Source organism: Sander vitreus, chromosome 13 (genome assembly GCF_031162955.1).
Source record: "Sander vitreus isolate 19-12246 chromosome 13, sanVit1, whole genome shotgun sequence".
NCBI lineage: Eukaryota > Metazoa > Chordata > Actinopteri > Perciformes > Percidae > Sander > Sander vitreus.
The window spans coordinates 13,175,545-13,463,902 of NC_135867.1; the positions used below are offsets into that span (position 1 = coordinate 13,175,545).

General features: G+C 40.1%; 13 protein-coding genes, 1 long non-coding RNA gene, 6 other non-coding genes and 1 pseudogene across 31 annotated transcripts; 12 read left to right on the forward strand and 9 right to left on the reverse strand.

Moving 5' to 3' along the window:
- The first annotated feature begins 20,410 nt into the window (after nt 1-20,410).
- Nucleotides 20,411-41,715, forward strand: caln2 (calneuron 2). Its single transcript, XM_078266312.1, has 5 exons — nt 20,411-20,528; nt 26,607-26,750; nt 28,729-28,841; nt 38,207-38,360; nt 41,588-41,715. The coding sequence occupies exons 1-5, from the start codon at nt 20,411-20,413 to the stop codon at nt 41,713-41,715; spliced, it is 657 nt and encodes a 218-aa protein (XP_078122438.1).
- Nucleotides 41,716-45,369: 3,654 nt separating this feature from the next.
- Nucleotides 45,370-49,025, reverse strand: sdf2 (stromal cell-derived factor 2). The gene is made up of 3 exons (XM_078266423.1): nt 48,782-49,025; nt 47,878-48,074; nt 45,370-46,657 (listed from the first exon to the last, which is right to left on the reverse strand). The coding sequence occupies exons 1-3, from the start codon at nt 48,969-48,971 to the stop codon at nt 46,358-46,360; spliced, it is 687 nt and encodes a 228-aa protein (XP_078122549.1). The 5' UTR covers nt 48,972-49,025; the 3' UTR covers nt 45,370-46,357.
- Nucleotides 49,026-49,838: 813 nt separating this feature from the next.
- On the forward strand, nt 49,839-67,848 carry supt6h (SPT6 homolog, histone chaperone and transcription elongation factor). The gene is made up of 37 exons (XM_078265291.1): nt 49,839-49,947; nt 50,968-51,078; nt 51,150-51,317; nt 52,769-52,842; nt 52,975-53,155; nt 53,318-53,399; nt 53,634-53,889; nt 55,972-56,073; nt 56,907-57,020; nt 57,191-57,280; nt 57,509-57,651; nt 57,785-57,930; nt 58,079-58,186; nt 58,319-58,599; nt 58,844-58,998; nt 59,316-59,511; nt 59,720-59,859; nt 60,056-60,173; nt 60,295-60,371; nt 60,490-60,625; nt 60,808-60,945; nt 61,687-61,854; nt 61,956-62,083; nt 62,245-62,452; nt 62,695-62,842; nt 63,070-63,212; nt 63,317-63,457; nt 63,703-63,898; nt 64,074-64,219; nt 64,294-64,386; nt 64,516-64,629; nt 64,764-64,888; nt 65,345-65,457; nt 65,551-65,628; nt 65,722-65,900; nt 66,946-67,220; nt 67,621-67,848. Exons 2-37 carry the CDS (start codon nt 50,979-50,981, stop codon nt 67,811-67,813), a joined length of 5,253 nt encoding a protein of 1,750 aa, XP_078121417.1. The 5' UTR covers nt 49,839-49,947; nt 50,968-50,978; the 3' UTR covers nt 67,814-67,848.
- A 1,991-nt stretch (nt 67,849-69,839) lies between these two features.
- rab34b (RAB34, member RAS oncogene family b) lies at nt 69,840-78,656 on the reverse strand. The gene is made up of 11 exons (XM_078265292.1): nt 78,502-78,656; nt 77,876-78,149; nt 76,797-76,888; nt 75,817-75,882; nt 74,569-74,670; nt 73,247-73,311; nt 73,064-73,115; nt 72,821-72,902; nt 72,168-72,258; nt 71,939-72,046; nt 69,840-70,651 (listed from the first exon to the last, which is right to left on the reverse strand). Exons 2-11 carry the CDS (start codon nt 77,921-77,923, stop codon nt 70,599-70,601), a joined length of 759 nt encoding a protein of 252 aa, XP_078121418.1. The 5' UTR covers nt 77,924-78,149; nt 78,502-78,656; the 3' UTR covers nt 69,840-70,598.
- Nucleotides 78,657-79,584: 928 nt separating this feature from the next.
- LOC144527934 (uncharacterized) lies at nt 79,585-83,937 on the forward strand. 3 transcript variants are annotated; one of them, XR_013502859.1, is made up of 8 exons: nt 79,585-79,881; nt 80,238-80,299; nt 80,500-80,546; nt 80,743-81,089; nt 81,282-81,354; nt 82,047-82,091; nt 82,275-82,326; nt 82,702-83,937. It is a non-coding gene; the product is annotated as an uncharacterized LOC144527934 (long non-coding RNA). The 3 variants fall into 3 exon arrangements; XR_013502858.1 differs by having other exon boundaries at nt 82,729-83,937; XR_013502860.1 differs by having other exon boundaries at nt 79,585-79,686; nt 82,729-83,937.
- Nucleotides 80,341-80,412, forward strand: LOC144528341 (small nucleolar RNA SNORD49). The gene has a single exon (XR_013502894.1). It is a non-coding gene; the product is annotated as a small nucleolar RNA SNORD49 (small nucleolar RNA).
- LOC144528335 (small nucleolar RNA SNORD65) lies at nt 80,591-80,664 on the forward strand. The gene has a single exon (XR_013502888.1). It is a non-coding gene; the product is annotated as a small nucleolar RNA SNORD65 (small nucleolar RNA).
- LOC144528338 (small nucleolar RNA SNORD65) lies at nt 80,862-80,935 on the forward strand. Its single transcript, XR_013502891.1, has one exon. It is a non-coding gene; the product is annotated as a small nucleolar RNA SNORD65 (small nucleolar RNA).
- LOC144528336 (small nucleolar RNA SNORD65) lies at nt 81,137-81,210 on the forward strand. The gene has a single exon (XR_013502889.1). It is a non-coding gene; the product is annotated as a small nucleolar RNA SNORD65 (small nucleolar RNA).
- Nucleotides 81,887-81,961, forward strand: LOC144528342 (small nucleolar RNA SNORD49). Its single transcript, XR_013502895.1, has one exon. It is a non-coding gene; the product is annotated as a small nucleolar RNA SNORD49 (small nucleolar RNA).
- On the forward strand, nt 82,134-82,206 carry LOC144528337 (small nucleolar RNA SNORD65). The gene has a single exon (XR_013502890.1). It is a non-coding gene; the product is annotated as a small nucleolar RNA SNORD65 (small nucleolar RNA).
- A 6,187-nt stretch (nt 83,938-90,124) lies between the features above and the next one.
- nsrp1 (nuclear speckle splicing regulatory protein 1) lies at nt 90,125-94,413 on the reverse strand. Its single transcript, XM_078266081.1, has 7 exons — nt 94,206-94,413; nt 93,279-93,363; nt 93,032-93,088; nt 92,743-92,871; nt 92,208-92,415; nt 91,682-91,784; nt 90,125-91,569 (listed from the first exon to the last, which is right to left on the reverse strand). The coding sequence occupies exons 1-7, from the start codon at nt 94,223-94,225 to the stop codon at nt 90,780-90,782; spliced, it is 1,392 nt and encodes a 463-aa protein (XP_078122207.1). The 5' UTR covers nt 94,226-94,413; the 3' UTR covers nt 90,125-90,779.
- A 2,747-nt stretch (nt 94,414-97,160) lies between these two features.
- Nucleotides 97,161-125,116, forward strand: ssh2b (slingshot protein phosphatase 2b). Of its 2 annotated transcripts, XM_078265349.1 has the most exons (15): nt 97,161-97,430; nt 104,828-104,871; nt 116,916-117,028; nt 117,174-117,238; nt 117,326-117,447; nt 117,542-117,607; nt 117,757-117,822; nt 118,029-118,223; nt 118,335-118,428; nt 118,599-118,727; nt 119,102-119,148; nt 119,355-119,501; nt 119,651-119,851; nt 120,236-121,283; nt 121,808-125,116. In XM_078265349.1, exons 1-15 carry the CDS (start codon nt 97,368-97,370, stop codon nt 123,125-123,127), a joined length of 3,720 nt encoding a protein of 1,239 aa, XP_078121475.1. In that variant the 5' UTR covers nt 97,161-97,367; the 3' UTR covers nt 123,128-125,116. The 2 variants fall into 2 exon arrangements, with proteins under 2 accessions (XP_078121475.1, XP_078121474.1); XM_078265348.1 differs by lacking the exons at nt 97,161-97,430; nt 104,828-104,871 and adding an exon at nt 113,374-113,773.
- A 1,245-nt stretch (nt 125,117-126,361) lies between these two features.
- Nucleotides 126,362-145,470, forward strand: coro6 (coronin 6). The gene is made up of 11 exons (XM_078265494.1): nt 126,362-126,553; nt 129,647-129,846; nt 136,252-136,374; nt 140,221-140,350; nt 140,530-140,708; nt 141,572-141,691; nt 141,807-141,911; nt 142,080-142,225; nt 142,571-142,628; nt 143,295-143,522; nt 144,687-145,470. The coding sequence occupies exons 2-11, from the start codon at nt 129,649-129,651 to the stop codon at nt 144,807-144,809; spliced, it is 1,410 nt and encodes a 469-aa protein (XP_078121620.1). The 5' UTR covers nt 126,362-126,553; nt 129,647-129,648; the 3' UTR covers nt 144,810-145,470.
- On the reverse strand, nt 145,352-162,048 carry LOC144527459 (von Willebrand factor A domain-containing protein 7-like). 5 transcript variants are annotated; one of them, XM_078265491.1, is made up of 18 exons: nt 161,940-161,955; nt 159,533-159,614; nt 158,632-158,834; nt 158,258-158,530; nt 158,059-158,152; nt 157,772-157,903; nt 157,168-157,354; nt 156,896-157,071; nt 156,657-156,769; nt 156,434-156,550; nt 155,120-155,137; nt 154,379-154,582; nt 154,164-154,296; nt 148,391-148,540; nt 148,041-148,133; nt 147,014-147,288; nt 146,566-146,859; nt 145,352-146,425 (listed from the first exon to the last, which is right to left on the reverse strand). In XM_078265491.1, exons 3-18 carry the CDS (start codon nt 158,809-158,811, stop codon nt 146,033-146,035), a joined length of 2,832 nt encoding a protein of 943 aa, XP_078121617.1. In that variant the 5' UTR covers nt 158,812-158,834; nt 159,533-159,614; nt 161,940-161,955; the 3' UTR covers nt 145,352-146,032. The 5 variants fall into 5 exon arrangements, with proteins under 5 accessions (XP_078121617.1, XP_078121615.1, XP_078121618.1 ...); XM_078265489.1 differs by lacking the exon at nt 159,533-159,614 and having other exon boundaries at nt 161,940-162,048; XM_078265492.1 differs by lacking the exons at nt 159,533-159,614; nt 161,940-161,955 and adding an exon at nt 160,086-161,226.
- Nucleotides 162,049-166,179: 4,131 nt separating this feature from the next.
- Nucleotides 166,180-171,133, reverse strand: LOC144528227 (uncharacterized; annotated as a pseudogene). Its single transcript, XR_013502879.1, has 8 exons — nt 170,942-171,133; nt 169,263-169,478; nt 169,044-169,176; nt 168,637-168,786; nt 167,941-168,033; nt 167,585-167,862; nt 167,195-167,486; nt 166,180-167,095 (listed from the first exon to the last, which is right to left on the reverse strand). The product of XR_013502879.1 is annotated as an uncharacterized LOC144528227 (transcript).
- A 3,318-nt stretch (nt 171,134-174,451) lies between these two features.
- Nucleotides 174,452-185,322, reverse strand: LOC144527949 (von Willebrand factor A domain-containing protein 7-like). The gene is made up of 16 exons (XM_078266311.1): nt 185,217-185,322; nt 184,425-184,627; nt 184,043-184,309; nt 183,680-183,773; nt 183,201-183,335; nt 182,062-182,248; nt 181,799-181,968; nt 181,431-181,543; nt 181,202-181,318; nt 177,884-178,099; nt 177,665-177,797; nt 177,273-177,422; nt 176,560-176,652; nt 176,203-176,480; nt 175,811-176,104; nt 174,452-175,711 (listed from the first exon to the last, which is right to left on the reverse strand). The coding sequence occupies exons 2-16, from the start codon at nt 184,614-184,616 to the stop codon at nt 175,250-175,252; spliced, it is 2,901 nt and encodes a 966-aa protein (XP_078122437.1). The 5' UTR covers nt 184,617-184,627; nt 185,217-185,322; the 3' UTR covers nt 174,452-175,249.
- A 3,389-nt stretch (nt 185,323-188,711) lies between these two features.
- On the forward strand, nt 188,712-191,624 carry LOC144527386 (protein ABHD15). Its single transcript, XM_078265351.1, has 3 exons — nt 188,712-189,464; nt 190,545-190,774; nt 190,889-191,624. Exons 1-3 carry the CDS (start codon nt 188,712-188,714, stop codon nt 191,622-191,624), a joined length of 1,719 nt encoding a protein of 572 aa, XP_078121477.1.
- Nucleotides 191,625-193,683: 2,059 nt separating this feature from the next.
- Nucleotides 193,684-217,292, reverse strand: taok1b (TAO kinase 1b). 4 transcript variants are annotated; one of them, XM_078266839.1, is made up of 21 exons: nt 216,744-217,291; nt 206,812-207,070; nt 205,550-205,621; nt 204,968-205,069; nt 204,817-204,862; nt 204,560-204,656; nt 204,343-204,456; nt 203,691-203,782; nt 202,595-202,688; nt 202,323-202,404; nt 201,242-201,409; nt 200,692-200,898; nt 200,061-200,195; nt 199,517-199,753; nt 199,278-199,406; nt 198,362-198,445; nt 198,117-198,236; nt 197,771-198,010; nt 197,404-197,616; nt 196,821-197,003; nt 193,684-196,369 (listed from the first exon to the last, which is right to left on the reverse strand). In XM_078266839.1, the coding sequence occupies exons 2-21, from the start codon at nt 206,941-206,943 to the stop codon at nt 195,875-195,877; spliced, it is 3,042 nt and encodes a 1,013-aa protein (XP_078122965.1). In that variant the 5' UTR covers nt 206,944-207,070; nt 216,744-217,291; the 3' UTR covers nt 193,684-195,874. The 4 variants fall into 4 exon arrangements, with proteins under 4 accessions (XP_078122965.1, XP_078122967.1, XP_078122968.1 ...); XM_078266841.1 differs by lacking the exon at nt 216,744-217,291 and adding an exon at nt 215,965-216,222; XM_078266842.1 differs by lacking the exon at nt 216,744-217,291 and adding an exon at nt 215,872-215,936.
- A 2,079-nt stretch (nt 217,293-219,371) lies between these two features.
- smg6 (SMG6 nonsense mediated mRNA decay factor) lies at nt 219,372-233,201 on the reverse strand. Its single transcript, XM_078265354.1, has 19 exons — nt 233,088-233,201; nt 229,314-231,738; nt 228,967-229,159; nt 228,422-228,532; nt 228,152-228,258; nt 227,607-227,685; nt 227,235-227,345; nt 226,917-227,132; nt 226,151-226,212; nt 225,869-226,014; nt 225,351-225,464; nt 224,429-224,588; nt 223,924-224,143; nt 223,555-223,731; nt 223,211-223,369; nt 222,873-223,017; nt 221,949-222,211; nt 221,672-221,753; nt 219,372-221,534 (listed from the first exon to the last, which is right to left on the reverse strand). Exons 1-19 carry the CDS (start codon nt 233,176-233,178, stop codon nt 221,404-221,406), a joined length of 4,992 nt encoding a protein of 1,663 aa, XP_078121480.1. The 5' UTR covers nt 233,179-233,201; the 3' UTR covers nt 219,372-221,403.
- An 18,010-nt stretch (nt 233,202-251,211) lies between these two features.
- On the reverse strand, nt 251,212-254,690 carry ovca2 (OVCA2 serine hydrolase domain containing). The gene is made up of 2 exons (XM_078266521.1): nt 254,293-254,690; nt 251,212-252,017 (listed from the first exon to the last, which is right to left on the reverse strand). The coding sequence occupies exons 1-2, from the start codon at nt 254,444-254,446 to the stop codon at nt 251,497-251,499; spliced, it is 675 nt and encodes a 224-aa protein (XP_078122647.1). The 5' UTR covers nt 254,447-254,690; the 3' UTR covers nt 251,212-251,496.
- Nucleotides 254,691-288,358: the final 33,668 nt, after the last annotated feature.

Here is a 288,358-nt window from a genome sequence, read left to right on the forward strand (position 1 = left end):
TTGTTGCTGAATCAATACTGTGTGAGCAGACACACGTGAATGCATACTGACAAACTCACAGCACAAACAAGGGCACACACAGTCATATTCACAGGAAAGCGATTGGGACATTCGATTTTCTTATGCCAGTGTATAGCTGCTCCAAAGAGTTTCTCAGGCTTTTGTTTGACTTTCAGAAAGATTGAATAAAAGAAAAAAATGCAGGCAATTCCTTATTCAGGCCCATAACAGATGACATCAGCTGTGTGTGTGTGTGTGTGTGTGTGTGTGTGTGTGTGTGTGTGTGTGTGTGTGTGTGTGTGTGTGTGTGTGTGTGTGTGTGTGTGTGTGTGTGTGTGTGTGTTGCATTGATGATGATGTTGCATTGATGATGATGTGACACAGAGATGATCATCTTTATCTATTCCGCTCTTCTGCTTGTTGTTTTTCCAGGTTTACTTTCCAGGACGGTTGGAGGTCTTTTCATTGAGCTGCTGCTATACATGAGATGAACGGACACGCTGACCTCTGATTGGCTGTCCCACATCAAGGTGAGCTTGTCCCTGACTGCCTACCCCACCCTGTTCATGTGTCGTTCGGCTTATACCGCCTGCAGCAGCGGGACGCTGAGCTTTGCTGGTTAATTTATCTGGCTCCTTTTTGTGCTTTCATGTGATAGGAAGGTTTGACATCTTGCTTCTAAGCTGTTTTAAATGATGTGTGTTTTTGTTTGAAAAATTCTAACAAAAAAAAACATTATGAACAAGATTGGAGACATGGAGACTGGCCAGGTATAATTATCGCTTTAAGGTGCATTTAAAAAAAAAAATGTTTTTCTATTTCCACTAATGGACACAAAACATTTATGTGTATTTCATTGGATGTTAAAGGACAGCTGGTGTGTTTGTGAGCATCTGTGCATGTTAACATGCAGAAGGGATGGTACATGTGTGTTTGTTTCTTCCTCAGAAGATGTTGACAGATGGCGATGTGCAGGAGGTGGCCAAGTTCAATGTTAACCCAGACATGCACAAAAAAATTGTTTTTTTACTTGATTTCACTAATTTCACTATGAGTACTACAGTACAAACATGTATCATACTCAGCCTCTCCTGGTCAGACATTATTGTAGCTGGGTTGAGACATTGAAGAGCGTCCTGTTAGGATAGAGACCAATAATGTGTTATGAAGGCATTATCGACAGATAGAGTGGCAAGTTTATTATGGGGCATTAAACAGGCAACAGATGGGAACCTTTGCCTACTGTCGTAGTTCAAACAAGGGCATACTACCTTTTTGTTGCCCCTGGCCTTGTGGGTGTGTGTGTGTGTGTGTGTGTGTGTGTGTGTGTGTGTGTGTGTGTGTGTGTGTGTGTGTGTGTGTGTGTGTGTGTACTCATTAGTATTAATGAATCACACACTTGCTACATCCTGTTCATTATCTCCGTCTCTTTCATTCAATGCAGTTCAAAGAGACAGTGTTAGTCAGTAAACATGAAACAAAAAAACAGGCAACAGGAAACATACACACACAACATATACTGTACAAAAGTAATAAGTAGTATGACCGCAAAAAGGGGTAAGAAGACCTTAGAGGTTAGACCAAAGTAGTACAATATGGATGTCTGTGACTTTCTGAGAGTACTGTATTTAAGCTTTGAGTTGCATTTACTTTGCACTGCCATCATGTCGGTTGATGAATTGGGCAGTGGGGTGCAGCTGAGGTGGAGTGAGCAAGCAACAACCAGAACAGTATAGTGTACTCCCTGAGACACATGTCAGTCAAGCAGTCACTCCATTGTTTACATCTTGAGGCTGCACTAATGAAGATCTTTATAGTGAAAGTGAGAGTGAATATTGGATTTATGTTATGGTCCCCTAATCTCCCTCTAAACTAATCTCACATGAAGTATATTTGATTTTCCCCTTCTTCACTTTCTACCTTTGGCTCTCTTTGTATTCATCTCTAGGTAGATGATTTCTGCTCTGTACAGCTACTCTCTGGGCCAGCGGAAAACCCCCAGCCATCAATCCTGCATCCTGGCAGCCCCAACGCTGTGGCAATGCAATGTGAACCTGTGTTGTGACAAAGCTGACCTCCTTTTTTGCCTCTCTGGGGATTGTGCCAGCAGGAGGTGAGAAGAGAGGAATCAAGGGAGACATGGATGATAGGAAAAGGCAACTGTTGACGATAAACTGAGAAAATTGGGTTAGTGGAAGGAAAGGTGAAGGAGTTAAATGAAATCTAAGGTAGAAGTACTGGGATGAGATGAGGAGGGTGAGGAGAAAGAGAAAAGGCTGGGAGGTAAGAAAGTGGAGGGAAATGGTGTAAATTGAGGGGGATGAAAGCTCAAAGGATTGGGGTGAGTAGAACAGGTTACAGCCGATGGGGGTGGGTTGGGGGGTGATGGGGCAGGTAGAGCTCCATCACTCTCTCTCTGGTTTCTGCCTCCTTGTGCCTTTAGTTGATATACTGCCCACCACAGAATGAAGATTCCCTCCACGGTCTCACACAAAAAAGGGTACTGTTGTAGGTGGAAAATATTATCCACTTTGATATAGACCAATTTAAAATTGGCATCACAGTTTACATTACTGCAGTTGCGCACCCATTGTGATGGCAGAAAAACAGAGGAAACCAATGATGAATTTATCACAGACGGCTGGCTAGCTAGCTTGCTAATTCCACCATGCTTTTATGCTACAAAAAAATTATCCAAACAAAGTTGTCACTCATCTGGGGATAGCAATGTGCTTTCCTACACTGTAACAAGAGTGTGTGGATAAAGCATTAAAATTGTTAAATGCAACTCATTTAGTGGCTGGCTAGTTAGCTAAAGCATGGTGGAATTAGCTAGCTTGCTAATTCCGTCATGCTTTATTGCTACACCGCCACCAGTTAGGCTCTGCTCACAAAACATGTCATCACTGACAACTCAGAAAGGTCTTTAGTGGCACTCCACAGTGTTATGGCCCTTGATCTGAACTTCCATGGAACAAAACAGTCTTTTATTGTCATGCTGCACTCTTAAAACGGTCGTCTGACTGGTACGTTTACTGTAAAACGTTTGATAATGTTGTCGTAGTAATGCGCTCTGATTTCAGCTGTGAGTTTGGTCCAATAAACATATGACTCAGAAAGCTAATATGTTGCCATGGCAATTCCCATAGCAGCTGAGTTAAATATTCCTGTCACTTGAGTCTGACGAGCTCGCCACACATGAAATAACGTGTATTTCCATCACATTTTCTATTCAGAGTCGGTTTACAAAAGGACACTTTATGTTATACAGATTTAGACACACACACACACACACACACACACACACACACACACGGTCCTCCTGGCTCCTCATTGTTTGTTTATTGCAACCTCTCTGCTCGTCCCCTCTCTACACTCCTCTATCATTCACTCTTTCTCCTTAACTTCACCTTCCCCTTTTCTCTCTTCTCTCTCACCTCTTTCTCTCCACTACATCTCTTCCACCTACATAGACTCTTTTGCTGCCACTCTTTCCCACCTCTTCCCCGCTCTCCTTCCCATCATTATCCCTGCACAACCCTTCCATCCTCTCGTCCTCCTGCTCCTCAGTGATGTTTCATATACTTTAATCTAATTTGCTGTTATTTAATTTAGAGAGCCGTGACTTGTGATGGCTCAGCAGGGATTCGGGGGTAGATGCACTCTTGCATGTGTGTGTATGTGCGTGTGCCTGTTTGTGTACGATCACCCGCACGTGCGTGCATCTACAGGTCTGCAGTGTGCACACATGCACAGATGTGCCCTTCGGCAGAGCAGCAATGTTTGATTTTTGCAGCCTGAGTTTGTTTCAGAGAAAACAAACTAACTTAGAACCATGCCAAGATGGTCATTACTTATTTACATGGCTGAGAGCTGGCTGAAAGTTAGGAGACAGTATGAAGAGCCGGATTGGATGGATGATGAGGGATAATGTTCAGATAGCCAGGAGTTGACCTTGGGGAGAGCAGATAAACAGACGTATTGTGATTTATATGACTTCATGCATTATTGACAAAAGAATTATTAGCTGCAGGGAATGGTCTTCACTTGCAATAATCTCCAGACTGTTTTGACATGCTATATATGCTGGCTATGAAGACAAAAGTGTATTGCCCATTTAAATTCAAAGGATCTACTCTAAGCTACAGAGGACAGATCCAAAAGTCTGAGATAAAGTAAAGTGCTGTCCATGCAGTATTAGCTGTGATATGTATCTGCTGAAACAAAATGCCTCGGGCACAGAGCTGTTTATTCACTTTTGTTTAACCTGTAGCTCCAGTCACATTAGAATAGTCCTGTCAAAAATTGAATAAAGTAAAATGTTTTTGTGCAGAATTGTTGAGTTGCTTTCAAAATAATAATCGGAAATACCTTCAGTTAACCAATAAGAATATGGAAAAAAATATAGGTGTGTACTGTAAAATCTTTTTCGGTTCTCTTGGGCAGTGTTTTTCAGAGTCAGATGTATATAGTCCACTCATTAGGCGTTGCAGAATCACTTGTTTACTTTGTGAATCATGAAGTTTTGAGCTCATATGAACTTGTAATCCTGTTAATTTTATATATTCAGAGATCAGCAGTGATGCCAGCAATTGTGTGTGTGTGTGTGTGTGTGTGTGTGTGTGTGTGTGTGTGTGTGTGTGTGTGTGTGTGTGTGTGTGTTTTTACGGAAGTGAGTCTGCATTTTGTGTGTGGTGCATATGAGTAACTCCATAATGCTGCTCACACAGAGACGGGCTACAGTGCTGCACTCTAACTTCTGTCTCATCTCATTGATTCAGTTATCTTTTCCATTTTTCATCTACCTGTCTACGGCTTAAATTAAAGCAGGTTCGGATGTGCACCATTACTGTCGCTTTTCATACAGTTATACACAAAGATACATAGAGATTTAGCAACACTCACACAAAATGTGTCCAGTGGAATGTTTTTATTAGTTTACAGTTTGTTTTGATTGCTTAAGCACTATTTTGAAAACAGGGACCGGTTTTTCAAAACACTACACACAATTAGCACAACAACTCACCCAATTAGCAGAACACCTCAGACCCTTTGCAAAATGAAACATTCTTGCAAAAACTATAAACTAATTTATAAAAATCATATCTGTTACCATATGAAACACACACATTTCATATGACTTAATTCTGTTTGAACCAGTTACACACTGCTGCTGCTAACCTAAAACACTTTTAGCAATTCTACTTCTCAGTGATTAGAGTACTGTATATGAAGTACACAGAGAAAGTGCAAATATACAATATGTTCACCAAACACTACACAAGACCAATGCTGCAGACTGAGGAAAATACAATTAATTTCTCTCCATATAATATATATATATATATATATATATATATATATATATATATATATATATATATATATATGTCAACATGGAGAATCACAACAACAACATGTCCCGGTTTTCAAACAGCTACTACAGTAGTGTGCATAACACTGTTAGCTCAGCAAAGACAGACAAACATAAAATACTGTATCCAGTACAGGTTACAATTACAGTAAAAAAAAAAAAAAAAAGATCTAAAAACAACTGAAAATACTGTACAGACAATACTAGACTTGCCTGCTGCATTTTATAGTGCTTAAACCTGATTGGTGTGTCTACAATTGAGCGCCAGTGTGTGTGCACACCTGGTGGCTGTGTTTAACCAATTGGTTCATGGGTGTGTTCATTTGAAAGCCTTTGCTTTCAAATTGCAAGGAAATCATGATACATTTCTGTGTCAAATGCATACAAGTGTGTTTAGTGTTTTGCAAATCACTGACACTGTGCTTACAGTGGTGCACATCTAGGCCGGTGTTTTGCTCCTTGAGTGTAAGGTTTTGCTAATTGTGGGAAAGTTTTAATTTTAGTGTGTAAGCAATTGAAAAAAACTGTATTGACTCTGTCCATGTGTGTGTGTGTGTGTGTGTGTGTGTGTGTGTGTGTGTGTGTGTGTGTGTGTGTGTGTGTGTGTGTGTGTGTGTGTGTGTGTGTGTGCTTTTTGGATATAAATTCAGGCTGATCCAAACTCACACCATTTCAAAACCAGATGGGATAAGAAGAATTTTGCTGCATTGCTGGATTCAGGTGTCTGGAGGGATGATGGACTGGCAGCCGCCTGGCTCAGAAGAGAAAACGGACTAGAACAGCTTAAACCTACCAAGGTGTGAGATTTATTCATGCTGTGTGTGTGTGTGTGTGTGTGGGTGTGTGTATGTGTGTATGTTTGCCAAGGTTCCGCTGATATGGGATTTCCGAAGGCTGATTCTTGATATTCAAGGTTCCTAAAGCTGGATTTTTTGTGCATTACATTTGTGCATTTTCATGCTACAAATGACAAGATTTCCATCACCTCCATTTCTTTTTCTCAGGTGGATATAGTATCTAAAATAGCATTTAGATAAATAACATCATGTTGCACTAAACTTTTCCCTGAAACCCCATTAAACATGTAATTGTTCTAGGGTTTAGCAGCTCATATTGAATGCTGGGAGAGACTGTGGGATAAATTGAGCTTTTAATCTACCAAAACATCACTAGATAATTAAATGAGGAAATGAAATCTGCAAAGAACATACAGTATAGACTTGTGGATCAGTGATGTCCACAGTGAATGACACAGTGACTGACACGTAGCAATATGATATATTGTAGTGGAAACGTGTGTGCGTGTGTGTGTGTGTGTGTGTGTGTGTGTGTGTGTGTGTGTGTATATTTAGGAGAAATGATGAGTCACCCAGTAATCTTCAAATGGAAGCAGTGTTACATTTTGAGTCTCCAGCAGGCACATGCAGGTCATCAGGGTAGTCGCAGTGCAGAGCTAACTCGTTAGCAGTTCTACCAGCCTCTCGCTTTGCCTGTCACTAATCCGGAGTTGGCTGTAATTCCTAATTTTATGGTCTGTGGACAGCAAGGGTGACAATCTATGTTAAAGTTACCATGGCTAATGTCATTACAGGCTGTCAAACAAGTTTAGTTATTAAGCTGACAGCTTACAAACAGTGAGCAGGTGAAGCTTCATCAACTTTCTCAAAGGCACTCTCTGTGTCCTAGTTGCATGGTATTTATTAATTCAGACAGTGGTTTTTTTTTGCGCAAATACAGCACATTTCAAGTGGGGAAAAAATGCTTGGATCAAATATGCTCACTAATGCGACCATGCAATCTAAAATTATTCTATTTTGAGTGTGGTGCTGATGGACAGTATGTCCGCATAATTTAATCTACAAAGGAAATGGAGGAACTAGTTACAAAAAAGTGATGGGAAAATGGTGGATGGAGGTGTGATGGTTCTGCCAAAATATCTAAATTTACTAAATAGAGTATATGTTATTGTATTTGTACATAATATGGAATGGGGACATGACTGACTGAATGTTTCTTGACATACTGTGATACTTGGGTTAGGGTTAGAAAACTGCACAGCCTTATAAAGTAGGCACTTGTATTGTTGTATCCAGTAAGATTTTCCTCCTCAATAATTTATTGTGATCACATTTAGTTACTTTCAGAGGCATAAATGCACAGATAAAATATTCAACATTAATAGCTTTAATAGTATTCAGTTTTGCTTGCAAGTACAATAGTATTTACTTAAATATCTGTTAAACATTGAAAACGTTTGCCACTGTTTATACAGCCTTTGACTATCTTGCGCTTGCTTTGGTGTACCAAAAAGTCAACATTTTTACACCCACCACAACTCATGATTCTTTAAGTAACGTAGAATGTACAGCGAATTTATGTGTATTTTTGGAATATGTAGTGCCGTTGCCCATAACTACTGAACTATGGATAGGATGCCTCTGGCCTTAGCCCTAGTGCCCCAAGCAAAACGATGCAAAAAAAAAATTTCTACAACCTATACGTCAGTCATTTTAATGATATCTCATAGTGTTCACTACCTTGTTTAATGCTTCAATGTCACATCTGCGGGCAGATGTGTCTGCACACACTCTTTTCTGCAAAGATCTGGATGGTAAATCTGGTCAGTGCATTATTTATGTGGTGTTGCAGATGTAACCTACCTGGGGAGAACTTTACGTTTGACCCCCAGCTTTGAGGATATTGTTGCAGGACATCTATTCATTTGTGTTTGTGTGTGAGGAACAGAGACAGGTATTTTTATAAGTGCACATGATGGGCAAGCTTATTGTTTGACTGGATGACCATTTAACTTTAATGTTGCGATTGAGTTATATATTTATGTCACAGGTCCAGTTCCAGCATTAACCTGTTTCACCATTTGATTTCTCTTGATCTCAGTCTCTTGTTCATTTGCCAATCATTTAGCCTACTTATTCCTGTATGCACAGAAACGCGCCATATCACACTTATCTGCTGATTGTTTTAGTATCTCCTCCTATTAACAATCCTGGGTATAGGCAAATGTAAATGAAATACCTTAGGGGTTTTAAAATTAATTTTCAATGTTGCCTGCGGCGCAAAACTCTGGCTGACAGGATCCTGTGTTTTCCCCATGGAAGGTCATCATTGCTGCAGGACTTGGAATAGGCATGGCCGGGATGTGGAGTGGAATGGATGATGACAATATTTAAATGCTAATGAAAATGAGGTTAGATTTGGAGAGATGTTAAATGTATTATACAGCAGGGTTGTGATCTGAAACCATAATCTGCTTCTCATGTTCCTGTGGCTGCCAGGTTCCCACTTCATGAGGGAACAGAAAACAAGATCAAGGCAGTTGCAACTTTACAAAGTACAGATTATATAAGAAGTATTTGAAGTACCACACTTTTACGTACAGAAGAGGACCGTGCCTGCAGCTTTACACAGTTAATTTCCCGTTACCTCCAGCTGGAGTTTTATCATAATAAGACAAGCACATTATCGTCACCTTTCACTGTCGTGGAGGAAATTAATTGCCATATCCATGAACTTTGAAGTGCTAATGTTCTTGTTCAGAAGACAGCTGTAGTGTGACCTCTACAGAGACTCTTTCTATATTTTCTCTGGGTCGTTCCTTTTTTTTTGCTACTGCATAGTTCTCTTTTTTAATGTGGACCATTTAAAGTTGGGGTAGGCAGTTTTCTCGTAAAAGCAAAACAAACGCCAGAATTTGAAAATATAGCCCTGCTCCTGCAGCATCCCCTCTCTGTCCTAAACCCCTCCCACCAGATGAGCATGGGCCAATAGCCAATGGCCAACACTTCATACACTAACATTTATGTTTTTGGCAAAAAAATAGTTAACTGTTTGCCTTAACACACTTCTGGCTAAGAAAATATGGTACATAAACACATCTTCATTGTTTTCTAATTAGTGCAAGCAAAAAATGCAGCTTTGTTATTTTTATATAAAAATGGCCACGTTAGAATAAGGCCATCAACATAAAATGAAGCATACGCTCAACAAGCACTAGACTTTTTCTTAAACAACAGTAAACTACAGTATGACATGCCTGTTCTTAATGTAAATGCTAGTTTTTCCACTTGAAATTGCAGTATTTTAAATACAATGAAAAGAATATGGCTATATTTCTTATCAAAAGGAAAAGTGCCACTGTGTTATTAAAATAAATAAATTAAAAAACACATTAAGTGACCGACTCTCTTCTTCTTGCGCTGTCAACAGACATACTGGCATGATGTCTTCAAAACCCAAACCGTGACTAGTGGAGCCGTTCCATCCCTAACGAGTATAGTGATTCATTTCAATCATCTCGATCGTGATCCCGATGCTCTTATATAGCGGCAATTCTATGAGAATTACCTTGTTGTTTTCTTTGCAAACTTGTGCGCCTGTAAAGCCATTTGAGATGACATACTGTGATATAAGTTAATGTTTATTTTCACGTATGTCAATATTGGCAAAGCAATGTTGCTAATAGTTTATCCTTCTGCAGGATTTTCTGCCATTGAATCAGGCTAACACCATCTAAAGGGACATTTGCATTTGTAGAACAGCCAATAGGAACGTCCTCTCCCTGAATTGACCTGTGATTGGCCAAAGTCTCATGTCACAGGCTACATTTTCTAAAGCCTGAAAACAGTGCAAAGAGGATTGCCAAAGTCTAGTTTTCTTTCAATCCACTTGAATTACAATATGCTGAATTGCCCAATGATGCACAAAGGAACTGCCTGCCCTAGGTTTAATACTGTTATTTTACTTATTTATTGAGTAAATTTGACTTAAATTGGGTCCCTCCCAAATGCTCTAAAATTCAAATTTAGCACTTTTAAGACATTTTACTGCATGTCATTCCCTTATCGTTCTTGGCACTTTCCACTGTCAACAATCTAATTTTTGAAAAAATTCTGTTTGTTAAGTCTGTCACTTCAGGCTATGTTTTAGTCATGGTCGCATTTATGTAGTGATTAAAGCTCAGGAGGCAGGATAAAAGTATATCTCTATTAGTAGAAATAAATTGTCTGGCAGAGCAAACATTACTGGAAGAAATAGGGCAGCCACTTCTGATTGCCGACATGATTCCCTGTATTGATTTGCTGTGAGGTCAGAGTCCATGTTAGCATGTCCCTGTGGCTCTGTTTGATGGTTTAGACTTCCTCTCATGACTCCTCTCTTTATATTTGTGAAGCCAGAGGTTTAGCTCAGCTAACTTAGCAAGATCCATCTGTGAATGTGAACTCCATGTTATACTCAGGGTGAAGTGTATTATCAGTAAGTCAGCAGGGAACTGCAACACAGCTGAAAATAAGTCAAGTTCTTTGACTCAGTGGATCGGTTTGTATTGATGGAAACATAAAGAGGAGCTGCTGACATGTTGTTATTATTTGACAGAGTGATTTTATTTTCTTGTGAATGAATTGCAAATGTCCCATCTTTGCAGCATAATCAACAGTGAACAATGCATCCTCCACCTACAAAAAGCACTAAATTGGATTTCTCAACACCTAAACAAATTGTCCTTAACTCACCATTAGGTTTAAATTGTCACCTGGCCAGTTGTCCGCCACATAGCTGTGCCCAGTTAGGACAGCAGATGTACTCCCTTAATATGGCGACCATTAGAGATCAAGGACCTCGATGGTACCCAATAGAGGATAACTTGATGCGCCAGATGGTTTGTTAACATAGAACCATCTGAGAAGCCATTGGAAACTGTTTGGAAACGGGATATGTGATGCTTCTATTCTCGCGTGATCTCATGATATCATGAGAATCCAGTTGCCGTGCAAGGTAGAGGATTGAACTTCAATTGTAACATTCCAACATTCACCATGTTATATTTTGTAATCAGTGCTAAAGCTGGTTGAAAAAGTCTACCCTTAAAGCAACACTAGAGAACTTTTCCCGCTTCGGTCCCCCTACAGGTTGGAAGCGGAATTGTCCATTACATTACATTATGCAAGTTTGCCAGATCGGGTAGCGGATCTGTAGTTCAAATGAACTGGACAATGTAATGGACAATTCCACTTCGCTTCGCCTTTCTGAGAATATAGTTCCCAGTTGATATACGGTTAGAAGATGGCTGTGTCTCATGTGACCTTGTTATTTGTACACGCTGTGACTATACAAATCACAACATGTAAATAGGAACATGTTGGCATTATTTTGTCACTTATTCAGAGCAGTAGGCTAGTTGGAACCGATTACCTTCAGGATCTGTGCTAGGCTAAGCTACCGGTGGAACCGTCGGACAAAGTTACAACACGCACGGAGATGAGAAGGGTATGTATGGACTTATCTAACTCTGGGGGATACGGTGAATAAGCTAAAGTCCCAATTAGTCGGCGTGTTCCTTTAAATCTACTGATGGGTACAAGGAACTTTGTGTTGATTTTGGAGGCCCCTCTGGACAAAACCGGTAGTGTTTCCATGAGCAGCACCACCATACGTTGCAATGATCTTGATGTCAATATGATATATTAATGTTAATGTGACATATTCATATTAACATATGGTTCATACACCTAGGTTAGCTTACACGTAAGCCTACAACTAAGAGATTTGATTACTTGGTAATAGTTATTTGGTTGACATTCCCTTGTAATGTCTTCATAAGCCAACAGCAAGATATATCTCAGAAGCAATGGCAACATAAGATGGTACGTAGCTTTGTTTTAGCCACCAACGTAAATTCATATATTGATGTAAAACCACGTCTCGCTGTGTATTTCATAAATAAAAAGGGCCAATTCAGGATGTGTAAAGAACCCTTTCAAATCCCACAATTAATATGACTCCTGTTTTTGCCTGTGCTCCATCACTGTCCCTTTTTGGCTTTTTTTTTGTTCTTCTTCAATTCTTTTTTTCTCTAAAGAAAAAACTCCTGCTTCATTTTAACTGGCTAATACTCACTGCGAAACTGCCTATGAATATATACACATTGGCTCAACCGGTCTGCGTGCCGTAAATCGGTTAATAAGACCCAGGGACAGGCATTAAGCATAACTAAATAGAAATAGCCAATCTTCTCGCTGATGGTGTCGTTTGCTTATGTAGGTCATATAGAAGCATCCGTATTAAATTCAGACTGTTTCATAATCAGTTAAAAACTCCTTGTTGCTTTAAAGGAAAAATGCTAGAGGATTCACTGAATGGTTTGATGAGCTGTGTAATGTGAGAGATTTTGGACAACCTTTCAATCACCATTATCAAAACACCAAATAAGCAGTATATTTGGGAAGAATGGTATCCATCCCTCCAGTAGAGTTAAGAGACTTAAAACCATGACAAAGTGGTCATGACACTGTTTGGGATTATTTCTTCAGAGACCTGACCGAAAATACCCAGTTTAAATGCATATACATGTTTGAGTTTCTAAAACTATATAAAATAAAGTATAAACAATACTTTTTAAGAAGCACATTACACCATTAAGCAAAGGTCTAGCTCTTGGATTAATTTTGGCGATAAGTTACCATTCAATGGATAAAGCCTTGGCTATAAATATAAACATAGGAAAATAAAAATTACTTTTTACACTTTAAGATATATTACTCAATGAGCTGGACCTCAAGCTTTTGATGTTTTTATTGACTGAATTTAGGAGAAATCTACAGGTGTAAATTAAACAGCTAAATGTGTATTTTAGATGTTTTTTTCCACTAATCTAAAAGAAGAAATGGAAGCAAAATAACCCAAAATCTCTAAATTGACCAGTGCATGAATAATTTATATTTTTGCCTGTAGTGTCTCTCCAAAAAGTCAGAAAGTGGTCATAAAGTGTTATTTTTGTGGGTGCAGTATTATAAAAAATGTTATGATATAATGGTTCATCAATCAATGGTGACATTTAAAAGTCTATATCTTTGAAATTACATGGATGTATTATAGAGTTAGTGGTTATGCATGAAAAGGAAATATGCTCTTTATTCTCTCTCAAGAGAATCCTGGTGCCTTTGAACAAACTCAAATCTAATATAAAATCACATAAATCGCAGTCATGCAGTTTAGGTTGTCTGTAAACGCTGACATGAGGCGCATTACTTCACCTTCATTTGTCCTGCCTCTGCTGGAGAAAGCCTTTCAGCACCATGGACAGCGCCAAGAAATCAGCACCATAGATATGCGCGTATACAGAGAACTTCCACCTCCTTACCATGATTTCTATGATAATTAAACAGTATCTTTAATGACTTTGTATCTCTGATTGGCCTAATCTTCCCATGAACCTTCAAACACCTAGGCTCATTCGCTACCCACAGTGCTGTTAGAGCACCAGGGTGACTGTGTTATCTTCACTGAAGCCTCAACTCCCAGTGACAAACTGCAGTCTAGTGGCCCATCACACTTAGTGTATTTACCCATTGCAATCAGCGGGAGGGAGATAGATTGGCTGGTTAAATAAGTTGCTTCATAACCTGCAAACTATAGTCGCTTTTCGAAAATGAGTGAATCGTGTAGATCCGAAGAGTTTTTTTGGGGGGGGGTTACAATTTCCCATAAACGGGAGGTTCAAAAACCTACTGCGGTCTTCTTCACAATAAAACATATTTGGTGATACTATGCTATGGCCCCACTGCTGGGGAAAACAACAGGCGTCACATAGGCTATTACATAATTAGTAGGCTATAGTAGAAGTAAATGGGATAGTGGTGGGGTATTCTAATCAGAGGCAGAGAGCGAAAACACAGTATGACTAGAAGATAACAGGAGGGGAGGGGTATAATGACTTGAATCTTGACGCCTGGCCCACAAAGAAGAAGATGAAGATTTAGAATGGGTGGTAGGGAGGAGGGGGCATAAGACACACACACTGCATCATTTAAGTACTGTGGCTGATGTAATTTCCTAAGCACCATAATTGGTCATCAATGACTCTTAAAGCTGTGAAGAATGGCTGAATGAAAACACACGCACACCTACCCAGGGGAGATGTAGCTTCACTGATCCATTGAAACCTTAATTGCTCGGACCTCACACACACCTCTCTCTCTCTCTCTCTCTCTCTCTCTCTCTCTCTCTCTCTCTCTCTCTCTCTCTCTCTCTCTCTCTCTCGCTCTCTGACTCTCTCTCTCGCTCTGTCTCTTTCCGACTCTCACACACACGCACACACCTGCAAACAGTGTAGCTCCCCTTCAGCGCCAAGGCGTCGCATATTCCCCGCTCACCTATACACAGTCGCACCTCTGCTGCCGTGGCCCCCATGTGGCCCCTCCCTTACCGGACTGGACCGATAAATAGGTTAAATCTGCCACCTGGAGTAGCCGAGATAAATGCACCGGGAGCGTCCGGAGATCCCTTGCCATCCCTCCGCTGTTTTACCGATCTGCCCTCAAATCTTTCACCGGGCATCATCACGTGTTGATTTGACAGAGTAGATTGAATTTAAAACGTGATTTATTATTTGATTAGAGGCGACCGGTAACAGCAGCAGCACCAGCTCCGGTTGTTAGACCCAGACCCGTGGGCGGCTGGGTGGCGTCCGTCTGGGCGAGCTGATAGGACGAAGATTTGGCAATACCAACTGCTTCATCCCAAATTCTCAAGATATGGCGATGAGAAATGAGATGTAGAAAACGGATGGAAGGCCATTCATGTGGGTCTTGGCTTCAGCTAAAACGGACAGAATCTTGCAGCGCCACCACGACCATCATCCTCATCCTCCCCCTCCTCATCTAACCAGTTGATATTTTTTTAAACAACTATCTAAAAAGTGTGCAGGTCCCACACAGACTGCATGAGTCTATCTTTGGCTGTCAGACGGACTCCTCAAGAGCACAGGGCAGATGCAAACAGACTAAGCACATCTTGGCAATTCAAAAGACCCTCAGCATCTCCGCCAACGGTGTTCTAACCGAGCGGGGTGAATCTCACACCGGGGGACCAATCTTTTCACAGGCAGGTAGGCTATACCCCGACGGCTAATTAGTGTGCCACCTTTGGGTTGGTGTGTTAACTTAAAGGTGATCAAGGTGATTACCTCGACCTACCGCCCATGCGTCGGTCCCGCTGATGGCCGCAGAGCCGCGCAGGCGACTGCACCTGTTGTAATCAGTGTAGGCTAAATGTGCGGAGCGTGCTTGTGCGCGAGCGTGTATAAATAGACCTCTATGTTCGTGTTGACAGTCTAGATGAGCTGTGCTGTTTTAATGGCTGACAACGGGATTATGTGGGCTATGTGTCTCTTTGCGTACTATTTCAACTGCTCCTGTCTTTCCAGCTGTTTGCGTGCGTCGTGCGCGTCAGTGCGCGCTGTGTGGGTTTGATTGGTGCGATTAGGTGATAATAGGTCCGTCACACACGCGATATAAGTGTAATTACAGGATAATTGTCTAAACACGCAGTAGGACATAAAGTACTCCATCACTATACATCATGCTTTGTGGCTTATCAACCGCTCTCCTGTTCACTCAGGCTGTAGCAGCTCGCATATTGCTTCTGATAAATGGGGACTGGCTGCAGTCTAAAGCCCAATTGTATTCTCATTGCCAGATGCTCTAAAACTCCCCAGTCATAAAGCGTGATGGCCAAATCTGTCACCTGCCTCACATTCATCATCCGATACCCCGGGGGGACGTGCATGGTCTTGTTCGGTGTGAGTGCGAGCATAGGGAGGGTAGCGCGCATGAGTGTTTTTTTTTAAGTATTTTTTTATTCTCAGACACCCAATTCTCGGTGCAATGAGGGTGATATGTAGCAGCGAATTTGAGCATCAGGCAGTGTGAGTCCAGCTGCGTTCCCTTTACTGCAGATGCGCGCATTGTGGCAGACCATCGCGGGTGTCCAACTCTATTCCGGTCGGGTGGGACTCTTTTACGGTAACATCCGACAAGCCTCGGTTCAGACCACTGGACAGAAGATCAATGGTGTACACGTCCACATCTCATCGTTCTGGGCTAGTAGTGAAGCACCAGAGACATTCAATCGGCGCAGCAGCTGGTGGTGGGGTCAGACAGAACTTGTTGTATGACCCAGGTTGACCTCAGGGAGAGACGGCTGTAGGCATAAGATGGGCAGCCCATCCAGCGCCTCTGTTGAGGAAATGTTTTTAGAGTACTGCCTTGATGGGTAAGAGAGAGACAGCAGATATCAAAGCCGTGTGGAGGCTGTCTGTCTTTGCCCAAGGTGACTTCAGGAGGACACTGACAATGTGACATTGAACAGAGACAGTAAAGAGAGCTAGTTATTTGATTTCCATTAATTGTTTTCATTATTGATTTAGCTGCAAATCTAATAAGAAGCCATTTTATTGTTAGTCGCCTGTTGCATGTCCTTCTTTGAAGTGTAAGATGTGTCTGCTGTCTCTTTTTTTGGCTTTGTGGTCTGTTTGACAAATCAGAGTTGCAGTTTATCTTTATCCAGCACTGGAGCTTCAACGGATCAACTGTGGTCTCTCATTATTTTTGTCAGGCCCAGGCTGGCCTTATCTCCAGAATGGAGAAGACATGGAGAGCTAACTGTCATTTTAGTGGCTTGAAGTGAAAAATTATTTGTTGATTTATCTTGAAGTCTGCCTGGCCAGCTAACACATGCCATGCGCATCACAGTCCTTGGATGAAGTTAAATCACACAGTTTTGATGGTTTATCTGTGGATGCCGCAGTAGTAACAACCTGTTTCCTTTGATCTAATGAATATGCTGTCATGTTGGCTGCCTGCTTGTGATAGAAACACTGTGCATGTGCCCCTGTTGGGGAAAAATACTGTTGGGCCCTCTCAGCTCTTTTCTGCCATTCGCTGCTAATGCATTCCTCTCCATGGGGAGAGAGGGAAGTGAGGAACAAACATGATTCTCCTTTCTCCCTATTCCCAGCTTAGTTTGCTCCTTTTCCCTTCATCTAAGCCACTTCCCTCCAGTCTGAGCTCAAATGTGTTCTGATCACTACTCTGCAGACTTGAAACTCGGCTCCCTAGAGTGCGGTTGACCCCACAGTTCAAACACTGTTAGCCAGCCTGCTTTCATTTGCTCCTTTCATCCCCTTTGCACCCCATCCTCCCTCTCTCTTTTTCACCTGTCAGCCTGTCTTTCTGACACTCCTCTAACTGCTCTCAGCCAGGCAATGAGGCTTATCAGATGGAGGTTTTCTGCTAAAGCTGGTCCTTGTCAGCTCTCATGATTGTCTTTGTGACAACCGTTTGTGTTTTCACAAGTAGATAAACCTCAATCCAAAAATATATGGGAAAAACACAGGGAGTGAGTGAGAGAGAGAGGTAGAAAAAAAGAGAGGGGTGACTGAGTTTGATTTATGTGTATGTGTCTCTGCTGGTTTTTGCCACGAGTGAGTGGGTGTTTCTGTCAGTGGAACAATTCTGAGAGCAGATGGACTGTTAAAATACATTCTCATATTAATTTCATATCATATGTCTTATTAATTTGTCCACTGATTAAATAATTGCTAGGTCCTGTTTAATTTGAGGAGTTGGGGATTTCAGCCGGCTGTGGCTTATTTAACAGCCATTAAACATCACTTTTCTTGTGACTATTTTTTAATCTTGCGATTCATTCTTTAGTCATTTCCATGAATATCTTGTGTATGCACCACAGATCACTAAAACATATTGACAAACTTCATCTTAATGTAAATACAAACCTACCTCCTCTTCCCACCATCGCTACCTGGTCATAAAAATTACAATGGTACATTGTTTTTAACTTAAAAGGCAGTATATACTTATTCCCAACATGTTTACTTTAGTATATGCATGTGCACTGGCACACCTGATGGCCCAATTAGTCACTACTAAAAAATAATAATAATAATAATATTGTCAAGTGAAATATGATGCATAGGCTAATTTGTCTCTACCTTTCTCATATTGGTAGTCATGCATTTCATATGAACCTGTTGCTTCCTGTCAAATGTTACTCTCCATCACTTTAAAGGTGCCCTGCCACACGTATTTCATTACTTCGTGGTAATGTCTGAAGTTCTACCATGGAGTCTGTAACATTTTTTGTAGAAAAAAATGCCTTAGTTACCTTGTTTCAAGCCATTCTAGCGTGGTATAGAAAGCCTGCAGGAAGACTCAGCTCGATTTGTGCCAGTTCTCATTAATACATTCACGACATAACACAAACACATATGGACCTAAGATATTTAAAAAAATACAAGTAAAAACAGTTTTGTGTGGCAGGGCACCTTTTAACATGTGTTGTGATGTGTCAACCTTTCAGTTGTTTTATCTGCCTTTGTGAGAAACTGCGTCGTTTTGTGTTGTAAAACAAACAAACAAAACAAAACAACAAAAACAAAAATTCAGCCAAATTTCACTCATTTAGGCCGGATATCCATTGCTTTGGGCTTCCTTTGGGTTGGCATTTTAAACTCTGGTCGATTTATGAGGACTACGGTTAACCTTTTCTCAGATCTCTGCAGGGTAAATCCAGATACCTAGCTAAACTATCTGTCCAATCTGAGTTTTCTGTTGCACGACTAAAAGAACTTTTGAACATACAGGTTTCACCAAAACAAGTTCCTTCCCGAGGCTATTTTGCAGCGGCACCGCAGCTTTTCCCGGTGCCTAGCACCGCCCAAGACGATTGTCATTGGTTTAAAGAAATGCCAATAATCCAGAGCACGTTTTCCTCCCATCCTGGAATGCTGTGTGGACTAGCGAGACTACAGAGGGTTTAATGTAGTAGAAGGGCTGCCAATCTCCTCAGTGATGACCATATTTATTCATTTAATTAAATCTTAAAAGTAATTCTGTCTCGAAATTAATGTGACAATATTGTTAATAATATTGACATGTGTTTAAAGCGAGACTATGGGATTTTTGCTAAACAGCGGCCAATGCAACCATAAGTGATAATTATGGAAGAATAGCAAAACGCAGTGTATGAACACAAGTAGAAAAGAGTCATAAAGTCAGCAAAGTGACTCCATGTCAGTTACATGGCAACATCTCTGTAACGCTGCTAACATCATCCACCTAAAGCAGCTGGGACCTGAGACTCAGTCTGCAAAACAGATACATGTTAAATGTGCAGGTAGGAAAAGAGTAGAACTAGGACCAGATGGACTGAAGAATACTGTACATTTCATTAGAGCTCACAAACTATGTGCACATACACTGTGTCTGCTGTCCATCTCTCTCATACACAGCTATTTTCACACCTGGTGTCCTCTACAGATCACCAGAGCAGACTTGCACCTGTCCCATGGCTCTTAACCTTTTACACTGTCTTTGTCATCACGCTCAGTCTGTGTCTTGTTTCTCCCTTGGCTCTGATCCACGAAGGTCCAAAAAGGATTTAAGATTTGAGAGGAGAGGAAAGGAGAGGAGAGGAGAGGAGAGGAGAGGAGAGGAGAGGAGAGGAGATGTTAATACTTTGACTATGTTTCCTGTGACAGAGACATCCCCACTCTTCTGTCTGGCAGCGGAATGCTCACGAAATACTCCCAGGATCTCTATCTCCTCCTCCCTTCCTATCTTTCTTTCTCTCCATTACCTTGATAGTTCAGCATGTACTATTGGCAGGAATCTTACATGAAGCATATCGCCAGTGTCAAAATATTACACTGGGAAAGCCCTCAGACGGGCAACTCTCATGAATCAAAGTAGAGAATCGCTCTGATCATACGACAGCAGGGGCCGTGGCTGATTGATGCTCCGACAAACCCTGCAGGTCTCTTGGTGAGGTGTTGGGGGGGGGATGACAGGACTTTGGTCAAAAAGAACAAGCAGGAGAAAGACAGCAAGAACATGATCGCTAGATAATACAGAGTTCCTGATTGTAGTCTGATGGTATTTATCAGAATAATAACAGTGGAATATGTTTTATGACTCCATTGAATTATAATGTGCTTACATAATTTGTCACTGTGATTCTGCCACAAGGAGACAGCGGTTTCTGAGCAGAGTGCCACAGGAGCTTGTGTTTCTAAAAATGGCTCATGACTGTGCTGGTAGTCGAGGTTTGAATATACATGCACACACTGAGACTCAAATCCCTCTTACCTGTAGTATTCGCACTCACACATTAACATGCAATGTTTATTTAGACTGTGTGCGTGTGCTCTGCAGGGAGAAGATGCCATTCCACCATGTGCGGGCAGGCCTGCTCTATCCAGACAACTACCTGAGCAGCTCCCTGACGGAGGGCAGCGAAGCCTTCCAGCTCACCAGCATCTCCACAGAGGAGCTGGGAGGTAAGTGTGCCTTCAGAGCGAGAAAGAGAGGGTGGGAGGTGGTGGGGGCACAAAGTAAAGTGTGAGGTACTAGCAATTAATGTTTCACTACTGGAACAATGCTGTTTACAACGCCTCAATTCTCCCAGGGAAAGATTTTTCTATTTAGCCATTTTGTCAGAGTTTGAATGGATACAATGGTTTCCAATGATGCTGCTTAGGAAATAAAATCAGTTACAGGACTTAGAATAACAGAACTATAATAAATATAGGTCTGAAGTAGGACACCAATGTATTGATGTTGGTTTCCTTATAGTTTCCTGTAGTTTTCAATCCACCACACATGAAAATTGATGCAACCAGCGCTCACAACGGCCTGTTTGGTAATTTGATTTTTATGAAAATAAAACTGCACTTTAACAATTTGAGCTAAAGTAAAGCCATCTGTTGTGTCTGTAAACAACCAAAAACATGAGTGAAATCCACTGTATTAAATGTAGACTTTTTAAAACACAAGTACAGTATGTTGTTTCAACATACGTGGCCTTAGGTTTTTAGTTAGATAGAAGCTCAGTTTTTTGAATATATTCTTTTATTTATTTATTTATTTATTTATTTTGTAATCTCCAGGCTAATAAGTCCAAAGTTTACCAAAATGTCTAAATATGATCACTTCAAAAAGGGCTCATGTGGGTGTTTTCTGGTACAACACCCTTATGATTAAAGGAAAAGTATGGTTTATTACAACATGGGTTTTATTTTCGAAGCTCTGGCCTTTGGTTTTATCAGCTATGATAACTTACCAAAGTAATTCCTGAGATATGGAAATGTGACAACATTGCTAAAAAAAAATGTCAAATGGGGCAACAAGCATGATCAATCCTATTCTTTTAAGTGGTTCACAGTCAAGTTGGATTTGAAGGAAGAAACAAAGGCAGATAGTAAAACAACAACTTAAACTGTCCAACATCCATCACAGTATACAGACTTCAGGATGCAACTTTGACCTACAGTACTTGCCGTAGTTGTGCACACTCACAGTTTTCCTGTGCTTTAGCATTAGGGATTACAATACAGATGCACTCACTTTCAGTATTACCTCCAAATAAAGTGGTATCTAATCTGGCATCATTGTCAGCTTGTTTTCAACCTGAATGATCATCTGACTGCTTGTGCTTTTTGCCTCATTGGATATATTTAAAGCATATTTCCTAGAGCTTTTGGTAAATAGGCTACAAATGTATCATACTTTATGGCCAGACTTAAGAAAATAAAACCCAGGGGCGACCTCTAGCTCACCCAGTAGAGTGTGCACCCCATGTCGGTTGAGTCCTTGGCAGCGGCCCGGGTTCGAGTCCGACTCTTTGGCCCTTTGCTGCATGTCGTCCCTCCTCTCTCTACCCTTTCCTGTCTTCAAGCTATCCTGTTGATTAAAGGCCATAAAAAGCCCCAAAAATAATATTAAAAAAAAAATAAAATAAAACCCAAGTAGTAACAAACTGCAGGTTTTCAGTTCAATTCAATTTAAAAGAGCTTAATTGCAGTAGTGGAAAATGTACTCAGATCTTTTACTCAAGTAAAAGTAGCAATACCACAGTGCAAAAATACTCTGTTACAAGTAAAAGTCATGGATTTAAAATATGTAAAAGTACACAACTATAAGCATAAAAAAAAAATATTAAAGTACCAAAGGTAAAAGTTATCATTTCGTAGAATGGCCTATTTCAGAATCATGTATGGTGATTATTGAAGCATTAATGTGTACATCACTTTTATATAGCAGCTAGTAAATGTAGGGCTAATATTAATCTATATATATGTGCACGATCAAGGAAGGCTTGTATCATGTGGACGCACCAACAGTTTTGTTGTCATTACTTAGAAACTACGCACTATAGCTTAAGTACAGTACTTGAGTGATGACAAGTTTCAAGAACAAAGCATCACTATACAATATGTCGAAATATTTGGACCTTTTAAATTGGCTTAAATTACACAGAGGAGTTTTACTTTCATACGGTCTATACAGTGTGTGTGTGTTTAGTGAGTGCACGACTGAGGGATCCTGAAGCATATTGTACATCATTGCATTTGGGTCCTGATTATAGGCTATCCTATAATATAACCTCACACGTGCTATTTGACCGGCTGCACAAAACAAAGACTTCTACAATGAGTGCATATACTTCAGTCATGGGTTGGTTTGAAGGGACAGAATCAGCTGATCCTGACACAGAGCTAGGACAGAGAGCAGAGAGAGTGTGTTTCTGTTTATTTGTGTTTATACATGTGGCCTATTGTAGTTTGCTCGAATGAGCTTTGGTATGAAGTATTTTGTTGCATAAATCTTTTAATCCAATGTCCCTTGTGTACAACTCAACTCAACCCAGTTCACTAAAACAGTTGCCTTGGTGTGCTGAAAGCAGAGCTGGTACAGCGACTGAAACGTTTTGCCATCATTAGTCCGGTTGGCCTCTGTCTGGGTTTTGTTTGTCAAGGGCAGCGAGAAGGGTAAAATAGTTTGGACCTGTGTAGCTATTATATGAATTGAATTTGGACTCTTAGACTCCAGACATCATGATGACGCATTTTCTACTCCCTGTCAGACACAGATCTAACGCAACCAATAGGATTGTTTGATGTGGACAAAATATCTGTGGTGTTTGCTGCCAGCATTTGAAAACTCCTAATCCCACTTCAGAGAGATGCTGAAGGTTCTTCTAGGATCATCTGTTAGCGCAGATAGAAGGGTAGTTAATCACCCCTGTGTTGGATCGCTGCTATCCTTTTCTTGGTTGTAAGGTGTTTCATCAATCACAGTGAGAACATGTACAGTTCTAGGGTGTTAGATTCTTAATACACAGTTGAAACAGGCAGAGCTGCATGCTCATACAAACACACACACACACACACACACCAGCATTGCACAGTAATAAATCGAGGACCAGCTCATTCGTACTCTAAATGTACTCCTTACTGTTGAGCTGCATACAAATACATCTTACTTTGTTTTGGGAGGCTGCACGCTCGCCCTCATTCCCAATCCCTCGCCTCTAATACTCACTTTATTTAGTGAAAGAAAAAGGGAGGCAGTGGCTTGGCGCCTGAGTCTAGTTATCAGCCGTTGGGGATATTTACAGTCTTATATGGGGGCTGCGACTAAACTTCAGCTCTCTCACGCATCTGACAGAGCAAAGACAGTCATAGGAGGCAGATCTGAGACAGACTTATTACACAGAGGAAGGAAGGAGTAGCATGTCAGGACAAGAATATTAATGACACACAGCCTGAGAGAGACAGAGAGAGATGAACTTCATGAAAAATGTATTGTTTAAGGTAGGAAAAGGATTATCCATCCATCCATCCATCTTTGTCCGCTTATCCGGGGTCGGGTCGCGGGTGCAGCAACTCCAGCAGAGGACCCCAAACTTCCCTTTCTCGAGCCACATTAACCAGCTCCTCCTGGACGTGCCTGGAACACCCCCCTAGGGAGGTGCCCACAACAGGAAAAGGATTAGTCTTGGGGAAATTGTGATTTCAATTCCGTTGTGCAGCAGGCTGTTACTCTTCATGATTGGGATTTTCCTGTAAAGATCTGCACAAATGCCAAATGCCAGCTGAAAACCCTTTCCCACCCCTGATGTGTAGAGATCCATAGAAAAATGGAGAGCTCGCCCGTGAAAAGATGTTGAATAAAGACTCGCAGAGTCTGTCCTGTCTCTGCTGTCTTTATCAAGTCGATACATTTGACCACCTCCTACCCCAGCCCAAAGCTGCGCCTCCACTCACAGAGTGCCAACTGATTGACAGGTAATTAGTCGGAGATTGACCAGGGTATCTTGTAAGAAGGTCCTCAGAGGTTTGAGTTATTTTGATGCACAAACGGATAGATGCCTCATGAAAAATGTGTATTTACTGACGATTTCAAGTTAGAAGGAAGCATTTCATGTGGGAGGAGAGAGTCGGAAAAGCTCTTGGTACTGCTGGTGGATATTGTGCTGTGGAGGGATTGGTACAGGTCCCTTGGGGTTTGTAAAATACAATAAGTATATAAAGATGTAAGAAAGACAAGGAGGGAGGGGAGGGAGAGTGGGAGATCACCCTCACCTTGATTTGTCTGAGAGAAAGGCTGCAGTACTTCCAGTAAATGGGAAAGCCTGTTATCAGCACCAGGGAAGCACCTTTGTGCACTGTACACAGACCTGTTCAAATCTGTTCATTCATTTCATCTCATGGATTAGTCAATCTCACTCACACCATCTGATGGCTCACTTTTATGTAAGGTCCAGTGTGTAACATGTTTAATTGTTCATTATCAAAATCGGTGTTGCCTGTTCACAAACTTGTCCTTTTTCATGAATATTTATCTCCACCATCTACGCATGAACTTGGGTAGACGCTCCATATTCATGCACCGTCTTGAAATACATTAGCCGGTAAGGGACATACAGGACATACTGCTCCGCCTTTCGCGTTTTCGCTGTCGCATGATAAACTCACATGGGGTGCTAATGCTGTTAATGGGTATTGTTACTTCCCGCCCCCGGCAAGTTTGAAGAAGGAAATATGGAGGACCACACATATTCAAAATCCAAATTTCAGGAACAGAAGTCTTCTTCTTCACCCAGAAAAAGAAAAAAGGATATTGAAAAGAGACCGGCTTTTTGAAGTGTGAAGGCTACCGTAGCTCTAATGCGTACTTTGAACTACGTGGTGGGAGAGAGTTGATTGCGATATATGATCTCAATGCTAGATGGGAGAAATTCCTACACATTGGACCTTTTAAGCCGTTTTTATGGTTACAACTTTTTGAAATCATCAAAGTCCTAAAACCTAAACAGCAAGTGGTTGGTTGCATTGACACATACAGTATCTAATATTTTCTGATGTGGTGCCCCTATTGTCAAGACACCATTGTTATGTTTGCAAATGAGTCATATGATTCTGATCTGCCACCATTATTGGTTAGCGTAAGGCACAGAAACTTCTAGGTTCAACTGTCAGACTCTACCACCTTTGAGGAATATCTGGCTCTTTAGCTGCTAAATGCTCCACTATGTTCACCAGCTAGTTGCTAACAGTGTCTGTCTGCTGTTTGGTACTGAGCAGGTAGTTTACAGTGGTTTTATAGAGCTTTATCATTGAAAACATGAAACCAAAACAAGTTGTGGGCTGGAAAACAAAAGCTGAGAGGAACTGCAGTCAGGTGATAAATTCTCTGTGAGTTTATCATTATGAGTGACCCCTTTTACATGCAAATAGTCATTTAATCCATTGTTGGTATATAAATAATGATTATAACTACTTTAGGGTGAGGGAATGATTGTGATAATGATTTAGAAGAAACCAGTGCTGAATGGAGATAAGATACAGGATGCAAACTACAGTCTCCAGTCACATAGTTTGACGGCCAAACCACCCCATCCTCCTCCCTAAGAGGTTTTTCATTGCTTTGACAACATCACACTGTTTCTGCCTTCACACAACCACAATAACTCCTTGCAAGGAAAATGTAAACATAACATATGTCATTTCAAGTGTATAAACAAATAACCAATGCTGCTGTCGTTGAGTCTTCTTGACATCTGTAGTGTAACAAGCAGTATAGACAAGGTAATGAGACTAGACACTTTTTTAATGGCAATAAAGAATAAAAATGAACAGATACTTGAATCTGCTGTGATGTGCCCCTGACCTTTAAGACCCATAGAAAACAAGAAAATTAATTTAAAGCAAAGGAGAAGTTAAGGATATATTCACATTTTACACTACACATGCCAAACTTGTCTCAAACTAATTGCATAATATAAAGCTTATCTATATAATTATTTCTGTGTGTGTGTGTGTGTGTGTGTGTGTGTGTGTGTGTGTGTGTGTGTGTGTGTGTATATGTGTGTGTGTGAGTATATATATATATATATATATATATATATATATATATATATATATATATATATAATAGATTTTATTAAATATTCACCGGATGAAATCTGACCAACATGATCTTTAACAATAAAATGTGTCTTATTTCCCCAAAGGAAAGAGAGGAAGGCAGAAAGACAGTAATGTACAGTGATATGTTGTTCGTTTGTCGTACAGAGATCCGTGAGGCGTTTCGTGTTCTGGATCGTGATGGGAATGGTTTCATCTCCAAACAGGAGCTGGGCATGGCCATGCGCTCCCTGGGTTACATGCCCAGCGAAGTGGAGCTGGCCATCATCATGCAGAGACTCGACATGGATGGTGAGGCAATACATAAGGACACACACTTGGGTGCATGCACAAAGCATACATGCAATCACACAGAGTGAACCTTTTCATAAAAAGGCTGTTTAACATAAACCGTGTAACCGTGTAAACCGTGTGTAATGTTTGTTTCTAGTTGTTGTGTCTGTGTTGTTTTCCTTCCAGTGAAAGCAAGCTATATGAATATTTCTCTGTGTTCAATTTTTATGTGCTATAAATTAAAAAAAAAAAACTTTTAAATGATGCCAAAAACATAGAATGTAATGCCTATTTTACTTGCTTGAAGTAAAATGAGATTTTGAGTTACAGCCTCCTTCAAAATGTTCCTGCAAAACTGTTTCTAAACTGCCTTAAGAGCAGCAGGTGGTCTATTTAAAATAGAAAATCCCTTGGAAACAATAAAGAGAGAACCTGTCTACTCCAGGTCCATTTGTAAATCCACAGAGGATTGCAATTACTCCTAAGCAGTCCCTGAATCACAAATAAGTCAATCTTTTAACTGGTTCTTATCTGCCTGCTCCTGATTCCACAGCTCGTGGTAAATATCAAAGGTCAAAGCTAAAAGCTTTTTGCTTTTGCCTCCATGAGTAGTCTGATCATCTGAAAAAGTCCTCCACCTCTGACTTCTATCATCTCAATGTCGTAAACCAACGAAACCAGTTACTGTCACAGTTAGTTTAAGACTGTAAATTATTATCGGTACAGTACTTCAGATGATGAATTTTATACCATTAAATCCCCTTTTCAATAATATTAATCCACTGATCTCTGGCATTATATTCTTATCCTCTCAGGTTTGAGTCAAAGTAGTCTTAAAATATAATATTCTATTATGTTAATTTAAAGCTGCATTTTTGAGAAACTGCAGTCAGGTTTTAGAACAGTTCTCTGATGCTGTTTGAAACTAATAATATACTGTAGGTAATGCTTAATCTGCAATTTCCTAGTCATTTCCAAGACGTTTCCTGGAAAGAATAATGTAATTTGGCACTAGTTGTACGGGGGAAAAAAAAATTCCCTTAAAAGAAGTGCTCCATTCAAACCCAAGTAAATATAATTGAAAACTCTATTCTCCATACATGTGTGAATTGCATGTTGACAGATTTCACATTTTTGCATGTTCAGCTGGCCTGCTGTGCACTGACTAAAATACTCCCTATGTTACACAGCAATTCATTAGAATTCATTCATTTTTCGCAAGAGTACCAATGGAATATTGTCTCTATTTTCCCTGTAATTAGCACCAAATGACATAGTTCATTCAAGGGACCTTTTTGAGAATTATTCAAAAATTACAGACACATAAAATAAAGTGTTATCCTACTACCAATACTAACACAGCAACACTGAGAATTGTGCAGACTACATCTAATGCTTCTGATATGCTACTTATTATAGCAAACAATAAGTAGAACATTGGCGAACACTACACTATAGAGTATAATGAGTTTATGCAGTAACTCAGTTAAAAGACATGCTGTTGTGGAGATGATCACTGAGTATTAATTCCATGGGACGCTGGCTGTTGATTGCTATCTGTAAAAACATGCAGCAGTAGAATGCATAATGCAAACACAAGTTGCGATTGTGAAATGTTCCCTGAATTGTCACTTCGACACAAAAACAATCCCCAATTGCTCGCACACAGACACACACACACAGGCATGCATACACAAAGGTGCACACACCTTATATAAAAGGTGAGTTAGTGCTGATAATGCATGGGTGTTTGTCACGGATGAAGGCACATCCATCTGTTGATCTATCTCAGGGCGCTTTTCTTTGTTTCGGCAAGCGAATAAACTTCAGCATAAAATGCATTATTTACCTCCTGTCTGCCAGCCATCCTATGTGTGTGTAACTGATTTTGTTGTCTTCTTTGTTGTCTTCTTTGTGTGTGTGTGTGTGTGTGTGTGTGTGTGTGTGTGTGTGTGTGTGTGTGTGTGTGCGTGTGTGCCTGCGTGCATGACTGCAGGGGACGGCCAGGTGGACTTCGAGGAGTTCATGACGATACTTGGGCCCAAACTGCTGTCATCTGACAACAGAGAAGGATTCCTGGGCAACACCATCGACAACATCTTCTGGCAGGTGAAAGACAAGACCTCCTCCTCCTGATGCTTGAGTCTGTTTATCATCACTCACAATCCTCATCACTTACCAGTTACATCCTTTACGCCTCCTCTTACTAACTCTGCCTCACCTCGCACTGTGCAATTCAGCAGTCAGATCAAGTCTTACAACCTTAAGCATAAACCCTAGTTTCTGCAGGGACTCTGCACAAACACACACATGAGTGCAAAAATACACACACACACACACACACACACACACACACACACACACACTCTCAGGCCCCCCTTCTGCTTCTTCTGAAAAACAGAGACTTTTTTTCTTTCGACGCAGGGCCTTAAAGGAAAAGAGACCTGCTGAGAATTGAGTGTTTTTCTTTATGTGAGTATGTTTTGGGGTTTGGTTAGTGTATGTGTGTGTTTATCATTCACAGTGTTGCAGAGTGTATTACCATAATACAGATTTCAGGGATGTGCCCCAGAATGAGGAAAGTCTGAGCTTGTGTGCTTTCAAGTGTCCAAACTGGGCTCAGTGGTGATTAAGGCTGCAGCGTATCTACATGTTTTTTAACCTACTTGTTCTGTTTTTGAAAATTGTTTCGGAAAGAATATGTGCTGCTCTCTGAGTGCATTTTTGCCTCTTAGGTAAGACATGCGACAATAATGAAAAGTGCAGGGTTTTGAGTGTGTGTGTGTGTAGAGAGGGGATTGAGTGTGAGGATGGCTGGTTGAGCAGGGTGACAGCTCTCAGGAAGCGGTTCTCTGCTTTTCTTGAGTCAAATGAGAGGAGAAACATTTAGAGGGTGACTCACTGAAATGAGGAGGTGTGTGTGTTTCAGGTTACAAACACATACTGGGCCACATTTACATAGACATTCTTTATCCTAGATTTCATTGTGTAATCACTTCAGGAAGTATCATTTAAAAACGTCTATCTATGACATTCACACATCAGAAACCTGGGATTTAACATCAGAAGTCATAAAACGATCATGTCTTCCTAAATCGTATGAAGTGGAACAACTTTTAGAGACACATTGTATCTATGAAGGAGGGATGAAGCAATAGGGACTACAGAGTGCCAGCCAGCAAAGCTGATAGAGATGAAAGAATAGAGAGGCAAGCTGGACAATATGTGGGGATGGGAAGCGTGGTGTTGGTGGTGCAGGGGGATGCCCCACATAAAGATACAGGAATATAAAGGAAACCCACAAAGGAGGAGAGTGGGAGAAAATGAAAGAAGAGGTACAAGAGCCTGTGATTCATGAAGGTCGCAGACAGTGCTAGTCTCAGGGGTGATTTAAAATGTTCACCTCCCATAAAGAGAAAGACAGACTAAAAGAAAACAGGAAGGAGAAGGAAAAATAAGAGACGGAAGAGGCTGGAGAGAGAGGGGGCAAGAAATGAAAGTGTAGAGCGAAAGAATATAGGAAGCAAGGGAGGAGGAGGAGGAGGAGGAGGAGGAGGAGGAGGAGGAGGAGGGGGGGGGAATGAAATGTTGGGAGGAAGTGTGTCTCTAGGGACATTGGGAGCTGCAGTGTGTGTGTGTGTGTGTGTGTGTGTGTGTGTGTGTGTGTGTGTGTGTGTGTGTGTGTGTGTGTGTGTGTGTGTGTGTGTGTGTGTGTGTGTGTGTGTGTGTGTTTCACCCCAGAGGGAGAATTTGTCTTGAAAAGCGAAAGATGGAAGAGAAGGAGGCACATCATGGTTGGCCATAATGACTTAGTATGTTCAGACAATATCCTCACACAGTGAGATGTAATGATTGAATTCTTCGGGTAGACTAGAGTTTGTTTTGTTTATTTTTCCTCTGTGTGTCCACATGATTGTATCATGCTTGTTTGATTTGGTGTACCATTGAAATGTCTAAAAAAAAAACATGTTTCCACTGTAGCATGGTCTGAGTAAAAGCTCTGGATTTAGATATTTGTTTTGAAAAACTCCTGACTCAAGTTATCTTACTTCTGCTGACAGTCAGGAAATTAGATTTGAAAAAGGGAGCACCCATTCTTCCATTGCAAATGAAGCTACAGTGCCTAAACAGGTAAAACAACTATTTCTTTTGCCAATATCACAACCATGTTTAGAGTTAATAAGAAATAGGTTTGCGTCAAGAGACTGCAGGTGCGAGGTTTGCTGCGGTCTCTTCTATTGGTGTACGATATCTGAAAAGTGTTGTTATCAGTGTCCAGTCTTGGCAGATGTGTTTTGTTTTAAAGAGCTACCCACATCAGGAGCAGTTTTGGGTTCTTGCTTAAGAACATTTGACACAACATGTTGACAGAGAAATTGAGTCAAACCTATGATAAATGCTGATTTCTGTTTATTTTATGCCACACGGCAGTGCTGTTGTGTTTGGCTCTAGAACTAGACCTCCATGTTGTTAAGAACAATGGCTCCTCATTGAAATAATTCAGTCAAAAAACATCGCTATATTGCTAGATTTAAAAAAAAAATTTTTGTTAATAGCTAAAACCGTTGTGTAGGCCTACTTAGACAACTTTACTGCAAATGTCTTCTCTGCTCCGATCGCCAACACCTGTCTGCTCTGAAGGCAACCACCGTCACACTCTTCCTCGCTCGCTTGACCACACACTCGCTACGCACACACTGAGCTATTCCTAAAAGGACCCACACCACTGTTATAACACCATGGCTGTGTCTCATTCCGCATACTTCAGTCAGTACACTGCTAATGTGCACTGACCACTTATGCTGTAGTGCCCACTTTTCGATGGTTAGTATTGTCCCAAAATGAACACTTATGTTAAAACACTTACCGGAAATGACGAGCGGGATGAACGTGACGAACGCAACACATGTTAACGCGATTTTCCAGCCCGCTTTCCTGTATGCAAATGAGGAGCGGCCGAAAATCTTTTAAACTGACCTTTGTCGATCTAAAATGGATCCATCGTTCCACACTGAACTTTTTGACCGTTTTTAGGGGATCATCAGGGTACTTTCAGTGCACTGACTTTTTGCGTTATCTACACTATATACTTAAAACGAAGTGTTTGAAGTGTGCAAGTAGGCGTTTTGAGACACAGCCCATGTTTCCATCCAAACATTTTTATGTGAATTATCTAGTTCGAAAAGCTGGATAGAAGTGACAACTCCAGCTTAACTTTCCCTAGAGCTGTCAAACACACTTCTGCACCCGTAGGGGACCTTATTTCTACGCAGATTTTCTATCTTGTATTCTGATAAAAATGACCTTTGACCTTGTTGCCGCTGACCTTTCAAGGCTCAACTAAAGCCAGAAGCAATGACGACGTAAACCTGCACTGCGCTTTGCCTCTGTGTCTACAATATGCTCTGCTCCCTACAGTACCTTGCGGTTTAACCTCTGATCATGTGTAGGCGTGTTAAGTCATTTTAAGCATTTGAAAAACCTCATCGTCATTTATTTTGGATGAGCCTCTCCGGACAGCTACTGATGTCCGTTTATTTCCACAGTGTGAAAATCAAATGGCAGACTCTTTTAACTTCTGAACATCCAGTCTGTACTCATTTGTGTCAAAAGTCACATTACAAATGTTAAGTTAAAGTTATTTCAAGTTACACTTTTTTTCTACCATTAGCTTGTAGTTTTTTTTAGCTTGACCATCCACCAGTATTGTTGTCAATAAAAACAGAGACTGAGAAGAAAGATGAAGGAAGCAGAGAATGAAATAGCTGGCCCCCGGTGTCTATAACCTGTTGGGTTTCAGCCCCTCAAATGTGGAATACTTTGCTTCAGAATCAGAATCAGAATCAGAAAAAGCTTTATTGCCAAGTAAGTTTTTTTACACATACAAGGAATTTGTTTTGGTGTTGTAGGTGCATGTCACACATTCTCTAAAATAAGTTAAACAAACAGGTTAAACAGAACAAACAATATAAGTGTGGCCTGTTCGAGAATGATGTGACCGAACACAAATACAATTATTTTTGTTGTTAATACTGATTTTTTTATATTTTAGGATTTAGGACGATTATAGTTACAATCAAACAGAATAACTTTTCCCTACTTCCTTGTCTGACAAAACCGTCAGCTTTAACAGTTCTCCTTAGCACTTGATGAACATTGGTGGGGGCTACCCACAGCAACAGTACCCAGGCTCAACTTCATTAAACTGAACCTCAGACGTTAGCTAACTCTAGACAACAGTAGTGGCACCTCTCTAAATAATAAATATAATTTTATAAAAAAATAAAAAAAACATTTGTTAAGCACATTTGTAAAGCCACACAACTCATAGTCACTTCCAAATAAAATATTTTGATTCCATAAGAAATATAAAAATACATTATTACAATTCAGAAACAATTTTCAGAAGAATATAATTAACTCACTTTTACTCCAGTGTGCAGCCTGTGCTCCAAGACACACACACACATGGATTTCAACACACATATATCTCCCCTCTAGATTAAGCAGAAAACATACAAAGCTTATTTTAACAGTCAGCATACATTGTTATGAGATAATTCTGCTTATACATGTACTTTAGCATTACTCACGCTAACCCCGCTGTTCAGTGTTGCCCTCAGCGTGGCGGAGATACGTACACAAAACTCATTTACAAATCTACAGAAATCGTCAGGATTACAAAATCATTATTCATCAACCTTAAGTCTTCTAAATTAACCATTATCTCATCTGCTAACACTTATAACCATTTTCATATTTTACCGAACTTTATATGGATATTTACCTTACACGTAAACAGAAATCCACACCACGGCAGTCAGTCACCTACTGGTACTGCCACTTCCTTGTTTTTGGTGTCTTGGCAAAACTAGGCGCTAACGCAAGATTTGCCTTGCCCGCTACTCATAGCATAACAATGCCCCCTTGAGGGAAAAAGAACGCTACTACAGTACTAACCCCACAAGCAAACTACCTTGTGTAACCCTTGTTCACCTGGCTACAAAAGTATAAATATATGTGTGTGTGTGTGTGTGTGTGTGTGTGTGTATATATATATATATATATATATATATATATATATATATATATATATATATATACGCACAGAATGTATTAAAAATAAGAGAGTAAGAATTAAGATAAAAAGAGCAGAACAATAGATTAAATACAGTGGCATGTAGAGCCAGAGGGGGGATGTGGAGAGAGTCAGGGTGGTTTCCGGGCCTTGTTAATAAGGCTAGTGGCGGAGGGGAAAAAACTGTCCTTGTGTCGTGAGGTTTTGGTCCTGATGGACCTCAGCCTCCTGCCAGAGGGGAGTGACTCAAAGAGTTTGTTGCTGGGGTGGGAGGGGTCAGCCACAATCTTTCCAGCATGCTTCAGAGTCCTGGTGGCGTAAAGGTCCTGGAGCAACGGCAGATTGCAGCCAATCACCTTCTCAGCTGACCAAATGACACGCTGCAGTCTGCCCTTGTGCTTGGCTGTGCTAGCAGCGTACCAGATGGTGATGGAGGATGTGAGGATGGACTCAATGATGGCTGTGTAGAAGTGCACCATCATTGTCTTTGGCAGGTTGAATTTCTTCAGCTGCCGCAGGAAGTACTGATGTTCAGCTCCCACTTGAGGTCCTAGGAGATGATAGTTCCCAGGAAGCGGAAAGACTCCACAATGCTAATTTGGAGTCACAGAGGGTGATTGGGGCAGGTGGGGCTGAATTCTTCCTGAAGTCCACAACCATCTCCACTGTCTTTAGAGCATTGAGCTCTAGGTTGTTTTGCTTGCACCACTTCACCAGGTGGTCAGCCTCCGACCTGTAAGCGGACTCGTCCCCATCAGAGATGAGTCCAATGAGGGAGGTGTCGTCTTTAAACTTCAGAAGCTTGACAGACTGGTGACTGGAGGTGCAGCTGTTGGTGTGCAGGGAGAAGAGCAGAGGAGAAAGAACGCAGCCCTGAGGGGATCCGGTGCGGATGTCTTTCCCCAGCTTCACATGCTGCTTCCTGTCAGAAAGGAAGTCAGTGATCCACCTGCAGGTGGAGTCAGACACACCAAGCTGGGAGAGTTTCTCCTGAAGCAGAGCCAGGATGATGGCGTTAAAGGCAGAGCTGAAGTCCACAAACAGGATCCTGGCGTAGGTTCCTGCGAAGTCCAGGTGCTGGAGGATGTAGTGTAGGGCCAGGTTGACTGCATCGTCTACTGACCTATTGGCTCTGTAGGCAAACTGCAGGGGGTCCAGGAAGGGGTCGGTGATGTCTTTGAGGTGTGAAAGCACAAGGCGCTCAAAGGACTTCATAACCACAGAGGTCAGGGCGATGGGTCTGAAGTCATTAAGTCCTGTGGTCCTTGGCTTCTTGGGAACAGGGATGATTGTTGAGGACTTGAAGCAGGCTGGCACATGACATGTCTTCAGCGAGGTGTTGAAAATCAGATTGCAGTTCATCGCATTCAATTGTGACTGATTCGTCTTCTGTGGATCAAATTCATCGATTAATTTGTGGTTGGCTGTAGCCTCTGCTTTCTTTGTTAAAAATATCTGTAATTTTACACTAACATCTGTCCTCTATAATGTTTGTATTTGTGTACAGACAGTGTAGGGCACATGTATGCATCTTTGTATATACATTTTCCTTTTAGTTAACGCACTTAAGTACAAAGTGAGACATAACTTGAAAGTGCCAACTCCCCCCCGACAGCAGCCAACTGCCGCTAGAGAGGAGAAAAATAGGAGAGAGCGAGTACAGAATAAAAGAAACAAGGCTTGCAGGTTGTCATTATGGGTGACTTTATAGATAAGGGTCAGAAGACAAAAGCAGGTGGACGACTGACGAAACAAGCTTGTTCTGTACGAGGCCAGGCAGGATTAGTCGGGGGGAAGGTGTGTAAGCACCTGTTCTTCTGATTGATGTGTTCTGGCTCCTTCAGTATGTCACCGGTCACTGCTCACGATCCCCTGCTGTTTTCCTGTCACACACACACTCAAAGGCACACAATTACACACACACATCACGTATTTGAGTTCATTCAGGGAAAGGAAAAATGCTTAGACATGTGTGTGTGTGTGTGTGTGTGTGTGTGTGTGTGTGTGTGTGTGTGTGTGTGTGTGTGTGTGTGTGTGTGTGTTTGTGTTTGTGTGTGTGTGTGCACTTGTGTGCGTGGAGGTCGATGTCATTCAGAGACCTGGCAGGAGGAGAAATCGCTAACAGGTAGCAGCTCTACTGTGGCTTTCCCCCCCTCAGACAGACGGACCGGAACATTGCACATACTCCGTGCTCCTGCTCTGAGCTGTCATGTTGTCTGTCTTGCGGCTGCAGTCCAAAGAGTTGTTTCTCCATTTCCCAGCATCCATTCAATGCGGAGACAGCTTTGGGAAGAAGGAGAGCAGAGATCAAGCAGCCCAGGCCCTCCACTGCCACTCGGCTGCCGCTCCCTGTTTCTTTGCCCTGGAGTGCCATACAAGGTTGCATGAGTCAGAGCAGTTAAACGTCCAATCTGTATTTTTGTTTGAATGTATAAATTTGAAGTATAATCACATATGTAATACAGGAATTTTAGATAAAGATAAAAACAAATCATCATTATTGAAAATGTATGCCCGTTTTAAAGGTCCTATGACATGCTGCTTTTTGGATGCTTTTATATAGGCCTTAGTGGTCCCCTAATACTGTATCTGAAGTCTCTTTCCCGAAATTCAGCCTTGGTGCAGAATTACAGCCACTATGAGCCAGTCCCACAATGAGCTTTCCTTAGGACGTGCCATTTCTGTTTCTGTAGCTTTAAATGCTATTGAGGAGGAGAGAGGGTGGGGGAACTCATGTTAATGTTAAAAAACCTCATAAAGTGAAGTTTTCATGCCATGGGACCTTTAAAGATGAATCTGAGATTAAGTTGTTGTCCATTGTAAATCGATGGACATCTTCTAACCCTTAAATTGTGGAGGTGGAATGACACTTTTGTTTAAATTTGGGTTATGCTTTTTTCTAAGGTGCATACAATTTATGATGCTGTAATGCTGTCAGAATGCCCCTCCATCTCTGACTTCTCCTGTCACTTTTGCTAGTTTGCTGTTAAAAAAAGCCTCAGAGTGAAACTGAGCTACCAAAAAGAGTATCTGCATGTGAGAGGGGGAAGAGTAAATAATAGAAAACCAGAGACTGTGATTTAATGAGTGTGTTTTTCTATGTATGTGTAAAATGATTCTTCTATTTACCGCAATGTGTGTGTGGGTGTGTGTCTCTGTGTATGCATCCACAGGCATGTTTCCATAATTGCAGTGTAAATCCCCTGAAAAATATATTTAAAAAAATGAATGGTTAGATTGGAATCGACACACATTTACAGTGCTTTCAAGCTGCACATCACTGCACACAAAACCAGACATTCAAAATGCATAAAAAATAGACTCAATATTCCAGGTTTAATGCAAACATAAAATAGGTGTTTGCGTGTTTCTTATAATGTGTATTTATACATGTTTGTAGATCCTATCACACCTCTAAATTATTGCACTAATATCATGGTTATGTTCTAATTGTTTTGTTGCAGTGTTGTAATCTGATATTGAACACCAATAAATAGAGCTGGGTATAATTTAAACTTTTCGCAATACTAGTGCAAAAACAATACCGGTACCTGAGTTTTGACCTGAGAAATGAGCATCTCCTCATCACCATTATAACTTTTTTATGTCTCTACCACAATTGTCTGCCAGTTCTGTTTTCTCCATCTGTGTCTCCCACTACTTCCTTTGTCTTATTTTTTCTGACCTCACCATAATTTCCTTTTTTTCCTCATCTTAGAGTATCTCTCTCTCTTTCTCTCTAGATATATACCCCTTATGTTCTCCCTCTTTGCCTTGCCTGTCTCAGTATGTCCATCTGTTGTGCTAAACCAAGCGACTGATTGTATTTGAGGCTGTCAGTGAGGTAAATTATAGATGCTAGTGGGTTTGAGGATGGTGTGTGCATGTGTGTCTATGGATCTGTTGGGGGGACTGGAAGGACATTATGTTTTGGAAGGGCAGACAAATGAAAGACTAAGATTCAGACTTTGAGTCAGTGATTGGTCAGAGTCTATTAATCATTTTAATCAGAAACATGCACACACAACTGAGAATACAACCACCTACAAGGACGTAAATGTGCCAGTATTTCCATTGTAATTAATACATCCATTAAACAAATTGTGCCTGCACACATATACCCCCCTTTATCAATGCACACACATGTTTGCATACTGATTCAGACACCCAAAAATAGCACCAGAGATGCGTAGGCAAACATGCTGCCATTACATTACAACTGACACCTTTCCTACTTACATACTGTACCACATTTAGGCAATATAACACAAATTCATACATGGCATAATTCCATGCAGCCTGTACATTTCACACCTCATACTTCTATATTTATCTGCCCCCATCAAGCCAGTTTGTTGATGACTGTCTCTGCATTGATCGCCTTGTGCCCCTGCAGTTTGACATGCAGCAGCTGTCTTTGGATGAACTGAAGCAGGTGCTGTTCCATGCCTTCCGGGACCACTTGACAATGAAGGACATAGAGAACATCATCATCACCGAGGAGGAGAGCCTCAATGAAACCTCAGGGAACTGCCCTGAGTATGAGGGAGGTGAGAAAGCAGTTCTCATGGAAACTTTGCTGTTATGAATACCTGTACTTATAAAAAGTAATTTCGTATTGTAGTTCATATGACATTTTACACAGTAATTTGAAACTGAGCTAAGTAAATGTAGGCCTATCCATGACAAAAACATTCTCCGAACATTAATCTAAATAACTAACTGTATGCTTAATCAAATTGCTTAAGGAATTATTTAACATTTTTGTAAATACACGTATTTGACTTTCTGAAGCGATACTACTCTCATATCTGCGCTAAGTATGGAGCTAGAGTAAAAAGGCTATTAGCTTAGCTTAACATCAGTTTAACAGAGCTCCAAACTTAGGGCAGAGATATGAGAGAGGTATCGAGAAAAAAAGTGTGATTGCACAGCGACAGTAGTTACAGAAAAACTCTGGATTTGTAAAGAAGGTTCAGGAGACTTTCATGACTTACATAGAAGCATTTAATGAAATCTCGATCGAGGACAATTAGGAAGCAGTACAGTTTAACCACAATGTAGTTTCATGTAGTGCCATCCCAACTCTGAAATTCCTGTCTTCCTGAAAGTGTATTTAAACTCATGCTGGAGGCATTAAGCTTAGCTCAACCTTCAATGGAAACAAAGATATTGGGGGCACAGTAAACACATAGGCTTACCTAAATCATGAACCCAAACACTTCAGCACAGACTGAAAACAATGTCAGCCTGACCATTCTGCAGTAGAACCTATCTTTAGGTGTGTGCATATAAATGAGAGTATGTGTTATGTGTTAACTTCCTCCCCTGACCTTAGCGGGATGGGAGCACTTGAGGCAGCACTGTCTTAACATACAGCTCTTACGTCTCCTGTCTTCTATGGAGACACAGAGTTGAACTACAACTCTGCCTGAGACAGGTTCTGACTTACTGCTGTTATGTTGGACACTGACCTGAATGAGTACCACTGTCTCAACTTACACAGTATGAGTTCATAAGCTGGAAATGCCACCACAAATAGAAAACTTGTTTTGAAGTCTTTGTTCAGTTAGAATAAAGTGGAAATTACTAGGTGTTGTGCTGAGGGTGATGAAAACATTAACACTTTTTAACAAAGACTTTTAAATGACTTGCTTGGAAAAATTCAAGGTGAAATCCCTTATTTTTAATTTGCTGCTCTACCAACATAAATATCCACCACAGAGGTTTCATCTGTAATGGGCTGATCCTGAGAGCAAGGTCAAGAATGCTAAGGCATATTCAAGAAAACATACGTGATATTTAAATGACAACATCTATTAACCATGCATTAATTTCTTTGTGTTTCAAAGCCAAGAATGAGATGGTTGACAGGTTACGAATGTTTGAGTGCCCAATTAAAACAAAGAACGCATGTTTCTTGAGACATAAGACTATGTTATGTTGCTTTAGGGAGAAGAGGGGGGGGAATTAAATCTGACCCTGTGTTAGTTATGGTGCAGAGCTAGAAATTGCCTTTCTGCTGTGAAACATCCACAAGTCAGACTAGGACAAAGGTAAAGACAGCTCAAACGCGCTAGAAAGCTAGGAAAGTCTTAATGAATCCATTGGGTACTGGCCTACAGTCTCAGGGAGACCTAAAAAGAGACAGCCTGGAGGAAATGAAAAAACTTAACAGAGAAGGGACCGTGAAGGAGGAGCTAAGAGGCTAAAGAAGGGATCAGGGAACTGCTGGCTTGGCACTCTCTTTCCCAACATTTCTAGTGTTGAGGGAACGAGTTAGGGAGAAGAAACAGTAGAAAGGCAAAGAAAGAGAGGATAAGTAGGAAGGAGGGGGATGAAGAAGAGATGAAGAGGTAAAGAGCCTCTCTTGTAAATAACAGCTGCATTGCTTGCATTTAACCCTCTTCCCACATCCCCAACTTCTCTCTTTCATGCTTCCTTCCCTCTCATCTTCTTCCTGTCCATCAGGACTTCAACGCCTTTCACAATCCCTCTAAGATACACGACTCAGAGCTCTGAGTTGATTTATTGATGCAGCGTGTGATTCTAACAAACTGAGACAAGGGGGCTGACAGAGAAGGAACTTTTGGTTGTTGTTCTTGCTGCAAGGCCTGTTGGAGGACACATCTGTCTCTACTCCTTATCCTCTTTCAATCTCATGAATTTATGTCTTTGGGGGAGAAAACTGACTTTCAGCCCACACAGATAGGTAGCAGAACAGAAAAGTTTTCCGTCACTCCTTTTGTCTTGTCTGTTTTTGCTGCAGCATAGAGTTTTAACACCTGTTTGTGCCCCTCATGCATAAATTTTTTACAATGGAAACACTTCCACTGATGATTTCAGTCACAAATAAGATGCAAAACATGGCGACTTGAAATATTAGCTGCTAGTTCATCTACATTCTTTTGGGTTAAAGAACAGAGTTGCACTTTGAAAAAACAGGTTTAAATTAATTTACTTTAACTCAAAGGTCAGTTTATTAGCTCTTTCAAAGCTTTTGACTGCCTAAGTGGCTCAGGTGTCATCACGTGAGCTTTTGTTATGCGATAACAAGGTGGTTGTATATGGATGGATGGGTGGGAGATTGTATACCTCACTGTTGTATGTAATGGTTATGTCCTTGATCTTTCTCTGGCCGTGCAATGACTCATTTATAATGATCCTTACTTCCCTGAAATGCTGTTGCATGACCATGCTGTTTAGTAATGTACAATATGAATTGACAGAATTGTATTGTTTATAGAACATTTTTTGGACCTAATGTTTTTACTTGATAAGGTAAAGCTATAGTTTGACATATTGGGAATTACAGTTTTCTTGTTGACATTTCGATAAGAAGATTGATACCAGTCTTTATATCTGTGCACTAAACATGAAGCAAGTGCCGGCAGATTGGTAGCTTAGCTTAGCATAAAGACTGGAAATGGGGATGCAGTTAGCCTCGAGTCTCTGCTGGTTGCGTTGCAATTTTGTTGCAGATTTGTTTAACCTTTGACCTTTGGTCTTTAGCTACAGTAAGCCTCTCCTGGCTATAGCTCCATATTTATCTATCTTGTTAACTGACTCTGCAAGAAAATAAGTGTGACTATTTACCTAAATGTAAACCGAGTCCTTTAAAGTTGTATTTTAGCTTTATTTTGTATCATTATATTGAAGTCAATAAACTTATCTATTAACCAACTATTAATTGACTAATTTCCTAATCACCATCACATGAGAGGCAAAAACAGGAGCTAAATATATATATTTTTCTCTTCTCTTTCATTCCTCTTAGTCCATCCTAAGAAGAAGAATCGGCAGACGTGTGTCAGGAAAAGCCTGATCTGCGCCTTCGCTATGGCTTTCATCATCAGTGTCATGCTCATCGCAGCCAATCAGATGCTGCGGAACGGCATGGAGTAACCAATTGCACTGTGAGCATGGGGAGTGGACAGAACAGCCATGACCTCACGTCTTGTCTTTGCAGCCAAAGTAGGACCAGCCACAACCCGGGCACTTCTCTAAACAATCAATTGAGTTTTTTGAGTTTAATTTGAACGTACCTAATAGAAGCAGACAATGTTAGTTAAATAAAGAGATATATATTTGTTTTGCTTTGAAGATGTCACCATGTATAGTTATTGGACTGACTGGTCACAAGGATCCTGAACTGAAAAAAATAATTTTGTTTTTATATAAACCGTGACAATAAATGGAGGGTTTTATTTTGACGAAGACCACCCTTTAGAGTTGATTTTCTAATTACCGAAAAATGTTTATCAGGTGCTTTGAGCCATTTCTAATTTCAAAACAAACAGTGGTTATTATGAAAAATGGCATATTTACCCTCAAGAAGTAGTGTTGAATGCGAGTGAATGTGAACACTGAATGTTTGGCACAGTATTTAAATGCATAGCAAATCCCTCACATCTCATATAGCCATTTATAAACATCACACTTTATGTGAATCATCGAAATCCTCAACTGAGTCCACTAATCTTGGGACACATGAAGTCTTGATGTGTATCTACAACAAGAAGCACAACTCAATACTCAGTAAAGGGCCATTTAAGAATCATCACTGTCCCGCTATGTCCTCTACTATTAAGTCTTAGCATTGATTGATTGATTGATTGATTGATTGATTGACTTAACATTTTTAAATGACCACACATTTGTGCGGGTATGTAAAAGACAGTACATAATGTAAGCTCAGGCTGTCTGAGAGGTGTAAAATGAAGGAAGAGACCAAAATCAAATAACATTGGAGCTACGGTTTTGGTTAGTAGGATCAGTCTGAGATAGATTCCGATATTTTTAGTTATGTGCTGGTAGAAAATATTTTACCTCAGCATCTCATTGTAATACTGCCCAACTGTGGTAAATATAAACCACACAAAGAGCATGCCAGTATATACACTGCCATATCAAACATTACTCTAACTTCCATTAAATGTATAAATAGTACTACTTATCTTGTGTAATGTAATATACTTCTCAAAAGCAGAATGTATAAAGGGTAAAGACTAGTGAGATAAATCAGGGATGTACAGTGGAGCTGTAACATGCTGTTGGTACAGCTGTTTTCATGGAAAAGGTTGTAGTCTAGTGGTTAAAATGAGAGCTGCAGCTAAATGCTTGAACAGCCATGTTTACAAGGTGTTCAGAAGTGAAGAACAACGCCACTGAATTTGAGCTTTGATATGTGTTGTGTCAAAATCACAAGGGCAGTTTGGTCTGTATTGGTGAACAGTAACTATTTCTAATGGCAAAACCAAGAATATCTTTTCCCCCACAACCCAAATTGTGTTGTTGCACCATTCTTCAGCTCAGGGTTCGATGAGAGACTAAAGGTGACTGCTTCAGTACCTGTGGTAGTTTGTTTCTGGGGTCATATCTAAAAAATAGCTTTGTAAGATCAAGTATCACAGCAAAAATGTATTATACTGTAATTCAGTATGCATGTTGTTATTTAGATTTCCATGTCTTTGAAAGACAAGGAGATCCATTTAATGTTTATTTGTGGTGGCACAGCCTTGGTTTAAATGTAGGTATGTATGTACTACTGTCACATATTTGACTTTCCAGTTTATACTGTAATAGCCATTTTTTCTAGTTTCTACCAGCTATTAATCAAATCAGAGTGCAGGAGAGGGCATTTTCATAAATATGCAAATACAAGGTCACATCATCATCATCATCATCATCATCATCATCTCTGTTTCACATCATCTAGAGTAGTCTGTAGACCTCACTGTGGATGGTTAAAATTGACATTGAATACAATATATTGTGTGTTTTAGTCATATTAGGTTTTTATTGAATGTTCTCACTGACTCATAGTCCTGTGTAAACCGCTCTATGATGTATGCTACACTTATCCTTGTGAGTCAGTTTATGTCTTTGATATTCTCAGCACATTGCCATTTGACCAATGGACCATGTTTTCACCTTTCTCTATTAGCATCATGGTCCTTTTGAAACCAGCATAGACCACTTTATCTTAACAATTCTCTAATAAGTGTGCCATTCAAACCATCCTTGCATGGCTATGTAAGGAGTACTTGTGTGGAAAACCTTTTATCAACACTTTTTGAAGTTTACATTATTATACTGTATATCTGTAACAGGACAGAATTAGGTTATGATTTTCATGTTTTTGAAAGTTTCTTTTGAGATTTGTTTTTACCAAAACATGTTTTTACCTTGTAGATTGTATAGAGATAAAACTTAACACAAATACAACCTTGGCATGCTGCTTAGAAAAAGAGGAAAGAAAACAGCAATAGTCACCAACTGAATGGATATTTTATTTAAAAGTGCAAATAACATGTTTAATCTGTTTCATCTAAAACAATATATATATATATCCATATATGTTTATGCAATAAAACCTTGTTTTGATAGAAATATAAAGTATCTGTGTTTAATTGTGAAAGATTTTTGTGCCTTGGGATTCTGAAATAATTTTTGCTCAAGACCAACAACATTTACAATAATAACTAAACAATATTACACAGTAAAATAAAGGTAAAACATTCTTAAATAAGGCAATGAAATTACATATAACTTTTGGCTTTCAATAAGCTGGTGAGCAGAAACATTTTCACTGACTGTTCATTGTTAAACTCATTATAAACAAGACTTGTTGCTTTACTTGTCACTTCTTGTTATCATCCTTGCTGTGTCATTTTAAATACTAACCCTAAAAATAGATCAAATAGACAACACAGTGTGGTTTTCACTGAGTGCCCTTTACTGCAGTTTCCCATGCAGGTACCAGAGCGCCCATAAAGGAGCTGTGAGTCAGAAGAGCAGCCTCTTCAAGTGCAGAAATCTCACTGCTCTGACATCACCTTCAAACAATATATGCAGGTCATGTAGCACTACAAACATAACTGCTTTGTGTGGACTAACCTTGGCGGGTGTGACAGATGTGCACACAAAGGTTACCCTGGAGATTTTCATCTTAAAACTATTTAGCTGGATGCAGTATGTGATGGCTAGAGGTGAATTTACACGTTTGTCAACATGTGAGTAGTGTCCGGTGGAGCAGTGCTGGCATCAGCACTCACTCTAAATCATGATAATTAGGGAGTATAGGTCAAATACAAGTGAGAATAGCCTCATAGCAGATGCACTCAAACCCCATTAACTTCCAGATAATGAAGCAAAACATGCCATTAAGTGGACAAACAAGGCATTGTGCTAAGTGCAATGGCCCAGGGAGACATTTACAGCTTGCTATACTTGCAAATCATTTAGTCTGGTTTCATCTTTGTGGAAGTTGGACTTTATAATACGATTCCAACTTGCTCAATTACTGAATAAATGATCATGTAAATGGACACGTAAAAAGAAACCATACATTATCTGTCTATACTGCAGTGCGCTCTTTTTATGTCATTATTCATGTTGGTATATTGTGAATGCAGTTATCAGGAGAGTCATTAATGACATCAGTGATTCATTTGAAGTCATCATGCAGAAAGAACCACCTGTGAAGAGTCGCCAGATCATCTCATCTGTCGTGGTAACCAAATGAAAAGGAAGAAAATCCAATAAAGAAGTCACTGATACTGGTATGCATAAAAATCACTTTAATATGAGGTATTCATTGCATGTTCGTTTCTCATATGAACCTCTGGAACAAAGAGTTTATCTATCACATATATGCATGCACAGACAGCATGAATGCAAAACACTGTACTTTCTCCTAGCACTTGGAAACTGATCAAATGATGACATCCAGCATCCAGTTCAATGATGTACACATAAAAAGAACACCTCGACAGACAAAACTGCGTATTCTCTCATGTCAGTTAGCATTGGATAATTTATTATACGCAACACTGGATTGGAATTAAAGGGGGAAAAAGTAATTTACACTGGTAACACTGCTTATCTATTGTTCGAGTAGAATTTGGCTTACAAATATCATAAAAACACATTAAATTCTTATGTCTCCAAAAGTTGAAACGGCTCCACACTGTAAACACAAAAAGGATAAAGGCACACGTGTGACAATGTTTTCTTTTACTTCAAAAAAAGACTCACTTGATGACTCAAATGTAGTTCTGAAAAAATCTACACTGCCTTCTGTGTTGTGGTGTGACTGCTGATGGCAGTTATTTAACAATAAATAACAGCTGAGACGATGTAAAATGTCCCAAACTGTAAAAAAAAGATTAGTCTTGTACAGTAAAACAGCCTTTTTAATATCTTTATGTCTTCTTATACCCATTAAGGCAAACTATAATGCTATTCAAATGTTGTTAGCTTGGTAGCTTAGTAGTGTAGCTGCTGGATTTCTGAGGATTCAAGTAGTGTTTCCTAAATACAATGAATGTGAGAGATGTTGGTATGGATTGATGAGGTGAAGTCATTGTACCCTGATCCATGACAGACTTTGGCACAGTCTCCTCAAAAGATTGACAGTCAAAAGGTGACGAGAGAGAAAAATGAGACAAGAGGTTGCTGGTACGGGTGAAATTAGGGACAGAGGTAGGAATACAACTGTAGAAAGAGAGGACAATGGGAAGGGACAGAAGAAAAGAAGAAAAGTTTAAAACTCTGTGTGTAGGTGACTGTAGTCTTGGCTGCCCATTGGGTTCTCACTGGGTTTCATAAAGATACCCTCCATGGCCTTCCACAGGCTGTGCTGGCTGGGGCTTGACATGGCGTGAACTTCCCTCTGACCGTGGATCGGCCGTCCATACTGCTCCCCTGTCACTGACAGTAGTGCATCAGTGGCCTTGTGACGGAAGCGGACGGCCTCCTCACGCTTCCACACAGATCCCCCACACAGAACTGTCCACTCGTCCAGGTGGTCCCCTTCCCCTTCGTCGCCAAACGCACTCACCTCCTGTGGGCAAGATTAGAAGAGAGCAATAGAGGAGCAGATGAGGTACCTTGCTTTTGTAAAAGCTTTTTGGATCCATTTTACAACCCCTAACTTCACAGACATAAATAATACCTTTGTTTGTTTTTTATCTTTTACCTTCTTCCTGCTGCTAAACTGGAGCCATTCGCTGACTTACATTTTTGTACAACAGGAACAACTTTCACAGACCCAATGATTTACCAAGCTAGATATCCCAACACAGCCAACATTAAGACATTTTTGGTTATGTCAAACTCTCTGTTGGCTGTCGTACACCCTTTGGTCTCCAGTGCAGGGTGTACTGACACCACTGACACCAATGTATCCAACATCTTGAGTGGATGAGGGAGGCCATACTTTTTTTCTCTTTCTCTTTTATACTGTTTATTGAGCCCCAGTGGGATTTTTTAAAGTAAAAAAAATAGTAAGTGCATATTACACTGTTGTTGCAGTGCGTTGCAGAGATTGTACATAAAATATCTTCTATTGTGGTATGTGTCATTTTGTATTTCCATAGTGACTCTGATTTGGTACATATTCTGGAAACCAGGGTTGAGAAACTGCTTGCAGATAAAATAAACAGACAGGGATGTCTATTTTCTGCCCATACCTATCTGCATCATGACATTGATGCAACAATCCTGTAAATCAAAAAGTGCCATAAAGCAGACCTATTTATTGATTCACGATATTGTCCACAATCATACAATACACCCAGGGATGTTAAAGTAATAGCTACTTTGGTATAAACAGTATACCAAAGTGTCTGACAGTTGACACATTTCTTTTAATTACCGGGTACACATCTTCCAACCCCCTTACACTTTGGCTGAACAGTGTTTTCACACTCTCAATATTGGAGAGGTTTTTTCTGACCCAAGGCTGTTTTGAGAGTGTGGTGCGTGTGTAAAAGCTGCTGTCAACTCAGGTCCACCTCAAAATGTTGGTCTGGGTTTCACTAGATGTAAGCATCAACCTATTGGTATTTTACATCTCTGATTACATATGAGAAATTGTACTGCAATTAATTTCTCAGTGGCTTTAACTTGGCAGGGAAGTAATGAATTATAATATTTACATTCTCCCAATGAACTATTTTTAGGCTGGAAATGTCAAACCATATCTGCAGGGAGCTATTTGGATAATGCTTCACATAACACCAAACCTCTCCTTCTTCCCCATGTACTTTTCACACCACCCACCTGGTTAGAGGACAGCGGGGAGGCGAAGTAGTGACTGTGCAGGTTACGGCCTGTGTTGACATGGGTGAGGCGAATAGTCTGCTCGCACTTGACCGGTGTGCCCCGATGGCACAAGGCGTCGCTTGTCCCACGGACACTCCAGTAGCTGTTACTGTCTTCCACTGCAGTCACCCCTGTTACAGACTGCTGCCCGCTACCTGTACCACACACACATATAAGCGCGCGCACACACACACACACACACACACACACACACACACACACACACACACAGAGAGTGAGCATAGACTGTTACAGAGATACTTAAACTAAACAAACTGAGGGAAAGTGAACAAACAAACCAGGCTATAAATGCAAATGTGATTGATTAAGGAAGTTTAAGACTGTCGGCCAATACTAAACTCAATGTTGTCATGGTATGAAGGTCTGTAAAAACACTTGAATTGGTGATTGTTGTAACTTGTATTGGGTTTTGACTTTGAACCAAAGGGCTCATGTTGGCCAACAGCAATTCCAACAGCTCAAGTGGTTAACTTTGAGGGCTAGAGCCTACAGCAACAATTCTATATTTGCAGAAATAAGATTTAGGGCTGGTTAAAAGAGCTTTTCTAAGGAAAACGTGTTCATATACTGTTTTAATTTTCACCATTTGAGTAAATATTTGCTTAGTATATAGGCCTTTCAACTAAAAGAGGTTATATGTTAGTGTCATCAATCTTTTATGTGCCACGTACTGTTTGACTGTAACGTTACACAAGAGTCCACACGAATTATGTCAAATTGACTGTACAATACAATATAATAATTACAGAGGTGGGTAATGGTAAATGAAATCAATGTTTATGTAAAACCCGATGTAACTGTTTATTGATGCGTAATAATCGTTGAATGAGAGGAAACTCACCGGAGCCGTAGCGTACGTCGTGCGAGTGTAGCCTTACATTGTGCTTTATATTTAACAGTTTAAGGACAGATCCGCATGTCACAAAACTCAGTTCCGTACCGAGTGACAGCCCAAATATACAGGAAAACAATATTAAAAGGGTTGGTAGAGAGTGTGGAAGAACAGCACAACCTGAACCTAAGTTACCCATTCCTAAGATCCCAAGCAGCTGCCGATGCCTCTTTAAAATTTGTATTATTTTTCGCTACGTCATTATAGTGGTACCGTATGCCAAGGTGAAGCTCAGGAAACAGCGCCCCCTAGTGACTCGGCATGGTCACTGTAAAGACCTTACTGAAGTTGTGGTTTATTTTTGTTTTATTTTGGGTTTATTTGGCGTCACTGTGAGATATTTATGATGATTTATGACTGCACGATATAACTGCTGTTAGTTTTAGCAACTAACAGCAGTTATATTGTGCAGTCGTATTTACTTGTTTTAAATTGACTTAAAAAATACTGCTGCTTGTTTACTAATCAATAATACATCTCTGGCATGCTTCCACACTATGAACCCTCCAGACTTTTTAGGTCATCAGGGATCGGTCTGCTGACTGTTCCTAGGACCAAAGCAAACATGGTTACGCTGCTTTGAGTTATTATGCTTCACACCATTGAAGTAAACTTCCAGAACTCTTTTATATTGGCCTCTACTGCCTGGTAAACTATGCCTAAATTGCTGCTGGTAATTTGCACTAAGGACCTCTTGTTGTCTTTGTACCTTTTAGACACTTTTATTTTTGTTATGTGCTATGCTCTTTTGTATATTTTGTGTAAAGCACTTTGAATTGCCTCTGTGTATGGACATTTGCTTTATACATGAACTTGCCTTGTTTCGTTTTGTGTAGAATCAAGGTAAACCAGCAGGGGGTCCCATTGAAAAGGATGGAAGTTCCCTCACTTGCACTGCAAACTGCGTACTAAGTCCAGAAGATGGCAGTAGTGTAACTTATTAAGAATGCAAGCTGCCGTTAACTCATAGAAGAAGACACTGCAAACTGCATCCCGGAATTGCCATCACGCCGCTCGTTGTCGGCCATTTTTACAAGTGCAAGCTCCCCGAAACACAAAACACAACCCCGTTATAACTGTAAATATTTACGGAGTATACCACAGCAGTGAGACGTGTAAGTCCAAGTTCACCGTGGTCATTTGGGACATTTACATTGTACTGTTTAGCTATCAGCCATTAACTTACGTTAGCTAACGTTAATGCAGTCGGCTGTTGTTGTCTTTCCAGCTAATGCTAGGCTAACGTACTGGTATGCTAAAGCATTAACTAACGTTAGACTGTGGTTCAGAGGCCTTGGTCTATTTCTACAGCAGCAAAATAGGTTCGGTTGTTCTTTTATTGTCAGCTAATGTATTGTTATGTACAACATAGTTCAAACGAACAACGTGAAATGTCAGCTTCTTTGTACAATGTTGAATCGCTAGCATGGGTAATGACCAACGCTATTGAAAAGATTTTCCAATATAACGTCAACGTTAGTGTTTGTCGACCGACTGCTCATCAGATAACTTTAAGATAGAATTTGGATAACGTTAGCTACAGTTAGATTGAAAGAAAGTCGCTAAGGGGTTTGTTTGGTCATCTCCATCGGTGTTGTGTTTGCGCATTGCGACATCGTTAGCGGTAGTTTTTTTTTAAGCTCGCTAGCTAAAGTAGAATGAAAACCATCCAAAAACAAATATGAACATACAGTATTGTTAATTATTAGTCTAACGTTGTTTGTAAATAACACAATAATCAAAATATATTTGTGAATGTGCCAAAACGCATTAGCGTTACCTCCATGTGTAATTCCGTGCTTTTTCATATCAATTAGTTTAAAACTATTCAATACTCTTTTATATTCAAGTATGCAGCTTGTGTGAAAGGACAACACGTGAAAACAGACGTGCATGATTGACCTCTTCAGTCCGTAAAAACTCATGCTTTGAAGTCAAACATTGTTTAAACCCACCACACTTTATTTTAAATTCTGGAGGAGATCCTAAAGTTTACAAAGATATCCAATATGTTAGGCTGAATTTTGGTCAAAAAATTACAGCATAACGCTATAGAGCGTATTTATTGTGTGCATTTGGCTTTGTATTTGTGACCAGCCTGGGAACGTTTACTAACAGCCTCTTGCACTTCTCAGGAACAGCAGTCATGGCAGACTTTATTGAGAGCGAGGCTGAGGAGTCAGAAGAGGAGTTTGAAGAGAAAGACCTAAAGCCTAAAAAGACCCAGAGGTTTTTGGAGGAAGATGGTAAGATTTGAATAGTTCAGTTCAGGGTATGTGTATGTTGCGTGGATCACTTATCGGTCATTTTTCAACAGATGAAGAGGAAGAAGAGAACACAGAGGACCAGGATGAACGAGGAAATTTACGAGGACTTATTGATGATGGAGACGAGGAGGGGGAGGAGGAAGAAGGACCCGCAGGAAGTGCAAGTGGAGCAGGGAGTGACTCAGAAGAGGAAGTGAGGCATCGACGTAAAAAGCGCAGTAAGTGCATCAGATGTTTTTAAAGGGTTACAGTCATTATACAGTGTGTTGTTGTGATTAGTTTACAGAAGTCACGGATCAAAACGTTTTTTTAGTCTGTTTCCATAATTCCGTGAATCAGTAGAGGGTAAGAACTTATGTAACATTTTTATTTGATACCACCCCACTCATCACTGAGTGCCAAAGGACACTGTGGAAAACTGTGATACAGAGAGGATAACAGAAAAACATTATATAAGTAAAAGGCCATCAGAGTTGACAAATATAATGATGATGATGATGATGTGTGTATGTTGGCTGAAGAAACTGCAGTACAGACATTTTATAGTTCTGTAAAGGTGTCAACATTAGTTTGTTAACCAGAGAGCACTTACGAGTTTAATTTTTTTTACCAGGGCTGCAGTGATTATTTTCATTATCGATTAATCTCCCAATTATTTTCTATGCAGCCGTGAAAAACTGTAGATATTGCTAGATATTGAATGGTCTGTGTGGAGGCAATCCCAGCTGTTTTTTTTTTCATTATTTGGAGTGCAGTCCCTTTAAATCGGTCAGTATATCTTTATCTGATTTTCTAAACTCCTAAATATTACTATAGTCTCATAGTGATAATATATACATTATATATTGAATAAAATAATAATAATTCCCTAATACAATAAAGACTTTTGTCACTACACCCTGAGGAAGGCTCAAGCCGACACTCGGTGTATTTTTAATGTCTTGCCCTATTTATTAAAGGCCTTTTATCACTTTTTGTAACCAGCCTTGAGTGCCTCGACTTGTTTTTTTATGACTTTTTTGGTCATAATTCTGCTTCCTTTTTGTATAATACAGACTTGATTTCATTCTGTAATACTGCAAGTACATGTTATCGTTTTTCTGGGTCTTTTGTACTGGACTGTGCTGAACAATAGATTTTAAAGTGAGATGAAATACCATTCTGAATAATCAGAGTAGACCTTAAACATATACCTGGCATTTGTTTATTGGGCAGGTAAAACAACAGATTGCCTCCCCCTTTTCTTGCTTCCAGCTCCATATGTTATGGAGCCAGATGTGCCCACATATTGGTAGCATTAACCTTGGCAGGTGGTGCTTGATCTGTGTTCTCTGCTAGTGTGATGTATAATCTTCCTTCATATTTTTGCTTTCTCCCTATCAAAGAAAGGGAATGTGTTGTTTTAGCTGCATTTACCTGAGTTAAAGCCATTTAATAGATAATTGCCTGCAGCAGCTATGCAGACTGAAACAATGGATTCTGAGTCATTGTTATATACAGGTGCCAAATTAAAAACATGAAGATTTTTGTCTAAATTGTTGTTTTTTCATTCCTACATTTAATTTCGTCAACAAATAATCATGAGTATCACTATCACACGTAAGAACAAAAGCACTGTCTTTAAAGTGGTAGAAATTGTTTCCCCTGTCTGAGACTTTCCTTTTTGCAGATTATGACGACTACCTGGATGACGATGATCTGGACCTAATTGAGGAAAACTTGGGTGTTAAAGTGAAGAGGAGGGTATGAACAGTTTATTATCCCTACTTTCTGTGTAGTAACGGTGTAAAATTTGACCATTTGGCCTCACAATTTTGTACACTTAAGAAAAGGTCATGCTAGCAGCGCTGATGCTGTACCTGTCTTGTGTCACAGAAGAAGAAATATGACCGTGTAAAAACACTCGATGATGATGAAGAAGATGACGACGAGAAGGACTTGATCGCAGATGAGATCTTTCATGGTGATGCAGAGGGCGAGCTGGAGGAAGGCGAGGCTGTAGATGAGCCTCTTCACCATGCAGATGACGATGAAGAAGGAGAGGATGAGGAGTCAGGTAGGCCAGGAATAACAGATTTTTAGATCTGCCTTGGAGTATCTAAAAAACTGAGAAATAATAGAGAAAAAAACAGTAATATAAACTCAGTCCCACACTGATTTTTTTTAATGATGTGGTACAGAATTGATTTGTTCTTAAATTTGTGCTTTTGTCCCATAGATATAGACGATTTCATTGTGGATGATGACGGCCAACCTATAACCAAAAAGAGGGGCAAGAAGTTCTCAGGATACACAGATGCGTGAGTGTCGTAATTCATACAGCAAATCTATCCTTTCAAAGAGCAAGCAGCTTTTTTTAGCCTCCATTTTCCTTGCTATAAATGATCAAATAGGGCTTATATAGCATCCTCATCCATTCAATTAAAAACGTTGATATATATTTGGAAACAAGACACCGAACACGAAATGGCAAGCTGCTTTAAGAAAAACATAATCACAGCTTCTTCTCCTCTTTGCTGTTCATCCTCCCACAGAGCCCTCCAGGAGGCCCAAGAAATCTTTGGTGGAGACTTTGACTTTGCTGACTTTGACGCAGACACATACGACCAGGGTGAGGAGGAGGAAGAGGACCAGGATGAAGAGGGTTGGGACCGACCTAAGAAGCAGACCAAGAGGAGGCAGGGGAGGAAGAGCATCTTTGAAATCTACGAGCCCAGCGAGCTGGAGAGTAGTCACATGACTGACCAAGACAATGAAATCCGCTCTACGGACATGCCCGAGAGGTTCCAGGTGTGTGTGCTTGTCAGTGTTTTTGATGCTAACAGTGTTGATGCACTGTTGTGACGTTCTTAAATGGACCGTATAGGATCGTTATGACTGCTTTCCTTATTGTCCGTGTTTAACGAATGCTGATAAAGAGGGAGAGGACAGGTTTATGAATAGTCAGTTAAGAGGGTTTCCGCGGCGTCTTACTCCGGATTTCCACTGGATGCGGAACGTCTGCGGACCGGCTCCGCTGCGGAACGGCTGCGTGCTCCGCCGTCCGTCAATACCCACTAGGTCCGGATTTGTTGCGGCACGGCTGCTGGCCATGACTGACAGCTGTAGTCACGAGGACCCACAGTATCTCGCAAATTCACGTAGAATAGAACCACAAAACCAACAACAGTTTGTTTCCATCCAGAGGAGTAGAGGGGAAACAACTCTGTGCTGTGTTTTCAAGGTGTAGTGCAGGGAAATATAATGCGCCGTGAGCACGGTGTATTTTATTTTGAAAATGAACCGAATGTTTTATTTTGTTTCTGTGCTCGACTTCCTGTCCCGCACAATCTGAATTGTGCTGAGTGGTGCGGAGCTCTCTGGCGTCCAGCAAAAATAGAAGCTCTGCGTATCTGCTCCGGAGGGCTGCGGACCGCCGGAGCTGGGACGGAGTTGGAACGCAGCCGTTCCGCAGTCAGTGGAAATACACACATTGACTTTAATAGAAACCTAATGACTCCGCCGACGTTCTGGAGCGGATCCGCAGCCGTTACGCATCCAGTGGAAATTGCCGGTTAAAGTCTTAATTTTCCTACTTCCATGTAATGCTACCTCTAATGCTTCAGCACTTTAGAATGGTTTTTTTTATTCTGTGGTGCTGTAGTTCTTTCTTTCGCTAGTGCAAATATAATTCGCTGTATTACGACTCACACATGAGACCAACGGGTGCTGGAGTCTCATGCAAAAAGTGAGAAACATCTAACTGCTGTCTGCCAGCAAACTACAGCCACCAGCCAGTTCTGCTGAGTATCTGGCGGCGGCTCCAGCACTACCTCCACACAGCCTAGGCAAGACCCACACAGTAGCTTCACAACTCCCGTAGTCGACCTCCTTGTCGCTTTTGGATCAGAGCCAAGAGAGCGGAGGTGCTCTGGGTTGGGAACCAAACCCCAGTCCCAATATGCATCTACCAGGTCGAATAGCAACGCGGATTTTGGTGCCTCATTTTGGTGCCTCTTAAATACCTGCGCTGCTCTCTGGTGTTCTGAAACAGACATCAGAGGCAACAGAAGCTATCGCTGCACGTGACGCTAGTTAACGTATATCACACTTCACAGCAGGTGATGTTAGTCTGCCATTAGCCAGTAGCTGCTTAAATACGGTTAAATGTTGAAAACTAAACGGTGTAAAGTGTGGCAGTATTTCACTGGAAATGATTCCAACACTGGGACCTCCAACATTCTGCAGTTAAAGACACAGAGTAGCTGCACCATAGACACTGGTAGTGCTCACAGAGTTGTCGGAGAAACAACACAGACGGGACTTAATGGTACGTTCAATTACAGTTGGTAAGCTTGTGGTGCATTTAATGTTATTGTAAAATACCCTTTGTTATCTAGTGGTTCTTCTTTTTGTCATGTAACTGCAATTGACTGTAAAATAAGTTTTGTTATTAGTGTTACATTTTAAATAAATCATTTTAATTTGACCATTATGGCCTTAGCAATACACAAGCCGTGCTCTTTATTTTAATTATCGATTCAGGCACTGTTTAGGCACTAACGCCTTTTTAAAGTGTTGTTTTAGGACCGGTATCGGGGGAAAAACGAAACGATACCCAACTCTACTCTGGGTCCTCCAGAGGGTGACTAGACACCAGTCCTATATTGCAAATGAGGAAATCTGAGAATTGTTTCAGATGTTTCCCTACTCTGACATCTGATGTCGTGATATAGGTCTTAAATTTCATTCATAATGGTCTTAAAAAGGTCTTAAAAAGTATTAAATTTGACTTGGTGAAACCTGCAGAAACCCTGGTTAAGCCTTGAAAGCCTGTTTATTGTGTTTGCCTGATGAGTGCCTGTTTTCCCGACTCTGTTCTCCGTCTAATAGTTACGATCTATTCCTGTTAAACCTGCTGAGGATGATGAGCTGGAAGAGGAAGCAGAGTGGATCTTCAGACATGGCTTCTCTACTCTTACTATCTCTATGCAGGTACGACCTTTGCCATACACACTCATGCAAAAAGGCATGCACAAAGAGTTAAAAGAACTTTCTTGGATTTTCAGTAGGGCTGTCCCTAACATCATCACTGGAGTAATATGCAGTTAAGATAATCACTGGCAAATTTGGTATTTTTTGCATCAGTGTGGGGCATGGAAAATAATTGAAACGCAGGGCTCCTGCCGAGCGAAGTGCGTCACCGGGACGTGTAGTGAAATGTTTCGAGAAGTGCATGCACATCGCTCGGCCGTAGCTTAGTAGTGTTGCATTTTCCCATACTCATTTCCTGGTTCTCCTTCTCCATAAATAACACGAAATCAAGGAGAGGGTTAACTTTTCCTTCTACAGATTTCCCACTAAGTCAGAAAGCACAGGGGAGACACTTTGTTTCTCTCACTAGGCCTCTAGAGTTGGTATTCGCTCCGAGGCGAATCGTCCTCACTCTCTCACTCGCTCTACCACACACTCGGCACGCACACGCACATCCCGGCCCTACTTTTCTCTTAAAGAGATCAACACACACACCAACGCACAAGTATAAACTTCAGGCCACTTACGTAGGCTACGGTGAAAGCTCAGTGTGGAGCCTCTCCACAACCATAAATCACGCCGACCGTTGGCAGTGTTTTTTAGCTGCAGCTTCTTCAGACAAATTCATGCTTACGAGCGCTGCCATCATTAATTGATGATGTTGATTACGTCAATGAATTGTCCCAGCCCTAATTTTCAGTTGTAATACCTGGTTTGATTCCCCTTTTTTTAATACATTGTTGGATTTTTCTTAGATCTATATCAAATCTAGCTTTCTTCTGTGCCCTAAACAGGAGAGCACAGATTATCTAGACAGGGGGACCACCACAAACTTCAGCAGGAAAGGCCCCAGTACAATTGCCAAGATCAAAGAGGCCCTCAACTTCATGAGGAATCAACAATTTGAGGTAGAGTGGGCTCACTTTACCCATATAAGGAATTTCCATTATCTGTTTCTTTGTTTGAGGTTTAATTTCTCTAAAAGCCAAAAACATTATATCTTTTAAGAAAGACTGTGTGACATTGTCGGAAATGTGACATTGTCATAAAGAACCAATGTTATTGTTATTTTTTTCAGGTTCCATTCATAGCTTTCTACAGAAAAGAATATGTGGAGCCAGAACTAAACATCAATGACCTATGGAAGGTGTGGCAGTGGGATGAAAAGGTATAGCTGGTATTGCTTTTTTGCAGAAGGAATAGATGATGAATAGATTGTTGGGATGGGTTGTTATATGGAAGGGTGAATCCTCTGGGTACACAGCCAATCCTATAATAATCCCTTCTAAGATGACTTAAACATTGTTTTGAAAATGATCAGTCATTTGCTTTCATCAACGTGGCTTACGTATGCCACTTCTGGTTCCTTGACTTTGACTTGATGTTTATCCACCAGTGGACTCAACTGAAGACTCGGAAGCAGAACCTGACCCGTCTGTTTCGGAAGATGCAGTCCTACCAGTATGAGCAGATCTCAGCTGACCCTGACAAACCTTTGGCTGACGGCATCCGTCCTCTGGACACCGCTGACATGGAGAGGTACGTATCGAGGGCTGAGGCAGAAAAACACCATCTCCTATGAACTGTAAATGTTTGTGACTGCACGCAAGGAATGATTGCTTCTTCTCTCCTTTTTCTGTACCATTCAAATCTATTTTATCATGTTCTATAGGCTGAAAGATGTGCAGACTCTTGAAGAGCTGGGTGATGTGTACAACCACTTTCTGCTCTACTATGGCCGAGACATCCCCAAGATGCAGAATGCTGCCAAGGCCAGTAAGAAGAGGCTTAAGAAGATCAAAGAAGTGTCAGAGGATGGTGCGTCAGAATTGACCATTTCATTAGATGATGATTGATGGATACTGCAGAGTCGTTTATTTCTAATTGAAACTAATTTATAGTTAGGAGTGTTTGCCTGTTTTTAAGAATTTGCTACATGACTGATTTTGGTGGGCTGCCTCTTTAGGTGAAGAAGAGGAATTGGAGGTAGAAGAAGAAGAAGAACCGAAAGGACCTGACCTCAAGCTGGCGTCTCGTAGAGATATGTACAGCATCTGTCAGAGCGTAGGACTTGGTAAGTCTCCTTTTTTACCCTACACAACACCGTCTCAGTGTTCAACTATCCCTACCATATATATATTTTTGTTCTTTTTCTCCTAGCTGGGTACCACTTCAACTTCTTTTCCTGTTTTTTTCCTTACTGCAGATGGCTTGGCTAAAAAGTTTGGGTTAACTCCAGAGCAGTTTGGAGAAAATTTGAGAGACAGTTACCAGCGTCATGAGACAGAGCAGTTCCCGGCTGAGCCCGTAGAGCTGGCCAAAGATTATGTTTGCAGCCAGTTCAGCACTCCTGAGACAGTGCTAGAAGGAACCAGGTACATGGTGGCCATGCAGATTGCTCGTGAACCTCTGGTCAGACATGTTCTCCGACAGACCTTTCAGGAGAGGGCCAAGATCAATATCAAGCCTACAAAGAAGGGCAAAAAGGTATGCACACTTTTAATCGCAGCATTTGGAAAACAGGATTCAAGATTCCTTTTATTGTCATTCAGCAAAACACTGAAATGCAAAGCATGAACGAAATTACAAGCATGGCTCCTTTTAAAAACGCAGATTAAAAAACAACAAAGAAAATCAAACGTTTAATCCCAAACAGAGAGGTTTCTGAGTTTGCGGTGTGCGCTCTGGGTACAATTCTAAACTTGCATTGTCATTTGCTTACTTCCTGTAGGAGGTAGACGAGGCTCATTTTGCCTACTCCTTCAAGTATCTTAAGAACAAGCCTGTAAAAGAGCTGAATGGGGAACAGTTCTTGAAGATGTGCCTGGCAGAGGACGAGGGGCTGCTTTCCATTGACATCTGTATAGACCTTATAGGGGTCAAAGGGTAAGCACAGTGACAATACCGATGTCCACAAACTAAAATGGAGAAAGATCTGTTCAGTGATGTTGCTCTGCCAGATCTGCATAGGATGAACCTCTTCAATCCAAATATGTGAATTCATGATTGTAGGCAGACCGAGGATTAAGAAAAATTATGAAAAGGATGGTTGATAAGTAGGATAGATCCCCCGAGTTTAATTTCTTTTTAATCTGCAGCTTATGTTATTATCCACATCCTTTTAAGTAGAGCATGGGGCTTTTGAATTTTGACTGTGGTAATACTAAAGCACTCCCTTCTGTCTTTCCTCTGTTTGTCCTCAGGTATGCGGGGGACCAGACATACTTTGATGAGATCAAACAGTTCTACTACAGGGATGAGTTCAGTCACCAGGTGCAGGAGTGGAACAGGCAGCGAACCTTAGCCATAGAGAGAGCGCTCACTCAGTTCCTCTACCCTCAGATGGCGAAGGAACTCAAGAGCAAACTCATCACTGAGGCCAAAGAGAGCATTGTCAGGGTAATTTCTCATGATATCGGTCTCCATTTATTGTAATATTGCATTGTTGTGTCAGTGTTACGCACGGAACGTTAACACAGCAATCTCCTAACACGTGCATCATGTCTCTAAAATTATAGAGCAAAACAAACAGTGTTAACCATGTATGTTCGATTAGTGTTTTAACCTTAGAACTTGTGAACTCTCTGTTCTCCATTTCTCCTCGTAGTCCTGCTGTCGTCGGTTGTATAACTGGCTCAAGGTGGCTCCTTACCGACCAGATCAGCAGGTTGAGGAAGACGATGATCTGATGGATGAGAGTCAGGGCAAAGGCATTCGGGTGCTAGGTGTAGCCTATGCGCCCAGCAGGTATGTGTCCCACAGTATTTATTTTTCTCCTAAGATATATTAGGAGCTACAATTTTTGGTATTAACAATAGAGTGCTCACTTTTAAATGTGGGAGATGTTTAAATTGCAACCATATAAGACCAAGCAACGTTTGTTGCATAAAAGACACACTGATGTGACAATATAGTTTCTTACTTTCAAACTTTGCTCCAACAGAGACACGCCAGTTTTCTGTGCTCTGATCAACGGGGAAGGGGAGGTGGTTGACTTTTTGCGTCTGCCCTATTTCATGAAGAGGAGGAATGCCTTTAAGGAGGACGAGAGAGAGAAGAAGGTACACGCAAAGAACCCAGATGTGTTTCTGTGCAGACAACAGATGCTGTTCTGTTTTAGGAAAACATGTTAATGGACTCATCTTTGAGATGATCACTCATTTGTGTGTGTTTTATCTTCAGGCCCACGACATTGAAAATCTCAAGAGGTTTCTGTCTGGTAAGAAACCTCATGTGGTAGCTGTCGCTGGGGAAAACCGGTAAATAATTGATTTATTTTTGTATGTGCTGGAAAGATACATGTAGACATTTTGAACAGCATGTTTTTCAAGTTATAATGGTTCAGGTTGAAATGTTGAAAACATGCTGTGTGTGCAGAGATGCTCAAATGATCATGGAGGACATCAAGAGGACTATCAGCGAGCTTGAGCAAGAGTCCTCTCTGCCTGCTGTGGGAGTTGAACTCGTTGACAATGAATTGGCCACACTATACATGAACAGCAAGAAGTCTGAGGTAAATACTTAACACCTCACTTTACCATCATTGTCATACACAGGCACAGACACATCAGTGGTTTCACTCTTCGACTATGGCAGTTAACCACAGCAAGTTCACTAGCCGGTGGATCAAAGATGTGGCCCAATGCTCCCTTTGCTGCTCATTTTCTCCTGACCCTCTGCTTTCTCTCTGTGCAGGTTGATTTTAGGGATTACCCTCCCTTGCTGCGACAGGCTGTGTCAATAGCCAGGAAGATCCAGGATCCGCTGATGGAGTATGCTCAAGTTTGCAGCAGTGATGATGATATTCTCTGCCTCAAACTACACCCGCTACAGGTGAGACATTGAAGAAATTGTGAATTTGTGCTGTTTTTATCTCCATCTTATTGCTGTATATTGTTGACGCATGGTTTCTTTAAAAAAGTATCACAGCCATATCTACAGCCTTTCCTGTGACATCACTGACGGACTAATTTAATTATTTTAGTGTGATTTGGAAACATTGGGAGTCAGATTTTTTAGGGTTGTTGGTTTGTTGTTTAATTTCTTTAGGGGCATTTGATAACAGCAGATAACAGTTCTATTATACACATTGTATTCTCTTGTCGCATCACACAGACCCACCCATCATGTATCGCAAGTTTTTTTCTACAAGTCTGGAAGCAACCACTCAATAATCTTGTCAGCCTGGTCAGATACACTGTGTATCAACTAATCAGTTAATATTAAGATGATAATGAGGTGTGCCGCTTCTCCAAAACTCTTGAACATCAGCAACAACTATGAAAACTAGACGCTGTAAATTACATTACATGTCTTTTATCCAAAGCCACTTCCAATTAAGTGCTTTCAACCATGAAGGTACAAACTCCAGATGGCAAACATCAAGTGCAAGCACATTAGCTTACAATAAGCCGAACTAAAAAGAGTCACATAAAGTAAGTGCAACTGTTAAGTGAAAGTTTTTTTTTTTTTTATCGAAGGTGCAGTCGGAAGAGATGTGTTTTTAAATTGAGCATGATTCTGCAGCTACAATCGCGTGAAACGATTGGTGTCTTTTTTCCTAACCGTTCTCAGGAACATGTGGTGAAGGAAGATTTGCTCTGTGCTCTTTACTGCGAATTCATCAACCGTGTCAATGAGGTTGGAGTTGATGTGAACAAGGCCATTGCCCATCCTCACACTCAGAGCCTGGTCCAGTATGTCTGTGGCCTGGGACCAAGAAAGGGCTCCCACCTGCTCAAGGTATGCGTTTGTGCTACTGACAATAATTCTTGTGTCATATGTAAAAGTATAGCGCCTTTTCTGCTGACCTGATGCTCATCATGATCCTTGTATTTGTGCAGATTCTGAAGCAGAACAACACTCGTCTGGAAAACAGAACCCAACTGGTCACGATGTGTCACATGGGACCCAAGGTTTTTATCAACTGTGCCGGTTTCATCAAGATTGACACGGCATCGCTCGGGGACAGGTTGGTACCTTGTATAGGGGTCTGTTACACACCCCGAACCATCCAGATGTTTCCCATCGTGCTAATTCTACCATTGTCAGACAAGGCAGTGATCTAACATTCAGCCTGTGAGGTTAATTTAAATCGGCATTGGTTTCTCTTCTCTCAAACCTTCCACACAGTACGGACTCCTACATCGAGGTTCTGGACGGCTCTCGTGTCCACCCTGAGACGTACGAGTGGGCTCGCAAGATGGCTGTGGACGCCCTCGAGTATGATGAGTCGGCAGAAGATGCCAACCCAGCTGGAGCACTGGAGGAGATCTTGGAAAATCCAGAACGTCTCAAAGATCTTGACCTGGATGCCTTTGCTGAAGAGCTTGAGAGACAGGTCAGTGTGTATGTTGTGGCTTTGACCGCAGCAATGTCTCATGTATTCTGTTGCCAAAGTTACATTTTTTTAACAGCTTGAAAAATACTACAGTACAGAATACTTATTATATTTAGTCCAGAAAAGGGACATTTCAGACACCACTTTGTGTTTTTTCGAACATGTGAAGCCAAAAGAAACTTTAGCTCTGTTTCACAAGTTGTATCATTGATGTTGTTTTCTTCTTTGTTTCGTCCCTGTAGGGTTATGGCAACAAGGGGATTACTCTGTATGATATCCGTGCAGAGCTGAGCTGCAGGTACAAAGATCTGAGAGTTATCTACAGAGTCCCCAACACTGAGGAGGTCTTCAACCTGCTCACCAAGGAGACTCCAGAGACCTTTTATATTGGTAATATACACTGCACTGAAGTACACATGTTCATTTCTTAAATCAAACATCACCAAAGATCAATAATATCAAGTTTATTCCTAACCGTAAGCACACACAAAGTTGGTGTGGTAGTCATAGCACATGGTGACTTGTTCAAAGGAGTGATGTTGCTGAAGTCCCAGTAACAGTACTAGTGCAGCTCTGTCGGCTGGTGTGGTTGATGTTTGTTCTTCCTTTTCTTCCAGGTAAGCTGATCACCAGTATAGTAACTGGTATTGCTCACCGGCGGCCTCAGGGAGAGAGCTACGACCAGGCCATCCGTAACGATTCTACAGGGCTGTGGCAGTGTCCCTTCTGCCAGCAGGATAACTTCCCTGAACTCAGCGAGGTACCAGCCACCTGAGTTTTCTTCTTTTGACGACTTAATAGTAGGAAACAGCTGAGAGTCTGACATCTAAACATCATCTTTTTGATTTTGTGTCCCTGCTTTAGGTGTGGAATCACTTTGACAGTGGTTCGTGTCCAGGTCAGGCCATTGGGGTGCGGTCCAGATTAGATAATGGCGTACAGGGATTCATTCCCACCAAGTTTCTCAGTGACAAAGTGGTTAAACACCCTGAGGAGAGGGTCAAGGTGAGGCGTTATTTGCTGTCGTCGTCGCTGGTTGTGCTGATGCTTTTTGATATTTTCTTTCCTTTGTTAATGTCACCTGTAAACTTTTGAATGTTTCTGAGAGTTTGCAGTTGGTGCCAGTTAGAATTCCCAATCCTGACAGATCTATGAATAATTAGTGCTTACTTCTGCCCTTCCTGTCTTGTTTCCTTCTATTGTGGCACCTGTGTAACACTTGATTGCTCCTCTTCCACCTCTTCCTTCAGGTGGGCATGACAGTTCACTGCCGCATCATGAAAATCGACATTGAGAAATTCAGTGTCGACCTCACATGCCGAACCTCAGATTTGATGGACAAGGCCAATGAGTGGAAGCTTCCCAAGGACAGCTACTATGACTTTGATACAGAGTCCGAAGACCAAAAACAGGAGGAGGAGCTCAAAAAGAAACAACAGCGAACACGTTAGTATAACAGGATTAATAAACGCTGTTTGAATCGAAATAGCTAATAAAACGGTACACTGTGCTACTTTTGGGAATTGTTTCCTCATAATACACTTTTTGTTTACCAAACATTTACTTCCACATCACTGTCCTTATACGGTTTGTCATTTCTTTGCTTTCCCTCTGTCTCCAGCATATATAAAGCGTGTGATCGCCCACCCCAACTTCCACAATATCAGTTTCAACCAGGCAGAGAAAATGATGGAGACCCTGGACCAGGGAGACTTGATCATCAGACCCAGCAGCAAGGGAGAGAACCACCTCACAGTCACCTGGAAGGTACGAAACAGAGGGGTACAAAATGTGGCAGTAACACAACATACACCAGTCTGACTCTGTGTGATGTTTTGTAGGTGGCTGATGGCATCTACCAGCATGTGGATGTGAGAGAAGAAGGCAAAGAAAATGCATTCAGCTTAGGGCACACACTCTGGATCAATAATGAAGTAAGCCGTTTTCTCCTCTTTGTTTAGCATGATCTTGTGCTCCATAATCAAACCTGCAGAAAATGTATAGTGAAACATCAGTGTTGTGGCTGCTGCATGTTCTTAAATAGTATTTTGCATTCTCTGCAGGAGTTTGAAGATCTGGATGAAATCACTGCTCGGTACATTCAGCCAATGGCGTCATTTGCCCGGGATCTACTGGGGCATAAGTACTTCCAGGAGTGCAACTGGGGGAGCAAGGAGGTACATACTAATTTGCTTTAATATCATTCTTACTGTGGAAAAACATAACTCAACAGCTAATTTCATTCTGCTAACAGTTTTTGCCATGAGTTGCACCTCTCATATCTTCTTTTGTCTTGTTGTCTCTCTAATAGAAAATGGAGGAGTTATTGGTCAAGACAAAGAGGGAGAAGCCTACTTTTATTCCTTACTTTATTTCGGCATGTAAAGATCTGCCAGGAAAATTCATTCTGGGCTACCAGCCTCGCGGAAAACCACGGTGAGCAGAAAAGTTTTTGTCTCTTCTGTTTTCTGATTATTCGCTGTAATCATTACATGGATAGAAAATGTTGAATAAAAAAGTTTGACTAATTCAGGCGGAAGCTGATTTAAAACATAATTGTTAATGTTGCTATTCCTCAAAGCAGCTCAAGCTCACATTAAAACCACAGAAATAGCTGACAATGCCATTTCATGCTCTAAATATCATGGACCACAGTGACACATGGTGGCATGTAAAGGTCCACAGCTTCTACAGAGGCTCAAATTTGCAAATTGGGAGTCATGTCATACTTGTCGTGCCAAATTACTCAAACACCACACAATTCTTATCCACTCTCCCACCAAGCTGCTCCATTGCCCAAGATTATTAGAGCTTTACTTCTTTGACTGACAACAAGCCGGTTTACATATGAGTAGAACTGAACGTCAACATGCCATCTTGTTTTTTGTCTAGGGTTGAGTTTGTGACCATCACCCCAGATGGTTTCCGCTACCGTTCACAGATATTTCCTACCGTGAATGGACTATTCCGCTGGTTTAAGGACCATTACCAAGAGCCTGTGCCAGGTATGGAAGCACTATACCTAATGTTTATTGTTTACATTACAACAGTTAAAGGATATTGTGGGTTAATAAATAACATTGTCTTCTCTGTCAAAGGCATCACTCCCAGCAACAGCAGCCGAACAAGGACACCTGCATCCCTCAACGCCACCCCAGCCAATATCAACATCGCAGGTGAGTCCCTTCCACACACACACATCTACGTTTTCAGCATGAGTGGAGTTGTAGTACATTTGACTATTTCCTAATGTATTCCTTCCTCCCTAGACTTGACACGAGCTGTCAACGCCCTCCCACGCAACATGACCTCTCAGATGTTCAATGCCATCGCCGCAGTCACAGGCCAGGGCCAGAACCCCAACACCACCCCCGCCCAGTGGGGCTCCAGCCAGTACGGCTACGGTGGCAGCACAGGAGGAGGAGGAGGGAGCTCCTCTGCTTATCATGTTAGTGCAGCTTTTAATGTTTTAACTACTGTGAAAGGAAAACAGTTGTTTTGGAGATGTCGGTGGCTCAGACTGATCAAGCATTCACTTTATAAAGGTCTTAATAAACTGTAGGCACCCACAATGATACAAAATACATCAGGTCTTTGGTCAGACAATTGTAAAGATGCAATTAAAAAAACACCAAACCAGCTGATCTGGTGACCTGTCTGCAGATTCATGAGCCTAATTTTATGTGTGTGTGTGTGTGTGTGTGTGTGTGTGTGTGTGTGTGTGTGTGTAGTGTATATATATATATATATATATATATATATATATATATGTATATATGTATATGTGTGTGTGTTTTCCAACAAAACTACAGAATTCCAACATAAGAAGAGACATGTTATGTTCAATGTTTTTTTTTTTTTTTTTTTTTAAATGTTTGGGTAAAAAAACATTTTTTTTCCCACCATTGAATACAATGTATTTTATTTTTAAACACACTGCACACCGGCAGGGAGACGGACTACTAAACTGCAGTCTCTCTCCTTGAAGACTCATAAAACCTTAGGAACGGTATGACGGAAAATGTTAGTGGTTTGGAAACCTTGACTTTTTCAAACCGCGGTATACCTTGAAAACGGTAACGGGGGCCCATGCCTAGAATTGTGCTCAGTCACTCTTCATAATGATACAGTTTATACATGATATAAGTATGTGTTCAGTCCAACAAGCTCGTTTTGGAAAACACTTTTTTAACTGTAACTATCATTATAGAATTTTCCATATACTTGCACTCATTTACAGTGATAACTATGTAAAACAATTAAACATAATAACCTGATGCTGTTAAATTGGAAAAAATTAAGTTTGAGGAAATATTAAAAGTCCACCTGAAATTAATTAATCAATGTTTTTTTTAGACTACTTTATTAATCCCTCAATTCTTTAGATTTCAGTTGGACCATTTCGTGAGACCCTACTTATACAAGAATATATATTGACTTTTCTCAGGTAACTCGTTGAGCCATATTCATTACCAGTATTTTCTCTTTTGCAGGTATTTGCAACACCTCAGCAGCCCATGGCGACGCCCATGATGACGCCCAGCTACTCCTACACCACACCGAGCCAGCAGGCCCTGGGCACGCCACAGTACCCCGGCTCCACCCCGCAGTCCTCCCACTCTCACGCCACACATGGCCACCCACATGGAAGCCATGTGTCACACCACAGCCATCACGGCCATCACAGTAGTCACCAAGGCCACTCATCCGGCACGCCGTCATCCTCCACCTCATCCAGAGGACGGACTCCACAGCAGCAGCCGCCAAAGTAAGTGCAGAAGGGAATATGTGTGGGCGACCTGATGTACCTTAACCATACGGTTCCTTAAAGTGCATCCTGGTTTAAATAAACTTTGTGTGATCAACTAGTGTTACATTTACTATAGCTTTTTCTTTGATAGTCAAACTGATTATTCATGATCTTAGCAATTTCCCCAGCTATATAAAATTTGACAAGTTTAACAAAAATGCATCACCTCTTAGCCAGAATGTGTGATGTCCATTTTGCAGTATACAACTCAAATTAAATCAGTGAGTTGTTGTTTATCTGCCATTAGATGGTGCTAATCCCACAATCTGCTTCATTTTATGGCTAAGCAGCAGCCTGCCATTCAATATGTCACTGTCTTTGACTAAAACACTTCCCCTTCTGTCCTCCCTCCTTGCAGGGCCAGCGGCAGCAACGCCTCTGCAGTGGACTGGGGCAAGATGGCGGAACAGTGGCTGAAGGAGAAAGAAGCGGAGGGGCGGAAGAAAGCCCAGAGGATGACGCCGCGACCGTCGCCCAGCCCCATGATCGAGAGCACACCCATGTCAATCGCCGGAGACGCCACGCCCCTGCTGGACGAAATGGACCGATAGGACACGGAGGGGGGCGTTGCTATCCCCCACCCCCCTACTCAGCTCAACTCCATCCTTTGTACTGTTGTTTCATCTGGATAACCCTCCAGCTTTTGTCTCTCCCACAACCCATCAGCCCTTTCATCCAGCTGACCAGTAGTTGGACCCAGTCCATCCAGCTAACTGTCATTCATACGTTCTCTTCACCTCCTGATATTGTAGCTGCAGTTTGTTAGTTTGGTATCATGGTTCATCTCACCTCCTTCCTACCTCTTGTCTTCCTAGTATACCCATCTCATCCCAGATGTTTCACCTCCTGACCTCCAGCCAACTCTTCTGGCTGCATAGTATTTTGTACAGTCAAATTAACACTGTATATGTCCTGCAGAAAGTCAGTACAATGGCAAAAAAAAAAAGAAACTTGAAATATCAGACAGCAGTTACATATAGGATATGGACCTACACAAACAATGTCAGACAAGCTGTCCTTTATTTTTGCGATTGGTTTTAGTTTAATCCATGAATGGTTTTGACAGAGGGGCAATGTTACTGTTTCCAGAACCCACTGTTCCTCCTTCGGGTTGGTGGATTTTTGCGAGCAGTTGCCAAAAACACGCTTTGCCAATCCAATCAGGAAATTTAATTTTTGTATGGAATGCGTCAGAATGAATAAAGACAGTTTTTTTTCTGTTTAAACATTAAGCCTCTGCTCTTCACATCTGTCAAAACAAACACACATGTGACCGTACAGACACATGCACGCCGAGTGTGAGGGTTGAGGCTGACTTGAAAATCTAAATGAATTTAGTGAGAAACCTTCATGTCAGCTTGAGTTTCTCTCAAAAATGAGTTACTGCTAGTTGTGTGGCTCCACCACATGCTGTATTATGATCAGCTCACTGTATTTAGGCTCCTGTATATAGCCTCTATTGCATTGTTGACTCTTCTTTGACCTATCCGAGGATGCTGTGTGGGCACCAACAATCTGCCACATTAGAGCATTGTTAGAGGTAACTGGTTGTTTGTGATGACTTCATCCGCATTCATGTGAGACAGTGCAGAAGTTGGTTTTTTTAAAACCGTTGATTTTAGTAATAAGTGGAAGTACCCCGTCATGTCAGTGTCAGAGGGTCATTTTTAAAAGTTAACAAATTTGGATCTCTTGTGTCTTTAATGTTCAGTGGGTGTTTCACTTTTGACACTGGGGTAGGATGTTTGCCACCTTGCAGGATGTGATCTCCTGATGCACTGCTGCTGCAATTCAGTCCAAGGCAGTATCAACAGTAAAAATTAATGTTTCAGTGGATGAGTTTAAATTTGAGTGCGTAAATTCAAAACCATAACACTATCAGCAGAAGCTACTGTCAAACTGACTCCCCACTGCGTTTATATCCTTAACTCTGTAAAATATTCTGAACTGCACGCAGCTATTTCAGTAGTATGAATATATTGTTGTTAGAAACACATTGAAGCTCTTTTGTGATAGTCTTGCGGCAGTTTTAAGCCACTGCATCCATCTTGACTTATTCAGCTTTTCTTTTTTGTTGCTGTGCCTGTGTGCCACAGTACAAACAAGCGGCGCTGATATTCAATGGTGTGCTTCATTTTGCAGTATGCAAAGTATCATGGTCCCATAATATGCATCTTGTTTAAAATAATGATGGTTTTTGAGTAAACGTACTTGGTTTGAAGTCTCTTGCCAGATTAAGATATTGCATCTTTCGAAGCGAGGCTGTGATTGGGTCTTGGCAGTAGTCGCTCATAGAGGAGAAATGATGTCTCTGGCAGTGCTGATGACTTTTTTACCTGTGATCCCTTTAATAAAAGTGTTCATATTAAACCCAGAGTCTTATTCATGCTAATTTGGGAAACAAACTGGCAGTATGGACATGTGATGTAGGCATACATATAAATACATACAATATAGTCTGTGTGTTTCTTCGCGGTACAAATATGATTAGCTGGGAACAGAATGTGAAAAATGTTCCCAACGTTTACAATTCATTCACGCTCTAGCTTTTCTATTTCAACAGAAAGACAACACGGTGATCAAAACAAATTTATTTACAATTCATAATCCATGAGCTATAATAGAAGTATGTTTAATAGGAGAAAAAAGAACATATGTAGACTTGAAGACTTCTTCCTCCTGTCTGACTTAACTGAGTGAGGAAATCAATTAGTTTGTTTCAGTCCCTGCGAACAATCCTCCATTTTCGAGATCATGAGAACACTGATGTCAGAGGAGAGAGATGCGTCGTGGGTATGACTGCGGTCATGGGAGCCGGCGTATGCATCACGTTAGCAGCACATGACACATGACAGTGAGAAAACCAAAAAAGTGCACTATGTCTGGTACTGATATTTTCTCCAATGCTTGAGAAAAATGTTGCTTCAGACAGACAGACATTCGTTTATGAAAGCAAGTGCAGGTTAATAAAAGATCTAGTGGAGAATAATCTTTTTTTAATTTTTTTTTATAAATGTTAACAAGCGTCTCACACAGCTTTTTTTATTGTAACCCCGACCAGCAGTCTAAATATTCTTGAGAGGACTTCTTGTTGTGTAAAGCCTCAACTTAGAATTAATTATGTCAAACCTATAACCTCCTCTCAGGCTATTTGCAAAACAACACAAATACACAATTACAACATGATTTAGTTGATGTGACATTGCTTTTTATATGGTCAATTCATGATAGCCACACTGAGCATGCTGAGTCCATATTTCGTTTTCATTTTCCCCTTCAGTGTGATCTTTAGTCAGTAGGCCTACAGTGTATCCAGGCAGCCACTCGCTCTCATCATCAGCAGCAGTTGGACTTCCTTTTGGTAGGTTTGTGATCGGCTTCTGTGAGCCCTGTGTGAAACGCAAATAAAGAATAAAACACTTTTCACATTTTTTGGCATTCAGATAATGTGAGCTACAGTAGGAACAGTATGCATGATAAAGCCATGCGATATATGTATTTCTTACTGTCAGCAAACCCCACTAAAACATCAAAACCAACAATGAATTGATCCTTGAGAACAACATTGTCTAGAAACTATTAAAAACATAAAATGAGCCACACTGTTGTACTGGGAAACATGCTCCTTCATTACCATGAACATGGGCAATGACGATTTTAAAGGTGCAGTAGGTAAGACTTATAAAACTAACTTTCTGTCATATTTGCTGAAACTGACCCTATGATCCAGTAGAACTACATGAAGCAGGTCATTTAAAAAAAATCTGGCTCCTCTGCCACCACCTACAGCCTGTAGTGCAATTTGTAAAAATCCACCGCTCCTTGTTCAGACTCACCAATCAGGGCCTGGGGGGTGTCTAACTGCGTGTCAATCACTGCTCATGCACACGCATTCATTCTCCCTTGTGGGGGGAGGGGCTTAGGAAACTGTTTTGGGCTTTAGCAGAAAGGGGGGGAGGGACTGAGAAGTTGTCGATGTTCAAAATCTTTGGCTAAGTCCTGGATCTTCACAATCCTACCTACAGCACCTTTAAGTGTATGTGGGATGCCGTGTATATGTGAGAAGAAAATCACTTTGAGGTTAAACTGCTCACAACTTAATATAATACACAAACATAATCTGTGATAAGAGGTCACAAGTAGTCAACTCATCACTAGTAGCACTATGGAGGGTGGGCCCATTTTGTTTGTCTCGTACACATGCTTACGGATGCATGTGACCCAACAAACACTCCTGACGCTGGTTTCACGCAATTGCACTGACTGCCAGTTGGTGGCGGTAACACAAAAGATTTGAAATGTTACGTTTCATGACGAAGGAATGCATTCGACATGTTTGTTACTCTTAATTTCCACCGGTTGCGGAACGGCTTGTGACTTGTTTTTAAAGATTTACATATTCAATAGGAACAAATGGAGTGCCACAGACAGAGTATTAAGGTGTGGAAGATGGTGTAATGCATTGTCTATTTTGTTTTGTATTTGTTTTTATCATAGATTTGTTGACAATAACGGAAAACAGAGAATAACATCCATCTTGTGTTGTGTGTCATATGTCATGAGAAAAACAGATTTTCAATTGGGAAACTAATTAGTCAGTAAATGAGTATAAAAGAAAGATACAAGTATGATGCTACCTTCTTAATAATGAGACTTTATTGAGCAAAATGACTTACTGATAATATCACTGACGTGCCTTGAGCCACTGTTCTCAAGCTCGGACAAAACGTTGGCCTCAAAAGTCAGAGAGGCCACACGGAAGAAGAAATCCCTGACACCATCTCCTGGAACAATACAGAGACAGAGGAAAGAGTTTAGTAAGACGGAAAGGGGTTAAAACAAAACATGAAAAGCATGTGGTGATGACGACTGATGGGGATTTGTTCATGTGTGATTGACTCCCACCTGACTTGGCAGACACAGCCCAGTACTCGGCTTTGATTTCCTCAGAGAGTCTGATGGCTTCCTGCTCAATCTGAGCCAACTGGTCAGGAGACTGAGGAGTGAATGGAAGGAAGGAAAGCTTCAGGCCATTGGTCACTGTACAGTAGAATTAGGCTTATTAACTAAAAGTGAGATATTCAGAGCAGCAACAGTCAGTCGATAAAGTGGTTAGTTTGTCGACAGAAAATGATTCGCCAACGAGTTTGATAATTAAAGCAGAAATGCCAAACATTTGATGGTTCCAGGTTCTCAAATGTAAGAATTTAACGCTTTTCTTTGTCTTGATAGTAAACATTTTTTGGTAAACAAATATTTTTGGACTTTGGACCGTTAAACAAGACATTCTAATGCCACTTTTAACTCTAGGAAATTGTCGTGGCAATGTTTTACTGTTTTCTGAAGTTATATGGACCAAACAATTAATCAAAAAGTATAAAAACCCTGATAAAAACCCTGATGATATTACCGAGAAACAATTACATATGCGTGGGACACACACACAAACAAAAACGCACGCACAGAGATTATAGTTAGATTATCCAAATTGTTGCTGGTTAATTTTCTGGCGATCAACTAATCAATTAACTGAATCAATTTTGATTATTTTCACCCACACTGAGGTCCTTCTTGGTACCAACAAGGAACAGTAAAACACTGGATGGGTCGTTTTCTTTCATGGCATCCTCCAGCCACTGCCTACACACACACACGCATGCACGCACGCGCACGCACACACACACACACACAAACACACACACACACACACACACACACACACACACACACACACACAATTATTAGACTCCAAATGGCATTTTAATAGTAGAATTATTAGATCAGAATGGGTTGTTCCTTACCTGGCATGTGCTAAAGAGCTCACACTGCTTAAGTCAAACACCACGATAATGGCTGGAGGAACGTAACGAGACAAACAGCATCAAGAGAAGTCAAACATAGAGCATGATGAGAATGTGTTTATGTATGGCAACATTGTTCATTTTAAGCTGAGAGGTGTACAATAGAGACTGCGCTACATTCACCTTGTGCCCCTCTGTAATATGTTGAAGCAATGCATTTGAAGCGCTCCTGACCTGCTGTGTCCCACCTGAAATAGATCAGATGCAGATTTGATTGTTCTTGGTGGGATATTTGGTGGAGATGAAGGGAGGATGTTGTCAGTTCAAAATGTTGAAATGAAATGTTGAAAATAAAGCCATAGTAGGCCTAATTTAGCAATTATCAGTTTCATTCAAACAAGACCAATGTCTACAGCTACGCAAACGACTCTGAGAGGCTGCACTTCCAGTATGCACTGCTGTGAGCTAAATGCTAACATCAACATGCTAACATGACCATGCGAACATGCTGATGTGTATTGTTTATCATGTTTACCATCTTAGATTGCTTAGTAGCACTGACTGTTATTAGTTTTGCAGGTATTTGGTCATAAACCAAAATATTGGACAGATTCATATTTCGACCTAATGATGGCGCTAGAGGTACGGTTCCCTGATCAGACCAATCGCATTTTAGCAGCCTTGGGCGGTATTTTGTAACTGTTTTTAACGAGAGTGAAGCTTTTTGCTTGCTGCTTTTGCGTTGATGAGTGCCTCTCGTTTGCACCTCGCGTTTTTGCAAAGGCGCCCTGAATGCCTCAAATTGAAAAAACTTTAACTCAGAACAGAAAAAAGGCCGATAATTTCACTTAACTAGCAAGAATAACATAAAGCTGCAACTGGCATCCCTCTGTCTGATCGGGCCCTAAGTCATCACCAAAAGTATTAATTAATTCCATTAACCCATTAGATATTGAGACATTTCACTGGAAACCACAGTTGTCGACCTCATGGTAGCGCAAGAGGAAATGTCAGGAGATCCCCCAACATTAGTTGGATTCATCCTATGGGAAACATGAATGTCTGCACAGACATTAATGGCAATCCATTCAACCGTTGTTTACATGTGTTCATCGCCATCCCTAGATCCACATGACGCTAGCATGGCAAAAAAGCTCAACAAGGCCCTCTCGGATATTAAGCGTGCACTTACATGCACTACAGAAGCCAACATAGTAAAGGAAAAACCTAGTTATGTAATTTAAGGCCTCCTTTTAAGTCAAATCTAGAGGATGTTGTATGACCTCAAAGGTATCATGTGAATTCATGTATATACAGATTGTCAGACATTCAAGAATTTTAACTTTATCATGATATGTGATCAAATGAAGGTCAGGTAGCAAATAACAAACAGACCTTGTTGACCCATGTGACCCTGATGATCAGTCAGCGCAGTGAGTGAGTTAGCTTGTTTAAGGCTCAGTCTATAAACTGAGTGTTTCTCTGAGGTTTAGCGACACACTTACAGCTGTAAACTGAAGGGAACACCAAGAACCTCGAAACGCTCCATCTCAAAATCCACCCCTATGGTTGCTTTGTAGTTCTTATCAAACGCACCCTTTCGAAACCTTAAAGGAACAAAGGAAACACAGAGAGAGAGAGAGAGAAATATATATATACTTCAAAGCTGCAACTAACAATCATAACTATCTTTTTACTATTAACTAGGCCTATTTTTTGATTAATCATTTTGTTTATAAAATGTCAGAAACATTTGTGGTCCCGAAGGAATTTCTTAGAGTTGATCCACAATAAAAAGAAAAATCTAAATCAAATCTAATAATTTACTACTATCTCAACTGATTGAGTACTACATATAAATAAAAAAACAAATACAAGTTTGTAGTTACATCACAGTCTTTACCCTGACTGACATTTCAAGATCTAATAAAGCCATTTGAACTAAGAATGTATCCCTCCTGTATGGAAGTGACTCACACAAACACAAACATGAAAGATCAATCAAAACATGCTCAATTGAACCAAATGCCTTAAGGCCTCTCTCCACTTTTCTCTCCTAGACACAGTTAAATGCGGCCAAGGCGATTTGATTTGTTTTCGGTTAGCAACCTCTACTTCTTCTACTCCGTTTACTGGTGGATTACAGCCTACGTGCCAACTTCTGATCAAACCATGCTGTACCCTAATTTATTTGCTCCAAACCAGTCGTTGGAAATGCACCTAATTTGCATTTATTTTTCATGAGAAGGGGCTGAACAACCTATACACTGTTATTGGCTGAAGGTTACACATCCATGGGCTCTTTGCTGACGGCCATAAATGTCCCACACAGTGCAAAATGAGAAGAAAAGAGAAAATACAGGCAGAGGGCAGGGTCTCTGCAGATACAGACACCGCCACACAGTTCATGGGTCATTGTAAGATACTGCATATTATAGTTAGGATAAAATAAGCATTCATCTGTAATGATTTTAGTCTTCTAAAACGTATGAATGTTATTGATTTATGTAATGTATTTTAATTAATTTCATTAACATTTGTAGAACTATAACCTTAACTTGAAACGCGATTAGGTTAAACCATGTTTTTGTGGAAGAAAACTTGAATGATGCTCTAAAGAACTGCAGCTACAGAAGAATAACTACAGAGGAAACACTTCAACGGGTGATGCAGTTGAAATCAGACCAAAATGTAATAACAAATTTAAACACATAATCCTTCGATTGATCTAATTATTCATGGATGCTTCTTACCTGCTGATCAGACACGTTTTCCCAACTGCAACATCTCCCACTACGATGACCTTGGCGATATTCAAGCTGGCAACAGAAAGCCAATACTGTCATTCTAGACTCCGTACAACAAAAGCCTATAACAGCATGAAACACACAACAACAACAACTTGATGAATACCATGCAGACATCATTTAACTCCTCTAATAGGATAACTCACAGCCCCCTTAAACTTTAATATTTGAAAAAGCAGTAACTTTAAAGACTACATGCATGAAGCCCTTAATGGTCATCAGCCTGCTCTTACATGAAAGATGAATCATTTTAATAACTGAATTAATTCAGCCTGATTTCACAAAATGTGTTATGATTGACGCATTCTTAAGCTTTTTACTGAGAGTTTGATTTCTGCACGTATAGGCAGTTGTGTTCCAAATCTTTCTTCCCAAACAACAAATATTAATATATTAAGTCATAAAAGTATTGATGTTGTGTGTAAGGCACAAGGTTTTCCACATAAATCTTAATATCAGAGAAAAAGAGACATAATAGCTCTGTTTTTACACCAAATGTGTATTACTACACAGCTGAAAAAAATCCCCAACAATGCACAAATTACTCCTGTTCGAGGAATGTTTGCCAAAAACTGCAGGGATTTAGGAATTTACTGAACTTTTTAATAAAAAAAAAACAAAAAAACAACAACTACATATTTGTGACCAGTATGTCACGATTACAAATGCCATAGACAGAGAAGGGAGGAAGTTAAAAAATATCACCGGCCTTATCCTTTAAATATACCACGGGGACAATGCAGTTAGATTTGCTGGCGAGGTCGTCAGCTGTCAGCTGATACAGCAGACACTGCATGACTTTCAAGTCACATAGCATGAATTAGTTCTGGCCCTCATTTCATTAAAACACATGTCACAGTGTGTGTAGTAGCAGGAAGGGCCGCTGGGTGTGTTGTCTTATTAACTCTTCTGTTCTGTGATCTTACCTAACTGTGTCTTTCTTGTGTACCTGGCAGGCAGCCTGCACCTGTGGGTGGAAGCCATCTTTGGTGTGCAGCGCTGCATTCGGACTGAAATACTGTAAAGAGAGTGGGGAGAGGAAACAGAAAAAAACTAATAAAAAAAGCATTTTGGACAGTAAAAAAAAAAGGGGGAAGGTAGGGAGGGTTACACTGAATGTGTTTTCCTGGCTAATAAAACAATCTCAGAAAATAAAAAAGGCGAAGCAGCAATGTCATAAACTTAAAGTTATTATAATCATCATCCTTAAACCTTGTATTTCCAAAGAATCAGCTTAACAATTAGGCTCAAATGTATCTACATGGCTACATTCAGGTAGTGAACCTTTCTAAACTCGCAAAGGAGCATTAAGGACCTTTAAATGTCACCAAGGCTGGAGTTACAAGCTTTAGTGAGGAAAACAACATTTTGCAAATTTGCAGCCGTCCACTTTTAGAGAAACAAAGAGCAGCATTTAAGACTCTAAATCAGTGGTGGAAGAAGTATTCAGATCCTTTACTTAAGTAAAAGTACTAATACCACACTGTAAAAATACTCTGTTACAATGTACAAGTCCTGCATTCAAAATATTACTTAAGTAAAAGTATGTAAGTACCATCAGGGAAATGTACTTAAAGTATTAAACGTAAAAGTACTCAATGCAGAAATATCCTCACATTTTAGAAACTAGAAAATGAGTAAAACAGTTCTGTCAATCAACTAAGTCTTTAATCGGCTAATCATTTCAGCTGGACTTGTGTTTTGTGTGCAAAAATCTGTAGTTGTATCTAGTAACTAAGGCTGTCAGATTAATATAGTGGAAGGAAAAGTACAATATTTCCCTCTGAAATGTAGTGGAGTAGAAGAAGTGACATGAAAAGAAAAGACTCAAGTAAAGTACCTCAAATGTGTACTTAAGTACAGTACTCGAGTAAATGTACATAGTTAGATACCACTACTGCTCTAAATAACCTCATCATCAATCAATCAATAATGTGTGTGTGTGTGTGTGTGTGTGTGTGTGTGTGTGTGTGTGTGTGTGTGTGTGTGTGTGTGTGTGACTAACGTTTGGGAGCTGATTAATGATTCGGTCCTTCTTCACAGGTGGCAACATGCTGCTGCTGTGGATCAAAGCACACACACGCACACACACGCACGCACGCACACGCGCACACACACACACACACACACACACACACACACACACACACACCTTCAAGCTACCACTGTCACGGACAGACCTTTTTTGTATTCACTTAACTATCTTTTTTTCTCCAATTTTTTTCTCAAAACTCCTTCCACAAAACCAGGGGAGTAAAGAAAATGTCTTCCACGTTTGCCTAAAAAAGAGCAGATATCAGAGTGTTAGATTGTTGGTTTCAATATCCAGACTGTACAGTAAATCAGAAACAGTTTGCAGTTAACTAACATCAGCATAATGCTGAATATGATGACATAGGAAAGTGTAGATGATTCAAGTTAGACCACATAAAGGTATTTTCTTGTTGTATGGTAACACTGCAACCTAAAAAGCATTTTTTTTCTTTTTTTATTTTGTCATTGGACAATTTGTAGGTCAAGGTTTCTGGAAGGTGTGGTAGAAACAGAGTATATTTGCAGATAAAGTACGGAGCATCAGCAAAGCAGGAAAAACAGTCTAAAAACAGGTTTAACTAAGTTTAACAACTTTACCTGAAACAGCTGGATGGCAAAATGCTGAAGTAAATGTGTTCTGGGTGTGGAGATGTGATGTGATATCCAATGCCTGCCGAGAAAATAAATCCAGAACAAAATGACGCTCAGAGCAACTAACAGACTGACAGCAGACAAACAAGCATACATTAGACTCTCCGTGTTATAGTGAAGAAGACTGAAAAAAGTGAAAAAGCGCCATCCTGCGGCCGCATGGTAGGCTATGACTATTTCACCTAAATTTCCGTAATAACTTTATTTATGTAACTCCAAATAACATGTAGCTGCATTTTTTTTTCTTTTTTAAATTATTTTAATTCTTTCTTCTTTTTTTTTTACCGTGTTTCTTTGAATTTAATTTTCTAAAATAGGTAGGCTAATACAGGACACATGTACACAGCATAAAGTATTTTTGTCCCTCTCTATAACTTTATTGAACTATGAAGAAGTCATACAATCAAAAAGCATGATTTTGAGCAGCAGAGCCAATATTACCAAAAATAAACCATTAATAACATTAAAAAAACTGGTGAGGACTTAGCTTATAGTTGTACTAGGTATTTACTTTTCATACATTTATACAACACTTAAAGTATAATACAAGTTCAATAAAATAGGCTATGCTATAAAAGTTTTCAAAAGATTTACACTTTATGTTAATATAATTTATTTTCTAATGTGTAAGTAGCAGGGGCAGGTGAGGTTGAGTTCACTTTAATTTCTACACTGTTAATAGAACCGACTTAGTTTATGTAGGCTAATATTAATCAGCAACATAACTTCTAACTAGCTGCCAAATACAATTGTAGTGAAGTAAAAGCTATTGTAGTATTCATTAATTGTTTTCTTAAATGTAGTGGAGTACAATTATTAAGATTAAGATTTAAATAAGTGTATACCCATACAGTAAACAGGCACAGTAAAAAAAACGGTTCAGTAAAAAAACCCACAACATAAAGTCGTGATATAGGCCTACACACTCCTGTACAGCAGGTGGCGAAAGAGCGCATTTTTCGGTTTGTAGCGCGCCAAAACTAAAGAACAAGTGACGTTTTATTCCTGCGACATTCAGCGTTTAAATACTTCACCACCACGACGTTGCTGTCTCTTTTCAAATCGTCTGGCAGTCTGGACTCTCGTATGCGTGTTAGTCCCAGGGAAAAGTGATTCAACTTGTTTAGAGTGGTCAGTAAAATACAAGAATACGGTCCTAATTGTTCAAACAGCACGTTAGTTGAGTTGTAATTTGTGACTTAAAACGTGTTAAAACGTGGTATCTGCTAGCGTAAAGTGTTAACGTTAGCATTGTCGTGACGGGCCTCAAGCAGCCACGTGGATCCTGCGTGAAGCCCACTCAAAGATGGACAAGATAAAGACAAAGTGAGATTACGTTTTCTTTAAGTCTCGCTTATAAAGGGTTTGTGTTTTAGCGGAAACATTGCGATGTTTCTACCTCTAATCTCGTTTTTCCGGTTGAAGTAACGTTACTCCTTGTTCATTGAAAGTCATCGATCGGTTTCTCCTAATTAAATGGTTTAACGGTCATTTTATTTAAATGTTTAACATTGTGGTGAAACTTAAGCGTCGTTGCTTCTCAGAATAAGTAAAATTACTAGTGGGTTCAGAAACTTAACATTCAAGTGTAACGTTATTATTTGGTCTGCCAGATAAATACTTGTCTTTGTTTTGTGTGCCTGTAGTCAGAGCAGTAAACCATTAGTCTTGTCCTTCCACAGGTGGATGTCCCTCTGTGCAAGTGTTGGACTTGATATATGGGGTGTGTTGATGTCCCTGCAAGGTGAGTTGCAGTGAAGAAAACCAAACTGTTTTAATGCAGTTATCAGTGATGAAAACTGTGAATAGGAAGTGCCGTCTGATGCGACAACTGACGATGTTATATACTCACTGTTCTGAGCCTCAAACTGCAATTGATTTTAAGTGGTAATTAGTCCTTAAAAACTGGAAGTTACTTATTGATTCTTTTTTTTTTTTTGCAAGACTGGTCAGAATGCATCTCATCAAGAGGATGGAAAGTCAAGATGGAGGTTGGTTTAATAATGCTTATTCAAATGTGTTGTAATTTTAAATGTAGTGATGAAACCCAAACTGAAATAGCTGGAATTACCGGCAGATTGTTTAGTGGTGACTCTCGGTTTTCTGAACATTAACTAAAGCAGTTCTGTTAACTTTAAAAAAGATTTAGACTAAATGTAACTAACTTTGTTTTCTATAACCGAACAGACTTGTGAGCTGCCATATGATGTTACACTTCATATGGTCCTAACAGCGGACTGAAGATGATTCATTTCATGCAGGTGAATGCATTATCTGTCCATATAAATGACAACTGACTGCTTCTGTTGTGATGAAACCTAAACTGAAGTAGCTGGAATTACCGGCAGATTGCTCAGTGGTGACTCTCGGTTTTCTGAACACTGCAGTTCTGTGACCTGTCAAAATGGACTATATGTAATGTTTAACTTTTTCTTCTGTAGCTGAAAAAACTTGTGCTGCAAAAGGGATGTTGCCATGCAGAGCTTCGTATGCTCCAACTAAACCAGCTGACTGAAGGCGTTGATTTCGTGCAGGTGAAAATGCATTTATTGGTCATTGAAATGGCAACTGACTGCTTCTGTTGTGATGAAACTTAAACTGAAATAGCTGGAATTACCGGCAGATTGTTTAGTGGTGACCCTCGGTTTTCTGAACACAAAATTGCAAAATATCTTAAGTGGACTTGGATCAGTGCTAGTATTCACCTTTTGTTCTGGTTTCTCAAGGTTGGCCTGGTGGCGTAAGATTTCTCCTGAAAGGGACTCGTGGGGTACAGCTACACCTTCTGAGATGGACCTTGTAAGTGTATTTAAAAAAAACAAAATTTGAATCACTATTCTTGAAATAAAGTAAGCTTTTTATGCTCACCTTTGTACAATGGAAACACTCAATACTTGATTGATTTCAACATCTGGATTACATAAGCTTGTTCAGCATTCTTAAGCTGAGAACAGACAACAAAACTGACGTAATGATTAATTTGCAGCAAATGGTAGTCGGTTTAGAGTTGACATTAACCTTTAAGATTGCTGCGTCAGTCGGATTTGTCCAAATTCCATTCCTCATCACACATTTTGAAGAGTCTGGTTGATATGGGGCTAAAACAATCAGATTTAAAACCCTCAACTCCTGCACATACTGCAGGTGTCCACTTGTGGTGACCTGTCCTGGTTTTCATCATTTTGTTAGACTACATGATCCTAAAAGTCCTTAAATTATGGTTTGTTTCTGGCTTAGAACATAGCCAACTTTGTCCTGTGCTTTGACTCTTGTTGTGCAATGGTGAGTTAATTGACGAGCTTATAAAGGAGTAAATGGTCCCTGTGTTGCTTATGGTGATGACCTGGAATAGGAAGTGCTGTCCGATGCGTCAACTGACGATTGTCTCTGATCCACTTTTCTGAGTCTTTTTAAAGCTGTACTGATTGAGGATTGGTGGTTTTCAAAATGAAGTTGTCTGTTCTCATTATTCCACCTTGTTTTTATTACAGGTGCCAGTCTGCTGCAGTCCCCTGAAGTCTGTTTTGAATTGACAGGTAGCCTTTCAGCTTTAATACAATAATGGCAGTCGACCTTTGTTATGATGAAACCCAAACTGAAATAGCTGGAATTACCGGCAGATTGTTAGTGGTGACTCTCGGTTTTCTGAACATTGGATGACAGCATCACACAGTACACTTGAATAAAATAATTTGCTGATTGATTTTATTATCCTTCAGAATTGGATCAAGTGGTTGCGGCAACTGTCAGTATACCTGCAAGCTACATGTGGTAAGAAATCAATCTGTTTATAAGTTGATAATGAGGATAGAGATGTCCTTTTTTAAGACCATTCAAACATTGTGCTGTTGAAATGTCTGTTTCAAAATCTTGACTTCAGAGGGGTGGTCAATGACTCCCTGCAGGGTAAAGGATGTCATCGCAGCAGTAAATATTTCAGGGATCCACCCAGACATGACAGTAAACCTGATGACCCTTGTAAAACTGCTCTCTGGATCGGTTTAATGTGTGGTTGGTTTTTGTATGAAATACAATTATATTGTGTTGCCTTGTAAGTTTTTTTTAGGTGACTTTTCCCATATGTTTATACACTGGTACCATAGTTACTTGAATATTCCTGTAAATATTTTTTTTTTTTATTCAAAGGCTAATCTGGCTGCCTCTCTCCTTCAGATGACAGGATGACTCATGGACACTGGTCTCAAGATGGATGTCAACATGTTTGTTTGAAAAGTAGTTTACAATGTAGACGGGTTAAATGTTAAGATTGCAATAAAGTGTCTAAGCAGCCTGATAACTGAAACCAATGGTGTAACTTCTTGTAATGCCTCCACTAGGACGCAAGCACATCTTTTAAAAGCAAACGTCTTCAGGTGACGTGTGTATGTAGGAACTTAAATCTTAAACTAATTGGAAGCGATTCCTCCACACCCCAAGAAAGAAACATGCTGATTTTGATTTGAGGCTCTACCGACCTTAAATGGCCTCTAGACATTAAGTACCGGTAGGCTCTTGCATGTTAAGTCCTTAAGTTATCATCACGTGTCTAGAGGTGTGGCTTCATTGACTGAAGTTAGCAAAATGGAAATACCCAGGATCCAAATTCTTCAGGATGGTATTTGTTTAAGCATTAGCTTTGGAGACAAGACAATGAGATTTGTGCCATAGAAAATAGCCCAGTTTTAAACACTAGCGGGTTTTCTTTTATATGCCGTGTTTTATTATACCAGTTGGCAATTGTCATTTGGACAACACTGCAAATCTTTGCTCGGTTTTAAATTATTTCAGTGTAGGTGAACAAATGAGCTAATCTATGTTTTTCATCCCCAAAAGTTGAGTTGGTCACAATACAGGGCTGACTGTCGACATGCTTTAGCGCCTCTCTGTACAGCTCGCGAATGTTAACAGATGCTGCAAAGATCTGTTGTAACACATTTAACCTCAGTCTGTTTTGAGGCTGTTAATGAATCACAAATTGAGATTAAGTTTATGTAATGCATGGACGTTGTGCAATATGCCTTTAATTCAGGTTGCTCTGCCAAATCATGGGTGGGTCCATTGCACTAAATAACCTTAAATGAGGTGGATATTGAGCTTCACTTTTTAAGGGTATCGGCTTACGGTTTTGACGCAGGTGTTCAAAGTTGGCCACTGCTCAATGGACAGAGCCAGAGATGGTTAAGAGTGAATAAAGAGGCACTGTCAAAGCAATGAATCAGGAATGCCACCGGTGGGTGATGATGGTGAAATACAGCAATGTGCAAACACAGCATGCTTGGAGTTGGAAACACATGGTCAAGGCTATTATTACTAGCAAGCCCCTTTTTGTTAAATATTTTTTGAACTGTTTATTTGTGAATAAATATAATTACCCTAATGAAACAGTATTTGAAAGTTTGTGCTCTTGTTTTTACAGAAGATTATTTTGCAGGGCAAACATTGCCAGAACAAAAATGTTTAGACAAAGGCAGTGATGTGTATATAATTATTTATACTAGCTATAGCAAGTTTTGTCTTTAAGCTTTTTGGGTGATGTCTATTAAAATGAATGTGGTCCAATATGTGGAATTGCATAGTTCTAAATCAAAAACCCTTAAATCTTCTAAAGTTACCCTCCACAAACAAAAGAACGCTTAATATTGAGCCCTATGTGTCAATGCTAGAGGTAGAATAATTGCTTCGTGCAAGTTCCACTAGTTAAATGAAAAGCATGATCAAGGCGTGATGGTATTTTGTGTGGCATTGGTGGATGCAGACACTTCGTATAATATCCTGCTTTTTTGGACCTTACATGCCTGCCAAATCACATGCCTGTACTTGTGACTGATGCATGTATGTTATGCAATCAATGTGTATAAATAAGTTTTCTTTCTATGATTTCTTCTTCAGTCACACTGTGTTTATACTTCAGAACTGTTGCCAGGATCCAACTTTACAGGTAAATGCTGTATTTGCATGCCACACCAGTTGCTGTTTATCTGATTTCCGACACCTCTGCCACTGCTCTCCTAACATGACATCCACCTGTGTGAAGATGATTCACTCCCTTTATGAGGACGGAGGCGTAGGCAGCCCTTCAAACCCCGTGAAATTTAAAGGCCAAGACTATAAGCACCTGAAAGACTCTTCGTAAGTCATTGATTACACAAGTGGAGCCTCTGGATCAAAGCTTAAAGGATTACTACGCTGGGATATTTCACTTCAAGGGGAAGTAATCTTTTCTGTCAGTCAGTGAACTAAACTCAAATGATCAGTGGATCCTTTTTGTTTTGAAATGTGTTTTCAAGATGGAAATTTTGATATTACTTTGCACTATTTACAATGGAGTTTATGGCGACATGATCGCTGGCAACCCACCTGAGCCATTCAAGGACTTCAGTGGGGGTGTGCTCTTGAGCTATGCACTGTCCAAAAGCCCATCTGACCTTTGGGATATAATGAACAGAGCCGTACAGTGCAAAACTATGCGAGGATGTGGGACTTTTCCAGGGGTAAAGTACGGTATTTGAGTCAGTTTAATTGAGACTCAATTACTTTGGTAAACAAGTCCTACTGAGTTAGTGTATGCGCTGACTTTGATTCTTATGCATTACTGTACTTAATGCATTTCCAAGACATGGACATCTTCGGTGACAGCCCTAACTTTGTGGATGGTGATGCTACCTGGCAGTGGTATTGTTTACAAAAAGAAGGCCGCTGGAAAATCTGCTGGGTACCGTAGTGACACAGGTGAGATTTGAGCTTTAATTTATGTATCCCTGTCAAGCTTTCCATTCTCTTATGGCGCATTTGCAGTTAGCGGGTGCTCACACGGAAAATATCCCTGTGTTAAAACAACGCAGAGAGCTGAGTTGGCGGGGACATGCTTCAAATACGGGTGAGATATGAAATTCCATCCAGGAAGTCCAGTTTGAGTAACATATCCTTATCAGACCCCAAATTAAGTAAGTTTTTTAAACAAAAGGTCCTTGATTTCAGACAGAGGTAAACAAATTAAAATTAAAAAAACGATAGTTACGTATGCAACTAAGGTTCTTTGAATTCTGGATGAACCCCAGAGACGTATGTAGCCTGGTCCTACCAGACTCTCGTACATTTCATTTGTACAGAGAGTCTGGCCTCTCTCCATTGACAAGTGTTAACTTCCTTGAAGGCGGGTACTCTGTTGAAGTTTAAAACTATTGGATCTGCCCAGAGCCACTCTGGATCTGCCGTAACCAATCGCTAACGCTTGGTCGTGACGTATGTCATGCGCATGTGCAACAAGAGGGGAGACCGACAACAACTATCGGCTTATATTTAGCATTAGCATCGCTAGCGTTAGCCTTAGCCAACTCCTTTACCACTTTACCACCAACGGAGTGAGCTGGAAAATCAAACTTTTCCCGAACCCCGTGGGGAGGAGGGCCACAACATCATGGCCACCAACAAAACTCAGCAAAGATTGTTCTTGCTTGGGCTTTAACTTCTGGATATTCGGCAGCATTGCTGCCACAAAGGACCGAATGGCTTCGCTCGCATCTTTCTAGTGCACGTCCTCAACGTCATCGTTCTCAGCCACTCCCTCTGTTCGCTGATTGGACCTACAAATATTTGACCGGCGAAAACCCAAGACTATACCGCAAACCCAGACGGAGTACTGAAGGGAAATGAAAATTGAGCGGAAGTAAGTAGGAGGGCGGAGCCAGGCTAAGACGTATGTGCAGGAGGTCGATACATAATACCAACAAAGACACGTGTGACCTGTGTGATGCAAGCAACCTCATAGCACCCAGCAATTGTCTCCTGCACAATCTTCTCGTCAAGACTCCAAGTGACAATGAACTCTGGCGGTCCTCCAGAATTCATAGAACCTTAGTTACATCCGTAACTCTCGTTAAAAACTCACTCTTAAGATAACCTTCTAATTTGTCCAGCTGACTCATTTTGAAATGAGAACCATGTAAAACATATTTTATCTACGCACATGATATACTGAAGCTACATTCTGCTGAAGAACTAAGGCTGAATGACTTTGACTGGAGGTGCTGGGGTGTAAACCAGAGCCACTGTGACGTAGAAGCATCTTGGTTCCCGCGCAGTGGATGTTCCAGACCTGAATAGGGATGTTTCTTCTAATCATCTTCTTTTTTTTTTTTTTTTTACAACTTTATTGTAATGTTCTTTCGCCATCTTCCAGATAATTGTTTACTACTGAGTCCATTGCACATTTCTATACCTTTTATACATGTCAATTGAAATTAGTAGCTAACAGATAACTACTAAACGCAAAACTCAATCAAGCTAGGTTCCTAAGTTATTTGATAAGCTAGGTAGCATGCTAATGTTTGCAATTTTAATGATAGAGCATACAAAAATACTGTTTAATCCATTCCTTACAAATTTGCTCTTGTGGATTTGCAAGGACAAAACAAAAACACAACCCTCCAAGCTCTTTATATACGGAGTATGCAAACCATTTCTGAATTTTTGGAGAAATCCAATCACTGTTCAGACGAGGCTTAGCCAAAGGTCAATTGGAAATCTTAAAAAAAACTAACGCTGATCAGGAAAATAAAGAAAAAAAGTGCTGTACTCCCTCATACTTATCCTCAGAGAAGTTGTGAACAAACCCGCAGTACCACCGCACAGTGAAGGAGAACAAGGGGGGCAAGAACATCTTACTGTCTCTGCTGTAGAAGCCTGATAAAGAACGTCGCAACAAAGTTGTATATCAGGCCATTGGGTTCACCATGTACAAGGTCAGTGGTGTGTTCATGTTCGCTTGTCTGCATTTTTGTTGTGTTTTATTGATAACATACATGGCAAAGTATCTAATCGTATATCCTCATCCTTTATTCTAAACAGGTGCCATCAGAGGTAAACGAAGAATCATTTATATATATATATATATTTGTATTAAAGAAAAAAATCATGGGCATACATACATTCAAGCCTACATAGATAAAAGGAAGTATCCTATTCATAATCTTTGCAGGCACCCAAAGGGCGACTTCCATATTCACTCTTCGAGTAAGAGCAACCTCTAAAACAAAGTGAGTTCAACAAGTCAAGAGAACTGGTCGAGTTTCACAGTTTGGAGAAAGGAAAGTACTTGATCATTCCCTCCATGTATAAAAACAACAAGGTCGCAAACTTCGTCATCACAGTCTACTCTAAGGCAGAGGCCGAGATGGAGGGATGACACCATAATGGGTGCTGGAGCAATGTATAATAACGCTCCTTAAAAAAGTCATTAAAACTCTCTAGTTGATGTTGAACTAATTGTTAACAAACACTTTAAATGCATCTATAAATGATAAATAAATAATTCATTACATACACACACACACACACACACACACACATATATATATAAATATATATATATATATATATATATATATATATATACATCATAAATCTGTAGTAAGTCATCTATAATGCATGAATTCATGATGAGATAAATATTTACAGACCATTTATCATTTTAGAATTATTTATACATGGTTTGTCAGTATGTTATGTTGTGTATGTTATTATGAAACTGTAGCTCAAACAGTTAGAGCCAATAGATGGCATCATGCACTCTCAAGTTGATGGACTTGTGCCGTGTCTGAAATTATCATGAAGAGATGCAACAAAATACTCAACACCAAGAAACAAGAAACGTCTTTTAAAATTGGAGACATGGACTCTCTGATGTGCAGTTAATAATAATAAAAACTAACTTACAAGTTTAAAGTGCTCTCTAAATCACTCCAATTTGAATAAGAGTGGATCCCTGTCTGACTATGAGCTCCAGAAGGCAATTGAGGATGCAGGTAAATAGTAATTTTTTTTTAAATTTATGGTCAGGTGCTGTAGGTAGGATTGTGAAGATCCAGGATTTAGCCAAAGAATTTGAACATCGACAACTTCTCAGTCCCTCCCCCCCCTTTCTGCTAAAGCCCAAATGGTCTCCTGAGCCCCTCCCCCCACAAGGGAGAATGAATGCGTGTGCCTGAGCAGTGATTGACACGCAGTTAGACACCCCCTCGGCCTTGATTGGTGAATCTGAACAGGGAGCTGTGGATTTTTGCTAATCACACTAAGGCTGTAGGTGGTGCCAGAGGAGCTTAAATTACCTGCTTTATGTAGTTCTACTGGAACATAGGGTCAGTTTCAGCAAATATGACAGAAAGTTAGTTTTATAAGTCTTACCTACTGCATATTTAAGGTCACCTCTTACAGCAGTAAACACTATTTACCAATTTAAATATAATTAACACATAATAAACTTCCCCCAATAAAAGAAAGGGGAACACGCTTCATATTCACGTTTGTAACTGGAGTACTTGTAACTTTCTCCTTGTGTGTGCACCAGGAATGAACGTGAACGACGGCTTGGTGAGGCTGATGACTTTCTGTTATTCAGGCTTCTCAAACCTTCATCACTCTCATGTTACGCCTGGACAAGATGTCAAGTGAGAAATTAGGCTTTTAATTGTTCAGAATGAAGAAGGCAGTTGGGGCTAAAGAACTAAATCCCTCTTGAATCCTCAAATCTGCAAACTCAAGTTTGTATTTGAGTTTGCAGATTTCAACAGTGGACCGCAACATAGCTTATAGAGTATTTCTCCATATCAAAATGTGTCTTACACTTACGTTGCATTTAAAAAAAAATTATATTTGTGGTTTGTTTCATTTATAGATGTGATCAAGGACAAATCATCAGATGGAGTGATCCACATGACCTGGGAGGAGGCAAGTCTATTTCCACTTAATGCCATGTAATCTTCATTCTTTCCCAACATACAAAAAGATAATGTGTGGCAGAAATAGTTACATCATCTACTGAAGTAAAAGTAGCAATACTGCAATATAAAAATACAAATTCTGCTACACTGACCCTTAAGTATGTGGTATAAGTTAAATGTATGTAAAATAACAAAAGTAAAAAGACAAGATTAGTATTACCAATGCAGTTATGTATAAATAGCATTTTACTGTTGTAGTCAGTTTAATTGTGTTACACACTGTTAACAGTGCATATTATTGAGAACACCATCTCTTGTGTGAAATCCTAAATCTCTAAAGTAACTTGTAGATAAAGCTGTTGATTAAATGTAGTGGAGTAAAAGGTAAGTTTCCCTCCAAAATAAAATGTTCTCACAGTATCAAATAGCATCAAATGAAATTACAGTAAAAATACTTCAGTAAATGTACTTAGTTACATTCCACCACTGTAGTGTGTGGCCCATTCTGTGCAGAAAAAAATGACTGTGGGGATCAATAAAGTATCTATCTAGTTAAAAGCATTAAAGACTAACAGTTCTACAAACTACCTTTTCTTGTTTCAGTGGTCCAATGCCTCCATGTTCAACTAGACCAAAGCTGACACAGGAGCAGATTCCTGCAATCAAACCTTATATAGAATTGATACCTTCCTGTGCAAAACCTGTAAAGCATGTAACCCCCTTCGGGTGATTAAATGGGTAATTAACGTTGTTACCTTCTGAATTATGAGCACAAATCTTAATTGTTGTACACATTTAACATCAAACTTCATGTAGTGATGGCAAAACAAACAGGAAGCAAGAGAAGAAACTGTGGACCAAAAATGGTTTTATTAACTCATCACTGTCTACATGAGAAAGACTCAAACAAAAGCCATCAGACACAATATCACTGGCTCATATGTCTTTCCACACGTCTTCCGAACCAAGCAATGAGACAAATTACACTCATTCCTGTGCAGATGTTACAAGGGACTCTCTGTCAAAACTCATATTTACAAGTCAGTGTTCTTATTTCACAATAATAAATCAAATCCATCAATTCAAGTGCAAAAGACAGACCATGAGCACGCTCTACTGTTTGAATATGTCCACTCACTGCAGTAACTGGTGGAGTCAGCAGTTACAGGATAAGAATGGCAATATTCAATATTTTTCTTACTGTTAACAAATCCCATGAAAAGACTAGAATTCCTCCTACTAACAAGTATCTGAATATAGTCCACAACAAATGCACTATTTACTCCTGTTTGAGGAATGTTTGCAAAAAACTACAGTGCCCAGCTGTTTTAGGAAATCATTCTTAAACATCTTCAGTAGAACCCAATAGGCTCGGGTAACAGGGCAAATCAGAAAGTATTGACAGAAGAAGAAACTAACTCGTTAGTCTTTTCCTGGGATTTGTTCAAAAGGAAAGACATTACATTACCCTCTATATTAAGATGAAGGTTGTGTGCTGCACAGCTCTCAGTCCTCCTCCTTTTCTATATAAGTCTTACAGGCCGAGCGTGTCATCTGTCTGGCCAAATACCTGTCTCTCGCCGAACTCACAGTGTGATCCGTGCTGCGCTTTGCAAACTTGTTTGCCTTCTCCTCTTTCTCTTCGCCTTCCTGTTTCGGTTCTTCTTTTTCCGTTCCGTGTTCTCCAACTGCTTCCTTCTTTTCTGGATCTTTTTCTTCCCCCTTCACTGCCTTCTCCTTCTCGGCTTCCTTCTTTTTTTCCTTGTCTTCTTCCTGATCTTTGTTCTTGCGCCTGTCTTCATCTGGATTCCTCCTCTTCTCTCTTTCCCCATTCTTATCCCTCTCTCTTTCTTTAGGGCTCCTCTCCCTCTTCCCATGCCTGTTCTCCCTGTCTGTATCCTTGCCTCTGCTTCTGTCATCTTCTCTGCCTCGGTCTCTGTCTTTCTTTATATCCCTGTCGTCTCTTCTTCCCCCGTGCCTGTCATCTCTTTCCCTTCCCCGGTTTCTGTCTCTATCTCTGTCCCGTCCCCTGTCTCTGTCTTGATCTCTGTGGCTCTTCTTATGTCTGTCTCTCTCCTTCTCTCTCTCCTTCTCCTCTCCGCTCCCTGATGAAGGAGACCTCTGTCTGTATTGGCGTTTTGAGTGTGCAGAGCCTGCCCCAGGCTTGCTAAACCCAGACTTCTGCTCATTCCCCTCCTCACTGTCGCTGCATGAACTTGGGATGTTGTCGTGAGACGTAGAGGAGGCAACAGGTGAAGTCCTCTCTGTGTCTTTTGAAACCTTTGCGTTTTGAGCTCTGTGGAAGCAGGAACAGAGAGATTCAAATAAAGGCTCAGAATGCTTTTTAAAAAGTATGTATGTGCTTCTTGTGTTTATGGATGAGCAAGTAATGCGAAGCTCTGACTGACTTGTTTGCTGAGCGATCCGGTATCGCCTCCTCTCCTACGGTCTGATTCAGCAGGTGCCGGTAGAAGCCGCTCAGGTCTTTTTGTTTCTTCACGTCCAAAGCCGCTAAGCAAAACAAAAATAATTAAAAACATAGATTTTATATAAAGTGGCCTCTTTTCCACAACATTTTAAAGTCTCTCTTCAAGTCATGCTTTGTGTGCCCCGAGGAAGGAGATACTTGGACAAAGCCAATAGGCTCAATACATTTATTGAAGGAATCAAGTTAAGTTACTTTCCTGAACTTTTTCTGCTTTCAATAAAATACTGGAAACATTGTTAGGCGTTTTTCATACTGGTCCCACAAATTGTTTTTACCACATCCAGATTGCTTAAGGATTACATACAGTTAGGACAGTAGGACAAATCCAATGTAAGCTACATTCATATGTTGCTTGAAACGTCTGGAGTTCCACGTCTCACCATATCACTTACAACAAAATCTTATCTGCCTGCAGCCTAAAAACAGTTGTAGAGTATCGGTCTAACCTTCAATTGCTGCTTCTCTTTTTTCTCTCTCCTGCTCCTCCTTCTGCTCTAGCAGTTTTTGCTTGTAGGCGGAGGTAACGTAAGCTTCTTTATCTGCAAATTGCTCTCCCTCTTTCTCCCTTTCCTTCTGGATCTTCCTCTCTTCCCTCCGTTCCTGTTCTTTCTTTCGGTCCTCGACTGCTCTCATTAACTGGTGGATATACTTTGGCTGTAATAAAGAGACACAGACAAATTAAATTAATGTTCATGAGGAAGTTCACCAGTAGGCTGTCTCAATATCAGAAAACAGCAACATTAACAAAATTACAGCAAAATTAAAAAGGCAGGTCAACATATTAACAGTACATGAACTAGTCAGATTTATGATTAAGTTACACATGCTGTCCAGCCTTAGCAGCTCCACAGGGAATCAATGTCTTGCTCCAACATATTTTAGCAGAGTGCATGCTGGACGGTCTTTCTAACCATTAGATCATTCTGAAATCCCAGTAATGACAAATACAGCTTTGCAAGTGTTCAACATAAATGAGATTACCTTTTTGTCAGTGCCTCCCAGAATTTTTTTGTTGCTCTCAAGTCTCTCTTTTTGAATGTCATCGTACACAGCATCGTAGTCATATACAGTGCTGTCCTGTTCCAGGGCCTTGTGCATCTCCAAACGTGTCTTTAGACAGAGAGAGAGAACGAGAGAGACAGACAGAAAAAGACCAGAGAAATGTAAATCACAGAGGAACGACTGTTTTTAAAAATAAATTAAAAAAAGAAGAAGGTCAAATAGTTTTAGGTGGACTCAAGTTACATAGCCTTTTAATTCTTCCTCCCACCTGCTTCATCATCTTCTTTTTGTCAGCTTCTTTCTGTAGACTCTCCCCAACTGTGGTCTGAGGAACATAACAAAATATATTTAGTATATTTGGACAGACGTCTGCTAAAATGCCAACCAATACCTGAAAGGGCTCTTTTTACAGAAATCTGTTTAGTTTCCATAATAGTGAAAATACCTAAAACACATACATTGACGAGAGACAGATTATATTGCCCAGCTTTTAACATTCCTATACGTTTACCCACCTCATCATCTGAGTCATCCTCGAACACTGAGTGTTTCTGCAGGGTCTTTGACAGTCCTTTCTTCTGTGACAAGATCAGCCCGTACCTGTGCACAATCAGACAACTTTGTACAAGGCTTTGTAACGTATACATGTATTTCACCTGCAAGTCGTTCTTCAAGAAAAGGTATCTCTTCTAGGACAAATGCAAAAGCACCGACACTAAAGAAGCCATTTGGAGGAACAGCAAATTACTTGAAAGCGTTTTATACTTTTTTTGAGGATGTATATATCTAGATAGCGAGGATTAGAAACTGCATTCAGAAACATTACCATGTATTTTACATGATGGTATTGATAGAGTTTCTCAGAAATAAACACAACGCACTATTTATAAGATGGTTTAACTTGTTTATAAGACAGGTGACTTTATTCAAACTTTAGGTTACGCGCACCTTTCATAGTGCAATACGTTATGCACCTAAAAGAGAAATAATAAACGCCTAAAACCTCGCGATATCTACCAAATGAGGTAAGTTTGTTAACTAGCTACTGTCTGAATGACTAACGTTTACGTTAGCTATGAAACTCTTCGTGACAGTGTGTCATTGCTTGGTGGGGCAAACATCCAATAAATGCAGCGGTATTTCTGGTAAAATTAAGGATACGTTGACAAATAAATGAAAAGATACAAACAAAACGGTACCTTGTTTTTAAACCTTAACTTGCTGCTTTATAAGCGAGGTTTGCACAACGTTAGCATATTGTAAAACTAGCTAGCTGCAGGAGGCACCGTTTTCACAAATCGCTACAAGCGGTAACACCACGGCTGCTACAGTTAAGTACGTTATTTATTATAACTATAACTACAACGCCAGCCAAGTGAAACAGTCGTCTTTCAATGTAAATCACACAGTAGTATAACAACATTAGCTTGTTTGCAACTTACTGCTTTGTAGGGACCGCCATCTTGCTCTGACTGTGAATGAACCAGAAGACTGTAAATATTAACAATCTATATAATGAACGAGTGCGACAGATTCGATACACATTTTAGTAAAGTCATACGTAACAACTTCTGCTAGGTTTTCACTTCAGCAGCCATGTGACTACAGCTACCACAAACACAAGACCGGTATTTATAAATTTTGCCGTAATATTTTTTTCTAATCACTAATGGGTCAGCCTGTTGCGAATGTGCGGACTTCCATTGACAGCTAACGTTAGAAGTGACCGTGATAAACAAAATGTGAATTATCCATTGTAAAAATAAGGAATTATAACTGATTTTTGCAGTATTAGAAAATAACTAAAATACCGTGATATTAAAAGCATATTAGCCTACCACAGATCACTGTGCCACCCGTTAAAATCATAGACTGTATGTGAAAAATGACAAAGGTATTGTTTATATTACCAACAGATGGCGCTATTGCTCCAAATGCATTGATCAGTATCGCTCGGTTCTGAAAAAAACAAAAAAGAAACTACAAAAATACAAAGGAAGCTATCAATAGTGTGCCCTTACAGTAAAGTTAGATTACAATGACCAGAAACCAAAGATTATAGATCTACATGTATTTGTATTCTGTTCCTTAAACCACACATCATGTAGTAGCAAAGTGCAACACGAAAGATGTAGGGTTAGAGAATACTGGGAGGAATGGTGGCGAGTCTGCTATTCTTACTGGAGAGGCAACATCAGAAACTGCTATCATTTCATGTTATTCCCTCATGTCATTTGTTATTTTCAATGCTGTCGACTGCTCTGTTCTAAACCTGGTGTAAGTCATTCTCTTAGATCAGAGAGCACATGGCTCACCTGTGATTAAAGTTGCAGCTTTAAATTCCCACTGCTTCCTCTGAGTGACTCTAAATCCAAACACCATTATCTCTGTCGTAATCTCCATCTCATCTCTGGCCTCACTGTTAATCCCTGGTACAAGCAGAACGACTAAAGCTGCCTGATGGATGTATAAATGGATAGTGTGGTGATAAAATGAACTATGGGAAGTGTGGATAAATGGAATGGTAGATTGACAGAAGGATAGACACTATAAACAAGGATACACTATAAATGGTAGGGTTAAGGTGAAAAATATAAAGGGACTGAACAAATGCCTTTTTTTATATCAATAACTGAGAGGCACATTCTTCCTATGATGTAGAAAAAAACACTGCTAAGGACAACAGGCCAATGCGTGAATTATTTGAATCATCGTGTATTGTGTTAGCTTGGCTCCAGACCATTTTTGGCAATTCAGTCTGATAGTATTATGTATGTGTAGCAGGAAAGGAAAGCAAAACCAGACTGTACATGAGCTGTAATGAAAGTGGAAGTTCTGGTGCATCTGTGCATACCTGCACACATTGGTATTTGAGCTGTGTTACATGTGCTGTTGACACACATTTGAGTGTGTGGTTTTGTGGTAGCCTATGGTTGCTGCTTTCCCTGATCTGTGCCCTCATGAAGAAAACGATTTAGCAGTGCAAGTTCAGACAGGCATGCTACACTTCAGCACTCATAAAATATCACCTGATGTTTTCCCTTGGTCAGTAGGCTACTGCACCCACTTCACTGAAACTCATACACATATTTAGAGATCATATGACTTCTGGCTGATAACTTATAAGACAGGCCTCTCTTCTTTTCTTAACTGCAGCCACAGGTTTAGACTAACTCTCTTAAACCAATGCATGAACATTATATACACTCTATATGGATATTGCACAATAAACCTATACATTATTTTATTTATTTATTTCATGCTTAGAATTGACACATTGACTCTCAAGGCTGATGCAGAGATACCTTTTTTTAATTGATGTTATTTACTTGAGAAGAAAATAATTGAGGAACTGACTTGACTTAAGCTCTAGTGACTTGAGATTTAACTCACACTTAAAAAATACAGAAAAGACTACTTCATAAGGTTCCTAAACAATAAGTTTGGTTTTCTTCATTTAGACTTGGGTATTAACGTATGTCTCAAGACTTGAGAGTGACTTGGGAAAGCTGACTTGGTCACATCTGGGCTTAGTATCTATGCATTAAATTGATAGTATGCATAATAACAGTTGGTAAAGACATGTCCACATCAAGATCAGTTTTTTCCATGACGAGTAGGCTACTGTCAAAACAGTTATTTAATGGATTCCATGGCTCTGTAGAGATCTTTTCAAAGTAATGAGATGTCATCAGGATTATGTTGGTTTGGGCTTGAAGACTTAAAATCTTGAAAAGGAAATGAAAAGCCTGAGTTACAAACGGGGGCGTGCATTTTGAAAGACATGATCATTTAGGCTTAGAACAGACCGGCATCACTTGGCAGAAAATAATAATTATTAAATATATGTCTATAAAACAACCGTTTGTTTAACAAGAAATACATGCATACAAAGTTGTCAAAAATTCTAATACAAACACGTGTCAAATTGCATTGACATCTATAGGATCTAAGGTTTTGTGTCCCCCCAAAAAGGGCACAGTCTTGACATTTTGCTAAGTACCTGGATGGGCCAGTCTGGTCTAGATATAGAGTCAATGGTCTAGAGACATCAGTTGCATCATGGATAATGTAGGATCTAGTGTTGTTTTTTTTAACTCACCAATACTAGGGACTAAAAGTCAGGCTACGGCCTCGATTTTGACAATTTTCTTTTAAAGATTTGTGTCTCGCAAGTCCCCGAACGTTATGGAAATTTCTAGAGTAACCCTTTTAAGGCATATTTTCTGAATGTAATTGTTGTAAGGTGACGATGACAACGGAGGTCAGTATTTACTCACCTTAACATGACACCACTAAAACAGTAGCGGCAGATTTATTGTTTGAGAGATACTAACGTTAGCCTACTCATAGCTGCTTTGTTTTCGTCCAGCACACATACGGTTAATCGGGATTGACAAGCTGCGCATGCGCAGTTGGCGCTGACAGAGGAAACAGCCGGGGAGTAGCTAGCTAGTCAAATAGACTACGGTCAGAGAGAAAGAGCAAGGAAAAACGAGAGAAGACCAACAACCCGGGTTCAGCTGGGGTTTCTCCCCCTCAAATCAATTATGCTCGTCTCGCCGCTGTTGCTTCATCTCAGTTGTCCGCTTCCCGGTCGCTGAATGGCGCTGGTTACCGTGCAGCGTTCACCGACCCCCAGCACCAGCTCCAGCCCCTGTGTTTCGGTAAGAGCTGTCTTTATTGAACCTTCCTCCACTACCACTGTCACCACCACCAAACCAAAGTCTCTTTGCTATCAAAGGAGATTTGAAGCTTCATTTCCGCTGTCTTTTTGTCGGCTGCGGACTGTCATAAAGTGCATGGCCTTTGTACTCCTGCGCATGCGTGAAACATAGCTGCTCATCATTTTCAGTTACATTAATAGTGTCGTTACTCGTGAAATGTTTTGTTATTGCTTTTTGAAAACCGTATTCTTCGAGCAAATGACAGCTTCCCCTTCTGCCTCCACTCACTGTGGTTCCTGTAACTGCACATTTAAGTTCCGCGAGTTCAAAGATTCAACTGGCAGTTAACGCTAACGTTATTAACCGTTAACGTTACTGACTTTTATCGATAGTGTGGTGGAAATTGTTAGGTTTATCTGTTAGCCATTGTGACAGCAAATTATACTGCTAGCTAACTAATGGATGTTAGTTGCAAAATTGTATTTAAGCTATCTACCAAGAATTATATCATGCATCCGCTCCTAATAAGCGCCTTGTGACACGCATGAATGCAGGTATTTACTCTTGCGTTATCGCGTCAACTTGCGTGAGACAGACACGTCAACAACCGTGTTTACATGTAAACAGTTTGTCTTTCTCCTCCCCAGACTATCTCCCGATCCTTTCCTGTCTGCATGCACGTTTCTCTACGTGCCTCGCTGCCTGCCTCTCTTTTCGTGTGTGTGTGTGTGTGTGTGTGTGTGTGTGTGTGTGTGTGTGTGTGTGTGTGTGTGTGTGAGTGAGTGAAGGCAGGCAGGCATGTACCCATGCAAAGCAGAGGAGCAGGTGGTTTTCCTGTTGCTATTCTTTCTGCGTTGTGTCTTGTTTTTACAGAAGCAGGGAATCCCGCCGGACAATCAGGAAGTTATATACAAGCATACCCTCTCTGTGTCCTATTCTAATGCTGTTCTCTGTTCACACAACTTCATTCCTGTGTCAGTTCCGCTGTGCATATTGTCAACAGCGTTTCTTCAATTGAGTCGTCCTTTTTTTCGTCAGAGTGGAGTGATAAATGTTGATCTGCTTTACTTCCCAGTGATGGTTGATTAGCCAATGTTACTGTACGTAACTTCTATAATATGGGTATATTAAATTAACAGGAAGATGTGAGTGGCCAATATGAAAAAAAATCCAGTATCAAGGATTATGTATATATACTTTTAAATTGTGACGTTGATATATAGGCTATATTGTGATAAAGTGTTCATGAATGAAATGACTAGACACTAGCAGTGTCTGCTTTTTAATTGAATACCTGACAAATCAAGTTAAAAAATCCAATGTCATAAGGCAGTCCTACTTATTTATTTGCAACTTTGCCCACAATGGCCTAAAACATGTAAGGGATAACTATCACGGTATTAGTGAATATAAACATTATAGCAAAATCTTTAATTGTTGACAACTTTGTCTTGCTTCACACAGTATATGCCCAACCCTACAGTAAAATCAAATTACTGGTTGGCCAAAAATGCTGCACAATAAGAAAAGACGGTTTCATCTGTTTCCTTGCATGTTGAACCCAGTAGAAGATTAAAATGTGTGGGTAAAAATGTGTTACTTTACTTAACTATGTCCCAAATTACAAACTGCTGTCAAGTTATTTTTTTTACCAAGAATGTCAGTCACAAACTATTTTTGTGACTGTGGTCTTGAAAGGGACCTTATTCTTCACACCTTTTTGTATTCTCTGAGTATAACCGGTTCTGTTAGTAGGCATAAGGATAACTGTCTTGCTTTGTACACACACACACACATTTTAGGTGATTAGTTCTGTCATCCAGTCCAAGAGTAGATGAAACAACAATGTTTAGATTGTCTACATCAGTAGCAATCCACATCAAGGAGTACAAAGTAAGGTTGTCACAATACCAGAATTTTAAACACACATTCTTTATACTGGTATTATTATTAATATTATGTAAGTATTTTTTTTTTGTTTTCACTAATGTTGTTTAATCTGTGCAGCCTTGGGTTGAACATCTGATTGTAGATCTGTTTTTTTTTATTGCTTCGTAACGTTCTATACAATCGCATGTATAATTAATGGAGATTGCACTTGTTTTAAACAGGTGGTATCGAAAAAGTATTGATACTTTTGAGTCGACAAACTTAGTAAGAAGTCAAAGTAAGTTAGTTAGATATAGTTTCTATCCTTTGACTTATGTTAGAGATGTGATGGCGAGCCAGAAATACTATCATCACAACAGGAGCTTTAAAAGTAGAGGAAGAAGATATGCATACAGTATGTGTAATTTAGCAAGGTGAGGCAGACAGAGGTGGTGACGGATGTGAAGCGTCATCTTGTGGAAATATGCTTTCAAGTTGCAACCCGCACACACATACAGTGATAACGCATTGCACAGGCGTGTGTGGTGTGTGGTGTGTAGTCTTGTGTAAAGTCTCTCATGAGGTGCCTGCTAGCTGTTTTTTCTCCACCATCTTTACTTGAACCTTATGTTGGACCTGTCCAGCCTCACTAGTGTGTGTCGGCTCGTAATAAGAGTGTCTGTTAGGAAAACACACACAGTGTACTAAACGTTTTGCCTTTAGGGGAAAAGCCTATACTAGTTTTAATCCGGTGACTCTATGTTGTATCTTGTGACTCCCAGTGCAGCACAGACTTGTCTCCTGTCCTGCAGATCCCTGCCCAGCCTGCACATTCAGACTACACATTTCCATAAGCTTTGGAAAAACCCTCTCACATTTCCATATATGTAAAATCTAAGTGTGTTTTCTCATCCAAACAAAGTTTGGGTAATATGTCACAATGTAGGACACAACAGCTGAAACTCTGTCGAATCTTGCGACCTAAAATATAAACTCCACTACTATGTAGTTTACAGTACAAATGAATTAAAATATTTTTTTCAGAGATATCCCCTTACTCATTCTCATGGTTGCTTTACATATACAATCAAGAATCTGAATGCAGAAACCCTTTTGGACACATTGGTTCCAGCGTCACATACTTTACACGAGGTGTTCAACAATCCAAGATCTTTTTTGAAATACCTCTTGTGCTATTGAGTTGGAGAGCCTACATTGGAAACCTGCTTTGGATATTGTGGCTAAGAGAGGTTCTGCAACAGTGTCACAAGATCTGGCAGTACATTTTGGTATCCAGACCCTTCCCTACTTTGCTTTAACAATAACAAGTCCAAAACTTAACAATTCTATACTGTGTCACACTCGCACCGGAAAATAAATACACATATACATTGCACACAATTAGCATTGGCTACATTAAACATTGCTGTGCATTCACAGATTTAAAGAAGTACTGTGATTTGATTTTTCATCCATATTATCAGCTTCGGTCAGAGCAAAACACATTGAGGCAACTCTGCACAAGTTTATCTTTTTGTCTGTGCTCATCAACCTGTCATCCACTTCTTTCTTTTATGAAGCTTTTAATGGTTTTGTAATTTTGTTAAAGGGGTGATTGAATGCAAAACCGATTTTACCTTGTCATAGTTGAATAATGACAGTTTAGTGGGTAACTAGGACATACATAGAACCTCAAAATCCCATTGACACCTCTTTCCTCTGCAAATCTCACAATTTGAAACTGCCTCTGAAAACGGGCGAATCTCAACGAGCCGCCTAGTTGACGTCAACTCGGCGGCTCCTCCTCATTTGGCTCTAGTCTCTATCTTTGTCACGCCCAAACATTTACATAGGCTACACCACTGATCTGAGGTCAGCTTAGTCTTTTTAATAGGTCGCGCAGATCTCAGAAATTGTATACATTGTTCATCTGCTATTTTACCACTAAATTCACTTCTGAGACTTTTTTATGCGAGAAATCAACTATGTAGAGAACAAATATGGGCCATTTTACGAAAATTTATGGCTAATTGCAAATTTTGTCCGACTGTGTGTCGGAGTTCAGCGGCCGGTGCTGCCTGTGTTGCTGCCTCGCCGCCCGGGCCGCCTTCCTTCACAGACCCCGGGCCTGCTGTGAGGTAGATGGAGCTCCGTCATGGCAGGCAACCCGCGGTGCTCCATACCTGCGCAAAGTCACCGTTTTTTGGGTTAATGGACTACCAAACGCCGCTGCCCTGACAGAGCTCCAGGGCCTGCAGCTCCCCTCTTCCTGCTAAATGGCCGGTGTGTGTGAGTGAGAGGGCGGTCAGCGAGCTTGTTACGCCAGCAATCTCTTACCACAGGTTCCAGTTAATCTTATAATGGATATGTGTATTGAGTTATTTAAACAAACGATCGGGGAAATAAACGCCTCTTCTCCGCGAGTGTCATTGATAGAGCCTGCGGCTGGATGGAGCTCTATCAATCCCTAGGATTGAAGGGACAGTCGCAGCTAACAAATCCCCTAATGTTCACAAAAATTCATTAAATTGAAATCGGACACCATTGTTAGCTTTATAAGACCTTGGGGTAGATGTTATATAAATGGCGTGACGAAATTCAAACTGTAAATATAGCTACTCTAGTTATGCTGGCAGCCAGCCAGCTCCACGGAGCTCTGCGAAGCCCCGAGTATTCCAGTAGTCCAGTACCCAGGGAAACGGTGACTTTCACCGGGTATAGAGGTTTCCGCTTTCTTGTAAGACTGTGTGGAGCTCCTAGCTAAAGTCCGACACGTCTTACCAAATTTGCAATTAGCCATCAATTTTCGTAAAACGGCCCATATTTGAGCTTTATATAGTTGATTTCTCGCTTAAAAAAGTCTCAGAAGTGAATTTAATAACAAAATAGCCCGACAAACGACGTATAACTTTGCCGTGTCTGAAATATGAGACCTGCTGTCTCGTCTCCAATGTGTTTCTATGTGGTTCGCTCAAACCAATCAGCGCGCAGCTCATCTAAATATTCATGAGCATACCATATTTGGAAGATAAGCTCTTGTTCCAAATAGAGCTATATTCACAGGGTAGTTAAGGGCCTAATAAAATAGCATCGAATAGCATTCGGGCAATTTTCAGCCCAACCAATGTTACATACCCTATTAGGAGACCTTAAGGAACAGTGTAAAATACCCTATATAATCATTCAATCACCCCTTTAAAGCCTACATACAGCGTAAACAAGATAAGTACCAGTCCCTGCACGATAAGTGCCAGGTGTTAATCTGCCACTAATCCTTAGCCCTCTCATTTAGCAAAGCTTCATATTCCACAATGTGATTTGGATTTGTCAATTATTCTCTCTTCAATTATTCTCCTCCCTTCCTGCTTGTTTTTATGTGTGAATGTGTTATTCTCTCACCGGCCACACCTAAAAACAGACTGAGGTCATTTTCCTGGAGAGTGCGCAAATTGAGTTGAAACTGAACTCTGCTTACCCCCGTCTCTCTGCACCGCAGCTCTCTGCTCCGGCAGTACTGAATACTGTGCTGGATGCTGGTTGCACTTTTAATGTGTTTGTGCATGTATATGTGTGTGTTCTTGTGAGTTTGGAAATGCACAAGCTACTGTTTTTGTTGTTTTACAGTGGGACTTTATTCATTTATATTTTGTCTCACTACTTGTTTTTTGATTATGGTCTCACTGATTTGAGTGAGTGAGACTTTGCTATATATATATATATATATATATATATATATATATATATATATATATATATATATATATATACACACACAGTACTGTGCAAAAGGCAGGTGTGGAAAAAATGATGTAAACTATGAATGCTTTCAAAAATATAAATAATTGTTTATTTTTATCAATTTACAAAATGCAAAGTGAGCGACCAAAAAAACATCTAAATCACATCAATATTTGGTGTTAACTACCCTTTGCCTTCAAACCAGCATCAATTCTTATAGGTACACTTGCAAAAAGTCAGGGAACTTTGAGGATCGTAGACGCAGTGGTTGGCCAAGGAAACTTAGTGCAGCAGATGAAAAACACATCAAGCTTATTTCCCTTCGAAATCGGAAGATGTCCAGTAGTGCCATCAGCTCAGAACTGGCAGAAACCAGTGGGACCCAGGTACACCCATCTACTGTCTGGAGAAGTCTGGCCAGGAGTGGTCTTCATGGAAGAGTTGCAGCCAAAAAGCCATACCTCCGACATAGAAACAAGGCCAAGCAACTCAACTATGCACGAAAACATAGGAACTGGGGTGCAGAAAAATGGCAGCAGGTGCTCTGGACTGATGAGTCAAAATTAGAAATATTTGGCTGTAGCATAAGGCAGGTTGTTCGCCGAAGGGCTGCAGAGCGGTACAATAATGAGTGTCTGCATAAAACGGTGAAGCATGGTGGAGGTTCCTTGCAAGTTTGGGGCTGTATTTCTGCAAATGGAGTTGGAGATTTGGTCAGGATTAATGCTGAGAAATACAGGCAGATACTTATCCATCATGCAATACCATCAGGGAGGCGTATGATTGGCCCCAAATTTATTCTGCAGCAGGACAACAACCCCAAACATACAGCCAAGGTCATTAAGAACTATCTTCAGTGTAAAGAAGAACAAGAAGTCCTGGAAGTGATGGCATGGCCCCCACAGAGCCCTGATCTCAGCATCATCGAGTCTGTCTGGGATAACATTAAGAGAGAAGGATTTGAGGAAGCCTACATCCACAGAAGATCTGTGGTTAGTTCTCCAAGATGTTTGGAATAACCTACCTGCCGAGTTCCTTCAAAAACGTTGTGCAAGTGTACCTAGAAGAATTGATGCTGTCTTGAAGGCAAAGGGTGGTCACACCAAATATTGATTTGATTTAGATTTCTCTTCTGTTCATTCACTGCATTTTGTTAATTGATGAAAATAAACTATTAACACTTCCATTTTTGAAAGCATTCTTAGTTTACAGCATTGTTTCATACCTGCCTAAAACATTTGCACAGTACTATATATATGTATGTATGTATGTATGTGTGTGTGTATGTGTGTGTATATATATATATATATATGTGTATATGTATATGTGTGTGTGTTTTAATAATAACGCACTTTTATAAAAGAAGTTACAGTCCATTACAGAGCATCATAAAATCTATTAAATTCTGCAAGATCAAAATTATGCTTATACATACAGTATCAGCTATTTCCTGCTTTAGCAAAAAATAAGTTCTAAGAGGAATGTTTTGACATTGCTGATAATAGCTTGTATGTAATCTTTTTAAATAATATTGTGATGTAAATTGAGTTATACACAATTAGATGATCAAAATGAATTATAAAAACACATTCAAAATGAAAGACTCTAGATAAAATGTCTAAAAGAGTGGGATTTTGGATATATATGCAATGATTATAATGCTACAACATCCAAATAATGTTGATTTTAATGTTATGTTGTGTCCCTATCTCCAAGCTCAATTGTTGAAAGTCAAATCATGTGCTTTATTACACATTAGTAAATGTCATTTTCTCATTTGACCTCTTCAGGAGTCCGGTAGTGGGGAGGATGACCGCCGCTCTCAGCCGAGGAGGTAAGTAAAGATATTGAAAGATATTGTGCAGCAACACCTGCTCTGTCTCAGAAAAAGCTTCATCATCTTTCCTTCAGTGACCTCAGCACAAAAATCACTTCTTCCTGCTACCCCTCAAATATGATGTGCAGTGGGATTTTCATAAACCAGGAGTTTGGATCACAGTGACATTGTACTGGAGATGTAGTGCCAGGCCGAGTAGATAAAGAGACAATGGGCATTGACTGAAGTGTCTGATCAGAGGGCCTGTTATGTTGCTGCCCCTGACCTCAACATGGCCCGACCTAGACCAACTGGAGAGAAAATAGACTGTACCTGAAGAAGCACTTCCTTTACTGATACAAAGAGCTGCTCTGCTATTGTAGCCTCACAATCCTGGGCTGTCCCTTGTTGCCTCTGGCATTGTACTGGAGTTGGAATCTGGTTTATCCTGTTTCACTTAACCACCATTTGCAACTGGTTTTAGTCCACCAGCATTCAGCAATTTCCGTTTAGAGCTTACTGTGTTTATTTGTTCTAGATACACATGATACCAGTGAAGATTAGTTGCAGTACACTCTTACTTTTATCTTTGTTTTATTTTGCCCTTAAATAAAGTACGAAATCCTCTCATGTACGAGATAATTAACTGGCTCGCTAGCTGTCCATTAGAGGGCAGTACGCTCCCTGTGTGTCAGGTCTGTGTATTTGGGTCAGAGGATCCAGGGGCAGATTAGTAGCCCCTCCCAAAGTCAGAGCGCCAGTCTGTGTCTGTCTGGTCATTGGAGCTCTGTGCCATCCAGCTGAGAGGGCTTTCTGTATTTGTGCAGCTGGGAGTGAAATCTATATTCACATAGTGGCTCTGTGTGTTTGCACTAAGATAGGTGTCGGATCAGATGTCATTTTGTTTTACTGTATTTTGTAAACTAATATTATTTTAAATGTGTTGTTTCTAAATCCTGAGATTATTTGACCATTAATGTGCTCCTTTCAATCAAATACACATTTGGCTAAATGTGACGGTTTCACTGGAAAGCAGGGGTCCTCTATGGAAAATGTAACACTATGACCTTGTTACTTGTATGGACATGCCATTACATTTTTTTTCAAAGGAGCATATGAATATCGAGTTCCTAGTGAGGAGCTGGGCCTTGTCTTGACTTCAGAATAACCTCTTTGAATTGCTTTTATACCAGTGAGGAGCTGTGTATAGTATACCAAATTATACAGGCTGCAGAGGCCCGGAGATACTGTAAATTGTTAGCCATCTGAATGGTGGAGTGTTGTTGGATGATGATTAATTTACTGTTGTTTGAACTTGCTGTCTATATGCTGCTAGTCAGTCTTATTGCTCTGGGTAGTGGCTGACTACTTTTCTTTCAAAACATTACCTATTGACATTTCCATAGCTGTTCACACACAATAATTATGTAAGACATCACATCAAGTGCAGCTCTACACACTTTTGCCGCTTACCCACTGCTAGTACCAGCTCTACTCTACTCGGCTCGACTTGACTCGGCCGCGGTGCCCGTCCTGCATTTTCCATTGCAGATTTAGTACCACCTCATGCCTGAGGCGAGCGTGGCTGGTCGTCATAGCGACGCCGCAGAAGACAAATTTTGTTTCAAAAGAAGCTGGAGGCAGCAAAAAAAAAACTATTTAAAAATGGCGGGTTTTGGTCAGGACACCCCCGTCTGTCGCTAGCAATGGTGACGCAGTGATTAGTGATGATTCTCTCTAACCAATCAGTAGTCTGCAGCTTTCCACGTCACCTTTTGGTATCGCCTCAGCTCGCTTGGAACCTTGACAGAGGTGATACTAAAAAAAGTACCTGTTAGCAGGTACCAGGAACTTTTTTTCGTAATGGAAAACCAAAAAAGGCGAGGCGAGTCGAACAGGTACCATGTAATGGAAAAACACCATAAGTCACCTTTGCTGTAGTTCCAACTACCAATGCACAGCAAGTAATGGATTTAAGTTATATTTCTCAAAATCAAAAAGCTAATTTTATTTGTTTAACATTTGTCTAGTGCCATTACCATCAATAAACTGTTCACCTTCCCCCACGGCCCTCACCAGCATTGCTGGACTAGAAGGAGGATATCAAGGATTAAATGAATAAAGTAGACCTCAACTACATTCTTCAGTAGAAGTTTTTGCCAGCTGACACACACCTCCTACTATAATAACTATACTATTGCTTTGCTTACCCACACTAGCTAACGATCAAGTCAGGGGTTTTGCTATGGGCGGGGTTAGCTAGTCACCCCAAATCACATTTGATTGGATACATTTGTTTTACAGGAAGATAAAAGAGGGATTTTGTTATAAAAAAATACTCAAATGATTTTGACCCAAATATTTAGCATAATTGTGGCAAGAGATACATGTACAAATAACACAGGGACACAGGATTAAACTTGTAATGTATTCTTCATTTCATTCCATTGTGTCTTTAAGTCCAAGCTTTAAATGAAGTGAATTCATATCCTGATGGTCTCAGGTGTCTGGGCAAAGAGGCAAAAACGTTTCCATAAAATCGAGCCTGCCCACTGAAACACTGAATTAATGTTCCTAACTGCCTATGTCTGTGGCTGTCACGCCGTAAAAACCAGCCTCTGCTGCAGAGCTCATCTCTGACACAGGTAGTGATATTCATTCGGACTGTTTTAGGCTTTAGTGATGTAGTCTGTCTGTCTCTGTGTAAGCAGGGCCTACTGCAGAGCTGCTGATTTAAAGTCAGTGACATCAGCAGAATAGTGACATCAGTTGAAGCAGCAATGTCACTGGAGGAACAACAGGAGAAAGAGAAATTTATTATGACACCTATTTCTGGTCTTTTATAATCTACATAATTATTTAGTCAGATGGGGGAAAAGTGGAATCATTTGGATTATTTTGATTTAATAGCCCCTGTTTTTTCTACTCATTTCCATTTACCTTACAGTTTAGTTTTTGTGCCTCTAAGACCCAATAAATCATTTTTACTCACTGTGATGTAATCTAATATTGTTTGAAAGATTATTTAGACTGTAAATATTCAGATTGACTTCCTGTCTTCCATAATACATACAAGACTTAACTGCTCATTAAATAGAAGCTAATCAATCGTGTGTGTGTGTGTGTGTGTGTGTGTGTGTGTGTGTGTGTGTGTGTGTGTGTGTGTGTGTATTGAAGGTGTTTGTATGCTTCAAATCCATAGATGAAGCAAAGTACTGAGTAGCCATTGGTGTGCTGTATTATTATATTATATGCCTTTGTGTTTGTTTACTTGACTTGGAGACAGCAGAGCAACAGAGGAGTGTCCAGTGTATGTATGCATGTAACAACCACATCCTGGCCTTCACTGCTTGTCATTGGACGGTGTGAATTTCAGCAGTCAAATGAGAGAACAGTGAGGTGGAACTTGAGAGATGGGTCCAACACCTCAAACAAGTGTATATGGGTTGTTGAGAGTCCATGGACAGGGTTGGAGAACAGGATTATGGCCCAGGACTGTAGCTAGACCTATAATGCCTTTGTAACAGATATTTCCTTAATTGACGAGACCAGTTAAAGAAAAAATATAAAGAGACGGAGGTGATTTTGCAGGGTTAATGTGAGAAGAAAGTAGGGCTGGGCAATATATTGATATTATATCGATATATGAGGCTAGATATTGTCTTAGATTTTGGATATCGTAGATATCTTGGTCATTGTATCCGCATTATTGGTGATTATTTATCAAAACTCTCCTTGTGTTAGTATTTTGTGAACGCACCAATAGTCAACCCTACAATATCGCTGCAATATCGACATTGAGGTATTTGTTGAAAAATATTGTGATATCTGATTTGTTCCATATCAGCCAGCTCTAGAAGAAAGTCAGTCTGAGGCTGTGGTGGGGCAAGGAGAGTTGAACAGGAAGCAGAGGTGTTGATTGGGTAACTGTCAGATTAAACAGCTACTGTCAGTCAGTGATGAAGGCCTCCTGATGAGTATAAGTCTCATTAGTAGGGCTGGGTACCGAATTCAATACTTTTTAGGCACGGACCGAATTGCCTGTAAAGTATCTCATCAGCGTCAGTGAGCCAATAAGCATGCAGCATGCTTCTATCAAGATCTAGTAATGTTTGATTGGCTGTCTAATGTTACATGTTGTAGAAACACGCAGAAAAAACTATGTTGCGCACAGAGACAGGGCTGAAAAATAAATAAAGTTTTGTGCCGTAATGTAATTTTTGTAATGGTTTTATAAAATTGGTATCGAAAAAAGTATTGTTTAGCAACCTGTATCAAAGTCACAGAATTGGTATCGGTACTGGTATCGAACATTTTTGAAGGATACCCAGCCCTACTCATTAGTGTTTCTATTGTCCGCTTTAACATTCACTGTGTATATGCTTACACTAAACTCCTGACTGTCTGCTGTATATCTCCTTTAATGCTTGACAGTATTGTTACACCATCAAGTGTACATGCTTTGATATGTTAAACCACTAAGAGGAGGTCAACGTCTGTAACATCATGGAGTAAATCGACCCACTTAACCTACTTCATCTTGCTACTGAATCACACCCCTGGCTGATTGATCAAGGACCGCATATAAGTATACAAAAACACACAGCTTATGCAGTATTAAACAGGCCACAGATGGACCTAACAGAAAAACACCACACTGCAGTTGTTGTTGTTTATCCTGTGATATGAATGAGCAGTCAGGTGGTTGCCACGTATTCACCCCCAGATTGTAATCTATCCTATAAATTGAAACCACGAGGCATCAACAAGCAGCGTAACCAAGTCTAAGGTCAAGTTTCTCCTCAGTTCACAGGTCCCCTGAAGTCTCCTTTTTGATTTCTCAATCCTTTTTCCGTTGTGTTGTTTTGCTGTTGCTAGAAGCGGCGGCACATTAAGGTGTCAGGTGTCTCAGACTCTGGTGAAATTTTCCCTAAAGGTACAGACCTAGAGTTGGTTACACAACTTCGTTACAGACATCACAAGTGTAAGGCTGTGGCCCACACTCTCTAGAGGATGCCCCTCTGGGTATGGGGATTAATTAATGCTTTGTGTTGCGAGTGTTGTCATGGAAGCTAAGTTCTGATGTTGTCATTACCATGAGAGAGAGAGAAAATTGTCAGTTGGGTTAGAAGTTATTGACAAAAATTACACTATCCTATAACTAGAAGACCCTCTTCTGGCAAATAGAGACTGTCTTTATATCTGCTGAAATAGAGAAAGCCATGTCATGTTGTGTAGTTCATGAAACTGAACATAATTTTAGTCTAAAGTTGAAGGTTAAGGGATTGCTAGTTTATGTATGATTGTTAGTTTATACAATGTTATTTGTATGAGGCTGGCAGGCTGGAAAGCTGTGGCCTGTTGACTAAGGTGCAGAAGCTTAAGTGCATTGAGAGTGAGTAATTGCCCCATAGGATTACATTGTAGCCCAGCTCGATTTCAATTTCAAAAATTGTTACCAATTTTTGTGTTGTGGGGAAATAGGGTCCAGGTTAAAAGACACCAGTTCCCCTTTAACGTCACTGATATGACCAACCACAGCTTCTTCAAGCTAAAAAAAGAGAGCTGGTTTTACTTGTCCTAACACAAAGCTCAAAATCATTCACTGAACTTCATTCAGAAAAGAAGCATTTTAAAAGGTTGTTTTGCTTGTCGTCTTGTGGACAGACCTGATAAAGTATGAATTCAGACTTTTTACAAATTCATGATTTTGTTATTTTGGCATACTTTTTATCCGTTTATTGCAATTACAAAACAGCCAAAATCTGTACCTCAAGTAGTGCTGGAAGTGGCATTCATCCAGACGTTACGTTTACTTCCTAGAGAAGGCAGCTGTGTGTCGGCCTGGTATACTCTCGGATGGCCGGTTTAACTCGCCGGTCCTCATCCATATAGTTACATGTGTCACGTAGCTCTCCATAAGCAGAAAGAGGAGGAGCTTAAAACGCAACTTGCTGGTTCAAAGTTAGGACTAACAAGTTAATTAGCAATAAGCAATTAAGAAATAGATTGTATAGCCTATTTACATTTTTAGCATGCAAAAGACGTTTTTTAAAACTTAAATTAAAAAACGCAGTGTCCGTCGTTGAATCACATTTTTTTTAAATTATCGTTCATCACTATCGAGGTAAAATGTACGATGGCCGACAGGGGCAAACGCCCTGAAACTTAAGAAAACACACGCAAATAGACGAAACGCAAGCAAATTAAGAAAACAACTTCATTAATTTAACAACACATGCGCAGTATTCAGCAAATGCACTGCAAATTCACACAACACAACCAAATACATAAACGAACTGCAAATAAAAAATGATGCAAAAAGAAAAGCAGACAAACCCAGAAAACAAATGCAACAAAAAAACGCAGCATCCAGAGTACACAACGGAAGTTCTCCAGACCTCTAGAGGGAGCAGCTGCATAGATATGTTTTCTCTCGTTTGGTGGGTGTGTCTCGGCTCAGGTCACAGGTGATACTCAATCAGCAGAGACGTCTGTAAATAAATAAAACATTTAAAACTGCATCAGCATTTAACGTTGACGTTTGTTTAAGCCATATTATATCAGAGGGTTTAATTTCGAGGTCCGAAAGGCGCATTACTGAAGTAGCCTATAGGCCTCCTCAAGTGTAATATTGTGATACCAACAAAATAAGTGATCAATCTGTATTCATATTGTGGAGCAATTCGCTCTTGAAATACAAAAAACAGACAGGATTTATAGTCCCTCCCTGTTTAGTAAACCAGCCAATTTACCGTGGGATTTATCAATCTGAATAAATCTCGCTCGCACATATAAACACAAAACTGCTTTGCTAACTCCAACGTGTTGTAAGTAAGACATCTGCAGTGTTGGGGAGTAACGGAATACATGTAGCGGCGTTACGTATTCAGAATACAAATTATGAGTAACTGGATTCCGTTACAGTTACAGTTTAAATAGTTGGTATTTAGAATACAGTTACATTGTTCAAATCAATGGATTACATGACGATACTTCTGTTTCACGGGTTTATTCACTCTCGCAACTCCATGCATTTCCCAGAAGCCCCAATATGAAAACGAAAAAGTGAGCTATTTGCGTGATCACTGATAGAGGTAGAGATGGAGTCGGAACCGGCACAACAGAGCCAGGGCAGGAATGTGTTTCTATCTTGGAAATTCAAACAGCATTTCACATTAAAGAAAGAGAAGGGAGAACGAAATATAACTGTGCACTGCAGAAACCAACTTCCTTTCAGCGTCCAAATTACTCCACCTCCAACCTGAAGAAGCATCTTAAAGTAAGTTATTTTTAGCCAAGGGTAGTCGTCTGCTGTAGTTTTACTGGTCACCTTGCTATTTTATAGTTGACGTGCGACTTTACATTCTCCTACATGCTGATTTACTAGCCCCAGAGCCGTTGAAAGACTAGCCCAGTTTGACATGTTAGCTAACGCTAGCTAAAATTAGCTCATGGTAGCTTAGATTGCAGTTAGATTTTTGTAGTATGCAGTTCGGGACTACAAATACAAAAATCTATCTGCTTGTTTAAGTACACATTCAGCCAGTTGGAACAGAAGAACACACCAGAATAGGCCTGTTTAGTAAGCTGTATGTGATGGCCGCATTCCTACTTATAAAATGCAATTCAATGTGAAAGTAATCCAAGTATTCAGAATACGTTACTCAGATCGGGGACGGCACCAGCCAGGAGGGCATGAGACGGGAGCATAGACTTTATATTATTAATATATTATGTTATTAATAATTCTTCAGAGTTCTCCAGGCTGCAGCCATACCCGACTCTAATAAAAAGGCAGAGCGCTCTCTCCCCGTGGGGTCGAAAATCAAGCTGTTCCACTAGCTGCTCCCTCTAGAGGTCTGGAGAACTTCCGTTGTGTACTCTGGATGCTGTGTTTTTTTGTTGCATTTGTTTTCTGGATTTGTGTGCTTTTCTTTTTGCATCGTTTCATATTTGCAGCGCGTTTATGTATTTGGTTGTGTTGTGTGCATTTGCAGTGCGTTTGCTGAATGCTGCGCATATGTTGTTAAATTAATGAAGTTGTTTTCTTAATTTGCTTGTGTTTTGTCTATTTGCGTGTGCTTTCTTAAGTTTCAGGGCGTTTGCCCCTGTCGGCCATCGTAAAAATGTGCTATTAATCGTGATTTTTGATTTTAGGTCATATCGTGCAGCCCTACTGCTATTGTAAACTCATGTCTAAATACATTTTGGAATAGTCAGTCACGTTAACAAATTCAATGTGCCAGTAGAGTCCTTTTTTTTAGTCATTTTATGTATGACTTTCCAAAGAATTAATTTAGTTTTCTTACACAAGAGTTGTCAATTAAAGTCATGTTGTTGTCAATGGCTGTCGATGCTTTCCTCCCCCCCTTCTCACTGTGGCACTAATAATCCCTCATACAGCCTTAGACGGACGGCTGTTTTCACCGATTGGACCATGTGTGTCTCCTCCCCTCCCAAGGTAGTTTTTTACCGCAGCCTGCTGCAGATAAACGAAACATATACTACAGCTTGTGCTCAACACGTTAACGTCGTTGCCGTTTCTGAATATTAGGCTATATTACCGCAATTTTTGAAATATCTTGTTTTATATCGTGTTTGAGGGATAATTTCATAAACCCTAGATGTCCATTAAAAGCAACAACAAAGTGAAACTTCGTTCTGCGTTTTCACAACTAACGTTAACGCTAATCTTACTGGCAGTGCGGAGTGACCCCGTTAAAACCACCACAGCGACTATCGATAACTAGCCCGCTTCTGTGCGCCCTGCCCCTGCAACCAGAGCAGCGATGCCTCCCGGTGTTGTGACCGCGCCACGGAGCTCATCCGCCGGCTGCTTCTGCGCCTGCTGCGGGGTGAAGATGAGACCTTATTTCACCGAGAACTCCGTAATCTCTCAGGGGGAAATTTATCAGCTGTAAGTTTACACTGTGTTTAGTGCCCAGGCTTTCTGTGTCAAGATATTTAACTATGAATTGCAGTGACATATTGAGGCTATTGTATTCTCAGTGAGATGCCTAATGAAGGCTGCTAGAGTCTGATTGAGTTTAGTAAGCTAGTTATAATATCAATGAGTGGTTGCCCTTTTTTTTTTTTGACTTGGAAGCATACTTGGACAGTCCCTTTTTATATCGTGTCTTGACACATGTCATATTCATTTGCCAGGCTTTCCAATATTTGGTTACAGTGATCTGATATGACAAAGGAATGTGGTTTTCCCATGATGACTTAAAGGGAAGGATATGACAGCACAGCAGAGTCAGTGGCTGCAGGAAGACGTTTCCTTCCCTTTGCTCCATGTGAAATGTCTGCCAGATGCCATACTCATCTGCTTATATGCACTCTGCTGCTTCACCCACCTTTTTTATGCATCTTGAGGGGGCACAGCAGGAATGGCACACAGTGTACCTGCGACAGATTGTTAATGAATCAAAGGATGTGATTATTCTGCCAGCCAAGTATCTTCAGAGAACAAATGCTGGAAATGAACATTGGCATTTATTGGCTGTTTGATCAACCAACTCAAGACATGGTTTACTTGAATAAGATGTCTAGTAGAGTCTGTTTGTGCGTGTTTACACTTGAGGAAAACTCAGCTTTCACCCTGTGTCCTCACACAGGATAAAATATTTGGGATCTTCTAGGATGGCACACAACACAGTGTGGCAACCAGAAGACGCATTTCAAAATTGTTTATCTTTATTCAATTTATATTAAATGACATGCGGGTAGTATATGGAAGTAGGTGCGTCATATGCCAATGTTGTCAGTGTTTCTGGCGTGCACAAAATCCCTGTTGCTGTTGATCCCGCTGTTGGCCTCAAGATGGCGACATGGCATAGAGGCTTTTACTGGGAGACAATAGGCTCGTTCGAGATGAGCCAGATCTGCGCAGAATCGATCACCGGCGATCGCCGCCCAATGCATGCCGGTTAGATTTGTGTCCGACTTGATCCCAACTTGCTCTGACGTCATGCACACGTGGGCAACGATAACCTCACGAGATCAAGGCGGCCGCAGTTTTTAGAGCCAGGCGCCGCAGTTGCTCTCCACCGACTGCAAGACCCAGGCGGACTCAGAGCATGCTGGGAAACGCCGGCCTCTCAGCTGATTGGTTCACAATCGACTCAACATAACGTTTTATGTAAACTTTTTATTGATTTGGATTTGGAGGGATTTTAACTGCTATTTGTTTGATTTAAAGGCTTATTCTGTACAGAACACACGTTGTGTGGCTGATAGTGACGTTTAGAAGTCAGAGAAACTCAATCTGTTAAGATTACGGATCATCTACAGTGTGTTGTTAATTAAAATCAGCAACAGATCGCATGTAGAGCATTTTAACAGCTACTCTGTCATAATTAAAATAACTGGAGACTGTGTAGGAGCTGATATATGGGTCTGATAACATTTTATTAAATCAGAATCGGACCATATTGTTTCTGTCAGTTCCTGTTCAGCCTGAAGGCTGCTGGTATTGGCTCTCGTCCACTTTACAGGCGAGGCGCAGTTGATCTCAAACGAGCCTAATAATACATGCTGACATTCATGTTGTGTCTCAGATCCAGTTTTCTATGATTTTTTTTCACAAATGTTTGAGACTTTATTTAATGCAATTTAAGATGTGGTTTAAGACTGTTTAAACAAAAATGTAACACATGTCTAACTTCCTTTTTTCTAATTCTGAAATGTAAGTGGATACTTTTAAAGCCGCCGTTCTGAAGTCACGGATTGCCTAATTGTCACTTTTGTAATTACTGCTGTCCCTCTCCTTCGTCCTCACAGCAGACGGTGACAGAATGACACTTCCTGTTTCTGATTGTCCTTCCTTAGCCATGGGCTATATTTATTATTGCCTTCAGTATGGAGTGACAAATATGGACAGTAAAGGATAACTGGTGTTGGTGGTGAATCTGCATTCACTCAATTATTTAATAACACAATGGTGCAGCTTAATCCCAGGGCCAAAAAACTCTTTGTTGAACATTGGGTGTAATCATGCTATGATTTTGGCCGTGATTTAAAAAAAAACGTCAGAGCAACGTCAAAATTAAAGCAATGCGTTGGGCATCTTAAGTCTGTTACATCACTCTATTGTTTAGAGAGCAGTAGCACCAATTAGCGTAGCTAGATATGCCAATTTAATGCCAGGTAGTTGTTCAGTTACGTGCCATAAAGTACTAAAGTCAGAGCTACAGCCAGTTAAGTTGTAATTGCCTGTTGAGTACAAAGATAACAACTGCAGGTAGGTCTGCTGGTTTATGTGTAAAAGAGAATTGGATGGTTTAATGGCTGGACAGGTTGTTTTTTCCCTCTGTGACTCAATATGTCTTCGTCTGTTGTGCATCCTGTCTTCTTATGAACATGTTCAGTTAAGCCAGCACGTTATTGGAACCAGCTGCTGTTTGTTGTAAACTGCACACTGAAGTGTCTTGAGCTCATGAAGGCACATAAATCTCTCCCATTATTGTTTGTATATGTTGTTTGTACAGGATGGCATGTGTATTTTCTAAGAAAACATAAGATTAAATCATTATTATTATTATTATTATTATTATTATTATTATTATTATTATTATTATTATTATATATAACTTTCAGACGACAAAATCCCTCATACTCAATATTCAGCAGATGTTTTCATGATGAAGAACAAAAGCTTCTGCTTCATTCAGTTGGGTAATAAAAAGACATCACCCCCACAACACCAGCATCAGTACATACAATTAGTTTAATTTTTAAATTCTCAGAAAATGGTGACAAATTGCTGGTGTTTTTATGTCTCTTGTTTTGTCCGACCAATGGTCCCAAACCAAAAGACAGTTGGTTTACTGTCATGTAAGATGGAGAAAGGCAGAAAATCCTCACATTTGAGAAGCTGAGACTGGGGAGTAATTGCTGATTATCTTTGTAAATGAACTATTAAATGAATACACTAATTGTTTCAGCTCTACAAACTATACATTTGCACAAAAACACCTTGTTGGAGCCAATTGTATGGATCTTATTGCTGTACATTTGTGGTTCTCACTCACTTTATTTTTTCTCTCTCTGTCCAGCATTAGTGAAAGTTTCCTGACAGTTAAAGGAGCTGCTCTCTTCTTACCTCGAGGAAATGGCTCCTCTCCCTCATCTGCCTCTCGCTTCTCACAGCTGCGCAGCAAACATGCAGGTGAGGTAAAAGGTCTTCCTGAAGAGCAATTGACTGTGTGACTATCAAAAGTGCTGTTGGTAAAAAGCTGTCATTTATTCATAACTGCAGTGCTTGATCAGACACTGATATAAGGTGTTTTGTTTTATTACTTTCATCTCACCAGGAGACATCCAGCAGCATCTGCAAACCATGTTCACTCTCCTCAGACCAGAGGACAACATCAAACTGGTGGGTACACACTAGAATGCAAACACAAAATTCAGTCTTAAGGTTGTCAATCGGTTGTCAAGACATCAACTGTTTTTTCTGCTCCAGGCGGTTCGTTTGGAGAGCGCCCACACTCCCATCACCCGCTACATGGTGGTGGTCTCAACCAATGGTCGTCAAGACACAGAGGAGAGTGTGGTGCTGGGAATGGATTTCAGTCCTGTCGATAGGTGGGACAGTAAAATACACAAGCTTATATGTGCCTGTTTTGATATTGTCCATAAAGTTGTAACATAGGGACTTCATTTTTTCCCCCTCTCCCAGCTCATGTTCTGTAGGGCTGGTTTTGCCCTTATGGAGCGACACGTTGATACATCTGGATGGAGATGGGTAAGAAAATATCCTACATGTTTTAATCACAGAGAAAACAAACACTTGGCACCAGGCTGCGAAGATGGCTGACTGTCTTTTTTTTTTTTTTTTTTTAAACATTTTCGTTTCATCTCTCTGCTCTGTGCTCCCTCTCTTCTTGCTCCCAGGGGTTTCAGTGTGTCAACTGATAGCAGAGTGCATGTTTTCAAGCCGGTTTCTGTGCAGGCCATGTGGTGAGTCACACTGCATTAATCACACGACTTGATAGAAATGAATATTCATAACTGACCTTTTACTGTTTGCATGTGTTCACCTTGGTATCTAAATCATGCCCCTGCCCTTTATTTGAAAGTTTCTTTTTCTGTCTTGATCTCAAACTCTCTTGCCTGCATCTCCTGTCTCTCAATCTCATTTTTCACTCTCAATTGCTCACTCACAGGTCGGCCCTCCAGTCCCTCCATAAAGCATGTGAGGTGGCTCGTTGTCACAACTACTTCCCAGGCAGCTTGTACCTCACCTGGGTCAGCTATTATCAAAGCAGGGTCTACTCCGACCAGGCACGCATCAACGAGTGGAACACCATGCAGGATGTGCAGTCCCACCGTGCCGATTCGCCCGTGCTCTTCTCCGATGCGTAAGTATCCAGATCATATGGAATATCGTTTCACTTTTTATTTTCTCCCTCCCCCTTTTTTAAAACTATATTCCTAGACAATATAATTATAAATATGTATTGTTTCTGCAGACCTACAGAAAGAGAGCTGACAGAGCGTCAGATCAAAACCAGTTTGAGGGAGATTATGATGCAGAAAGACCTTGAGAATGTCACTTGCAAAGAGGTGAGTCAGTGCTTCAGATGCTGGTTTTTGTAGATGCTCCAAACGGATGCATCTATTTCTGAAATGTTCACTGAGAGAAAATGTAATGTCTGTATTTTAGGTTTATATTTGCTGTTTTGAGATTTCATTGTTGCGTGTGTCTGTGTTCTCTGGCTGGATGTGTTCTGTAGATCCGAACAGAGCTGGAAATGCACATGACATGCAACCTGCGAGAGTTCAAGGAGTACATTGACAATGAGATGATTGTCATTCTGGGCCAGATGGACAGTCCTACGGAGATCTTTGATCACGTCTTCTTGGTAGGTTGCACCTCCAGAGCACCACTGCTGCATTTGGCAACAGTGATGGTCTCATTACGCTGAAATCTACCAGATGAAGAACCGCTAGATCACAAATTAATTAAAACACTTAAGAAGAGAACGTTTCTTAGTTCTTTTAAGTAAAATGTTTGAACATTGGTTGTACGTCAAGCTTAATCCATGTCTGGGAACCTGGCAAAATATGACCTAGTCTTGTATGATTCTTAGTTTCTCCAAATTTGAAATTACTTTGTTCTTGTTTGGTTTGGAGTGCGCTTTAGATGTCAGGCATGCCTTGCAACAGGATTTAAGCATTATGAAAAGCTCAGTCGAAGGCTCTGAACTAGGCTAAGGATTGCTTTTGTTTCCTACAGGGATCTGAGTGGAATGCATCCAATTTGGAGGAGTTGCAGAACAGTGGGTAAGAAGGGGGACAAAAACAACAACACAGTATGAACTGTATTAACGTCTGTAAACATATGAAGTATTATATGATAAGACCATAACAATCATTTTGATTAAATTCAATTTTTGGGTTAAAATATTCTTCAGTCTATTATCCAAACACGCTGCACATCCTATCATCTCTCTCATCTTCTTCTAATCTTTCCTCTCATTCTCACTTAGGGTTCAGTACATCCTGAATGTAACCAGGGAGATTGATAACTTCTTCCCCGGTGTGTTTGAGTACCACAACATCCGTGTTTACGATGAGGAGGCCACTGACCTGCTTGCTTATTGGAATGACACCTACAAGTTTATATCTAGAGCCAAGTGAGTTTCTGATGAATGCATGTTCTCTATTTTTTTTCTCTGATCTGCTCGTCATTTTGTTAGGAGTTAGATCCATTGAAAAACTCTCTTACAGAACTGTTGGTAGGCTGATATGCTGATATATGCTTGATTCTTCATATTTACTCCAGGAAAGCTGGATCTAAGTGCCTGGTGCACTGTAAAATGGGTATAAGTCGCTCTGCAGCCACAGTGATCGCTTACGCCATGAAGGAGCACAGCTGGGATTTGAAAAAAGCCCTTGATTATGTCAAGGAGCGTCGAGCTGTGACCAAACCTAATCCCTCTTTTATGAGACAGCTGGAGGAGTATCAGGGCATACTGCTTGCCAGGTACCCACATTAACACACACAAGTACATTTCATATGGATTTGTGTTTGTAGCATGATGCCAACACTGCATGGAGTGTATGATTGCTAAGGCTAATGAAACCAAACCACCCATCAGGATGAAACAAAAGGCTCACACAGCCAAACTACTTTACTGCCCCTTTCCTATTGAACATAGTTGCATAGTCATTTGATCCATTGTTAATAAAAAAATATTGATTAGTGTAGCTTTAAAGTGCATTTCATATCAGCATCATATTTATCTGTGACACAACACATTTAGCACAATAACCTTATCAAATGACATTAAAAGCATACATGTGCATGTTTATATATTTGCATGGAGGATAGGAGTGACTGCCATGTTTCTTCCCACCCCTCCTACAGCAAGCAGAGGCACAACAAACTGTGGCGTTCTCACTCTGACAGCGACCTGTCTGAGCACCATGAGCCACTGTCTAAATCTCATGCCCAACCGCATAGCCTGGGTCGCTCTGACGCCCATTACCAGGCCAGCAGCACGTCTGATCCCTCTGTGAAAGAACTGCTGGATTCACTGGGAACTTCGACCACCACTGGCAAAGCAACACACTCCACCAGCCAGCCTGATACTGGCATCCACTCCAATCAACTCAGCTCTTCATACTTTCAGGGGGTGGCAGCTACATCAGGCGATGCTGAAGCTCGAAGGCTTAAGGCTCATTCCGCTGAAGTCCAAATCACCCAGTTGGACTCCCCCTGTCCCGAGCCCACAGCTGGCTCTGTGTCTCTGTTATCTCCTCCACTCTCCAATGGCTTATGTGACTCTGAGGAGCAGCCTTCATCACCTCCTCTCTTCCAGCCAAGGGCTGCCACTGTGGTGCCTGAACCTCAAAAGACAGACATGGTGACTATTGCACAAAGTGTTTTAGTGGGCCAGCCTCACCCGCCTCCATCCTTTCACCACCTCCCCCCCTCCCCTGCCCCATCCCCAACTCCAGTCTACATGGATGAGGTTATCAAACCACAGATGTTGTCCTGCTCTCTGCCTGTGATAAAACCAATGCTAGTGTCAGTGCCTGAGCCCATACCAACACCAAGCACACAAAAGGCTGCACCCCAATGTCTGCCTGCACCAGTGCCTGTCAAAAAAACAGACTGTGACCAACAGATGTGTGGCTTGTCTTTGGACGGTTTAGCAGCACATCCTCCCTCAACTAGTGAATTAATCAGCTACCCCAGTGCCATTCCACAAGACGAGGAGGTGTTGATCGGCCACAGCGCAGATCACATTAACTTTTTCAGTGCCAGAGAAAAGTTCAAGGGAATGAGTCAAGATGATAAAACTCACTGTGCTGCGGTGCAGCAGTCGCCCCAGCTGAAGAGTTGTGGCAAGGAACAAGCACTGCCTCAGGAGGCTTCCACTAGTGAGGGAAAGGTAGAGGAGAAAAGAAAGGTAAGGCTACTGCTTGTTGCAAAACTTTTCCGAAACTACTGCACACTTATTTCCAACACCCAAATGATCGTCTATGCTTTGGGTCACATAGACTTTCTTCAGAGCTCAGGCTCTTCTCATGCTCCAACGAAGGTCTACATTTGGGTGTTTGGAGATAAGTGTTGTAAGATGTTGATAGGATGTTTTGATCTTTTTTCAAGGCTACGCTTGTGTAAAATGCCCAATGTTATAGAGATTATCCAAGTAATTTTTAGAATTAGAATTTCTATGACATTTGGAGGTGTATTGACCTCACAGCAGTAACATTTGGTCAAATTATTCATTTGTTTATTTAGCTTTTTGTTTTCTTGAGTCCAAGGTGCCATCTGCTGGCAAAAGGTGAAACTCTCCATGCAGAGTATCTGTCACTTCAGAATACATTTTACTTTTACTTTTTTTTTTGAAAAACTTTATTGATAAATTAAAAAGTTTGTTTTACCTTTTAAACTAAATTATCTTTTAAACAATCTCTCTTTTCTTTGTAGGAAATAACCGTCTCTGTGCAGGTCACAGGACTGAAGCCTGCAGTGCACACAGAGCCTCAGGACCCCCAGGACCAGGAAGTGAGGAAGTTGAAGCAGGAAATGGAGGATGGAGATGTTTTATCACAGAAGGAAGCTGAGAATGTGAAAGAGGAAGTGAAAAACAAAGAGGAGGAGGAGGAGGAGGCAGCGCCTGCTCGTCTCTACAGCGATTGGACGAGGGGGTCCGTGCGGCGTGTCACACGACAGCTGGAGCAAAAAATGAAACAGGAGCATGAGACTGTGTCACCCTCCTCATCTCCACCGTCCCTCTCCCGCAGCTCCTCCGGCTCTCAGCGGCGTCCGCCCAGAGTCCATGCTGTGACATTGTCAGATCCACAGGATGCATCAATTGGCTTGCAGGTGTCAGAAGTTGGCACTCTGCAGGAAGAGCAGCAGCAGGAGGAGGATGATGGGAAGTTTGGACCAGTTAAAAGGGAGAGTGGTGATGTAGTTGAGATGGGGGCACTAGGAAATAATACCGGAAGCACAAAAGGACACAAACTCCACTCTGCCGATACTAGATTGCTCTCTACCTCCTCTTCTTTCCACCGCTCTGTCCATTCTCCCTTTGCCTCTGTGAACTTCCTGTGTTTGGAGGGTGTGACAGAGTTGGAGACGAGCACAGACTGGGACTACTCCACAGAGGGACCTCATGGTGACGTTATCATGAGGGAGACGTGGGAGACATTGTGCGAGCTGGGTGCCTTCCTGCAGCAGGTGAGCATGGATGGAGCCTGCAAGGCCAGATGTGTGGACCAGGTTTTTGGCCTCAGTGCTGGAACCACTCGGAAGCGAGGAAGCGCTGGCTTGAAGAGGGTCAAAGAGGTAGAAGCAAGGATTCGCCAGGCTGGACTGACCCCTCCATCCCTGATGAAGCGCTCGGCCTCTCTAGCCAAACTAGGCTGTCTGGAGCTGCTAGCCAATGACCTTAGTGAGTGGGAGCTCAGCCGCTTCTCTGTAGCTCCGTCCTCAGCAGAACCTCTGATCCACACAGCTAGCGATGAGTCCAAGAAACAGCGCGTCCACAACTCTCCTTCCTCAGCCGGCCAGCAGCTAGAAGTCCTCGGGACTGATGCGGAGAGGCTTTCTGACGCTGGAGAAACCTCACCAGGAGTCTCCCCACCATCCAGTCCGCAGAGAAGACAACTCACTAACTCTGACCAAGATTCTCTGCATTTGCCTGGGCTGACATTTATGGCAACAAAGCAGCAATATGGAAGGACTCACCCTCTGAGGCGGCTTAAGAAACGGACTGCTAGTACGCTCTACCACACCATGTAACCAACAAAGTGTGTCTGTATGTGTGTAAGAGAGAGAGAGAGGGATCATGCACACCTGTGAGAAATGGAAATCAAGTGCATAATGTTGGATTTATTCAGCAAAATAGACCAATGCCTCTTGCCTTAAGGATATGTTAAGAAGTTTCTGTACATTTTTTTTTCCTCTGTGAAATCCGAGATATGAGATACTTTTCTCAGTGCAAGAACAGTGACAAGGCTATGAAGGGTCCGGTCAATTGAAATTAAAACTAGGAATCAAATTTGAAGTGCTGTGTAGTATATAAACTATTTTAGGAGAAGTCATTCGAAAAGCAGCAAAAACAATCATTCAAATGAATAACTTGTTTCAAATGTTAATATGCCTGAGCATGCACATATTCTCTTTACATCATTGCTGGTTCCACCATCATGAACTTGATGATTTACTTGATCGTTGTTGGTTCATTCAATACTCTGACCTGATGTTAGGTGGAAGGTAGCCTCTGTTTTCCTCTTCTCATGCTTTCATGTCTCTTCATCAATATTTGCTAGTTGTGCTGGGTAGCTGCCTTAAAAATGATACAGCTGGTGCAATCTGACAAGTAATTTAATCTGACCAACATCAGTTTAACATCCATACTTCTCAAACCTGCAGATTTGGTTCAAAATGGTCATGTAAAGATTAGTCTATATCCTTTGCGTACCACTTCTGGGATTGCTCTGGTGCTGCAGGAAATTCCACTGGATTCCGTTTCCTTCCGCTTTCTTTGTGTTAGAATCTTAAATTCGGTGGATTTATGAGGACTATTGACTGCTCCTCAGATCTCTGCAGGGTAAATTGAGACCGCTAGCTAGACTATCTGTCCAATCCGAGTTTTCTCTCGCACGACTATTTTGCAGCGGCTCTGTGCGGAGTTTAGCACCGCCCATAACGATTCTGATTGGTTTAAAGAAATGCCATTAAACTAGAGCATGTTTTCCTCCCATCCCCGATTTGACTCTCTTGTTTTTGACTCTCCTTTAGCGCGCTTTGGAGGAGGGTCTGGCAAAGTGAGACTATGTAAAGATAAACTTAGTACATAGTACTGACAACACCAATCATGTCATTTCTGCTGTCTGGAGACTGCTTTTAAACATAGATTGTGCTAACAGCAGCGCATCTAAAGACACAGAGCTCAGGTCGAAACACAGACACAACAGATTAGTGTTTTCTCCCAAAGAGAGGCGTATCCAGAGCTGGTGACCGGAACATCAACTGAAAATGGCTGCATAGGTTTTTTTTTTTTATGTTTGTTTTGACTACACAATACCTCAGTAAGTCTGAACCACATCTGACCTGCACAAACTTCAGGCTCTGGATTCCTGGAATGTCTCCGTTGGTCAAAAACAATTTCAACTTCTCTGCTCGATGAACTGAAATAAACTTGTCTTTCGTGTCCTCTCACAGTTCTGATGCCACTCAAACTAGACATTTGATGTATGTATTGCTGTGTGGGAGAAAAAGTAGGTTAGGGGATTGGGAGTTAAAGGCAGAGTGTATATTTGTGAGTTTTCTGCTATGTTCTCTTTGGGATGTAAAGGTCTATATTGTGAGTGTTGACATTTTAGGAACTGTACATGTTTTTATATCTGGTTTGTGTCTGTGTGCGAGTGTGACTGTAGCACAACTTTACCATGTGGGTATGTACTTTTTGTTTTTTTTAATAATTATCTCTTTTGTACACTTTAGGAGTGTGCCTGTGACTGGCAAGTGAAGCTGCTCTGCAGTCTATCAGAAATTTCTGTACAGTGAGTCTGTCATACATGCACTTTACTCCCTTTTTAATTTTAATGTGGCTTTTTTTAATGTATGGTTGCTACTTTTGGGGAGCATGCTTAGTAGCAGCTGTTGGGTATGCTGATGTATTGTCAAAAACTGGTTTTCCTTTGGGTTTTTTGTATTTTAAACTATCAGTGTAAATATTCTTTTATATCATGTGCTTCAACTGTGACCATTAAACAATGGAAATCATTGAGTCTGTTTTGCTGTGAGTCTGTGTACAGTAATGTAAAGGTCATGACATAACTGATGGATTAAACAAAAGATGCATTAAATTTTGACATTAATTTCTGAATATTTTTAAATTTTATATTGTTTAGTCTATAATTGTCCAAAAATAGTAAAGATGTCTACAATTCAATTTGCTTATTTTGTTCGCCTGACCGTTCAAAACCCAAAGATATTCAGTTTGCTGTGATATAAAATGGATAAAAGCAGAAAATCATTAGATGCAACCATTCTGCATTGCATACATGTAACTGTGTCAGAGGAGCACATTCACCGTGAATGTGTTACACTTCCTTATTTCTTCTTTGGTTAATTTAGCTTTCTTTGGTGATGTTAGGCTAGGTCAGAGCTACCAAACTGCATTTAAAAAAATAAGAGCCAGAAAGTCTATTTTTCCAGAGTTAATGTCCCTGTTCTTTTGCCACTAACTACTACAACAACTGCAAAGATCCACAGATTCTATGCTGGGAATTGGTCCCCTGTGATAGTTGTTCCTTGCTGACACTTTCTGTATCACTCAGAGTTTAGATTTGTATGAATTTGGCGAGCATTAGAACATGTTTAAGACAATTCCATTTATTTAAATGCTGTTTTTAACATTTGGAGTGGCTAGCCGTGTAGTTTAAGGCAGGAAATATAGGCTACTGTAAGCTGTAAGAAAATTGCTAAATAAAAACAACCATAAATGCTACTTTGATCGTAACAGTGTTAGAAGCTGGTGAACATACAGAATTATTTTAACATTTCTTTATACTGAGCTAACTTTTTCAAAACTTCACACAGAACATTAGCTGTGGATAGCTTTGTATTGCTTGCCTTTGACACAAAATAGTAGTAAAAAACTACCTAAATGCTACAAACTTGGGTAATTCATAAGTTTGTTTTTAATAATGCACATTTTTATTTCCATCCTGCTCTCTGCAAACCGGCATGCTTCTGATGGTCTTTGGGCAACTTCAGCGTTCTAAGTGTATTTTTTATTTACTTGATTTTTTAGCTCTGATCATCATCTTGTGGCCACACAAAAACCTTGGTTGCAGGAGTAAAATACTGTTATCTTCCACTGTGCTTTCAGTCACAATTAGTCTAGACCATCACAGTTGTGGCACTGACCCTCGGGGACGCGCTGGCCCCCTGTTACCGGCGCGCGTCACGTTTCCCCGCACTGTCGGAGCCTGTTCCAAAATAGACAGCACCCACCCACCCACCCACACCCTCTCTTTCCCTGCCGAGGAGCGTCACGCAGTTGTCCAGTGCGTCTCCTCAGCAACTCCAGGAAACCGGATCGCAGGGAATATCATTCAAAGGAAAGGTAGCAGAAGGTGGAGGAGGAGTAGCCTAGACTACACAACAGAAACCGTGAAAGTTGTCTAGGGAAGAGGGGTCTCCCCAAAACCTGAGGTGAGCTGTGGACTATCTTTCCTAATATGTACGTTAGTGTCTGTGCTGCAGTGAAGTGAGAGGTGCGTCAGCTTCTATACTGCACTGCTGGAGAGGAGTCAGTGCGTCCCCACTTTTGGAAATCCAAAAAAAAAAAAAAGACACCGTCGGTAGGCCTACATTGTGATTGTGCACTTTCCCCCACTGTGAACGGAGCAGATCTTGAGTCGTGCATGGCAGCTGCGGGCTACTTTAAGGAGCATGGTGTAGGCTACATAGGCTACTAACCTCCCTCCCTCTCTCCCTGTCCCACACCCCCTGCGCCCCTGACAGCATATGTCCCCGTGTTTGTGTGTGTTAGTATAGGCTGTGTTTAAATTTACGGTCCAGTTCATTAACGATAAAGCGCCACAGAGTGCGCTGCCTTCATTCTGAGACTATTTAGGATCAGGCTGGCGTGTGGGAGGAGCGGCTGGCCCGGTTGGGACAGTGCAGTTTGTCATGTCTATATTAGGAAAGTGGCAGTGTCATTCTTTAACTCTGTGTCGACTCTCCAGAGCCGTCCCATGAGCGACAGAGGAGAGCTATCTCATTAACCTGAGGCAGAATTAAAAGAGCATGTCGGAGGTTTTCCAGTTTTAATTGACTATCAATTCCATCACACATTTCTGCCTCAGGTTTCCCAAAGCATACACGTGGATGCTTTTAGTTTTTTCAATGATTAAAAACGTAACCCTTACCACATTGCAATTAGGCAGCTGGTTTATGTAACTCAGAAAGAGCGGAAGCTCTCTTGAAATAGTAGCCTAATCAATTCTTGTGAACTTTAAGATAGGCCTATCTTTATTTATTGCTTCTATTTTTGTTTTATTTTTTGTTAGATTTTCGAGTTGTTCAATCCTTTTCTTTAAAGCAGACCACAATAAAGGGTTTTCCACTTTCAAATCAGATGATAAGGCATGCACTAATACAATATATAAATAAATGCTCAGTTGTCTTTATTCAAACGCTTGAAATAAATTAAGATAATATAATGAAGAGAAGCTTAGTTTTGATTCAAGCAGTGGAGCATCTTATCTTGACAGCTATGTGGGGGGAAAAGTATAGAATTTAAATAATAGTTACAGGTACAGTATGAAGTATGATATTGTCCTCGCCCTAAAATGCCCCACAGCTGGCCGACTGAAATGGTCACTGGAATGTAAATCTGATAAAGGAGCGCTTCCAGGAAAGAAACAAGAGCATGATTCCCACAGTCTATAGGTTTAGTTTGAGGCTAAATGTTGGATAGTGTGAAAGTCAGATATCATCACTGATGACAGCAGGATTTCTGTCACTTGATTGGCCTCAGTTGTTTCATATGGTTTTATTTTGATTGTGAAGAGCCAGTTTGAGTTTAGAGAAAGAGAAAGGACTCTGCTGCATTATCAGATGTCTTCAGGGACTGATGCAGGCCTATATTTCTAGATTTGGGTTTTTCATTTTTTCCTTATGTAAGCCAGTGCAGTCTGGGAGTGTATGTTAGATATGTTTTAAACTTCATTTTTATAAGGATTGTACCACATGGGTGTGATTGAATGTAACTACCGTGCTGTGTATTGGCATTGTATCTCTCATATATGAGATTCTCTCCCTGCCTTTTATCTGTTCTGTGTCTTAGATGTTTGGCCGTCACATACGGTTTAGTGGGACAATCAACTATTAATATCTGCACTCATGGCAGGCACTGTTATAGAATATCTCCTGTGTTTTGAAGGATTACAGTCCCTCTGGCCGGGTGCCTGGGACAGCAAATTGTCAGTCAACAAACACATTACACAGGTCATCCTTATTCAGAGAAAAGCACAAGGTTCTTTAAAGCCCCTGGAATCTTGGCTTAAATTCAAAGTATTTCTTTGCAACATCAAATATTCAGCAATTCATTCAATTCAATTTTATTTATCTTGTCAAATCATAACAGAAGTTATCTCAGGACACTTTACAGAATAGATAGAGTATGGGTAGGCACACGATAATTTACAAGCAAAATCAAAGTAAAAAACGAACATCTTTAGGTATTATTTATGAAGAGTTTAACGCTAAAAATCTCAGCTAATCCAGACTGTGTGGGTGTGACAGGAACAACCTACCAACTGTCATTAGATTCTGATTGAAATGTTGCTTAATCCTGATTGGTGCATGGAAGTAAGTGATATCACATTTTTCTGACTGAGTCCCGCCTACTTCAAACCAGTGACAAATATCAAATAAAATCAAATACAGATATCTCTTGAGTGAAATAACTAAAACTATTATAACTTTGACAGAATATAGTGTGTTCATATGGACCCCATCACTCATAGTAAGAAGCTGATTGAGAAAAAAAGGTTTTTGGGGCCTTTAAAAATGTATTGATGGATATGCAGTATGAATGGACAGTAGGCCTGTATTAGTCAGTTGGTTTAACAGTGTTTGTGCAGTGAATATAATTATGAGTGAAAATAAAAGAAGACATTTAGTCCTTGCTACCATCACTTACACAAAATATATTATCTTTTTTCTGTGACTTTATGTAAACTGTCCTGTCAATTTTCAAAATAAAAGGCACTGAGTCCCTCACCCTTAAAAAAATGCTGCTCATAACAACACAAAAGTGAGAGTTACTGTTCAGTGAGAAAACATTTCTAAACATTATTCAACAAACCTGCCTCAATGACAAAGACAGTGGCAGCCTTAATACTGTAGGAGATATAAAGCATGACAAGTACAGATTGCAATGCAATATTGTGATAATAAGGTCCTCTGTAGGCTTTAATCAGTTCTGTGGTCTCAGACAGCATTTGTTTGGTTGAGCGCAAACTCTTTTGCTGAAAGTCTTGTTCCAAGTTGAGACATCGCCATTTTCAAAAGAAATTTCCTGTATAACTATCCCAAAATGAATCATATCATGGCACTTTTGGCCCAACATGAATATATGGTATGTTACTGTTAATGTAACTCTGCTGGTGATTTTAGTTCTAGTTATATTTGGTTTCATGGGTGATAATGCTGACATTTTTAGTATGTTTATTTATGTTAATACACTTTTTACAATCTCTCATCCCATTTCTTTCTTTCTTCCTCCACTCACCTCAGCCATGAGTCGCAGCATCGTGCGGCAGAGTAAGTTTCGCCATGTTTTTGGCCAGACGGTCAAGGCTGAGCAGGGTTACGATGACATCCGTGTTTCCAAGGTGACGTGGGACAGCTCCTTCTGCGCTGTCAACCCAAAGTTCCTGGCAGTCATCGTTGAATCCAGTGGAGGAGGAGCTTTCCTGGTCCTGCCCCTCTCTAAAGTCAGTAAGGTCAAAGGGGGAAGCATGTATGAACTGATTTTGCTGCAGAGTGAATGTAGATAAGATTAAAAAATAAAATATTGTGAGTAATAAGAGATGATTTGGGGAAGATTATACCTTTTAGCCACACTAGGGGCATGGCCCTAGAGATGCCATGTCAGTCTGTTGGTCAGTCTGTCCACCCCTGAAATATCTCAGCTAATAATGAATGGTTTGCCATTACATTTTGTACAGATATTCATGGTCCCCATAGGATTAATCCTATTGACTTTGGTGATCCTTTGACTTTCCCTCTAGGACTATTATCTAGTCAAAATGTAATTTCAAAATCATTTTTGTCAGTACTTTGGTTTATGACCAAATACCTGCAAAACTAATGCCATTCCATCAGTCTCAGATTAACTTTGTTTAGTGCTATTATGTGTTTGTGATTCAGTATGTCAAAATGAAACTGTAGTCCTCTCAATCAACCTCCTAGGTCACCCATCTCTGATGCTATCAGCAGGGGTTGTCTTTGTCGCACAAGAGTCAGGGGAAATAAGGAGAGAGAATAAGAAGAGGAGAACTGTACAGGGAAAGAGGAAGAAAAGAAAGAGAAGTAAAGATAGTTTGCTTAGTTTTTCCCCCCTAAATGGACAGCCTGTATCTTTTTGTATCTCAGTGTTTTATGAGCTGACTTTATTGTTCAGCTCATCAAGGTCACGCAAGACAATGTCATGTTGAATACTGAAATCAGTGCTGCCACTTCAGTTTCAGATGTTTGTACCTCTACCCTCCAACCTCTGAACCCTTTGTATTGTTCTGTTACAGTTCCAAAATGAGGTTTCTACCAAGAGAAATATATGATATCCACATAATAAATAACAGTAAGGAGGGTGAGCTGATCTTATAGGCACATTAGACAGAAAATAATCATATATACACACGGTACAGTGTATTTTCCAAACTACGCTCATTATTACTCGGTGTTGGCCAGGTGTGGCATCAGATTCCTTGACTAAGCTTTAGTCCTGTTTGGAGGCTCGTCTCAGTAACTAAACATTCTGTAATGTTTAGCTAGAAGTAGCTATGACAGGATTGACGTTGCATGATATACATAATCAGTAGGCTGTAATGGGGAAGAAGAAAAGCCTTTGGCAGGCCGCTCTGTACTGACGTCAAATCCTGTGACCCCAGGTATTTGAAAACCACAAAAAAAAGCCTATGTCTCATCCTCCTATAATATAAATGTAATTCCTAAGTTCGGAAGAAGACCGAATGTAAAAGTTTGGTTACAATTTTTTTAGCTGATACATTTTTCAACATTTAGCTCACTTTCCTCACATTTGAGACAGATATATATATATATATATATATATATATATATAAATATTATATCTAAATGTTAAATCTAAATGTTATATCTAAATCTAAATGTTAAATTTATATCTAAATGTTATATCTAAATCTAAATGTTAAATTTATATCTAAATGTTAAATTTAAATATATCTAAATCTAAATGTTAAATCTAAATATTATATCTAAATCTAAATGTTAAATTTATATCTAAATGTTAAATCTAAATATATCTAAATCTAAATGTTAAATTTATATCTAAATCTAAATTTATATCTAAATGTTAAATCTAAATGTTATATCTAAATCTAAATGTTAAATTTATATCTAAATGTTAAATCTAAATGTTATATCTAAATCTAAATGTTAAATCTAAATGTTATATCTAAATCTAAATGTTAAATTTATATCTAAATGTTAAATCTAAATATTATATCTAAATCTTAAATATATATCTAAATATTATATCTAAATATATATATAAATGTTAAATCTAAATGTTATATCTAAATGTGTCGCCAAATGTAAAGCTAAATATTTAGAAAATATTCAAATCCCCAAGGAAACCACGCCCACTGCAGTGGCTTCAAATCGCGCTTCACCCAGTGATGCCCCAGCAAGGGGTATCTCTGCTGTAGCCAGTGGGTACTTGGAAAGATTGTGGAGCAGCTTAACTAATCAAACTAATAATTGAATTATGATTGATTTAAAACAATATATCAACTAAAACAGCTCAACACATGTTAAAACATAAAGCGAAGTAATCAATGGTAGAAAAAAATAGCTAAAAGTGGCCTACTGACTTAGCTAACAGTTGAAATGATTAGCTAAAAGTAATGGATGACTTTTGAAACATTAACCACACTTCAAGTAAAAGGTCTAGTTAGTAGAATGTCTGACCAAACCAACCTAAATGTTTACAGTTCAATTGCATTAAATGTAAGAATATTCACTTTAATATGATAAATAGTGTGAACACATTGGGAATTGATAGGGCGGGGTATGTGAGGGGTATGTGAGTTTATATGACAGGGCTGTGGGGGAACCTCAGACCAGAAGGGTTGGAAAGCACTGATCTACAGTATTTTATATTATTGACCGACCGGTATATTACAGACATGCCTTAATAGTTGTGTTAATCACAATACCGTTGTTTGAATATCTCCGTGTGTGACTAACGTCATCCTTCCCAAGCAATCTAACATTAGCCCAGCATGGATAAAGTCCAGCTATGCATCCAACATATTCATCCGAACACAACTAAAATGTCACAATCCAGCCACTTGTAAGAAGTTTGTAATACTGGTTACATAGCTAGTTATCGTGTTTTATTAACCTTAATTCTGTTTGCCAAGGCTATATTTTATTGGCTTGCAAAGTAGCTATCCGTTGCTAACTAACGATAGCTAGCTAATTTTTGTCAAAAAGCAGTAGCTAACTATTGTTACTGCCAAGATATGGTTTCATTGTAAGACAGTGTAAACACGTGACTACACTTGACGAGTCTTACAACACCTCTCTGGTCTCTAGTGAAATCATATCTTGGCAGTAGTTAGCTAACGTTTCTGCTTTTTGAGATAAATTAGCGTTAGCAACGGATAGCTCCTTCGCAAGCTAATATAGCAACATAATTCAGGTTAATAAAATACGGTAATGTAACCAAAGTATTGAAAACTACTTACATGTGGCTATAGTGTGACAGGCCTACTGCTGTTCAATCTCGCATTGCGAGACCTAGCTAGCTAGCTAACTTAGCTAGTTACAGTGCTGCGAGGCCTGTTCAGATGACATGTCGGCTGCAGTGTGTGAGCTAGATTGCTTGTGAAGGATGAGTCAAACGTTAAACACACAAGGAGCTATGGGTCAAACAACGGCATTATAGTACACACAAATATTAAGACATTTCTGTGATATAAGTCAATAATACAAAATACTGACCGAAATGTGTTTTAATCCAGTAACATTAGTCGAACAGCTCCACTTTAGTCAGTATTTACTGTACCAACAGGTGTTGACTGAAAATTGCGGTGCAGCGTGATTTGAAGCCACTGCAGTGGGCGTGGTTTCCTTGGAGATTTGAATATTTTCTAAATATTTAGCTTTACACTTGGCGACATTTAGATATAACATTTAGATATATATTTAAGATTTAGATGTAGTTATAATATTTAGATTTAACATTTAGATATATATTTAAGATTTAGATTTAGATATAATATTTAGATTTAACATTTAGATTTAGATTTAACATTTAACATTTAGATATATATTTAACATTTAGATTTAGATTTAACATTTAGATTTAACATTTAACATTTAGATATATATTTAACATTTAGATTTAGATATAACATTTAGATTTAACATTTAACATTTAGATATATATTTAACATTTAGATTTAGATTTAACATTTAGATTTAGATATAACATTTAGATTTAACATTTAACATTTAGATATATATTTAACATTTAGATTTAGATTTAACATTTAGATTTAGATATAACATTTAGATTTAACATTTAGATATATATTTAACATTTAGATTTAGATTTAACATTTAGATTTAGATATAACATTTAGATTTAACATTTATATATATATATATATATATAATTTCTGTCTCATATGTGAGGAAAATGCGCTAAATGTGAGGAAAGTGAGCTAAATGTTGAAAATTTATCAGCTAAAAAATTGTAACCGAACTTTTACATTCGGCACCCCATAGAAAACAAGCTGCTTTTCCAAGATGATCACGTCATTGTATCAGCAGTGCAATGGTTATTTTAGTAAAATAGTTTTCTTAGCTTGATTTTTATACGTTTTCCAACAGAGAATATAATATTCGCTTCTAGCTGTCATGTTGTGAAAGACTTGGGAAGGACACTATAATTGCTGAAACCGAAATACTGCAAAAGAAAAAGCAACAGATTAGAGATTTGAAGATGTGATACTTCAGAGTGGTGTGGAGCCTCGTAATGATAACAACATTGCCTTAAAATAAACGATGGACATCAGAAAGACAAAACTAAACCCCCGTTAACATGTTAGGTATGCTACTCCAGTGATCCTATCTAAGTAAAACAGATGACTGGTACTTCATCTATATGCATTTATGCAAAGCTAAAATAGCTGTGAGTTTTGGTTTGATAAAAACTTAAAAATCCACATTTAACTGTTGTTAGTTGATTCAATAATACAGCAGTAACCTTTTTATTGTGTTCAAAAAAGGATTCATTTACATTGTACTTTTCATTTAGTTCATTCATTTTCTTTTCATTCATTTTCACAGTCCATCCAGTTAGATCACAGCAGATCACAGCTAATGTTGTAACCCTCCAAATAACTACTGACGCTGCTATAATCAGCCAAGTCTGCAGCAATTTAGTTGCCCTGTGAGATGCCTGCACTCAGCAGGTCTCAGAGCTGCTTACAGCAACTGCCAATCACAGTCCAGCATTACGAGAACTGAGAAGTTAATTGACTTTAGTCAAGAAAGATATACTGCTTGTGTTACTAGTTTTTTTTTTAAAGTATTATAGAATATTGGTATTTGGAGCCTGTAAAGAATGTTTTTATGTTTTAACCACTTCAGCCCACAATAATTATGGTACAGAGTTATAGTTGGACCATAAAGAGTGGAATAAACCATTTTTCACTTTTTAGATAAATAATTTCATAACAAGGTCATTACTGCTGAGATTCATCAGCATGTCAGCAGTGAAAATTACTTAGAAAGAGCTTGGAAATGGATGTGATTATATACTTGAGTCATGGTGAACAGACAAGCTATTAATACACACCAACGTGCTCTCCGTCCTCCATCTCCCCCCTCCGGGTCCCCAACAGGCCACAAGAAAAACTCCCCTTTCAATGCCGTGTCGCTAAGCTATAAATACACCTCTCTTGGGGTGTGTGTTGTATGTGTGCAGAGGGAGTGATATCTCAAAAGTTGATACACATGTTCACAAGATAGGAACAGGGAAACATAGAATAACTTGGATGTGACTTCATGATTTTAGTATGCATCATATTAAAATGTTTAGTTTTGTGTGTTTCCTCGGAGTCCACCATGAGGATGCAAGTTTATTTCGAAGGTTTTGGTTGGATGTTGAAGTTCTGTCTGCCACATTTGGTCTTGTTTAGCCTACAAAAAAGGGGAACCCCTTTGACACAAAATGTAATTTTTTTAACACTATATGTTATACTGTGCACGCATGTTGCATTCTCTAATAACAAACCTTTCATGTTGTCAGCTGAGGGCAACAGGTAGGGGGGTCAATGGGAGCCCAACAGCAATTGTTGTCCCCGTGAACTGCTAACATGATAAATCCATGGTTGTTTCAACAGCATTCCAATGACTCTATTTTAACTTGTAGTTTGGACCAATATTGTCACCACAAGGTACATTTTTCGATCGTATGGTATCACACAATCATCAGCAGCTAGAGTTTGCCCAGTTGTTGTGGCATTGCAGCTGCATTTTAAAGACTTTTTGTCCATGTTGGCTTAAAACATTTGATATTGAAAATTCATTCTTGATCTTCGAAATAGTATCTGAGAAAACAATCTCACCACAAGGTCAATTTGGACAAGAAGTCCATTTAATATGTTTATTTGATGTTTATTGTATGCATCAAACACTAAGGCAAATTCCATGTAACCCTACTTGGTAATAAAACTAATTTTGATTCTGAAGTCCTGAAAAAAGAAAGAAATTCAAACATCTACAGTTCCTTGATAACTAAGCAAACCTCATCTGCTGAGGAAGATGTGTGATACGATCAAAAGCCGGGAAATGGCTATGAAATGGACCTAGTTTAGAACAGTTTCACATTGAAATAAAATCATTGAACTCATGTTACATGTAACTTTGATGTCTAAAAAAACGTATCACTTTTAGCCTGGTTACAACCTACATTTCTTGACGTTTCTTGACCTGCAAATCACCAAATCAAAGCTTACTACTGTTTTTCACTTTGTCATGAGAAATGGATGAATGTAAATGGTCAGTTATTGTACATACACAGTACTAACTCAATCATGTGTCACGTCTGATGTGTGTTGCAGTCAGGTCGCGTGGATAAGAATTATCCGCTGGTAATCGGCCACTCTGGACCTGTCCTCGATATCGACTGGTGCCCTCATGACGACAACATCCTGGCCAGCTGTTCCGAGGACTGTACTGCGATGGTAACGCCAGTGTGTGTGTGTGTGTGTGTGTGTGTGTGTGTGTGTGTGTGTGTGTATGTAGCAGTGGTGGAATGTAACTAAGTACATTTACTTCAGTATTGTACTTAAGTACAAATTTGAGGTTCTTGTACTTTACTTGAGTCTTTTCATACCACTACTTCTACTCCACTAGATTTCAGAGAGAACATTTTTACTTTTTACTCCACTACATTAATCTGACATCTTTAGTTAGTTATTTGACAAATTAAGATTTTTGCACACATTACACATGTAGTTTAAAAAATGTTTTATTATAAATTAAACTACCCAACAATATAACTACAAGTCTTTAACTTGTTACAGAGTATTTTTTACAGTATGCTATTAGTACTGTTACTTAAGTAAAGGATCTGAATACTTCTTCCACCACTGGTGTGTAGGTAGAAAAAAGTTCTGAGTGGGAGAGAGAAACTGCAAATGCATGTGGAGGAGTTTGTTGTTCAGTGACTCAGATAACAGCCATAGAGGTCATCACATCCCTGTTAAGCGAGGGAAGTGAGTCAGTTAAGGCATTAGCGTGTGTACCTCTCTACCTATCTGACTTTCCACCCACCTGTTCTGTCTCATCTCTATCTCTTCATAAGTCTGCTCATCATATTTTGTCCTTGACTAGTTGGCCAAACTCTGTTGTCTGTCTGCAACCAACCTTCGCCATTGTAACGCTGCTTCTACTCCTGCTGCTCCAACTGTTCCCTGTTTGTCTGTCTTTTTTATGGTATGACATCTTACACAGACTATCTGTTCTCTGTTAAATGATACGTTTCCTGTGCCTACGTTAAATGGTTTGATAATCATTCAGCGTCCTTTCATCAGACCAGAAAACATCAGAAGGCTCAGCACGCAGGATATGAACACTCAGGAACAGTTTAAATATTTACCATCAGTCTGTGGTGATTATGTTCTGCTCTACCTGCTATCAATCACCTTACACCTACATGAAATAATCTGTTAAAATCATATCAGCTTACAACTCTTGTCTTATCTTCCACGTATCTTGCCTTCAAATTAGGCAGCAAATCTTTTTACATGTACATATTGCACAATAGGTAGGGGAATTGTGAACACACTTTTCAGTTTTGGACTGAAAACAGACAACAAAAGCTCTATACTTCTTCCAAACCTGGTTGTGATACACTCCAGGCTTCTGCGGCCCTGAGGCTCATGACTGAGTTCAGTCAGCAGGGGTCACTGTGAGACCTGGGCTGCAGGAGATGAAAACAGATAGATACAATCTTATAACTGTCTGTTATCATTAATGCAAATAACTTGTACTGTACTGCTGAATGGCCATTATGGCATCTAGGATTTATAATGCATCTTTAATTCCCATTTTAAAACAATATTTTCTCACAATCTGTAATTTTAAAACATTAGAAACAATGTGTTTAACAGTTAATCATATAATTGGAGAAATTGTGATGCCATTGATGACTTACTACATAAACACAACTCTCCAAAAGCAGGTAATAAGAACTAGGTTAAGTTTCTGGGATGTAACTGAGTGATGAGCTGCTCCACTGACACAAATAAGGACACAAGCCTCACAGAACTGACAACTCCAAGGATCATTTTTTGGTGAGCTAGATCAGGGCTGTGACCTATTACATACAGTTTATGGCTGCGACCAACAATTATTTTCATTATCGAGTATTTTTGGTCTATAAAATGTCCTTTGTATTATGAAAACATGTCTGTTGACTCAGCAAGCATCTGCACGTCAGAACAGTTGTCACTGACAACGGATTTGCCCACACTTGTTCACAACGACAACGCAGGAATCTTTGTGCATGATTGAATCGCTGCTTCTCCTATGGCAACAGCTGCTGGGATGCTGTTTGTGTGTGTGTGCTTTGTTTATGTCCAGTACACAGACAGACAGTTGCAGCTGTCCAGCAGAAAGGTCATAACTGTGATGTCATTCTCTTCAGTTCACAGGGACAGATCATTGTGTCATCTGAAAAGGGTCATTAGAGTGTATGTATTTGTGTGCTTCTTCATAAGCGTCTTGACCAACCAATCCACTGCTGTATTTGAATAGGCCACATCATTGACAAATAAGTTTTCCTAGGTCCGTTTTGTTGCATGTGTTTTTGTGTATACTACATTTACATAGAAATTGCACATCTTTTTAAATGAGTCTGTTTTTTTTTAGACCCAATATCTTTAATATTTTTTGTCTCAAAAAGTCTAATGTAAAATAAAATAAAGGGGCTTTCTTCACCATAATGGTTTTCCTTGCAGTGGCAGAAAGACTTACAAAGAGAAATTTACATAAAATATAATTGTGCAGGGCGCCTGGGTAACTCACCTGGTAGAGCAGGTGCCCACATATAGAGGTTTATTCCTCAATGCGGTGGCCACAAGTTTGACTCTGCCATGCGGCCCTTTGCTGCTTGACGTTCCCCCTCTCTCTCCCCTTTCATGTCTTCATCTGTCCTATACGAATACAGGCCTGTATGGCCAAAAATAATCTTTAAAAAAATAAATAAATAAAAAGTGTGGCCTGTTAAATTTGTCTTAGTGCATTCTTCTTAGGATGCTGGATTGTGCAGGAGTGTGGACTCCTGATCTCAGTATTTCTAAATTCCTGGCTCACCCAGTGTATGCTGGGACAGGCATCTAAACAGGTCAGAAAATTAATGGATTGATGGATGAACATGGGTTTCAACTTAAAATGTAAACATGCAATATATTTTTGACACAATGAATTTGTCAAAAATGAATGAATTAGTGTTAGTGGGTGGGTGTCATCGGTTGTCACCTTGACCATGAAGCAACAGAAATGTATCTCTGTAACAGCCGTTGTCAGAAAATCTGTGAACAAATTAAAATTGGGAAGCAGTAAATCTGTGGCAGTGTGCTGAGTTTAATGGGAAAATGAAAGATGTTGACCTGTACACCTATCTCTGTATCCTCTGTGATATGATTGATGTTGGTACAGAGGTTTAAAGTTAGTATAGTTAGAAATACTAGTTACTAAATACAGTCACTTTCATCTGTTTTTTCTCAATGGTGCACATGTTTCTCAATCCACACATAGATACAGTCTATGGACCCACATCAAGATGTTGGGTCTGGGAACTCACCATTGGTAGGGCTCAATCCGAGGGGCGGGATAAACGATTGTCTTTAAAAATTCCTCTGCACTCAAAGCCAACCAGAGCAACGCTAATTGATAGATTAAACTTTTGCCGTATCCGGTTGGCAAAACTCTGAACACATCTTCCTTTTATAAGAATGACTTCAGTGCTTCACTCCAAGTCTTCCAGAGTCGCGGCTAAAGCCGATTCGAAAGACCGCTGTTTGCCAGCAGCAGCAGCCATCTTCTTTGTTTTCAAGTAACAGGGAATTCACGCGGAAACGTCGCAACTCTAGCGTCCTTATGTTAAGCCCGCCCACCGACTCTGTACACGATGTGATTGGCCTGTCCAGAATTTGGTTTTTCCAGCTCGCAAGCCAACGGAGAGTTGCTAGACCGACCCTGGCTGCAAATTACATTTGCTGCCGCTAGGGTGCGTCTAGATTTCTACTTTCAACTTTTGGGTTGATATATGATGATTAATATAGGCTACAGTTGAATGTCAAACTCTTGATGTGTGCCTTTTTACACTTTTCACATTAAATTGTTAACATCAAATTAAAACAAGATGTAATTTTAATTTATAATATTTATCACCAGGAGGAATACATTCCATGATTATAATTCAAGTGAGCTACACTTTTAAAATAATTTACCCTAACTACTGGACAGATAACACTTGTTGTGTAATATCAGACACAGAATTTTCCTTCATCCCTCCTCTCCAGGTGTGGCAGATCCCAGATCGCTCACTGACCAGCCCCATCTCCGATCCCATCGTAATCCTGGAGGGACACTCCAAACGTGTTGGCATTGTCACCTGGCACCCCACCGCACGCAATATACTACTCACTGCGGGTAGGACACCCACACCTACACACACACACACACACACACACACACACACACACACACACACACACACACACACACACACACACACACACACACACACACACACACACACACAGTCTTTTACTCTTTTGAATGTATGAGTGTGGGTACATTCAAATGTCCATCTTTTGCTTTGACCCCAGGCAGTGATAACTTGATTATAATCTGGAACGTGGGAACAGGCGAGCCCCTCATCACCATGGAAGACCACCCAGACCTCATCTACAGCATCAGCTGGAACCGAAACGGCAGCTTGTTTTGCACCACCTGTAAGGACCGACGTCTGCGTGTCTGTGACCCCCGCAAGAGGGAGGTGGTTGCGGTGCGTGAGTAGAAAATACTAATAAAAATACATGCCTTTACAGTATAACACTACTATCTGAGCTCTTTAACAACATTTAGGAGTATATTGTAGGCTATATTATATGTAGGCTATTTCTATTTCTGATAGCGGACCCATTAAAGTAATAGTGTGTCATTTTAGGTAAATAGGCTAACATTTGCTTTCTGGAGGAGAGCAGCCAGCCACTTAGCTCAGCATAAAGACATGGAAACAGAGGGAAACAGCTAACCTGGAACTGTAACAAAATTGACCTACCAGCACGTATAAAGCTCAATAGTTCACATTATACCTTGTTTTGTTATATCCAGATACTGTAAAAAAAAGGAAAAAAGACAGTTTGCCATTTTACAGTAGGTCTTATGCCAGACTATGTTATGGCTGTGAAATGTAACTTTCTTAGGTTTTTGCACGGATATAACACAACTAGAAATAATGTTTTAATAATTAGAGGTGCTGGTAGGTGGATTTTGATACCTTTAGACAGAGCAAGGCTAGCTGTTTTCCCGTTTCCAGTCTTTATGCTAATCTAAGCTAACCAGCTGCGTACCTTGGGACACATTATGAGTGTACTGGTCAGTATTAATTCATCTAACTCGCCTCCAAAAACACAAATAAGTGCATTTCCCAAAATGTTGAACTATTCCTTTAATATAAAAAGCACAGCGTTAGTATTTTAGAACAACAAGTTAACTTTTCAGTGGTTATGTACAGGGTTGTTGATCTAAAGCATTGGCCACTGACATTAGAGTTTACATGCTCAATCCCATAAACACCTAAAAAGGTAAAAAAGGTGAACAAGGAAGAAGCATTTGTAGTTATGTCTGCTCTTCGATGACCAACAGGAACGTCTGGCTCCACATGAGGGGATCCGGCCAATGAGAGCCATCTTCACCAGAGACGGAAACATCTTCACCACAGGATTCACCAGGATGAGCCAGAGAGAGCTCGGACTCTGGGACCCGGTAACAAACATTTCACCTGCTGTTTTCATGCACATCACAAGGCGCAGAAATATACATACACTTATATGCATGTACACGACAAATTGTCTTTCTTCATCGTTTTTACTCTCCACAGACAAATTTTGAGGAGCCCATTGCACTGTTGGAGTTGGACACAAGTAATGGAGTGTTGTTACCATATTATGATGCAGACGCAAACATGGTCTACCTCTGTGGAAAGGTACAGAGACGTTGGTTTGTTTGGTAGAAATCATGTTTGTAAATGTACCATATAATATGTACAGACATGTTTGTAGATCTACTATTTCCAGCCTAATATGTTTTTGTGTATATATGTTTTTGACATTTTTTATACGTGTATTTTCTGTGTGTGTGTGTGTGTGCGTAGGGGGACAGCAGTATCCGTTACTTTGAGATCACAGACGAGCCGCCATACGTCCACTACCTCAGCACCTTCAGCAGTAAGGAGCCCCAGAGAGGGATGGGCTTCATGCCCAAGAGAGGTGTGGACGTCAGCAAATGTGAGATCGCTAGGTAAGATAACTTATTGTGCAATACATTACCCAAGATCACAGCTTTTTCAGTGTTGTTTCATGAAATGAGATTGTATTTTGTTTGATGGTATGTGAAGGCTACAGATGTTGCAGAAGAGTGGTGAAGCTCCAACTGCTGACCGTTTGTCCTTTTAACAGCCATTTGTCGTGCTCTCTATCTAATCATTACTGAACCGTGACCCATGATCTCAGAGTGCATGAGATCATCTCATACTTTACACTTACAAATGTAAAACATAAACTGATACACTAATGTGTAACAAAAGCACAACTGATGGGTCTCCGTTCTCTCTGCTCTGTCTCATCTCATCTCTTGTCATTTTAGGTTATTCAAGCTCCTTGACAAGAAGTGTGAGCCCATCACAATGACAGTGCCCAGAAAGGTAAGCCTGTTCTTACTCTACAGTAAGCTTTTGACTTTCACAGTGGAGGAACGTAACCAAGTATGATTATTTAAGTACAATATTTTAGGTACTTTCACTTTATTTCCATTTAATGCTTCTCATTACTTCAGGTACACTACATTTAAATATTGTACTATTCTCTCCACTACTATTAGTCTTTTCTGACGCTATAGTTACTTTCTCAGATTATTTTCATACAAAACAGGCAATCAGTTAATAGATTAAACTACCAAAAAGTAAAAGTATGGCTTGTGTAGTAATTTGTTTTACTCTGTTGTACTTTTACTTAAGTAATATTATGTATACAGGACTTGTATAGTGTGGTATTTCCACTTTTACTGAAGATAAGGATTTGAATACTTCTTCCGCCACTGCACTTTTAAATGGATCTCATTACCACAATCTGTTCTTTAAGTCTTATTTATTTTCCTTTGAAGTTTTATTTGGTACGCTTTTCCTCTGTGCTCTGTTTTCATCTTCTCTTCCACTCATCCTCTTAGAAAACAGAGGATGAGTCTATTCACAGACAGAAATGAATAGATAATTTTTATTTACCCTGCAAAAACGACCACTGTACAGTACATTCCAAACAAAATCAAAACCACGTGTCTCTCTTTTATTCACCTCACCAACTCTCTTCCACAGTCAGACCTCTTCCAGGACGACCTGTACCCAGACACAGCGGGGCCCGAGCCCGCCATGGAGGCTGAAGAGTGGCTGAATGGCCGCGACGAAGATCCAATTCTGGTGTCCATGAGGGGGGGCTATGTGGCGCCAAAGAACCGAGAGCTCAAAGTGGCAAAGAAGAACATGCTGGACTCCAGACCCACCACTCGACGCAGCATGTCTGCTTTGGAAACCAATAGTCTGCCGGTAAGTGCACAATATGAGGAAAATATGTGATAACGATATTGCTTGCGATGAATAAACAAATATTAAAATACACTCAGTTCTGCCTTTCTGCTGCTTTTATACTGCTACAAAATAGTGGTGGGAATCACTAGAGGCCTCACGATCTGATATTGAGTTATGTCATAATATGATTTTATTGCGATTTTAAACATATTGCGATATTCTGCGATATATTGCAATGTATTACCTTTTTTCCAACTTCAAATTATTATTTTTTTTCAAAAACTTTGTCAACATTTCTCTGTTTGTTCATCTCACTTCAATTTTATTGCTGCAAAATGGGATTGTCAAGCAGACAAACTGACCAACACATACATAATAATAGATCGATACTTGGCGTCTGTGTATCAATCGATCGATCGATTTTTTTTCCCCACCCCTACTAAAAAACAACAAATTGCTTGTTAAATAAAAGAAACTGAAAGGAAATTATTTCCAACATTATTTTTATGAACAAATTGAACATTGAACTAAACACGAAAGTCACCATTAAAAAAAGAAGAATGATAGTTACATTTGCAAGTGCAGTGTTCTACTGATATTCTCTTTCAACTAACTTAACAGATGCCTGAGTGCATTTTGCGGTTTGTTTATTGCGTTAAATTGCGATACCGATAAAAGCAAAAAAAACATTTGAACAGCACTACATTATATTATCTGTTGTTGCATGCTCATATAATATAAACAGTATCCTGTGTGTATATAGCATTGTATTACTGTACTGTACATGTATTCTAATCTGTTATCATATTGCAGACTACCAAAGCTGGGTTGTTTTTTACTGCTGCATTTTATGTGTTGATATTTGTTGATTTATGTCGCACATTTTCAATTAAAACAAGTCTTACTTTAGCTTTGCAGCCCATAATCTAAATGCACTGTTAGTCCTGAACATCTGTCTCTCTGTTTAACACTTTTCTGTTTATCTCTCCTCTATTTGTACCTGCCCACAACTTTTTTCCCCCCAAAGCTCCCTTCTTTGTTTTGGTTTATTTCTCCTAGTTGCTCACTGTCCTTGACCTATTTTTCCTCTCTTTTTCTTTATCCTTAATGTCCCCCTTCCTGTACTTTTTTCCTTTCGTCTTTTTCTGTTTCCCTTTTTTTCTCCACTCTTCTCCCGTCCAGGCTGAGTTGCATGAGAGGTTGTTGGAGGAGATTCAGAATCTGAAGGCCACAGTTTTGTCCCAGGAGAAGAGAATCTGTGACTTGGAGAATAAGCTTTCCCAGTACACCAATGGCACTGCCTGAAGAACTGGTCTAAATTACAGAATAACTATCTACATAACTACTATAGAAACACATTTCCCTTGTATTGACAAGGAACCACTCACCTAAATACTCCAACAGGGTTGCCACTCTAAAATGTACCATTGTGTAAGAATATGAATGTGGACAATGTAAATGCATATTGACGGTCCAACTAATTCGAACAATTACATCCGTATCTATTGCAATTGTTTTGCAGTTGATTCTACATAATCCACATTCCAGTTGTACCACAATGTACTGTGAATGTTACGGCAAAGATATGTTAATATTTTCACACCTTTACAGCGATTTGTAAAGAATGAGAGGAGTACAAAAGTGGAGTAAGGGGGTGTTAGGTTAGAGGGACATGTGCAAGTTGTTTTAAAGGTCTAAAGAAAGTCACCACTGTTATTAAATGCCAGAAAAAGACTTTCTGCCTGGAATGGTTGGGTTTTGGTAAATTGCATCAACATACTCCCGAAACTACATAGTAAAAGACACACACATCACCATAAAAGATACACATCAAGCACACACACACAAACTTTTCAAAATGTAAATAGTGATAAAAGGAAACAGGAGAACAATTGTTGAATTTGTAGCAAAATGTGAAAAGCAAAACGTTTTGTGTTCTCTAAAGGATTATACATTAGACAAATTATGACAACAATAAAAAAAAAACTGCGTTTTTTAAAACTGTATGCCTCTTCATTTTGTTGCCACATCATTTCAAAGTTTATTTCCTGATAGGAAATGATCACCTGCCATCTAGAGGTGGGGGGGCTAGTGGCCAGTTGGTCTTTAACTATCCCAGGCTGTGCGTATTTATATACCCATTTCTTTCCAGTGATCATTTCTCTGTTCAACAACTTTTAGATTGACTAATAAACAGAAATAAATAATTCACTGAACTGCAGACAGAGCTCAAACGGCACCAGGCATTGAAACAGCAGTAATAAGCCTAAGCAACCAATGATACATAGCACATAAATCAGTTACACAGCACAGCAAATCAGTTGATGAAAAATCGAAAAAGAAATCAGAGATGTAAAGCTGCATCATTTAGATTGCAAGTCTAGTGTACAACTTAAAGCTGTGGATTTGCCACTACAGGTGATCCTTCTCACAATGCACACAGTCAATTGATTCAATGTTGATATACAAAATAGATCAATTCAGCTTTAACTATTTGCAACTTTGACACTGAGTCACTGGATGCCCAGTTATGTCAGTACATGGAGCCCTGATACTACTATGCTTAGACAAAGAAGAGGCAACTGAATAACATTGGTGGACACAGAGGAAGTGTAGAAACAGGTTCTGACATTACCCACTCGATCCACAACCAGCATCTCTATATTAGGCGAACAGCAAGACGAACTGTAGGAAACCAGCGTTATGTTCTCGTTGCCAGCAGCCAGGCTGGTGTTCAAGGTCCCGTTGCCCTGTCTGAGGCTAACGCGGTCGACACCCGTCCCTTCAGCCCCATCAGTCACACGAACAGAGAGCTCCCACATTGATAAGCTGCAGTTATTAGAGCAGTTATTAGAGCAGGTTTTAGAGCAGTTAGACTGCAGGCTGAGCAGCTGACACACCGGCGGAGTGAAGTCAGTCACCTATGAGAAGAAAAAGTAGATTCATAGCCTATAATTCCCTATGATAAGTAACACATTTATTTCCAGTAAACTTTCTAGAAAATGACAGAACTGTAAAACAAAGAGTAAGCAAATAATTTTATTTTCAGTGAGAGTATTACCATGTTAACGACGGAGAAACGCAGTACGACATAGTTTGTATCTTCTCCCCCTGGTGCCTCGGCCTCAATGGTCAGGGTGACATCAGTACCAGACGGGGTGTTAAGAGGTGCTGAGAGGGTCACTGTATTGTTAGCACTGTTTCCAGTTTCCACGAACAAACTGGTTGGAGATGTTATGTCAAAACGCTGGTTGTTGGTGGCTCGGATGGTGAAGTTTCCCCCTACTCCATTAGTCATCACAGAAAAGGGCACAGAGAATGGTGTTCCTGGTACCAAGATGCTATTTGAACCAGCCTAAAGAGGGAGTCAGACAAGAGCCAGACAGAGAGAGTGTTGGTGATGAAATGCTCCTCTTTTATAAAGTGAACATTTTAGTTGCTGCATCTCCTCTCATGTTTTATGTGATGTACTGTACCTGTGACAGTGATAGTCTGAGATGGGTACTCACAGTAATAGTCAGATTAGAGGCTCTGAAGTTGATGGATGACTGCCTTTGGAAGACTATTGATGGAACTCTGGGGGTAACGCTGTAATCCTGCCCTTTCACCCGTACCACAAACTCCAATGACGGTATCCTGTCAACATGAACTAAGAAGTTTCCGCTCCCCTGTGGCTCCACGACTCCGTTAATTTCCTCTGACCCCGACGATTCAACCAGAGCGACTTCTGTCACCGTGGCGGAGTCACTCCCCGTTAAAGACACCAACAAGCTAACGTTAACACCTTTTAAAGAAAAAGAATAATGACTGTCTAGTTGATGTTACAGTATGTTACATCAGCATACCATCAAATTCACATCTTACAGACAGATTGTATCAGTCTGTTGTTGCAAGCACCATCTTCTTTGCTGTGGTGTGTTGGGGTGTCAGCATCAAAGTAAGGGATGCAAACAGACAGAACAAACTCATTAAAGAGGCTGAGTCTGTGGATCATGACCCTCATCCCCTGCACAAAACACTATATAAACTCAAGAGCACTTTCAGCAACGGACTCATTGAACCCCGCTGTTTAAAGGAACGTTACAGGAAATCATTCCTGCCTGCTGCCATTAAACTGTATAACTCATATGCCCCTATTAGAGGACCACTGTTAGTCTCTTATCACCTCAACAGTCTAGAATAATTATTCTAATTTCACTCACTTGTGTATATATATATATATATATATATATATATATATATATATATATATATATATATATATATATATACTATTAATAATATTTAATTACAACACATTTATATACTTGCCTTATGTCCTCTTTGCACCTTATCCATTATGCTGTCCCACTGTAGTTGTATTGTATCCCTCCTTTTTAAGTGCATTTGTATTGTATTGTGACTGTATCGTATTTTATTGTATTGTACTGTATTAATAGTAGTGTTTAATGTTGTAACTGTATTTATACAGCTGCGAATACACCTTAAAAATCCTAGAGGGGATTAATAAAGTAATCAATTTATCTATTCCTTTACCAGCTCTGGGACGTGTGTCAAGGGCATCATATCCAGGGAACATGCCTTGCGTTGCCTCCACAAAGTCAAACAGGAAGTCAATAGGACTCTGACCTGCAAATAAAAAAGTCAGAAGAAAAGAAATAGTATTGGACAATTTGAGATTTTGAAATTGTTAGCCTATAATTTTGATGAAAGGAAAGGGAAGAGAACACACTGGTACCAGAGGGAAACTCTGATATCCAAACCAACACAATAATATTTTGGACACAGAGTGAGGAATGTTCCCTTTAAGGTAAGTGATAAGACTAACATGGCTCTACATTTTTTAAATTTATTTTTTTACATTAATTCAATCAATGCGGTCTCACCTATGGCCTTGAGAGTGTAGGAATTAGTTGAAACCATTTTCATTTCCCACAGGCCAACTTCTTTTTTTAGCCGCAGAGTCTTGAAGTTTCCTACTGACTGGGATGCAGTGATTAATGGTCCTGTTGTGTCGGTGCTTTGCTGAGATTCACCTTCAAACAATAAAACAAATGAATAAATCAAGTGTCATACTGTTCCCATATTTCATTGCTTCAAACATTTGTATGTTGAGGTTCATTCCTCATCGCCGAGGCCCAGGGTTCAACGCCAACCTGCGGCAATGTCCTGCATGTCTTCCCCCGCTCGCTCCCCTTTCAAAACTAAACTGTATTAAAGGCAGAAAGTGGGCAAGTAGTATATTGTGACTTTTTGCGACATACTTATGTTTGATTTTTTTGGACATACATATTAATGACTTTTTTTTATCACTTTTTTCGACATGCTATACTATACTATACTATGACTTTTTTTCGACAATGTCCTGCATGTCTTCCCCCTCTCTCTCCCCTTTCATGTCTAAGCTGTATTAAAGGCAGAAAGTGGGCAGGTAGTATATTGTGACTTTTTGCGACATAATGTTTGCTTTTTTTTAAATAGTGTACATATTGACTTTTTTTTCGACATGAGATACAATGACTATGTTATCACTTTTTTCGATATACTATACTATAGCGATCGTCAAGTAGGCCCACGGGCCAAATTCTGAAAATGTGAATAAGTAAATGCGTTCTGTTATTTATCATTTCGAGCATTTAGAGCAGATAACATACCACAGGGAGAGCGCAACCCCCCCCCCCCCTGTGATTACATCTTTATTCACATTCCACTTAGTTTTGGTACTGCGGATCTAATGTTAAGTCACACTTAACTGGACTAAACCCAGGTAAACCAGACAAAATGTCATGCAGCTTTAAGCACAATGCGTTTGGATACAAGCGTTGCATTTTGGAAGATAGACGGGAATCTGAATAGCGATGCCCATGCTGCACGCACACATACACACAGACACAGACACACACACACACACACACACACACACACACACACACACACACACACACAGCTGGGAGGTGTGTACGTTACGACACGTAACACACCTAAGTGGGAACGCTACTGAGAGGATTATAAACTGCCGCTTGCGCAGATGAACTAACATGCTACATGCATGCTATACTATGACTTTTTTCGACAAACTATACTGTGACTTTTTTATCACTTTTTTCGACATTCTATACTATGACTTTTTTCGACATACTATACTATGACTTTTTATCACTTTTTTTTCGACATACTATACTATAACTATATTTGGCATACTATACTGTGACTTTGTTATCACTTTTTTCGACATTCTATACTATGACTTTTTTTATCACTTTTTTTCGACATACTATACTATAACTATATTTGGCATGTTATACTGTGACTTTGTTATCACTTTTTTCGACATACTATACTATGACTTTTTAATGGCATTTTTTTTTACATACTATGCTATGACTGATTTCAACATCTTCAGAGCTGAGGCATGTTGGTGAGACGCAACAGTGGGATTGCATAGCGGGTGACACCGTCAATATTCAATCACACTGTCTTAGGTTGTCTTAGGTCACAGGTTCCATTGGGGTAATAAGATGGGGGTAGTCAGAACCGATTAGCAGAACTGGCTGAGCTCATTCTATGTTCTGTAGAGGAAGCCTGCGGAGGTGGCGGTACTTCTTCTGCAGTACACTGACAAGATGTGTGTGTTCAGCCTGTCCAAGTTCTTTGGCTGTGAAAGCTCTCTTGATCCAGTAGACTCTGCGTGGCTGGGATGCAGTAGACAGCATGAGAGTTACTGCCGCCCCATGCAGGACCAGGAGATCCTGGCGCACGGTTCTGAGGAGCAAGTCCTTCAAGTCCAAGTTCTTGGGCAGCAGTGTACAACAGAAGTGTCTTCTCTGAGCCATCGTCCAGGACAATATACACATTCCACTTTTCCTGGCTAGCAGGAGATGTGGGCTAGACTTCAGGCAGTGGGTGTTCTGTACTCAATAGGATGGTAGCTGATTTCCCTGAAGGCTTGGTCAGTCTGTTTGGTTCCCTCTTGGTGCTGACCTATTTGCAGGAGCTAAACCTTGATGTGTTAACCTACACCTGGATCTCTAACTCGAGCCAGTTGGACAGGTCAAGGTGGGTAGGGATCGGGACACAATGAGGATGGATGAACCTGCAAAAGCCAGATCTTAGGTCATGTGGTAGCTTCCCAAGGAGTCTAGAAACATGGGATCCACACTCAAGCTCCACTAGACCCTTCGTTCCTAGCTGCTATAGCATGCTAACAGGGTGAATGGATCTTCAGGGCAAAGACACATCTCAACTGACAACATTGGATGCATCCATCAGTTCGACGATCAGTCAGCTATCAACAAGGCTTCATCCAGTTTGAGATGGTCACACAAGATTTGGAATTTAAACCTCGTGCCATCTTCAACCTTGGGAATTCCCTTGGGTTCAAATGAATAAAGTCTGGGATTATCCCCTCTCAGGCCTGCTGCCATCATCCAGTGTGTGTGTGTTGCAACCCGGTCTCACGCCAGTTTGTGAAGTAGTCATGTTATTTTGATTTATTGATTTGTGTACATGTCACGATTTTCTCGTTTATTTCGTGTACAGGTCACGATTTCTGAACGTTACCATTTCACGAACTGCCATGACACTGGTCTGCTCTGGGGGATGCAACAACGGGGAAATTTAACGCCACAACGGGGAAAATAAACGCCACACGCTGGCGACAACAACAGGACGGACCGCCACACGCGGCCACAACGGGGAAATTCAACGCCACATGCTGGCGACAACAACGGGATGGACCGCCACACAGGAATGCGATCCCCGGGCGCAGGGACACGATCCGCGGTCTCTGTGGCACGCAACAACGGGGACATGAAACGCCACAACAACGGGACGGTTGAGGTTAGGAAAAGAAGAAACTGGGAAAGGAACCGTCACACGCAGGACACGCCGAAAACAACGGGACGGTTGTGGTTAGGAAGAGAATAACGCGGAAAGGAACTGCAACACGCCGGACGCGATCCCCGCTCTCCAGGGTGAAAGTCCTGTATTGTTTGAAAACAAGTAAAACAAGTCCTGTATTGTTTGAGCCATCCACCACCCCGACCAAACTCCCTATGCAGATTTTCTGCTTTTCATACTACTCCCTACCGTTGTCGTGCTGTGATCACGAAATATGCTTCCCATTTAAATACATTAAATTAAAATTCGTAATCACCACACGAAAAAACAACATAATCGTGTCCTGTTCACGAATCAATAGACTCAATAACGTAACCATTTCACGAACTGCCATGAGACTGGGCTGGTGTGTGACAGAGAGATACGAGAAAAATGAGAATCAGCAGAAGCAACAGAAGCACAGAGGCAACAGGGAGCAGCAAGAGAAGCAAGAGAAGCAAGAGAAGCAAGAGAAGCAACAGAAGCACAAAGGCAACAGAGAGAAGCAGAGCCAGCAGTAGCAGTAGCAGTATTAACACCAGAACGAGGGACAGAGAATGATGCCATACATGTAAAGACGAGACAAACATCAACCGCAAGAGGCAAAAAGTGGGAGAGAGTAAAACCTCTCCCTTCAGCATAATTGCCTGGTTAAAGATCGGTGTTTGAACTGTGTAGCTGTATGCTAAGTGTATGTTAAAAAAGGACAGTTAACTGGCACTGAATTTAAAGAAATGGTCTGCGTTGTCTGCCCCACATTTTTAACGGTAGTGTTTTAACCTACCCCCCTTTCCCCTGTTCTTACATATGAATGTGTGTGAATTGTTCCTGTACTATGTAAAAGTGCTTGAAGTAGTCGTTAAGACTAGAAAAGTGCTATATAAATACAGTCCATTGACTTTTGATGATAGTAGTATGTCTTTTTATGACTCTTTATGACACATGGCTTTTTATTTAATTTTCTATGACTTACATACTATACTATGACATTTTAGGACATCTATGACTTTTAATGACATTGTTTATGGCATACTATGACTTTTTATGACATTTTATGACATACTATACTATGTCTTCTTATTAATTGTTTTCATGACATACATACTATGACATTTTTATGACACACTGTCTATTACTTTTTATGACATTTTTATGACATACTATATTATTACTTTTTATGACATACTGTACATACTATACCATGACTTGTGTATGACCTTTTTAATGACATACTATGATTTTTTATGAGATAATGTGCCCCCCCCCCAGTCCATTGGGCTAGAGTGCTGTCAATCTGACAATTGTGATTTCCATTGGATCAGAGTACTGTCATTTCGCTACCTATTCTGCCAACTTTCCCAGCCCTTGTCACATGACCTATTAATGTGGCAGACTGAGCCTATAGAAAATGTGTATTGTATTATTGTATTTGGATATACAATTTGTTTAATATATATTAATTCCATACCACTCCATTGTAGACAGAATACCAGCTGAGATCAGTTGCATTGTTTTTTTAACCAGGGCAGCTGTTTTCAGATTACATTATGTGCTTACATAATTGCAAAAGGGTTCTCCAATGTTTTCTCAGTTAGCCTTTTAAAATGATATCAGATTAGTAAACAGAATGTGCCTTTGGAACATTAGATGAATGGTTTCTGATAATGGGCAACGTAGATATTGCATTAAAGATCAGCCACTTCTTTCTACTTCTTTCCTACATTATGTAAGCATATAATGTAACCTGAAAATTGCTGCCCTGATTAAAAAAACAATGCAACTGATCTCAGCTGGTTACCTGTCTGTAATGGAGTGGAATGGAATTTTCTAAGTGACCCCAAATATATATATCTCAATCAATATATTAATTAATCAAACTTTATTTATAGAGCACTTTAAAACAACCAAAGTTGACCAAAGTGCTGTACAGAAGAATAAATAAGACATAAAGTATATAACTCACAGAGTCATAAAATACAAACAGAATACAAATAAAACAAGTTAAGTGACATAAAACAAGAGAAGACAGCCATACAGTTAAACAATAAAATCAAATGTCAATGTCTGGTGTCAAAGGCGAAGGAGAAGAAGAGGTTGGTTTTAAGACGAGGTTTAAAAACAGACAGTGAATATGCCTGTCAAATATATATATATATACTGTATGTTGTTGTTATATGTTATATTTAGCAGATTACATTATCTTGTTTTATCCTATACAATATTTCCTATATTTCTAAGCAGACTTTCTATGCTGTATTCTTTTTTTTACATACTATGACATTTTTATGACATACTATACTATATTATAACTTTTTATTTCATTTTATGATGACATACATACTATGAACTTTTAATGACATTTTTATAACATACTTTGACTTTTTATCAATTTTCTTTATGACATACTTTACTATGACAAATGTCAGACATTTTTTCTGACATACTATGACTTTTCTATGACTTTTTATTAAATATTGTATGTTATAATATACTTTTACTTTTATGACATTGTTATGACATACTATACTATGGAATTTATTATGATATTTTTTATGGCTGCATACTATGAATTTTTATGTTACATAAAGAAATCAAGCAAATTCCATAAAACCCTGCATATTGTGGTGTACAGTAGGTAACGGTGAAGACTGCCAATGTTCAGCCATTATATTGTGATGACTCAAAATGTATCATGATGTACTAATGATAAAATAATACACATAATGCATTAAATGCAGTGTTCATAAACAGATAAAATGTAATTAGGAAAAGCAGTTTTACCTTTGGGGCTGATGAGCGTGAAATGGACAGAGCGCCCAGTGATGTAAACTGTAAGGTTTATTACTGTTTCATCAACAATGAAATAGAAAGTATCTGTCTTTCCTGGGTTCCTCGTTGCCTGCAAAAGGGTCACCTAGGAGAGGAACATTCAACAGATGACATACGTGAAATCTTTTAACTGACAAAACTAACTAATAGTGAGATTTTTGTGATACCAGAGAGGAGCTGGAGGAATCTGTTATGATGCTGGTTGCCACAGGAAGCTCACTCTTTGTGACTTCAATAGCCAGACCTCCTGAAGCCTGAGCCAGGTCTCTGTACAGCTGGGCATCTGATTCTGCTATCCTGTGTAGTTTCTGATTGTCTTCACTTCGTCTCCTACGATTGAGCGTCGTTGAGCCTGAAATCATGAAGTTCACCTGGACAGAAATAAGGAAAAAAAACAAATCAGAAAGGCCTGTAGTAATCATTAGTGTGCATGATAAATACCAAAAAGAAGTTTTCTGCCAAAGAAGGTACACAACTATCATCTGTCCCCAGTCCTTCCATTAACAAAATGTAAATGTTTTATGGCTCCAACTAACTAATAGCTGCTGATTATTCTCTCTGTTAATCGATTAGTCAATAAAATGTCAGAAAATAGTGAATGCCCAACCCTTCCCAGAGCCCAAAGTGACGTCTTTAAATGTTTAGTTTTTTCCAAGAATATTAAGTTTGCAATCATAAAACACTTAGGTAACCAGCAAATACTGCCATCTGAAAAAACAATTTAGATAATTTGTCTCAGATACTCAAATACTGAAAATGATTAATGAATTAACAAAATTGCAGCCAATGAGTTTCCGTGGACTCATTGATGCAGCTCTGCATGTTTAGTCAGGTTCAGAGGTATCAAACAGACTCAGCACTCAGGTGTGTGTCATTGAAATCGTCTTAATTCCAACCATTTATTGTACCTCAATGGGAAATTTGATCTGCAGTTGGAGGTACAAAAAAACCAAAACAAAAACAATGTAACAACACAATAAAAAAGGCATAAAACATCTTAGCAGTGCACATCCAACAGATTGGTTAAGAACAATTTTAAAAGGAAAAGTGATTTAAAAAAAGTGTCACTAAGAAGGCCCAAGTGACACTAATAAAACTGTGCATTCAAGACTTGTGCAAGTTAAAAGCTTTAATCGCACAAGGAACAAAAGAAATGTTATACCTGTTTGTTTTTGCTCTAGGGAGCCTATAACTCCTCCCAGAAGGAAGAGGAATGCATTTCTCCAAGAGTGGGTGATCAGAGCCAGTGGTGGAAGTAACTAAGTACATTTACTCAAGTAGTGTACTTGAGTAAATGGCGAGTAGAGTAGAGGTGAGTTAAGCAGGTACCATGTAATGGAAAAATGCCATAAGGTACACATTTGTGTCTTTTCCTTTCATGCCACTTTCTACTTCTTCTCCACTACATTTCAAAGGGAAACATTGTACTTTCTACTCCACTACATTAATGTGGCAGCTTTAGTTACTAGTTACTTTACAGATTAAGATTTTTGCACACAAAACACACGTTTATAAAATACAATGTTTTATTATGAATTAAACTAGCCAACAATACAGGCCTACAATTACAGCTGAAATGATTAACCCATTAAACGCTAGTTGATTGACAGAACGTTTTTGATTGTTTCCAGTTTCGAAAACGTGAGGATTTTTCTGCATTTAGTACTTTAAATACTTGAAGTACATTTTCCTGATTATACTTACATACCTTTACTTAAGTAACATTTTCAATGCAGGACTTTTACTTGTATTTTTGTGTGGTATTAGTTCTTTTAATTAAGTAAAGGAACTGAATTCTTCTTCTATCACTGGTCAGAGCTTGACAAGATTGGCCGTGCCTTCTGCAAAACTTGTCTGTCACCGATCTTTGTGAGAGAGAGCTGCTATATGCCAATTATCTTGCTGGCTTCTGTAACAATGTTGGAAAGACAACTTTTGTTTGGTATTGTAAGGTTCCCATAGAATAAAATCAAACAAAAAGTTAAATTGACTCAATATAAGCTCTGTCTTATCTACATTAAAAGAGACTCGAGATTACACCAATATAGCACATCACAAAGCTGTATATTACTAAAATCATCAATAAACATTACAAAAGCAAAAAATATAATGAACATTTTAAAACATATGTCAACAAATTTTCAGAATCTCACAAGATAAATGTGTGAAATTCTATACTGACCATAAAATAGTTCATACTGACACCTAGATCAGATACTCACCACTGTTTGGGTCCGCTCTATGAGTGCGATCACAGTGTTTTTCATTTGTCTGTCTTTAGCAGGTGCATCCGTGAAGAGGAAGATCTCAGAATTAGGAGGAGCGCTGGATAAAGCCAGCTGTATGAGGAAGAGAGTGTGGAATAGCGAGGATATTTTTGGTTAAAACTGTCAAAAGGCTTTGGGGGGCAGATTTTGAAGTAGTAAAAGACATGCATCACAGCACCTGAAGCCCTGAAAGACTCAATTCCTCCTCATCTCCTCCACCAGTTGCTGGTAGTGAATTAATGAAAGTCTTAAAGACTTTTGGGTCTGCAGTCTTTATCAATGGCCCAAAATCTGGGGTTCAGGTGGAAACAGGAAGAAGAAAATACCTCAATGATGCTTGTTTTTATAACAACAAATGGACCTTCCAAGCATCTTTATACACACAAATAGATCATTTTAGCACCCTAAAGATGCTACCTGGATCATTGAAAGGTACAAGAATGTAAACTGAGGGCTCATTCTCTGTTCCCACTTCACTGTTGATTATAGAGGAAGTGACGGTCTTCACTGCTTCAATGTCATCACTCATGCTTTTTGTGGTGTCAATCACAAAACAAAGAGCTTTACTGGATCCTTTAAATATCCCCATCATCCTAAGTGATGGAAAGAGAAGAGATGAAAAAACTACTTGTGAAATCCTTACATGCATAACTGAAACCAATAACCAAAAATCCAAATAGGTTTCATACTGGAGAAATGGTCTGTCACCAGCAGCTCTTCGAATGTCTTCTAGTAGCTCACTGGTTGCAGCTATCGCCATGTTTGCTGCTGTCATGTGGAGGTATCCGTGGCTGGCTTCGAAAGAGTCTTTGTTGATCCCACCTTTAGGTTCGATGGTGCTTGTTTGATCAATTGCTTCTCCATGACTGCATTTTCCTTTTAGAGGGAGATGATGAATAAACAATTGTTTTCTTTATATAAGCGTTAACAGAAAACATTTGAAAAATTCAGGATGCAAAGAGAAATATCCGCAACAGTGGGAATGAATAGACACCACATCTGTGTTTTGAGTTAAGGAATGTGTACTGATTCTGAGACATTGTTGAAAAGGACATATTATGCTGTTCTAATTATAACTGTAATATAATTATAACTGCTGTCATGATACGTAGACATTATACTTTTTACAACATCTTTGCAATAATGTTAACATAACAGTGTTTGTTGATGAGTAAATGTATGTAGGCTACAATTAAAAGGAAATCCTACAGTTTCACAGAAGTGGAAACCTCAGGAAAATTTAAAGAATACTGACTGACTACTAGATCTGATTGAATGAAAGCAATCACCTACCTTTTGGTTTGGTTGAGACTAAAGGCACAACACCAAAGTATCCAGAGGTCAGTACCCTCTCCTGTATGATGTCCTCCAAGATGTTGTTCCTGCAGTCTCCATCACAGTTGCGACACGTTGCCCTACTTTCATCTGCAGAAAAGTTTATCAAAATACATTTTAGTTATGTTTTCTACTGTGAAACTATACTGTACAACACACCCAAACAGAACTCCTTCTCAGTGTTATTGTCTGTTTGTTAACACAGCCAAACACAGACAGACATCACATTATACTATCTCTTATACCTGCTATGTTACCAATGCTGGTGTCTGATCTGATCAGATTGGAGTTTGGGAGTTTGTTCCCCAGTTCCACCCAGTTACTATGACTGTAGAAGTCCTTTAAGTTGACATAACAAGAGGGTTAATAATCCATCAATGTTCTTTAGTTTGTTTAGAAACAGTTTAAAAAGCATTAGTAATGCTTTAAAAAAATAATAAATACCTGTAAAGGATGTAAAATCTCTCCCACTTTCTGCCTCGCCGCCTCAAAGTTTGCTTGCTTGTTGCTTGCTTTGACTGCCAGCATTCCCTCAGTGATGATTTTTCTTCCTTGAACAAACATTTCTCCATCAAAATGGAAGCTTGCATTAAGGGCATGACGGATGTCCACCCGTATATTCATTAGTGTGATGAATGTAATTGCTTGTCGGAAACTCTTGGTCGACTTTGGCGTGCCGCAGGCTACAGCAACATCCTCTGCAGTGTAAGGCTGTGCCTAAACACACAGACACAGTCATATAACGCTAATATTAATAAAAGACACAACATAACATAACTCATCTCTGGTAAAATAACGGAATACAAGTAAATTCTTACAGGAAAAGTAAAGTCTGTCCCCTCAGCTTGGGCCAGAGCGTGGCACACCTGCACGGTGACATCTAAAATCGCCCTCTCTGTGATTTCCAGGTGATTCAAAGACTTTCCTGGGGTTATCTTAAACCCCAGAGCTCCAGTGTGCAGAAACAAGAGACACAACGCAGTCAACCCTGAAGACATCACTCCTCAACCTGTCGAATTGTCTGAGGATGACAGAAACACATTTACTGTAATTTACTCCATCTTCTCTTCAGTGGTTCATCCCATGGTAGACTGTATCAGTTATTGATCCTTTATTTAGTCTATTAAAGGTGCTTTCGACAATTCCTAAAGTTAACTTACTCTAATTCGTAAAAAATAGACAATGTGTGTAATAGACAGAAATGCTGCGAGCGAGTGTAAATGTGTTCCTGTTTTTCTGGTTGGTTTAAAGAAATGCCAATAAACCAGAGCATGTTTTTCTCCCATCCCGGAATGCTGTGTGGACTAGCCAGACCTTCCTTCGCAGCGCTGTGGAGAAAGGTCGGACAATGCAAGACTTATATGTTTCGTACTCTCACTAGAGAGTGGGCATTGCAAATATTAGCAGAACCTTATGTTACATGCAATCCATGTAACATATCATAGACAATCCTTCCTAATTTTGGATTGAGGAAAAGCATACTGTTTTTGTCATAATGGCTGTCATCAGTTGTTTGAATAGTGCTATAAGGTACAATGATGTATGCTGATAATGATTCAGATATTGATATTAAAACTTAAAGTTATTGAACTAGAGTGTAATGCAAGGCCTAAACATGTTATCATTGAGTGTGATGCTTATGTTTCGCTGTTATGCTTCAGTATAAAAATATTGTTCTTCAACAAATAGACAAAACAAGTTCTTATGATTCCTGTTTACATAAAACAGGTCAGGTCTTATGGACAGAGTGAGAACCAATTTTGAAGATCCATTCCTATCGATCCTCCCAGCGGGATTCTATCTGGAACACAGAAGTGACTCATCAAGTATTCCACCTAGATGTATGGTGACAGTCACCAGGACTGCTACACACATCTACAGGGTGCACTTGTCACAAGAAGCTGTCCCACGAACAGTAACAGACATTTAAAGAACTACAGACAGTGGATTGATGAAGCAGACAGAAAGTGATCACAAAACAGATTTTACAGACTATCGACAAAATTAAAGACTCTTATTAAAAGGCCATTTTTTATTTTCATTATGTTATTCAAATGTTTGAAAAATTACCTGCAAATTTAAAAAGCAGAAAGCAGGTTTAGTGAAAACTCTGAGTTTGTTAACCCTGAGATGAGGGAAACTCTGGGTTTTCCGTTTCAGAAAGGGAGGTTAATCAAACCTGAGAGAGAGGGGTAACTCCAGCCCGTTTCAGAAAGAGAGGTAACTTAACCTCAGAGTCAGTTACTACAGTAACTGAGTCTATGAACCTAACCTGGTCGGGAGCAGATTTTCTTCAATTAACCTCGAGTTTCTCTCAGTCTCCTCCCTCTGAGTGCTCTTTCAATTCCTCATTCATTCATTCAGTCTGTATCAGGCGCATTTCAGCGCATTTTTTAGTAGTTTGTTATCTGCATGAATAAAAAACAGTGTTGGTTTATTAACTATGTTAGGCAGATTATATATATTTTTCTCGAACATGGCATTTCTTTTTGTCGATGATCCCGTTGATGAAGAAGCTGTATTATCCTACTTCACAGAGAGTTAAACATACGTCGGGAGATGATAGTGAGGCCCGACTAGATGTATTTTCAGTTCCAGATAACCTATTTGAAAGATATCGTTTTTCTTCATAGTCGATCTGATATGTACCTTAACCGTCCTCACTAACATCCACCATCGTGGACATGCTTTTACATTCCAGCAGATTTTTTGTGTCGCATTATGTTTTTTTGCAAATGGCAGTTTTCTTTACAACATTGGTGATGCAGAGCATAATAGTAAAGCCACTGCATGCAGAGCCGTCAGAAAAGTGTGCCTTGCACTGAAACGTTTTTAAACGTTTTTGTAGTGTTCCCTGGACACAAACAGTGAGAGCAATTAAAAAGAATTAAATGATTATAAATTATAGTTTTGTTAATGATATGGTGCTGCAACCTCAGAATGGGATTAGTAGGCTAGTTTTCACCAGTAATATTATAGGTTACCTGTGATTAAATATGAAATGAATACACTATATTAAAGCTTATGCATTGACTCGAACAGCACATAGACATCTCCCACACCAATTTTCGCTATTTTGCAACAGCAGCCGTGTTGCTATTTTTAACAAAATTCAAACTCGCTCTATGTGCGCATGAGTAGTTCTAGTACAAGAGGGTTAAAGTATGCCGACCGATTTGTTTGTGGTTGTTGCCATGGTGAATCGTAGTATCATTGCTCCATTCATGCTGCCTTTTTATAGTGGTGGTGCACGCGCTTAACTCTGAGTCAACCTACTCCGAACCAACTCAAATCAGCTGTTCTGGAACCGAAAACTCAGAGTTTCCCATCTCAGAGTAAATCAATTAAGAGATCAGGGTTTAGACTCAGAGTTTGTTAAACCTCCTTCCTGAAACGGGCCCCAGGCAGTGCTGACCTCAAAGCTCTAAAAACAAAACAAAATAACTTTGATATAGGCCTAGTGGAGCACCTTTATTCCAATTACATGAAAACTCACCACCCTACAACAAAAACAACATACTTTAGGTCTTTCCTATATAGCTCTAGTACCTATCTTTTCCATATGCTCACAATAACACATTTTGATACCATTTCTTTCACCTTGAATCTCAAATCAAAGCATGCACACTTTAAAAACAGTAATTTATTTCTGCCTAAATTAAATTCCATTTGAACTCTTTAATACTTTATTTCTTGTGTATGGCAGCTGACTAAAAGTCTTTAAGAAAATCAAAAAAAACCCAAAAAAACCACTTGTTTTGGTACCACTTTTCTTACAGAATTTTATTTGTGTAACAATGCATGGTACTTTTAGATAGATAGATAGATTTTTATTGATCCCAAAAAATGGGAAATAATAGTGTTGCAGCAGCAAAATACCAGACACACAGCACACATACAGAGTAAACATTAAATATTAGGAAACAATATACGGTACATGAAATAATAATAGAATACTACATGAGCAATATTTAAAATATATACAATTTGGAAATAAAATGTACAACTGTTTCAATAGATATAGATAAACTTAAACATTAATTACAGCAGGAGAGTGTATATTGTCTGCATTATGTAATACAAATCTGATTTCTGCTAATAACTATCAATTTAAAGAGTACAGTACCTTTGATCCTGATGCTGTCCTGTACACTTTCTCGGAATTGTGCTACCGCCTGCTTTATAGTGCTCCACTAACAGGGCGTATTCATGCAGGACTTGTTGTACCTGTTGCTTAAGTATGAGTTTGTAGATTAGAAATAAGGAGAGACACTACAGGCAAAAACATTATTTGGGCTATTTTGCTTCCATAAAATAACAAAATAACATCCAAAATGCACATTGCAGGTGTTTATTTTTCTACCCGTTGTCTAAATGCGCCTGTAGATATCTCTTGAATTCATTAAAAGTTAGCATTAGATAATGGCTCATTTGCATATTAAACATTACATTTCAAAAAACGTGTGATACAAATAAATATTGTCCTAATGTAAGTAATTAACTTGGGAAGTTTCATGGTGATATCTAATTGTTTAAATATTTCCCATATTCACCTGTATCGTCTCACCTTAATTCCATGTTAATGTGTCTTTGGTTATGAAGGCACCACCAAACTGATGCATGAAAGCACTGGGTATCTTTCACTTAAGGGCATGTTATTACATTTAGCTAAAATAATCTGTATGACTTCTGTATAAATTCCAGATAAATAGTTTTTTTCAGAATTATTGGCTTAACAGTATGGAGTCTGTTGAATTTATAATTAACTTCTGATAAACCTTTACACATTTAAAACATACTGTTGTGTAAGTTTTAAATGTGTCTGTATGTCTTAAATGTGTGTGTGACAATATCTATCTATCTATCTATCTATCTATCTATCTATCTATCTATCTATCTATCTATCTATCTATCTATCTATCTACCTATCTATCTATCTATCTATCTATCTATCTATCTATCTATCTATCTATCTATCTATCTATCTATCTATCTATCTATCTACCTATCTATCTATCTATCTATCTATCTATCTATCTATCTATCTATCTATCTATCTATCTATCTATCTATCTATCTATCTATCTATCTATCTATCTATCTATCTATCTATCTATCTATCTATCTATCTATCTATCTATCTATCTATCTATCTATCTATCTATCTATCTATCTATCTATCTATCTATCTACCTATCTACCTATCTATCTATCTATCTATCTATCTATCTATCTATCTATCTATCTATCTATCTATCTATCTATCTATCTATCTATCTATCTATCTATCTATCTATCTACCTATCTACCTATCTATCTATCTATCTATCTATCTATCTATCTATCTATCTATCTATCTGTTGCTTTTTTATTTAGGACCTGTAATTTTATGTTTGCATTCAGTTGTTTGTTTGATGGATGAAATACATTTATATAAATAAATAAACTAAACCTGGCAAAGACAGGTTAAAAATACACAATGAATCCCATATAGTGATAATAAACCCTTGCAGAGTTCTTCACCTCATACAACTAATCTATTTAATTGCAAAGGTCTCTTTTCCTGTAAGGTTTGTATCTGCTGCATACACAGTTGTTCTTAGCATTCTTTTGTGCGGGAGTGACTGATACAAAGCACACAGGTTGTTGACATGCCTTTCGAATGACATCCTGCATTCTTCTTAACGTAAAAAAAAGATCAAAGATCAGATCAGATGGGTAAGAGGTGAAAGTAAAACTTAAACACAAACTGACACTAATCAAGGCACACAGTGGACATATGTAAATTAGTTAGTTCTTCTGGGGTTGACTGTTAAGAGCAGTAAACCACAGAGTGTATTATCCTTATGATTAAAATCAGTCCAGGGTCCTTCTGTTTTCTCGCCTTGCAGATTTTCTTGGATTGGGGTGGCACCTAAATCGTGGTTGCAGCTGCTTCTGTGGTCCGTCTCAATGCCCTGCTATGCTCTGCACTGTTATAGTTCTATTATCTTTATTGTTACTATAATTGCCACTGTTCATCAAACCAACTGTTATATCTATTATGAATCATATTTCTCCATATCTGTGTATCTGTATCGGTGTCTCTGTGTCCCAACCAAAGAGTGACGTCAAGGTCTGGGACCTTGTGGGTGAAGCTGACTGCAGTGGTTTTGGTCCTGATGGACTGCAGCATCCTGCCAGAGGGGAGTGGTTCAAACATTTTGTGTCCGGTGTCAGAGGCATCGGCTACAATCACCTTCTCAGCAGAGCGGATGGTGTGCTGCACTCTGCCTTTGTCCTTTGTAGTGGCAGCAGCATAACAGATGGTGATGGAGCAGGTAAGGATGGACTCAATGATGGCAGTGTAGAAGTGCACCATCATTGTCTTTGACAGGTTGAACTTCTTCAGCTGCCGCAGGAAGTACATCCTCTGCTGGGAGTTTTTGATGAGGGAGCTGATATTTAGATCCCACTTGAGGTCCTGGGAGATGATGGAGCCCAGGAAGCAATAGGACTCCACAATGTTGACTGTGGAGTCCCCCAGGGTGATTGGGGCGGGTGGGGTTACGTCCTTCCTGAAGTACACAACCATCTCCACTGTCTTCAGAGCGTTTAGCTCCAGGTTGTTCTGACTGCACCAGGTCGCCAGGTGGTCAATCTCCCGCCTGTAGGAGGACTCATCCCCACCAGAGATGAGTCCAATGAGGGTTGTGTCCACAAACTTCAGGAGCTTGACGGACTGGTGACTGGAGGTGCAGCTGTTGGTGTACAGGGAGAAGAGCAGAGGGGAAAGGACAGCCCTGAGGGGAACCGGTGCTGATGGTCAGGGAGTTAGAGAAGTGTTTCTCCAGCTTCACACACAACTTCCAGTCAGACAGGAAGTCTGTGATCCACCTGCAGGTGGAGTCAGGTAGATGCTGCTGGGTCAGCTTGTCCTGTAGCAGAGCCAGAAGGATGGTGTTGAAGGCAGAGCTGAAGTCCACAAACAGGATCCTGGCGTAGGTTCCTGAGGAGTCCATGTGCCGGAGGATGAAATGAAGAGCCATGTTGACTGCGTCGTCTACAGAGCCACAAACTGCAGTGGGTCCAGGAGCAGGTCGTTAAGGGATTTGAGGTGAGTCAGAAGAAGGTGCACAATGACTTCATAACCACAAAGGTCAGGGCCAAGGAATGATGGTGGAGGAATTGAAGCAGGCTGGTATATGGCATTTCTCCAGTGAGGTGTTAAAGATGTCCGTGACAATGGAGATAGTTGATCAGCGCAGTGCTTCAAATTCAGAAAGTACCCTTCTAGTCCACCAAAGCGTCTGTGGAGATATGGGATTGCTACTGGTTGCAGAATCTCATCTCTATATCTCTCTGCATTGAGATTGCCTCAAATGATGATAAGCCTCGTTTTTCCAGTGAGGGAGATGCCACCACACACCATCACACTGCCTCCACCAAAAGGTGTTACTCTATTGGTGCAGCAATAAGCATAGTGTTCTCCGCTTTGACCCTACGATCCAACTGCCGTAGGCAGAATCATCCAATCCACCAAACACCAAATGAGTCAATGGCAGAATAAGCTGTTTGGCATTGGCAGAGAAGATTTGGCAAATGTTTCATGGGCACAACCCACATACTCAACGGTGCTGCTCATCCCACAAATGCATGTTCCTTACAAATGGGGCACCATTTGAAAGGGAACTAAACAGGCTTTCCAACTGTATGAGGTTTATTGCCAAAAAGCATTGTTACCACAGAGAAATAATCTACCAAACACAAATTTCCTTACTTTTTGTGCTAAGTTTATATTAATCACCTGTTGCTGCATTCCTAGGGTAAAGTTAAACCTATATTCATTCTAAGCAATACTACACAAACGATTATTTATTAAATGGTATTGATTTGTTATTAATTATGCAGATATCTCAATTACAGTTACCCTCTGATGAAGTAATGTAGTCTGACATTGCTAGGGCACATTTCTTTCTTCACACTGTTGCCATACACCTTTCTCCAAAAGGACCAAAGTGATCGACATAACTTTTCCTAGCTTTATTCGGTCATAATTAATGTTTTCTAATCATCTGTGTAAAAACAACTCTCAAATGTTCATATAATTGTAAATGATCAAACACATTTTATAATCAAAACAACAACAGTAACAACTTAATCAGCAGTAGTACTCAAAATGTGAATAAATGATCCTTGATTGAAATATCTTAATTTAACTGACTTGTTCACATGGCCATCAAATATTCACAACACCATTAAACCTTTAAAGAACGTTTTGCAATGACACCACCATGTAATACACACAGCACATGTAGTTAATATTACATAGATTAATATTTCAGTTCAATAGTAAATCACCCAGTTGTATATTTGCCAGGTTATTAGGTTTACCTAGCTAATTCCATTTATATCACCAAAGTTAGACCAAATATTAGAACACCTATCTGTGTAACACAATGGAACAAACTACAGCCTCCAAAATGACCATAAAGTGGAACCAAAATGGTTTCAATAAAAACTGAAGATTATAATTAATACAAAGAATATTGTGATTTATTAATTGTAATAGATGGTATATTCTGTTTTACCATGGTACTGTGGTACAAATAATGTGTCATGTTCTGGCCAGTGCTTTGACACAAAATAATAATAATGTAATATTGCATTTCTAGCTTCTGAATTGCATAGCCTTATGTTTTTTTAGTGTTGTTCATACAAAACAAGCACTTTCTTGCATCATATTGCATTAGTTTTAGCTATGTATACCTAAAAGCTGGTAACTGAGTATAATGTGTAGTTTTTTAAAGCCAAAAAATAATTTTAAAATGTAACTCTTCCTCACACTATGTAAATGTTGTTCCCCATTGGTAAGTTGATTCCAAGGATTGTGATGCCTAAGCAAAGAAGAAGAGACTGAGCAGCTCTGTTAGACAAAGACACAACCGCTGTTGGATGTGGGCTATTGGCGGTTGCTTGTGAGCTGCTGGTGGCTGTTGGTGTTGTTTTCAGGACACTGTAGAAACAGGAGGCTACATTACCCACTCCATCCACAACCAGCAGCTCCACATCAGGCGAACAGCAAGATGCATTTTAGGAAACCAGCGTTATGTTCTCGTTGCCAGCAGCCAGACTGGTGTTCAAGGTCCCGTTGCCCTGTTTGAGGCTAACACGGTTCACACCCGTCCCTTCAGCCCCATCAGTCACACGAACAGAGAGCTCCCACATTGATAAGATACAGTTATCAGAGCAGTTAGACTGCAGGCTGAGCAGCTGACACACCGGCGAAGTAAAATCAGTTACCTATGAGGAGAAAAGGTGAAAGTTAGTTTTATATTAGTTGATTCAACCAATAAACACAATGGTATGATATTTATTGAAATGTGATTTGTGATGAGTTACCGTTTTAAGGACAGTGAAACGCAGCACGACATAGTTGGTGTCTGTGCCTCCAGGAGCTAAGGCCTCAACAGTCAGGGTGACGTCAGTACCAGACAGGGTGTTAGAAGGTGCCGTGAGGTTCACTGTACCATTAGCACTACCTCCAGTTTCAGGATTAAATTGGACGGAAAGTTGAATCAAAACCTTGGTCATTGGTAGCTTGGATGGTGAAGTTTCCTCCTGCACCGCTCGTCATCACAGAGAAGGGAACTGAAAGAGGTATTCCTGGTACTAAGACACTGTTTGAATCAGGCTAAAAAAGAAGGGTACAGTCCATATCAGTCATATTTAAAAGACTGTGGCATCTTAATAGTAATTTCATAGGTTTTTAGATCAATGCATTTTACTTACAGAAGTAACAGAAACAGTAGATGCTCGGATGTTGGTGGATGACTGCCTTTGGAAAATTCCTGAGGATGCTCTGGAGGAACTATTGCTGTTCTGCCCCTTCACAAGCACCACAAACTCCTCTGCTGGTATCCTGTCAAACCGAGCTAAGAAGTCTCCTCCACCCTGAGCCTCCACGCTGACATTAACCTCTCCTGACCCAGATGAGGCAACCAGAATGACTTCTGTCACCGTGGCGGAGTCACTCCCAATAACGGTCACGATCAGGCTACCATTAACACCTTCAGAAAGAAAACCCACTAAAATAAGCTGAAATAAATCATGTTACTTGGAATATCACAAAATTCTGTTTCTTTTACCAGATCTGGGACGATTGTTTACAACATCAAAATCTCCAAGTGGGCCCTGCGATACCTCCAGAAAGTCAAACAGGAAGTCAATGGGACTTTCACCTGTAAATAAAAGAAGTTGCAAGAAAGGAAAATCTACCAAAGAGGCCACATGCAGAACAAAGCATTCACATTTTGTAATTTGGATGAACCAGCTCTTCAAGGTAAGGGATAGTTACACCTAAAATAGTCTATATCCAGGACATTCCACTTTAGTGATAACTCTGTTGACGCTGGAAATTCACTCTTTCCGGCCGGATGTCCGGTACCTTACGCTTTCTTTGTGTTGGAATTTTAAACTTGATTGACAGTTGACTGCTCCTCAGATCTCTGCAGGGTAAATCGAGACAGCTAGCAGACTATCTGTCCAATCTGAGTTTTCTCTCGCACGGCTAAAACAAACTTTTAACGTACACATGTTCTGCCAAAACAAGTTCCTTCCTGAGGCTATTTTGCAGCGGCACCCGGCTCCGTCCAGTGCTTATTGGTTTAATGAAATGCCAATAAACCAGAGCACGTTTTTCTCCCATCCTGGAATGCTATGTGGACTAGCCAGACCCTCCTTTGCAGCGCTGTGGAGGAAGGTCTGGCAAAGCGAGACTTTAACTAAAATAAGAATAAATTAAAGTTATGTGATTCAACCACACAATCATTTTGAGTTCTCACCAACGACCTTCAGAATGTAGGGATTTGTTGACACCATTTTAATTTCCCACAGTCCAGCTTGTGTTTTTAGCTGCAGAGTCATGAAGTTTCCCACTGCCTGGGATGCAGTAATCAATGATCCTGTGGTGTTAGTGCTTTCCTGAGACACACCTAAAAGCAAAGCCATGGCAAGAAATAGAGCACACTGGTTCAAAGATCATTCATTTCAACAATGAAACATTTAAATTTCTAGGATCAGGATCAAGAATTTTCTAATACGTTGCTTTACAATACCTTTTCTATGCCAATACACCACACTGGCATACTATTTTCCCTTAAAATTACTGTCTTTATGTATTTTTGTAAACTATTGCTTATCAACATAAACATACCACCTTTAAAATATTTAATCTGCAAAGAAGAATCACCTGAGGGACTGATGAGAATAAAGGTGATAGACCTCCCAGTGATGTAAACTGTGAGGTTTCTTACTGACTCATCAACTGTAAAGGTGAAATTTTCGGCCTTTCCTGGACTCCTGGATGCCTGTACAAGGGTCACCTAGGAGGTTAAATGAAACTGGTGACACAACTGAATTGTTTTGGAACTAAAAAGTCAGTGGTAATGGCCAGTGAGAGGGTTAATACCAGAGAGGAGCTGGAGGACTCTGTTATTATGCTAGTGGCCATAAGAAGCTCACTCTTTGTGACTTGAATAGCCAGACCTCCTGAAGCCTGAGCCAGGTCTCTGTACACCTGGGCATCTGAGGTCACCATCCGACTGTTTTGTTGTTCTTGTTCTTGGCTGTCATCACTCCGTTTCCGATGACGAAATCCCAGTACGTTAGTAATCATGAAGTTCACCTGAATAGAAGCAGAACAGAATTATGACTTCATTATTTCCTAAATTTATCTTAGCAGGCCTAATTTTGCTCTCAAAGTCATAATTTTGACAGACTGTGTCAAATTTAAAACGATTTGATATACTGTAAAAGATATTGGGAAGTTGTGATCAGATATTTTTATTTCCATGTAGCCTACATGCATGCATACAAAAAAATTGCATGAACAAAAGAGGCTAGTATTTTATCATAATGTTATTATAATAATATATTATAATATATGAACAAAGTTGTGCACTTAATATTTTTAACTATGCTTGCAGCTTGTGCTCTAGGGATGGTCAGTGACAGCAGGGACGTTGTTAGGCCTATTTTAGGGGGGCTGAAGCTACCCCAAAATGTTCCTAAGCCCCCCCAAATAATAATAAGAAAAATAATAATTAGATTTATTTATTTTTTTTCTGTACAGTTTTACTACGTGGAATCAATCTTCCTTCACCATTCATCTGTTGATGTCGTCGTGCACTGCAGTCTGTTTTATTTTTATTTCACGAACTGTCAACTGGTCGAAATGGCAGTGTTTTAGAGAGAGGCTTACGAGCACTCTCACTACTTTGTGTTTAGATCATTTTGTTGTGTGGTCTTCCTTCTCTTTCTTATACTTAATTAGCATTGTTGGAGCGGGCTTTTAATTGCCAAGGACTATTTCCATGTAGTCTAATTGTTGTGCAAATGATAAATGAGGAACTTAATCCTTAAAAATCTGTTTACCTGCTATGTTACCAATGCTGGTTAATGATCTGATCAGATTGGAGTTTGGGAGTTTGTTTCCCATTTCCACCCAGTTACTGTGACTGTAGAAATCCTATTGTTTAAAAAGGAAGACAGGTTAAATATCATAATAGCAGCATCACTCTTACATCTCCTACCAGCAAGAACACTTGCCAGAACAAAGCAGTTTTCTTCAATAGGCTGTTAAATAATTAAATAAACTGCAATGCATACAATTTTGAAATCAACCTGCCAACACTATGGTATTACATTGTTGTGCTGCTTGCTGAACATGAGTGTAAGTTTTGAAGTGTAACATTTGCAAGAAACTGTAATGGAAACAAAACAATTTTTCCCAGTTGTTCTCTCGCTGCCTCAAAGTTTTCTCGCTTGTTACTGGCCTTCACAGCTGATAATCCGTCTGTGATGATTTTCCTTCCCTCTGAAAATGTTTCATCGTCAAAGTGGTAGGGCGGCAGGTAGAAACTAAACATGTCTACTCCACGATTCTTTGCTTGGATTAAATTGATGGCTTTGCAAAAGCTTTTGGATGATTTTGATGCTTCACATGCAGCAGCAACAGCATTAGGAGTCAAAGGCTGTGGACACACCCAACATTTATAGTATTAATACTCAATAATATGTATTAATAACACTGGCACTGATCATTTGAAATAAAAACTCCAATATAATTTGGTTAAATTGAATCCTTACAGGAAAAGTGAAGTCTTTGCCCTCAGCCAGGGCCAAAGCGCGGCACACCTGCACAGTGACATTTAAGATCGCTCTCTCAGTGATATCCTCATGAATCAGAGAGTCTCCTCTGAATATGTTAAATAGTTTTATACCAAACCCGTAGGCTCCAGTCTGCAGCAGTAGGAGACACAACGCTGCCAACCCAGACATGGCTATACAACCTGTTAAAGAGATTAAAAATGCTAATTTTACTGTTTATCATAGATGGCTTAACACGCAGTTTGTTAATAGCCAGTCTAGAGATTTAACTACAGATCTAACTGCAATGAAATGTGTCAGGGTTCTTCATTCATCCCAAGAGGATGATCCCTTAGGATTTTGGTGACTCCTGACCTTTGATCTACAACCAGTCAGGTTTCCTCTTAAACATAATTTATTTTATTTTTTTAAATAAAATTGGTAAAAATACAAAAGAAATTGGTAATATGTAATATACACTTTACAAACAAACCTGATAAATAGACATTTTGAATAGACACTTTTGAAAATCTACCAAACATTTTCTCTCAAGCTGACAAACCTTTGCATAGAACTGGATGAAACACACTGAACCATTTTTTACCACAACAAAACAGGATGATACACATAAAAATGTAATTGGCATTTGGTATTCTGGTCAACTGACGTTGAATTTAAAGTTAAGACTACTAAAGGGTAAATTATTTTTTACCAATATGAAAATATAGCTTTTAGGTTTATGTAAATTTCTTTACATTATGATCAGATATGACTATACTGTACCTTAGGTCTTGATGTTGTCTGATAGACTAGCTATTGTGACAACTTAATTTATAATGCTCAATGTTCAGGGTGGCGTCATTAATGTGCTGGATGGGTTTGACCTGTTGCCTTTGCATTATAACAACATGAGATACTGGCAATAATAGGGGCTGAGAATAAAACACTGATCCATCAATCATTGCAGGCAGAAACATGCAGAACTGGATGCTTAAAAATGTACTACTCCTATAAGGTTACATAGCTTTCTGCTGTGCCTGTTTGAATGCTTTCATTTTCACTTCTGATGATGACAGATTGTGTGAGAAACCTGTTTTTTTTTCAATCTGCACTTCAATTTGCAACTAACAAACAGTTCAATAAAGAAAAACTTGTCAGTATATCAATCACAAGTGCATCGGTCCTCAAAACATCTCGTGGTAAAGGAACTTCTGTTAATTCAATTAAATTTTCTTTATAGTATCAAATCATAACACGAGTTATCTCAAGACACTTTACAGATAGAGTAGGTCTAGACCACACTCTATAATTTACAAAGACCCAACAATTCCAGTAATTGCCCCAAGAGCAAGCATTTAGTGCAACAGTGGCAAGAAAAAAACTTCCTTTTAGGCAACCCCGGTTGGGGGCGCAATGAACAGTGGCAATTATAGTAACAATAAAGATAATGGAACTATGACTATAAATAGTAGTTGTAGTAGTTCAGGGCGTAGCAGGGAACTGCAAGGCATAGCAGGACATAGCAGGATGTAGCACAACACTCACAACACAATCCCAACACTTTATGCCAAACATGCACATGCTGCATTAGCAAAGATGTATAATAGCTGTTAGTAAAAAACACAGTAGACTTCAGGATAATTAAAGCCTCCCTGGATGCTTAAAAATGTACTACTCCTATGGTTACATAGCTTTCTGCTGTGCCTGTTTGAATGCTTTCATTTTCACTTCTGATGATGACAGATTGTGTGAGAAACCTGTTTTGGCAGTTAATGTCATGGTATGTGCTACAGTACACTACTACTCACATATCTCTACAACTGAAAACACTTTTAGAAATTTAGAATTTTAAATCCTCTTATTCAACTGCAAAGAAAAATTGTTTTTTAGCTTCTATTCCCGTGTTCTGTTCATGTATAGATTGCACTAGTAGGCCAGACCCATCTCTACAGCACTGCAGAGTAAGTTTAGTGACATTCATCATTTTAAATGCAATTTTTCAAAACAATCTGATGCAACTAACAAACAGTTCAATAAAGAAAAAATTGTTAGTATATCAATCACAAGTGCATCAGTCCTCAAAACATCTCGTGGTTAAGGAACTTTTGTAAATTCAATTCAATTTTCTTTATAGTATCAAATCATAACCAGAGTTATCTCAAGACACTTTACAGATAGAGTAGGTCTAGACCACACTCTATAATTTACAAAGACCCAACAATTCCAACATTCCCCAAGAGCAAGCATTTAGTGCAACAGTGGTGAGGGAAAACCTTGCTTTTTGGCAGAAACCTTTAAGTGGTGAGGAAAAACTTCCTTTTAGGCAGAAACCTCGGACAGACCCAGGCTCTTGGTGGGCGGGCGTCTGCTGGTCCTGGTTGTTGGTGCGATGAACATGGAAATTATAGTAACAATAAAGATAATGGAACTATGACTATAAATAGTAGTTGTAGTAGTTCAGGGTATAGCAGGGAACTGCAGGGCATAGCAGGACATAGCAGTATGTAGCACAAAACTCACAACACAATCCCAACACGTTATGCCAAACATGCACATGCTGCATTAGCAAAGATGTATAATAGCTGTTAGTAAAAAATCACAGTAGACTTCAGGATAATTAAAGCCTCTCTCCACTCAGAATTGTGATTTGCTGACTGTTAATTCACTTGACCTCTCCAAGAATTGCCATTTTATCGTGGTGAAGGGGTTTGTGTTTCCCTATGACCTCAGGAGCTGTATAGTGTCCACCAAGGTAAATTGAGAGATTGAGATTAAGAATGATTCACAGATCCCATTAATCAGCCAGAAAGGTGCTGCAGCACCTCACCCGCAATAGGGAAACCAGGGCAACCATGTAGAGCCAGGGAGGGAAGCTTGCCAACAAGGGTCTGGTGCCTGGGTCTTGACCCATGGGAGCCTGTTGAGCACAGCCTGAAAGAAGGACATGGATCCACTGCCCTGTGGATCCACCACTAGCAGGGATAGACATTGAGTGCATTGCCAGCTGTACAACAGGCAAAGGGGGGGGCCTAGTGAGCTGACCCCCAGCATCGCAGTCTCTAGGGACATGGAACATCACCTCTCTGGTGGGTGAGGAACTAGAGCTAGTGCGGGAGGTGGAACAGTACCAACTAGAAATAGTTGGCCCCACCTCTATGCATCGCAGTGGGTCTGGAACCAAAATCCTGGAGAGGGGCTGGACTATCCATCCCCCCCACACTCTTTATGCCCTTGGTGCGATTTGGCATTGTTGCTGGTGTGATCCCATCGCAAGATGGTTTCTAGCTTAATAATCACCTGTTGCTGAATTCCTAGGATAAAGTTAAACCTTTATTCATTCTAAGCAATACTACACAAACTAGTTTATTAAATGGTATTGATTTGTTATCAATTATGTGGAAATCTCAATTACAGTTACCCTCTGATGAAGTAATGTAATCTGACATTGCTAAGGCACATTTATTTCTTTACACTGTTGCCATACACCTTTCTCCAAAAGGACCACAGTGATTGAAATAACATTTCTTAGCTTTATTCGGTCATAATTAATGTTTTCTAATCATCAAATGTTCATATAATTGTAAATGATCAAATACATTTTATAATCAAATCAACAACAGTAATAACTTAATCAGCAGTAGTACTCAAAATATGAATGAATGATTCTTGATTGAAATATCTTAATTAAATTGACTTGTTCACATGGCCATCAAATATACAAAACACCATTAAACCTTTAAAGATCGTTTTGCAATGAAACCACCATGTAATACATACAGCACATGTAGTTAATATTACATATATTAATATTTCAGTTCAACAGTAAATCACCCATGTATATTTGCCAGGTTATTAGGTTTACCTAGCTAATTCCATTTATATCACCAAAGTTAGACCAAATATTAGAACACCTATCTGTGTAACACAATGGAACAAACTACAGCCTCCAAAATGACCATAAAGTGGAACCAAAATGGTTTCAATAAAAACTGAAGATTATAATTAATACAAAGAATATTGTGATTTATTAATTGTAATGGATGGTATATTCTGTTTTACCATGGTACTGTGGTACAAATAATGTGTCATGTTCTGGCCAGTGCTTTGACACAAAATAATAATAATGTAATATTGCATTTCTAGCTTCTGAATTGCATAGCCTTATGTTTTTTAGTGTTGTTCATACAAAACAAGCACTTTCTTGCATCATATTGCATTAGTTTTAGCTATGTATACCTAAAAGCTGTTAACTGAGTATAATGTGTAGTTTTTTAAAGCCAAAAAATAATTTTAAAATGTAACTCTTCCTCACACTATGTAAATGTTGTTCCCCATTGGTAAGTTGATTCCAAGGATTGTGATGCCTAAGCAAAGAAGAAGAGACTGAGCAGCTCTGTTAGACAAAGACACAACCGCTGTTGGATGTGGGCTATTGGTGGTTGCTTGTGAGCTGCTGGTGGCTGTTGGTGTTGTTTTCAGGACGCTGTAGAAACAGGAGGCTACATTACCCACTCCATCCACAACCAGCAGCTCCACATCAGGCGAACAGCAAGATGCATTGTAGGAAACCAGCGTTATGTTCTCGTTGCCAGCAGCCAGACTGGTGTTCAAGTTCCCGTTGCCCTGTTTGAGGCTAACACGGTTCACACCCGTCCCTTCAGCCCCATCAGTCACACGAACAGAGAGCTCCCACATTGATAAGATACAGTTATCAGAGCAGTTAGACTGCAGGCTGAGCAGCTGACACACCGGCGAAGTAAAATCAGTTACCTATGAGGAGAAAAGGTGAAAGTTAGTTTTATATTAGTTGATTCAACCAATAAACACAATGGTATGATATTTATTGAAATGTGATTTGTGATGAGTTACCGTTTTAAGGACAGTGAAACGCAGCACGACATAGTTGGTGTCTGTGCCTCCAGGAGCTAAGGCCTCAACAGTCAGGGTGACGTCAGTACCAGACAGGGTGTTAGAAGGTGCCGTGAGGTTCACTGTACCATTAGCACTACCTCCAGTTTCCAGGATTAAATTGGACGGGAAAGTTGAATCAAAACCTTGGTCATTGGTAGCTTGGATGGTGAAGTTTCCTCCTGCACCGCTCGTCATCACAGAGAAGGGAACTGAAAGAGGTATTCCTGGTACTAAGACACTGTTTGAATCAGGCTAAAAAGGAAGGGTACAGTCCATATCAGTCATATTTAAAAGACTGTGGCATCTTAATAGTAATTTCATAGGTTTTTAGATCAATGCATTTTACTTACAGAAGTAACAGAAACAGTAGATGCTCGGATGTTGGTGGATGACTGCCTTTGGAAAATTCCTGAGGATGCTCTGGAGGAACTATTGCTGTTCTGCCCCTTCACAAGCACCACAAACTCCTCTGCTGGTATCCTGTCAAACCGAGCTAAGAAGTCTCCTCCACCCTGAGCCTCCACGCTGACATTAACCTCTCCTGACCCAGATGAGGCAACCAGAATGACTTCTGTCACCGTGGCGGAGTCACTCCCAATAACGGTCACGATCAGGCTACCATTAACACCTTCAGAAAAAAAAAAACACTAAAATAAGCTGAAGTAAATCATGTTACTTGGAATATCACAAAATTCTGTTTCTTTTACCAGATCTGGGACGATTGTTTACAACATCAAAACCTCCAAGTGGGCCCTGCGATACCTCCAGAAAGTCAAACAGGAAGTCAATGGGACTTTCACCTGTAAATAAAAGAAGTTGCAAGAAAGTCTACCAAAGAGGCCACATGCAGAACAAAGCATTCACATTTTGTCATTTGGATGAACCAGCTCTTCAAGGTAAGGGATAGTTACACCTAAAATAGTCTATATCCAGGACATTCCACTTTAGTGATAACTCTGTTGACGCTGGAAATTCACTCTTTCCGGCCGGATGTCCGGTACCTTACGCTTTCTTTGTGTTGGAATTTTAAACTTGATTGACAGTTGACTGCTCCTCAGATCTCTGCAGGGTAAATCGAGACAGCTAGCAGACTATCTGTCCAATCTGAGTTTTCTCTCGCACGGCTAAAACAAACTTTTAACGTACACATGTTCTGCCGAAACAAGTTCCTTCCTGAGGCTATTTTGCAGCGGCACCCGGCTCCGTCCAGTGCTTAGCGCCGCCCAAGACGATTGTGATTGGTTTAAAGAAATGCCAATAAACCAGAGCACGTTTTTCTCCCATCCTGGAATGCTATGTGGACTAGCCAGACCCTCCTTTGCAGTGCTGTGGAGGAAGGTCTGGCAAAGCGAGACTTTAACTAAAATAAGAATAAATTAAAGTTATGTGATTCAACCACACAATCATTTTGAGTTCTCACCTACGACCTTCAGAATGTAGGGATTTGTTGACACCATTTTAATTTCCCACAGTCCAGCTTGTGTTTTTAGCTGCAGAGTCATGAAGTTTCCCACTGCCTGGGATGCAGTAATCAATGATCCTGTGGTGTTAGTGCTTTCCTGAGACACACCTAAAAGCAAAGCCATGGCAAGAAATAGAGCACACTGGTTCAAAGGTCGTTCATTTCAACAATGAAACATTTAAATTTCTACGATCAGAATCAAGAATTTTCTAATACGTGGCTTTACAATACCTTTTCTATGCCAATACTATTTTCCCTTAAAATTACTGTCTTTATGTATTTTTGTAAACTATTGCTTATCAACATAGACATACCACCTTTAAAATATTTAATCTGCAAAGAAGAATCACCTGAGGGACTGATGAGAATAAAGGTGATAGACCTCCCAGTGATGTAAACTGTGAGGTTTCTTACTGACTCATCAACTGTAAAGGTGAAATTTTCGGCCTTTCCTGGACTCCTGGATGCCTGTACAAGGGTCACCTAGGAGGTTAAATGAAACTGGTGACACAACTGAATTGTTTTGGAACTAAAAAGTCAGTGGTAATGGCCAGTGAGAGGGTTAATACCAGAGAGGAGCTGGAGGACTCTGTTATTATGCTAGTGGCCATAAGAAGCTCACTCTTTGTGACTTGAATAGCCAGACCTCCTGAAGCCTGAGCCAGGTCTCTGTACACCTGGGCATCTGAGGTCACCATCCGACTGTTTTGTTGTTCTTGTTCTTGGCTGTCATCACTCCGTTTCCGACGACGAAATCCCAGTACGTTAGTAATCATGAAGTTCACCTGAATAGAAGCAGAACAGAATTATGACTTTATTATTTCCTAAATTTATCTTAGCAGGCCTAATTTTGCTCTCAAAGTCATAATTTTGACAGACTGTGTCAAATTTAAACGATTTGATATACTGTAAAAGATATTGGGAAGTTCTGATCAGATATTTTTATTTCCATGTAGCCTACATGCATGCATACAAAAAAATTGCATGAACAAAAGAGGCTAGTATTTTATCATAATGTTATTATAATAATATATTATAATATATGAACAAAGTTGTGCACTTAATATTTTTAACTATGCTTGCAGCTTGTGCTCTAGGGATGGTCAGTGACAGCAGGGACGTTGTTAGGCCTATTTTAGGGGGGCTGAAGCTACCCCAAAATGTTCCTAAGCCCCCTTAAATAAATACAAGAAAAATAATAATTAGATTTATTTTTTTTTTTTTACAGTTTTACTACGTGGAATCAATCTTCCTTCACCATTCATCTGTTGATGTCGTCGTGCACTGCAGTCTGTTTTATTTTTATTTCACGAACTGTCAACTAGTCGAAATGGCAGTGTTTTAGAGAGAGGCTTACGAGCGGCCGCTTGCACGGTAACGGTATGTGGACGAGCGAGGTGAAGAGAGAGGCCGGCAGCATTAGAACACAGCAGTAAATCAGAGGAATGAAATGTTGTTTTTGCCGATTTATCACTCGAAATGCAACTGTAGCAAGTATCTCACTATCATCAACGTTATCCAAATTCTATATTAGAAACAACAAATAATATATCCAGCTACAAAAACAGACAAAGACAGAAGTACAAAGAGTCAATGGCCATGAAGATGATACACCGTCTTGTCTCTTCTCATTGGTTTAAACTGGCAGCTTTCAGAATGCTGCAGACCGGTGTGTTGCAAGTAGCTGTAGGATTTATCTTGTCTCGTCGCAAATCTTTGGTCTGGACTTGCTACCGCACACACAGTGAATGATACAGAGTGAAATTGTAAGTTGTTGTTAATGACTTTTGCTTGCTTCACTTCAGCTACATTTACTTGAGGTAAAGATAAAGGAATATTTTAGTTGGCTATAGAAAACAATAGTCTAGCTGGTGTAAACGAAGCTCTCTATTCTTTACCATTAATATATCCTGCTTTCTCTATAGTATTAAAAACAATATCAGTCCCTAAATATCATAGTGTCACTGTTAATGCGATTGTACCAGTATAACCTTCAATTCATTCAACAAATGGATACTGGAAGATATTTTAGGAGAGAGAGAGAGAGAGAGAGAGAGAGAGAGAGAGAGAAAGAGAGAGAGAGAGGCACCAAGGCATAGCCTAAACTAAATTATTTCATGATATTTATTATATATGCTTGATTCTGACCAACTTAACTTTCTGCATTCCTTTGCTGTAATAAATTAAACAAGTATGTAGATGTTGCCTAAATGTAGACTAGGCTATATATGAGCATATATACATACATACATACATACACACATACATACATACATACATACATACGTATACATACATACATACATACATACATACATACTAGAACTTTGATTCATCTCGCCATCAGGTTATTAAATTCAGACATACTTTAAATCCTTGTCAACCATATTGCAACGAGCTAGTTCAGCGTGTCATGCCTGACTGTGTTTTTCTTTAGGAGTGGGAAGGGCAGACAGCATGTTGCCTGATTCGCCATTTCCCTGGGCTGCCTTGCTGAGCAGCGCACTGAGAACATTATTATATTTCACACAATTTAAGCTCTTTTTTTAAAAAATGAAATAGGATTAGTCCAACAAATCGCTCGGTTTGTAATGCGCACCTAACCGAAAGCCTCGTACCGAACGGTTCAATACGAATACGTGTATCGTTACACCCCTAGTAATTATATAGTCTTATTTTGACCTGCAACTTATCTAATAGAGAGAGGAATTAGGTATGGTATTACTTTACCATACATATACATGGGCAGATAGATAGTGGTTAAGTCTTAGCCTAAAGAAGAACTCAGCAGGAGCACAGTCTGGCCTAAGTAAATCCCCCCCATGCAGCTTTGATGTATCTAAAGGCTAACATTAGAGTTTGTATGTAAGATTTTGCCAGGGAAAGTTTTGCATAGCCTCGGGGGTAAGCCCCCCTGTTTTTCAATTCTAGTGACATCCCTGAGTGACAGTCAACCACTTTGGTCCAAATTTTGGATGGATTGCCATGAAATGTTAATATAGATCCATGAACTCCTCAGGATGAATTGTAAAAACAGGTGATTATTCATCCCAATGCACTGCTGTGCCTAAGTACAGCAGTAAAAGTGCCTATAGACTCTCATGTGAAATGTATACTTCTGCAGAAAAGTTTGCACAGAGCTGCAGAGATGGCTTGCAAGGCTCGCAGACAGCCGTGTCGCACCACCTAAAATATGTAACTATGCACCAGTTATTGCAGACGCTGCAGAAGTTTAGATTGGACAACAGAGATGGGAGGTGTGATTTCCGAGAGTTCTGTCCGGACATTCTATCTATACTGTCTGCGTCTGTGAGTGTCCAAGGGTCCGTGTGACGTAAATGCCATCATCAGCGGGGGTATGCGTAGGTTCTGTGAGAACATTTGGTACAGACAATTTGTTAATAAACAATCAACACTGGTGACAGAGGTAGGGCACAGAAAACATTTCAGGAACAGAGGCAAAGCACAGCGCATGTTTATGTCATCATTGCTTCTGGCTTTGGTTGCGCCTTAAAAGGTCAGTGGCAACAAGGACAAAGTTTAAATAATTATAGAATATGTTTTGAGCGACTGCACCACCAAAGCAGGCAGTGTGAGCAGTAGGCCTAACCTACGACTGGGAACTGCTGAGGATTGGAGAGCACTGGTACGACCGAACAGTTCGACAGGCTGACCCTGTACATACCGGACAATAAAAAGAGTTGTTCAAAAAGATTTGTTTGTTCATTTTCGCCATCACTAGGGTGGACTTGTCCGAACATGTCCGCCACTTTGCTAGGTGGTCCCTCAAGCGGAGAGTATAAACAGAGCTATGCGTCTGTTTTTTTCAGCTGTCCATGTACGTGTCCATTCCGGAGTATAATCGAGCCTTAAGAGTAGCTACTTACCACTGATTTGGTTCGCTCTATGAGTGCGATCACTGTGCTTTTCAGGTATTGGTCTTTAGCAGGTGCATCAGTGAAGAGGAAGATCTCAGAATTAGGAGGAGCACCAGTTAAAGCCAGCTAGATGAGGAAAAGAGGAAAGCAATGATACAATAGTTTTACTTTCAACTTTTTCTTATTATCAAGTTTTGCAGCGACAGATTTTTAAGTAGCCTCAAAGACACCACAGCACCTGAAGCCCTGAAAGACTCAATTCCGGAATATCTCCTCCACCGGCTGCAGATAGTGCATTAATAGCCCTCTTAAAGACATTTGGGTCTGTAGTCCTTATCAGAGGCCCAAAATCTGGAGTTCAGGTGGAGATAGGAGAAATAAATGATTTGATTATATTGTTCTTATTGTATTGCTGACATATTTGAACAATTATAATATTCCAACAAATATACAGCACTTGACCGCACATACAAATCTGCTGGAGTTAGTCAGGCAGATAAAGAGTAAATTCATAAACTTGATAGAGAAAACATCACTTTACTTTATTTCAGTGGAAAAAACAAACAAGGCAGGATTGTAAAGTTCAGTTTGGGGCATATGTTCTACCTGGATCATTGAAAGGTACAAGAATGTAAACTGGGGGCTCATCTTCTGTTCCCACTTTAGTGTTGATAATAGAGGAAGTGACGGTCTTCACTGCTTCAATGTCATCACCCATGCTTCCTGTTGTGTCGATCACGAAACAAAGAGCTTTACCTTTGGAGATTCCCATCATCCTGAGGGACAGAGAGAGATATACATTAAAAAAAAGATAAAAAACTCTAAACCTTGTGTATACAGAACTGAAACATGGAGACTGGGTTTCATACTGGAGGAAAGTTTTGTCACCAGCAGCTCCTCGAATGTCCTCTAGTAGCTCACTGGTTGCAGCTATCGCCATGTTTGCTGCTGTCATGTGGAGGTATCCGTGGCTGGCTCCGTAAGTGTCTTTGTTGATCCCACCTTTAGGTTCGATGTTACTTGTTCGATCAAATCCACCTCCATGGCTGCATTTTCCTGTTTAGCATTAGAAACAGAACAAGAACGAATGTTTTATACAACTTTAAACGTCCATTTTCTTTAGAGAAAAGCCAGGTAAGAGACCATCTACTGCGTCAATGTATGTTTTTAGCCACGCTAGCAGCATGGCCATAGCGGTCTAGCGACAATGGTCTGTCAATCGGTCGGTCCACCGCTTTGATCCATACTAAAATATCTAGATGGACATTCATAGTGCCCAGAGGATAACTTTATTAGCTGGAAAACATTTTCAGAAGTGTCCCAAATGTATACAACATATTAACTCTAGCATGTTTTGAGCATGCAGTGTGTTCCCATTGGAATATGATAACATAAAGTATACTCAAAACATGCAGTATCCATACTAAAAATCACCTGATTTTGCAATGCACAAATAAAAAAAGGAGGTGCTCACAGCTGGAAGAAATTAAAACTTACTGTGGCTGGTGGTGAAACTGATCCAGAAACAGTTCAAAAAATAAAAATAACTGGAACATTTCTGTTTAATTGGCAGAGGCATTTCAAAGTTGCAATTAAATTGCTTTTGCATGGCCCACATTGCATAATTTCCTGTTTTAAACAGTTATGTTGATTTTTTTGTATGCTGAATGCATGGACTGTTTAATTTTGTAAAGATTTTTTTAGAAGACATATTTATGTTGAAATAAATACACCTACACAAGTATTTATTTTTTCTCATACATAGGTTTGCCATCTTATGGACATAATATGCATAAATAGACGGGACACACCGCAAAAAACTAGGGCGACGGTTGCTCACTAATGGCCCAACTTGGACCGACGTCGTCCGACAGTCGCCATGCTGTGTCAGGGCCTGTAGACATGTGAACTGTCCATTTACATTTACAACCCTAATGACAAACATTCATTTCTGTACTATAAATGAAATACAATTATTAAGGTAGGCAGGAAGATCAAGGTAATTTACCTTTTGGTTTGGTGGAAAAAAAAGGCACAAAATTAAAATATCCCGAGGTAAGTATCTTTTCCCGTAGGATATCCTCCAAAATGTTGTCACTGCAGTCGTTACCATTACAGTTGCGACAGGTTGCTCTGCTTTTAGCTGTGGAAAAAAAAAAACATATTTATCAGTGTTTTCTTTTGTAAAATGATCTCTCTTATCCTGTTATCCTCATCTTTGCTTCTTTTGTTTATGTACCACAGCCAAACACACACCTAGAGGATCTCTTTATATTACTTTATTTTATATTTTATTATGTTAAATTGTACACCCCATTCTCACTACTTTGTGTTTAGATCATTTTGTTGTGTGGTCTTCCTTCTCTTTCTTATACTTAATTAGCATTGTTGGAGCGGGCTTTTCATTACCAAGGACTATTTCCATGTAGTCTAATTGTTGTGCAAATGATAAATGAAAGAACTTAATCCTTAAAAAAATCTCTTTACCTGCTAGGTTACCAATGCTGGTTAATGATCTGATCAGATTGGAGTTTGGGAGTTTGTTTCCCATTTCCACCCAGTTACTATGACTGTAGAAATCCTATTGTTTAAAAAGGAAGACAGGTTAAATATCATAATAGCAGCATCACTCTTACATCTCCTACCAGCAAGAACACTTGCCAGAACAAAGCTGTTTTCTTCAATAGGCTGTTAAATAATTAAATAAACTGCAATGCATACAATTTTGAAATCAACCTGCCAACACTATGGTATTACATTGTTGTGCTGCTTGCTGAACATGAGTGTAAGTTTTGAAGTGTAACATTTGTAAGAAACTGTAATGGAAACAAAACAAACAGTAAAAAGTACCTGTAAAGGGTGTAAGATTTTTCCCAGTTGTTCTCTCGCTGCCTCAAAGTTTTCTCGCTTGTTACTGGCCTTCACAGCTGATAATCCGTCTGTGATGATTTTCCTTCCCTCTGAAAATGTTTCATCGTCAAAGTGGTAGGGCGGCAGGTAGAAACTAAACATGTCTACTCCACGATTCTTTGCTTGGATTAATTTGATGGCTTTGCAAAAGCTTTTGGATGATTTTAATGCTTCACATGCAGCAGCAACAGCATTAGGAGTCAAAGGCTGTGGACACACCCAACATTTATAATATTAATACTCAATAATATTTATTAATAACACTGTCACTGATCATTTGAAATAAAAACTCCAATATAATTTGGTTAAATTTAATCCTTACAGGAAAAGTGAAGTCTTTGCCCTCAGCCAGGGCCAAAGCGCGGCACACCTGCACAGTGACATTTAAGATCGCTCTCTCAGTGATATCCTCATGAATCAGAGAGTCTCCTCTGAATATGTTAAATAGTTTTATACCAAACCCGAAGGCTCCAGTCTGCAGCAGTAGGAGACACAACGCTGCCAACCCAGACATGGCTATACAACCTGTTAAAGAGATTAAAAATGCTAATTTTACTGTTTATCATAGATGGCTTAACACGCAGTTTGTTAATAGCCAGTCCAGAGATCTAACTGCAATTAAATGTGTCAGGGTTCTTCATTCATCCCAAGAGGATGATCCCTTAGGATTTTGGTGACTCCTGACCTTTGATCTACAACCAGTCAGGTTTCCTCTTAAACATAATAAAAAAAAAATGAAATAAATTGGTAAAAATACAAAACAAATTGGTAATATGTAATATAAACTTTACAAACAAACCTGATAAATAGACATTTTGAATAGACATTTTTTTTAAATCTACCAAACTGACAAGCTGACAAACCTTTGCATAGAACTGGATGAAACACACTGAACCATTTGAAAAATCAGAGAAGCTCACAAATTATTACAACAACTCATTATTTCACATTTACACAAAATACGCATTAACATGGTTAATCATGGTTTTCTGGTCAATTGACGTTGAATTTAAAGTTAAGACTACTAATTTTTTACCAATATGAAAATATAGCTTTTAGGTTTATGTCAATTTCTTTACATTACTAACAATAAACAGATATGACTATACTGTACCTTAGGTCTTGATGTTGTCTGATAGACTAGCTATTGTGACAACTTAATTATAATGCTCAATGTTCAGGGTGGAGTCATTAATGTGCTGGATGGGGTTGACCTGTTGCCTTGGCATCATAACAACATGAGATACTGGCAATAATAGGGGCTGAGAATAAAACACTGATCCATCAATCATTGCAGGCAGAAACATGCAGAACTGGATGCTTAAAAATGTACTACTCCTATAAGGTTACATAGCTTTCTGCTGTGCCTGTTTGAATGCTTTCATTTTCACTTCTGATGATGACAGATTGTGTGAGAAACCTGTTTTTGGAGTTAATGTCATGGTATGTGCTACAGTACAATTAAAGGACTGACAAAGAACAATACTCACATTCCTGGCTACTCACATATCTCTACAACTGAAAACACTTTTAGAAATTTAGAATTTTAAATCCTCTTATTCAACTGCAAAAAAAAGTAGTTTGTAGCTTCTATTCCCGTGTTCTGTTCATGTATAGATTGCACTAGTAGGCCAGACCCATCTCTACAGCACTGCAGAGTAAGTTTAGTGACATTCATTATTTTAAATGCAAGTTTTCAAAGCAATCTGATGCAACTAACAAACAGTTCAATAAAAAACTGACAGTTCAACTGAAAAACTCGTCAGTATATAAATCACAAGTGCAAGGTCCTCAAAACTCCTCGTGGTAAAGGAACTTTTGTCAATTCAATTCAATTCAATTTTATTCATAGTATAATACTTTACAAAGACCCAACAATTCCAGTAATTCTCCCAAGAGAGCAAGCATTTAGTGCAACAGTGGTGAGGGAAAACCTTGCTTTTTGGCAGAAACCTTTAAGTGGTGAGGAAAAACTTCCTTTTAGGCAGAAACCTCGGACAGACCCAGGCTCTTGGTGGGCGGGCGTCTGCTGGTCCTGGTTGTTGGTGCGATGAACATGGAAATTATAGTAACAATAAAGATAATGGAACTATGACTATAAATAGTAGTTGTAGTAGTTCAGGGTATAGCAGGGAACTGCAGGGCATAGCAGGACATAGCAGTATGTAGCACAAAACTCACAACACAATCCCAACACGTTATGCCAAACATGCACATGCTGCATTAGCAAAGATGTATAATAGCTGTTAGTAAAAAATCACAGTAGACTTCAGGATAATTAAAGCTTCCCTCCGCTCAGAATTGTGATTTGCTGACTGTTAATTCACTTGACCTCTCCAAGAAATGCCATTTTATCGTGGTGAAGGGGTTTGTGTTTCCCTATGACCTCAGGAGCTGTATAGTGTCCACCAAGGTAAATTGAGAGATTGAGATTAAGAATGATTCACAGATCCCATTAATCAGCCAGAAAGGTGCTGCAGCACCTCACCCGCAATAGGGAAACCAGGGCAACCATGTAGAGCCAGGGAGGGAAGCTTGCCAACAAGGGTCTGGTGCCTGGGTCTTGACCCATGGGAGCCTGTTGAGCACAGCCTGAAAGAAGGACATGGATCCACTGCCCTGTGGGTCCACCACTAGCAGGGATAGACATTGAGTGCATTGCCAGCTGTACAGCAGGAAAAGGGGGGGGGGCTAGTGAGCTGACCCCCAGCATCACAGTCTCTAGGGACATGGAACATCACCTCTCTGGTGGGTGAGGAACTAGAGCTAGTGCGGGAGGTGGAACAGTACCAACTTAGCTTCACTGCTCATGATGAGAGGTTGGTTGAGAAACCTTCTTTCGCAGTTAATGTACCTGACAGCAGATGATGGTATGTGCAACAGTACAATATAACAGTACAGGACTGATAGAGGACAACACTACCATTCCTGGTTACTCAAGTAGGTCTACAACGGGAAACACTTTTAGAAATTTAGATTTTTAAATGGTCTTATTCAGAAGCAAAGCAAAGTAGCTTGAGCTTCTTAAATCTATCTATCTATCTATCTATCTATCTATCTATCTATCTATCTATCTATCTATCTATCTATCTATCTATCTATCTGTCTGTCTGTCTGTCTGTCTGTCTATCTGTCTGTTTGTCTGGCTATCTGTCTGTCTGTCTGTCTATCTCACTTTAAATCTGAGTTTAAGGCGTGCATGTATGAGCATGATTTGTGACATCACAACTTTTCCTCAATGTTGCTTCCACTAGATGATGTAGTTCCACGTTAATCAACTTCTTATTATAAAAGCTAGCAGCCTCATTCTGTTACATGCAGTTTACTCATCATTATTAGTTGTTTATGATCCTCACATAACAGGCCTATTTTCTTGTCATCACAATTTTTTAAAGAAGAGAATATTATCTGATCTCCACATAAAAAGGTGCGAGAGAGATATTCCCAAATCACAGAAAAATTATTTATAAACTAAAACATAAAATCACAATTTTATATTTTTATGAAGGAATACTTATTTTGTGATTGCAGGAAACCAAAGTTTGTTGTGTAGTGGCACCTCGAACACCATAATATGTGACCTGATTAGGAATTTCAGTTATTGACCAAATATTGTGAGGTGTTATTGCTCTACAGACAGATCTATCTGCTAAAGGTTATGCTATTACAGCTATCAAAATGTGTGACTCTCTCTGTATTTAACATCTGAATATACCCGGTGTCTGTTTGAATTCTTTCATTTTGACTTATCATGAAGGTGAAGGTTGTGTGCAGTTAGAATACTTAACAGCAGCAGCTGATGGGATAAGAATCATGTGCTACAGTACAATAACAGGACTGATAGAGGAGAACTCAGTGCTACTCATTTGTATCAAATGTGGGTTTTTAAAGCAATCTGATGAAACTCACAAACAGTTCAATACAGAAATCTTGTCGTCAGTGTATAAATCACAAGTGCATCGGTGGTAAAAACGGCTCGGGGTGAAGTAAGTTTTGTAAATCACAACAAAATAGACAATATTCCCTTCCAACCAATTTGAAAAGGGGGATAAGAATGCAATATTGATTTAAGACCTCTTTATATAGTTATTTTTTGTTAGTTTGCATATAGAATAAAGCCGTCAAAGGAAAATGTACAAGGACTGCTGTATCAGTAATCCAAATATTCTAAATAAGTAAAGAACAAGAAGAAGTAAAGAACAAGGTCAAAGACTATAATCATTTAAACATGAATGGGTCAGATTTATGTGGCATGTGTTTACTCAGTTTCTATCTGAGTTTGTGCTTGTAGTAAATGATTTATGGAGGGAGGAGAAAGGGTCGGGGGAGGTCGAGCAACAGCAGAAGTTGGAGACCACACTTTACATAACCCACTCTTTCCTCCAGTTCTCCATTTTGTGTTTCTTTGTTTGCCAATTGTTGACGACTCATTTTTACTCTTCTTAACAAACTGGAAAAAGCAGACAACTATAAAAAAACATCGGTTAACTTATGAGGCAAGAATTTCACACTGGTAAATGAAGCAACGAGGCAGGAGTTTGTAAAATATGTGGGTCAGATGTTTCTGAGGAAATCACAGCAACACTTCCTAGAGAAAACATTGGATTTTATGTTAAACTACAATCTCCTGTATTTATCAATGGCATCATTTGCATGGAATTATTTGTTCTGTTTGCTCCCATCACTGCTACTGCTGCTATCTCTGCACGTACCCAGGGTACGTTGTTGGACAAGGCTGGTTGTCAGGGCTGCAGGCTGGAGACTCTGGGTCTTTATTTGCCTGATCCTGGAGCTGCCACTAGATAGGAATATAAGAACATGGACCAAGGAGACCGAATCACCAGAAATAGATATTTTGTCCAGGTTAGGTCAGACTTCAGATGGTCCCAGGCTCATCTGCAAACCCACCGCACTGGCCAAATATCTGCTTCGGCACTGTGGCTCTCTGGCCAGGCCGAGACTTGCCTCCTGGCCCAGGGGAGACCCCCACCTCCAGACTCTGTCCAGCCTGCTGTGTGGACAACATAAAGACACGTTACAGTTCACAAGAGACAATCTGTTATTAAGAGACGGTGGTATTTTGGCTCTGGATTGGGCTGTGGGAACAAGACTGGGTGAGGTGGTCGGGAGGAAGGAGCACCAGTCAGGGGGAAAGGCGCTAGGCTGCTTCACCACAACACCTCCTGTCCTCCTTCTCATCCCAGAGTCCTGGGGAGGGATGACCCCCCACCTAAAAGTGCTGTGCCATCAGGCCGTGCGTCAAGGCTTTTATGTGGTGGTGTTTCATGCTCGAGGCACAGCGGGGTGCCCACTGACCACAGCGCGACTGACTGAGTTTGGAGACCAAGCTGATCTTGAGCAGGTATAGAAAGATGGCAGGTTTTTTTTTAGATAGTGATTTTATGAGACTATTTTACATCCGTCCTGATACAATAATACAATGAATTGCAAACCATTTTGATCAATCATATTCAGTGATTTATTAAGCAAAATGTCCAATATTTAATGGTCTGAATGTGAGGATTTGTTTTATATCATTGTAAATTGAATACCTTTGGGTATTGGACTGTTGGTTGGATAAAATAAGCAATTTAAAGACACCATTTTGCTCTGTTGTGATTGACATCATTTGCTATTTTTTTATGTTTTTAAATCCAATTGATCAGTGGTTCTCAAAGTGACCCAGGGGGTTCCAGGGGGAATCATTTATTTTCATTATAATTCCATCCATTAGTAACACAATGACATAATATATGACTATTTTGGTCAAAACATCTAAAACCAAAAATCCTATAAGGTGGGGGACCCTGGAACAAAATCTTATCCAAATGGGGTCCGTGGTCTAATTTGTGTCAGTTTAGGGGTCCTTGTCGTGAAAATGTTTGAGAACCACTGCAACAGACAATGCAAAAAATACAGTTTTACGCAAATAAAATATCTGCAGCCATGCCAGAAGCTCTGTGAGGCTGTACTTAGGCAAAGTGTTGGTGAGCTAAATGCTAAGGTCAGCATGCTAAAACGCTCACAATGACAAATACCACATTCTTCATCTCATATTAGTGTGTTAGCATGCTAACAATGCTAATTATCACTAAACATAAGCACATCTGTGGCTGATGAGAAAGTCATTAGTTTTGCAGGTGTTTGGTTGTAAACCAAAGTTTTGGAAAAACTAAAAGGTTTGACCTGATAATGGTTTATATATAAAATGTTAAGCGATTACCAAAGTCGTTAGGGTTCATCTTCTGGAGACCATGAATGTCGGTACAAAATTTCAATCCATCAAAAGGTTGTTGTGATTCTTCAGTCTGGACCAAAGTGGTAGACTGACCGACAGACCATCCATCCATGCTGTTAGCATGACTAAAATCGACATTTTGTTCATTCAATTACTTTATTTTACCTGACAATGAAGGCAATCTTTGACGTCTTTCGTTTTCAGGCAGTGGCTTATGTCCACAGCCGGCATCCGTCCTCTGTAATGGTTGCAGTGAGTGAGGGTTCAGGCTCAGGGATTCTTCTTTCCTACTTGGGGGAGTGTGGATCAAGTTCACACCTGACAGCGGCTGCAGCCATCTCACCTGTACTCCAGGGACAACTGTGGTTTGAAACAGCCATGCCTCCTATCTATCGCTGGGGGGTGTTGTCTCACCGGAAACTGCAGCTCAGTAGGTAAGAGAAATTAAAGCAAAATGAAAATCTATTAATAGTAGTAATAACATGATTGCAATATGGGCAGGATTTTTCAAACTAGTTTTTTTTTTTTTTCTGTAAATGGCGCATAAGATATGCAAGTTCCTTCAGAGGAGTCCTGGATGTGGATCGGGCCCTCAGCTGTTCCTCGCTCAAAGACTTTGAGGAAACTCTCTCCTGCTCTTCAACCCAGCTTCAGCAGAGGACCCCCAGAACTCCAGTAAGTGCTTTAAATTCAGGACTGAACTCAGGATCCATTCCCCCACGGGGCCTGGCACCCTCAGTGGCCTGGGCACTGGGCGAGAGGGCTTCCTCAGCCAAGGACTGGGACACCTACTGGGAGAGGAACGAACCACTGAGAGATGCAGATGAGGTGGCGGTCCCTGTGCTCTGCATCCGCAGCCGTGACGATCCTCTCCTCCCACCCGCCTCCACTTTGCCCCTTCCCCTTTTCCAGAGCAATCCATATTTCCTTTTGGTGCTGACAGACAGGGGAGGGCACTGTGGGTTTACTCTGGAGGGCCGAGAAGAGATGGAGGGAGGGAGGACTGGAAATGAAGAGGTGGAAGATAGTAACTGGAGTCATATTGCAGTTCTGGAGTACTTCAGAGTAGTGGCTGATTTCCTGAAAGGGGAGGAGAGGGATGGGGTGAGATTGGATGGTCCACTAGGAGAAAATAGTCAGGCTGGGCAGAGGAGCAGGACCAGCAACAACCTTCGCAGGAGGAGAGCCAACATGGTGAGGAGGCAAAGACTGCAGGCTCCTGAAGAGAGCAGTGTGGAGGCAGAGGAAGGGAACTTCACCTGGAAGAGGTCTTACACACGCTGAGGAAGAAGAGATGTTTAAGGATGAGATCTGCAGAGACTTTGGACAACAAGGTTTCTCCTTGTTATTGTCAATTGGACCTTAGAGATAATGAAAGTACAGTCCTAAAATATAAAATGGAAAATAAAGACAGTGGACAGCTGATGAAAACCAAAACTAGTTTTTTACTGAGCCAAATTAGTAATAATCATCAAGAGGATGCATGACCTTTGGTAAAGACGGACAATAACATGGTCTCAGAACATGGCTTCACTCGTTTGAAATTCCAACAATATTTTTTTAGGGGAAAAAAGGATAATTTACTCCGTTACTAAAGCAACAAGTTTTCAGGCAAATTAAACAAGCAGTTTAAAGTCAAACACGTCAAAGAGTAGCACCATTAATTTAAAATGTATTATAATACCCTAGTCATTTATGACAAACAGTATAAAAGAATTCAAGTATTTAGGTTGAAGGTTTTTAAGCATGTTGTCATGCTCCTACACAAAAAACACCATGGGACAAAGAAATATTAAAATTACTTTATTACAGATGATTCTTTATCCAGTAGCCCTCTTCCAACAAAAAAATAGTAATTACAAACAAAATATTACATTTATCCCCCTAAACTTTGTTTCTCAACGTCTTTTATACATTTTAAATCACTTTTTCATCTGTAAGGAATAGCTTTTCTCTTCTGCTATGCGACATTCAGCTTTTTGCACAATCTATACAATTTAATACAGTTTAATACAGGTCTCTGGACTACGGAGAATAAAACAGCAAGATCCACCAAATGACAGAGATAAAGGGAATACTGATAAACAGACTGTACAGAGACGTAACCCTCCCTCTCGCCTATTTCAGCCAATGGCAGCTGTCCCTCAGCAACACTATGGGGGATCACAGTAGACTCTTTAATCTGGTCAATCACTTGTGCAATCAGTGCAACTGATCCAGTTCAGAGTGACCAAGGTCTAAAGCTGGACTCTGCCCGACTGCCTCGCAAAACACCTGGGAGTTCTAGTAAACACAAGAGGTCTAAAAATCGTTTAGCCGAAATCTGCTGACATCTTCTGGAAAGTAAAATGAATCTTTCTAGCATAAAAGGAAATAAAACATTAGAGAACTGGAAAAAGACGTTGGGTACAATGACATACTGGCTGAAGAGAACAGTTTGACCACCACATTGTTGTTTTTCTGTTTTCCGAACTTAGCCAAGAGAAACAACATGATTATAAATTCTGTGTGCAGGGTGGTAAGATAAAAAAGGCAAAAACTTAAGAGCAGTGTGAAAATGCTTTATGTATAACCACAACAGAAGAGGGTGGATGTTTCATAAATCAAGTCCAAATTATACCCATGGACCCCACAACACCTAGGAGTAACCCTTTGTAGACCGTCTTGTGCAAGCATGTTGGTTGTAGAGTACACTAAATATTGTTTATGCAGCCAAATATTGTAGAAGTCAGCAGTTTTCCAGATATTTGAAGACAATTCTTTATTATTCTGTGTTATAACATTTACTTTAGGGCTGAGTCTTCTAAAAACCATGGAAAAAACTAAATAGACACATTGAGTCTTCTATATTGGGTATCATGTCAGTAAAATAGAGCCATTGCTAATGCAAAGCTATACCTAACTAGATTTCAAATGATGTGCAAAATCATCCTTATTCAGCATTCAACTAAATGTTGCCATTTAGTCAATGCAATATGACCGAGAGTTGTGTTATCATTCACAACAGAATATCTGTATCAAGTTTCAGAACTTGCAGCTGCAAGACAGCTGTAAATTGAACGTTCATTTGAATACCGCTGGTCTAAAACCACATCACTGTGTCCGCATCACAACTATATAGTTAATTTGTCTTTGATTTGTCAATTAGATTTCCATATTTTCAAATTCAAAATATACAATATTAACAGGTTTCCTGTACATTCCACCTCTAAAAATTATAATGCATAATCTCTGCATTTCACAATAATACTTCCACCTTTAACTCTTTTTTTCCCCTATAACCCATTTTTAATTATATATATATATATATATATATATATATATATATATTTATATATATATATATTATTATTTTTTTCCCCCTTTTTCTTTATTTTACTTAACGAGCTCTTCCCAATTAGATCAAGGAGGGGGTGAAGACCACAACAGGCTGAGGAGGGGAGGAAACGATGGTGGAGGAAATCAGGGAGGTCGCTGGTCAGAACATGACATCGGGTTCACCGGGGGTGAGACAGAGTGGGATGTCAGACCGGGGAAGGTTGCAGGAGCATGGCAGCAGAGATCACAGCATCACCGCCCATCCACCCAAAGAGACATTCAGCAGTCACCAACCAGCAGAGGGCTAGTAAAGCTCCTCATTTACGCTCCCTGTTCATTCACTGTAACTCTAGTCCCATAAAATGATTATTTTTTTCATTAAAAACACACAGGGACATTTTTAAGCAACTAAGATGGATTTGTTGAGCCGGCACAAATGCTGCCAAGTGTGTTGCTCATTTATAGCCAACTCAACAAACAACTGCTGAGTATGTTATTTTTCTTCTTTTTTTAAGCACCTTTATGTCCCAATCCCATTTTCACAAAATGTACCCATGTACATGCCTCCATCAACCAAGTGGGCAAAGGGACATACTGTTTCACTGGGGAATAAAAATTCTATAACTATTATATGCATGTGTGTGTGTGTGTGCGTGCGTGCGTGTGAATCTGATCATTGTTGGGTAAAGGCCTGTGCCAAAGTCGTGACTAGCAAGTCATTGTTAATCACGACACCCTGTGGTGAAGCTCTGCTCGAGTGTTCTTGAGGTAGACCAACAGGCATGATTCTATTTGTCAGAGAAAGTTTTTTTTACTGCGTCGTGCATCGCTTTCACGGACCAACACAGGGCCAGATTAGACCAGAAACTTACTGCAAACTATTAAGGAGTGAACATTAGTTTTGATACTATTCAAGTGGAGGTTAGATGCTGCTGAAAACCCATCCCTGTTACGACGGCTGTGGACTAATAAGGCTACAGTATCCCTCAGACTGGTTGTCCACTGGGCAGGCGTGAGTAAAGAGTGGGCAGAGGTCTGTGGAAACCCAAGAGCCGAGACAATGAGGATGCAGACTCAGAAATGACTCCCTTCTCTCCTTCCATCCATAACTTGGCCACATAGTATTACCTGAATTTCCACTGACATCTCTGGCACAATCTCATTAAATACATAACAGTGTCTTGGCATGGATCTGACTGTGCACCCTTAACTTTGGCATCTTTGCAGCCCTGCTCACAGTACACAAAAACTCCTAAACTACTCATATCAGTAAAACATTGCATAAGGTGATTTCACTGGTTAGATTTCCTCTCTGGTGGAGAATAACCCTATCAGTTAAGTCACTGGCTGAAATGAAAGATTGCATACTTTTAGCCATTCGTAACACTTTGGGCGTCCCTGCGCTACTACTATAAAATCAGAGATACCCACTGGTACTCACTTACAACAACCTTTGTTCCGTTTTCATGATCCTTCTAGACCTGTCCCAATTTGTTCTGAAACTATCTGTTCTTTAATCTTAAGTCTTACCCCTACATTACCACCTGCCTTCTCATTCGTCTGTAACTGCACATAAACAACAATCTCATTACACTTTCTATCAGTAAGATGTCTGTGCTTAAATCTTGAGCTGTGAGTGATTTGAGGTAACACATTTTTTTTAAATGTAATTCTAAAAATTGCACACTGGATGCAAATTTTCCCACAATGCACCGTATTGTGAAAGCATCAGATTTACCCCACATGTGTATTAAACCGCATACTGCAAAACAAACTCTTGATAATAAACTCCATGGTAGATAATATGATTATACTACTTTGGGTCAATGGCAACAGAGACCAACATGGCAAAACACATAAAACAGCACTGAAGGCTACAGTAAAAATGACACTATTGCACTGTGGCTTTCTGTATATGGCCCTCAAGCCATCTTGGATGAGTCTCAAGACTTCTGGGTTTCCACAGACTGCTGCTAGCAGTACACTGATGTAAGAGAGCAGTGGTGATGGAGAGAAACTGGGCTGAGGTAAACCCAGTCTTAGCACTGTGCAGTGTGTGTTAGACATACTGTGGGAAATAAGTGTATGTGAAGCATGTGTGGTGCATGCATGGTGCGTGTCTGTGTAGCGTCACCTCGGTGCACAAGAATTTGACTTTAAGACAATTATCGTGTTGCTTGTGTGTGTGTGTGTGTGTGTGTGTGTGTGTGTGTGTTCTAGGTGTACGACAGGTGGGATCCGTTGGAGATCTGAGAGGTGATGCTGGCGCTCCTGCTCATGCCCTGTTCATTTCTCCCCCCCGATGACGTCCTCCTCATAGCCTGAGGACTGTTCCTCACCCCTCCTGCGCCTCCCGCGCTACCCCTCTGATTCCCTCCTCCAGGGTGGTGGAGGCTCCAGGGTGGCGGGCCCCCAGCCAGCATGGGGTGACCCCAGGGCTGCTGTGAGCTGGAGCCCCCCTGGTGGTGATGACTATGGTGGGCGCCTCCTCCACCAGGCCAGTGGCCTCCACCCTGAGCCCCCTGGCCACCTCCACCTCCTCCCCCCCAGCCTCCCTGGGAATCGGGAGCCAGGTTAGTGAGCACCATGTTGCTGAAGCCCAGCCGCATTGACTCAGAGTCAAAAGCCTCGATCTCTCGGGCCTGGCGTTCCAGCAATGAGCGGATTCGCTCCAGGCGCTCGTTCTGCAGCGCAAGCATTTCCTCCTCAATCTGCAAAGAAAAACACAGCGAACACATGAGTTCAAAATACATTCTAAGTAAAAGCGCACAAATCAAAGTCTGCCATTTGTCTGCTTTAAAAGGAGAATCGATTCAAAAGTTCTTGGTTGAACGAACAAAAATGAATCACTCAACTACAGTCTTCATATTATTGGGAAATAGAAGAATAACCCCCGGAATAAAAATCTACAATGAAATATGATGTGCAACCGCTATTAAAACATGAATAAAAAAACCATACAGCCCACGAAAGGGGAAATTACGTAGGAAGGGTTGACAACTTAAAGACACAATGCATGAGACACAGTATGTGAATGTCAACAAAAGGGTAGTCCCATTACCAATATTCAAAACACAGCTTTAGTGTCTACTGTCACACCCAAATGTGCCAACACACATGCTGACGCTAGACATCACTAGACATCACCATGGCCTCTCTTACTTTCTGCTCAAGCAGAGCCCTACGCAGAGAGACCCTCTGCTCCAGCTCCCTCCTCTCCTTGTCGTGCTGAGCGTCTGTTTGCATCTTGATCTTGCTCTGGTAGGCGTTGAGCAGCTCCAGCTCCTGCTGCAGCTGCATCCTTAAAACCTGACATTCCCCCTCTTGAGCCTCATCTAACCGCAGCTGAGGGCAGGCAAGTGAAAGAAAAAGAAAGTCGTAAAGAGAGAAAGATCCAGATATATAGATACGTCTCTCTTTGTAAGCACCAGTGTTCGCTTTTGGCCCAATGTCAGTGACATACAGTTTATTTTTTATCCTAAGAGATCTTCCAGGAAGCCATAAATACTAATATAATAACTTTGCTAATTTAAATATGTTTAGCTTATGTTGTTATAAGAGGGTTGTGTAGAAAAACATATCTAAGTTCCTTAATGCGAGGTATTGACAATGTACATTTTGGTTTCTTGTATTGTATTGGTACTGAGATTTTAATCAACAGTGAGTTTAAAACTACATCACTAAATTTGTTAATTTTTGTATTTTTGTTACCTAAACTCTATAGGCCTTCTCTTTAGGTACTCACAGCCTGCGTAGAGAGCATTTCATTAATGGAGTGGTCGTACTGCTCGGCCAGGATGGCCAGCTTCCTGGTCTGCTCCTCCTTCAGCCTCTTGAGCACGGCCTTGTGATCAGCCTTGGGCGTGGTCTCCAGCAGATGGTTCCTGAGGGCCTTGTACTGCCTGGTCTGGGTTTTACAAGTCTCCTGGAACTGCTTTTTAATCTGAAGCTCCTTAGACTGAAGAAGACAGAAAGAAAATAAAAGAAGAAGTTGAGTTAGGGAGCTTGACCGCTGCAAGTGTTGTGTAAGTGAGTCTGTATAGCGGGGTACATGAACTGCATCTAAGAAAAAAAAGAAAAAAAAGAAAAAAAACTCTCATGAGTCTACGAACCTTGAGGCTCTTGGGTTGCTGTCGGACCTCCATGACATGCTTGCGCCTCAGCTCCCTCTCCCTTCTCTTATTGTATTCCAGCTGGTTGGTGAGCTCTGTCTGGTGCTGGGTCCGGATCAGCTCTGCCCGCGCCCTCTGGATCGTCCCCAGATGTCTGAACTCCAGCTCCTGCATCGACTCGTGATGTCTGAGCAGCATGGCGTGCTCCAGGTCCTTCTGTGTCTGCCGTTTGTTCAGCTCCTGAAAAAGAGGAGAGAATGCTGGGTGACAGCGGTCAAACAACTAAAATCAATCAAAAACATAAAAGTGGGTGGAGGTGGCTGGCACTCTCTGCATGACTAAATACCTCTCTAGCAAGATCCTGCTCCACATTGTGTCTGGCGATGAGGATCCTACGTTTAAACCGCCGACACTCTAGTTCCAGGTACTGCCTCTGTCTCCTCAGCAGGTTGGCCTCCTCTTCCGCCTGGGAATCAAGTTCTGTTAACATCACAGATTCTACAGACTGTGTGAATTCACTGCTCGGCCTGTGTAAAAGCATCATTTGGTCTTGGGCTTGCCAAGTGTACATATTGTCTGAGAGTTCCGGACCTGGAAGTGCTGGATGTTCTCTTTCTGCTTGGACAGCCACTCCTGCTTCTCTTTCTTAGGAGTCGACTGGTTCTCGCTCAGTTCCTGCCACACAGGTGTTAATTTAGTTTTCTTTCAGTATGTCAGGGCATTGGCATTCCTGGGATTTATGGATATTACAGTTTGTCAGCATTGGGTGAGCACTCACAAATGTTCTTCTTGCATTTAGCTGTTATTCAATTAATAGCAACAGTACAATCAAAACACAGATTCTTCAAGCTCTGCCTTCTTCAGTGTATTACTATTATTATTATTAATTATAATATTACAAGAGCTGAAACAATTAGTCAATTAATTGATTAGTCAATCAACAGAAAATTAATCAGCAACTAATTTGATAACTAATTCATTGTTTAAATCATTTTTCATGCAAAAGTATCTGGTTCCAGCCACTCAGTTGTGAGGATTTGCTGCTTTTCTTTGTCTTATGTGATAACAAACTGTATATCTTTGAGTTTTGGACTGATTGTCAGAAAAAACAAAACATCTGAAGACATAACCCTGGGCTTTAAAAAACTATGATGGGTATCTTCCCAATTTTCTATACATATTGTCGGCCAAGAGATTAAAATCATCAATTAATCAAAAAAATAACCAGCAGCCCTAATAGTGACGCCCAACTCTGCCCACCCATTGTCAATCGGGCCCAGCACATTCACATCATATAAAACATACCATCAAAATAAAATAAAAGAACAATTATATAGATACACATGTATAGTACATATAGCAGAGCTAGTACCATTTACATACCTCGACCACACACCTAAAGGAGTCCAAGTGTATACTTTATTATGTATGTTTAGTTGATTTGGGTAAATCATAGACAAAATCATCATAGGTTGTGGTGGAGATGTGTGCGGTTCAAGTGTGTTACCTCTTTGAGCTGCTCCTTGCGAAGTTTATACTCCCGCTTCTGTGACTCCAGGAAGCTGCTGAGCTCCTTCTTTTGCTGCACCTGGATGTGCTGCTGGAACTTCTTCTCATCGTTGGTAAACGTCTTAAGCTACACCAAACACAAATATCGATTAGGAGACCAAAAAAAAGCTTGCTATATAGAAATAGTTGGATTGCACAGTATCAGTAGGCCAATGGCGTTTTCCTTTTTCTACATACGTCTTTGTCCAGGGCCGCCTGGTGTTTTTTGAGCAGCTTCTCCATTTCCTGGGTGAAGTTGTTCCTCTGACTCTCCAGCTCTTTGTCCAGCCTCAGCCTGTGCTCATCCATCTCCCCTTTCAGCTTGTTTTCCAGGGCCATCAGGTGCTTCTGATGTTGCCGCCTCATGCGTTTGTATCCTGACATCTGCTCCCGCAGCTCCGAGTCCTGCTCGTGTTCCTGCATCTCACGGGTCACCTGCAAAATGTGGACGCAGGAGAGAATCAGCACAGTCCATTTAGATTTTGATTATTTGAAAAATGTGATGAAATATAGAAATTTGGCTTGGTGTTTGTACAGAGGGATAAAGACATCTTACTCAAATGTGTAGATATAAACAGCAATGTTGAAAGACTTAGTAGATGTACTGTAATGTAATGTAGAACATTTCAAATTATGTCACAGACATTTTGTCAAACATTAAGCACTAAATATCTGGCCCTTTCTGGTATACATCCACTGATAAATTTAATTAGTAAGTGAGCTGCATGAAGTGTTCTCTCACAAGTGACGCTGTGCGTATGGTGGCAAAGTGCTCTCTGTTGCGGTAGTGCTTCCTCTGGGGCTGAGCTGGTGTTGGCTGGGGCTCAGAGGGTTCATTGTTGGCTGCCTGCTCCCTAGAGAAACTCTCCTCTTCTTCCTGGAGACATAAGGCAGCAGGATTAACATATTATATTGTTACGGTATTTAACATAGACAAAAGGAAGCATTGGGGACGGTTTGGGATAAGGGGAGAAACAGATCAAGACAGAACATAGGAGAATCAGAAACAACTTTGTACGCCAAGTTTTGGGACCTGCACAAGACAGAATAAAAATGTATGGGTCACACTCCAAAACCACTTGATCCTATATTTCACGCAACTCAATAGCATCTTTCATTAGACCTTCCCTGAATTGTATATGTCCATGTCTTTTAAAATTTGACATCCTCAATTTGCATTACAGGGTTTCTGTTATAAATTGATGCCACTTGATTAATTTTCTCAGACTATACAAAGCCCCACCAGAGCCACAGACATTATTATAAACTAATCTTCATGTGTAAAATCGGTGAAGTACCCCTTTAATCAAAAATGAAAATAATGCACTACATCCTTCCTCTAAATAGCTGTGTGTCGGTGTCACTTTACCCACCGGTTTGAGGTGTATGACGGAGCTGTTGGACATGACGGTGTGGTCTCCCTCCATCAGTTCCAGCTCGCTGCGGTTGTCCTGGGCCGCTTCGTTCAGACTGTTGACAGAGCTGCTCTGGGAGCTGACGCTGATGGACATGCTGGGAATGGACTGATTACTGCCGACACTGTTCACCGTTCCTGTCCGACCTCCGCCCGGCTCCAGCTCCTGGAGACAGAGAGGAAAAGAACTCCTCTTGTTGAGAACTCCTGGCCCCAGACGGCACATTCACATCCATCCCCCCCCCCCGCCCCCTTCACTCGCTCGCACGAGTGAGCAACTGCCACCGCCTGTTGCTGATTGGCTGGAATAGTGTTTTGTGGCTCTTGCTCACCTTTCTGTTTGTTTTCCATTTACAGAGCCAGGGCTGTGTAGGAACACTGGATTCTTTTTCAGCGTACACAGAAAATAGAGAGCTAGGTGACCGTGAGAAAATATACGCTGAATTTGACAGAAAGTGTAGTGGTTTAACATTGCTTACTACACCTTTAATATACAAACATCCACACACCTCGTCTCCATCCTGGGCTTCTGCTGTGGGTCCGTTGTGGGCCTCCTGAAGGAGGATCTTCTTCATCTTGCGGTACTGCAGGTTGTCAAGCTCCCGCACTGCATCCTTGGTCCTCTGAATAAGATCCATCAGCACGGAGTCCGGACGTTCACGCTGCAGAAATGCGTGCTGGAGGGAAGGGTGAAGAAAACAAACCAGAATGACTGAGAGCTTATGGAGTAGATCAACGTGTGAAGTTGTTTTTGTGCCATAAACTGCACAAACGTAAAATATCCAATATCCCAAGAAGGAACCCTCCCAGTTAGCTCAGAGTGCTGAATTGGCTATTAGTTTCAGTATTCTGGTCAGAGCACTATATTTAATGAGGATGGTTTTGCACTGAAACTGCAGAAAGAAAGGCCTGTATTAAGTAAGACAGCAAAACTCACATTGTTCCTAGTGTTTATAGCTGTTTATTTTACATTGCTAACATTTGTTAGGCTCTATGATCAATGCAAATTGTGTAGTAGAGTGGATCATGCAGATGATGGCCATTTGTCAATATTGACAAAGATATAAGAATAAAATCCGAGCTGACAAAAACAGGATTTTTAGAATCATTAGCAAGCACTTTGCTAGAAGTTAAAGTCCAATTAAAGAAGATCACATTGAGAAGCAGTTAAAAGAACATTGTAACACTTTTGGAACTTGACAGTTAAAAAAGGAAGACACAGTGTGCAGTGCTTCTATACCCCAAGGACAACTTCCATTAGCATTAGTGGACTAAGTGACAGCTACTCAGTTACTTAACAATGGATGCAGAAGTCATATCTCTACAGTAATTACATCTGTGTTCTTTCTACAAAACCGAGCCCTGTGTGTACTGTCTGTACATGTTCTTTGTGTGTGTGTGTGTGTGTGTGTGTGTGTGTGTGTGTGTGTGTGTGTGTGTGTGCAGAAGTAGATGATTAGTTCATCAGAGCAGTGCCCAAACATCAGAGAGAGATTCATAACAAGGACCTTTGTCAATCTCCCATCTTAACACACTGACTCTGCTCTCTGTTTCTGTGTCGTTGTGTCCAGTATGTGCGCGCACACTTACACCCAGCATATCGTCAGAGTGTGGTCTGTCCTGGGGGATTTTCTGAAGGCAAGAATCAATAAAGTTTCTAAAGTAATCCGTCCTAAAACAAAGATGACAAGACAAAGGGTCAGACACCGATACAGCCTTTAACAAAAGTAAACATCATCATTTTAGGTGCGAAATATACAACTTATATGTATGTGCTCATACTCATATGTGTGTGTGTGTGTGTGTGTGTGTGTGTGTGTGTGTGTGTGTGTGTGTGTTGAGGGGAGGGGGGCGCATCTCACCATTCACTGGATTGCAGTGTGGGGCTCTCATTCTGCGCTATGTGGTATAAGGCACTCATTGCATTCATGTTAAACAAGGGAGGCTTCCTCTCCGCTGGAACAGAAATGACAGTAAGTATGTATTCCTTCTTCGTAAATCACAGATGTATTAACATATCTATGGTTTCAGATGAAGATTTTTGCCTTTCTTTAACTGATCATAACTGAAGATATTGGACCGTTTTACTGCTGAGTTCATAAACATTACTGGTTTAACCAAATCTTATATCAAACCAAATCCATCAAACAAATCTTAGTCAGACAACATTACGTAAGTAGATGCACAGTAGAGCCCTGCGCGGGACTGTTTTCTTCATCACGCTCCCGGCAAATTTCTGACCATTACTGCCCGCACCCGCAACGTGTGTGTTACACTCCCGCCCGCTCCCGCAATGTGTAGGTCCACTGCCGCCCGCACCCGCAAAACTCTGAGAATTTATGCCCGCACAATAATAGAGATGCATTGATTTTGTGTCTTCTCCCATCCTGCATGAGAAAACACGTCATTTTATAGGTTAATAGGGAGAAGATGCAGGCAAAGAAGGCAGGTGCTTGCTGCTGTTAGACGGGGAGGAAGAAGCAGAGGATGAGGGAGCGGGCGGACGGTGGACGGAGCCTTGGCTCGGAGCTCCCCCGTCCTGGGAGGCTCAGACACGCTGGTGTCTGCTCATAGATGGGCTATACAGTATATACTCAGTCAGTATATATGTATATCTATGGTGTCTGCTGGCGTGGGGGGGTTCCAGGCTACATCACGATCCTGCAGTGTTTTTTTTTTAGCTGCACGCAGCAAAGTTAAAACCGCCCGCTCCCGCGGGACCCGGCGGGACCCAATCCCAATGCAGCCCTCTAATGTACAGTAGATACTGGTGTTAGTCCTTGTGTTCAAAGACCTGTTGATTAATAGCAAATTCTGTGTTTAGAATGGTAGGCCATGATTTGTTGCATTTCTGGATCACATATTGTGTATTTAAGTATATACTCATTTTTATAGAAAAATATTCTTTCTACTGCAGTTCCATTTTAAAAGATAAAATACACACATACTGTCACCTACCTAATTCTATACAGGTGATCCCTAAGGACCAGATATCCACCTTCCCATCATACTGGCCCTCGTCCATAGCTAGAATGACCTCCGGGGCCATCCTGGATAAAGGAAGGAGAAAGATAAGTGAAGGTGGGAAATAGAGAAGGACAAAAAAAAAAGTAAAAGTTTTACTTGAAAGTCTCTCTTTTAAAAAAAGAGACTTTCAAAGATACTCAGTCACACTTCCGTCTTTATGTGATAAAAAAAAAGACAGTACCTTTGTTTTAATATTAATCTGCAAACTAAAAAACACACTGTCACTTTGTTGGAATTAAATAATGATGTTTTTCATGAGTCATCTAAGTTATTTCTCAACGGTATAAATATCAAAAAAGCATAATATTCTGTAAATAAGAGTATATAATTCTGAAGATGATGTCTCCATCCTGAGCATACATTGCCCTCAACAATCACAGCAGCAAAGCATTTGAATACATCAGCAGGATGCTTTTTAAGTGTGTATGTGGATATGCAAATAAAAGGTAAATACTGTTTACAGTCAAATCCATTTCAAGAGCCAATGGTTCTTTAAGCAGACACTCAATAAGAGACGTCAACACTTTGGTCAGCTCAACATTTAATACATAAAATACTTTAAATTCTTTCAGTTTTCACTTACCAATATGGCGTTCCCACAAAGGAGTTGGCAGGTGAGGCAATGGAGGCAGAGCCAAAGTCTGCCAGTTTGACCAGCCCAGGCTCAGTCAGCAGAATGTTCCCTGCCTTCACATCCCTGAGAGAGATAAAGAAAGACGTGTGAGAGAGCAGGGGGAAACAGTGTTTACAGAAGCTTCTTAATAACCAATAAACCAATATGTCACATAAAAATCATTCACCTGTGGATCATATTGTGGGAATGAAGGTAGGCCAGCCCTTGCAGAGCACCATGTGTAATGGCCGCAATCTCTACTTCTTGTAAAGGTTTTTTATGAACTGAAGGAGGAAAAACAGTTTGAGCAGTAATCGACACCAGCTAATGAAGACACATCAATGTCCATGTTTCTTTTCTGTGAGCTCACACAGCCAGTCCTACATCTCATCTCTTGTAGAAGGGTCAAATCTGTTCACAAAAAAACATACAACACCTGCTCACCTTCTAGCAGATCGGAGGCTGAGCCGAGACAGTACTCCATCACCAGCTGGAAACAAGATATAAAGTCAAGAATAGCAATGTATAGACACCCTTACACATTGTATAATGAGATCATCTTCCAGTTGTAAATTGTTGTTAACAGGTGACTTACCCATGCTGTGTGCTCACGGAGGTAACAACCTTTGTATTCTATACTGTTGGGGTGCCGGATCCTCTGGAGAAACTTCACCTCCTTTATAATATCCTGCCATTTCTGTCGGAGGAAAGAAGGGAAACAAAACATGCAATGCATTGCTTGGATTTATGCGTTGAAGGTGACTGCATGTGTGTGTGTGAAGAAGATTGTCTTTTAGTGGAAATAGGTGTAAGGTAGTTCTCTCACAGATTATGTGTAATCTCATTATAGCTAATCTGAAATCATGAGCAGAGTGAACTGTATCTGGGACAGTGAAAGTGCACACACAGGGGAGACTTTTCACTATTTGACATGAATATTCACTGATGATATCAGCACAACATTCGTTATATAAAGATACATGTCAAGATCATGTACTGTCAGAAACACAAAGAACGGCTAAAACGACGCGAGGTGTATGGAAGCACACAGAAGTCATGGTTTGATACGTTTACAAACCAAACTATAAATACTTTTTTAATGTTCGAATTAAAATACTTCCCATTCTGTGTGAAAAAGGTCTGAACTATTATAGAAATATAATCAATCTCGTCTCACCTCATTAGACTGTTTGCCACTGTAGGACATCTTTTTAATTGCCACCACCTCATTTGTGCGTACATCCCGTGCCTGGGAAACACAAAGTTCACCGTCAGTACACATTTCAACTATAACATACAGTACATCTAATTCTCTGTACATTTTCTCTCATCGAGGATGTGGTTTTTCCAAGACCTCTTGTACCTATTTTAACCACACTGTGTGTAGTGTTCAAGAACAAAAAGTCAGATCAGAAAGCTAGGGTGAGTCATTTCACTCCGCTGTACCTTTGTGTTATTAAACTCCAACATGGGGTGGTAAAAATAACTTACAGTTAGTAAGTATTAGACAAACTCTGGCAAATTGTAAGTAGGGCTAAACAATTAATCAAAATGTTATCAAAATTGCTATACAGCCTCCTGCAATTCTAAAATCACAAGAGGCGCAACATTGATTGAAATGATCAAATGATGATGATAAAATCCCATTTAAAATTAAATATTGTCGTGCTGCAGAGTTCCTGGCCTACATCATCATCATATTCTACAGACTTAAGAAGACATCTTTGTTTAGTTAAGATCCTCACAAAAATCACACCACAACAATGTTAATGTTTTTCAATGAAAATGAAAATAATGATGTAAAAATAATCATTCCTTCCAATATCGCAATTGCAGTATCAGTCAAAATAATCGCAACTTTGCTGTGGGAGCGGAGTCACTTAGTTATCCTGCTTGCTTTTCATGATTGTAAATAGAACTTTGGCCCAAATTAAATCACCCCCCACAGACAGAAGGGAAATGAAAGGGGAGTGAGGGGACGTTCAACGAAATTCAATAGCCGTTTCTAGGCTCCTCCCCCTGCTGATTTTGACATATAATTGTTCATAAATTGTAATTGTTCATCTATCGTAATACTTTCTTATGCGAGTGCTCCGATTCATAAATGTATTCCAAAATAGGCCATATATCATGATTTCTTGGAATAATCCAAGCAATTCTATGTAAAAATCACACATTCAGCACCCCCATATAGCCCGAATGGAATGATCCTGTTTCATAACCACATTTTCCACTGCGACGATTCGCGTGTTAGATTGGCAGTCGAATGAGGCTCCTTAGATCAAATTCTCAAATAGTCGACTATTCAGAGTCACCCCTAATATACTGAATACAGTTTTCCTGTATTTAAGTGATCATATCCCTGATTAACATCTATAATAAATCTATAAAGTACATTTCTCTTTTTTATGAGTCAGCGTGAAGATGTAGTTGCCTTACAAAGTAGACAGCGCCAAAGCTGCCATGGCCAATCTCTCGGAGGTCAGAGAAAAGCTTCTCTGGGTCTTCTTTGAAGAAAAGCTCAGCCACATCCGGATCCTTCAGGCTCCCTGCCCTTACAGAGGAGGGCATCCTGGTTAATGTAGTCCCTTGTCACCCACGCAAAGGGGATGGGACTATCTGGGTGCTGAGCTACACCAAAGCAGCTGAAGATTCATCTGCAGTAATGGATGGGCCTAAGGAACCAGCACATGGGCACCTAGATGGACAGAAGCAGAGTTACAGAGACAGAGGTGTTAGCGAGGACATGATAAAACACCCTGATCCGACACAGTATGAAGATGAGTCTATTTGCTCAGCTGATGAGAGTATGAATTATAGTGTGTTCTAGACCTACTCTGTTAAGTGTCCTGGGATAACTCCTGTTGTGATTTGACACTATAAATAAAATTGAATTGAATAAAGATTCAAGTGAGAAAGGTAAATGGCCAAATTTTGAAAGGAGGAAATCTCATCTTGCGACACAAATCCAAATCTAAAACATGATGGACTCAAAGTCACATTTTATCAAACTCTGCTTTTCATCCATTCCAACCACAACACATAATAAAGACACTCTACGAAAGGAAACAAAAATAAAATGCTGTGATACATAGGCTGGAAAAAGGTGTTTCAGGAATTGACTGCAGGGCTCCAGAACAACTCTCTACATTGGCCGGACTGGAGTCAGCCTGTTATTTTTTACTTCAGTGATTGCATATGTTCATGCACAAAATGTGGCCACGTACAAACAACTAAAGACAGCACTTTCTTCAGAAAGGTCAGAGGCTCCTGAAGTATCTTAAACAAGGTGATTTTAGCCACTAGTCACACCTTCAAGTGCTGACCCTAATATAATCTACTAATTGCAGTCATCACAAGTGCATCAGTTCAGATTGCTTCAGCAATTATTGCAGATCTGCAAGCTACTGGAATGACTGGGCAATGCAAATATCCCAGCTCAATGATCGATTTCATGTCCTCTGCTATGGAGGTGGCCTACAGTAATGGGGTTTGAGCTGCATTGAATGATAAATTAGAGGACCTTGAGTTAAATTTGATTGTGTACTCTAAAATGGATGCAATTTTGCTCTAGCTAATTCATTTAACATGCATGTAAATGTATGTATGTGTTCACATCAAAGTTTTCTACCACATATTCATAATGCTGAGTGTATGTATATGCATATATTGTATATTTTGTATCTTATACTGCAAATTCTCCAAACCTCTAAAGGTCTTTTCTTGGGATTTACTGTAGAAACACTACAAACAAAGAGACAGTTCTACTAATCAAGCGTTGTATTAGGCTTCATACAAATTAGCATGTCAACGCCCTATATACTGTATTGTATAGGTGACACTGCTATGATGCGCAGTTTGTTTAATAGGTTTTAATTGTGTTTTGATTGTACTTGTTTGTGTCTCATCAGCTTTTAAAAGTTATAATAATTACTCAAATAATTTCGAGGTTGTAGCTTTTACTGTGACTGACGGTTATTTAACTAAGCTTGCAGACCCACATCATCCGTTGTTCTGCGAATATACGCTTTAACATTTTGAGCAGAGATACATCATGCCCAGGATGAGGTAAAAGAAACCAATTGGTCTCATGTGACATTATGGTTTGATGTCAAACATACCTTATGTATATACGGGGGGTACACACCTAAAGAGTGGAAAGGAAATGTACAAAGCACTCACCTCTAGTTTGTACTTTTCCTATTCCCAAATGTTAACCACCAACATGGAATAAAAGAATAACTCCAACTATTTCAACCTCACCTATGTGTGTATGTCTTGCTTCAGCCAGAAATTGGCAACAAACCCATCCACACCTTAACACCACACGTATGTCATTACAGAAACGCTCAGTGGGGAAACTGCTAGTTGCCTCATTCGGTTTCTTTTTGGTTCTGCAGCACCGTTAGCCTAGCCTGGGAGCCTGCTGTACCAAAACCACACTGCTGGTTTAATGTCACAAGGTTTCTCCTGCTGAAAAAGCTATCCAGCTGACAGAGAAAAAAAACACAAAAGTGAAACTTGTATACCAAGACACACAGCCCTCAAGGACAATAAATATCTTAGTGTAGAGAAGCTAAAAACTGCTGTTGGAAACAAGCTTTAGTAACACGAGCAGAGATCAAGTCTTTTTGAATTCTAGGGAATAGTCATTCACTTTTTGGTCTAATTCTGGTCTAATGTGTCCCAACTACACCAAACGTTGACTGTTAAAAGGTTGAAAGAAGCCATATGAATCAAAGTTTAAACCTTAAACTGAATATTCAGGCGTAAGGATGTTTCTCTTGTGCACAGTGACTTAAAGCAAGCATGGCCTTATTCTGTAAAGACATGCCATCCAATCTGTCTTAATGTTGGACAATGATTCAGTTTCTAGCAGGACAATGGTCTTAAATAATGCACTAGGACAAAAAGAGTGAAGCTAGGCAAATGTACTGCCTGTGTGCAAAAATCTCAACAGTGCAGATGAGACATAATAATGATACAATATTTTTAAATTACATTACAGATTCAAGCTATAAGGTAAACTTGACATTCAGTATATTAACAGACAGACCCCTCTGTGTCTGTGTGAAAGGCAGAAAGGCTTAGAAGTAGCTTAGTAGTGTTGACAAAGTGCTCTAAATGATTCATTTCCTAGCATAGACAAAACTGGCTGTCTCGCCGCACCCCAAATAAGCATAACATACTGACAAAGCATGAACATTACAGCAACAAAACAATGTTATTAATACACTGCTGTCAAAGCTCTGTACTTTTTAAAAAAGACTTTTCCCACCAAACGTGATTATACTTAACACCTTATACCTCATCAATACGTGATTCAGCACACAATGATTTGACATTTTACAATGTGAGACCACAAGCTAGGTTGCTAAAAAGCATACTATTATTTACTAGTATTAAGTGCTTATTTACTTTGGACAATATTAAGATAGCCATACACAGAATCATCCTTTAATTAAAATCAAATGTGATCACAATGGACGCCTCCTTATAACAATGGTATGATTAATTCCTCTTAATTAAAGCGGCACTCACTGAAACAAATATAGACCCTTGTCTCATAAGGATTTTGATAGTTGCTGTAAGGAAATAATAATAAATTGAATTTATATAGCGCTTTTCACGTAAAAAGTAAAAAGTTCAAAGTTGCTTTACAGGGTATAGATAATAAAGACGAACAAACAAAACAAGACTCAGGCACAGATGAAAAGGGGAGGGGCGTGGGGCTAGGGATAGGCAGTGGTGAAGAGATGGGTCTTGAGGCGAGACTGGAAGATGGTGAGGGACTCAGAGGTGTGGATCTCTTGGGGGATGGAGTTCCAGAGCCTGGGAGCTGCCCTGGAGAATGCTCTGTGCCCAAAACTGCGGAGGTTGGACTTTTGGATGCAGAGGAGACCAGCTGAGGTGGAGCTGAGGGACCGTGAGGGTTGGTACGGGGGAGAGGAGGTCAGTGAGGTATGAGGGGGCCAGATGGTGGAGGGCTTTGTAGGTGAGGACCAGGATTTTGTAGGTGATCCGGTGGCAGATAGGAAGCCAGTGGAGTTGTTTTAGGACTGGAGTGATGTGGTGCCAGGATTTGGAGCGGGTGATGAGTCGGGCGGCTGAGTTCTGGACCAGTTGGAGTTGGTTAATGTTGGTGGAGCTGATGCCGAGTAGAAGTGAGTTGCAGTAGTCCAGTCAGTAGGAGATGAAGGCGTGAATGAGTCTTTCAGCAGCGGGGGGGTGTGAGAGAGGGTCTGATTTTGGCGATGTTGCGGAGGTGAAAGGAGGAGGTTTTAATGACATGACGGATGTGGGGCTCAAGGGAGAGGGTGGAGTCAAAGATCACACCAAGGTTACGGGCCTGGGGAGATGGGGAGACAATGGTGCCATTGTTGGTGAGAGTGGGGTTATTGATTTTGCCAAGTGTGGATTTGGAGCCTACGAGGAGGAATTCTGTTTTATCGCTGTTGAGTTTGAGGAAGTTGTGTTGCATCCAGATTTTAATGGCTGACAGACAGAAGTTGATGTGAGAAAGGGGAGGATTGTGAGGGGAAGGGATGACCTCATTTCCATATAGTTTCTAAACTATTTTCTAATAGATGTGCTTTCTAAGTCATTGATTTTTTTAGACAATGTTGGCCTGTCTTCACTATTTTTAACCAATACTAATTATGAATATTACATTTTTAGAGGTTTGAGTGAGTTATGCTTGTATAAAGAATCCACTGGTTCCACAGTGGACTGGAGTGCGTCCAGCTGTGTAACTTTAAATGGTCATGTTCTAAGTAGGGCTGTCAGCGTTAACGCGTTAATCGCGATGCGATTAAGGGCCGACGCAATGCGAGCAATTTTTTTTTTTTTTTTTTGCAGCAATGAAATCCTGAATGCCGCTTTTTTTTTTCCAAAACTCCCGGACGGCTCGTAGACAAGTCGAAAGCCATATGCACATTGTGTAAAGCCGAATTAAAATATCACGAAGCACGTCAAGCTTGAGCTACCACCTACAGTTGCTGTGGCCCGCCGTACAGGTTAGTTTGACCAGCGGGCAGCAGCGGTGGCCGGAGCGGGCAGCAGCAGGAGCTGCGGCGGCCGGAGCGATCAGCTGTGGCGGCCGTAGCGGGCGATCACGGGGGGACATCCTCAGCGGTGAAACGCTAACGGGGGCTGGAGTATAACCTAGCTATACCTATAACCTATAGCTAGGTGGAAAGCTAACGCTAGCCGGCCACCTGTTTGCCTGCTTGCAAGTGTCCGCTCATTAGACAAAAACTGGACTACATCCAACTTCAACGAAACTCCCAACGCGAGTTCAGAGACTGCTGTGTTTTTGTTGTTGTGGAAACAACAGTGTACCGGACTATCCAGCCTGTTTCTCTGTCGCCAGGTAAGAGTGGAGATGGGCTGTGTTAACACGGACTTGTGCAGAAATGAGCTGCTCATTAACCGGTGATCACTGGATGTCAACATTATTTAGGAGTTACTAAACACTATATTGACTCTAGTAAGGATAGGGATTTTTAGTTTTTTTAGTTAGGTACTTGGAGGAATTGTGCAATAATGACAGATTCATACATTTCTTTTGTTTACAGTATATAAATAATAACAATCTTAAAATCAAGTTCATAAAGTAACTTTCTTTGCATTAATTTGATTCCCAATCAAGATACACTGGTAAAAATTGCTTTTGATTGTTAATATGTACTTAAAAACTGTTCTGAAATGCAAAATAATAGAATTTTAATCATGTGATAAAATATGCGATTAACTATAGAACTTCAGCGATTAAAATATTTGTATCATTTGACAGTCCTAGTTCTAAGAGATGGTTGACTTACTAATGAACAAGGAAACTGTATTTAAGAGCATCTTAGTTCCTAAATTTCACTGCCTGATGAAAATGGACAATTCAATGGGACAAAGGGAGGGAGGCATAACTTAAAAGCATAACCAATTGAAAAAAATCAGTAATGGAAAGGACAGTTTTTGTTGATGTTAAATTAGAAAGGTTGGAGTTGTTCAAACGTGATGGTTTTATTGGCTGGTAATAGTAAGATAACATTGTAAAGTAAAAGAACATATTATATTACATAGACACTCCCTGGCCACTATATTGTGTATGGTAAAGGGGAAGGTCACGAGCATTTCATTATTTTGCTCTATGGACTGTGTGCTTTCTAAAAGTCTAGAAAATACAGTATGTATAACTAACACACACACACACACACACACACACACACACACGTTATGCGTTACTGCTCAAGAAAATGGATTCTCTTTGTGTATTATGTAAATTGGTTTCCTCTGCACTGCAAAATCACCAAGAAGCCTAATGAAGAGAGAGCCAATACACCAAGCTGAGTAGCAAGGAGTGTCAAAGAGAGGAAAAGAGAGAGAGTGCACGCGGGAGAGACAGAGAAGGAGAATGGAGAGGGATGATAAATAAGCAAATACATTATTGATCGCCATTGTGAAATTCTCTTAGCTGCACAGGGTCAGTTACAGAGGAGCAACCCCAGAGAAATCCTGCTGTCTGCTGATTTATCAAAATGCAGAGAAAAGATGTACAAAAGATGTTCAAGATATGAAAGATAAAGAAAAGAATACAAAAGGAAAAGCTGTTTAAAACACAGTGTAAGATATCCATCCATCCATCACAGTTCCTTTACATTTTTTTGCTGTTTGAAAAAAACAACTGTTAGCATCATAAATCCATCTCCAAAGTAACACTTTTTTGCTTAATAGCCAACTGTCCCGGGTCATATTGTGACTAGCTACAATTACAGTTTGAGTTATTTTGGCTGATTACACCTTCTCTGTGCAGACATCTCCCTGACTCTCCTAAATTTGCTGCACCTGCTAAGGCGGGACAACTTGCACCGTTGAGTATTTTAGGTACATGTAGTTGACCTCAGCAAAGCTTCAACCTTAAATGTCAAGATGAAAAAAAATCTAGGCTAATCAACCAGAATAACTGATATCACCTCTGTGGGTGTGCAGGCCTTTCTACAGAACTGTGGAAACTCAGTAGTCATTTTGATTTTCTTCATTTCACACACACATACACACCTCAACAGAAATATATGCTGCATATATACTTTCATAGACATACTTTTAAAATGTTCCTCAGCAAGATGCTAAATGCTGTATTTCTAAATAATTCAAAGTAGGAATGCAGTGAGCGGGTGTATTTTATTAAATGGTCATAGTTTAGCCCAAATACTTAAGACTCGTGTTGTAAACTTTATAACAACAACAACATAGTTCAAATGTACATAAGCCTAAAAATGGCAGCAAATATGCTGTGTTTAGATATTGAATTCCATAGAAAAGAGAATAGATGGGTTAGATGCATTCCTACTTTAAAGATCAGCCAAATGCCTATTTAAAACAGCACTGCACAGCTGTTTTTTGCGAGACAATGTTACTTTCATGACCTACATTTGTGCTGTTGTTCAAATGGCTTACACACCATGTTTCTATCCCCCAAGATGGAGGGTGGGGTGTCCGTGCTCCTGCTCCCCAGACTGATTACAGATCGTGGCTTTCACTGAGTGGAGGAAGTGAACACTCTCGAGCTACCAAATGTTAACAACACATTCCGATTTGTGGTACTCTAAAGATGATGGTGACAGGGGAGGAGTGGAGTGACCAAACACTAAGAGGATTTGACCCATCCCGTTTCACTCACCGAGCTCCATTTACACTCTTCCTGTTGGTATAAATGACCCAAACATCAACACACTCTTCAACAACAAGACATACAGGCATTTAAACAAAGTTTATAAAGTCCTCTCAGTGGATGTAAGAGTAACTTGAGACAGAATCATAGACTGTTTCAAGTTCAAATTAATCTCTAAAACTGTGTAAAATTTGAGACAGAAGCTGATGAAGATCAAGTAATTGAAATGTCAATGTGCAGCCTAGAATTTCAGAAAATGGCAGACCAGCAACTATTGTGGATATTTATTATTGTCTCTGTGTCCTCTGTAAATCACCTAAAAAATATTTTTGATGTGCCTATCCTCTAGGGCTGTGCAATTTATCATCATTTTAATTTTAAAGACAATGAGTAATTGTGTTTAATAATCGTAATTTCAATACTGACCAAAATAATCGTGATTAAGATTTTGTCCGTAATCGAGCAGCCCTACTATCCTCCCTGTTACTGTTACTTCTTGCTCTCAGTCTGACTCATCAAATATGCAAGCATTGGTTTCCAACTGTTCAGCAGCCAGCCTCAATCAAAGACCTTGACCAGATGCTTAGGAATTCCTTTAAAGGAAGCGGACCATAACTTTATTATCTCACTTTTTTTAAATTGCCATGTCACTGTCAGTTGGGTTAGTCAACACAGCTATATAACACCTGATGATCACTGTCAATTGATTAGCCATTAGTTTTGCCAACTAAAACAATGTGATTAAATATAAAAGCACTGTAACATAATCAGTAAGCTAAAAAAAAAGGGCCATACTATGCCTTTTATAACTGCATTACACATTTCGAAACACTAAAAAAAAAAAAACATTATGATGGCAATACTGCAGTGGATCATATTATTGAAATGGCACTTGTTCTGCAGTGGCTGACTGCCACTGACTGACTTGAATCTAGACTTTAGCAAGCAGCGCAGGCTTTGCTTCAATGTCTAATCCATTATTCCTGGAAGACACTTACATCCATTATGCAGTGTGCTCATATTCTGCACCCCCTGTTTTAACTCTGACACACAAGAACATAACTTAACTTTGCATAGGCTTCTCATGCTTTGAGATGTTCACAGTCAATAACCGCTGCATACTTTTCATCATCAGCTAGCAGCAAGTCCTTGAAAGTAAAGGGGAGTTGTTCCAGCCATAGAATGCACTGTTGTTTTGACAAGCATGCAGGTGCATACATTGAAAACAATTGAAATGTGTGCAGATCAGGACATGTTATAAAGAACAGGAAAACAGGGACAGGCAGCCTAGCAGAAATACGTGATAACAGAGGACAAGTCGTACCTGCCAGGCTGCATTAATAACATGGACAGCTGTTCATCGCGGTCTAAAGACACGAACAAAGATAGGTGGACTAGTCATACTGCAGTGCTTATTGAACAAACAGAGCCAGTGTATATGGCACATAAAACATAGAGCATGTGTAGGCTAGTTGTTTGGGTATCAGTCATCAAACCTGGACATCGCATTTGACAGATCACTCCGACAGAGCGCAACGTCTTAGTTAACGTTAAATGGTAAACGTGATGTCACAACACTGACGTTATGCGTGATTTAACCATATTCAAAGTGTTGTGTTAAATCGTTGTGTAGCGATTCCTGCGTGTCATGCATGAGTTAATCGGCGAAATCACAGATAAGCCAAGCAGAAGAGTAGCTGGCTGAGTGATAGCCAGCGTTACGCAATAACAACACAGAAAACTGAGGAATGCGACTCACGTCAGTGCACAAAAAAACCCATTAGCAGCAGATGGACGCAAGCTCTCATTGTCGCTTACACAATCATACTCACAATGACTTGTCAGACTCTCCTGTTACTTGTAAACACAATGCCAGGACATGTACGTGCGACAGACATAGAAAGGCTTGACCCAATGTCACCTACCGTCACACAGTTTGCTATTCAGACAGTATGTGACTCATCATGCTGTCCTTTACAGATAAGCAAACTTCCAAAACAGACACCTCCAAAGCCGAGTTTCACTTAACGTACAACCAGCACAGTGCACACAAACAAAAACGAGGGAGTGGCACAGCTTGCAACGATAGTTGCATAAAACGGATTAGCAAGCTAACGTAGCTAGCTAACGCTTCTTAGGCAAAGCAATCCGTTGCCATTATTTACACCAAACCACTCACAATTTAGCTCGCTAGCCCTGCTCCCCATACGTATTTTTTTCCTAGGATGGCGGAGGCATGGAGAAGGCATGCCCCGCCCTAACCTCCCTCTGATTGGCTTGTACTCGCTGCCTTCGTTGGTTAGTTTTAGGCAAGAGGAGTAGGATTGGTTAGAATGTCAAGGTAAGCCAATCAGAGGCAAAGTAAGGCAGAGTAGGGCGGGACATGCCTTCGCCATACTAGAAAAAATATATACTAGCTCCCTCCCCGTACATTGTATTTTTTGCTGATGAGTTACACTGGCATTCAAAACAAACGCCTTTATGCTAACAAGGGATCTCTGAAGTTACCCAGTGCGGCAGACTAAAATCTGTCGATGCGACAGACCATACAAGTTGTGACAGCAACTTTTGGTTAACGTTAGCTAGCTAGCTGTCGAATAGCAATCAAGCCAGCGTGAATCTGAAATCCACTGCAGCATATTGGAGAACAAATCTAGCTACCCATCGTCAATTAGCAGAAAGCTAAAGTTAGCGACAAACTCACCCGGTTAAAATGAATCCACACAGGTTGCGAAGTGGTATATACACGGCTGGTTAATCCAGTCGCAGAGTAACGTTAAGTGGCTGCAGCAATCACAGACGAGGCATTGCAGTCCAGAGAAATCAAAGTGTGAACTCGCTAGCTATAAATTAGCAATGCTAATCTAGCCGCACAATTGCACTGATTTCTATATATATTGTTCACTTTAGCAATATCCGTTGTCTTTGTCATGTATACTGGTCGGCCGCAGGGATAATTTATACCAACGTGAAGCAAGCTGCTGTGGCTAACGACTGCCAAGCGTTAGCAGTCACAACGAACTGGTAGGCAGGCAAGCTACTGGCCAACTAGATAGCTGCTAACGTCAAAGTTTCGCTCTTCAATAGGCAGTTCCCCTAAAAATGGCGGCGAGGAGAATCACCTCCCTTCCATCGTGAAGGAATCAAGGAGCAAATGAATCGGAAAAAGCACAGAATCGGAGTGGTACAAGAGTACACGTGTGACAGTTTTGGAGAGGCTTGTTGATGCTCTACAGCCGTACGCTACAGGGTACACCCCACCCCCCTAATCTCAGTTTGGTACTGCTGTGGCATCCAACAACTGCATCTGGATGGAGAGAGCCATCCACGACATGTGCCTTAGTGTATTTTATGGCAGGGGATAACAATATCAACGATGGATCTCAATGTGTGTAGTGTGTTTGGTCTAATGCACTGTCAATCACTGAGCTCCTAACCTGATTAGTTTCAGTCTTAATCTGGTGTCTAACTAGCCCGTCGTTAACTCACAGACAATGTGACAAACTTTTTTATGTACCCAGGTCCTGTCAAGAGGAATGGCTGTCCAGGGACCACGCTGCAGTTCATCAGTCCTTGAACGTAGTATGATAAGAAGAGTGGGTTTTGCATCAGAACACCACCATTTATTCTAGTAAACAGTAATAGTGCGGACTAAACAATACAGTCTAGTTTTGTACTGAAAATATAATTGCAAAACTATGATTATCCTCTGATGGCCCTGTCAGTTTGCACTCTTTGAAACCTATGAAAGTGTGTGCTGTGTGCAATACCTTATAATCCATGACCTGGCGTGATATGACTTGGTATTACATGGTTATATAATAATATTTAACACTGAAGTGGACAGAACATTAGAATATAATTATTATATTGGGGGGGTGCCGGGTGTCAAGACCTCAGCCCCAAAGAGATTGACAACTGATGATAGATTTTTCCACGTCTGACACAGTACTTTTTGTATCATATTATGTTTACATCAGGGAAGCATACATTTGTGTAGCTGAAGCAAATGCTTATTCTTGTATGATTCACAGAAATACATTTCATTAAGATGTTCTAGTTCTAGCACGGAAAAACTTCTCACGTCAGTATACAAACGTGACACCACATCTCTGAGGATTACACATGTAGCTGTAATCTACATTGAGGAAATATAGGATATACAGTATGCAATGTGCATGGCAGCAGTGAGGTTAAAGATGGGCATTCCACAACAAGCTGCAGGCTGAGAAACCAATCAGCTTGCAGAACGGGGCTCACAGGGTTTTGATTGGTTGCTTAGCCCTGTTGTCATGATGATGGGAATCGGGCCCTGCCTGTGTGGTCTGTATCCAGGCACAGAAGTACACTGAAGCAAATTATATGGGTGGATAGGCTGCAGAACTTTATGTCCCTAAAACAGACCACATATATGTGTGTATAATGTAAATACATAAATCCCAGAGTATACCCATAGGTGTTTATTCAAATTAGAACTGAACATATTTGTGATTGGGCTTGTTTACAGATGTTACACCCATAGTTACATGCTGAAGAAGCATCAGTCTCACTTATGCTCTCTGAAGATGCACATTCACCAATAGCTGCTTGTTACAAAATAGTGAGTTTTATCATTTAACTGTGAATAGTAGAAAGCCTCCAAGCACTGATCTCATGCAGTTGGTACTCAGAGTGCACTGATGGCCTTCATTAACACTGGGATTGTTTTTATACCATTTATCAGCCCTAACAATAGAAATCAGGACTGAACGAGAGCAGTTCAGTCTTTTGAGGCATGTCTAGATAACAATCAGTCATACAATTGTTTTTTTTTTTTTCACAATGTCCCTGTGACCTAAACATTTCCTCATGTTTGTCTATTTTTTCAGTTGATTAAGACATTCCCTGTATTGAAGTGCTACACTCAAAACTCAATACTGGCTTCTTGGTTCCATCATTCTCACCTGTGTCATCTTCTTAAACTACCACATGAGGGCACACATGTAAAGGTTTTGGTATGTCAGTAATTTAGATATAACTTTCTGCAGATGTGCAGTATGCATGTTGTTGTTTCTTGTTATGTTGATTATCTAGGTTTATTAATGGACTCTATTACATTGTATTGTGCCGACATTTGCATGTACTAAATTAATCTCAGTATTTAGACATGCACGCTGGCTCCCTGTCACACTATGATAGCTTACTGGGACACTTGACTAAAACAAGGTATCGTTAGTGGTATTAGTAACACCTGTGCCTTTCCTGTTAGGACAATTCAATGTATGCTGTGAAAAAAGACACATTTTTACAATAATATCACATTCTTCATTTGCACATTGAGGTAAAAAAAACATGCCTTCAAAACATTTTAATGTTATGATGGATAATAAAATGTAATGCGTGTTCTATAGACTATGTATTCACTTCAACATTAAAACACTTTAGCAGAGCCACTTGACACAGTAGATTGCACTGAACACTACAGTAGCTCCAGAACAGAGGAGCTGAAAAAAACAACTAATAAACCTGTCTAGAAGTTCTCACAAATACTGAAACATCAACAGCTGATGGAAGTTGTACAAGCCTTGCTGAAAAGGTACAGGACAAATACAAAGCAGGGTAGCCAATTCTACATACAGTATTATCTAAATTACATATGATCAAACTGTGATGACTGAATGATGAATGGTGTATGATGCAACATAACAAGAGAACATAGGTGTACATCTATTTGGAGCATCTCAAATGAACACAGAACATACATTATAACTCAGAATCTTTTTAAACTGTCTCCCAAAGCAATGCAGGGCAAGCAAAAAAAAAGCAAACACATACTACCTTTGTGTTAAAAGTTTGCTGACAATGTATCAGTAAGGAATTACTTGAACGTGACGAAAATTGTACAGGCTGTAATTTGTGTGGGTGTATCTCATGTACACTATGTTATGTTGTTAACTAAAGAAAAGTGGGTATGTGACCTTAAAAAAGTAAATTAAAAGTACAATCTAAAGAGGAAAACTGGTATTGGTGATTAAAATCATTTTATGGAAAAGTAAACGCATGTGGTGGTGTGAACTAAAAAGCACAAAAAGAAGATTAAATATGAAAATAAAATGAAGAAAAATAGTCACCTATGGTACTCGATAATAAAGCGTCTGCAAGTCAATGTCAAGGACCAAACCTAACGTTGTGGCTGTCTAAAGCAGACCTGGGTCAAATAGCATCTGCACATTTTGTTCATGTTGATTTGTTAAATGATAGGTGGGTGGGATTTCGCCCAAAGGGCTAAATCCCATAAAGATAGTCAATGTAGCATAATTCTCTGGAACTGAAAACTCACTACAAACCGAGTGAGTAGTCTTGACATATCAAATCTCAAAAACAGAAACAAATCAAAATCAATTGTTTACTAATACATTTGCAAAAAAAACAATCAACTGTATTCATAAAACTATGGTTCTGTTTTTAGGAAAACTTTGCAGATGTTTATTATCAGAGTCTACAAAATGAAGAAATGGCCTCCAAGCGGGAACTATTTTTTTTTTACACAACCTCAAAAACAAGAAAAACAAAAATAAATACGTTTTTTGTTCTTGACTTTTTCCGAACAGTTTCTTACTATACCCAAAATGAATACTAGCATCAAGCTGGATGAAAAGCCAAAGTTACCAAACAGGCATCAAGTACTTCCTGTGTTAGCAGGAAATGCCATACCTGCATGCGATTCCCTGGAGGTGCTGAGGTTGCATTTGGGCTCGATTAACCCTGACTACAATCAGCCCCTTTTTACTGTACTGACAAACACCCTGCAGCTGTGCTTCTCTCTGCCTTTCTATATCTCAGCTCTGCTGTAGAGGCCAAAGCAGTCTATGCGACCCTAAGAGAAGTGTGGAAGTGCCAGTTATGGTCTTCATTACTGCTGTCCTTAATCAATTAAATGACCATTAACACTCTCCCTCTCCCTGCCTCATTCTATCAGCCTCAAATTTCAACACTGCTTGCAGAGTACACACTCACCAACTAGGCGCAGAGGCTCAAGGCTGGACCAGACAACTTACAAATCCAATCCATCCATTTGTTTACCTCTTTCCTCCGTTCCAGCCTAGCCTTCCTGAGACTTGTCAAGTCTCCCTGTCTCTTTCCCGGGGAAGCTCAGGGATCTCAACACATACATACACACACATTTTATCACAAGGGGGGAAAAAGCTCATTGAAACCACCCTGCTCTCACTACATTTGCTTGTAGTGATTCTACGCTTTCTTAATCATTTCCTCTCCCCTGTTATCTCCTCCTCCTCTTTCTCTGCTTTAGGGTGTCTTCTCTCCTGGCTGAGTGGCAAGCAGGCTTCAGCAGTTGGCTTCCTTTGATTCCAGTTTTGCCTGGTTCAGCCCACTTTGGCCCAGCTGAGGAAAGCAGGGATGTCTCGGACTGGGACGTTGCGGGTCAAAGCTTTGACACGCAGGTTACGGTCATCTGTAAGGAGTACCACTTCCCTTTGGAGCCTCACTGTCCCATCTGTGTGTTGGGGGGGGGGGGAGAGAGCCAACAGTAGTAAGAGATAAACTCAGAAGACATTATTCACATCAACCTACATGTTTGCATGTGTGTTAGGAAATATAAACACTGAATGAATAGCAGTCAATGTTACATACTTCTCTGACCAGGCATGAAATCTTTTGCCTTGTCTTTGCAGTAGTGGAGGCAGCAGGACAGAATCAAATCATCATTGGTACCCTGGGGAAAAATAGAAAACTAAGTCACTGAAAAACAGTAAAAACATTTGATGTAAGTAGTAATGTTCCATCAAGAGTCAACCACCGCTTCCCAGCAAAAGAAACAGCCTAATTTCATTTCACAATCTGAAACCAAATTACCAAAAGGTAATAAAATAAAACAAACATTTTGAGCAACATTTATTTGGGCTCTCACCTGCTGTCCAGAAGTGTCTTCACTGCGGAAGGCAATAGACTCGAGCTGATTTCCTCTGCTTGTCAGGGCCCTGAGGTACGGTTCCCTGGCTTCGAATCCTTTCTCTAGGAAAGCCACTGCCAATCGGGCCTTCTCCTGCACAGCCCGCACATGGGCCGCACTAACGTTATAGTTGCCCCGACCGCCAGTGCTGCGTCCTCCTGACCCCACTCCTCCACCAAAGTTGTCCTGGCCTTTAGCCAAGCCATCTAACTCTGTAATCACTGAGAGAGAGAGAGAGAGAGAGAGAGAGAGAGAGAGAGAGAGAGAGAGAGAGAGAGAGAGAGAGAGAGAGAACACATCACACCACGAGTATACATAAACAAAGATGTTCTGTTTCTACACTAAACGCCAGACACATGGGGCATTATTTTTGGGCTGCACAATATATCGTTTTGTTATCGTCATCGTGATATCAACTGGTGCAATAAACACATTGCGAAAGACTGCGACATATCGCGAAAGACACTATTTTCTGTTAATTGAAAGAAAGTATGAGCAGAAAACTTAAAAAAAAAAAAAAAACTTTAAAATGTAGCTGTCACTTTTAGTGGTGCATTTTATATTCAATTCAATGTTCAATTTGTTCAATAAACGAATGTTGGAAATGATTTCCTTTCATGAGTTTTAAATTAAAGAAGCAATTTGTTGTATTTTAGCAGAATACTGAAAACAGCAGAACTGAGTACACTTTAATATTGGTTTATTTATCGCAAGTAATATCGTCATTGCGATATTCAACCCGTTATCACATATCGCATGTTTTCCTCATATCGTGCAGCTCTAATTCTTATCATTCATGTATTCCTTCATCCCTATTTCTAGAGAGCGTAATTATCCATTCATTTATTTCCTCTTTTCTTTGTTTCTGTCTTTCACTCTTACCGATGAGTGGCACAACAATGATGTATGTTCCACACTGAAGGAGTCTCTTCAACCCTCCCAAATGATCAATGAATCCATTGGTATCTGGAACCAAAAAGAGAGGCCTCACTTCCAGCTCCAACAGCCCGCCTGTCTGCAGCACCGCCTAGAACACACGTGTTAAATTTGATGACATTCAACTCTGCTAACTCATTGATTTTTGATTCTTTGATAATTCACTTCATATAAAATGTCAAACAAACATACAGAGGAATACCCATCACAATTAACTCCCAGATTTGAATACCTATTATTATTATTATTATTATTATTATTATTATCATATACGTCTGTTTTACCTGTATTTTATCCTTGCGCTTCTGTTGCTGTGCCAGTTTGTTGGTTAGGGCGTGGCGTCGCGCCTTCAGCTGTCTGATGTCATTCTCACTGTCTCCCGCCTCCTCCTCTTCTTCTGATGCGGAGAGAGACGAATCTGCCTCGACTATGACATCATCAGCCTGCCAAACAGACACGGATAAGACACACTTTCAGCAATTGGGCTTCTGCTACTTTCAACAGTGTCTTCTGAACTGCAATGAAGATTCAATTTACACTGTTTTGTGTAGGTCAAATTTTTAAAGAAAAGAGTGCAATCAGAGAAGAGGAAATATTGTTAGAGGGGAAGTAGGAAAAAGACAGTCACCTCTTTCTCTGTTAGAGAATCCTGCCTGCTCCTTGTAGCCATTGAGTGGTTAGGTGGAGAAGTTGCCACAGAGATGTATTTGCCTCCCTTGAAGGCCAATAGAGGCTCTTCCTGTCCACACAGAGCCTCCAGAAAGTACTTGAGCACTGTCACTCTCTTACAATCTGCTGCTATTGCCTAAGGGAAGAGGATGGGGGTATATGTGCATGAGGACAGGAAGAGGACAATAAGGAGTACATGTAAAAGCCTGCACTCTGACAGTGACAAAAGGATAATCAGTTGAATGGTCAGTAATTTCATAGGAGTATAAGTATGTACCAGGGCTGCAGTGTTAAAATATAAGGAAATACACCTTTACTTTCCACTCACCATGTCAGTGTGTTGGTCTGTGTAACAAGGTTCCTGTGGTGCAGCAAGCAGTGGTACAAAGCCAGCAAGCAGCCGGTCCTCCTTCAATTGCAGCACAGTCAACTCCTCATCTCCCTCCACTTCTTCAGTGTCGACTTTGTACAGCGGCACTTCCTCATGGTCTACACGTGCCAGCACGTTACACAGGTCAGCCAGGCACTGCCAAACATCAGGGCTGCAACTTGATGGAGAAGAAATGCCACAATTAATGGCGAGGAATACATAGTTTAAAGAACTAACTACTGTCTGCAGAGAGTTGGTGTGTGTGTGGTTTGTGTACAAGTAGCAGTAGAGGCCATGAGCAGAACCGACAATAGTATCTTAAAGCGACTATAATAAAAAAAATGTAATTTAAATGTAGATTTAATTTAATACATGATGATATGTCAATGGTATGTTCACAACTTGTTTCCACTGCCCTCAAGAGGCCAAAAAAGATCTGTTACTGGAGGTTTAAAGTACTCACTCTATACTGCACGGTGGTGGGTTCCACTGGTCTGGTTGTCCCAACATCCAGTCAGACCAGACCTTGATAGTTGGCAGCAGTTCTCTAAGGTCCAATGGGAAGGCAGAGACCCTCACCATACCCTCCAGCTCCTCCTCTCCATCTGCCATGGGGACTGGTTCTAAAAAAGAGACGTTTTTAAAAATACAACACTTCATAGTAAAACAAACAAAAACAAAATTAAATTCACAAAATGTTATCACAGCTGTACAAATAAAGATGGTTCTTTCAAGATGTCAAGTCCAAATGAATTTAGAAAACCCATCCCTTTTTACGGTCAAAAACTATGGAATGATTATTTTTAACATCATTCTTACAAGTTAAAACTAAATGTCTTGGGGTTTATCCAGACATTTCCAAAGAAACTAGCCACTGTTGTTTAGCCATGTAGTCGGAAAATAGTGTATTATTTTTTTGTTTTGTTAAGATTATTTTTTGGGCATTTTCAGCCTTTATTTTAGAGAGGACAGCTGAAGACATGAAAGGGGAGAGAGAGGGGGAATGACATGCAGCAAAGGGCCGCAGGTCAGAGTTGAACCCGGGCCCCCTGCGTCAAGGAGTAAACGTCTACATATGGGCGCCCGCTCTACCAACTGAGCTATCTGGGCACCCATAGTGTATTCTTTAAAGAAGAGTAGTAGATGATACAAGGAAGACAGCGCTGACTGCATGTTTAAATACACTGTTACTATTTAGCTCTATGAATAACGTCCACCAATGTGCTGTGGGATCGTACTATTGTAATTCTTGTCATTTAACTGTTTGTGTGATCTGGATGAAAACACCATAATACTAATTTTGACCTTAAATTCAAGTGAGTGTAGAGCCACAATTTCAATAAAGGCTGCTGATCAAATACTTTTGGAGCTTCCAGTGTTCGTACCTGCAGGAGTATCCCTGAGCAGCTCTGTGCAACGCTGCACCAGGAGTGCGAACATGCTGAGACCCAGGGCAGTGCTTTGCTCTTGTAAAACGGACCGCACTTCTCCTTCTTCACCTGATAAACGGAGACAAGAATTTGAAACAGCACTTCCTCATCACTCTTTGTATCAATATTACCAATGACTTGTGTGCAGCCCCAGCATGTGTTCATTTTTTATTTTTTATTATTGTATTTAAGTTGGGAAAAATAACTGCATGTGAGAAGATGAGATTAAAAGTGTGGCAAGGAAGCGCTTCAAGTTAAGTCAAATTTTACACAACAAATTAAATGAAATAATTACCTGCATCAAAATAGAATTAGTTGTTCATCAGCCATGCATTTGTAATATTTGTGCAGATAAACACAATGATTTAAAGCTCTGAAGCAATATTTATTGTTTGATGAAAGAGTGTGTGAGTGTGTGTGTGTGTGTGTGTGTGTGTGTGTGTGTGCGTGCGTGTGTGTGTGTGTGTGATCACCTCTGCTGTGAGCATTGTGTATGGTGAACATGTTGATGGTGATGATCTGCAGCATGTGCATGCTGCCCAGTAGGGAAGGGCCATGCTGGAGCAGAGTCTTAAACTCCTGCAGAACACGGCTCGCCACTTCAGGGAAGGATTCCATGCTGTATGGGCATGACAGACACATTGATAAAGAAATACACAAAAACATACACAAAAAAGGCACACACAAAAATAAATAATTCATTCAAACTCATTGTCTATGAATTTAAGAGCTGGAATACATGGGAGATCACTCACCCCACTTTAGTGAAAAGCTTTCCATGTGCATGCAGGAAACTCAGAATGAATCTCTTATTTAGCTGGAGAAGAAAGAGAAGGCAGAAAGACAAAGAAAAGTATTACTAATCATTTATTAATTTGTGCAACAGTTTTATTTAGCTACAAGCTAAGCTAAGCTACTGAAGCTGAAAAGAGCAGAGAGGATAAACACACAGACGTCTCTTACAACAGGATACACTGACGAATAGGGAAGAGAAGCAAGGTACACTGGAAAGCAACAAAATAGATGTATTAAAAACTAAATAACTTAAAATGGTTATGGCACAAAGCTACTACTTGCATTTTTGTAGGATATTTAAAGCTACTTAGTATAATCACTGGAACTGCTATACAGCATGTCAAAAACTGGTATCTTCTAAAATGTGCAGCGAACAAATGGATAAATGTCCAAATATTCCATATAAACACATGAGAAAATAGCCTGTTCCACTTAATAAATACGTGGTTAATTATTGCGAGCAGAAACAAACCAAAAAATGGCCAAATAACAAAAAAATGAAAGATGGGTTCAAGAGGGAGTTATAAGTAACTACGATGAAAACAAAACATTAGTAAGACAGAAGTAGACATTAAACTCTCTATAAAACAATGTGTGAGACATCTGCAGGCACAAGTGTCTAAGTGTTTTGAAAAAAAACATCAAAAATACCTGTAAAAGACATATGACGCGTGAGACTATGAGAGTGCAATATGAGAGAGAGCGAAAGAAAGAAATGGATCTTACATCACTAGCGCTGAGACTGCCCAGCTCTCCATCCTGTTCAGAGTCTCTGCTTGATTCACGACCTCCTCTCTGAGACGATGGGGTTGCCGCTTGTCCGCTGGGACGAATCCAAATCTCCACACGTGCACCATCTTCCCCTCTTCCTCTTCCTCTTACTGCTGGGCCCCTGGAGCCCCCTTCATGCTCCTGCCTCCTCCTTCGCTCAAGCTGCTCTGTCTACAAGAACAAAGTCTGTAAACAAGAAGCACCTTTGCTGCCTAAAGTTTTTACTCTTATTATTGATGTGGCACAAGTTAATGACTGAAGTTTGTGTCTGACCTTACGCTTAGCTTCCTCAAACAGACTCATCAGGCTTTCCTTTGCAGTCAGGATGGGGTTGGAAGCTGCCAAGCTGCGCATGTAATAATACACAGCATCCAACTTCCGCTTCTGTAAGTTAGGGAGGTGGAAAGAGAGTAAGAGGAGGAAGGTATACTACAAAAGGAACCACACTGGGTGGGTGCGAACAGACCATTACTCAAAATATAGTTCTATTTTTCAATTATCCCAGGGACATGCCAGGAGAAATACAGTTAGTCACAAAAGAAATTAAGTTACTTAACTACAGTTATCTAATCATTGCCTGCAAAGAACATTTTCAGCTAAATATCCAACTCTCAACTTTCCCTACTTAAGCTACATATCACTTACTGTGTAGACTGCCAGCAGGGCCAGCTGGTTATATGGTCGTCCATTTTTAGGGGCAATCTGCTGGGCTTTCAGGTACCAGCTACGGAAAAATGCAAATGTGTAGTTATGAGATACCATTACAGAAACTTTCTTGAAGATATGGCCTTTCAAAAATTTCTGCTTCTACTTTAAATTATAAAAAGGTATTCATCTAATCGGTCATATACAGCTAGGAAAGAACATAACTCTGTTATGGTACAAAGTCTATAGCAGGTAGCATCACGGGAAAAAATTGTCCAAGACTAAGACGGTTTTTTAAGCAGTCAGAGATCTTGAGACCTGTAAAAGGCATCTTCAAAATAATCAGGACTAAATGAAAATTGGTTGTCTGGGAGAAATTAAACAAGTGTTAAATTTGCCCCACGACGTTCGGACACTAGTTCAAGAGTGACCAGATTTTGACATAGTAGCCTCCTTACTCAGTCAAAACAAAACGTTAAATGACAATATACATCCCGTGCTCTTGAACATGTCTAATACATTAAACAACCTTTTTTACAGCCTACCTGCGAGCCTTGCCGTAGTTGGCCGAGTCACTGGCTTGTTCACGGTAACGTGCTATATCTCCCTGACAAATCATGCAGCGCTGAGCACTGATAAGTGCATACTTCACCTGAAAAAGACAGAAACAAAAACATTTTCAGAGTTTCAAATTGCATTTTTATTGCCCAATTTAGGCATTTACATTGGAAATATAATTGATTTTAAGATGCATTACTTGATAAATCGTTACAGATGTTCAGTACACACACAGACTAAAAGACGTTTTGCTTTACCGTTTTGCGTAATGGCCGAGCCCTGATAGCCATGCCATCCATGTAATCCTCTAACTTAAACTGGTACACTGTCTGCAGCTTCTGAAGCAGCGCATTAAAGAATAATGCCCCCTGTAAAACACAGATAGTGATCACAAAGGACAAGTGAAGTTACATATTTAATGTATGCTTTACAGGCTGTCCTCATATTCAAAATCATATAAAAGTTTTAACAATTATGAATGTATTGTGGCCTGTTACCCCTACAAGAAATTAAAGCTGTAACATGGTTTTGGACACAAATATTTCCAAGATTCTTAGGCAACATATAAACAAAATACACTGGGTATATTACCTAATGCAATACTAATTTGGGGTTTACTGATCCCACTGCTTACCCAAATACTAAGCAAGGTCACAATTGTATATCTAATAAAAGTGCCCAAAGAGACTTCTAGCATTTGTTTTGATGTATCCTCAAGCAAGAGTATGAATCCTGCAACCCCCTTGCAATAACCTCATTTTGTGAAACTTTGCCCCGTCTGAATTTCCCATGCATTCCTTACCTCATCAAGCAGCGTAAGAAGCATGTTCCTGATATGAGGGGTGTTGTCATAGGTGGGGTCTTTGAGTAGCTGCCGGAAGTGCTCTATGACCTGGTAAAAGACATTCTTCCACAAAGCCTGATCCACGTTCTGTGAATCTGAGAAGTCGATGTCTGTCAGGATGACCTGCTCATATAGCCCCAAAAGGTCCGCTCTAGAAAACAGAAGGGCATAACAGGACAGGACTGTACTGACTCAGTTCTGTTGAGGGCATCTGGCAGCCAAACAAGTAGTGCAAGACAAACAATAAAACAACCCAAACACACAGAAAAATGCAACTAACACACATCTTAACCCCAAATCCTCACCTGAGCTGGGCCATGCGATCCAGTCCGTCAGCACTCACTCTGTCTCTGGACAGCAGGTTACTGAGCTGGAGCTCCTGTGCATCTGCAGCCCTCAGCAGCCTCCCCAGCTCCCCTCTGGCTTGTTGCGCCACCTCTTCAAATGTCAAACTACCTCCTGCACCAGGCTGGGAATAACCTGCTCCCCTGTAACTCCCACAGAACTGACCCACACCAGGGCCTGGGTACATACCATTAGGGGGAGCCATTTGGTAGGGCCCCATATGATAAGGATATGGACACCGCTGACTGGTGGTGGTGCCGGGACTATGTGGGTTGCTGGTGGGCATGGGGTAGCAGTAGGGGTTGTCAGAGTTTTGGAATTTGTAGTAGGCCATGGAAGTCTTCTGGGATCGTAAGTGCTCACCCTGCGGGACTGGAGGACTGCCTGCTACCTCATCATCCGTGTCCAGAAAGTGAAGTTGTCCATATCCGGTCCCTGTCTGAAGATATATAGGCTGTTGGAGGGATGAATGCTGTGAGGATTGGGTGCTGGTAAGAGCAGGTTTCTGGTCGGGGTTATTTGGATCCCAGAGTCGTCTAACTCCTCCTCCTCTGCCTCCTCTACTCCTGCCAGCTCCTCCTCCCCTAATTCCACCAAAAAGAAGCCTTTGCCCAACCTCAGGTGAATTAGAGATGTCTGTGCGGGCTGGAAGCACCAGGATACCTCCACCCCTGCCACGAGGAACCAAACCTGGCTTGCGATGTTCTGACACACCACTATGTGACCCGATAGCAGACTGTTTTTCTAGAGAAACCCTTAGGATTCCCCGACCTCCTCCTTTGTTTCCCTTTGGTCTGTTCTTTTCTTCCCTCCGCCTTTCTGCACTTTGTTCCCCACCTCTTCTCCTTCTTCTATCTTCTGCTATGTCACTCATCTCACTCCCTTCCAGTGATTCTGTAGATGATTCCCCATTGGTTGTCCAGCTTTGTAAATGACTCCTTCGTCCTTCTCCACGATTAGCCTTCCCCTCTTTGTTATTGTGCTTTGGCTCCAAGCGTGGCCACTTGGTACTCTCCACATCCATCCCTATTCCAGGACCATCCAGGCTGGTCACACTGCTGGCTGAGCTACTGCTGCAAGTTCGATTCCGTGAGCGCCGAATATCTGATTTGGAATAGCGTTTTGAGGTTGGTGCTGTGATGTTTGCATTAGATTTGTTTCTATCACCTCTTTCTACAGCCCCGTCAGCTTCTCGTTCTGTCTTAGCATCTTTCTCAGCATCTCTGGGCCGGTTGTTGTTGTTGTCTCCTCTTCTACTTTCTCTGCGATTTTCTTTTCCTATGCTTTGGTGTGTCTCTCCCATCTTACCTGGTTTGTTGTCCCTATCTGCTTCTGCTTGCCTCCTGTCTCTTTCCTTCTCCACTTTTGCTAGGTCGCTCTTTCCTCCACCACCTGCTTCATCTTCTCCTCTTCTTGAATCCTGATTCCTCTCTTTTTCCTTCTCTCCTCCCCTTTTCCTGCGGTTTCCCTTTTCTCTCTTCTTCTCTTCCTTTTCTTCCTCCTCTTTTGTTCCCTCCTCTTGGCCTCTCCTTTCCTTGTCGGTTGTTACCCATCTCCTGCAACTTAACTCTTCAACGGCTTGGCCTTCACATCCCACTTTACCCTTTTCTTTTACACTGAGTTTTTCTACTTTGCTAGTAATTTTCTCCACCGAAGCATCAGACGGTAATGGTTTTTTTTCCACATCTTGGCTTCCTTGCTTTCTGTTTGTCTCACTGGATTTAGACAATTTTAAGTTTTCCTGTGTACCTTTTACTTCTTTATTTTTCCCTCCTTGCTTCTGTATGAATGTTTTTTTGTTTCCCTCCCTTTCCCCTGTACTCATCTGGGATTCTGGCTCAGTTTTCTGCTTATTTTCCTTAGGGGGAGGCTTATCCTGCTCTTTTCCAACTCCAGAATCCTTTCCCTGTATGCTCCTCCGGCTTCCAGGTTGATACAATTCTCTGTCTGGTTTGCGGGCTTTCCGTGTCGGCTTAGCAGCTCCAGCAGGTTCCTGGTGTTCTCTGTCATTTTCAACAAAGACTTTCTCTTGATTTGCTTCTGATTTAGACTGCGAGTGGCTGCCTTTTCTACAGTTCTGAGTGTTACTTCCGTCACCTCTCATCCTGTCTTCATCTCTTTTGTCAGTGTCTGCCCCACTGTATGTGCACCCATGTTTCTCTAAAACTTTTTCAGAGACACCCTTTTTCTCACTCTGTGATGGTTGATCATGTTCATGTGAAGCAGCAGCCAGGAGATCACTTAGACCAGTTTCTCCCTCCTCACTGTTACGGTGACACCGTCCATGTCCAGCTACCGTCTGGTAGCGCTGCAGTTCAGGACGCTTTCCGTCACGCTTCCTATGCTGCTTGTGTACGTGATGCTCCTGATGCTCCTGTTGCTCCTCTGCAGAACGAAAAACAGAGAAAGAAAGTAGATGGAATATGGATATTAAAGAATAAGGTTGACATATTCTGTTTCTGTCTTGTTGTCAACAGATCCCATGAAAAAAACAAATTCAACAATGCCTCAGATTGTCTCTCAGTACTTTCTGACTTCCCTACCCTGTCGCTTCATTTCCATTATGGAGATAAATCTTTAAAAATGGGTTACAAATACATAGCTTGACATGATCAGCTGGGCCCTGTAGTTTCTTATCAAACATCACTTGAACAGGAGTAAACTGTGCATTTGTTGTTGGAAACTATTTTTAGCTGTGATTAATATGCATTTGCTGCATATTATTGTACTGAATATTGATGGCAGCAGAAAGGTGCACGTTGGACTGACTCAAAATTAAATTACAGTCCCTGTGTTCATCAAAAAGAAACAGGTCAACAAGTACAATGGAGTGTCTAATTGAGGTCTTCTTTTTTTAATTACAGCTTTTGGGAAAAAAATGGTGGGAAATCAATGGATAAGCTACACCAGACTCTAGTGGGATTTGCTGACAATAACAAAAATAAGCAATATCAATAACAACAACTGAAGTTCTGCCTGTTTGGGACTAGCTAAGTCACTGGAGATAAATAAAAATAAGAGCCTAGGGGGGAAACAGATGTGTGAACATTTACACAATAGTGCTACCCCACTAAACACTGCATTAATTAACATGAAAAAGATGTCGTCTGTTCACAGCGTTGCAAACAGAAAATACCTAGCTACAGTTAATGTCAGAAAGCATTTCCTGTCTGGAATTGTGAAAAAGTTCACATAGGAATCTGCAGCTACAAATAAACTTCGACTGGAAAAAATGGGTAACGTTAGTTGGCGTCAGCTAATTTTCCAACGTCAACTTTAACTAGCTAACGTAAAGATTACAAAAGTCGAGCTAATCAGTCGTAACCATGGATGTAGCTAAAACGTTAACGTTAATGAGGTCGTTAACACCATTCAACGTTACATTCAGCGTAGCGGACACATCCCTGCTACTAATGTACATAAAGTATAGGGAATAAATATAAAAAACAGTACGAAAAATATTAGCAACAGGGGTTAAATCGTGACAATAGTCGCACATAAATTATCTGGTGTCGTTATGGTTGAGGGGGGCGTTTAAAACAGACCGCGCGGGACCAAATAATGGACAGGCAGATAGCTAGCTAGCTTGCTAACAACATTAACGTTAGCTGGTTACAAACTTAGCAACTCCATAGGCTACTTTTATCTAACTTGGGATACTTCTTCGCTTCAATTTATTGCCTTTTTCACTAGCTAATGTATTCCTTCCGAGTATCTACTTCACTTCCTCTCACCTTTCTGGCAGTAAGTAATATTGATTGAATTCGACGCTTCAGCTCGGAGTTCCGCAGCTGAGATTCGCACTCTATCCAGTTCGTTCGCCATCTTTTGCTCTCACTAAAAACAAACACAACAAGTTAGTATGGTGGCCCAGCTGGATCAAACATATGGTGACAATGAAGCGAAGGTAGTCGGGTAATATAGTACGGCCCAATTTAACCTGTGCGCACAGTTTATTAATCCGTTTCAGATCCAGGTAAAAGTAGCAATATTAGACTATTTAACGTTGAATAATTCCATTATAAGTAAAAGTCCTGCATTCGAGATTGTTGATTATTGTAGCATACTACACAACACAGCACATCAATCTCCATCGGGTTAAATAGGCCTACAGTTTTATCTTATCTTATCTTAACTTATAGCGTTACTACTAGGCTATTACTATTTAATAGTAGTAGTAGTAGTAGTAGTAGTAGTAGTAATAATTAAACTTTTTAGGCCAAATGAAGAAAATGAAGTCCGTATAGTCTTATACAGAATACTAATGCAATTTCTTTACTCTTAGCCTTTTTTGTTTATTTTATTCATATCTATAGCCTACACAGTATACTAATTTCTGACTGTGCCTATTCATCTTCATTGTCCTTAAGATCGTTTGACTGTATGCTCTTTTGATGTAATTGCTGGTTTTGTTTTATAACCCTTATCCTATGTATACTAGCTATATTTATATTCAATATTGTTTTAACGTTTTCGTAAAAAATGTTTTGCTGCCTGTTCAACCAGAAATCCCTTTATTTCTTTATTTTATAGAGAGCATATTAACAAATAGGCGCATCTTGCCATGTGCATATACATTGTATATAAATAAAATGAATCTTAATAAACATTTTTCGTTACAATTTGACCAAATGTGTGTCAGTCTAAAATGTGTAGTTATGTAATTCTTATGTAGGCCTTGACCTACATATATGAGGCCTGGGGTAAGGGGCTTAAAGGTCCACATATAAAGACAGACTGATAACCCTTCATATCCTTCATACACACCCTCAATTCCACATATAGCCACTAGATGTCAGGATTGATGATTTATTCCCATTTTTAGCTCAACTGTACTAACCCTTTGAATTGGCATGACATCAACTGACATCAAACTTTCTCCCATCTACTTTTGTTTTCCATGTAAGTAACCTTATTCATATGAATAAAGTGCAAGATCTCCTTATCATATCTTTTCTCTTATGTCTTCCACTCTTGACTTTGATGTGAACTGACAAATTGCACAAGGAGGTGGATTATGAGACTGCAGAAACAGTCAACAGAAACATACACAGAATAGAAAGACAGGGTAGTGCGTGTTTATGTGTGGCTGACATCATCAGTGTGGCTGATGCTTGAGTAAACAGCTTAATTTCCCTAGCAACACCAAATTAAAGGGACAGAGTATTGTGTCCTTCCCATTAATCTATAAATCTCCCACACATGATTCTCATCCAGAGCCAAACCTCCTCTTTTTTTTCAATACAGGCTTCTATATCATGTCATTTAATAATTCATCCAAAGTGCTGGATGGCTCACTTCTTTGGCATAGTAATCAGATATGTCTGCACATATGTGTTTGTATATTACTTCTTACAGTAGTAGAATTTACTTTTGTCTAACCCAACTTCTTTATCTTTTAAATAGATATTTTTATTTATCTATGTATTACATTTTCTGTATATTTCATAATGTTTTAAATTGCACAGGATTTGGTTTTACTCTCATGATATTGTTTTATTTCATTATCGTTGTCTGCATGTGTTATATTAATTAATTTCATATTTCATGCAAAGCACTTACAATACAAACTTAAATTAAGATATGTTGATCATGATTATTATCATTATTATCTTCTTATTCGAATCATTAACTAATAACTAAAATAATTAATTATTATTATTATTATTATTATTATTATTATTATTATTATTATTATGTGGTCTAAACAATAAGCCATATTGTGTTTGAATGCAGAATACTGTTTTGACGCTAGCGTTGTCTCTTGATTAAATGCACTGGCACACCAGGGGTTGTACAATGTTTCGTGTCTGCAGTGGAGAGGTGTGAGAGGGGGGGGTTGCCGGAAGTGGTGGGTGTGTGTTTCCCTGTGTGTGCGTGAGTCTGTAAGTGTGTGTGCCTCTGTGTATGTGTGCAGAGTTCTGATTGTCAGTGCTGCACCACAGTGCAGGTGGAGCAATGCAGGATGATAAGAGACACAGAAGGACAGAGAGGAGGCAGGGAGGTACGGATGGAGGGAGACAGAGAGAAAGAGGAAGCGAGGGAGAGAGTTAAGGGGGCATGATGCAGGAGGAGAGAACAGGAGGAGGAGAGACTGAATACAGATGAGAAAAGCGTGGGGAAGCAGGGAGTTTTTGCAGATGAATTTCTGATGCCAGGTGGTTTCTCCAGACCAATCATATCTCCATGTCTCCTGCCCCCATCTAATCTTCTTTCTCTCTGTCTGTCTATCTCTCTCTGTCTTCCCCCACTGGGACACCGGGAGGTGGGAGGAGATTACTTTTAGAGTAGACTGGAGTGGAGAAGGAGGAGGACTGATGGGGGAATACAGTCAGCAGAGATAGGTGGAGACAAGAGTGGGACATTGTGGTTGAGGGTGGAACAGAATGAAAATGCTGGGGTCGAAAATTGAGTAACAAATAAAAGAGAATGGAAATGGCAGTGAGTTAAAAGTGAGATGACTGAAATGGGATTCACATAACAAGTGGTGAGAGACAGAAATGAAAGAAAGCGTGTGAGTAGGAGAGACAGACAGAAAGACAGAGAAAGAGAGACTGAGGCCAGAGGCTTGTGTGACGCATATTTTCTGGCACTAGATATTTGGAGTAAATCCATTTCGACTGTTTTTTAATGTATAATTCACAAAAAAAATAGAGGGAGTTACAGGGGAGGAATGAGCGAAAAGGCAATATGGGATAGAATACATGGAGTGATGTGTCAGAGCAGAGGAGCCAAACAGAAAATAGAAAATTTTAAAGAAAAAAGGCAGAATGTAACACAAATTGTAGCAGTGGAAGCTTTTGACTGTATTTCATGACCTCATTCAATACAAGTTTTATTAAAGACATTAATCAAAGACCAAAACTATATTTCAATACTCCTGACTATGTTGTGCACTAACAACACCAACCCTTAATCCCTTAATATACTTTTTAAAGTAGCTTCAGGGTTGTTAAAATCATCTTATTCCACACTGTCTGTCATCACTCATTCAGTATATATTCTGTTTTAGCTTGCTCCAACCCTTTATTGAAGGAGTGAAGATTTTCAAACCCCAATTTTTAATGGGTGCACTTTTCCATCAAATACAAATATTTGTTATGCTGCACATTCTGCTAAAATTCAACCTGACATATTTGGTATCTTTTGAAACTTCGGTTTGGATCTTAAATTGTTGTGCATTTGAACAATGTTTGACTGCACTCAAGAATGCTGCGTTCAAGAGTAGCATCCAATGTTATGGTGCCAATTTGGAACCAGTTAGACCGGCTGACATGAGAATATACAGGCTTTTAAATGTTATGTTTTAACAGAATGTTGTTATAGGTATCCTGGACTGGAACACAGTACACTGAAATTGATTGCACAGAATATGTTTGTAATGACTGGCCCACAGGTCATTGAGTTTTTACCAGCCGTGACAGCGACACTGGTGTTGTTTTCACCTTGTGAGTGTGTGTGTGTGTGTGTGTGTGTGTGTGTGTGTGTGTGTGTGTGTGTGTGTGTGTGTAATCATGGTAAAATGTGGTCTAGAGACACTGGATTTCAGTTCTTTGCCAGGTGTTTAAATATCTGTCTCTCTGTTTGTGGCCAGATTTTGACACCAAAATAGCTTCACAACTGTGCAGGATACAATCATGAAACTTTACAGGTGTGTAGTTGAGATCAAAATGAAGGCCTAGTTTGAAGATAGGTGTGGTCAAAGCAAGGGTGCCAGAAGTAGATGATAGAAAGTAAAGAAGGGGCCATTGGCCCCCCACTTTATGCCCCTGGCCTGATTTGCCGTCGCGGCTGATGTGATCTTGCATTGCAAGATGGTAGTTTTTACAGCTGATTTTGAGACATAAACTTACAGGGAAACTCCTGCTTCATCTTCATTAGGCTATGTATATGCAGTATACACAATATTAGGACATTGCATGGGCTTTGACACATAAATACAGATACATATGCTACTTAAAAAATCCTGATGATCTGCACTGAAAATTCCAATGATCCTCATGCTGAACTCAAACAGACTGCCCACGCTTGAACACACACACACACACACACACACACACACACACACACACACACACACACACAGCTGGCATTGCACGATAATTACATTCAGCATGTGACTTTGGCCTAATGTTGTGAAGTTTTTGTGTGAGTCACTGTTTAGGAGTTACAACAGATGAGACGAGACAGCATATGACTTTGCAAAAAGACAGGCAATGGAGGCATCCTTTGCCACAGATACTCTGTAAATATAATGAAATCATGGGAATAATCTTGTCATGTGCATCTCAGGTAAGTCAATTTTGTTGGAGCCATTTAATTGGCTCCAGAGGCTGAGGAACACATGTCACTGAGGAAGTACATGCACCATTACACACATATTTCTTCCTCCCCCTCCGTCACACAACATTAAAAAAACACACACATATTCAAAGTTTCTAAGTAGAAATGGGTTCACAATATCTGTCTCTGCCTAGGTGTGTGTGTGTGTGTGTGTGTGTGTGTGTGTGTGGGTGGGTGGATGTGGAATTGCTGCTGTGTGTGAATGTGGGTTTGCGATGTCACAAATCTTGCAGGCAAGAAGAGCACAGAGACAGCGGAGGTAACGATGCGGGGGCAAGAGGGGTTTCACTAATAAACACCCACTCTTTCCAAACCTCCATCTCCCTCTGACACACACCACCACCACCACACACATTCCTCCTCCCCTGCTCTTCTTTGACAGAATCCTCATTAAGGGCACGTTTGACAGCACGGTCCTCCTCCTCCTCCTCCTCCTCCTCCTCCTCCTCTCTATCTTTTACATTTGCTCATTCTCTCTTGCCCTTCTCATTGCATTCAAGCCAGCTTGGTAATCAAAGGAAGAGAAAACACAAATGAGAGCGGAGGGGTGGGGAGGGTGGGGGGGGGGCTCACTGGGATTTCAGTATGAGTCAGAATGGGAGAAAGGGAGGTGGGAATGCAAGGTAGGTGGTTGTGAGGAGAGAGAAGAGTGTATGGGAGGGATGAATTTCTTTCTCTCTTATCTGACTGCAATCTCTGTTTGGAATACAGATGAGGAGATAGAAAGTGAGCCAACAACTGGGCATGACAGTTAGACAAGAGATTCAAACAGGTGAATGTTGAATATTGGTTGAAGGCAAGAAAAACACAGGCCATAGCCATCCCCTATGGCCTGTGTTTTTCTTTTAACGTTTCCCTTGTGTGTGTGTGTGTGTGTGTGTGTGTGTGTGTGTGTGTGTGTGTGTGTGTGTGTGTGTGTGTGTGTGTGTTTATGGCACAATGGGGCCGTAAGTGAAGAACTACTTCATTCACACTATATCAGTCATTCATCCCCCCTGCTTGAATATTTATGTGGGGTGTAGTATGAGGAAATTGGATTGTGCTTGTGAACTCAAATTCTGCTTATCCTCCAGCACACGTCAGCACATTTATATTGCTGTTTGGTTGCATTCAGTGAAGATTTTACAGTTTTGAGGCCCAAGGCGGATAGATTCACACTCCTCCTTTTCTGCAATAATTTCTGAGTCAAGTTTACTCTTAAAGAGTAAGAAAAATAGAGCACAAGTCACTGACCAAAATGTAATAACAAGGTGAATAAAAGGTTATGTTGCACTTGCCTCTGTGGGTGTATTGTTGATTTGTTATTGTTATGGGATAATGTTTTTTCTGTTAAATGATGGGCATACATCCCAGCTGCCTCAGGTGGGGACATGAATGTATATTTTAAAGCCATGGGTGGAATGAGCGGTCAATACATATATTCATATTGCATCACTCTTCAAACATCAACAAAGCAAATAGTCATATATGGTCTTGCTTAGAGACACACTGCATATTCTTTATAACAAACTAGGTTTATAAATATATGATTATTCTGAACAAAATCAACCAATTTCGTGAAAGATGTTCACATTAAAACAAACATCCCTATTCTTGACCTTGTTATTGTAAAATTTGTAAACAATGTGTCAGTTGTGCGACAATTCAACGATTCTCAAAAATAAAATATCTACAGAACTATCCACAGATGGCCACATGTTTTGATATTTTCCATCTTAAAATACAGACAGGAAACAATGGCAGAGAGAGGGGAATATGGAATGCAACAAAGGTCTCTGGTTGGAATCAAACAGGGGACGTTATGGCTATGTGGTATGCACCTAGTACAGTAGTAGTGTCTGTAAGTACAGAACTTTGGTCACTTGATAACAGGTGATGGGAGGAGATTGTAATCCCTGTTTGTTTCAGGATTATCTCTGGTGCACAGACATGTGTTCTCAAGGTTAAAAAGCAACCTCCAAGCTCAGGAAACTCTGGATGCTTTGCTTTTGGAGTCCTGGCAGCCTCTCCACAGGTGAAGTAAAGGCTTAGTTCAATGAGGAGTTCATTCATTCATTCATTCACAAACTGAAATGTAAATTGGATCTTAGGGTGAATAATGGGTTTGTGTTTGTTGTATCAGAAACATGTTTACAGCTAAAAGATGTTACCAACTCAATCAATTACATTATGGATATGAATTATGACTCATACAACATTTCAAATTACACCTTGGAGTTAAAAGAGATTGAGTATGCTCTAGAGCAATTTTAGGTCATATTTTATTCTACGTTTGCCACTGTGACATCTTTAAATCATAAAGTATTAAAAGAGAGGCATGCCAGAAACCTTCCCTCCAATGGCTGCCTTTGAAATAATATTGCTTTGATTTGGACTGAACTTGATTGAGAGTTGAGTTATAATTTACTGTTCTTTTGAAATCCACAGTTGGTAAGAGGGAATTCAGTAATGTCTGAATAAAGAGTGGTGAGTGGGTGTGTGTGTGTGTGTGTGTGTGTGTGTGTGTGTGTGTGTGTGTGTGTGTGTGTGTGTGCGTGCGTGCGTGTGCGTGCGTACGTACGTGTGGAGGTGGGTTGTACAGGAGACAGATCATATTCCACACCTGGCAAGTGTTTGTTGGAGTTTTGGTGTTTTCTTGCGTGGCGTGACTCTGTGCTTCCTTAACTCAAGACATCTTAAAAAATAAAGAAATAAAAATAGGCATTTTAGTCCTGCAGCCAAAGTGCATCTAATTTATAGAAGACTCTGACTGCTCACGCCTACGTCTGTCCGACACACGTCTTTACGGACAAGGGTCTCCCCCAAATCTATCCCTGAATTTGTTGTGAGTTCAACGGCGTCGGCATGGATTTACGCACGACTCCTGTCATATCTCTCCCGACCTTTCTACATATATGTTGGAATCTATGTTGGGTATTTTGACTAAGATTTATTTTATAAAATTACATCAATAAAAATAAAATAAAAATCATTGTACTGCACCAACATTTTCAACCTCTCAGGCAGCGGCAGTGATTCGTCGCCTAATCTAAACATCACGTTTGCACATCGCTATGATCACTTGGTAAACACATTTTGAACATATTCGTCAGCTTTAGAGGCATTTTGTCTCTTTTAATATTCTCCAATACATAGACTGCATCGAGAGAGAAGTGAAAAAGACTGTTTCAGGGTTATCTGATTGACAGATTTAAACATACAAAATAATATTCGTCGATGCATCAACCCACTTGAGCTGAACATGATATCACCGAAACAACAATTCAATCCTCTGACAAAAGCAATTACAGCATGTCTTATTGGCAAAAAATAGACATTGACAATCTGAAATGCACCCCTTGCAATATTTAACGACAGCTAATTATGTAATAAATAGGCTGTTATGGAATATTGGGAGATGGAAACACGATCCAACTTACTAATGAGTAGGCTACCTCAGAGACTCCAAATGTCTTTCACAGGATTTTTCTCACAAGAGCTTTTAATATTTGACATCTTGTTGTAAAGAGCGACATAGACTACACAACAAACGTGCTATTTTCATCGTCCTTTTTAAAGACCTGCACAGTGATTCAGGCTATACTTTTTCTCCCCTTTATAAATAGCTGTACTCCGACTCCGTTCAATGACGTGGGATACGCACGTACATGTGTAGGTGAATCTTTGAATGAGCTCTCCCTCTCCCCTCTCCCCCCTTCCTCCCTCTCTCCTCCGTTCCCTCTACTAGTTACTACGGGATCTCTATAAAAAGCCTACGGTTGATGGGAGAGCCCGGTCTGTATGGGAAGCGACTTTGGAGAAGAGGGACGACAGCGTCTGTGCGCGAAGACAGCATGGCACAGATTTGCGCTGACAGTTTCATGTTGATGATGAAGCGAGTTTAGAGATAGCCTACAGACATATTTCTACAGCAAGGAGCCGCAGCCATGGTCACACAGGGAACTTTGACTGAGGTAAGTTAAATTTCTATTTCTACAGACCAGATTTTGGGTTGCCTCATCTGAATCCTTGTGAGAGAGAGAGAGAAAAAAAGTGCAACCTAGGGAGAGGGTGTATTGGACGGGCCATCCCCTTAAGAAACCCAATAGTCTGCTTTGACTGACACTGTTCTAGTCTTCACTCTCCGGTTGGAAGTTGCTGCAGTGTGACTCATTTTTCCCTCCCATTCAGCCTGCAACCCGAAAAAAGAAAATCTCAGAAAAGACAAACTGCGGAAAAAAAAGAATCGCCTTTGTGTTTTTCCTGTCAATCTGGTTCACTTTGTTTACGCACTGTACAAAACTATATTTATACCACCATATTTGTTGGTTATTTATGTTTACCTGTCATAAAGATTCCAACTGGTTCACAATTAAACAGGTAGACACTTGTCCACCTAACGTGTGCAAATGCCACCGTGCAATGTCCACTGACACGTGCACAGACATAAAGGCGCACACACGTCTCCTGTGCCCCAATGTGTGTGTATGCAGGTTTCTGTATCAGCGTGTGTGTGTGTGTGTGTGTGTGTGTGTGTGTGTGTGTGTGTGTGTGTGTGTGTGTGTGTGAGAGAGAGTGTGGAGGTGGGGGTGTTCCTCACCAACCCCTCTACATTCTCGGGAACGCGTGGCACCGGGAGGTTTCCGGTGATAGTGATGACATTATAGCCATCACTTTCTTTCCTCGCCTCCGCCTCTCCCTCTCCTCCCCTTCATCCTCTTCCCTCCTCCCTTCCTTTCATGCACTTCCGGACGGCGTTTCCTTTAACTTTTTTTCAGTTTCAGTTCTGTGACGTCGTCAGCCAGTGAAGTCAGCCCTGCGTCATTCTTGCGCACTTTGCAGATGATACGCAGTCACCTACTATAACCCTTTTAAAGGTATAGCGCGCACGTACACACGCACGCACGCGTACACTGCAGTGTGATCCTCTGGCGTGCGGGGGTGTGAATGCGCAATGTGAGAGGCTCGTGCGCGGACAACACGAGGAAGGAGTGTGTGGAGCGAGTCAATGAAACCTCTTGTTCATTCACAACTCGTTGTTGTGGATACTGTTGCACTGACTTTGATCAGACAACGTTAATCATGTGTTAGTAAAGCAAAGCAACGGAATAATGTAATAGGCTATTATAATAAAATATGTACAGAAAATAATAGATTAAGCAGACTATTGCGTATGATACCAGCATCATTCAAACAACCTTGTTCATCATTATACTGAATGCTATATTTTAGTATGGTGCAACAATTCTTGATAAAATACAAGGACAAGAGTAAAGATCCACCAAAGTCCAGGCTCAAGTTCACGGCACACTTTTTATGATTCCGTGGGTATTGCACTGGATGCTTGTCAAGTCAAGCAGTTTCTCCCCGGTGCCATGGAAACCGAGCCAGACCAAGCCACTGCCCACGCGCTCTGATAAGCCTAGCTGCAGAATGGGACGAGAGCCGATTGGTTTGCTTGCGACATGACGTCACATGCCCGTACCCACGGGCATGTGACTTGTCGAGCAGTGAGACGCGTGACGGTACTAGTCACCTGACCAACATCTATTCGGTAATGAGAGACTGCAGAGCCTGTGGTCCACTTTAGACACGGTTAAGTTGGAGAACCTATGGCGCTACAATATGTAATGGGAGATAGACTTTTAGAGTTACATTTTATAGATTTGATATATATTTATGATGTAAAATACACACTATTATGTTTACCTAAGATTTGCGAAGTGTCACTCTTTACAATCTGAAATGAAACTTTTAGGTTGCCTTTCCTCTCCACTGTCAGCGTCGTTCACTTCAGAACCGCGGACAGCGCCGAGCCACAGCGCCACTGTGTCGCTGTCCCAGCGCCATGGTGCTGAAACACAGATGAAAGGGAACCTGTTGCAGAAACACGTTCATTAACATTGACATGAGACATTTTGCTTATTCAAAGACATACATCTGTATCAAGAAGATATTTGCTTGTTGAAATGAAATGAAGCTTTGTTTGTTAAAAAATCCTTAAAAGAAGTGAAAAGTGATGGCTTCCTATTATGATTTTTCTTGCTAGACAGATTTGATTTACTGTTGCATATACTGTTCCTAGTTCTTACAGAGTTAGCTGTTGGAATCGTCGTCTTTATGGATATTCTTAAAAAAAGTTATTATTCTCCTCTTGGATAGGTGACAGAGTTTCATTATATAAAAATAGTCAAACAGTCTGGTCTGTCCTTTAGGTCTCTCTCTCCTTCCCTCTTGTTGTCCCTCTGCCTCACGCACTCTATGCTCTCTCACACATAGTATGAACACTAACTAGGCCAAAGACAGTGGGTGCATGATGCCTAATGCCAATCTTGCCAATAGTTTTTTAAATGCACGTTTATAAAGTATAACATTTTCCCAAGGCTCTTACATTTAGATAAAAATGCGAGCTGGATGATTAAGAATATTTTAACTTTTGACACAATTTTAACATTTGCTTGACTGGCTGATCAGTACAATATTAAGATGATTAATTGTTTGCTTGGTTACTTGGTTGATACATTTGTTCTACTTCCTCAGATAGCCTCACAGTTGTTAATAATGTAGTGTAAATAATGGTATCATTTGTAAAAATAAATAAATAAATAAAAATAAATCCCTGGGCCCTGGTAACAGACCAGGATTAAGACTCATCATATAGCTTCACAATAGCACAGGACTGCCAATTGGACACTGTAATGTTTCAAAAGATTAACAAAAAAAAAGAACTTCCACCAATGTGTATTTCCTACCTCAGGTTAGAGCACAGCAGTAAAAGCTAATTTGAGAGCAATCTGTCAGCAACATGCGGACTAAAACTTGAGGTAAAGAAGTTGTTTTGCTGCACAGGGTCACTGATAATGATGCAGAGATTGTGCTAAATATAACTATTACAGTTAAAGCAGTAGCAGTAGCTTTCAGCATCTTATCTACTCAGTCATGTTGTACCTAAATCCTCTCCTCTTTTTGCGATGCAGGTTTTCAAAAGGCCACCCTTCTTACCATCTCTTCCCCATCCTCCTAACTTGGCCAGAGCATCAGCACCTTGGCTTTAGACTGCTTACTGCTTATACAGTGTCACAGTACAGTAACAGTCTACAGTCATGGCTACTGAAGCCTGGCAATGCACCAAACACCACGCTGAAAACAACATGGACATGCAGAGGCCATGCTGTAGTGATGTCAACCTAAAGGAGAAAAACACCATGGTAATACTATTAAGTACAATTTGTATGTTAGAGAATTCTCTCTCTGTGTCTCTGCTGGTCTGTCTCTTTTCTCCTGCTCGAAAAGGAAACCTGTGTGGGCTCGCATTGGGGGAGTCCTACACCATGTCAGTGCGTAATATCCGTACTCAAACCAATGAGACCTTGCAGTTTTTAGTTACCATGCCAACTCCGGCTCCACCCTGCTGTCTCCATGGCGACCGTGGCTTTAGATTGTTACTTAAGCAACAGCACCATGGTAACAGTCTACAGCCATGGTCGTTAGGGGCAGGTGGCACAAGGGAAAAATAAGAAAGAATAAAGTTAAGTTGTAGCAAATAATTAAGTTGGCATTTGATCGATATGCTGTCTGGAGCAGCAAAGTTATCAATTTGATTTCTTCGTGGCTACACTTTTCCCTTGATACGATACCAAAAGTGTTATATACTGTATAGTGTTTAAATTCTTTAATATCACAATAATACACATAATGCAATTTATCTGATACATCATAAAAGATTAACCAATAAGTACGCAATGACACATATGGACACATATTGCTTTTCACATTTACTTTATTAGGTGTAATGTTTTTTTTTTATAGCTTGATCATTTAGCACAGTAATAAATGCAAAGAGCACACGCTGAACAGATGAGTCAGCCAGCTCCAACACCTGTTCCCCTCTCTATTCATCAGACAAGAGCAGTCTCACTTCAAAGCAACACAGGCAGGAATTCCCAGTAGGCAGCGCTGTAACCTGCAGGCAGACACAAACCACACACTGGATCCTACACAGATGGGCTAACCCACGTGTATGCATGCACACATGCAGATACAGACCTATGGTATGCTGACACACAAACACACACACACACACACACACACACACACACACACACACACACACACACACACACACACACACACACACACACAAAGAATGCACTAGTCCTTGGCCCACTTTTCTTCAAGCACTACTCTATAATATCTAGAGTTATTCTGCCCTCTATTGGTCAGGATTTGTCAGGTGTTGTCTCCTTATTACATAGCTACTAAACCCAAGCTGAGACATTTTGGAGCTAAACATGTGCCTGATTTAATAAAATAAAATAAATAAAATAATATAAAAAGATATTTGCCTACGGATACTTGAGTATGTAGCTGCCTTTCATTGTCCCACTGAAAATGTGTTTTCACATTTTGTAACTGATGTGAAGGATGGTGGCGTTTTTTTAAGGTTGCAGAAGAAAAGTTTGTTAACTAAGGCAAATGTTATTTAAGTGACTCCAGATTCCAGCATGACAGAAAAGTAGATTTCTCTTTTAAAATGATGTGTGGCAGCTATGCAAACTCTCAGATAGTTTAGATAGTTGGAATTTTTCATTAGTAAGTAAAAAGCTGAAAAATACAGAGAACTGAGCAATTCGGTGGAGGGGCGGGGGGAAATCAGCATGTAGAGCTTGGCTGCACCACAGTGAAATTATGTCTTACAATCATGATATAATGATATGAGGCACATACCTTTGTCATACTAACTGAAGATTTACAAAAGAAAATTGAGAAAAGACTATTTTACTCTTAACTGCATCCTCGTCCATCACATTTCTGCCATGCATCATTTTCTTTGTCTGTGATCCTTTAAAATGGCACCATATTTGCTGTGTGTTGACTGACTGAAGAAGAGAAAAAAAGGAGATGAAAAAGAAAGATAGATCAACAGTTGTTTATCCTCTACTTCCCTGCACCGTAAAAGCTCATGTGCTGACAGATAAACAACAGCACATAAACTCTTACTGTTCAGGGCTGAGAAGCAATGTTATCTGACACGCACACACGCACGCACGCACACACACACGCACACACACACACACACACACACACACACACACACACACACACACACACTGCAAATCAAACCACATTTAAAGGTGCATTCCACTGATGAACCAATGTCAAGGTCTACTGTTTATCATTGCTGTGGATTTCTCAATCTTGTCAATTTGAAAATTGTTTATATATGATTGCACTGCTAAAAATGAATTCATTTATTATAAATGATGAAACCTATAAACCTTTAATACCAAATAAATATTAGTCAGTCTTAGGCCCCGTGTAGGATCCCACATTAGGTTCCAGTGCGAGGCTGAGAAAGTCTGGTGTAACCGAACACCCATCAAGGTTTTATGGCTTTTATTATGGTCATCACTTCAGAAGCTATTTGATTGTTATTTTTTGTTTAGTTTCTTTAGTGTGCATGGTATCCTCTACAAATATCATTGGGCTACACAAGCATATAGCAAAGGCTTTTGATGGCATCATTGTAGCGTCCCTTTTTTTACCCTCACAACCTCTTAATAATTTTCTGAAACCAAATAAGATTGCACAACTGTGTGTATTTTTTTTGGATATGTGAGCCAAGGCATTCCTCTCTCTCTCTCTCTCTCTCTCTCTCTCTCTCTCTCTCTCTCTCTCTGTATCTTATCCAGACTCTACCACAGTCCTCCTCTATAGTCACAATGACTAATATTTACCCCAGTAGTGTCAGTTAGGCACCCAAAAGGACAGCCAAACCACAGCTGTCCTCACCAGGGCCCAGCCACAGCCTCTAAAACATTCCAGTAAAGCACATAAGCAGACAAGCGACTGCAGATTACATCATACAGCAAACGGCCGCTGCCCTAACTTCAGATGGCCTCAGCTGTGTCCTCAGTTCACCTCTGTACCTTCTCGGTCAACAATCAAATCTACCTCAGTCTGAACATAATCACATCTGGTATTGAAAATACTGTTTTAACCAGATACACACGCATTGAACAGGTTGAGTGGTCAATCACAGACAGAATGTTGCAGGAGATCAAATCTGTGACTGTGACAGGACTATCCAATACGTTGTATGTCTGAAATCAGTCAGAGGGACGGATAGAGAGAATGCTATGCTTGATGACTGGACAGAGACAACAAACAGACAAGTTTTGGCCCTAGCCAAAGTACATTTTGTCCACACAAACAAGAAAACCACAAAGCAGAGGAAAACCAGAAGTGTGCAAGCATGGAATAAGAAATGACCAAATCACACCCATATGGAGGAATAAAATATACAGATCCACACACACACACACACACACACACACACACACACACACACACACACACACACACTATGCCCATTGTTTGAGCCTAGATATCACACTACAGCATAAATCTCTTCACTGTGTAGTTTCATGACATCAACTGACGTTCCTTGCCTTTTAATGTTCTTTAAATAGTAATTTGACTGACAACTCTAAACTCCCACTGTTCCCTCTTTCATATGTCAACACACATCACATATGGCAAACATTGCTCACACATCATTAGGTTCCTTTTTTTTCTCGGCAGGCTCATGCGGGCGCACATGCACACCCAGTCAAAGACAAACACACCAACCCACACACACAAACAAAGGAAGCAGAGAGGCATAGCTAAACCTCATGTGATACTTGACACAGGTCATACCTCTGTAAAACCTCAAACATGATGTTACAACACGTCCATCTGCACCAGCCTACTAATTTAACGGGGCAAGAACACACACACAGGGAAACATGCGTAGACTTAAACTAAACAGTTCATAGAGGTGTGAAATATCAGGTTAAAAATCCAAATGACCCAACGGCTCTGTCTTCAGCATCTTGTCTTTTGTAGCAATAAGAACATTGTAGATTACACTGATGACAAAAATAAAAAATATTAGTGAATAGTCACAAAAAATGCATATAAATCCATAGTTGTAGGCCAGGTGATACAATCTGAAGTCCTCTGCTGAATTTTGCAGATTATTCCAGTGGGAGTTGTCAGTAGTGGAATAGTAACAAGGTCAATTTTGTCAGTGTCTGGATGGGCCTGGGCCATGGGATGACCAGGCTCTTTGGAGTTTAAGTGCAAGTCTTATATAGACTTACTTACCACGTGGCCCCTCCCCTCCTTCCATCTCCCATAACAACAAACGCTCCATAATCAAAATAGAGCCCATCTGTGCTCTGACACACCCCTCTGCCCCCTGCTCCGTCCCCCATACTCCACCGGGGGAAGAGGGAAAAAGTGATCCTTCAATTGCGGCGCAAATTTGAATGTGCCCTTGCCCTTCCTTTTTAACCGCAACAGCCAGAGAGAGGCAGAGTGGGAGAGGGAGAGGGGGAGGCAGAGAGGGAAGATAACTCCACCCTCATCTGTCTCTGTCTCTCATTCCATTATTTCCCGGTTGTTGTGCAACAGGGGGAACGGATTCCTGAGAAAGGAGTCACGGCTCTGTTGTAAAACTTACTGGCAAGAGTGAACCTCTGTGTTTTTCTTTTAACGTTTCCCTCGCTCATTCACTCTCTCCGTTCGTCTCTACTTGTTATCAAAACCATGTGTATGAGTGTGTGTGTGTGTGTGTGTGTGTGTGTGTGTGTGTGTCTGCTGTGAGGTCTTGGAGGGCCACAAGGGCCACAGGGGAGCACAGAAGACAATAAATATAAGGGCAATGATGGTGAAACGAGACCCCGTAGCTAAGATGTACTGTATCTGTGAGTAAGTGGCAGCTGTGGCTCATTAGATGTTGAAACAGGTGACATGTTATAAACATTAAGACAGATTAAGAGAGTGAGAGTGTCTGTTTACAAGAGTGGAAGTTGATACTCAGTATAAGATGTTTTACTGTGGAATTTCATCTCACGAAGGCAAATAACCATATACAACAGCCCCCAGTCGTCTGTAGTTTTCGGATCTATTTTTGGCCATGTTATAAATGAAGCAGACATGTAATAGGGTATGTTGAGCCTGATGACACAGAATGTAAAAGGGAGGAGGATGTTAAGGAGAGTTCAAAGCGAGGAAGAGGTCGGTGGAAGAAGAAAGGAAAAAAGGGAAGGAGGGAGAGAAAGAGGTAGAGGAGAGAGCACACATCTGGAAACAATCGAATGAGTGCAGTCTGACGTGCACATGCTTCAGCTATAAAAGAACAACATGTCCTTGAACTTTGCGCATTTGAGTGTGTGCATAAACCTGCCTATATAACTCCCACATGAGAAAACACCTTTATGCATCCATATAAGCAAAAGACAGACCAATCATTGAGATGCATCGCCTCTGGATGGCAGACCAACTCTTCATTACTCTTCCCAGCAGATTCTTATATAACTTCAATATGGGTGAAAATGACTCAGTAACCACATGATGATGTGTAAAGATGACTCCAATTTCATTCAGTTCATTTTCATTTGTATTAACTCTGGGCAAAGACATTTTTAAGTCCACTGAGGCTCTGATATAAAATTCTTGTCATAATTTTCCACAATCATAGTGGAATGTTTCCAGAACCTAAAAATGTCAGTCCTCTCCTAGTCTCGCATTGCCAGACCTTCCTCCACAGCGCTGCGGAGGAGGATCTAGCTGGTCCACACAAAATTCTGGGATGGGAGGAAAACATGCTCTTGTTTATTGACATTTCTTTAAACCAATCACAATCATCTTGGGCGGTGCTAAGCACCGGACACAATGACGGTGCCTATGCAAAAAAAGCCTTGGGAAGGAACTTGTTTAGGTGGAACATGTATACGTTCAAAAGTTGTTTTAGTCGTGCCACAGAAAACTCAACAGATAGTCTAGCTAGCTGTCTTGATTTCCCCTGCAGAGATCTGAGGAGCGGTTAACAATAGTCCTCATAAATCCACCGGAGTTTAGAATGCCAACACAAAGAAAGCGGAAGGCGAAATTTCCGGCGGCAACGGTACAATCCTGGAAGTGAACCGTCATGGATATAGACTAGTCCTCTCTTGGTGTGGTGGTTTTTTAAAGAAGAAAATGCGTTTAACATTTTACTTTTGAGATTGCGACGGGAAAAATACACTTCCTTTTTTTCCTGTAAAATGAGTAATTTTACTAATATTGATATTCATCTCATTCCCAAACAAATTAATAAAATTCCCTGATTGTTCCCATCTGCCGAACTGTCTAAAGGCATTAGAAAACTTCAAACATAGTGCTTGTTGGATCGCCTTGCAGCGTCTGAAACACCCTTTGTGACTACGGAAGGAGGGCCTGACCGGACTGTTAGTTAGGTTTGAATTAGTCCTTTTCACAACAGACGGTTTGACAGCAGGAAAAGCAGTTGTAATTGTTAACACTTTATTGGAACAAAGCCATAATGAATGTTATAAACTACACTTGTGCTTTCTCTGCTATGATGAATTTAAACATGTAGTACAAGGAAAAAGTCATGCATTGGCAATGACTCAAGCAATAGACTCTCAATAAAGGTGACTTCAAAGATATTTTACAGCTCACTAAAGAAACAGAGACCAGAGTACATTAAATGAACAATTGTCAATTTATTGTCTGTTACAAGACATCTTCCCTGAGAAGAACAGCAGTCATTGTACTGTTTTGGATGGATCAGAACAGAGTTTTTCAGAGAAAAAAAATGAGAACAGAGGTTATGACTCTGAACTTTTTACATTTTTAGTGCCTCTGGAATCAGATTTCTCTGAATATTAAATAATCAACATTCAAGTGCAACAACAGTTAAGTGCTTACGTTTTATTCATGGCTCTTTACTTATTCAGCATCTGACTGAGTTTCTGTGACGTTCGTTTCTCACTGGAACCTCTTGAGAAAGTCCTGGTAGGCTGGTCTGTGAGCAGACACAGCAGGAACAAAATGGCCACCAGGATGTGTCAAGACCTGAGGGTCTTGGAAGGACGGGAGGAGTTCCCTGCTCATGTTGTCAGGGATGACTCGGTCTTCCAGTCCAAACACATGTAGGGAGGGAATCTGAAGGGGAGGGTTGTAGAATTTTTGGTGTTCCTTACATGCGCTGCGGAAACCAGCGACAAGGATGGCAAAGCGGAAGCTAAACTCTGGCTCCAGTTTTTGCTCCTGAAGAGAGCACAACATGGCCACAAAAGCTGCTCCCTGACTAAAGCCTAGGATGCCGTCAAATGGACCTTGGACCTTCACAGCTTCTCTCACAGCCGTCACGCTCTCATCGAGCCCAAGGCTTTCTTCACAGTGCTGCTGAGCACTGAAACTCCGAGCCTGGACGTCGGAAAACCACCAACCCCTGGGGTCCTCGTCGCCCCCAGGTCCAGGACCTGAACCATTCTCCTTCTCTGGAGCTTTTGAAAGGACAGACGAAGAAGGTGGTTATTCTGCTGTGTTCAATTATTTACAATTCAAAGGGAGGCACTAAAGATGAGTGGACTAAAGTGTCTTTCATCCTCTGAAAATTAAAACATTTACATTAGGACTTAAATACAAACATGTGTTGTATTACATTGTACATGAAAATACAGTGGTGTGAAAAAAGTGTTTGCCCCCTTCCTCATTTCCTGTTCCTTTGCATGTTTGTCACACTTAAGTGTTTCGAACATCAAACCAATTTAAACAATAGTCAAGGACAACACAAGTAAACACAAAATGCAATTTGTAAATGAAGGTGTTAATTATTAAAGGTGAAAAAAAATCCAAACCATCATGGCCCTGTGTGAAAAAGTGATTGCCCCCCTAAACCTAATAACTGGTTGGGCCACCCTTAGCAGCAACAACTGCAACCAAGCGTTTGCGATAACGTGCAATGAGGCTTTTACAGCGTCCTGGAGGAATTTTGGCCCACTCATCTTTGCAGAATTGTCCTAATTCAGTTACATTAGAGGGTTTTCGAGCATGAACGGCCTTTTTTAAGGTCATACCACAACATCTCAATAGGATTCAGGTCAGGACTTTGGCTAGGCCACTCCAAAGTCTTCATTTAGTTTTTTCTTCAGCCATTCGGTGGTGGACTTGCTGGTGTGTTTAGGATCATTGTCCTGCTGCAGAACCCAAGTTCGTTTCAGCTTGAGTACACGAACAGATGGTCGGACATTCTCCTTCAGGATCTCTTGGTAGACAGCAGAATTCATAGTTCCTTTTATCACGGCAAGTCTTCCAGGTCCTGAAGCAGCAAACAGCCCCAGACCATCACACTACCACCACCATATTTTACAGTTGGTATAATGTTCTTTTATGAAATGCAGTGTTCCTTCTACGCCAGATATACTTGGACACACACCTTCCAAAGAGTTCCACTTTTGTCTCATCGGTCCACAGAATGTTGTCCCAAAAGTCTTGGGGATCATCAAGATGTGTTCTGGAGAAATTGAGACAAGCTTTGATGTTCTTTTGCTCAGCAGTGGTTTTCTCCTTGGAACTCTGCCATGCAGGCCATTTTTTGCCCAGTCTTTTCCTGATGGTGGAGGCATGAACGCTGACCTTAACTGAGGCAAGTGAGGCCTGCAGTTCTTTGGACGTTGTTGTGGGGGTCTTTTGTGACCTCTTGATGAGTCGCCGCTGCGCTCTTGGGGGTAATTTTGGGCGGCCGGCCACTCCTGGGAAGGTTCACCACTGTTCCATGTCTTCGCCATTTGTGGATAATGGCTCTCACTGTGGTTCGCTGGATTCCCAAAGCTTTGGAAATGGCTTTATAACCCTTTCCAGACTGATAGATCTCAATTACTTTCTTTCTCAATTGTTCCTGAATTTCTTTGGGTCTCGGCATGATGTGTAGCTTTTAAGGATCTTCTGGTGGACCTTACTGTGTCAAGCAGCTCCTATTTAAGTGATGCCTTGATTGTGAACAGGTGTGGCAATAATCAGGCCTGGGTGTGGCTAGAGAAATTGAACTCAGGTGTGGACAACCACAGTTATAGTATGTTTTAACAAGGGGGGCAATCACTTTTTCACACAGATTTTTTTTTCTCCTTTAATAATAAACACCTTCATTTACAAATTGCATTTTGTGTTTACTTGTGTTGTCCTTGACTTTTGTTTAAATTGGTTTGATGTTCAAACACTTAAGTGTGACAAACATGCAAAGGAACAGGAAATGAGGAAGGGGGGCAAACACTTTTTCACACCACTGTAGGTCAACATTTCCTTAGTTTTCTGTATTTTTTTTTCCATATTCTGTTCTTAATATTTTGTAGAAATTGAAATCTGCATGTTTCAATCTGATGCCTAAATGCAGTTTGAAACGTGCATGATTTGTATTAATAATAATGGTTTGCATACAAGCAGGAAGTTATTTTCAGATCACAGACGATTTAAGGTAAGGTGGAAAATGATGAATGAATGCATTATCTTGTTATAGCTGTTACCATAAACTACAGTCTGGAGCTGAAATTCTTTCTTAACTTGTTAAGGTTGCAAAACTTTAGCTATAGCAACTATAACATTCATTCTAGAAGTTGACTAATTAAGCCAAAATAGCCATTGTCACCTGTAGTGTCCAAGCTTGTTAAGTCCATCTCTATACTTTCAATTAGCCTACATAAAAGTCAACTAGCTACTTGTTAACATTACTAACGTACACATACAGTGTGTTTTGGTTGGATGCAGGTGTACAGGATGACCCACCTTCACTACTGGCTTGCTGCACACTGTGCGGTGCGCTGAGGTAAACAAACTCCACTTGTTTCTTCAACAGCTTCCGCAGAGCTCCCGTCTTTTCACGGTACGAGCTGCCGTTCTGACGGTAGCCATGAATGCACAGGACCCGGAGAGGTGCCATGGGGAGGTTAGCCTAGTTAAGCTAACGCTAGCCAGAGAACTTAGTTTCAATTACAGTCGGAGGATATTAACGTTAATATATAAGAATAACAAGTCGTTGTCATATAGCACACCACTTTATCTGGTCAGATAAAATACAAAGCTCGATAGTTTAACGACGAAATAGAGTTACTTAGCTATTAAAATACCGAAAGTTCAGCGAATTTGTTCTCTCAATACATCTATGGCGACAACTCGAAAGTACTTCCGTTTATTCTTTTCAAAGTAAAACTATTGTTGTTAAACACATGGCTAATGTTTCTCTCATTACCACTGTGAAAATAAAGAATATATTTAAAGAAGTATAGTAAATGTAAATAAACATAACTTCAATACACATTTTTAACGCTGACACAACTTTATATTTAATGCATTTATCAAGAAGGAACTCATTCGCTTGAGGCAGCTTCCAACAACAGTTTAGTCAAGCTATAAAATGTAAGTTTGAGCTGCTAGAAATAGCTGATGTACTCATTTATATACGATGAAATATTAGGTGTATTTTTCACAATATAAAAATGAAAAATGTACATATGTTACAATTGGTAGACTAAAATAACAATTTACACAGTTGAGTGCAAATAAGCAAATAAATATGGAGGGCGGTACAAAGGATTCACACTCCCATTAACAGCCCACTAAACATATGGCTTATACCGATTATGCTGCAACCATTCACATCCGACCTCCTGCAATCTTGTGTTGACTTCATGAGGCGAAGAGTTTAGGCCTCATAATATCTCACATGAAAAATATAATAATGTGTGTCCATTACATGCCATTCCCATCCCATTTCATAACAAATAAATACTTAAATGTGTCAATACATGCTGCAAAGTTAAACTACTGAGGCTTGATAGTTAAATCAAATCTTTGACACTGACAGAGAAGACTGGTCTGAATTATTCAGCAGTGGATATTCTTCTCTACAGTGTCTACTTCTTCTTAAATGATTGACTGACAGAAAGTTAATCCATTCATGGCTATTGCATGGTAGAGCTTTGCACATTTCTGTAGAGAAGTGCAAATCAGTGGGCTATTGAAGACATTGTAAGGTTTTTGGGACATGCATTTCCTAGCCTTTAGCTACTTTCAGAAAGCCCAGAGCTAGCCCGAGCAACTTTTAGTTTCTCACCTGTATAACCCAGGACTTATAATAAGAGCCAGGTTAAGGTCAAGCTTTCACAGTTTAGCAAAATCATAGTTCACACTAATGATCTTAACCATTCTGAAAAATTGTCAAAATAATCAAAGGTTTTCCTTCCACCTCCTCACAGTTATAGCAGATGCATTTTATTGTCTGATTGATGCTCTACTAATGGAAACAGTGTGTGCTTGTGTTTCTGGGACAGGAGAATGGACTCATGGCTAGCTGGTGGGAGGCTGACCCCTGTAGACAGGGATGAGAATGTCTCTTCCTGCGATATCTCAGACGAGTCAGGTGATACAAATTAGCTATTAAAAAAATCATGAAAAACGTCAGTACTTAAATCTTTCATCTATCTTCAACAACACAAAAAACCCAACAAGACACTTTATTGTCAACACAGATAAAAGTGAAATGCTAATTCTAGGCCACAGGAACGCACTTATCAGACTCTCTTTAAAGTTCGGTGGCAGTGCAGTTCTCTCAAAGGACTATGTCAAAAATACAAACATTATCTTTGATCCAGATTCCCTTTTGACAAACATATGAAAGCAAACACCCTAATCTCACTTCAGAGAAATATGCAGGAGTTGGCATTTAGCCAGTCCGGTTTGGTGATGGCCCAAAGCAGGGACAGCCATAAAAAAATTTAGGATGGGTAAAAAGTCAGAGAAAGAAAGTTGCATCATGTATTGCCCACGTTTCCTATAATTCCTTGACATCCAATATGCACACTGTGTTTTTTTTAAATGTAGTATCGGTGTGTATTTTTCTGTTGACTCATCTTTAACATACTTTGCTTTTCACTGATAACAAAATATTATTATTGTTGTTATTGTGGCTCCAGGGCACACCTAGAAGATCTTTACTGAGATGTTTTTTTGTGTGTGTGTTATGAAAGAGTCAGGGTCAGGGTTTACCCAGCTGGGGCGTGATAATAAAGCAGGGAGGACGCCAACTGTTTCGTAGGTGCGGCCTCGAGGCAAAGCAAGCTTCTGATTCAGAGAGACTTCTGTGTCCTCTCAGGAGCTCTGTCAATGAGCGATAGTTTTCTTTGATGATGTCTTTTGGTGTGGTTTCACATACAGGCTCTGTCAATTAGATTAAGTAAAGGTCTTTTGTTGGGGAGAGAGCGCACATGTTGCCTTGCTATGACGCACATGCTAATTAGGGAGAGTGAGAGGAAAAAAAAACATACCCAAGGGACAAGGCTGCTGTTGATGTTCTTCAGCACTGGTGAGGAGCCATGTGTCCATCCCCCAGGGAGGCAGAGAGAGAAAGAGAGAGACCTTTGCTGGGGGAGACAAATTGATCCCCTGTTTCATTTTTTATTTTTAATTCCTTCCAGAATTGTCTGCTGCAACATATTACTTCCTGGCTGTCCCAGCTCCACACTTACACATTTTGTGTTATTCAAAACTCAGCATCCTGAACACTCATGGATCTTAAAAGATAACAATATAATAACATCATCACATCCTAATATATAACAAATAACTAACAAAATATCAAAATGACCATTTAACCATAAGCCTCTATCATAATGTTAATTATCTGAATTGCAGCATGATATAATATACAACCCTTAGATATAATGGCAACACAATATAATGTGTCTAATTAGTCTATGAATATAACATGAGGCCATAATTAGTATACGATACTACATAACTTTAACTGTGACAACTGAAACCAGAGAGCCAGAAGTCAACTTGTCGTCTTTCACATTTCTAACTCAGCAAAAAAAGAAACGCCCCTTTTTCAGGACACTGTATTTTAAAGATACTTTTGTAAAAATCAAAATAACTTTAGAGATCTTCATTGTAAAGTGTTTAAACAATGTTTTCCATGCTTGTTCAATGAACCATAAACAATTAATGAACATGCACCTGTTGAACGGTCGAAAAGACAATAACAGCTTAAGGGGGGTAGGCAATTAAGGTCACAGTACAAAAGTAAAGAGACCTTTCTACTGACTCTGAAAAACACCAAAAGAAAGATGCCCATGGTCCCTGCTAATCTGCGTGAACGTGCCTTAGGCGTGGTGCAAGGAGGCATGAGGACAGCAGATGTGGACAGGGCAATACACTGCAATGTCACTACTGTGAGACGCCTAAGACAGCGCTACAGGGAGACAGGAAGCACAGCTGATCGTCCTCACACTGGCAGACCACGTGTAACAACACCTGCATAGGATCGGTACATCCGAATATCACACCTGCGGGACAGGTACAGAATGGCAACAACAACCGCAAGAAGTGGCCAGTCTGGTGCAGTACACGAGGAGGAGATGCACTGCAGTACTTAATGCAGCTGGTGGCCACACCAGATACTTTGACACTTCTGTGATAATTGTTCAGTTTATGTGTTAGTTGTTAAATCTTTTAATGTTCATGCAAATATTTGCATATGTTAAGTTTGCTTAAAATATAAAAGCAGTTGAAAGTGACAGGATGTTTCTTTTTTTGCTGAGTATAGTTTAAATAAGTATTTTTTCAGTTTGATTGATTCTATTTTGATGCCAGTTCTGTGAGGTTTTGAGAAGAATAAATAATATACATCAATATTAAAATTGTGCTACACTCAACATGTAGATCAATGTGATTGCTTTGAATATTCTAAAACAATGAACAATGATTCATATCTCTTCAGTTTTGACACACACACAAAAAAAACGTATGTATTTTTTATTTTTGTGGCTAAAGGATTATAGTATATCTAATTAAATTTAGAACATAATACGGCTGATTTAAAGTGCAGGAATACTTCAAACTACCAAAATGTAAAAATAACTCCCTGTAAAAACAAACCCATAGAGCTGGGACTGTGTAAAAGATTGAGATAACTGTCATGTTACCAAGTTACCAATTATGGCTGAGAGGTGAAATGAGGTCTCCCTTTATGTTATACTGCAGTCCACAGGGGGGCAGTGGTGCACTGTAAGTTCATGTTGCACTACTGTAGAAGACCTCCGTGCCTCCCTGGCTGCAAAATACTACCAGCAAGCTGAACCTACTTGAGTGTACGAGCACAGCCTACGGGAAAACAAATCCACTGCAAGTATTGCACAGAATAACGATAAAGAGTGGAGTCATGCATAATATTGTAATTAGGAAATTCAGAAAACACTGATTCCAAATGAAACCATTCAAATAAAAACTACAGATGGAGAATTACAGTATCTTTAACAAGAGAGTCCTATATTTATTCTCACTGTAAAGCCTGCTGCTGATGTACAACAGGATCTACTGCAGATGAGCATGGAGGACACACAGGTTAAGCTTCACAGCCAGAGCCAAGAACCATATTGGTGGGGGGGTGGGGTCAGAATGGCCTGCAGGTTTTGTCCTCAAGTGGAAGATCTGAGTTGCTATCCTCTGCAGTGACATTATTAGAGACCCTATCATTCTGCCATGAGATCTGTGAAGTCAGTGCGCACATAAAAGAGGACAGAATAGAGTATGACAAATGTCCTGTCCGCTCCGGATCCTCACTGGAGCTGGCGATATAGGCCATACACAGTGTGAATGCCCTCAGAAATAAAGCAGATAGATAAAAAAAAAGCATATTTATGCTTGTTCTTCTATTCGGGGGGTAGGAGGGGGCACCACTACGATTCTTATCAAGTCAAGCGTTGTGCAAAAACAGTGTGATAAAAGCTGTTTTGTTGTTGTATTGACAGCTGACAGATGTTATGATGGGGTGGGACAAAGGTGACAGGTGAGGCAGGAGAAGTTGGAGACATTTTTTGTTACTGAAAATGTTAGTGTGTGACACCATTATTATTTTGTTGTGCTTTCCCAATCAGGCTTGTCAGTGTCAGACTATTGTTTTGGCAAAATGTAACAGTTATTTTAGTGCCCCACTTAGGCTAATCAGAATCAGTGGTATGTGAGATAATCTGTGTCTGACAGACTGAACCTGATCTGTAGTCCCTTTTTATGAAATCTCTGGAATATCCCTTAAACCATTTGATGTTGCTCTCAGCTCCATTGAGTCACAGTACAGTCTGCTACAAAGCCTCTTATCCTCTCCTTTAGACGATGCTTTCAATGCTCGGACTGAGCAGGCTCACACCTTTACCTTATTGACTCACTGACTAATTATTTTAGCAGCCTTGAAAAAAGCTATTTATTTTAAGCATTCAGTACAATTCTGATTGATTCATACAGGAGGGACTCCTTGTGATCTCAGTGGTAAATGTTTGGGAACGGTTTGTACTACAGGTTTTATCAACCCAGTTTCCACAAGCAACAAATGGCAGACAGAAAGGTTACCGACTAGCTGGTTAAGAAAGTGAATCAAACATTTAACAAACTAGATTTTTCTCTGCTCCCTAGTGGCAAAACAAATAATCAATGGAGCTACGTTTTGGTTTAAAAAAGAATATCTTTTGCTACGTTTACAACTCACATTCACACTGCTCTGGCATTTCACAGCCCCTAAACCAGAGAAATTTGAAAACACTTGACACTGACCCCGTTTTGGTTTGGTATCTCCGGGGTTGTGTTGCAGTCTCAACGGCCGCAAACGGAGACCTTTGGCAACACCGACACTGATGGCAATGTTTCGCTGCCTTATTGGGTCTTATCAGTCATGACGTCTCGTTTTCCGAAACTAAGCTACTAACGTTACCATGGCAACTACAAGCAACAGGTGGAGTATACATGCTGCCTCCTGTTGACCCCGGCACGCGCATGCCCAGTATACGAGAATGTTGCTGAGATATGCGGTTTGTGCGTGTTAGTTTAAACGGAGATTAGTTCTTCTACTGGAGCTAAATACGTTTGTGTGCACGGCAATTGCTTTTGGCTCAAAACTCAACAGTAATTATATTACAGTTATTAATCCAAGTAACTGAGTTACTGCATTACCCGTGATTTGTTTTTTTTCTCAAAGGTAGGCTTATATATATGATGACGTGACTGCTTACTGCATACTGTAATTTAGTGCGCGGCATGTCAGGGCCAGGGCAGGTCACGTCACGTTGGCTACTAGCCAAAAAGCTAAACGAAGGAGGACGGAGAGAGGAATAATTTCAAGAGCTGGAAGTATTCTCATTATATAAGGGCTTTGACCGAGTGGGAACATCCAACATGTCACTGTTACAGCCTGAATGCAGAATGTTTGAAGTTATGCAGTTTGCCTGATTCTTGACTCCTCCTGTAAAGTTAATTATTGTTACAATAAAGTAGAATGAGGAGCTGGCTTGGGGGGGTGGGCCGTGAAAATAATATAGTAATATAATGAGTAACGTAACTAATTACTTTTGATACTAAGGAATAAGTAACTGTAATATTGTTACTTTTTTAAGGAGTAATAAGTAAAGACTAACTATACTTCCTGAGTAACTTGCCCATCACTGCTTGTCAACAGGCTTCAAATGGTGAATAGTTAATGCTTGTGTGTTTAAAGAGAGACACCACTGTCCAGAGCGCAGTATCCTAGAGGTTACCACAGCATCTAAGAGCCCAGCTGGGACCTGGTAGCTAGGCAGAGATGACACCAACTGTATAATAGGTGTGGTCTCTGGACCTGCTCCAAGGCAAGGCAGCTTGTCAAATGTTTTCAGTTCCTCTCAGTGTCTCTGTGATTATTTTCTTTTTCTATTTTTTATCCTTAAAGATATGGCGCTAGTTTTAGAGAGGTGTCACATATAGGCTGTTCTGTTTATTAAAGGTCTTTTGCTGCTGTGAAAACGCACAGGCCTACTGTTGTGTCGTGATGCACATGCCAATTAGGGAGAGTTAAAAAACACACCCAGGGGACAAGGCTGCTGTTGACGTTCTCCCGCACTGATGAGAAGCCATGTGTCGATCCCTGAGGGAGGCAGAGAGAGAGAAAATAACAGGCCGTGTGATAAAAAGGTAGGGAAGAAGAAAGAAAGTGGGGAGTTCTTATACTCAGGTGTGATATGGCCCTTCCCTGTCACAGTGATTTATGAGGGACAGAAATATTTTAATATTACTGCTGCAAATCAGAGAAACGGAAGCAAGCGGGGACTAAGGAGGTTTTAAGTGTGTGTATGTGCGACTAAGAAACACTAGTCAGGCAAAGGAGCAACATTCATATCAGGCAAAACCAGAAAGGAAACTATATTTAAACAATTTAAGTGGACACTTAGTAAAACACATGGTGCTCCCAATCTGCAACACCACTTCGGTATGCAATTCGTGTACGTCCTTGTGCGTTATACATTCTCACAAATAAAAGGTACACCAGGATGTTTAAATGCATGTGATGTATTTGCTTTGCTCCTATACTGTAAAGGTGGAAGTCTTCTTAATAGATTTTTGCAGCAATGACTCAACTTGTGTCCTTTTGCATTTGAGCACCAGTCACTTTATAGGTCAAACCATAGTAGAATTAGTGAATGTAGACTCCGTGACGTAACCCATTGTTTTGTGGACCGCAAGTTTTGAAGCCTGTAGTTTGGCGATACGGGCGTCGGCATCTTAGTTCTTTGCAACCGGATGTGACGATTTTTGACAATAGGGTGTAGCTGGGGAAGATGATGCGGCCAAGCAAGTGTTGTCTACGGTTGCAATGGCGCTGCGCTAAGCTAAACGCTAAAGGGGGAAAGTTGCAAATCGTCAACATTTCTGAAGCGAGTCATGCAGTGGAGATTTACCGGCGGGTGAACGCGGACCTCCAGGTACTGCCGCTATTCATCTGCATGTACAACAGTACAGAAAAGCCTGCAAACTTTAAGTTACCAGCTAATGCTAGTGGTAGCTAGCTAGCTTGGTTGGCATAATGCTGAACAAGACATTTTTAGGTGACCAAATGTTCCAATTAACTTTGATGAAGTGAAAAAGAAGTGAGAGGGTCAAAGTTTAGGACAAAAACATAGACAATGGATACACATTGCTAAGCTGCTTTCATGATTGACAGGTCAGCATTTAGCCACGCCCCTAAAGCATCCTCTGCTTATTGTCAATTTTAAAATAAATTGGACAATAATTTACAAAATGAACATCATGCTGTATTGAAGAAGACTTGAAAGTAGTGATTGAGGCCATAAACTTATTATGAAAATGTTTATTGAGGTAATAAATCAAGTCAGAAGGGTCATTTTCTCAGACTTCTATAGAATCAGACTTCTTTTTGCAACCTCCGCTGGAAATGAAATAGAATGCAGGTTCACCTTACGCATTGGCTTCACTTTTCAGGCCCAGAAGCTTGGTCCATTCTTTTTTTTTACAGTCTATGGGTCGGACGTAGAATCAATATAAAAGATGTATTTGAGTTTCTCAGTTTGAGACTTGATTTTTATTTATCAGTGAGAACTGCGACTCTTCTCTGTGGGATTTCCTGTTTCAGCAAGTTCAAGTTTGTGCTTTATATGCATCAGTACAGTTGTGTGTACATGTATCCATTGCTCGTTATGTTTTTGTAATTAACCTTATCACTTCCGAACATGCACAGAGAGAAAGGGAGGACATCGCGAAAAGACCGATAACCTTGAGAGGTTTCTCGATTTGACTCTCCGTGCTGTTCCTCTTTGAAGTATTGCTCTGCATCCCCTCTCTCACGCCCTTATCACATTCATTCATGTGATTCATGCAACAACACGTCTCACCCAACAACCCCCACAACAAACACATACATATACATACCAACATGTTTCTGTACTGTATACCTTGGTACGAACGAGCTAAACTAACCGGGCTCGTTAAAACCACAAAGACCACCGCTACTAAAAGTTAGCCTAGCCAGTAACAAAACAAATCCCTGTGCCTCCTTTTCCCTATGTGTTGCGTTCAACGCGAGTGTGTGACTAACCAGCCTGGGTGAGTGCAACACTTTTCTTACTTCTGGAGGGGTTTGCGTGGTGTCGCTGACTCACCTCAGACTACGTTTAGCATTTGGGATACAACGGGACCACTCCGTTGCGTAATTTGCTCCGCTCTGTCAGTGTCCTTGCCAGGCCAGACCTGCACCCTCTTTGTTGTAGCCGATGAGATTTTTAAAAGGTGTATATGCAAAAGTTTGTAGTGGGGAAAACAAAAAAGTATTTCGGTCCTCTGTCTTTCGAAGTGTTCTTTGTTTAGCGGCATGTGCTCCACCGCCGTTCGCTTGAGGCCCGGGCTGCATCTCAAAACCCTTATTTGATAGCTCCTCGGGCCTCAGCTGAACTGGAAGTTGTTCTATCCCTCCTCGGTGAAGGCCGTCTCAAAGCTCTTATTGCTGCCCCGAGGACCGAGGAGTGAGCATCGAAGAGGGATCACCGAGGAGCTATAGGCGAGGATACACGAGAGCAGCCTTCCTGGAAGCCGTGCAGCTGAAGGAGTTGCTAACTCTGCCCAAACAGCTGAAAAATTCATGTGACCCTTCAGAGGAAAGGACGTCTCATCCCTCCCATGAATTCCTCGCGTCTTTCCCGTGCCTCCTCGGTGGGAGGGACTAAGACGCGAGGAAGGAAGGCAAGTGGAAGAGTCGAGGAGGCAATTTAAGGGTTATGAATATAGCAATAAAAATAGCAATAATCCCACACACCTGTGACTGTCCAGGTTAAATCAGCACACAACCACTCCCCCCTCATGACACATCAGTCTGACACTGCCCACTTCCTGAAGGACCCCAACTAATATCATTACAACCCGTAGGCTCTGGTTTGCTTTAGTGTTGTTTAATTCATTACTCTCTATTACTTATGAGCTTTAAGTGAGAGATTGTTGCATTTCCAAGATTTTAATTAACACAAAATAATATAGATTATATTTCAAAAAGAAATATTGGTATCGGTATACACAGATGGGACTCTATTTCTAATCTCAATACTGAGAATACCAAGAACCATGAAATCAATCAATCTTTCACTTTTACATTTTTTGAGTACATAACTCCGCAGCAATTAATTTACACTGGCTGCTCTGGAGACCTCCAGTCAGCACCACCTTTTAACCTTCATTTTGAAAACCTCATCTAAAACATGTACCAGGAAATGTCGGTACACTCTGTGTCCTACAGACTCGTTTTGCTTGTTTGCAGTTAACAGAGAAAGTAAATGCCGGTCATGTAAAGAAACAGACAGCTCAAGTTTGACGAAAGGTAAACATTTTCCCACCGAATAAAACGTCACCTTGGGTGCTGTGTGGTGGCGAGACAAATTGTCATTAAAGGGTGAGCCAGCCTGACTCCCACTCAGGTGTACAGCACACCCATTTAGAGAACCACACAACATTAACACACTTTCTGTCACAACACACACACACACACACCAACTAATTCCACTTCAAGTTGAACATTTACAACATTGCCTCTCGTCATTAGTGATGGATAATAGGTGATGATGAGTGGGGAATTTCAGAGGCCCCACATCTAATAATAATAGCATGCAAAGTCAGAAAGCTGAGAGATGTGAAGGGTGATGCAGAAGGAGCGGAGTGAGATGAAATGAAAGGGGCAGAAGGGGGATTAGCTACAGCTATTAGCAGCTTCTAAAGTAATCACACTCATTAGTTGCTATCAGATTGGGTTAGATGGTTATAAAATGAGAGAGAGAGAGAGAGAGAGAGAGAGAGAGAGAGAGAGAGAGAGAGAGAGAGAGATTCATAGAGCATATTCTTACCTACTTTTTCTTTAACCGTTAATACACATTTACACAAAGACAGGTGTGTCTATTAAAAGTAGACATACCACACTGTACAAATACTCATTTAAGTAAATGTCCTTGAAAAAAAAAAAAAAACATAGTACAACAAGAAAATGAACTTGTTTTTAGACATGTTGCTGGGTTCTCAGATCTCAGCAATTAAGCTGATGTACAATATTATTCTCACACGTAGGAATGATGGATAAAACAGTGAAAATAAAATCCAAGTTGTATTAAGTAGTAAGTACTTGTGTGCCACTGGTTGACCCACTACACCACCACTGCCACGGTTACCGTACAATTGTTGAAAACTGATATACTGTAGTTTAACCAGACAGGCTCTCTAACAAGAGCTGCACCCTCTCACCTACAGCATTTCAGATGCTACTGCTATTACTTGTTCATTATACTTTTAAAAGTCATTTTAATTTCTTATAACCACACAAAAAAATAGGTCATGAAGACTAAACGTCCCTGCTAACTGACTACTGATACACTTTTGAGATGAGTAAGAAGCTCTGATATATTTAATTCATTTGAGGAGGGAGATTGTCCATGTCATCTCTGGTTCCTGTGGTGAGAACTTTGGGTGAGAACATTGGGTGAGAAGAATGTTTTTTTAACGAGTCTTGGCTCGAGCAAACAGGAATATTCACTGCATTGTTCAGTGGTTGTGTGAGAGTTCAGAGCTACTGTTGCAGGAAAGTTAGGAGTGGCCATGCATTATATGATACAATAGAGATGCTGCTGACTTGGTTTTCATGAATAATTTTCACTTCATCCAACAGTGCAGAAAACATATTGAGACAGGCAGAAAGGAAGAAAAGAAAGAAGATACTGGAGGAAATTAGAGCTATAGAGGAAAATATGAGCACCAGCTACAAAAATTAAGCTTCTCTTGTATTTGTTGGCAGGTTACACATTTCTTTTTCCACATTGTAATTCACCTGACTTGGCTTCCAGTCATATTGGCTGACCTAGCTGTCTTAGTTTGGCTGCAGAGTCTGTGTTGATATTGATGAGCTGCCTGACTTCATGAAAGATGGGAGCAGGCCAATGTTGTCAATGATTATCATTAATTAGTGCAATAACACTATCAGGAGCGGTAGCGTGCAGTAGGCAGTAATGGTGTTTACAAGTACCTTTGCATAGAAGAATGTCATAGATTACAAAGCATCTAGGACCTACTGTATGTACATACATTCACAGTATCCAAATTAATATTGTATTCTGATTTTATACCACATCCTATTTTAGGGCATCAGCGTTGGTCATCTTACTTTAAAAAAGTAATTAGTTACAGTTACAAATTACTTCTCCCAAAAAGTAATTGAGTTAGTAACTCAGTGACCACATTGTAAAAGTAATTAGTTACTCAGCAAAGTAACTGACGTTATTTTTTATGTTCTATAACGCTATTACGTTCTATAACATCTTTAACGTCAAAGATGTTTATATTAACTGATTGAAGAATAAAAACACTATATACAGAAAAATCAAGCGTTGCTTGTTGGTTTTAACAGAGTGGCTCCGTCTCCTTCGCTGGAACTCACGCTAGCTGCATTTGGGCTTGGGGGTGGGTTAGCAGCAGCAACAAGTGTCGTGTTAGCATGTGTTGATGTCAGATGCTTCATAAGATTCGAGTTGCTTGAGGCAGACGTGGATAAAGTCTTTTTTCCTGGGCATAGCGTGCATGTTACATAAACATTCTTGCCTTTAATTTCAATGAGTGAGAAGTAGTGCCGGTACTTCCAGTTCGAGAACGCTACCTTTTGAATTTCCCTTCCATTGTCGCTGTCTTGTGTTTAGTGGTAGTCAGAGCGTGCAGTGAGACAGTGTGAGCAGGACATCCGCCCACCCAGCCAATCATCATCGTATTTGCAACGGTGTCATCATCCCCACCCCTGCTCTCGCCAGGCAGCTGATGTGTAGCCAAAGCCTGACACCTTCATTAAGCCAAATTGTAGTAACGCGCCACTTTGGGGTCCAGGGACCCCTCAGCGGGGCGGCAAAGGTCAGAGGGGGTGCGCAAGTCTTTATCTGGTTTGAGGTTGAGGTAAAAAAAAATATTTGCACATGTTAAACAAATTATGATAATACACTAGAATATATAATGTATACAAAAGTCTGTAAAAAACTATATATTTTTCTTCTCGCTTAAAATTGTAGGCAGGCTACTTAGTAGGCCAAACCTCCGGGACCTCTTAACCTGGGACTCTTGCTGTCATTAGATCAGCTGCTAGCTACTATTATCCTCATTTTTCCTGACGCCACGGCATCACTATTTTATGAATGAAACATGGCGGAGAAACGTAAAAGTGCTGATAACTCCTCTGTATCAAAAAAGAAAGTAAGGCTGTATCTCGAGAGTTACCTCAACTTCGGGGGGGGGGCTCAGCTTTTCTTAGACATAAGTAGGGGGGGCGCCAAGGAAAAAAGGTTGGGAACCACTGCTGTAGGGCATAGAGTACAACATTGCCCAACAGTACAATTTTATAAGTACATTTTATGCTACTTTCCATTCCACTACATGTATTTGATCTGTATTTCTTCTTCTTTGCTTATGAAGACTGAAGAATTAACTTGCCTCAAGGACTTCAAACCAGCTCTTGTATCTTCTTGAACTTAGTTTAAAATAGAGTCCAATGCTATTTTTGGGCAGAAAGTCGTAAGTCAAAAGTTTGAATTTGTGACAAACAATCCTCCCACAGGCTTTTCCCCTGGTCTGCGTGAACTAGAATTGCATGATCTTATTCTTTTTACAAGAGACAATGCAGTTCACTTTAAGACAGACATAAGAAAAATTACGAGATGACAACGAGGAGAGGGAAAATAAACGACTCGCTCCTCGCCCAGGAGGAGCTTGTGTAGTTTCACAGCTGGAGGTTTTAACCACCACTCTCCACCATCTCTGGGACTCCACTAGGAGTGCTTTTGGTATCTTTCTGTACTCACAGTGCACTCCGGACAGAAAACACAGCGTTGATTACATTAAATGTGATATGGATCTGGTGCCAGTGCCACTGGGTCAATACAACTGACAAAAGAGAGGCTAAAGACAGTGTGTTTTTAGCTCACTCAACACTCCTCTCTCTCTCCGAGTCTTTATACACCTAATTACACCTGATATGTAGTTCCCAAACCTCTCTCACTATTGTACTTCTCACTGCCACTCTCTCTTACTTCAATCATTTTAAATATCATCCTTTCACTTATCGATTCATTGCTCGACATTTATCTTTTGCCTAAAATACTACAACAAATTGCTTTTTTCATTTTTCTCGTGTTTACAGATTTAGCTTGTTCTCAGCAGTGTCTCTAATAGACAAACTTATGGTAAATATTTCATACATGATGAAACAAAATAATCTGCTCTCAGATATTTTAAAGGGGAACTTAGCTTATTTACCTTAACTGAACAGCTTCAGAGTCATTGGAATGGTTATATGACTTTTTTCGGGTTGAATGGTGGCTGTCTCGCTCCCCCCTAGCGCCTGTGAGCGGAAAAACCACACTTGCAACTATGGGCCGGCGAGCCGCCGGCCTCAGTGTCAGAAAGTATCAGTGATATCAGGTCTCGCGATGTAACGAATTGCTTTACTACACTGCACCCCATCCTGTAGGGGGAGCTCTATAGAGAAACCTTGCGCGCAAAAAGTGAGAAAACAGTGAAGAAATGGCCAAAACTGCATAGCGCCCCTTTAAGAAATTCTTAGTTTTTGCCGAGAGTTAGATCAGAAGATCGATATCTCTACAGATAGCGTGGTATCAAATTTCCAAAAATGCCAAACTATTCTTTTAATGCCTGAAGAGAACTACTACTACTTCTCGTACCAAACATATTTGGTACACAACCAAAACATTTTCTGCCGTTTTGGGAATACACATTTGTTCTCTTTACAAAAAAGCCATGTCTGTATATTACTGTTTATCAAAAGCAGCAATTCATATGTTTATTTGGTTTTTCAGCTAATACCTACATTTTACGAAATCTTAACAAAATAAGAATTTACAATGAAAACAGAGAGGTTAGGCTTGTAATTTCGCTGTGGTATTCATATATATATATATATACACACACACACATCACACACACACACACACACACACACACACACACACACACACACAGTATATAAAAAACATGTATATCTGCTTTTGAATTATTCATGCAGCCTATTATTGTGTGTGTGTGTGTGTGTGTGTGTGTGTGTGTTCAGGGAGGCTAATTACTGGAGGAAGATGGGAGTTATGTGAATTATAGTTGTTTGCTCTGGTCTGTGATATTTTGCTGTTTATGAGTAGAATAAATGTGTTGAGCAGTGAGGGGCTGTGCGGCCACTTGGCAAAGAAGACACTGCACTCTGTGGTGGGTGGTGTACTCGGCTTGCAAATGTTTTCTTGCAGTATTCATACCAGTCAGATAATTGTGTCGTCTAGAAGTCTTTTTTCAGCTTTCTCTAATGATGACACTGTTGCCCTGCGAAGCAGTGTTTTTTACCAAGTGCTACAGAAAGGCTGGAACAAATGTAGACAACATGTACACATAAAAGATGAAGGGTGGGGATATTACAAACACAACTTCCAACCTTCATTTTAAAAAACATGGGTACTGTCGGTTTTTGAGTCAGTTCTAAACACCGTCCTGCTGCTGGAATAGCTAATGAGTGTACTGAATGTGTACTAAATCACAGCTGATAATAGTCCCTAACAAATTCAGCCTTTACTCCTATTTAAGTGACATCTGCAAAAAAAACTACAGTGCCCATCTGCTTTAGAAAATTACTGATCCTTTTTTATTATTTTTTGAAATAAAACTATATATTTATGGGTAGCGCTTTATTTTGATAGTCCATCTATTGACACTCTACAAGTTGTCAGTAACTATTAAGTAACATGTCAGCAGTGTATCAATTGACATTCAACAACACTGTTTCAACAGACAAGTAACATGCATTCAACTAACTGCCAGTAGACTTTGAGGTGCATTTCAAGTGTTTATCTACAGAGTTTACAAAAAGTGTTAACTGTCAATATGTTATTTGCAACAGGTTATTAACCAATATGCAAGTCCAATATTCTCTCTCTTTTAGCTCTGTTTTTGGTCTCTACCAACTCTTCAGGGAAATATCCGGCTCTTTAGGTGTAAAATGCTCCGCTATGTTTACAAGCTAATCGCTTACTTTGTTTGTCTGCTGTTTGTGCTGAGCAGGTAGTGTACAGTGGGTTTTTAGAGCTTTTTCTCTGATAAAATGATGAGAGCGGTGAGAGTGAATCAAAACAGTAACGCTCTTGGCCAGACAGTTAAACAATGAGCTGAAACTCATAAAACTCCGTAAAGTCGAGGGGAGCTGCAGATCCAGATGATAACTCTCTGTAGGTTCATCACTACGATCAACCCTTTTCACATTGCACATTGTCATTTGATACATTATATTACAAATATTATGATACAATACGTTATTATAAAAATACTGATTACACCCGCTTTAAGGAACAACTCCATGTTAATAAAATAAATAATAATTAAGGTTTATAGCCCTTTTAGATTTTGGTTTACAATGTGTATGGCATACACTGTATGCCCCCAAGTGACTTCTACAACCACTTAAATCACTTGTGCATGTTTCAGTGTGTTAGCAGAAGCATGCTTGTCTGTATGTGCACACCTCAAGGTGAAGGCCAACAGGCTCTCCCACAGGGACCAACAAACGCTGTGAAGCTCCACGGTAAACATACCACTTTGTCTTCCTCTCTTCCTCTCTTCCTCTCACTCTCTCTCTCCTTGTATCTCATTTCCCCAAACCCTGTAAAACAAGATGGACAGCGATAAATTACAACAGGGAGAGAAAGATAAACGATAGGACAAGTGAAAGATATGGATTGGGGAGATAAAATAACTCCTTCATTGGGGTGAGTCTCAGAGGAATAAATGCAATGTATGGGCAGGCACTGCTAGCGGTTTACAATCTAGCCTATAGTAACTGCTTTATATTATCTATTGAACATTTCCATCTACAGCTATGGAATTGTTCCCACCTGAAATTAAGTCCAACTGAGCTGTCGACTGACCACAGAGGACAAAGTTGCATTGTAAGCTTTGTGGGTTGTCTTTTAATATTGTCAGACCACCCTTTCTTTTCAAATATTTGATAAAAAATGCTGTTTCCGTTTCCCCCTGGTTGCCTCACAAAGTGACTCACTGCCTCTTTGTGGTTTGTGCAATTACCAGTTTTATAATGTAGCTGTAATTGCAGTTTTCACGGTCAGCAATATGAAAGAAGCAAGGAAAGACATACTGTAATAAAAAAAAAAGTGAGTAAAGGTTTGAAGTGAGAGCAGCTACATGAACTGAAGAGTAACTGAAGAACATGCTTTAGGAGGATGAAACTACAAATTTGCTGTGGTTAACAACATGGTGGTTGATAAGCCTCATCATGTTACCCTTCAGAAGCAAAAAGGGGAGATGGGAGATGGGCTGCTTGAGGTGGAGTGTTGGATTGTGTGTGTGTGTGTGTGTGTGTGTGTGTGTGTGTGTGTGTGTGTGTGTGTGTGTATATAAGAAGTACTAGTGTATGAAGAGGGAAAGCAGAGTAGGGTGTGGACCTTTCCGCTGAAAAGGTCGTCCAAATAGCTCCAATTTTCAGGCTAATCAGAGAGGGAAAAGGTGGACACTAATCGGCTGGTCAGAAGCTTGGAAAAGGTCACTGAAAGGTTATAGAGGTCACAGCGGCCCGGCACAGATCACCTGTCCATCATCTCTGCGAATGACCTATCCTTGCAAGGTGAGCAAGAGAGCGAGACAGAGAGGAGTTATTAATGTCTCGGTGTTGCATACATTTTGCTTAGGTGAGACCAACACAACATTTATTTTAAATAGGCACAGTTCATCTTGTAAAGAAAGAAATTAGCCTCACAAGAGCAGATAACAAGAAGCGCAGCAAGTGATTTATAGCAGCGATGCAGGGATGCTGGAAAGATGGATGGGAGGGCAAAGGAAAAAAATATGTTTGTAATTAAACAAATCCAGAATACAGTCTAAAGTCAAATAATATGCTGGAAAAAAACTATATATATATATATATACTATTATATTTCTCAGGAAAGATGAACAAGAGGATAACAAATTGCCAATTTGTAGAATCCGATGGAAGATAAAGGAAACCTAATGTGAGACAAATTGAGAGAATCGTTGATATTAATTGAAATCTGAAACAAGATCCATAATGACCTCTTTTACCTCTATAATACAGTATTTTATCAATACAAGCTATAGTTCATGAGCTAAATGCCACATTTCTCTCACAGAATAAATAGATCAGGATGTGTAACAGAATGAGATTTTTCACAGTATTTACTAAAGATTTTAATTGTTTTAGCTACCAACCAGTTTTAATCAGGGAATACAATCCACAAACAATGGTTGGTTACCTGCCAGAGTTACCAGTAAGTAGAAAATACTAAACAACATTTAGCAGATGAGGGACTGGATGGACAGATGGTGGCTGACAGGTGTTGACATCAAAACCAGGAAGAAGACCATATTTGGCCGAAGGATTTCAGATAGAGTAGTAAAACTTGGTTTGGAGTAAATTTATTCACTTTATAATGTTGCATAACTGCAGAGCTCATATTGATTGGAAATAGCTGTTGACAGAGGTGTGGATGTTATGAATAAATGGATGAGATTATCTGTTTGTTTTTATATATGAGAAGCACTTTTTTGACACTCAACTGTCAGGTACCAATGAATGGAAGATCCCCTCCAGACATATTTAAAGACATTTAAATGCTTTGAATAACAATTAGTATCTGTTTTTCTTAAAAGCATGTCTACTCCTTTGTCATCATTGAACAATCCAGAATCTAATGAATATGCAAATATTGTTAATTTCAAAGGTTTAACTACTGGACTCAAGATTTCTGCTACTTTACTGAAAAGTATGTTCTAAGTGTATGTGCACTGAAAGTTTCAAGTTCCCACATCGCACACAAGTTACATATTGAACAAGGATGGGCTTTAAAACTATAGTCGTGATGTTACAAAATCATGCTTGTACATGTTAAACTGCGATCTAAGAAGAGCACAGACAAACTTTTCCCCTTCAGCAGATGAACCTGGAAACAGCCTTTTAGAGTCAAACTCTGCATCATTCTGCACAGTGAAGCTCAAACATCCAAGTGAAGATGAGGAGCGGGCTACATGGGTCCGGTAAGCTCTTTTCTTTCTAACTCCACACCTCCAGAATTCTTTCATTTCCATCCGCTTCAATGACAACACTGGAGGCAATTTATCAGACTTCACACAGCTCCCTCTGGAGCCACAAAAGGCTTTATACAACTTTTTTCACCTATTTAGTAGTACTCCCAATACCCTTTCAGTGTAAAATACTATGCTTCATAATTAAATTGTAACATATAATTCTTTCTAGCGTATTCATATTTAATTTCAAATTTAATCATCCTAGATTTACTATGCAACTCTAACCCTGACTACATTTCTAATATTCCAATCCCTAGATGTATCCTACACCTAATCTTAAACATCTATTGACAACTTTTCACACAATTAAGAGTACTGCTAGACAATTATCAATTTTTATGTATCAGTATCAATACTGGACCACTGGAATAAAGTGACGGCTGAAGAATGACTATCAAATATTATATATTACATTACTCAAGTAAATCTTCAAATCAGTTATCATCTTAATGTCATGAAAATATGCAGATTTCTTCTAATAGAGCCCAAAAATAACATTACTTTCAAGTATAAAACTGATGTATTAAACCAAGTATCCAGTATCCATACAAATCTCTTCCCCTTACCTATTTGCCCATGATGAGCTGCTGAACTTACATAACATTGTCTTTTTTATGGCCCTATAATACTGAAAATGATTCCAGAGAAGTATTATAATTATTATAATATTATAATTATAAAGAAACACACAACATATTTTATGAGGCCATGTTACACTTATTTGTCTTGCTTTAGCATAAACAAAATAAATGTATCATTATTTTTTGCCTTATATACTAAAGGTCCATGTTTTATACAATAATCTTCACACATTATTCAGATGCTTTGACCTGCTATTTACAATCATTTTAAATCTAAAATGTTCAAAGAAACAACGCATCATGGGAACTATAAAATAAACAGAGCCGTAGGCTTAATGATGTTAGAGAATTGATTAGAGCACTGGAGAATTGACTGCAATGCTAAACACAAATTATATATATATATATTCCTCTTCTTGTACACTAATAAATACTTGCTTGTGTGATATTTCAACTCAAAATATTAAAAGCTGAGGGTCTCTTGACATGGCCTCAAGATTAATTTCCCCAAGATTTTATGTTTTTTTCATTAAACACAATCAATTAATTCTGCAGCAAGCTCAAATAAGTACAAACAAAACAATATTATGCTCCAAAACAGCAAACTTGCTATTATTTACTTTCTGTAACAAAATTTTTTGGTTGATTGGAGAGTTGTTTGTCCATTTAGAGCTGATTTGGCTCTAGGGCAGCTACTCTATGTAAACGTTGAATTAGTTATGATAGCATGGACTGACACAAGCACTGCTGACATGTTCATTTTTACATCTCAGAGTGGATTTAACACTCATTTGGATTTAGGAGGAATTATTACAGATGGATTTTTAAAATCTGCTATATATACATACACATACATGCATGCATACATACATACATACATACATATATATATATATATTGGAGTATAGGGAAAGTTTATGTTCATTATGACCAAATCACTCTAAAGGAAGTCTATTTTAATGATTAAATATGGAACACAGACTTCTAAAGGGATTTCCAAAACAACTTAAGGTCTGAAAAAGATGGGGACGGGAAAGGGAAATAGAAATGGGTTGGAAAGATGAGACACAGCCAATTTAAAAAAAAAAGTTAACGAAAGCAAGAAATTCAGGCAAAGAGGGGATAGGGAAGAGAAGAAAAGAGAATGCGAGGCTTTGACACATCTTCAATTTGGGGGAAGGAACGTGTTGTGGACTATATGTCCTTCTTTAGTGTCAAATAAGTGCCTACACACCGTCACCCATACAGATCTTTATGTAGCCTGATTTTTCTCAAGACTGTGGGAATGTGGTTGATTGACGTCGTTCTCACTTTCCTGTTTCGTTGCACCTGTTAGGGTGGATCAACATTATCATTCTTATTAGCCCCTTGAGGCAAATCTGTGATTTGTGATATTAGACTATATACTTAAAAAATGACTTGACTTTTAGTACACAGAGTTGACGGACATCACCTAATTCCCAGCTGAGCTATCGCCCTTAATTAATTTGAGCTCCACCCAACCTTTATGTAACTAGTGGTCTAATGAGCCAGCGTAATTGAAAACTCCTGTGTTGGTGTGCATAGCCTTTAACAAAGCTTGCAAAGCCCATTTAAATAGAAAATGTATAAGGACATCTCCTTTTTAACAATAACATTTTTGCAACAATTATTTTTACGGTTAGCTACAGTTGATACATTTTATCTAATAGTTTTGCTCTGTGTATTTGTATTCAAGTTCTCTTTTGTCCTTAGTTCATGGTATTGGTGAGCCGATGCTCTGTCCATAATTTTTGATCCAGTACTTTGTGGCCATTAGTGTTTCTACATGGGGAGCATACGCTTTGAGTTGTTTTTAAATGCATCTACATATCCGCAGATATCCAGGAACAAGACTACAGCCACGCAACAGTGCTTTGAACTACATTTTCACAATGACAATGCTAGCACGCTATCACGCTAGCTGCATGTTAGCAGGTGTAATATTTACCATGTTCACCATCTTGGTTTAGCGTGTTAGCCTGCTATAACAATTCATCCAGAGTTGGACATGAAGGTCTTTACAAACATTTACAGCAGTCCATTTGGTATTTGTTGAGATATTTTACTCAAAGATACAGAGAAACCTTATGGTGATGCTAGAGGAAAGGTCAGGGTCATAAACTTCTTCCACGGCTATCAATCTAATAGTTGAAATATTTCATTTGGGACCTAAGTGGTGGACCAACCCACCAACATCCATAGAGCTATGCCACTAGCATGGCTAAAAACTGAGAGACAATTGAGCCACAGCAGGCAACTAAATAACCCAGTGCCCAAAGTAAGCATTTGGCTGGTGAACATAGTGGAGAATGTAGCTGCTAAAACGCCAGATATGTTCCTCTGAAATGAATACCAAATCCGGTGCTAAAAAATGAAGCCAATGCAGAAGTGCCAAAAACTGCAGTTCAGTTCATCGTGTGGCCACTTAAGGCTGACTCCAAAAGGGAGTCAATCCCCCCCATGTAAAAATTCACAACTTTACAGCAGAACTAAACATGTTTGCAATCTGGTACAAAACATTTCTCTACAGCTAAGTATCCCCTTCATGTCAATTGTAGTTTTGGCAAATCCAGTTTTGGCACTGCCAAAATGGCAAGCTCTGGAGGCATCGGTAGCCACCCACTTTGAGCCTCATTTTGGCTCTTCGGAAACCTATGGGTGACGTCTCAGAGACCACGTCCATATTTGAAAAAGTCTATGGTGGAGACCAACACAGTGCTAAAATAAAACTGAATATAGGACTTAACAGTCCTAATCAGGTAGACAGACTCAGAAGGAATGTTTATGTGGCTCAATGTCTGCTGGATGTGTAAAAAGGCAAATGTTTGCTAACACAATAACAACTTTACATTTATAAATATAAACTTCTTTTTTGTTCTTTTGCTGATGTAAATTCTAATTTAAATGTTTTACTCTTCAGGTATTCCTTGTTTGAATTGTCATCTCTTTCTTCTGTCTCAATGCGAAGGGCCCAGTTTTCCCTGTCCTGTATCTAAGGAACACCTTCCTTGTTTGTAACATTAACAACTAACACTAAGCTATGAATCTTGCATTTACCTTCAATTAAATTATACATTGTACAAAAGCTTGTTTTGTATGTGTGTTTGACCAAATATGAGAGAGTTTTGGCATTGCAGTGATGGATGCTATCTTACAAGACATCATATTTGGTAACCACCAGTGAGACTTTTCATAATTGTTCTTGCTTTTTTGCTTTCTTGTCAGCATACATTCTGAGGAAAGTCAATCTAAATATGAAGTGGGCAAGAAGACTTAATGGATGGTCCAAAGAAGGAATTGGAACATCAGGATTAATGACAGCAAGCAGTCAATTGATGAGGAAATTGACATAAACTGATGAACTGCAGCAACGACACATCAATCCACCTCGACATACATCCCTTCCCAATATAGATTACATGTGCACAGCTAGCCCAACACAGGAACAAACACACAATCCTGCAGATGCACACGCCAGTCACATCACACATTCATACATTTCATTTACAAGTTTACTTGAATTCCCATTTTGTGTTTAGTCACTTTCTATGTTTTTTTATGTATGGTTTGTAGCTAATGTGCAGTTAAAATATCAAATGCTAAAATGAGAACAGTTCTGAATTCAGAAAAAACAAAGAAAGGGAAAAACTAAATGGTAAAGGAGAAAACAGAGTAAACAGAGGCAGAGAAAGAATAGATTCTGGATTATAAAACCTTTTTTGTCACAATTTAAAACACAATAAAACCACTCATCAACAACAGAGACAAACACAAAGTGAGAGAGTGAGCAGACAGGGGGCATAAAGACTGGACAATACACAAAGATAAACCTGGCAGCAGAAACAAAACAGGATGCGTCAGTTCTGCCCTCAAAATGAGATGACAGAAAAACATTTTCTGCTTGTTGCAAATATGATACAGAAAGGGACCAAATTCTTCACAAAAATAAAATTTTTCTCCTCTTCTGACCAAATTAAAAATGCATACCTTGTGGAAGAAAAAACCTCCCCAGAGACAGCTAAATATATCAGCACATGTCACAACCAAGAGAAAACCCATTTTAGGAAACCCTTTAAAAACTGTAATTACTCTGATCAACATAGCCTTCATGTCTCCTCGCATGATGGTAATGATTTTGTTATAATGTTCTGTCACACATTCACACAAATACACAATCAGGAACATTCAGCATTACTCAAATTAGAGTTAAAGGTCCCATGGCATGAACATTTCACTTTATGAGTTTTTTTTTTAACATTAATATGAGTTCCCCCAGCCTGCCTATGGTCCCCCAGTGGCTAGAAATGGCGATAGGTGTAAACCGAGCCCTGGGTATCCTGCTCTGCCTTTGAGAAAATGAAAGCTCAGATGGGCCAATCTGTAATCTTCCCTTTATGTCGTCATAAGGAGAAAGGTTACTTCCCCTTTCTCTGCTTTGCCAGCCCAGGGAATTTGGCCCACCCATGAGAAAGAGAGAGACATCATGGCTTGCAAAGGAGTGAAGCATGGCAGTTGGTCAAGGCCACACCCCCACCCTCCACCTTGCCCCCTCTCTCTCCTCCTCAATAGCATTTAAAGCTACAGAAACAGAAATGGCACATCCTAAGTAAAGCTCATTGTAGGACTGGCTCTAGTGGCTGTAATTCTGCACCAAGGCTGAATTTCGGGAAAGAGACTTCAGATACAGTATTAGGGGACCACTAAGGCCTACATAAAAGCATTCAAAAAGCAGCATGTCATTGGACCTTTAATGACTGCCTAGGCAGTTTCGTAGTAAAGTCCGCTAAATTTTAAAACAGGAGATGAAAACTGGAGAAAAGTGGGAAAGATACTATATACGATGGATTGAGAAAGCAATCTCCCAATCAATTTTAGCCAAAGATAAAATAAAAAATCAGAAACTGAGAAAGATACATCTGAGTGACCACAACCTGGCCATTCAGACTGGTATATAAGTATAGAATAAAAGTTGTGGAGTAAAAAGTACAATATATTATATTTCATATGTAGCCTATTATGTTTTCTCTTTTTTTTTTCTTTAATTGTGGTATACCATCTTGTAATGTGCAAACCATTTATTGTCTTTTTCCCTAAGTGTCTAATTCTAAATTATTATACTTGAATTTTAAACCTTGCACAAAATGCTTTGGCAATACTGTAACCTACTTAATTTAATTGTGCCAGTAAAGCAATTTTGAATGTGAGACAGGGAGACAGAGAGTGATGGCAAATAAAGTGAAAGCAAGAAGAAAAAGAAGAAGGGAAAAGCAGCAACTGATTTGTAATTTAGGGTTTGGTAATATTGTGTATGCAACATTCACGCCCATAAAGCAAGCATTGAATTGTTGAAATTAAATTGAATTGGAACGGTAGACACTTGGACATAAGTGGATGAGAGGGTGCAAGAAACGATAACAAAGAGGATTTTAATATGAGAGCTATAACTGCTTCATCAACATATATGCTTCTTGCCTGTCATGCCAATAAAGCATAGCCGAGAGAGAGAGAGGGAGAGAGAGAGAGAGAGAGAGAGAGAGAGAGAGAGCTTTCATCAGTCACATCTCGCTGTGGGAGGGGGATTGAAGCAGCTGCCTCGGAGCTCTCCGGTAACGGAGACAGTAGACTGCACTGACGATCCCCACACAGCACAGTTTAGACTCTACTTGACTTGCAACCTGACAGTAGGAAGACGATGAAGACATAAAGGAACTTCCCTTCGTTTTTTGGGGCTGTTTTCAAACTGCTCTTGACAGCACATTTCTCTTAAATTCGGGCAACAAATAAAGTAATAATGCATGTTAATGATTTATAAACACCAGATGGCGGTGAGTTGAAATATCACTTAAACACATTTAAGTGTGTTGGGACGGAATGAGGTGTTTTTCTTCGCCTCTTTCATACCAAGTGCAGACTAGAAAACTTCGTTTCTACCAGTGGCGGACCTTCTATTTTCGTCTTTAATTTTGACAAACATCATCCGACCCCCTTCTCCTCCACCACCTCTTTCTCCTCCTCCAACCGTCTTCACTTGATAAAACCACTGCCACCTCGGAGACGAGACTACAGCCTGCCTTCCAGCGGTCAAAGGGAATCAAAATAACAATTTAGCAACCAGCAGCACAGGATTGGACCCTCACAAGGATGCTACTCCAGCACAGACACCACTAGACGGTCCAAACAGCCGCTGCCAATATGTTTAGGCGAGGTAAGAGAAGGAGAAATTCACTTGTTTTTGTTGCTGATGGTGATGATGATGATGATGATGATGTGTGTGTGTGTGTGTGTGTGTGTGTGTGTGTGTGTGTGTGTGTGTGTGTGTGTGTGTTTGTTTCTTTAAGTTGGTGCAAATTCTTGGGAGCGTTTTTTTTATTTTTAAATTATGTCTAAATGGAGTCGCAGAGAAGCTGCCTAAGCATTTTACCAAACGTATTTTATCCACGCTGGCAGCCGGGAATGGAAAGGGAATTAAATATTTATCCACTTCATGTAAAAAATATTCTTAAAATAGCGAACCGCTGCCGCACTGCAGTTTGTAGGACCTGCCTGCACGAGGATGGCTGGTGATGTTGCTGCGCGCGCCAGTGTGCGTGACTGAGAAATACAAAGAGAGCGCGCAAGAAGAATGAGATTGTTAGGAAAAAGTTCACAGTTGTTTTATTTGTAAAAGTTTCACCTGTTTGGACACTTTGTGTGCGCGCAACAATGGCATGACTGCGCGCGCTTGTGTGTGCGTGTGTGGTTACATTGGCGTGCCAGAATGTGGAGCCCAGACATACAAACAACAGGATATTTTGACTTCTGTCTGCACTGGAGAAGGTGGCTCTCCCGATGGACGACAATAGAATAAGAGCACGCGCCCAACACCTTGCTGTTCACTATCACACTTACACGCGGCTGTTTTGTGGTGAGAAAAAGTATTAGGTTTTACCACGATGACCTTGCCTGTGGGTGTGTATGTGTTGACAGGGAGGCTCCACTCCCACTGTCAGCCTCCTTTTCTGTGTATGCATGTGCAGGACATGAACGTGCACGTGTGACAAAGAGGAGGTCTAACATCACTAAATATGAAATAACATACACCCGCACACAGCCACAGCCCCCCCTCAGTATTTGTGGAGTGGTGACTCATCTGCCAATCCCCCTCCCCCCCCAAAAATAAATAAATACAATTACAAATTACAGTGGGGTTCCTGTGAAAGGCAGATTGTCAGAGTATTGCTTTGTGATGAGTGCAGCACACCTGACTGAACCCTGAGAACATAATAGAAAAACATTTTTTAATAGAGACGCTGGAAGTCTGTCATTTGTCTTATCAATACAGCCCAACTCAGAGAAGGGAAACAACACACATACATATATGTACATCATTATCTATTAGCTCATTTGGTTGGCCCGAGTCGGGGCACAAGCTGGGCGATCTCCTCATTAAGGATGGGACCTAATGGGCTTGACAGAGGGCTGATTAGCGCTGTCATTGTATGCGTGTGTATGTACTGTATGATAGAGCAAAAGAAAGACAGAGAGAGCTTGCTGGCTAGAGGCAGACAAGCTTTAATTTTAATCTTCCTGTAATTTCAGATGGATTGCACCCACACACACACACACACACACACACACACACACACACACACACACACACACACACACACACACAATGGTGATGGCTGATGCGTTGTGCTTTGTATCTCCTCCTACAAATATGTGGCTGTCAGTAACAATAATAACATTCAGAGTAATTGTGCAGTCTGCCTGAGATACAGTTATCTATGTCTGTCACCTTTACCCACAGTATCTCACTGCGGTGGGATAAAACAAGAGAGAGAGCGTGAGGAGAAGAAGGATAAGTGTTTTTGTGTAATGAAAACTCCCTCTCTTTCTCTTTGTCTGTCTCTTGTTCTTTCTCTATCTCTCTGCTTGGCCAGTTCCTGCTGCCAGCTTCAATCTGAGAGGAGAGAGGCCTGGCAGGCTGATTGGCTACTAACTGGCTGGTTTGGGTAGCTGCCGAAGCTTTGTTTCCCAGCTTATTTGAAGCTGGATTTGTTTCCCTTACTTGACTTTGCCTCTGTCTCCAACGTTGTCTCTCTCTTTATCTACAGCTTTTCACAGTCATGTGCACACTGACACTGTGTGAACAAAACATGTGCCAAACCTTAAAATGAGTAATGAAAGGAAAAGCTCTTTGGTTAAGACACAAATGAAAGGTGATCAATGGTGATTATTTTGATACAGATTTTACCAAAGCTAAGCACTATTCATCTGATTTTGTTTTCCTTTTAGAAGATTTGCAGCTTTTTGGCACATCTAATACACAATTTCACTCATAAAGCACAAGTAAGCCCATGATTTCATTCGGAAAATACCATCATTCAGTGCAAGGTGCAAACCCTCACAACCAGAGCTGATCAGACGTCAGAATATGTGGATGAATTTAAGAGTAAACATGACAGTGTGGCTCAGACAAATCAACTGCACCCTCATACTCTTCATCACCTCCCCCATCATTCTACTTTCAAACAAGGACATGATCTCATGCCATCATGGCATACTATTTTAGAATATAATATACAGTAAAATTTATGGCATCATTTTAAGGCAATCTGGAGAGCTGAGAGTATTTGTTATGTAAGCAAACTGCTATCCTCTGGAATTAAATTTTTTAGGAGTTTTCAGAAATATCTAAGATTCAAAACCTAAGATAAGCATACGCAAACATTTGCAAAATGGGCTGTGGAAATACATACGTGATAAATACAGTGATTTTGAAAATATCGTTGATTGAATTCAGTATGAGTTAAAGCAATGGCAATATAATCTATGGTTTGGTTCACATAGAGGTGCTGTGTCAAGATTGTTTTAATAAAAAGGCAACTTGGAACTGAAAAACGGTTGTGAGCAATTACCAAAATGTATTATTTGTACTTGTTTGCTGATACGGTTTGTAACTACTAGCTTTTAGGAGATACTGTTTGCAGTATCCTCATGGATTTAAAGAAAGATTTTCCCTGAATTACTTTGATATTCAAGAAAACTTAGAAATATGATGATTCTCAGGCAAGTTCTGGCCTTATAAGTTATAAGAGCTTCTTTTTTTCTATGATTTCTAAGCAGATTTATGGACGTTTATTCAAAATTGTCACCAGAGATAATGACATGTGTCTCATGTCTGTGTTCAGATTTGATTGAGTTATACCATTATCTTTGCCTCATGTCTCTCCCTCAGTGCCCCTCCATCAACCTCTGATCTAAACAATTCATGAAGACGTCAGTAACTGCATAACAGCATATAGTGTCTATGGATATGATGGTGTTTATCTGTCACATTAAGACACAGTTTAATTAATATGGAAGACAGCATGCTTTTTGAGTTTTGTGTTAGCAGTTTGAGTTTGATAAGATAGTTTAACATTTTTGGGAAATAATGTGAATGAAATTTGTGTAACTCCTACTTCTTGAGTTGGGAACATGAACTTCTAGGCACAACACTTTCTCATCTTCTTCTTATCATTACTACATAATATGATTTCATCCTCTCGCTTTCGGTCCTGCCAACGAATATACTCTAATCCACGAAAATGTGCAATATCTGAAGAATGTTCTGTGATATCAACTTCAGCCATGATACTATATAGCTAACTTCAGCTTAGTAATGAAATCCACTGATCAATATCAATATACAATGGTAAAATTGCAAGTCACTGTTCATTCAGACTATAGCCTCAACCTCGATCGGCCAGTGGCTTTCTTTGGGCCCCAATGTGAATAAAGTTTGGTCTGATTATGAAACTTTCCAACAGTATAATAGAGTTCCTGCTCAACTTGAGCTAAAACGAATAAGAACTTTGTCCTGATATAACCCAAACATTTTTCAAGCATGTACTGTACATGTATGTACATGCAGAAATATTGACCTGTATGTAATACTAATTATTGTCATCTTCAAACCTTCTTTCTCATAGGATGATTTTCATTTTATCTGATGCCATTGTGACAAAGACTAATGTCAAATTCTTACTTTGTCTCTCTGAGCTGACAGTTGCGTTGGCACAGACATACACTTGCCTGCAGGCCATTGTTAAGTCTACAGTCAAAACAATTAGAAGCCGCTGTTGCTGTTTTGTGTTGCTCTGTGTGTGTGTGTGTGTGTGTGTGTGTGTGTGTGTTTACTTGCAACTATGATAGCCTTGGTGGATGATAATAACATATGGATTAGTGACAAAATGTTTATCCGGGTCGTGAAGCACCAAATGGCGAGGTAATTGAGTGCTGAGGTTGATCCAAATTTGCTCATGCAGTACCGACATCCTGAGGCAGTGGACAGATTTTGCAGATTATAGGCAGAGGGGCACAATAAAAGGGAATGTGGCACTTTGTGTGGATTCAGGGTAAATATCATATTAGAGAATTAAATCATATTGGGATTTGATGACTGGAATGGAATTCATATGATAATTAATTATATCTCTAATACAAGTCACAGTGGAGAACAGGATGAAACGCATCGCCACACACAGCGAGCGTCCGTGCGATGGCTGTGCATATCAATGACCTTTGCAACCGCTCCTTCTACCTGATCTCAAGGTTACTCACAGACTCCTTTCTTCTGCTGTATCCTGAGCTCAGGGTGGTCTGCCTGCTGAATTCTATTTTATCATTAAGTTGCCCAACAATTCTCTGGAACGTGCGTAGCGTTCACAATTGATACACCATGTTTAAATGTGTTAAAATAATTACAGGGACTGATGTTTTACAGCTCCGAGCTTCTAAACTGGTGAACTCACAAACACAATGCCAAAAATAAATAAAAAAAATGCAGCACTTAATAAGCAGGAGTTGTTTTGATGCTAAATAAACAAACACCAAGTGCTACAATTTATAATGTGCAGAGCACAAAATAGCATAATGGCCCTGTGGTGGTTTATTCTAACTTTCTTGCTAAAAAACTCTCCATCCCACATTTATCTTTACGTACAAACATACTGCTTTGCACTTTCAAAATTTTAGGTCACGGTGCAAGTTGACAGTGCAGCCATAACAAAGGAAACATTACTCTACACAAGTTTACATTGTTCAAACCAAAAAAAGTTGTAAAAACCATTAGGCTAGCATAACAAAATGAAATAGTTTATGACTCCTGCTACTTGTTTAATTGCCACTGCAGTAAAGTTGTTGCTGAATTGTTGGTAAATGTGGTGCACTAATTTGCTTATGAATCACCACGGTTCACCTTGAGAGCCGGCCACACACACACACACACACACACACACACACACACACACACACACACACACACACACACACACCACACACACACACACACGCAGCAGGAAGGTCGTTTGTGAATAAAGTGACCAATCAAATAAGACATGGCTACTTATCAGGAGCCCTGCGGAGGCCTCTGATTGCAGGTTCACTTAGCAACAGCTAGGCTAGTTGTGCATGAACTGTGTGTGTATGTGTGTGATACAAAGAGACATAGAGGGAGATGCATGGGTGTGGCTGCATAGTTTTCTGATGAAAGGGATACAAATGTGTGTGATCACACAGCAAGTCAACACAGTGATCACAAGGATTTTGTGAGTGAGTGTGTGTTTGTGTATGAGCCTCAGCAATCGTTAGTGTAAATGTCAGAACTTGAGGACTAGAGGAGTTATACTGTATAGTATGCTGATGTAGACGTGCAGAAAGAAAGGAAAGGCAAAGAGAAAGTGTGAGACAGAGACAGAGAAATGGACACAAGAACGATTATTTGGAAACAGACTTCACCTGGAGGATAAAGGAATGAACAGAGAGAGAGAGCCAGTGACGAGTGAAAGCTGAGCTGAAGTGAGATGATTTTGTGTGTGTGTGTGTGTGTGTGTGTGTGTGTGTGTGTGTGTGTGTGTGTGTGTGTGTGTGTGTGTGTGTGTGTGTGTGTGTTTCAGGCTGATTTTCAGTTTCTCCCTGTTTGGACCAGGCACTTTGATATTTTCCTGTCTCCAGAGGGAGAGACGGTTGGACAAACCAATCACTTGCAGCAGCATCCTTGTTTGCTGACTGAAGTGCATGAGCCACCATTACTCATGTTAACGCTGGCATGTCTTATCTTATAATATAAGATAAGATAAGCCTTCATTGATCCCCGGAGTGAAGATTCGGATTGTTGCAGCAGCACAAGGACAGAGATAAGTACAGATAAATAGAGAAGTAAAAATAAAAGGTATTTAAAACTGAAATAAGAATAGAAGTGAAATTAGGAGCTACGCAAGAGCAATTACAGACCACATTACAAGGCAAACTTGACAGTGGTGTGATGTTGATAAGTAGCAGCAAAGTCAGCAAAGTATAGTATTAATCCATCCACTAGACTAATTTATAATATGAAAAAGTAATAATACTTAGTGTTCATCTGTATTATTATATAACTATAATATAGTATATCATTAAATAAAACAGTATAACATAATATAGTAAAATATATAATAGTATGGGATATAAGATACCATATGGTAAGAGGTTGGGGCTGCGGGAGAGTGTGGGGTACATTGAGTTGTGAACATCCAGCAGTGGTTGACATATCGTGGAGGGGGTTGGCATTCCTGACATTTTAAGCCTTTAAACTTAAAATGTCAGTGAGATGAGAAGATGAGAAGATGGATATTAATCTCATGTATTCTGCATAAAGTACAAAGCTAGAGTAGCTTAGCATTAAAGCTGGAGGGAGGGGGAAACATCTAGCTCTGTCCAAAGTTCAAAAGTACGCCTAAATACATCTCAGGTAGTTTTCTGTTTGTTAAATGTGCATATAAAATGTAAAAATGTGTGACTGTATGAAGAGTTACGTGTTTGAGCTTATTTCATATAACAGCAGTTTATCCATCCGGCTATAATGCAGGTTGCCAGATTGGTGCGCACTGTAGTCTGTTCAGGCTCAACCTCTCAACATCTCTGTGACGACAAGCATTCAGGGAGTCAATGCAACCAGCTTTTGTTTGCCAAGAAATAGATCTAACATGTAACTACCTCTAAATACACACGCTGTTGTTTTTACATTTTTCTCAATGCATTTTTAACAAGATACAACATGTCAAGTAGTAAAGTGTTGTAAGGCTACTTTTTTTCACAGCTAGCCTGCCCAGATTGATTGATATTTTTTCTCATTCTCAGACAGAAAGCAATAAAGCATATTTCAAAAATGTTGAACTATTCATTTAAACTGAAGCAATTAATATCAACTAATTGACACTAGGCTTAAAGTTCCATATTTGTCATTATTGCTGATGCCTTAGTCAAAAAGTAATGCACCACATGGCACATTTCTGGAAACAATGACCAAAAAAATGGAAAGAAAATCAAATCCTTTGTGTCAAACTCCCATGCAGGATATAACTCCTCTATCCCCTCCTCTTCCCTCAAATCTCCTCTCCACCCATGTCTTCTCCTCTGTAGCTAGTTCGCTCTGTACCTGTTGAATAATTGATAGCTGTTTTGGTTTCCGATAAGGCGTTTTGGGTTCACAGCTCTCAGCAGTATGGGCTTGCTGCTTTCCTCACGGCAGATCACACGGCTCAGTCCATCCTTTCACTCTTCCCCTTCTTCACTCTGCCACATTCTTTTTTTTTTTTTTAATCTCATCTACTACTATTCCACATTATTCTGATATGCGCCACTCTCACACACATGCATGTACTATATTGTAGCCAACAGCCATTCCAGGTTTTTTCTTGATAAGCTCTTGATATCTATCCTATTCTCCTGACAGTGATTAAAAACAACCCCGCATAAATACATATTTTCATCTGGATATTACCATGGAAACAAAACCCGTAGAGACCAAAAAATAAGTAAATAGGTTAAGGTATTTAACATGACTCTGTGAGGGAGCTTATACTGCAGCAGCCTGCAATAACATGCAGGTTGTTGAATGGGATCTGAACACTTCTAGAAAGGTCAAAAAGATGGCATGCCAATGATCATATCCCTGTTGGTTAGTTTTAACCTCAGGCTGTCATCCTCTCAACAAAGTTTGTGACTATGACACAGGATACTGTTGATCATTTCCTAACAGATACTTGTATAATCTTTTTTAGTTAACAAATTCATTCAACCTCATATGATCTATTCCCATTGAGCAGTGTTGGCACTTCAGCTACTTTATAGTTAAAAGACATTTTTCAGTCATTTCAAGTCATTTATTATTGATGTTGTTTTGTCTACCCCCCTGCAACAAATCGCAAATGGAGCACTTGAGTATCCCAAAATGTATTGGTGTATTAATATGCATGTAC

Coding starts and splice junctions, on each gene's coding strand:
- caln2 (XM_078266312.1), top strand. CDS start 20,411: ATGCCATTCCACCATGTGCGGGCAGGCCTGCTCTATCCAGACAACTAC. Junction 28,842..38,206: donor TCGACAACATCTTCTGGCAG/GTGAAAGACAAG, acceptor GTGCCCCTGCAG/TTTGACATGCAGCAGCTGTC. Junction 38,361..41,587: donor CTGCCCTGAGTATGAGGGAG/GTGAGAAAGCAG, acceptor CATTCCTCTTAG/TCCATCCTAAGAAGAAGAAT.
- sdf2 (XM_078266423.1), bottom strand. CDS start 48,971: ATGGGTAACTTAGGTTCAGGTTGTGCTGTTCTTCCACACTCTCTACCA. Junction 48,075..48,781: donor CGACGTACGCTACGGCTCCG/GTGAGTTTCCTC, acceptor TGTGTGGTACAG/GTAGCGGGCAGCAGTCTGTA. Junction 46,658..47,877: donor CCCCGCTGTCCTCTAACCAG/GTGGGTGGTGTG, acceptor TCTTGCCCACAG/GAGGTGAGTGCGTTTGGCGA.
- supt6h (XM_078265291.1), top strand. CDS start 50,979: ATGGCAGACTTTATTGAGAGCGAGGCTGAGGAGTCAGAAGAGGAGTTT. Junction 61,855..61,955: donor AGGGCTCCCACCTGCTCAAG/GTATGCGTTTGT, acceptor GTATTTGTGCAG/ATTCTGAAGCAGAACAACAC. Junction 64,387..64,515: donor CACTCTGGATCAATAATGAA/GTAAGCCGTTTT, acceptor CATTCTCTGCAG/GAGTTTGAAGATCTGGATGA.
- rab34b (XM_078265292.1), bottom strand. CDS start 77,923: ATGTTGCCACCTGTGAAGAAGGACCGAATCATTAATCAGCTCCCAAAC. Junction 74,671..75,816: donor AAAACGTGTCTGATCAGCAG/GTAAGAAGCATC, acceptor TGTTCCTTTAAG/GTTTCGAAAGGGTGCGTTTG. Junction 72,259..72,820: donor GTACCAAGAAGGACCTCAGT/GTGGGTGAAAAT, acceptor TTCACTCCTCAG/TCTCCTGACCAGTTGGCTCA.
- nsrp1 (XM_078266081.1), bottom strand. CDS start 94,225: ATGGCGGTCCCTACAAAGCA. Junction 92,872..93,031: donor AAAAGAAGATGATGAAGCAG/GTGGGAGGAAGA, acceptor CTCTGTCTAAAG/ACACGTTTGGAGATGCACAA. Junction 91,570..91,681: donor CCGGATCGCTCAGCAAACAA/GTCAGTCAGAGC, acceptor CTGCTTCCACAG/AGCTCAAAACGCAAAGGTTT.
- ssh2b (XM_078265348.1), top strand. CDS start 113,646: ATGCCTCCCGGTGTTGTGACCGCGCCACGGAGCTCATCCGCCGGCTGC. Junction 117,608..117,756: donor ATACATCTGGATGGAGATGG/GTAAGAAAATAT, acceptor TCTTGCTCCCAG/GGGTTTCAGTGTGTCAACTG. Junction 118,224..118,334: donor CCCGTGCTCTTCTCCGATGC/GTAAGTATCCAG, acceptor TTGTTTCTGCAG/ACCTACAGAAAGAGAGCTGA.
- coro6 (XM_078265494.1), top strand. CDS start 129,649: ATGAGTCGCAGCATCGTGCGGCAGAGTAAGTTTCGCCATGTTTTTGGC. Junction 129,847..136,251: donor TGGTCCTGCCCCTCTCTAAA/GTCAGTAAGGTC, acceptor TGTGTGTTGCAG/TCAGGTCGCGTGGATAAGAA. Junction 143,523..144,686: donor TGGAAACCAATAGTCTGCCG/GTAAGTGCACAA, acceptor TCTCCCGTCCAG/GCTGAGTTGCATGAGAGGTT.
- LOC144527459 (XM_078265489.1), bottom strand. CDS start 158,811: ATGTCTTCAGGGTTGACTGCGTTGTGTCTCTTGTTTCTGCACACTGGA. Junction 158,153..158,257: donor AGATTTTACATCCTTTACAG/GTATTTATTATT, acceptor GTCAACTTAAAG/GACTTCTACAGTCATAGTAA. Junction 146,426..146,565: donor GTTTCTCCGTCGTTAACATG/GTAATACTCTCA, acceptor TTCTTCTCATAG/GTGACTGACTTCACTCCGCC.
- LOC144527949 (XM_078266311.1), bottom strand. CDS start 184,616: ATGTCTGGGTTGGCAGCGTTGTGTCTCCTACTGCTGCAGACTGGAGCC. Junction 181,969..182,061: donor GGTGACAAAACTTTCCTCCA/GTATGAAACCCA, acceptor TCTGTCCCTCAG/GATGATGGGAATCTCCAAAG. Junction 175,712..175,810: donor GTTTCACTGTCCTTAAAACG/GTAACTCATCAC, acceptor TTCTCCTCATAG/GTAACTGATTTTACTTCGCC.
- LOC144527386 (XM_078265351.1), top strand. CDS start 188,712: ATGTTAAACTACAATCTCCTGTATTTATCAATGGCATCATTTGCATGG. Junction 189,465..190,544: donor ACCAAGCTGATCTTGAGCAG/GTATAGAAAGAT, acceptor TTTCGTTTTCAG/GCAGTGGCTTATGTCCACAG. Junction 190,775..190,888: donor CGGAAACTGCAGCTCAGTAG/GTAAGAGAAATT, acceptor ATGGCGCATAAG/ATATGCAAGTTCCTTCAGAG.
- taok1b (XM_078266839.1), bottom strand. CDS start 206,943: ATGCCCTCCTCTGTAAGGGCAGGGAGCCTGAAGGATCCGGATGTGGCT. Junction 197,004..197,403: donor AAATGCTCTCTACGCAGGCT/GTGAGTACCTAA, acceptor GCCTGCCCTCAG/CTGCGGTTAGATGAGGCTCA. Junction 196,370..196,820: donor GGGCTCTGCTTGAGCAGAAA/GTAAGAGAGGCC, acceptor TTTTCTTTGCAG/ATTGAGGAGGAAATGCTTGC.
- smg6 (XM_078265354.1), bottom strand. CDS start 233,178: ATGGCGAACGAACTGGATAGAGTGCGAATCTCAGCTGCGGAACTCCGA. Junction 224,589..225,350: donor GCTCAGGGATACTCCTGCAG/GTACGAACACTG, acceptor TCTCTTTTTTAG/AACCAGTCCCCATGGCAGAT. Junction 223,370..223,554: donor ATTCTCTAACAGAGAAAGAG/GTGACTGTCTTT, acceptor TCTGTTTGGCAG/GCTGATGATGTCATAGTCGA.
- ovca2 (XM_078266521.1), bottom strand. CDS start 254,446: ATGGCACCTCTCCGGGTCCTGTGCATTCATGGCTACCGTCAGAACGGC. Junction 252,018..254,292: donor GCAGCAAGCCAGTAGTGAAG/GTGGGTCATCCT, acceptor TCCTTTCAAAAG/CTCCAGAGAAGGAGAATGGT.